The 288,358-nt window shown below is 38.4% G+C and overlaps 1 protein-coding gene and 1 non-coding gene across 15 annotated transcripts; both read left to right on the top strand.

The window, feature by feature from the left end:
- Nucleotides 1-50,969: 50,969 nt before the first annotated feature.
- Nucleotides 50,970-51,041, top strand: TRNAH-GUG (transfer RNA histidin (anticodon GUG)). The gene has a single exon. It is a non-coding gene; the product is annotated as a tRNA-His (tRNA).
- Nucleotides 51,042-97,730: 46,689 nt separating this feature from the next.
- Nucleotides 97,731-278,781, top strand: NFIB (nuclear factor I B). Of its 14 annotated transcripts, none has more exons than XM_071581465.1 (12): nucleotides 97,738-98,750; nucleotides 104,858-105,389; nucleotides 210,227-210,280; nucleotides 221,158-221,226; nucleotides 223,320-223,440; nucleotides 225,346-225,464; nucleotides 240,620-240,751; nucleotides 243,109-243,293; nucleotides 254,174-254,312; nucleotides 257,928-258,010; nucleotides 266,533-266,621; nucleotides 278,648-278,781. In XM_071581465.1, the coding sequence occupies exons 1-12, from the start codon at nucleotides 98,721-98,723 to the stop codon at nucleotides 278,775-278,777; spliced, it is 1,683 nt and encodes a 560-aa protein (XP_071437566.1). In that variant the 5' UTR covers nucleotides 97,738-98,720; the 3' UTR covers nucleotides 278,778-278,781. The 14 variants fall into 14 exon arrangements, with proteins under 14 accessions (XP_071437571.1, XP_071437568.1, XP_071437566.1 ...); XM_071581464.1 differs by having other exon boundaries at nucleotides 254,174-254,339; XM_071581466.1 differs by lacking the exon at nucleotides 97,738-98,750 and adding an exon at nucleotides 104,360-104,462 and having other exon boundaries at nucleotides 254,174-254,339.
- The last annotated feature ends 9,577 nt before the right edge of the window (nucleotides 278,782-288,358 follow it).

Raw genomic sequence — 288,358 nt, 5'->3', positions numbered from 1 at the left:
TATTAACTCAGGAGTTGACCATCGTGGAGGGAGAAAACAAAAAAAAAGGAAAAAAAGTTAGTATTGTTAGTATTTTAATGTGATAATTTTAAAGACAAAATTTATGAAATTTGGAGGGGGGGATTTTTTTTGTTTGGTTGTTCTTTTTTGCTAGGGACTTTTAGCTAAAGCACTTATGGAATCTACAATGCAGCAGTAAAACTGATGTTGATCGCTTCAGTCAGGACTATCAGATACTGTTCTTTTTGTATTTCCCTTGTAGTGTAAGCCAGGATTTACTGATTTCCTCTGTGTGCTTGTGTATGTACTTTAAATTTTCTGCACCTTAAAACAAAGACAGAATTATTTGTTCTAACCCAGCCCTTCCCTCAAGGAATCACAAATTTTCCATTCATTAAAAAGCCTTGCATGGAAAACCTTGTAGGAAGAAAGCCTTCTTGCCCTGCTGGTGATACGTAGAAGGGGCAGATGACCCAAATCTGTGGGGCAGGAGGAAGCTGTGATTTAAATAGTTCCATGCCCACTTACCTTCCATTTCCCAGCTAGATCACCCGAAGCAGAGGAGATTAGGAGCATGTATGGAAAGGCAAGGGGGGAAAGGTTGGTGGCACTGAAATCCTAACTGCACCCCATCCCCATCCTCCAGAGGACTTACCACCCTTCCTATCTCATGTTAAAGGCTGGTTGCAAAGAGTTAAACTGTTTCCATATGTCCAGTTCCAGTGTTTTCAGCCTTTGGCAGCCTCTGCTGCATCCAGCTGCAGCTGCTACCTGTGTGTTCCAGGGAGTGTCCACCCATGCATATGTGTATGCGGGTGCAAGTGCCGAGTTCCATGTGCACACACATGTGCTCCTGACATCTGAGCCAGGCTCCCACCATACCCTTCTTGATGGAGATACTAATTCAGAATAGTTTCTTCCCCCTCCTTCCTTATACTCAAAGCTGACCATGGACCATGTCAAACAGTATACAACCAAGAGGAATGCAAATACGCTTAAGTCTGTGTAGCCCAGCAATGCAGCTAGCCGCCCACTTGCGAGATACTAAACTGGTGTACACATGATACACAAAGAACGCTGGCTAGCTTCACCAATCCCTTCAGACAAAAGGGGGGGGTGGGGGGGAAAGGGCAAAAAAGACCTGATCCTTTTCTTTATATCAGTGAGGTTGGAGTTCTTGCTAATAAAGGAGCTTTTCCCATGATGCAGTGTGATAAGGATTGGCCTACATGTAGCCCAGCAAGCCACTGCTGATGTTTTCTTGATTAGGTGTCTTATCTTCCATTGAGCTGCATCTGATGAAGGTTGCTGGCAGCGTAATGGCAGGGAAAGCATCGGACAGCTCCATAAAATGGCAGCTCTGCTATGACATGTCAGCCAGGACCTGGTGGATGGTAAGTTTGTGTGATAACTTTTTTTTTCCTCACTCTGGAACCTTTTTTTTCCTTTCTGAACTCCTCCTTCACTGTTGCAATGCACATGCTGCAAAGTTCAGAGCATGCAGTTTCCAGCTCTAGCTCAGTGACTTTCCAGAGCTCCTAAACATCATAGTGAACTAAATAGGCTTTCTCTGCTGCTGTAGGGTCACAGGCCTTCCTTTTAAAACAGCAGCAAGTACAGCACAGGATTTTTCTTTCTCCATTTTTCTTCTTCTCTGCTCTCTAGCCTCTCTTTTTTTTTTTTCTTTTTTCCCCCCCTCTTTTTGTTCCCCCTGTAAAATGCAAATTTTTCACTGTTTGCCAAGCTACTTGGTGTGAGAATGTGGAGATGGAAGCAGTCACGGAAAAAAGAAAGCAGCCTCATCATCATGCTCTTGGCTAATTGTTCTTGAGTTGGTCTTAAAAATAGAGCAATCTGCCTCTTTATTCTGTTTCCTCTGAATAATTATTTAGAAAGTGTATTGTATCATGTTGTGAGCAGCCTCTTAATCACTATGTGATTGTCCCCCACGCTTCCCTTTAATTTGGAGTCCTCCTCCCTTCCAGTGAATGCAGTAACTGGAGCAACTACTGATTAATATGCCTCTTGTCATAATTAAATTTAGTTAATGAGGATATGCATATTCAGTCAATTTTTTCTTTGTTTGGATGAGCAGGGCTTTCTTGTTCATATTTATACAGCTGGAAATGAAAGCAGGGAGGTGGAAAAAAAACCCCTTACAGAGCTCAGGGAAGGGTGGACCCTGAGAGAGAACTTTTTTAATGTTGCCAGGCAAAGAAGCCCAAAACTTTACTTCATCAAAACAGTGGAGCTGGGATCAAGTACTTTGGGAATGAAAAGCTTTTCTCTGAAGCAGAGCTGCGTTTCTCCATATACTGATTTTATTGCATGTGGACAATGGTCTCTTGTATGTAATAGCCATGCCATGAAAGAGACATTCGACTGGCTTGCATTCCATTATAAATATTAATTTCATTCCTGGGTTGCTTTGTCTGGTTGGTATTTTTACCCTTTTCATTCCTTCATTGATTGCCTTTGCTTGTTTGTCTGGATAATTATTATGCTTACTGCATAGGCTGCATTTTTACAATTAGTACAGTGATGAGACAATGGGCACTTTATTCTTGGACAGTGGGTCTGAGGAGCACCAGTGGATAGCACATCCCAGTGGCTGGACAGAAGGCAGATATCTGATTATATCTGCCTTCCTACCCTGCTTTCCAAGGACTTCGTTATCTTTCCAAAGGTGGATGTTGATACGTGCCTTCATTGAGGGTATCATACCTTAAGGGAGTATTTATTTTAAATTATGTTTATTACTTGTGATTTTTTTCTGTACTTTTTAAATAGTAGGAAGGAGGTTTTTTCTGTCTTTGCTACTTGTTGAACTACTGTAGTGTAAGCATTCATGTAACTTTGAAAAGAACAGTAAAGTGTAGATTATAAAAAGCTGTTTTCTGAACCTACTATTTTGCTGGGAGTTAGACTGTTTTGTACCATGTTTGGATTCATGTTTAGATCCTTAATCAGACTTTCTTCATGTGCCTTTGTACATTATTGAGAAGAGCTGCTAAAGTGGCTTACAAATGTTTAGACATAGGCACGATGAAATGTTTGCATAGCGGATTCCCTTGATATTGCATAGACAAAGGCTTGCCTTTTTTAAGGAGCATGTCTTAAGTTGAATAAAATGTTCTCTAAGGACATCTTTTAGTAAGAAGGCACTGCTTCCAAAGGGGAAAGAAAATCAGTACTTTCACTCTGTCCAGTATTTTACCCTGAAGGGTAATATGTAAAATACAGGTAATATAAATGCTCACTGTAATGAGTGTAAATTTCATGCAAACTTTAGCAAGGGGTTTTAAAAATACTGTTAAGTATGGGTAAAAATCAAATGATATTTCAGTTGTGCATCCTATTTTGCATTTTATTTCAAACTTTTAAATTTGTGGTTGTAGAATCAAAGGCAAACTCATGTTCAATGTGAACTGTTTTCTCTCAGAGAAGAAAGACCTCATGCTTCAATGCCACAGCGTACAACATATTACCACAGAATTTATTGTATAATTATTTATAGTACATTTCTATCCAGAATGTGCAGTGTAAGTAAAACACTAAGATTTCTGAGTGAATAAAGAAGAAAGACAGACTTATTCAGCTTTCTGCTTCTGCCTTTTTTCAATGATTGTAAACATTGAATTGGAATTGCCTTGTGGGGAACAGAAAATACTGTCTAAAATGGTTACTCATAGTTATAAAAAAGTTAATTAACAAATGCTATTATGATGGGCATCTTCATAAGCTTGGTGTTTTTGATTATACATATGCTGTCTATTTTATAACTTTTGCAGCATGCAAATATTACTATCAAGTTTCATTTGAATAGTCCTAAAATGATGGCTTCTTTTGATTTTTTTTTAAAGTAATTACATTGAAACTATTCTCATCAAGAAAGTCTTCCTCTTTAAATTAAATGGAAAGAATGTTTAGTTTTTAGACTGTTTATTGTCTCCTATCTTACTGTTTATTTTCTTCATATTCTTTTGTTTAGCTACAATAATAACAAATTCATTTATCAGGGGAAAACCAAACAAACAGAAATTACATACTCTCCATCTGTATTCTCCTGAATAGAGACATATTTACTAAAACACAAGAGGGCAAAAGTTTTACTAAGAATGCAATAAACAACCAAGTGCAAACAAAAGTAAACTTTTAATATATTAACTAACAGTGAATATAAGGAGAATTTTTAACCGATTATCTCATTCTTTTAGACAGTGTAAATGTGACCATCTTAGATGTGCATCTTGTTGATTTTGTGTTTAACTTTATGGAGAGGGAAAGATCATGAAGTGAAGAGACAGAACTTATATATAAAGTACAGCTCAGTATAGCTGGGAAATAATCAATGTTTTTCTGTAAAATCTCCATTCACAAAGTGAGGAGGACTGTTGATGAGGCTGATTAAGAGAATGACCCATAGAAACACTAAATCTTTTTTCACTGTGTCTTCATTAGTGACAAGTGGCTAGCATGAGATTACAGTCATAATGGTATTTTGTGATAGACTTCACCTATTTAATAATTCATCACTTGTCAGATCTACAAATTAAAACCTAAGTAGTTATTTACAAAACTTTGTGACATTGGTAATAGGTTGCTGGGGTTTTCTTATGGGAAAATTTTCCAGATATTTACATTTGAGATATCTTTTGAAAGCTATTTTGTGAAATCTATGCCAAAGTCCAAATCTATATATCTAGTTTTCAGATCATTTTCATACAATTTTATAGAATAAAAATACATGTTCAAAAAAATCTCTTCTTCCTAATATCAAAATCCTATTTTTGTACACAAATTTACATGCATGTGCAGCAGAGATAAAGAATGAAAAATTGTCTATTCAAACTGTTGGAAAAAAAATATTGAAATCACAGGTTTACTCCTGATCTGTTGTAAGTACCGCACATTTCCTCATGCTTAATGGATTGATCTGATGATCAGAGACATCACAACTAAATCTTGGAACAAAAAGTCTGTCTACACAGAGTTTATTACATAGTATTAAGACCATGTTAATAGGGCATATAATCCCAAATGGATATTAAAGTAATAACAATTTAGATTTTATATTTCTGCATTAAAAAGAATTATTTCAATCCTAAATTTATTAATAAAGCCAGCTCTTAATGGACGTTTTGGTTTAACAAAATTGTAAATCACATTCCAGGGGAGTTGCAGTATATCAATATTTTGCAGCAGCACATCTGTGCAGTTTTCTAATTTGGATTAAAATGATATTCATAGCACAACAACTCCATCCGTTGTTCAGATGTACAGCTTGTTAATGCATCCTTTGTTCTCAATAATGACTTTTAATTAAATGATTTAGAAACAAATGTCATTATAACTGTGGTCATATTGCGCATGCTGTGCTTATTCATGGACATAGAACACAATATCTTAATTCTATAAATTTCAGAGGGAGGAGTGGGTAAAAGAATATAAGGTTACATCCATAAGCTTATCCATATCCTTACGTGGAAGCGCCAACAATGTACATAACTTACTACAAGTTCCTTCATTGAATATGAATAGTTATTTATGAGACACTTTAAGTATATAGGTTTTAGGTTTTGTTCAGAACCATTACGTTTCTGCTTGTAATAAATGTCGGACTCAGGTGCAATGTATACTTGGATGACTAAGAATTAGATTATTTAAATCAGAAAGATCTATATGGAGACCTGTAAAAGTGAATACATGTTTGTTTCTAAATTTTTTTTTAATGAAACAGAGGAATAATCTCTCTTGATCAAGAAAAAATGAGGTAGCAGTGCACATACTAACATTTTGCACATACTAACTACGCACTAGTGTAGAATGGTGTTGCTGATTACTTTTAATACTTTTTTGCTGATTTTTAAAAAATGTATCCTTTTATCCAAGAAAAATATATTTGTGCTCATTGAAAAGCACATATTTTTCTAACTCTTTTCTGTCTTTTCCCTTTCAGTCAGTCACATGTTACCTATGTATTTCCAGTTAGATTTGCTACTGTGTATTTAGCAGTTGCAGCACCTTCTCAGCAAAGAAAATCTCTCTGCTTGTGCTCCACATTTTCATCCAGCGAGAACTCTACCCTGGGTGTCCAATAGTGCCTTCTTTTGTCTGCTTACTCTGGCAATGTATTCAAGATGTAATTGACATTGATGCTTCATGTACCTGTTCATTTATAGCTTTCATTTGTAACTTATTTGAACATGTGCTATAACTGAGGCTATGGCACCTCGTTGTAGATGAATCTTCTGTAGGACCTGTGGAAATCTTTGGCAACTCATAATAAAGTTGCTTTTTCTCTTCTGAAATTATCACTTGCTTAATTATTTTCCTCAGATATCTGTTTTCTTTGCTCTAGTTTTTTTTTTAATTATTATTATTATTATGTGATATAAAGGTTGTTTTCTACTTAAAATTTATGGTTACTGATTATTGAGTAAAATCATGAAGAAATAAAGGTGAACCTTCTACACTCTGACACTGATAGATTGAAAATTCTATCAAAGCAGGAAACACATTTACTCTTTAAGATGTATTTGCAGGATTCTAGAGTAAGACAATAGATTTACAATCCTGAATGAAACAACTGCAGTAAAGAAATAGAAGACCTAAATTAAAAACAGATAGGTGAAAGTTTCCACAACTTCTTTTTGCAATTTAAATTAGAAATAGAAGTTACTAGTGAAAATTAAGGTGAGAAAGTCACTCTGTTAGTATTTGCTCATCAGAGACATCTGGGTGTTAGCTACAATTGGCTCAATGAGTCTGTGTCAAGGCAAAGAGTCTGAAGAAAAGCTGCATTGAAAACAAATAAAATCAGCTCTTTCAAATCTGTAAACCAAATAGTGTTAGAAAGTATATTTTATCTTCTTTAGGAACTGCTACTAGCAACTTTACCACTCTGTGCTGTTATACAGTGATGCAATTAACTGTCTTAAAAATTTTACTAAAGATATTCAGAATTCTAAATAAAACCATACAATGAAATACTTCAGCAGATCCTGTGTCTTGCAATATCATCTAAATATTTTCTGAATGTTCAGTGTAATCTTAAAGTTCTTCTGTCCTTGCACTAGTGTGCATGTGCATTGACAGATCCATATTTTTAAGCTGAGGTTCAATGTCCAGTGTCACGTCTCAAATATTCACCATGCAATGTCAATTTCTCCAAGGTATTAATTACGGATGGGGAGATTTTCTATGTAGCATCAATTTAAATGATGACACACTTCTTAGGAAATCTCAAAGAATATTACCTTCCAATCAAAGTGAATGGAATTCTCTTGTAAATCAAAGGAAATCTGTTCATAGAGAGGTCAGACTAGGAAGAAATTTTCCCAATGCTCTTGCAAATGAAACACAAGGATTTTGATTTTTTCCATATATAAAGAATTTTTGCCTATTTCCATGTAATAAATTTGAACAAATAAATTTATGTGGTCTTTTATTTAGGCCAAGTTATCTGTAAAATAAAGCTGTTACCAAAACCTATTTATCTTGAGAATTGTGGATAGAGTACAGCAGCTACGTTTCCCATAAAAGCAAATAGAGGATCAAGATGAATTCTTCAATACTGATTCTTTAAACTAAACACTTCAATAATTGAAATGCTTCTTATTGTGGCATTTCCAAGTTACCCCATTTAAACAGTCATATTCCATTTGCTCCCGGACTCATGTTTGTTTGCTCTACCTTTTCCATGCTCTGAGAAACCCTGCTTTTATAACACCTTTTAAATCGCCCATTAGTTAAGCAGTAAAGGATATTAAACAAGAGTATTTCACTGGAAATAACCTATGATGGTCATTCTATATATGATGGCATCACTGTCCTTCCTCACAGCAAGAGTACATATAGTTTCAGAAACCACTGAGATTTGCTGTGCCACCATCTGATGGAGTTTTTGTCTGTCAGAACATCACTGCAGACATGCTGATATTTCTTCAGCAGAGCTCACTGCCTCAACATCCCAGCCACAGCACTGTTCCTGTGTGTCTGTTTGTAAATCAAGGATTTCTCAGTGAAATCCTTGAGGATACTGGGGGTACTGTGGCGGTGTTTGTTTGTCTGCTGCCCACAATACTGCTACAGTTTGTTATTGCATCAGCCATTGCTTTCACAGAACAGTTATGTCATTGGCTTAAACAGCAGTCTGGGGAGTGTCGACCTGCTGGAAGGCAGGAGGGCTCTGCAGAGGGATCTGGATAGACTTGAGAGATGGGCTGATTCCAATGGGATGAAGTTCAATAAAGCCAAGTGCCGGGTCCTGCACTTTGGCCACAACAATCCCCTGCAGCGCTACACGCTGGGCACAGAGTGGCTGGAGAGCAGCCAGGCAGAAAGGGACCTTGGGGTACTAATTGACAGGAAGCTCAACATGAGCCAACAGTGTGCCCAGGTGGCCAAGAAGGCCAATGGGATCCTGTCCTGTATCAAAAATACTGTGGTCAGCAGGACCAGGGCAGTGATCCTTCCCCTGTACTCTGCGTTGGTGAGGCCACACCTTGAGTACTGTGTTCAGTTCTGGGCCCCTCAGTTCAGAAAGGATATTGAGGTGCTGGAGTGGGTCCAGAGAAGAGCAACAAGGCTGGTGAAGGGACTGGAGCACAAGCCCTATGGGAAGAGGCTGAGGGAGCTGGGGTTGTTTAACCTGGAGAAGAGGAGGCTCAGAGGTGACCTCATCCCTGTCTATAACTACCTGAAGGGAAGTTATAGCCAGGTGGGGGCTGGTCTCTTCTCCCAGGCACTCAGCAACAGGACAAGGGGGCACAGGCTTAAGCTCTGCCAGGGGAAATTTAAGTTGGATATCAGAAAAAATTCTTTCCAGAGGGAGCAATCAGGCATTGGAATGGGCTGCCCAGAGAGGTGGTGGATTCACCATCCCTGGAGATTTTTAAACACAGATTGGATGTGGCACTGATTGCCATGATCTAGTAAATGGACTGGAGTTGGACCAAGGGTTGGACTCGATGATCTCGGAGTTTTTTTCCAACCCAATCGATTCTATGATTCTATGTTACGAAAGGTGAATAATACAGTCCACATAAGTCTGTATAAATATATTGTCAGTTTACTTGACCCACCAGTCAAACTGACTTTTGAGTGCACTTTCACAGGCCCAGTATTAGAAGAAAGTATTAAATAGATCTGACACAAAGGCTGATGTCTGTCCACCCAGCAACCATGGCAGAGGCAACAACAGTGGCACTGGCTTCCACTTAGACCTGGGTTTTAACCTTAGCTCCACAAGGGTATATAGTATGATCCTAAAGCCCAAGAACTTTCTATCCTTTGTGTTGCTAATTAGCAAGTCTGGGGATAGGATAGGAATCTTGGGGCAGAATCTGAAATCCATTAGATATTTGCCTCATTTGAATTATTATTGAAGCCTTCAGTAGCCATTTCAGTTCATTCCCACCAACATCCTTTTACCTTTAATTCTGTCAGTGCTGTGTTTGGCTCCAAATTCATGCTGTGACTTGTCATAAAAATCTGGTTTTTTTTCAATGAAACCTGTTATGAATCTGGAAACTATTCCAGAGGGGAAAACATTATGAGTTTCATCTAAGGCTGAGACTGCCTCAGATGAGCTGTATTTGTCAGTGAGCGAAGGCAGAAGTCCTTTTATTCTTGCTCGGGTAAAATTACGTTATGTTTAATGCTGCAGCCCAAATAATTCTTGTAAAGTCTTATCTTGATACAAGGTGAATGTGTTAATTGCAATGACAGATAAGTTCTACTTACTAAAATCTCTTACCCAAAGTTAACATAGTACAGTGATCTTCAGACTGCTTCATCCAGATGTGTTTTTGCATAGTGCTGCTAGAATTATCTCAAATCATCTCACTGAAAAGTGGTAGAGCAATATATTTTTTGTTAATGCTCTTTCACAAATCAATAAGCAAACTGATGTATCATTAACTGATAGAGTGTCTTCACTGAGTAACATACTAACTAGTCAGGTTCTCATTCCGTCTAAGGCATCTAGTTGCCTTATCCATACTTCTTACCACATCAGAAATTGTAGAGGACTTTAAACTCTGAAATATGTTTTTAATTCTTGGAGTGAAGGATTTCATTTACATGCTATAATTCCTGGTATTTTTGATACAGTGATTGTAAATTTCTACATCTCAAATGATACTGATGTGTAATTAAAAGTTTCCTGGTATCTGATGTGTGGATTGTCCCCTCCTTGACTAGTTTGAGTTACCATTTTCTGTATATATTGTCAACTGCAGAATAATGTCCAAAATATCACAAATAAAGTGCAAATTAAAGTACAAAATGTGACACGTATGGAAGTGAAAATACTTGAATTAGCTCTTAGGAAGCTTCTCAAGTAGAAGGCCTGATTTTATCTTGTTCCTATTTAAACTGCTGTGTCTAATAAAGACCCAGTGAAGACAGAACTGCAGCTCATCTGTTTCAGGCAAGGTATCCTAATAAATATTTTTTCCAAAGCATTTTGGAAGTAATACAGGTTTTTCCATAAGCTCTCAAATGACTTTTATAACATGACAGGATTAATAATAGTTGTTGTAGGCTTCATATGCATGTATTTTAGATTTCTTTTTTTTTGACTGAGTATAAAATAAGATTTAGCATGGGGTTTTTTTTCCTGCAGTAGTTTGGAATAAGAAACTTGAAAGAGTGCAGAAGAAAATCTGGAACATTGGTTTTTGACTATAAATAGAAAAGATAATTGGCATTTAATTTACTTTTTTACCTCATGTGTTGTTGCTCAAGGTAATTGAAACTATTTAAAATGGTCTTTTGAAGGAAATGAAAGGGAGGTTTCAGCTAAGTTTTCTGAATAAATTCCAAAACAGTGTCAGTGCCCTTCAGTGCACATTTGTATACATGTGGTGCTCTGTATAGGCCAAGACAGAATTGTGGTATTAGTACAGGGTTTGACACAAGGAAAAAAGTGGTCCAGAATTATTTTGGTGCTTCCTGGTTTTGTCATTCAAGACACAGATGGTGATTTTCCCACCCTTTACTATCCTGATTTCTATAGATTGATCACAATTAACTTGTTATTTGTATCTTGTAATCAGGAGGTCTTGATACACAATGATAAATGTATTAGAGCCTTTCTTTTCCTATCGGTGTCCTACATTTTTTCCAACAATAATGAGCTGTCACAGTATGAGTTCTGGAGATGAGATTAGTGCATGGAAGAATGAGTAAACCTGTACACTAGGAGCATAATTAAATCAAGCAGAACATAATAACAAGCATGTTACAGCAGTTTGACATGAAACAGGGACAAACTTGAATAGACTGATAAATTGAGTATGTACACAGAACTGTGTTGTGGTACACTTTAAAGATTAGCAGTCTTAGTGGTACTACGTTCATTATCACCCAACTTCACCTGGTTTAGTTTCACTCTGTGCACTGTTAACACAGATTGTGAGGCATGAGCCTGATGCTGTATTTTCCACACATGATGCTATTTGGTGGCACACCAAAGTGGGAATTGCAAGAGCACAGTTTGGGAAATAGGCTTGAAGTGTAACAGCAGCCAGGTATGACTCTGTGGTACTTAATCTACTTCTGTAGGAAGAGGGGAGAAGCTGGATGACTGATAGCTCTCTGAAAAAAGAAAAAGCTGCTCAGGTTTCTCCCATATTCCAGCCAGGAGTGGAAGAGAGAAATTCGAGGTTAAGCACTGAACCCTAGAGTGCTGATTGCTTTGTAATGGAAAAAAATTCAATTACATGAAATATTAGACCTGTCTCTCTGCCTTAGCTCTCCTCAATCTATTTAGTCAGGAAAAAAAATGAAACTTCTCAACAGATGCCTGGGTGCCTGAGTACAGAGAGGAAAATCATAATTTGTCTGTAATCCCTAATGCAAACAGTTGTTCATTAAGAAACAAAACTAATGTAATCTTGATGATTTGCTTGGATTTCTACTCTATCATGGTGTTTTGTACAGCTGGCAGGCTAATGTAATTTTACTTAGAAACCCAAAGCAATCTGGTACTCAGACAACACCATGTAGATTTAGGGAAATTTGGGCCTCAGATTAGCATAATACTAACTAATCATGAATATAATTTGCATTAATTATAGTATTGGGGAAAGATGTTTTATAAATGGAAAAAATTGAAAGAAAGATTAAGGGCAAGGACTTACCAACCTGGTCTTGCTTTATGCATGAATATAACAGATGATTTCTGCTATAATGCCTAATATTTTAATGTGTAAGTATTAATTAGAGTATCAGCAAAAGATTGTTTCTAATTGGAAGAAAACTGAAAGAGAGATTAAGGGCAGAGTTTATGAATCTGTTTTTGCTTGATGCCAGTATGGAGCAGATGATTTCTCCTATAATGCCAAAGAGCTTAATCTGTAAAAGATAGGGTGACTAATACACAACAGAGTAGAGACACTACAAGGATTTTTTTCCCAAATTAGGCTCATTTTAAGCTCAAAGAGAACTAGATGTTGTATGCTTATGTCCATGATATTACTAACAAACATAAACTACTTGGGTAGGAAAAAAAATGTTTGAAGTCACATGTTGTGATTTAAAATGTGACTGAACCTCAGTATTTTAGCCTTTGGTGTGGCAGTTTTTAAAATAATTACAGTATGTCTTGGTTATCTGAGTGCTTTCTTAATAAAAGGACAGGGCACTTCTCTTCATTGCTGTGGTCACTCAAGACTTTGAGAGCATATTTTATAGCTATTTTAAATACCAGATTAGGAAAAGTTTTATCAGGTATACCTTAGCTTACAATTTTTTTTTCAAGAAGTCCCTGTATGCTAATTATTATTATATATTACTGCAATACACTACTGTAGTATTGCTATGATATTGAATTTCTTCAGGAGCACCAATGACTTCTTGAGTAGACAGTGTAATTTCTAAGTCATAGCTGGTTAAATTTTATGATGTGTAGTAGCAGATCTAATCTGGAAGTGTGTAGGGATATTTCATAATGGGGCAGTGTTTTGTGTATACCTTACATGCATTGCCTGTCTTTATAGGACTGATAATTATGACATTTATTCATTTAGAGACCTAATCCAAAATTTAAATCAATCTTGCCTCAGTCAGACTTCTGTTTCATTTGAGTCTTTTCACCTCATCAGGTATTGAAAAGTTTTTATCCATACACTCATACTTCTCTTGCCCAAGAGAAAATGTGTTGGCACGCACAGCATGTGTGCAAAGAGGGAAAGATGAAAAGTAGGCAAAAGGCATTGGATTGGGGAGGTAGGACAAAAATAATTCTGGTCTTTCTCAAAGCAGCCTGTGAGGCTTTTCAGTATTTTTATAATAGGGGCTGAAAGGATTCAGTGCATCAGTCCATGATTTGAAAGTCTGCATGAAAATGTTCTGTGAGATAAAAATGCAAAGTCAACAACAGCAGCCCAACAGCTTGAGAGACCTATTTGTCTTCCCAGGTGTCAGACCACGTGACAGCATTGAAGCAGAACTACCTTCAGTAGGGTGGACTACTTTATGAAAAACAGTGTAATGAGTTCAGTCAGGTTTCATGTTGCTGTGACAGTGTTCAGGCTGCATCCTGAAAACATTATCATTTTCTCAAGGCTGCTGCATTTTGAGCTCAAACAGTATGCACTGCTGTAGGTTAATTTTGCCTTCTAATCCATGTCTTGTGAGGTCAGCACATCAGCCCACTTAATCATTTGTAGATATGTTTGTAAGTACTGTGGAGTGATCAGACATTTAGTGGTTGGATTACTTTTCCCACCAAAGTCTATCTTGATAGTGCTAGCATTTAACTTTAAATTAATTTTATTTTGCATGATGTTCTACCATATTAGAGAAATTTTATGATGTCTAGTGAAATTCAATGCATAAATATGTCCAAAAACATAACTGAGTAAAAAAGGATAGGTATATTTAATAACAACATATTATTATGAGGACTTGTATTTGACAAATTCCCTGTTTCTATAGACACCCCAAATATACTGATTTTCAAAGTACTATGGTGATAAGAACAAATGTTCAAGGAAATACTGTTCCCTTTTCAACAGGAAGAAGAATAAGAGACTTTCATTTAAAGGAAGGCATGATTGAGTGCATCTCCTAAACTCTTTCACTGAAAGGAAGAAAATATAATTCTGCCATCAGAGAAAACAGAACAGCAATTCAGTTTTTATACACATTTAGAATATTGGCCTAAGCAGTCATTATAGGAAAATCCATAGTATGCATGGTTACATAATGTAAAATCCTTTAAACATAATCAAGTTTTCTCTGGAAAAGAAGCAGGTTAATTTATCATGTGGTGATTTCTACCTCTAATATTAATGTTTTGATACTAACTTGGGGTGTATTCCACTGCCCAGTGTTGCAAAGTGTAGTACCAATGCACTCCTGTGGCTGAAGCACAAGACATACCCTCTAGCCAAAAAATCTGGGCACTATTGCAGAATCTATATTCATTAGCTGTTCTACTTTGTGCTGAATCCACCTGCCAGGCAGGAAAAGTGTTTCTTAACTGCTAATACATGTATTCAGAACAGCAATTATGAAAGGTTGCCCACTTAACACCAAAATAACCCCCAAAAACCAAACCCCAAAACAAAAAAAACCAACCCCCCCGCTGCCCTAAAAACCCCCAAAGTATATATAAATGAGTATGTGTATATCTATATATCTATATATGAGTTTCTCTAGTTCTCCAAAATGAACCAAGATAGGAATGTTGGTTCAAGCAAAATTTAATGTCAGTGTTCTGTGGAAATCTGCACAGTAAGAAGTGCCAGATGCCTTATGTCAACTCTTACACTGAATTGAAAGGTCATTTGTTCTGAAAAGGGAAAGCTCCAGAAGGATTCCAAAGTGTTATCAAACTTTTATCCATATCTTTGGTTTTGGCTGAGGTGAGTAGATAGGAGACACTGGAAAACATAGTGGCCAAAAATCATGAAATTCTTATTTTACAAAAAGTTGTAGTATATAGATTTTTTAAGTATTTTTACACAGTTTGAGGATTTTAATTTGGTTTTTCTCTCTAAATTTCCCAAGATTCAAGTATTTTCTACCACGCACCACTGAAAAAGTTTTCCGTTTTTGTTTATTGACTCCTTAGGACTGGAAAGTGGGGCTGGGGTTGGGGCAAGGAGGAAACAGAGATAGAGAAGGTAGCTCACAGATAGCCAGACAGGAACTTGTATATTATGATTATATCCAGGAAAACATATGACAAGATTAAATTGTCTGACATATTTAAAATAAACAGATAAACAGCCAGTGAATGCCATATCATTGTGTTTTTCTGCACATATGCACTTCGGCCACACATATGCGCTTTTTTCCACTTTGGCCACAACAACCCCCTGCAGCGCTACACGCTGGGCACAGAGTGGCTGGAGAGCAGCCAGGCAGAAAGGGACCTTGGAGTACTAATTGACAGGAAGCTCAACATGAGCCAACAGTGTGCCCAGGTGGCCAAGAAGGCCAATGGGATCCTGGCCTGTATCAAAAATAGCGTGGCCAGCAGGACCAGGGAAGTGATCCTTCCCCTGTACTCTGCATTGGTGAGGCCACACCTTGAGTACTGTGTTCAGTTTTGGGCCCCTCAGTTCAGGAAAGATATTGAGGGGCTGGAGCGGGTCCAGAGAACAGCAACAAGGCTGGTGAAGGGACTGGAGCACAAGCCCTATGGGGAGAGGCTGAGGGAGCTGGGGTTGTTTAGCCTGGAGAAGAGGAGGCTCAGAGGTGACTTCATCACTGTCTGTAACTCCCTGAAGGGAAGTTTTAGCCAGGTGGGGGTTGGTCTCTTCTCCCAGGCACTCAGCAATAGGACAAGGGGGCACGGGCTTAAGCTCTGCCAAGGGAAGTTTAAGTTGGATATCAGAAAAAATGCTTTACAAAGAGGGTAATCAGGCATTGGAATGGCCTGCCCAGAGAGGTAGTGGATTCACTGTCCCTGATTGGACATGGCACTGAGTGCCATGATCTAGTAAATGGACTAGAGTTGGACCAAGGGTGGGACTTGATGATCTTGAATGTCTTTTCCAACCCAATTGATTCTACAATTCCATGATTCTAATGGGCTTGGCTGTCTCAAAATTTAAATTTGAAATAACAGCTGCTTGAAACAGAAATAACAAATCTTGTTTGAAACAACTGAAGTGAAGGAACATTTTTACAAAAGGATAGTATTTATAACTTCACTTTCCAGGAGCTCCTAGGTTTGCTCATTTTATTCCTGAAATAGAATTGAGAATAATATATGTCCATAAATAAATGTGCCAGGTGAATCCCAATAATAATCCAGTAATAGCAATCACTACAGCTCCAACAACTTCACCTGATGATTTTTCCTGGAAACAGGTCAGACACAAAGTTGTACAGAAAAACATTGCTGTGACTCATTCACAGCAATGCACAGGAAGGGATTTATCTAATTGAGAGAGAGCTTGCTAAGGTGTAGGCATCCACATCTGAGCAAGTGGCCAGAGGCTCCCGGTATAGTTAAAAGCTACTCAAACAGTGGAGTTTAGGGAGGTTTTCTGTCTTTAGCATGCATCTGAAGCAGACTAGCTACACAGGTATGTTGTCTCACCCGCGGTTCAGTTGGTTAAGGGGTTGTCGTTTTTCTCTGTTGAGTAAACATTGTTTTAAGTGTCATTTCATACAATTTTTGTGAGCTATCTATAAAGGAATTGCATGGTAACTTCAGTGAGGTTTCCTCAAAAATTTCTGAGTCTCCTTTCTGAGTCACTTTCTTCTGACTATTAATATATTCTTAGTAAACTGACTTACTGATGTGTCTGCTGAGTAGTGTATATGGGCACTACACTGAGGAATGTTTCTATAGCAAGTAAATTATTTTGTCTCCAGGAATGTTTTGGTAACAGAACAAGGGAGTTTTTGTCTCCATTACTTTTATTAAAGATTCATAAATATTCTACATATTTCTATATATCTACATGTATTTCTACGTATCTATAAATCTGAATTGTGCTTTTCAGTTATGTTCTGAGTCTAACTGCAACCACTTTACTGTCTAACTGTGTTGTACATGGTCCCATGTTGTACAGAGTTTAGGTATATGTGAGAAACAGTATTTTAAAACTGTACCTAGTGCGTTCCACAACAGACTTCAGGGATTCAGTTTTGCAAGAAACTTGAGTCCTGAATGTAATACAAGACTTTGAACAGCCTACAAGCCAGTTCCCTCTCACCAAATAGGTACCGAAAGAATATTTGTAGGGAAGATTGTTTTTCAGGAGTACGTCAGAAACTTACTTCTCTAATTAATCCGAAACTTGAACTAACCACCAGAGGAGTAGCGGCATATGTTTCAAAGGCAAAATCAGTTTGCTCTTGTGCTGGTTTAAAGCTAAACCTGCAGGAGAAATGAACCCATCTCAGGAGAGGTTATAAGTCAGAGTTACAATTTAATAAAAAATATTACAATAATTACAATGACACAAAGAGAAATTGCTTTTAACCCACAAAACCCAGAAGTGTAACCCAGTGCCCTGCGACACAAACACAAAGGGGTTTTTTTAGCCTCTGAGCTGAGCCCCATGTAGTTCCTATGAGTCCAAAGCAAATGGAGGTAAAAAACCTGTTGGTGCAGATGCTTGCAGTCTAGTGAAGAGTGGCGTTCGTAATCTGATTGAGAGTGGTGGCTTTCTCCTGTCGAGGTTCTGGTCCTCCTTTCAGTCCAACAACTGGTTCCTTGAGGTCTTCAAACCCCCAGATTATGTACCCTCTGGACCAGGTGGGAGCACCCAGTCCCTCCCCCAGGGCGGAGAGTTACACAATGGGTGATCTGACTCTGTGAGTCATGGGTTATGTTGGAATCGTTGATGGCCCATAGCAGACATGCCCCCTCAGGCTGGGTGTGAAGGTGCTAACAACTCCCTGGAGGGGAGTTATCACAGCTCTCATCTCACAGACTTCTTTCACACCCAGCTCACACCCTGAGGAGTTGGGTGTGCTCTGGGCAGCTGCTGCAAATGGTCCATTGTTAACAGTTCTTGGAAAATTAATAGAGAGTGTGGAATACATAGCTTTGATCATCCACACAGTGGTAAACTGGTCTCACCTGCTAAACTAGGACAGCTCTCCATTTCCACCAAGTTGCTAATCATAATGACCAAGTTTATCCTTGCTTTAAAACTTGGTAATGAAACCTGTGTACTTATTTCTGCTTAGAATAGGATTAGAAGCTCTCCATCTTTTGGCTACTTAAAAAAGATCCTGGTGAGGATGGGCAGTTAGACACATACAGTCACACATGCTGTTCCAGACAGGTGATAGTTTTCTGAAGGACACTTCCAGGCTGGCAAGTTTTTGTGTGTCTTTTTAAGTTATATTTGAGTAAAAACTGGTACTCTGGTGTTCTGTGCATCTGCTCTTTATCAGCCCTGGTGGTATGATCTCTAGTTATTCTCAGCACTCACAGCCAGAGCTGTTCATAATCATCTCTTGGCTGGCACTAAGAAAAGATTGCTTTTTCTTCATTTTTTTTTCTTTTTTCTTGCCCCCACCCCCAACTCTTAAAGTCTCTAAGACTATTGAGAGGAAAGCAAGAGCTGCCCTGCTCAGAAAGGCACCAACTGCTGCTCTTGCTCTGTTCCCATGGCAAAAATTGCACACCTGCAGGAAAGTATGTTCATTTAGAGAAAAGATGAAAAGGACTAGCATTATTAGGTTGGCAGTCAGGTGAGTGGGAAGATGTGTGACAGAAATATAAATCTTGCAAATTGTAAAGAACGTAATTGTCTTATGTCACTGGCAGTCAGACTAGATGATTGCATTCAGTCCTTACCAGTCAAACCATTCTATTCTATTCTAGTCTACTTTATTAAAGTGGCACTCAGTGAAATGGGATATGTTCATGACAGATATATACAAATAGTGTTAGACATGTTATGCAACTACAAATAGAACTGTTCAAGGGTATTATTTGACAAATATTCATCACTTACTGAGTTGGCTTGGTTTAGTAATTAAAAGAGGAGAAGGAGCAAGAATGACCAAAGAGTCTTCAGTTTAGAGAAGTTGCTTTATATTATTATCACAGAGTTTAGTTACATTATAATTCTGTGAAACTATATTATAAGCAGAGAGATATTCATTTTGCAAATGGTTTATCACGCTGAGCCTCACCTAAAATCCACTGCGCAGGCTGGAAGGGCACACCCACGTGGGGACAGCCCTTCCCAAATCTTCGTTCGCGAGATTTGGCCATACATTATGTTTATATCTTTACTGGTCTGATCTGCTCTTAAAATTCTTATTTTCAAATTTTGCTGCGTAATTAACAAGTAATCATGTTCTATTCTTTTTGCTCTTCTTTTGCTAGCTAGATTTACACTAAGGGTTCCTTCATTGTTCAAGCAATTAATGAAAAAGAGAGACCTTTTCCTAAAGCCCAAATGCATAAAGAAAAAAGCAAACAAATCTAAGTACAAATTTGAAAACTAGAATTGTCATTAAGGTCTTAAATTAAAGGCTATAAAAACCTGAGGATTTTATATTGTGTCTAATCAAACCTAAACTACATCCTAAGTCAAAGCTGGTGAAATGATAATCTTTTAGCCACATAATTCAGAAGTAAATATGATTAAACCAGAATAGTTATACTGGTGTCAATGTCTTAAAGACAGTGAGGCCCTGCTCCTACTATGACATGAAACATTCTGCACCAATGTGTTTGTCAGAGATGTAGAGTTTCCAGATGTGGGTCTTGAAGAAAAATGGTCCTGCAGATCTGAGGAACCAGAATAAACCCCTAAGCATAAAGTTTGAAGTTCTTTTTTATCTCAAACCTTCTCTGCAACAGCAATATTTTAGGTTATTCATCCCTTGTTTTCTTTAAGTATGAAATTTGGATTTACTGTTTTCATGGAGTGAAAGGAGTATGGCATGGCTGGATACAACAGAGGTTCAAGGAGTTGAAGAAGTTAATCACTAAAACTATGAAAACCAGAATCCTGACTATGCTGTATTCCTGACATGAACAAACCCACAATTTCCCTCTAATGTATGCTTTTATCTGTGAGTCTAGTACAGTGTAAATAAATGAAGCTACTTTTGGACCTTACTGCCATTCTCAAACAAACTGATGAGACCACTCCTTTGGCAAGGAGAGAAGAGCAGGCCAGACACCTTGTCAGTGGCACAACACAGTTTCTTCCCATTCATGAAAAGCAGAACCTTGGACTCTGTTTCTTGTGTGTGTAACCTGTATGACTTCAAGAGGAATAGAAACTATTTCTTCCTATCAAAATTTCATACAGGCTGGGTATTTTAAGACGTGTATTTTGAAGTGCTGTTTCAGATCACTGCCCTGGGGCTGGCATCAGAGTTAGGCTGGGATGTAGTACCCGACTGGCTGCTCACTGCATGCTACACTGGTAGGGATATACTCTGGAAGTTCAGTAGCAGGACCGGTCACATTTGCTGGAAGAGCACCTCTGCATTTCATTTGTATTATCCTTATTTGTCTAGAGTTCTCCTGTCTGAGAAATTTCTTCCTCTTTGATAAATGTTCGTGAAGAAATCTACTGCAATTGAGTTAACACTGTGAAATTCCACAGTCCCAGCTCCTTATGCATAGAAAGAGAAGGGCATTTTGCCTCAAATCATATTTCTTCTCCTGCTTTGTATGTGCACTCTACAACTTCTTGTCTAATATTTTAGACAGATAATTAATAAGGGCCCTATTATTCTAGTCCCTGATTGCCTGTGAAAAAGGGAAGTGTAATTAGTCTCCTCTCAAAGGCAAGGCTTGATATTCACAGAAGAATTCCAGTTTTATAACTTCTGCCCTGTCCTCAAGAGTTAAAATTATAAAGGAATTCCTTTATTAAATAAAAAGAAAGATATTTCAGAGAATTCAACTTCTATTGCCATCAATACTCTTCTATAGAAAAGGCTTCTTCTAGTCATAGAGGTAACAAAATGGAAGTTGAAAGTTACAAAGATAGTATTGACTCAGTTGTATCAAATGTCCTCAGTTCAGGTCTCTGATGGCTTCTTCTGGGGCCCTTCTAATTTTATCACAGACATTACCCTGAGGTTTTTAATAATGTATTTTTATCAGCATGCTAGACATGATGTAATTATCTTGTCCTTTTTCTCTGCACAACAGTAAAAGCATATTGCTTTTGTGTACATATGGGTGAATGTGCTGCATATTGTTTTCTTAAATACTTGTAATGACTTCACATGCATCTTTTTCCTCAGCAATCAGCAGAAGGACAACCTAAGGCATTCCTAGACAAACAGAAACCTTGGTCTTATTCAGATGTTCCTTTTATTAAAATTGTAGAGGGCGTAGTTTTTGGAACACAACTGAATGCGAAAGAATAGATGCTCTTATAGAGAGCGTGTTGGCAACAACTCCTCTCATTAAGGAAAAATACTTATTTGCACAGCTAACATCACATTTATCATTTTTATCTATAGAAAAGATATAAGTTAGGCAACAGTAACTTGAACATGACAGTTTGTCAAAATTTTCTCAACTCTAATTTACCAAAGCTCTTGCAGAATCACAAAACATAATCTCATCTGTTCAATCCTCTACAGTAGAGCTGCCAAACAATGTCTGCTGTAGCAACATTGTGGTAAGACTTGTAGTGAAGCTGCAGAGTCTACTCTAAACAATCAAGAGCCATCAGTGATAACAGCTTACAATTGCTTCCTAATCACTCATTTTGAACAACTTTTTGTATCGGGGCACTGAGGTGCTTGGTCTCAACTTCACTGTACCTCTGAAGCCATCATGACCTAGAGCATCAGTAGTCAGAAAAGGCATGTAAAAGTCACTCAACTCTGCAGCACTTCTAGAAAACTGTCAGGACTACAGAGACACAGAGTAATTCCCCAAGTCAAAGACAAAGAAAAACCTACTGCAATGCCTATGGTGATACAAAAGGAACGTATACGGCTTGAAGATGAAAGAGGATCCATAACAGAAGGTCAAATTCAATAACCCAGGAAGTTTCTCTCAGGCATGCTTTCCTAGTAATTTTCCTTCTTTTAACCACATTTTTAACACAAATGAATGGATGTTTAAACAGTATCGCCTAGAGTTTCAGGAGCAGTTGTTCCTCATTCATGCTTCTTTCTCCCTAATTAGATTACACTTTGTAATCTCCCTGGGTTCAAGAAGGAGATGAATATATGCTGTTTAACAGTAAGTTTGCTTGTTTGCTGTAAGTGAAATACAGTGAAGTCCTCATCTGGTAGTAAGAACTATGTAATGTTATATAGCCCATCTAGGTGTAGGAAAACCCATCTTATCAATAGGTGGCTAAAGAATTGGTGCTACCAGTGGAGTTTTGGTTTTTTAGACCATGAGGCAAACTCCATGGTATCTAATCTCCTCAAATCAAATGGGCTTCATCAGCCTAGGAAAGGCAAAAGGACTGTAGTCCATAAGTTGGTGGTGCTAATCAGGAGGGTTTTGAACTAGGTTTGAAGGGGAAAGGGATTAAAACTGGGCTCTCCAGAGATGAGCCTAAGGGTGGAAAGCCCGAGTTAATAGTGAAATCAGCAGCCCAGCTAAAGTGCATGTACACTAATGTATGCAGTATGAGTAAGAAGAAAGAGGAGCTGGAAGCCATCGTGCAGCAGGAAAGCTATGATGTAGTTGCCATCACAGAAATGTGGTGGGATGACTCACATGACTGGAGTGCTGCTATAGGTGACTACAAGCTGTTCAGAAAGAACAGGCAGAGTAGGAGAGGTGGAGGGGTGTCTCTATATGTTAAAGAGTCTCTTGTCTCTGCAGAACTCAAGGTCACTGACAATAAGGTTGAGTGCCTGTGGGCCAGAATCAGGGGGAAGGTCAACAAGGCTGATGATGGGAGTCTGTTACAGACCACCCAACCAGGATGAAGAAGGGGATGAATTATACTACGAGCAGCTGGTGTATGTCTTAAAATTGCCAGTCCTTGTTCTCGTGGGTGACTTTAACCTGCTGGATATCTGCTGGGAGCTCAACACAGCAGAGAAGAGGCAGTCTAGACTTCTAGAGTGTATAGAGGATAATTTCCTGCTACAACTGGTAAATGAGCCAGCTCTGAGGTGGGGGTGGGGAAGGGGCACTAGACTTTCTGTTCACAAACAGAGAGGAGCTGGTGGGAGATGTAGCGGTCAGAGGCCATCTGAGGCTCAGTGACCATGAACTAATAAGAGTTTTCAATACTCAGAGATGCAAGGAGGGCTATCAATGAGACCTCTGCACTGGACTTCTGGAGGGCAGATTTTGGCCTATTCAGAAGACTGGTCCAGAACATACCCTGGGAAACAGCCCTTGAAAACAAGGGGGTACAGAAGGGATAGATGTGCTTCAAGAAGGAAGTCTTGAATGTGCAGGAACAGGCTGTCCTAGTGTGCCAAAAGGCAAGCTGATGGGGAAGATGATTGGCCTGACTGAACAAGGAGATTTTGAAGGAAATTAGGGTAAAAAAGAGATCTTATTAACTGTGGAAAAAAGGGCAGACTACTTATGAAGAATATAGGAATGTAATTAGCTTAAATAGAAAGAAAATCAGAGAGATGAAGGCACAATTTGAACTCAATCCTGTCACTTTTGTTAAGGATAACAAAAAGCCTTTCTACAGATACAGCAATATCAAAAGGAGGGGCACGGAAAACGTCCATTCTGTATCGGACATGGAGGGGAACAGAGTTATCAAAGATGAGCTAAAGGCTGAGGTATTTAACACTTTCTTTACCTCAGTTTTCAACAGTAAGACAGGTTGTTCTGAGGTCAGTCAGGCTCTGGAGCTTGTAGACATAGATAAGAAGCTGAATAGCTCCATGTAATCCATGAGGGAACAGTTAATAACCTGTTGAGCCACCTGGATCCTCACAAGTCTGTGTGACCAAATGGGATCCACCCAATGTGATGAAGGAGCTGGCAAAAGAGCTTGCCAAGCCACTGTCCATTATTTGCCAACAGTCCTGGCTCACTGAGGAGGTCTCAGATGATTGGAAATTGGCCAGAGTCATGCCAATCCACAAAAAGGGCTGAAAGGAGGATCCAGGAAACTACAGGCCTGTCAGCCTGACCTCAGTGCCTGGCAAGACTATGGAGTGCCTGGCAAGACTATGGAGCAGATCACTCTAGTGCAATAACGCATCAGCTACAGATGGACAGGGAATCTGACTCAACCAGCACAGGTTTAGGAGGGGCAGGTCCTGTCTGACCAACCTGATCTGCTTTTATGATCAAGTAACCTGCCTCGTGGATGACAGGAAAGCTGTGGATGTGGTCTATCTGGACTTCAGCAAAGCCTTTGACACTATCTCCCATAACATGCTCCTGGAAAAGCTGGCAGCCCATGGTTTGGACAGGGGCACACTCTGCTGGGTTAAGAGCTGACTGGATGATCAGGCCCAGAGAGTGCTGGTGAACAGGGCTGCAGCTGGACACTAGTGGTGTCCCCTAGGGATCAGTGTTGGGCACAGTCCTGTTTAATATCTTTATTGGTGATTTAGATGAGGGGATTGAAGATACCACAAGCAAGTTTGCACATGACACTAGATTGGGAAGCAGTGTTGACCTGCTGGAGGCAGGAGGGCTCTTCAGAGGGACCCAGATAGGCTGGAGAGATGTGCTGATTCCAACAGGATGCGGTTCAACAAGGCCAAGTGCTGAGTCCTGCACTTTGATCACAACAACTTCATGGACCACCACAGGCTGTGAACAGAGTGGCTGGAGAGTAATCAGACGGAAAAGGATCTGGGAGCTCTTATTGATAGGAAGCTGAACATGAGCCAGCAGCGGTGCCTGGGTGGCCAAGAAGGCCAATGGCATCCTGGCCTGTATCAGGATCAGTGTGGCCAACAGGTCCAGGAAAGGGATTCTTCACCTGTACTCAGCACTGGTGAGGCAACACCTTGAGTACGGTGTCCAGTTCTTGGCCCCTCAGTTCAGGAAGAGTAGTTCTCAGTGCAGAGAAGAGCAGGTCCAGAGAAGAGCAACAAGGCTGGTGAAGGGACTTGAACACAAGTCCTGTGAGGAGAGGCTGAGCGACCTGGGCTGGTTTAGTTTGGAGACAAGGAGGCTCAGGGGTGACCTCATCACTCTCCACAACTACCTGAAAGGAGGTTGTAGCCAGGTGGGTGTTGGTCTCTTCTCCCAGGCAGCTATCAGTATGACAAGAGGGCATGGCCTTAAGCTCTGCCGGGAAAGGTTTAGGGTAGATATTAGGAAAAAATTCTTTACAGAGAGGGTAATCAGGCATTGGAATGGGTTGCCCAAGGAAGTGGTGGATTCTCTGTCTCTGGAGCTTTTTAAGATGAGACTGGTTGTTGCACTTAGTGCCATGATCTAGTAACCAAGGTGATAGTGGATCATGAGCTGGAATTGATGATCTCAGAGGTCTTTTCCAATCTGTCTGATCCTATGATTTTATGATACTAGTTCTAAAGTGGAGTTGAGGCTATACATAATAAGCACAAATCTTCATGTCTGGAAGTACAGAGGTGAAATTCATAAGGAACATTTAGCACCTTTTTGCGGTCACAATAAAAGTGCAAGGTGGCAGATACATTGTATGCGTTAACTAGTGGGGAATCGATGTTTTGTGGTGGGTTGCTTTGGACTGATTCAAGACAGGATCAAGCCAATAAGAAATGCTCAGTGTCAAAAGCCTTAGGAAAGCTGGGGGAAAAAAACTAATCTGGTCAAGAAGTTAGGAGTAACATTTTTCTAGGGGGAGTTAAATGCACTTACAGGGAAGGAGAATGGAACGAAGAGGCCTCTTGGCTGTCTTGCTGTGAAAGCTTATAAATTGAGTTTATAAACACATCTCTGTTTATTTGCTCATAGCTTTTGTTCCTCCAGTGTGGGAGCTCAATTGCTAAATTATTTTTCCACTGAGAGGGAATTAGAAGTAAAAGTTTCATCTTCCACCTGTAAGAACAAATGCATGGTTTTTTGGCTGACACAGAGAGCAAGATACTAAGCTAAACTGCTGTCAACTTAATCAGACATAGAAAGAACATTGTTTGCCTGTGTTAAACAAAACCCAATAAATAATACTATAGATTCTGTGTGGAGATACCCTCTTGCTGTAGCCCTCTGCTATTTGATTTGGTTTCCCATTTTCCTGTTTTTCACAGGAATGCTTGGCAGAAATTGTTGTATCCACCTGTTCTGTGCTAGTTATAGAACGGCCCCCATTTCCAACACCATTGCCAGGCATTTATAACGCAACTGCAAAAACTCTGTTGTGGTTGATCTGCAGGAAAGTAGGTAGCTGAGGAAAACAAAAGTATTTTTATTTTAAATAGAAAAGGCTCTCTTTGTGGTTTATTCAGTTCTGCTTATATGTCAAAAATATGTCCTTACCCAAAAGTGAAAGGCTTTTTTTTAATGTCTCACACAACTTCTCCTCAAGTCACCAGCTTAGCCCACTTGAGTAGCCCTGTATGTATAATGTCTTCTGTAAAATGTCAAGATGACTGCAAAACATGGTCTGCTTCTGGTGATCGAATTAAGTCCTAATTTCTAATTTATCTGTGTATATGTGAGTAGTCATACTTCTGTGTCTTACCTGAAAAGCTGAAGGATTAGCAACAATAGAATGCTATGGCACTTGTCCAAGTAAAAGACTTAGCATGACCTTGTTATTAGTAGCATACATTCTTCATAGTGCATTTGAAGAAAACAATCTTTTAAAAATCCAAACAAGCAGGTTTTTTACAAGGAGTGAACTGGTAGTATTGGTTTAGTATTGCCATGGTTGTCTTAGTTATCTGCTTCTCAAAGATTTAATCTTATAAAATGATCTGAATTTAGGAGGGCAAAGAAATACTGCTATTCAAAAGAAGACTTTTTGTGTTTTGTATCAAAAAAACCCCAACCCACCAACTAAGACCTATCTTTACAGAGATTTTATATACATCTCCCTGGAAAGATTTATATATATATATATATGTATATGTGAATATATGTATATTTACCTATCTATCTATCTATCTATCTATCTATCTATCTATCTATCTATCTATCTATCTATCCATCTATCTATCATCTATCTATCTATCTATCTATCTCTATATGTATCCATCTATATCTATCTGTCTATCTATATATATATATCTGTGTGTGTGTGTGTATGTAAACACCTACATGTATAGATTTGTGTTCATGTCTGTACATGGACGCATACAAATGTGTATGTGTATATATGTGTGTCTACACATAAGACAGAGGAAGAGCCTAGGTTTCTAAAATCACATATTTGTGGCTAAATGCACAATGCCTTTGCTTGTCTTGAAGTTCTTTTCATAAAGATGTACAGTCCAGTGTGAATGAAGAAACAGCTTGCCTTTGTGCATTATGCTTTGTTTGGAGAAATATTTCCATGTCTGTTGCTTTTTGTACTCGGCTTTTTAGTCTTTATATGCCATAAAATGAAGATTTCCAATCCTTGCCATGAAAATTGTGAAAGCTTTATTTACTAAATGAGATATTGAGGAGGAGGGGAATTAAGTATTCCTACATGTTTGCTGCCTAGTTTAATTACTGTGCATTTGCTTAAATGAGTCCAGGTGATTTGTTTCTTGTCATCCAAGTCTCATTAAGAAAAGAGCAACTAATTGGAACCTTTTGGTTTTTCATTCAGTTTTTGTTTTCAGAGCTTGTGTAAAGGGATAAGGGAGAAGGAAGTAACCTAGAACTGAGACAGATCCAAGTACACCACCTGTGTTTTCCAGTAACAAGTCACAGAACAGCATTCTTATTCTGAGAAATGTCAGGTTCCTCCAAGCAGGCTCAGCCATGGGATCAGACTGAGCTGTTCAGGACTTCTACCAGTCAGGGTGTGAAACCTCCCCTGTTGTAAGCTTTTGCTGCTGACTCTCACCCTTCCACCATGTACTGCTGTGCAGAGCCCAGCTACGTATTCTCCCTACCCTCCTGCTTACTCCAGGAATGCTACTGGGTGTTCCTGAAAATATTCCCAGTCCCAGCTGAACCAGCCCTGGTCCTGCAGGCTCTCCGTCCAGGAGTAGGGCTCCAGCCCCACTGCCTCGGTGGCCTCCCAGCACCATCAGCCAGTTTATAGGGGTCCTTCCTGTACTGTACAGGCAAAACTAGACACAGACCATTACAAAAACTATGACCTTGTCTTTATTCCATCTAACTCCTCCCATATGCTTTAATCTCCCATATGCTCCCATATGCTTTAAAATGTTTCTTCAATGTTTCTTCAAATCTTGTGTATCTATAAGCACCAAGAATTCATGTGGAACAATGAATCAGAAACCTTGCAGAACTTACTGCATGAAATTTAGTTATGTAGTTTCATAAATCTGGAAAATTTGGACAGATTCAGAAGTCCAAGAAGATGAATACACATTTTTCTTTTTGGATTCTATCTGCTATTTCCTAGATAGTTTCCTCCTTCATCTTTTTATTTAATTCATCTTGAAATTATTTCTTTGAACATTTTCTTCCAAGTACTCATTCTCTTTGTGTGTTTGTGCAGGGAGCAACTTTCCTGTACTGCAAGCCTCATACTTCAAAAAAGGTCTTGAATATGATCAAAGTGTATTCTTGAGGGAAAAGGATAAGTTGAAAAAAGAAGGAAAGGGCATGAATGAGCCAGTAACCAAGGCAAAAAGAGGGATTTTTCATGAAGTCTGTTTACATGTGTGCACAAATATCACATATTTATTTTTTGAGGGAAAGAAAAAAAATAAACCCAGAACATCAAAAGAATGATAGGTAGTTTAGATTCTGGTGTAATGAAGAACTGTTTGATCATATAATTATAGTTGCAGTGGAGTGATATTTTTGCACTAGAGGAATTGGAAACAGAAGAATGTATTAGCATTCTGTGAGTGAAAAAAACCAGGACAGATTGTGTTTTAGGAAGGACATTAATCATAATAAGAAGAGAAAACAGGCTTTACACTGATCTTTCAACAGAAAAAGAAAAATAAAACTAATACAGTCTTTCCTACCCTTGAGGAAAGTCTTGTGACCTAGCTTCTTCATATTGTGCTTCCCATCTCCAGCAGTTCAGTTAATGGGAATCGCCAGAGTCCTTCTCTAGTCATCTGTGTGGGAGCTGAGAAGTACTGAAGGAAAACAAACCAACACCTTCTCTGTGAAGTGTCCTTAAAGCCCATGTTTTCATGGTCTTCACTTAGAGTGCTGCACAACTGTAGCATCAGTGAAAATTAATGAGAACAGGTAAACTGGTGGAGGTAAACTAAGAAAAGTTAGGAGGTGTCATCTAGTGGTAATGTTCTCTAGAACTTTCTGATAGATAAAATTAAATATTTAGAAGAGGCATTGCCAAGATTTGTGAAACCTCAAAGAAAAGATTTGCAAGGACCAACAAAGCTTGCATTTTGCAGTTGCTAAGCATAAAGTTTTGTAGAAGAACCCAAGATTTTTAAACTAAACTGTATGTGAACATTAATAGAATTCTCTGGATCACATTATTTTCAAATGAACAGGAGATATCATTTGGCGGATGTTAAAGTTTTTTCCCTGAATGTTGGTCGTTGTTGGAGAGGCTATAATCTCTCTGAATGAGGCAGGGTGTGAAGAGCATTTCTTAAGGTGAAAGCCTTTGTGAAAAAAACCCCATTGAGAATAGAAGGATATTTCCATTTATAAAAGGACTTCTCCAGTAAGATGTCAATATAAATGCAATTTTTAAAATTTATTTGAGTAATATCCACAATATTATTCTGGGAATACAGTCCACAGGAATTTCAGAGAAACACTTGACCTAGCATGAAGAGAGTTATCTGTTGCAGGAAGAAAACAAAAATGGAAAATGTGATGTTTTCTGTCCAGTAGAGGAGATTATGAAGTGAAGTGAGATTCCTCAAAGAATGTGGGACTGAAATTTTATTCTTATGACAGAACAAAGGAATAGCTTAATTCTGCACAAAATTGACACTAAGGCATTCAGCATTCCTTGTCAAATAGGAATATAAACAAAAAAATGTAACATTAGTGAAGTACAGTTCCTAAATAGTCAAATCACAAGGTTAAAATGGTGCCCATGAGAGTTATAGAAAGTTTTAGTTAGAATGACATCACATGGATAGTGTAAATATTGCCAAATCTTTGCTGGCTGAACAAGCAAAAGCAAATTGAATAAAACAAGTAAATAATTCAAAGCTAATGTCACAAACATATCTGATTTTGTTTTTCCTGTACTTTAGCATTCTGTTACAACTAGAGGTCTGCCAACACTTGAAGAAGTGTGTCTCCACAAAACATCTGCAGTGCTTTGTTTTTAATATTCATTAGATATTTGCCCCAGGTAAATACTCCAAGAGAATGCAGAATAAACATTTCTGTTTTTCTGAAATTTTAGCAATTTTTCATTACTACTCCTCGTTAAAAGGCACACCAGGTGCACACATGCAACTGGGAGATGGCACTTCCTTTTCCCAGTGGTTGAATATCAGCTTTGTTGAAAAAAGTCTGCATTGACAGATCATTTTCAGCAATTACTAATTTCTAGTATCATTTTCTGATCTTAATGGCACAATATTTTTCTTTTTAGTGCCTAGAAATATGAAAGAGCACTGACCACATCATGGCACACTAACCTGCTGGCAAGTGCTAGCTAAACTTCACTGGCTTTTCAAACACCTCTCTGTATTTGTGACACATCTATTTTAAAATCTTTTTTTCTTTATGACTAGGAAGTTTAACTTTCTTGGGACTGAGAAACAAGGTAAACTTTCTGTCTTTTTGGTCCTTATTTTCTAGAGACAATGTCAAGTGTTGATATTGTGTAACATTTCCATGCCAGCTTAGTACAGTCTCCTTGTGTGTGTGGCTATATTTGAGTAGCAGTTTTCTGGATTTCAAGGACTGTAAGTGATGTAGACAAAGGGTTGTGGACTCTGCAGGAACTGGATGATGTATGTTTATCTGTTTGTTTTGTTTGTTTTTTTCTCATTCATCTATGCAAAAGAAAAATGTTCAGCTCTCTGCGCCTGCATTAGATCTCTGGTACCATACCTATGCAATAAGGGATCAGCCTAGAAGTAGAAGCAATAATAAAAAAACCAAACAGTTTTTATGAGGTGTCATGAGGGCCTTTCCTGTGGAGTCCTCATGATTGTGGAAAAGGACTATGATGCTTGCAAGTAGTTCTGGAGTTTTTATGTGATAACTTACATGCATATCTATTCATAATCATATTTCAGCTAGATAATTATGTGGGTTTGTGCAAGTGATTGTTACTTTCCATTTTTTTCTTCCCCAGATAATTTGGCTTATCATTCAATTCAATTCCACTTTAAAGTCCTTTGGTTACATCTTACTCTTCTACTGAACAATTTTACTTTAGTCAGTATTTGGAAGAAAAATTTTCCATTTGTCTTCATGAGAAGAACAGTGTGTTCTTTCACTGATGTCAGCTAATCTACTTTGAATTCTAGAAAAGTGAGGCTCCTTTTTTGTTTGCTTATTTGTTTACAGTTTAAACTAGCAGGTCAGATTAAAGCCATGAAGATGTGTCAGCCAGCTGATTAAGAGTGAGAATATGTATTGCCTTTTCTTGCCTGTATCTGACTTCCAGTTAGAAAACTCAAATGAAGAACGTACCTTTTTAAAGAAAAAAATGAGGTGTTTGAACACACATTTGAAATCAAAGCGCATTTCCTTGCCACATAATGCAATATAGTACAGCAATTCCTCAGCTTTCTCTGAACTGGGAAGATAAGTTACTTCATCAGTACAGAATTGTGCCTGGCTACCATGGTTATTCTGCTTCTGAAACAATAGATACTATTATCTCATGATCTTCGAGTTGCTATTACACATCTGTTGTCTATAACTGTACTCTGAAAAAAAGATTCTTTGGCTTAAAGCTTCTCCATGTCAAAATTCTTTAGTTTGATTTGCAAGGATACCATGCCAGAAATCTTAAACTTTACAAAGCTCTGTCTGAAGCTCCAGCTGGGAGTAGGGTTTAAGCACCTAAAAATATAGTCGTATTTGATTCTAAATCAGCACAAAAACTGTGGGTAAAATTTTCCTGTCATTGGTGATGCAGATATTTCCTCTCATTTCTCCTTTGCTTAAGCTGGTTCTGTTCTTAGAACAAATGAAATCTGTGTTTCAGAGGCATATTATGCAGTTATAAAATCACCAGAATGAGAATTTCCTCTGCCTAAACAAGGAAGAAAAATGGTGGGGTTTATCACTGATAATAGTTTTAGTGAGGAAAAAATCTATTTTATGTATATTTTTCCCTGTAACTTACCATCATCTAGTTACATCACCTCACAATATAAACAGATGGATTTGATTTGCTGCAGTAAAATCTTTCATACATGTTATCAGCATTACTGATGGCAAATGCATTTTTCTGAAAGTTTTCATTTTAACATAAGCAATAGTTCTAGCGTGAGTATAAATCTCGTGTGCAAGACAAAAGAGTCCTCGAGTCCCTCACGTGGTGGCTCATGAGAATTGCAGCAGTTCAGAAAGAAGTAAAGGCTTTTCCAAAGGGCAGAATGTTTTAAGAGTTAGGCCTGGCAAGAAAATGAAACCATTTGAGATCATAGCTGTTGGCTATGGAAATTATTTTCTATTTATTTTAAATAAATACCGTCATAGTTAGACTTCTACTGTGTGAAGTTGTTCATTCATCCTTTGAAGGAATTTATTTTGATCACAAAGTAAGAGTCTGTTTTTATTTATTAATGGTAGCACATTATAATCTAAGTTTTTAAGTGGAAGCACCTAGGTTTATTTTAACAATTATGCTGTGTTTTAGAATAAATTGAAAAGGGGACACACGCTCTTCTTCTTTTAAAACTGGCACCTGTGTGTACATTTTTACATGCAGTTCACATTTACGATAAGTTAATTTTATCAGATTTTGTGGCATTTCTCTCAATGAATCACCAATAAAAATATTTTTCTTTTACATTGAACTGCACACATAGACATTTTCCTGTTGTATTTTTACTGAGGCTTGGTATCTCTTAAGGATAACACACTGTGTTATATTCCTACATAAAAGTTAGTGGGTGTATCTTGGTAGGAAACTAGTCCAAGGGGTGATGAATTTTTTGTTTAGCTGTGTTTTCACTTTCTCAGTGTTGGCTTAGTACCACTGTCAGCCATTACCTTTTTAGAGTTCACCCTATGTGTGAGGTTCTGAGCAACTGCAGCTCTGTGTAAATGAACAAAAGAGTTCCTGGTGGTGCTTAAGCCATGCCTTTCTGCCACACGTGTTTCTATACCAGAGGAGGTTTCAGATTAAATTCTGAATATTTAAGGACTTGTGCAATTAATGTCTGGTAGATTTCTTCACCACAGCTGCTATTCATCACCTCAAGTCTGTTCTTTTCCTACTCCTTATTTTAACATGACCCCTCAAAAAATTAGTACAAAAAAATTAGACTGTGAAGAAATACTAGTTGCTTTTCAAAAAGAATCAGAAACACAGATTTCTCCTGTATCCTTACAAATGCCTTTCCTTCATGCTATGAAGCCTCCGTTCATGAATCCAGTAACAGAATACAACTGGATCAGGATTGACACAATCATGTTTATATTGCTTTCATTCACTAAAAATTTTCTTTCTGGTCCTTGGAAGAAAAGCTTCATAAAGTGACTGATATAGGTTTTGTCACTTGCAAATAAATGACTCACAATGTCAGCTGTCTCCATGATTCATTTTAAAATTTCAAGCATACTAGGCACAGAACTCCTCAGTGTTGTAATCTACCTTTACAAGATAGAGTTCAAAACAAAAAAATTTGCTCTTCAGTCAGACTGAAGATGCTAAAAAATGCCCCAAGTTCTTTGTGGAGAAAAGATTTGAGAAAACAAGCTTCCCTGTCTCTCACTGTTTACTGCATTGCTTGTCTTGTTCCTGGCTAAAGAGTCAGCACATGCCAAAGGCCACGTTTCTCTCTGGGGTGTTTGTCTGTGTGTTACTTGCACTGAATACAAACTGAGAACAGGATCTGTCTTTATAGTCTGGCTCTTACAGCATCTAATTGCAGCTAAGCCTCTGCTGTGACCTCAGTGAAACTTAGCTGACATCTCATGATCCACCTTAAATATAAGCTTTGGAAATGATAAAATTTAAGCTAAAACAAACCAGCACAATTAAGCCAAAACAAAACTAGAACTGTGTGTACATAGGAAGAAAAGCAATGAGAGTTTTTCGGGTGGGCTTTGCTAAACTGTGCTGTACTACAGTGTAGATTGTTCTTCAAGTCATTTTCACAATGGCTGCATATAGACAATGATATGAGCCTTTCTGGTTTCTAAAGCTTTTTAATAGGAAAGTCTGCTTTGCAGAACTTTTTGAGCATTAATGTTATTTTTAAACTGCTTTTTCTGCTTCTGAGATAGTTAATAATCCAGATTCCCACATCAAAACTGGAGTTGTCTAGCTATTAGCAAACCAATATACTTAAATGTAATATTTAGCAAAAATAAAAACTATTGCAAACAATTTTTTTCAATGTCAACGAGATTTATAGGAGTCCTCTTTAATCAGAAAGACAGGAAGGTTGTTAGATTCGCAAAATTTAAAATGTTCTAAAAAAATTCTAATGTGTGATCATGGTTCTTCTATACAGTCTTCTGTGAGAAAAACAAAAACCCATGTCCAACCCTTTACAGGATTGGAGAAGCTAATGTTCCTTCTAGAACTGCTCTTCATTTTTTCACGTCTTTAATCATATTTGCCAGGTGTTTAATATGTTGGCACTGAGGAGGGAGTTCTGCCTTTGAAGGGGGAAAGCATTTGGACTGCAATGACAGCCCATGTTGCATTTTTACTGAGCCAAGAGGAATGCATTTATGCAAAAAATAGCAATTACTTCAGAGAGACTCTCTGTCTGCTGAAGCCCTTAGTAATGGCTTAAATAGATAATGCAACCTTATTGTCTATCCATGCCTTCCTTAGAAATGTAGGCAGAAACTGTTGATAGTATTATAATAAAAATTTGTGTTTTATCTCAGCCATACAGTGGTATTTAAAGACAACATTGTGGCAGCTATAACCTTATTTGGTCATAAACATTTAAAAACTGATGGATCCTACTTAAAATTACTGTACCAGAAAAATGTAGTTTCAGTTTCACTTTGTACGGCTTCTGTTTTGTTGTGCTTCATTTGTTCTTTTTGCTGCATAAAAAAAATGTGGGAGGATGTCCGCTTCATTTTTATCCTACTGCTGCTACATGAGATTAGTATATTTTTCTCAGCACCATGTTCATACTAGAGAGAGTGGAACAGCTTAAGTTCAAAAGGAAACCTCTACTTTTAATTTTATATTTAATAGAGTGTGTTACTCATTGCCATAAATTTTGTCTTTAACATCTTTTTAATGAAATACTTTGCCAGTAAGACTTGAATACAGGTCAAGAAATGTCTAGTTCTCAATAAATGTTCGAGTTCTCGACAGTACTGCTAATAACTTAGAATTTTAATCACTGTGTTAAAGTTGCTTCACTGTATATTTTGTTTGTTTCTTTCCATTTCAGAAGGGGATTTTATAGATGAGCATAGTGCCATAAAGTATGGATGGGAGAGATTTAATCAATGCACACGGGAATGTACTATACCACCAGACTGCAATTATTAGACCATTTCCACTTTCTTAAGAAGATCTTACTCTCAATTATTTGCTAGCAAATAAATGAGTAAACTAATAATAATACTGGGGTCTTAGTCTTGCTTCCGTAATAGATGGCTCAGAAGAGATCCTTTGTAATTCAGTCTCAATACCATATGTCTCTGTTGACATTAAAGTGCTTAGTTCCAAATGAGTTGGCTTCACTCAAGCATCTTAATTCAAGAGTGGATGATTAGATCTTAAGCTAAAAACCTATTAGGATGTAAGCACTTATGTTGCTGAAAGGTATTAAAGGAACAGCATAGTGTGGTTGCAGATAAATCCTCTATATCTAATACTGATTGGTTAAACTTTGTTTGATCTTCAAATAACATTAAAAACTATCTGAAATGTTCAAAGCTGAATGTCATATAACTAAACTTTGAGGATATATCGCGTGAAAATAAATTTTGATGCCTTTTTGAGAGATGAAAAAGATCAGATATGAGAATCTAGGATTCTATATGCAGAACCAGCATAAGATGTTTTAGCACACAGACATTTTATCTTTTAGAACTGAAAATTGTAATTTCTACTTTACACAGTAAAGCATGGCAAACATTAAGAAATTCCAAAGAATTTTATTCAGTCATTCCTGGGCATGGTAACTAGTACGTTTGATAATCATGCAAGCTATGTATTTTCTTTTCTTTTCTATGCTCTTCTTTTTCTTTACCTTTTCTTCTTTTCTTTTTCATATTTTCTTTTCTTCTCTTTTTTCTTTTTTTCATTTCTTTTTTCTTTTTCAATTCTTCTTTTCTTTTCTTTTCTTTTCTTTTCTTTTCTTTTCTTTTCTTTTCTTTTCTTTTCTTTTCTTTTCTTTTCTTTTCTTTTCTTTTCTTTTCTTTTCTTTTCTTTTCTTTTCTTTTCTTTTCTTTTCTTTTCTTTTCGTTCTCCTCTCCTCTCCTCTCCTCTCCTCTCCTCTCCTCTCCTCTCCTCTCCTCTCCTCTCCTCTCCTCTCCTCTCCTCTCCTCTCCTCTCCTCTCCTCTCCTCTCCTCTCCTCTCCTCTCCTCTCCTCTCCTCTCCTCTCCTCTCCTCTCCTCTCCTCTCCTCGAATCTCCTCTCCTCTCCTCTCCTCGAATCTCCTCTCCTCTCCTCTCCTCGAATCTCCTCTCCTCTCCTCTCCTCTCCTCTCCTCTCCTCTCCTCTCCTCTCCTCTCCTCTCCTCTCCTCTCCTCTCCTCTCCTCTCCTCTCCTCTCCTCTCCTCTCCTCTCCTCTCCTCTCCTCTCCTCTCCTCTCCTCTCCTCTCCTCTCCTCTCCTCTCCTCTCCTCTCCTCTCCTCTCCTCTCCTCTCCTCTCCTCTCCTCTCCTCTCCTCTCCTCTCCTCTCCTCTCCTCGAATCTCCTCTCCTCTCCTCGAATCTCCTCTCCTCTCCTCTCCTCTCCTCTCCTCTCCTCTCCTCTCCTCTCCTCTCCTCTCCTCTCCTCTCCTCTCCTCTCCTCTCCTCTCCTCTCCTCTCCTCTCCTCTCCTCTCCTCTCCTCTCCTCTCCTCTCCTCGAATCTCCTCTCCTCTCCTCGAATCTCCTCTCCTCTCCTCGAATCTCCTCTCCTCTCCTCTCCTCGAATCTCCTCTCCTCGAATCTCCTCTCCTCTCCTCGAATCTCCTCTCCTCTCCTCTCCTCTCCTCTCCTCTCCTCTCCTCTCCTCTCCTCTCCTCTCCTCTCCTCTCCTCTCCTCTCCTCTCCTCTCATCTCCTCTCCTCTCCTCTCCTCTCCTCTCCTCTCCTCTCCTCTCCTCTCCTCTCCTCTCCTCTCCTCTCCTCTCCTCTCCTCTCCTCTCCTCTCCTCTCCTCTCCTCTCCTCTCCTCTCCTCTCCTCTCCTCTCCTCTCCTCTCCTCTCCTCGAATCTCCTCTCCTCGAATCTCCTCTCCTCGAATCTCCTCTCCTCGAATCTCCTCTCCTCTCCTCGAATCTCCTCTCCTCTCCTCGAATCTCCTCTCCTGGAATCTCCTCTCCTCGAATCTCCTCTCCTCTCCTCTCCTCTCCTCTCCTCTCCTCTCCTCTCCTCTCCTCTCCTCTCCTCTCCTCTCCTCTCCTCTCCTCTCCTCTCCTCTCCTCTCCTCTCCTCTCCTCTCCTCTCCTCTCCTCTCCTCTCCTCTCCTCTCCTCTCCTCTCCTCTCCTCTCCTCTCCTCTCCTCTCCTCTCCTCTCCTCTCCTCTCCTCTCCTCTCCTCTCCTCGAATCTCCTCTCCTCGAATCTCCTCTCCTCTCCTCGAATCTCCTCTCCTCTCCTCTCCTCTCCTCGAATCTCCTCTCCTCTCCTCTCCTCGAATCTCCTCTCCTCGAATCTCCTCTCCTCGAATCTCCTCTCCTCTCCTCTCCTCGAATCTCCTCGAATCTCCTCGAATCTCCTCTCCTCGAATCTCCTCGAATCTCCTCTCCTCTCCTCGAATCTCCTCGAATCTCCTCTCCTCTCCTCGAATCTCCTCGAATCTCCTCTCCTCGAATCTCCTCGAATCTCCTCTCCTCGAATCTCCTCTCCTCGAATCTCCTCTCCTCTCCTCTCCTCGAATCTCCTCTCCTCGAATCTCCTCTCCTCGAATCTCCTCTCCTCGAATCTCCTCTCCTCTCCTCGAATCTCCTCGAATCTCCTCTCCTCGAATCTCCTCTCCTCTCCTCTCCTCGAATCTCCTCTCCTCGAATCTCCTCTCCTCTCCTCTCCTCGAATCTCCTCTCCTCTCCTCGAATCTCCTCTCCTCTCCTCTCCTCTCCTCGAATCTCCTCTCCTCTCCTCGAATCTCCTCTCCTCGAATCTCCTCTCCTCTCCTCTCCTCGAATCTCCTCTCCTCGAATCTCCTCTCCTCGAATCTCCTCTCCTCGAATCTCTTCGAATCTCCTCGAATCTCCTCTCCTCGAATCTCCTCTCCTCGAATCTCTTCGAATCTCCTCGAATCTCCTCTCCTCGAATCTCCTCTCCTCGAATCTCCTCTCCTCTCCTCTCCTCGAATCTCCTCGAATCTCCTCTCCTCTCCTCGAATCTCCTCGAATCTCCTCTCCTCTCCTCGAATCTCCTCTCCTAGCATCTCCTCTTCTCGCATCTCCTCTCCTCGAATCTCCTCGAATCTCCTCTCCTCTCCTCGAATCTCCTCTCCTAGCATCTCCTCTTCTCGCATCTCCTCTCCTCGAATCTCCTCTCCTCGAATCTCCTCTCCTCTCCTTGAATCTCCTCTCCTCGATTCTCCTCGAATCTCCTCTCCTCGAATCTCCTCTCCTCGAATCTCCACCCCTCGAATATCCTCTCCTGTCCTCTCCTCGAATCTCCTCTCCTCTCCTCAAATCTCCTCTCCTCTCCTCTCCTTGAATCTCCTCTCTTCTCCTCTCTTCTCCTGGAATCTCCTGAATCTCCTCTGCTCGAATCTGCTCTCCTCTCCTCAAATCTCCTCTCCTCTCCTCGAATCTCCTCTGCTCAAATCTCCTCTCCTCAAATCTCCTCTCTTCTGCTACAATTCAGTTCTGGATGTAATCTTTGGACTTTTCTTCAGGTGTTTATTGCACCAGACTCTTGTATGGAGTTCTCCGAAACCTCTGTTTGCCTTTGCTAACATATAGTCTCTCTCTTTGTCAAACTTTCCATCTGAGGAAATGATTCTTCCCAGATAGGTGAACTGCTGGACTGACTTTAGCTCTGATTCACCTATGGTCATGTGGGGATAATGGAAGACCTCCTGAGGTGCAGGTTGGTAGAGAACTTCTGTCTTTTTCAAGCTGGCTTCCAGCCCTAAATGCTCAGCAGCCTTTGCATAGCAGGATGTTAAGTGCTACAGAGCTGCTTCCCTGTGAGCAACGAGGGCAGCATCATCAGCAAAAAGCAGCTCATGGACAAGGTGATTTAGGGTCTTGGTGTGGGCCTTAGGTCGAACAGGCTTCCATCGGTACAATATCAGATGTAGGTGCTGTTTTCTTCATCAAAGTGCTGTAGCTTGTTGGCGCAACATGCTGAAGAAGACAGTGAATAGAGTTGGTGCAAGAATGAAATCTTGTTTCACACCACTGGTTATTAGAAAGGGCTCAGAGAGTGCATCATCGTATCTGCCTTGTCCACGCTGATCCTCATGTAGCAGGATGATCATTTTGAGGAACTTGGGGGAACCTCTTAAATGTTCCAAGATCTGCCACAGGCCTTTTTAGCTCACAGTCTCAAAAGCTTTGTTGAGGTCAATGAAAGTTATGAACATTACATATAGTCCTTTGTTCTGTTCCCTACACTCCTCTTGCAGTTGTCTGAGAACAAATACTGTGTCTGTGGTGCTCCTATTGCCTCTGAAACCACACTGATTTTCAGGTAGAAGTTCTTCTGTGATAGCAGGTACTAATCTGTTCAGAAGTATTCTTGCAAGGATTTTACCAGCAATGGAGAGCAAAGTAATATTTCAGTAATTGGAGCAGTCTGATTTTTCTCCTTTCTTCTTATGTAGGGTGATGATGACTGCATCTTGGAGATCTGGTGGTAGTTTACCTTGTTCCCAGCAATGCACAACAAGCTTGTGAAATTTGGCATGGAGTGATGACCTCCATGCTTCCAGATTTCATGTGAAATTCCATCAACTCCAGATGCCTTGCCAGTTTTCACCTTCTCTAAGGCCTTAAGTGTATCCCGCAGTAGGGACTATATCCAATTTGGTTTTCACCAGTTGTTGTGTACTGTACAGAGGTGTTGAGCCTTGGACTACACCATTGACAGTGAAGAGAGTCTGAAAATGTTCAGACACTCAGTTCAGGATGGAGGTTTTACCTGTGAGAAGCATTTGACCATCTGCACTGAGGAAGGGGCTTTAAACCTGGTGTGTGAGTCTGTACACTGCTTTCAGGGCCTCATAGAATCCTCTTTTGGTCACCCAAGTCTGTGCATAGTTTAGTCTTTTCTGCTAGGTTGAGCCACCATTTGTTCTGGATGTCTCAAAGTTTCTCTTGGAGCTTACTGCATGCAAGACAAAAGGCAGCTTTTCTTACATTGCAAGATGGCTGAGCAAGGTGTGCTTTGGAAGCAGTTCTCTTCTTCTTCAACAATTCCTGAATATCTTGATTGTTTTCATCAAACCAGTCTTTGTTTTTCTTGGAGGAGAGCCCTAAGGACTCTTCAGAGGACTGCAGGATGCAATTTTTAATATCCTGTCAAAGTGCTTCAGGAGAGGGATCTATCGGATTATCTTTAAGTCTAGTTTGAAGATTTACCTGAAAGCTGTCTCTCACCTGTTTGAAGACTGTTGACTTGGAGCCTCCTCCTCGGAATGCAACCTCTCTCAGGTTTGGGCTTGAAGTGGATGTTAGGTTTGCAATGCACAAGGCGGTGGTCTGTTTGACATTCTGCACTAGGCATCACACGGGTATGACAGACATCACAAAGGTTTCTCTGTTGCACTAAGACATGGCCAATGAGGCACCAGTGCATGGATCAAGGATGCATCCAGCTTGCCTTCAGGCTATCTTTCGGTTGAAAGATAGTGTTGGTGATGGTGAGCTGCTGCTCTGCACAAAACTCTAGCATGAGGCGTCTGTTGTCATTGCAGTTTCCAACAAGGTGCTTCCCCGGTACTCCTTTCCAGGCTTCAGAGTTCTTTCCTACTCTGGTGTTGAAGTCACCAAAGGTTATGATCTTATCATCTGTAAGAACCTTTTGAGTCAGGTAGCGCAGGTCGGTGTAGAATTTGTCTTTTTCTGCTGGGTCAGCTTGGAGCATTGGGGCATATATGCTAAAAAGAACAACATGTTCCTTGTTGTGTAGTGGGAGGCATAAGGATATAATGCGATTGGAATGACCTGTCAGAAAATTTTCAAGTTTGGAGGCAGTGGAGTTTTCAATCATGAAGCCAACTCTTGAAAGGTGACTTTCGGTTTTAGGTTTGCCTGACCAAGAGTGTGTAGCTGGCACCATGTTCATTAAGGCTGCCTTTCTCATGAAGACAAACTTCACTGAGAGCAGCAATGTCGAGGCTGAGTCGTGACAGTCATTCTGCAATTAGAGCACAATGATGCCCAGGATGTCCACTGTTAACAGTGTCAACATGGTTCTGATGTTCCAACATGCGAGTGTCAATTTGAACACACCTTTAGAGGCAGGTGTATGCCTTTGTCTCTTTGTCTTCGACCACATCAGAAGATGCCAGTTGGCCACAGTTAGGCAACTGGGTGAGGGATGGAGATGAGGTTTGTTTAGGCCACCTTTTCTAGGCCCCTCTCCATGTGAAGCAAGCAGTGTTGTCCTTAGAAAAGTTTGCTCGGTCATTGAGGATGCTGCCGAACCAGACTGTTATCTCAGGCGTCAGTCTCAAGAGACCAATACCCTGAACCGCCTCCATGTAGGGTTGGGTCTACAGCTTCCACCTCTTCCTATCACCTGCTGTTTTGACCCTCACCTGTTGCTACAGGGCTTTGCAATGTGGGTGAACCCTTCAAACCTGCGCAATGGATATTTTAGGTGAGGCACAGCATGAGCAGAACTGGCCCCACCCCTTATTCCTAAGGTTCATCTGTGAGGGCCTAGTAAGCTTGGATGGTGACAGTGAAAACCTCAGGACATAGGTTTGGTTAGAGTGTTCTTCTCTTAAATGGATAACTTTACAGGGCTAAACAAGATCCATCTGCCCAGGTGTTGGAGTTAGAGTTGTCCTTCTCCTAGGATGATTGTCAGGGGTCTAGCAACCTCATCCTGCCTATGGACACACTTTGTCTGACCTTTCAGCTGAGACCTGTCTGGCATGGGAGACCCTACTGGAGGCACATACCACTGTCAGCATAGCTCGCAACTTCATGAGGGCTTGCAAGCCTCTCCCCCTCAACAAGGGGATGTCTGCAGAGAAGTGTGCCATATCTACAAATCTTTTAAATATCTCCAGGGATGAGCAGCCTGTTACAATGCATGACAACCTTATCAGTGATGTATTTTCCCTATTGCTCAATCTAAGCCTCCCTTGGTGCAGCTTGAGGCCTTTTGTTCTTGTCCTGTCACTTGTTCACTGGGAGAAGGGATCAGCTGCTACTTGGCTACAATCTTCTGTCAATAGTTGTAGAGACTGATAAGGTCACCCCTAAGCCTCTTTTTCTACAGTCTGAACAACCCCAGCTTCCTCAGACACTTCTCACGGGACTTATGCTTTCAGCTCTTTACCAGCTTTGTTACTTTTCTCTGAACATGTTCTAGAACAAAAATGTCTTTTTTGTAGAGAGAGTCAAAGAGATCTGTGCTGCCAGAGGACTTCAGAACCTGTTCCCTAGTCTTTTAAACCCATTTCTTTTAGGTTGCTGATCTGCTGCAGATAAGGGTAACCAGAAACTGCTGTCTTTGTTCTTGACAATGTCATGGTGTGCTGACCATAGTACCACTATCAGCTTGTGGTTCTAGAGATGTTCTGAACCTGTGTGCCACTGGATAATTGGGCAATGAAATCCTGCTTAGGATCCAGACTGGAAGTCAAACACATTTTTTTCAAGCTAGCCAAAATGTGCAAAGCAGACTTGTAGCCTCAGCTTGTTTGTGTTGGCTGTAGGAGAAGATAGTTACTGACCCACCATTCTAAAGTCAGACATTTATGCTTTGGGGCTAGTTTGAATACTCTTGAGTGCATTCACAGCATGCAGACACTTTGCAGCCTACAGCCATGGTGTTCAACTAGTCATTAGGATTACACAGCTGCATATCATGGACAGATGATATAAGATTTAGATAAATTTATCATAGTTAGACCAAGAAACACTTCATCCATCTATCCTAGAAATTCACATCAGTATTGATCAGGTTTTCAACAACAAAAAAACCAACCAACCAACCAATCCAAAAGTAACCCCCTCTAGAAACCAAAAGCCTCCAAACCAATCAACAAAACAGGAGGAAAAAAAAAGAAAAAGGAAAAAAAAGTAAAGATAACCAGTTCTGTCCATCCCTTCTCTCAGCACCCTTTTGTTCATGTTTTGCTAGGGTCTGGTACAGGACCTCAGCTAATGTCATGCTCCGCAGCTCTGTCACAACAAATTCCTGCATAAATCCTACATCCATCTGCCCTATTTGGATACATATACACAAGTAAATAAACTCTTAACAAAATGTGCTCCAATGATGAAGTGAGGTAAATTGATATAGTAATGTGAACAGGCTTCAGTGCAGACCACCTCATTCAGAATAATCCTCTGAATACGTACTGGTTTACAGGATGAGGTAAGTAAGAAATAGTTAGGATTATGGGGGAAAAGAGAGTAAGTGGGAGAGGGAAGACTAGAGACTGAGTGGTAATGCATGAATTCACATTCCTTGAGACCTGGAAAAGCCAGACGAATCAGGACAACTATTCCTTACTCCTTGAGAACAACCAGAACTGATTTGCATGAACAAAATTGACTCTTAGGAATTAGCTAGCATCATAATTTTGAAAATGCATATTTTGTGTAGGTTTAAGATGATTGCATATAATACAATGTTCAGGAATGATAAAGAACTTGCAATTTAAAGGATAGGTGGTGTCTAAGAAAAGATATCCAAAACTGGGGTCATCCTCTCCCTGTTCTAGCTGGAAAAAACATCTCAATACATTCCAATCAATTTCTAATCTGGAAATTCTGCTTCACTTATGTGCCTCTTTAGTCAGCCTTCATTTTTGATGTTTCTGACTTTTGCTATAATGTTATCACTTTCTCAATGGCTAGGAGCAGAATCAGCAGATTTTATTTTTGGACAATATGACTGGAGCTCCCAGCTCTGTCTCACCTTGCAAGCAACACCTTCTCTCACACAGTCAGTATTACTTTTAGTTCAGGATAGCTGGACTGTGGAGCATTGCAAGCTAAAATCCAACTGAGTCTGTAAATTTAGGACAGAAATACCACCATATAGATTTCAGGAAAATTCACTTTATTGCTTTTCCTCTGCCCCACTATATCCTACTTCCTCACAAAAGCCACAAACAGATTCCCTCATGACTTATGGTGAAAGAAATATAAAAAAGTTTTTCTTATAATAACAAGCAGATTTATAAGATGGATATATCCTCAAGTCTTGGGGGACCCTTGTGCTGATTATCAGCACTGATGGTGCCCTGAAAGGCTGGCAAGTTAAGATTTACACTGCTTATATCTGAAGATGCATGACCCTGCAGCTTTGTCCCTTCCACTTGTGGAAACAAACAGTGGGGCAATTTGCTCTGGCCAGAAAGATGTATGAAGGATAATGTTCACCCTTATTTGATGAGGAGGCTGTAGATTAGGGTTATAATGATCAACACATCTCAGAGCTTGTGAAGGTTGTATCTGGAATAGCTCCTGGGATTTAAGAGCTGAAGGCATGACCTTCCAGACTGACTGAAAGGTATGGACTGTGTCACTTTGCTCTCCCAGGAGTACATCAAGGCTAATGTTTTATTCCCTTAATGCTATTTATGTGCTTCTAGAAAGAACTGACAATAAACACAGATTGATCAAATACCTGCTTTGTTAATGAATGTATAGCTGAAAACTGATACCAAGACCTGTTCAGTCTCACAGCTCTTAACATGTATAGATCATATAACTTATCAGACCCTAGCTCAGTTTTTTTGGTGTAACTGCTTTGCTTATTATTAGCTCCTTGTAAAAAATTTCAGTTATCCTTTGAGGTTTACAAGTCATTAAGCTGGATGTGAGATATGGCATATCTATTAGCAAAGGGGTGTTTTCTCCAGACTTGCTTCCCATATAAAAGAAAGTGCTGCCATATAGAAAGCTGAAATGATCACTGAGAACAAGTTAAAATGCACCATAGTGACACAAAATGGCAAATCCTGCCATAAAAAGAATATCCTCCTTTGCTTCATCAGAAGAGAAGAAGAGCATGGTGCTGAACAAACTACAAAACTGCCTAACAGTCATCTTCCTTGTCATGTAGTTTGAAACTGTTTGAATATATGTTGTAGTCTCTTAGTTTTAGGCAAAAGTACTTTGTTATGTTACAGTAAAAAAGAAAGTAAAATATGAGGAACATTATGTATACAAAATCCTTCCCTTGAATACACCTCAACTAATTCACTAACAGCACAATGTTAAATGGCAAGTTGTGCTTACATGCTGTTGTAGTTATGAAAATGTGTTTGACAGTAGCAGAAGATTCTGGAAACTTTCCTATGCTCAATCTATTTCTGGAGACCCAGGGAAATTTTCGACCTCTTCCAGGATACTAGTTCTGCACCCCTGAGGAAAGCTTACAGATTAACTATCTAAATTGAAGGAAGAGATAAGTGCTAGTTCATGCTGCATCTTAGGTAAGCTACAGTGCACATTTTGATTATCCAATTTAATTTTCATGTTTTCCTTGAATAGTATGCAAAAAATTTTAAGAACAAGAATCATTTCAGGAAAAAAAAAATCCCACCTTTACCTATAGGAATTAGTCTGCGTCAATATTTAGTAAGATGGATAATTTTGCAAGTGGATTAAAGTTGCAAAATAAAGGAATAAGAGATAACATGTTCAGTTGTACCACAAACTGGCAGAATGAAATGCCAGTGCAGGTTTGGGCTGAATACCAGGAGAATTGGATAACAGGGTAGGAAATTACACTTACTATATAGACTTTGGATGTGTTCTGTTCATAAACAAGAGGTGTACCTCCTTTGTTTGAATGCTGACCTGAGCACGCTGCTGGTTGAAACTTGTGCAAAGTGAGGTAATTGACAGTCAACTACAATTTTCATTGACACAGGAGTTGTGCTGTAAGACCTGCTACAGAACTGTGACTAGAACTAAGTAATGCTGATGGTGTGGAATTTTTTTATGTTGAAGATTTTAGTAGTGTCACTTGCTCCCTTTGTGCCATAAATGTCTATATTTAAATATATATGGTTGCAGAAGTAGCCATGCTGGCTTTGAGATTTTGCTGTTCCTGTAAGGAGATGGAGTTCTGGCAAAAGAGTACTGAAAGCATTTCTTTCAGTCTAGGCCTCTGGCTACCTGAACGAAACTTAGCTGCAGGAAGGGAAAAGAAAAACAGAAAAGAACAAAATGGTTAGGAAGGGGAACAATGTGTTCATGAAGAAAAGTTACATGATGTTGGCTAGGGAAAAATAGATATTTCCATAGTCATTTGTGACTGATTATGAGAGTGCACAGCACAAAACAAAAGCATTGTACCATGAATATATTTGAATTCTAAGTACAATAGGAATCCCAAAGTGACTTTTCTGGACTAAGACTCTGTGTAGAAGATCACACAGAAAATAGGGGTGGTTGCTCTACTGGTAGGAATAATATTAACAGAAGATAGAAGACTTCTTGCTGATGGCAGAGCTGTCTAATAAATTGCCAAAAAGCGTTTTCAACCCATTAATTGTATTTTCCATCTATACACAGATTAAAGTGAACTTCAAGGCAGATTCTGCCTGAGAGAGGTACTGTAGCCAAAAGGCGAATATATACCCAACACAAGAAGCGCTTATTTCTCTATAAACCTGTTATAGTGAAAGTCTAAGCTGCCTCCATGTACTCAGTCTCTCTGTCATAGGCTCAGGAAGATGACAGTCCTTAAAGTAAAAACGGTAGGCTCACGCTTTCCTTGAGATATGAATGATGTTCTCTCATTCTCCCAGTACAACCTTTGGTGTCTTTAATGCCCATATTGTGGGCTTGAAAGCTGAACTCTGGTGAGCTGCCCCTGCAAGGCATGAGGTGCAATGTTACTGAGTGAGACTCATCCAATACCAAGGGCTCTGTGCATTCTTTCTTCAAAGCAGCTTCTGTGATCTGGGCAATGCTTGTGCCTCCTACCAATGCTAACTTTCATTGAATGTCCTTATTATTGCTGCATCCAAAATATTTTAATTCTTTATATTTTAATAATAAATACGTTAAGTCAAATTTTATCAGCCTATAATAAATTCTGTTTTATTTTTTACTGAGACAAATAATCAATGTGCATGTATGTGGGCTTGAGCTTTCTTGCCTGAAGGCATCCATGAACAAAACACCAAACACAGAAAATGCCAGTTGAATTCTCTTTCTACTACTGAAAGACAGTACTAAAAGAAAGTTCTTCACTTGTACATCCCAAAATGCCTTGATACAAGAACTGCCTACTGTACAAATGGCAATAATGATTTTAAAATACTTATTCAGTATCGTTTTGCAAACTAAACATTTTAAACAAATTAGTTTAAAGAGAGTATTAAGCCGAGTTTGGACTGTGACCTAGCACCCAAGTCTGCTCTGTCATCTCGTCAGAACAGATATTTGAAATGCATGAACTTACTCTGAGAGTCACAGACATCAAGACTGTTACTCAAAATTAAACAGAAGTTTTCTCTGATCTTTAACATTAGAAGAAATACAGCCTGTCCTGTAGAGACAGGCATGAACCAGACTGAGAAATCCAGGTATGTAGTAGTTGGCAGAAGAAAGACCTGAATAGTTTTTTCTGTTTCCTATGTGGATGTCTTGGGTACTTGGCTAAGTGTGTGGAGAGGGTATGCTTGTCTCAGGTTTTCTATCAGGTCATGCACAGGTAATTCACTACAAAGACAAAAAGCATAAACTCTATAGCCTGATGCTGGGGGCACTCAACTAAAACACAGGTGAGAAGTCTGGAGGCTAGGCCCATTAAGTGTTTGCCTATGCTAAAAGTAAATGGAAGAGAGAAAAGATTAACCTTATGCTAATTAATAATATGAAAGGTGAAGTACATCACTGCGAAATGAGAGATATATGCTATTTGTATATGTTTCAAGTCCTCCTTTTTCTGCGTCTACCCAAGAACCTACTGCCTGTTGGGAGAATGTATGTCTATGTGTCTTCTGAATACTCTTTTTTACTTTTGACCAGTCAATCATGAACGAGGTAACTGTGCTGTCGAAAACTGAAAAGTTAACTGAAAAAGTAATTATTTTTAAAGATTATCTTTTCAGTTACATGGGTGACAATTTCACCGCTTTCTTCAGAGCCCAAAGTAGCAAGGCTGAGCTCAGGGGCAGATAATCACACAACTGTGAAAATACTGCATGAATCATGCTCACGTACACTAATCTTCTTCTGGGGAAAAATAAGAAGCAGTAATAACATTTTACTAATAGAAATTATAAAAAATAATAATAAATACAAACAATGGCAAGATGCATAGAGGTTGAATCAAAAGTAGTACCAGTGTAATAAAAGTAATGAAATTATCAGTTGTTACCCAGTGGTTACTGCTTATTTCACTATCTCAAAGATTTGTGTACTGATCTTAAAGGTTTATGGATGTCATTTATATATTTTTTTCTCATGTGTATATAGATCTGAAATAAAAAGTGATATATCAGGTAACTTCAATTTTGCAAAAAATGCATTCCATGACATTATAAGCTTCCTACAATAAGATGGAACTAGAAGGGTGTGTGTGTGTGTGTGTGTTTGTTTGTTTCTCTGACACCCAGATTTTGAAAAATTGCATGGCATTTTTGGAGAGGAATCCAGAAAAACTATATCACTTTTCCAAAAAAAAAGGCACCCCTATGACTGCAGTGGGAGGTGTCACTGTGTAGTGAATTAATACAGGTTCCAGAGTTTGCCAAGAGACAGTCTCAACACAGCTGCAAATATTTTACTGATGATTCATATGACTTACCACATTTAAAATCTCCTGCATCTCATTATTATAGTGCTATAAAGCACCTCAAGAATCCTGTAGTATTTTTAACCTAATCCCCTTACACTGAAGGGAGATGCCATGGGCAAAATTATGTATCTATAATATTCACTTGACTTCTATTTTTAGGGGAAATCTGTATGTTCTGAGAAGCTCAAATAAAACTGAAGTTGTGGTTGTTACTTTAGGAGAGGTAACCAGTAATGACAAGATTTGAAATTAGAAAATCTAAGGTTATTTAAAGTCTTCATTATGGAAGCACAGTAAATATTCAGAGAACTCTACTTTCACAGGTCTACAATAACAGAAACTTCAGAGAAGATACTACTGAATCATTTTCATTCAAGGTTTGTCCACCTGCATGATGTTGAGCAATGTCATCTTTCTAGTCTCTGGAAGGGTATGCTGTCCCCTGAGCGAAATGCTTTTCTGGTAACACCAAGCCATAGGCCAAGGATGTGGGTGAGATACAGTAGTTCAAACCACCATAAGAGCATCCTTTTGCTCCAAGTTCCCCCAGAAACCATCAGAAAAAAGATAGTTTCTCCTTCCCTACTGCAGCTCCAGTGGCAGGGAAGGCCTGCATTGTGTGAGTGCAGGAGGTACCCATTTACCTGATGGAGGCAGTGAGATTCAGCACTGAGGCAGAGTGGAGCCTGTTTCGTAAGTCTGCCTTTTAAAAGACCAACCTGATGTTTCTTTTGCAAAGTCTGCTTAAGAGTTATCCCCCTTGCAGACCTTCATCAACATTTCAGCAGGCTGCAGGCATTCTGAAGACGTCTTATGTGTTACAGTATAGTAAGGTTTTTGGATTTCTTTCTCCTTCAGAGACTCAGAGAGGCACTGTACCACTGCAGTGATGGTACTGCTGTGATCTTCAAGGCTAACAAGCAGACACTTTTTTTTTTTGTAAATATTGAATGTAAGTGTGGAGAAGGTGTGCATGGGGAAAACAGCCTTCATTTTCAGAGCAGGACTAAGGTGCCCAGAGCTTGTCTATTTTTATTTTTCCCCATTACAATCTTTCTCTATTTTGTACAGCTTGATTTCTAATGGAGCTTTCATTTGAGAGAACTAACAATTTTTTTTTGCTCTTTTGTCTGTTTGAATGTTGTTTGCAGTCTTTTTGTCTCTGAAGATCTATCAAAGGGCAGGTGCTACTGAGAACTTCAGATTCAGTATTATACTAATTGATGGTCTTAGCTTATAGAAGATCACTGCCCTCAGACTTCATGTGTAGTATTTTCTGATGTCCTTCCACAGTAGGTAATGCAAATTCTGGAGAAGGTGTGTTTTATATTCTGTGCTTAGGCAGAGGTAAGGAAGATTATGTCCATCAATATAAGCACTTAGACTAGAATCAATCATACCTAGTTCAACTCATTAAATGAAGTTTTCAGTTAAGTAGATTTTGTTAATTTGTCTAAATTTGTCTCTACGCTGTCAGACTTTTCTGCTGTCATGACTTTGCCATCCCTGCTACTCATAAAATAGGAAAAAAATCTCTAGAAAGATTTTTAGGAGAAAGGGGAAGGTATGTTATAACTATCTTGAGGTTTTTTTCAGGCAATCTTGATAAGAATGTATTACTAAGAGAAAGGAAGACTAAAACTGGAAGCAATTTTGGGATGGCAGTAAGATGTCATTAATCATAACAATGCTTAGAGTAAGCTGCTGCTAGCACCCAGTGTAAACTGCAGGTGGCATCATTTATACAAAATTTTAAAGAGAACCAGGGAAAAATGTTGTCCCTTTTAATCTGAGTTTTATGATAGCTTGCCGTGATCGTATAGTGGTTAGTACTCTGCGTTGTGGCCGCAGCAACCTCGGTTCAAATCCGAGTCACGGCAGGGAAAGATGTATCTTTTGAAGAGATATAATTACAGATTGCATACCAAAAATATTCTGTTAGTGTTGTCTAAGGCTAGAATGAGAAAGCAATTAGAAGCTCTGCAACTGTTACAAGAATGTTTTGCTAAAGAGTGTGCACTGTAATTATTACTTCATAAGTCCTGTTGTCAAGTGAGGTTTTTTTATTTAAATGTTTGTGGATATTGTGATAAATGCAGTGGCAAAGTGACCATGTAATTTTTACTCATTACAGCTACTTAATGTCTGGGCTGAACCAGGAAGTCTGTTTGATTCCTATTTTTCCTGCTAACAAAGCAATCAGCCTGAATTTCTTGGAAATATGACGATGCTAGATGTGGAAATCCTGCTTACCCAGACCTGAACTGCTGCTAGCAAAAGGTCTTTGCTTGTGACAAACAAGAGGAACCATCACTTGTCTGTTGATTCTCTTTGTTATTGTGGTAGGAGCAGTGTGTAACTTCATTATCCCACCTCCTTGAGTAATTTATAGATTTCTAAAATGACCATTTGGATTATATGTATTTGTTGCGGTAACCAATGGCTGTTTGTACAATAAATGTTAAACTAAAATTACATATCTAGTAACAACTACATTAATAAAATGTCATTATTATGGAGTTTATCAGAAAATGTGGATGGCTCTGAACAGAGTTTCTGGCAGTTAGTTCTTTATTTGATAAGGAGTAAATTCAAGAGCAGGCACTGTTTTTCTCTCACTGCTGCATCTAATGGGTCATCAGTACCCTTTATAATCGATTACATCTCCACCAGGCCCAGAGAAATTCACACAACAGGCCAGAAGCTACAGAGTGTGAGTGACAGGTGCCTTTCTCTCTCTCCTAGGAAGTAGGAAAATTCTTTATCATTCTACTCAGTGAGGAAGTGAAACAAATCTTCCTTTGCACCACTGTTAGGGAAAAGCAAAGTGTGAGAGGAGACATCACGTCTGGAGGCTGCAGGCTTAATTGTCCCAGTTTTGGTGTAGTAGGGTAGTGACCTCTGGCATCTTATGACCTGCCTCAGGTTCACAAGAGCTCTTTCTGTTTTCAAAATATCTTTGAGTATTCCTCTGATTGGCCTCAGATTTCCTGTCTAAATATTACTCAGCCTTTTAGAAGCATGTCAGAGCAATTATCTCTTGAATTCTTTGTCTAATTGATGAGACAGGTGTGGCTGATTTCCCCAAAGAAAGCAATTTAGAAATATCTACTATGATGAAAGAGACTGGTATGATCTTTCATACTCTATCCCTGCTGTAGTTTTTCAGAAATGTCATTTGCTGTGTTAGATTTTATGAACTCCAGAAGTACTAACTTAACTCATCACAGGTGCACATACTCTTTAAAGAATTCTAGTGAATGAAGCCCTAGGAAAAAAATTCAAAAATTACAAGATCAAAAATTTTCCTCTACTCATGCGTCATCCTGAGGCTGCCTAAGCATTCAAGGCTCACCCTTGCTTGACCTCAACCTCCCTGGAACTGGCTGCTTTATATCCAGTGTTCATTGTTAGCTAAATATTACTTTATTGCTTGTTATACGAATACTGGTGATTTTGAAGAGTTTTCATAGAACACTAGACAAATTCAAAATGCCCTTTATTAAAAATTTATTTTTATTTTAAGATGACTTACCAGAAAACAGTGGTTATTCTGCTTGATTTAGTTTATTTAGGATACCAATATCTGTATTGCTAGTTCAATGCTAGCAGTATAAAATGAGATCAAGAATGGTGTAGGCAGATAATCAGGTCTTCCTTACAGATTCCCCTTCCAGTTATTTATTCTCCTTACAAGAAAATGAGAATCAAAAGCCAACTTCATTCTGGAATACAAACATGCAAGTGCAGGTGACTTCCAGCATTACATTTCCTGACAAAATATTTATCAAATTTCCCTTCTCATTAGGGAAAAAGAAAACAAATACTTCAGTACAAAAGGGTTTCCAAGGGTAACAGGATTGCAGACTAGGAAACACAGCAAGGTAATCCAGGAACTGATTTTGAACCGTGATTTACACAAAAAATTGTCTGTATATTCCTGAAATATGTGGGTCTTCATGTCTGGCAGACACGTCAAGACAACATTTTTTCAGTTGCAAACTGTAGTCTAATAATATTATATTCAAAATACAAAGAGGTTTACATAAATCTGTTTCTGAAGTTCTGAAATTTTTGTTGTCTAAGACCAGTTTGGAGACTAGAGAGAAAAGTTCCCTTCAGCAGCCTTCTCTTCCTCTATACAGAAAGCTGATCTGGTGGGAAATTAAAAAATTAAAAACTAGGCAGGAAAAGAAAGTACATGCCTTTTTTTGCAGCTCTTCCATGTCTTTTTGTGCTTACTATTGTTCTCTCACATGGCTCATTCATGAAACCTTTAAGACACAGAGGTGTCTGCCTCCATATCCCCAGCATGACTAATTCACTTCCTGGCACAGAAACTGATAGGATGTAGTTATCAACAGTACTCGGGCAGAGATCTTGTTATTACACTTAACATTAGCTTCTAATTAGTTGTAAAATGGCTGGACTTTTTATGGAGAAAGAAATCTAGCTTTTAAGAAACCAGCATTGAACAGAAAGTCTTGAAAACCTTTTGAAACATTAATAAAACCTGATGTAGATTTCTATTCTACTTCCTCCATTTTTCAAGAGTGCAGCAGATTTGCTTGTATCCTGTCTGATGTCCATATCAAGTGTTGAGCAGGACAGAAATCAGTGGCTGTTTTGAATCTAAAGTCATTGAATCAAATGAATTCTGTTTTTCTGTTCTCTTCACAGGACTGAAGTTCCTATTAAAACTTATAGGTCTGCTCTGATATACTTTCAAAAGCTATGGTCAAGTAGATTATTTGAAAGGAAATACATGGTAAAAGGAACTCCTGAAAGCTTAAATACTTGGTTGCACTTTAACAAGGAATGCCAGGAATTCACTTCACAGGTGGCATGATTTTACATCTGGAAATTCAGCTCTGAGTTTACAGTCTATTATTGCAGAATGAGGAGTAATTGAGAAAAATTTGGCAGATGGTGAGATTCTTGGGACTGATGTGTAAACAGAATTGCATAAACAATGTCTGATGCTGCAGTTCTGTTCTCTAATCTGTCTTTAGTGTTTCTTGAAAGAAAGCATGCCTGCTCTCTGAATCAGGCAGTGTGGCTCATTTGCAATGTTCCAACAGTCATTCACAGCACTGGGGAGAGCTTCTCCAGAACAGTGTGCAGGCTGTCATCAATTTTTCAGGCTTTTGACTTGTACCACTTTGATTTAAGCTTTGACTCAAGTTTGAATCCTACATCTTACTATGCTGCAACTCAAACTAATGAGTAAGGCCTGGTTTTATTGCTTCAACAAGAGTTCAGCACAAACGGCAAACCACCAATTGTCCCAAACTGACAAAATAATATTTTATATTGCACTTTTTTTGTATTTATTTCTCTCTGTTTTTCATATTTGAAGTCCAAATTCTCGGTTTTTTTTATTCTAAAAGTTTATAGAATGTCCTCTTGATTTAAAACGTCACAGAAGCAGAATCACCTCTCTGTTTTGGATTCAAACACATCCAATAAATATATCTTTTACAAAGCTTTTTGGAATTCGATAATTTACTTAACATTTTTGAATGTTGTCCTCCCACTCTTTTATAAAGAAATGGTGTGTATGTTTTCTCTGCACACAAAACAATTCAGGAAATGATACTTTGTAATATTCCTTCCAAAGCAATTTATTTTTTGTCACAAAACCCCTTCATCTACAGAGATCTCAAAACATAGTGCTTTAAAAATCTCTGAGAGTGTAGTTTTGATGTTCCATGCTAACACAGCAAAAATCTTCTCTTATAACACAGTCTGTAATGTTAACATATTTAGCATCTCTGTGTTGCTAAACCAGCACCTCTGTGCCTCTTGTACCTGAGAGCTGTGCATGGAGCCAACAAAGCCACTCCAATTTTTCAGGTAATTTCTTTCTTATGGATTCCTGAATTCCCAGTTTAGATTTCATACTTTCGAAGTCCTGGATAATTATTTCATTTTTTCTCCTATTATCTGATATGAGCAGCAAACCTCTTGTTTTACTTTCCATAGTTGTATCACTAATTTGTTTGGGGTTAGCAGGTCTATCTGAACTCAAGGAAAATCAGACATACTAGGTTGTGCTTGTTCTGGAACCTGCACTATTACTGTTTGTTATTCACTATGCAATTGAAGGCGAGAAGGTGCACTGACCTCTGTACACGCAAAAAAGAAGAAAACTTTTTTGTGATATAACCATGAAGGCATCTGTATTAAAATCACATGGAGTAAATTGGTATTTTACAGTTACACTTGAGAAAGAAAAATCTGAATAATTTAGCTAAAGCAACAGTAAGAAAAATAGTATATCATGGAAAATTCTCTTTGGAAACATGTTTTGAAGGTATTTTCTGTGTGTATGTGTAAGAACTAAATTTGACTGGAAAATGATTGCAAAGAACTTTGGAAGGCATAATACAAGAAACTGGAAGTCTTCCAGAGAGACAAAAGTTAAATTTCTAGAAAGAGATTTATGGTTGATTCACCAGCTATTGAATTCCTTTGTTTCACCATATTGTCCCTCCTATTTTTGTTAGCTGATAGATGGGTTTAATGGAATTAAATATTCCCTGCTGATCTCCACAGTTATGTGAGCCCTGCTGTAAAAGCAATCCCTTTTCATCTTAATAGTTTCAAGATAGTCTTGCTTCTTTACTTAGCCCTGGACAGACACCTGGAGGAAGTTTGCCAAGAGTCGTGAAGCCTGAACAGTGTTTGACCTCAGAAGGAATACACTGTCTTCAGTATGAAAAACTTTTGAGAATCTGTTAGAAATTCAACTGTTACAAACATAAGTCCATTTTCCATAAATGAATATTTGTTGCCTTCTCCTTTTTCAACTCATCTCTCCTTTTTAATTGTAGTCAGGCCTTCTGCTTTAGTATGAAGAACTCATTTGGTCAAAATGAGTAGTTTTTATTTTTGTCATCAGGATATATACCTTTTTAAGAATAAAATTAGAATAAGTCACATAATCTAAGTTCACTATTAGATTTTTAGAGCACCTACTAATAACAAAATAGAACTCTGTTGCTATATGACTCAATTAGTATATAAAGTGCCTGTCTTTAGGCACTTGCGTGTTTCTTGAAAATTTCTTTCACTTGTGACTTTAAGATAACTTCCCTGCCTCACCATCTCCATACTGGAAAACCACTGGTGCCTGCAACCCAATAGACAGAAACAAACACCTGGCGTATAGGCAGGAGGAGTGAATGGGGCATAGGTAAACAGAGGATCAAATTAGATCACTTCCCCAGCCTATGGCACAATTCTCTCTGTCACATCATCCTGTCTCCCCCAAAAAAGCACTGCATTTCCAGCAGTGTTTTGCTTCTCTTTATAAAAATTTTAGACCTAGACATGATGTATTCCATTTGCTGCTATTGATTACTTATCTCATTAATGCATAATTCTTGGAATAAAGATAGTAGAAGGCCTTGCAATAAGGAAATTAATTACATGTAATTTATTGCCTCCGTTGCTGCTCTCTGGAAAAGTTCTGGAATTTTCCTTGGTGGTGAGTCATCCCTGGGGACAGATCACAGAAAAAAATTAATGTTTGCTGGGAGAGAGAAAGGACATATGTTAAAATATTGAGAATGAAGTCAGTGAAAATGTTGTCCTAGACAACTTTAGTACAGCAACATCTGTCTGATCTTGAAATCACACAAAAGGAGATAAAAGGCCTATGGTGCAATGAGTCTCAACCACCTTATAATGTAGCAATGAGTTTTATTTGTGCAACTACTGCTTTCTCTCATCTGTTTTTTCCATGCTTTGGTCACTGAGGTCTGTTGAGCAGTTACCCCAGAATGAGGGCTTGTGTGAGTGTCACATCCCTGGTGGTGTGTCTCCCGCACCAAGACTCCAAACATGAGGATTAAAACAACTTCCTTTCTTTCTGTGTCGTGACTCAGATTTGAATAGAGTTTGCTGTGGCCACAATGCACAGTACTTACCACTATACAATCACAGCAAGCTACAATGGGTATATTCACTGTTCTGTATTTCCTGTCCTCTCTTCCAGTGTTGTGCAGGCATTGCTACCTAGTGTGGTCTGGCTATAATGTCCCATGAGGGAGCATCCTCCCCAGAATGAGCACTACTGTTGCAGCACACCTGAGCATCCCTCATCCGAAAACAGTTCTGTTGACAGAGTGCGTGCCAAAGACAGGCACAGATGCTATAGTGGGAAAAAAAAATATTCCTGCTTCTTTTGGCAGTTGCAGTAATGTGAGGAAATCTTTTGTTGCCTTTTGTTTGGCCAACATCTATTTTCAAACATACAATAATTTTGGTGTTCTCAGAAAGTGATGGGAGGAAATCTGGTAAAAGGACTTTCAAAGTTACATATTTAATTTAAAAGCTGTTAAAAAGGAAGCATAAAAACACATGTTTCAATCCTGCCCTAAGCTAGATTTGAACCATGGCTGCCGTAGCACATAGTACCAGCCATTGGAATGTCACAGCAAGCTGGCACATTGTGACAGGTTTTGAGCAGAGATGGCAGGAAAATACCAATTCCAGTAAAATAACAAATGCTGACAGCAGTGAATCATTAAAGATGGATTTCTGTTGAGGCCTGAGAGTTCAAAACACGTGTTCTTAGTAGAGTTATTCTAATAATTGTCTTATTAAAGATTTCATATCCACCATTTGGTCTCACTTTTCTTTCTGCATCTGACAGTGATAACAAGTGAAGATTGATAATAGCAATAAAAAATCTTGACAATTTTTTAATTAAATAAAAAGTGGAAGGAATTGGTGGATACACCAGATGGTGGTGCTGCCATCCTGAGGGATCTCAACGGGCTGAAGAAGTTGACTGACAGGATCTTCATGATGCTCAACAAGTGGAAATGCCAAATCCTGCAGTCAGGAACAAACAGCCCCATGCACCAGCACATGCTGGGGGCTCACCAAGAGGAAAGCAGCTTGCCAGAGAATGGGCTGGGAGTCTTGGTGGTCACTACGAGCCAGCAATGTGCCCTTGTGGCAAAGAAGGCTAAGAGCCTCCTTGTCTGTATCAGACAGAACATTACTGCACGTCAAGGAAGGTGATACTTTCTCTGTCCTCAGCACTGGTGAGATACATCTGGGTGGTGTGTCCAGTGTTAGGCTCCCCAGTAAAACAGAGACATGGACACACTGAAGGGTGTACACTGAAGAACCACAAAGGCAATGAAAGGCTTACAGACTGGAGAGTGGAGCTAAGTCTTTTTTTCACTCAAGAAGAGAAGGCTAAGGAGGGGATTTTATCAGTGTGCATAAATACCTTTGGGACAGTAAAGAAGTTGGAGCCAGGCTCCTTTCTGTATGCAGCAATAGGACAGAAGGTGATGCACATAAAGAGAAATAAAAGGAATTCCTTTTAAATATAAGAAAACTTATTTATTACGAGAGTAGTTGAAAACCAGATCAGGTTGCCCAGAGAGGTTGTGGAGTATCCATTCTTGAGGTACTCAAGTCTGAGTGGATATGGTCCTGCACAACCAGCTTGGCTAACACTTATCAAGCCACTGTGGTACCAGAGATTTCCAGAGAGGCCAGCCAGGCTCAGTGGTTCTGATCTCCAGGAAAGAAAAAAACCCTGAGCAACCCAAACCTCTTAACCAGAAAGAAAATATCAGTGTTTGCACATTTTTTTAACATTTCTATAATGTACATCTGTGCATAAGAGCACAGGCAGTTGAGCAAAGGGAATCCATGAGTGCAAAGAAATGTGACACTGAAAGCTTTACAATCTTCCCTGTCAAAATCCACATAGTCCATATGAGCCAGGAAAGTAAGCAATAGCTGGAAGTTGAGTCTAAGGAACATTTAGGACAATTTAAGTGTCTTCTTCTATGTTTTCAGAGTTGACAAAGGCTTTATAACATAGGTCTTACCCAGCACATATGTGTGCTATATTTATGCTGGGAGTCAGAAGTGCAAAGTCATGAGTCTGAATGTTGAAATGTGTAGAGTAGTAGGATTTCCTGGAATTTTCTACCTTCTCTTTTTGCCAAGGTGAATAAATACTTGTTTCAATCAAATTCCATATGATTATGAAAAAAGGAGTTGGCTCTGTACTAGCCACAAATAAATAAAAATGTGTCAGGTTACCAATGATCAGGCTATACTCTTTTTTTCTTTTTTCTTCTTTTTTCCTTTTTTCTAATAACCATGCAATGTGGCTGGTTGTACATGCTGAATAATAATAGGAATATCCACAAATGTGCTGCAAATTAATTCTTTTGTAAGATTTTATTTTGTCCCAGTATTTGCAGTTCTGGATTTGATCCAAAGATCTATTATTTTAACAGTGCACAAGCCACATTTCTTTACCCAAACACGTATGTCCAGATTTAGTTACACTGTTTTACAAGACTGTGATAAACAAAAGACTTTTACATCAGTAATACTTGTGCATGGTCTCATGTTAATAAAATGCTTATCCATTTCATAATTAAGGCCTACTTGCTACTCAGTAATTTCTGTGTTGCTTCTATCTGCTGTATGTCTCTTTCACTGAAAACAAAACATATTGTCAGAAAACCCCAAGCAAAGCAATACAAATTGGAAGATACTGTGTGTCATTCAAGAAAAGAGAATGATATTACAACATTTAAATATTTTAAGTATGTTTGCTACATTAGTAAGTATGAATCAAAGCTTCTGCCTTTGATTCAGCTTATGCATTTGTAACTTTTGAGCATGACTAGTTGCTGTTGGCACCAAGGGAAAAACTTGTCCACATCAGACTATGTCATCATGTCTGAATACCAAACATGAGCCCCTGGAGGTTCTTTGGTTTGCTAGCATGTTAATTTCTTTGAGTGTGCCTGCTGAAATTTAACTAAGACCTGGATTCTTTTGTAAATTCAGAATCTTGATCTAATGGCACTGACTGCCAGCAAGTCTCCTTGAAATAATCCATGTTTCCAGTGTTTCCATTTAAAAATAATCCTAGGAGCAGTGGTTGGGCCTAGGTTGGTAGCACATGCAGAAGAAACTTAGCTGTGCTCAGAGTAAGAGGCTTCTTCCTGGGCCTTTGGAAGATCTGGATTATCTTTTCCCCTTTCTCAGAAACTTCCTCTGCTGCATTGTCCCATATGATGGTGTCATCAATGTATTGCAGGTGTTCTGGTCCCTTACTTTTTCCAGTACTGTCTGTATCACTCCATGGCAAATAACAGGACTGTTTCCACCCTCGAGGCAGTCAGTTCCAGGTGTACTGAACACCCTTCCAGGTGAAAGTAAACTGTGGCCTGCACTGTGCTGCCAGAGGAATGAAGAATGCATTAGCAATGTTGTTGGTGTCACTACTTTGCTGCCTTGGACTCCAGCTCATACTGAAGTTCCAGCATGTGTGTCCTGGGTTGAGCTGGCAAGATGCCAACTGTCCAGGACAGGGTGAAAAGGGTTCCTCCTCCCCCAACCAGCCAAGGGAAAAAAAGAAGAGGGAGAGAGAGGAAAAAAGCTTCTAAACCAGGTTTATGCTGAAACTAACTACATGTATTTATACAGAAAAGAGAATATTAAGAGGAAACTACAATATAACACACACTTACACAAGATACATATATATAACAAGGCATAACTTCGCACTCCCCAATTAATACAAAGCAAAGTCTATTACACTAGATCCGTAAGTACTCTAAGAGACACACAACAAGAAACAGAGTAACAACAAAAATGTTTCTACTTCCCTGAATGCAAACAAAATGCATGCAGAGGCAACAGAAGCAGGGCCTAGCATAGTAGAGGAGCTGCTAGATGTCTTCCTCTTAGTGCAGCCATGATGGAACTAACCAAGCCACTCCCACACACTGGATTTTACACCCTTTGAGATGATGTAGTATGGTATGGAATACAATATTATTGGCTGGAAGAAGTCAGCTGTTAGCTAGCTCAGCCCAGCTTAAATCAGCTGACAATCCTAGGCCTAGCTAAACTTTAAAACCTAAGTTTAGGCCCACCAGGCTAAACCCATAACAATGTGCAACACAGCAGTGCTCAGTGGTGGTGCAACTTTGTTCAGGTCGTGATAGTCCAATGTCAATTTCCACTCTCCACCGGCCTTACGCACTGGCCATATAGAACTAAAGGACGAGTGAGTCTTGTTGACAGCTCCCTGGCTGTCCAGCCCATAAGCCATCTCATGGATGAGGATGATGGATTCCCAGATGGTGCACTGTTGTCAATGGTGCACTTTTGTTGTAGTAATCGGTACTTGCTACTCAACTCTTAGCAGTCCCACAGCATAAGGGTCCTCTGAGAAACCAGGCATAGTATTCAGCTAATTTCCTCTGTCTTTACAGCAGCTACACCAAAAGACCAACAATGCCTTTTTGAGTCCTTGAAATACCCTATTCTTAGTTAATCTATGCCAAGGATGCACAGGGCTTCTCTGCCTGCCACATTAGGGTTTTTTTGCCATTCATTCCCAGTTAGGTTTACTTCAGCTTTCAGTACAGCCAGTTGTTGGAATCCCCCTGTTACCCCCCAAACCAGAGATAGATTCTGCCCCTACATATCTTGATGGCATTGTGCACCAGTGTCAACTAAAGCCTTTTTCTCTTGTGGGTCTGACCTGCAAGACCATCAGTTCCACACAGTCCAATAGGTCCCACTATCCCATTCCTCCATGTGGCTGCAGGCAGGGCCTGTCTAATTCTGGTCATAGTACTCTTTGCACACTCCTTGTAAATATAAACTGAGGTCCCTTCAAGAGGATCAGAAGTGGCATCAGCCATTCTTTTCTTTCTGAGGACTTACTCACTGGAAACTGGAGCAGCATTTATCCTTGACGATTTTCCTTCAGTGATTGGTCTTCCTCTCAACTCACATACCCATGCTGCCAAGCAGAGATGGATTTTACATCCCACTTTCTCATGTTCTCTCCATGGTCACACAGAAAATGATGTTACCTCTTGATGCATACCTTCTCTCTTGACCAGCAGGGCACTTGCTTCCAACAGCTACTCTGGTCTGTACTGGTGGGGCATGGGACATTTCCTCTTCAGCTTTCTTAAATATTTAGAGTCTGTCCACAGTGCTGGATGGCCTTTCCACAGCCAAGATACAGGTCATTAGGAAGGTAAAAAGATGATGTTCATATTGATGGAATTGGATAGTCATCTGAAGCATTGTTTGTTCTCCTTCTTTCATTGCCATTAGGCCCAGTGAGTTGGTGTATGATGATTGCATGTTCTGTACAAACTTCTGTCACATGGACTGTGTACACTGGACCTCATCTGGACCTACAGGGAACTGCTCATTATTCAAATCCCTGTAGATTTCCTCCATCACAGCTGATTCTTTCAGGTACTTGTTACCTTCTTCCACAACATTCCACCTGCTTGCACGCACTACTAGATCATTCTTGAGAGAATACCTTTCTGTCATGCTTGACAGAAGTCACCTAGAGGCTGAGAGTCTCTGTCTACTTCCCAATCCACTTGTCAATGCTCCCAGGACAGGTATGTCAGTTGCTTGGCCTCACAACCATCTACCTTCACATCATGGGCCATGATATCCCAGCATTGGAGGAGCCAGGTTAACAGAGGCTCACTCGACTGGTGGCTGAAATCTTTTCACATATCTCATAGCTCACCCAGAGACAGGGTTTGGGTGATTATCTCTGGCCCTGCCTCTTCCTCCTGTTCTGAGTGCCCTGCTTTCTGTTCATCCCTCACTAAGTGAACTGATTTTGTCTTGGATTTCTTCTTCTGTGTAGGGGTGACTGCTATTGGCATAGGTTGTTCCTCTGGTTCATCTGCAGTTTGAGTGGCCACTCCTCCCCTGATGGTGGTGTCTAGTGATGAGCAATGTTCAACAAATAGTAGCCAGGGCCCAACAACTTGCACTAAGTTGCTCCTCTCTGGAGTTTCCAGGGTATTCTCCCTGCAAATATTCTGTCCTGTAGTTGTTCAGGGATAAACTTAAAAACCACTAGAGCAGAGAATTTCCCCCCAGATTGGTGCATGTTCTCCAATATTCCATGTCACTAATGACTATCCCCCCTCAGGGCAGACCTCTGAACAATCTTCCTATAAATCTCTTTCTTAGCTCTAAATGTGGTGTGGACCACACTGAGGAGACGCGATAGACTTAGCAACAAATCCATCCTTTCCTCACATCCAAAAAGAATTCAACATTCACAAAAACTCTTGTAACATGTCTGAAGGAGGAAAAGGGGCTGAAAGCTGGGGAAAATCATCCTCACTTGTTCCCACCATAGGATGGGTATGATTATTAATGCATTCCCAAAGGTAGCACCCAAGGCCAGGCTGGAAAGCAACACTGAATACACACCCCAAATGACCTTCACTACCATTGATGATGTCATGTACAGCAACAAAGCCTGATCCCTCTCCCTGCTTTGAAAAAGATCACTGCAAGGACCACATATGGGAATATACACTGGGTTAGGTGCCACATCCACATGAATACATCAAGCAACATCATGACCAATGGCTTGGTACCTAGTGCAGTAAATGCTTAGTTCAAAACTGTTTCAGCCTGCTCTGGGAAGACCTGGTTTTATCTCAACCTATTGTGCCACACATTGGCTACCAAATAAGGTTGTTTGTGGTTTAGGAACAGTAATCCCCAGTTCAGTGCCCCCACCTCCCAAACCACAAGCCACTCACTTGTTCCCCACTTCCCATCTTTGCTGCTCTGACAGGATGGAGATGAGAATTGGAGGCACAAAAAATGAACATCATGGGTTGAGATAAGAATAATTTAGTGGAAATAACAATGAAATAAGAAAATGAACAGTAACTGCAACAATATTAATAACAAAATTATACAAGAGAGAGGGTGATTCACATGCAAAAATGCTCACGCTGGACCACAAGACAATGACAATGATGGAGAAATGAAAAAAGAACAATTTACTAAAAGAAAAAAACAAAACAAAAAACCCACTAACCACAAAGTTAAAGGGGAACATTACAGGGGAAAGTTACAGGGGAAAACAATTTACTCATGAAAGAGGGATTCACCCAAACATGTGGCACCCTCACCCCACAGGAACAAGAGGGAAACAAAGATGGAGAACCACACCTCATGGCACTGGCTCTGTCTGTTTGGCTTGGCTGAACTTTGGCTCCACTGGTTTTCTGGTTTTCTTCATGTGGCTGGAACAGTGGTGGCAGCAGTTTGCACATGGCTGGGGCTATGGTGGTGATTTCTGGTGCAGCTCCAATACTGGCAGCAGCAAGTGACAGTGATTTGTACCATATGTGGAATTAACTTCCACTTTTTTCTCACCGGCTGCCAAGGAAAGTGAGGTGAGGCAGTAGTGTGGGGTGTCATCATTCAGCAATGGAGGCCAGCCAGAGCAGGAGCAGGAGAGGAGTGACAGTAGGCAGCAGAAGGAACCAAGTTTAGCTATATGTTGTTTGGAGACAGCCCACACTCCTTTCATGACCAAAGCATGAAGAGGGCTGTTTCTGGTTCCTGCTACCACTTTATCTTCTGTCCTGGATGCTGGGAGAGACCGCTGTCTGGTAGCTTCTAAGACCCCAGAAAAACTCCCAACTCACACAAACCCCTCTTCCCTCTCCCCTTCAGCTCCCAGATTTAGGGGGAAGAGGCAGCCCCGCTTCAGATGACATAATGGTAATATTCATTGCTAAAGTTTCCTACCCAGTTTTGTAATTATAACAAATGGATATAACCTAAAAAGGTTACAGTAAGCCAGAGGCAATTAATCTCTTCTTCTACAATGACTGGTACTAAGAAATGTTTATCAAACATGAGCTTATCTTCCCTCATTTTGCAGCACACTATCAATGTCCTCAGTCTACAGTGCATTCATTGCAGTGGCATTAAGTGAGGAGAGCACATCAGTGAGAGCACAGATATTTGACTCCTCAGTTCTCTCCCAGTTCTCAGCAAGGCATCTAACTACAACCCCTTATTTTTAATACCTGTAAAATCAAGACAACAAAGTAAAATAATCATGGTTGATATAAATATGCTTTGCAAATCTTAGATAAAACACATAAAAGAAGGTCACTCAAAACAGATATGTAATTTTAACAGCAGAATGTCTAACAATCTCCTAAATATGGCTCAAACTCAAATACCTAACAGTCTAAACAACAATAATTGGTTGGAAGTATTGACTAATAACTTCAGAGTTTTGTGGATATACCATTGCCCTATACAAATAAGTTTAAGCAGAAAGACATAACTGCCACATCTGTCATGACTTAAATATTTATGAGGACTGAAATGACAGAATTGATCCTTATTTTAGACTTCACTTTGACCAAAAGTGGAGCATAATGAAAATATTCTTATGGCCAAACACCAACCATGGGGTTTGTTTGTTTGGTTTGGTTTGGGTTTTATTTGGTGGGTTTTTTGTATTACTAGATTACACAATTGTGCATGAAAATCATTCCAAATTATTTGTCTGTGTAGACTTAATAACTTGCTTCATATAATTTTGACTTTCTATGTCTAGTTAGGGAATGTGTTCTTTCCCTGAAATTTAAACAATTTGCTATTCCAATTGAGGGTTTTTTGCTGGCTAAAACAAGTTCCCTCTGCCGGATCTGAAGAAAAGAATATGTGTATGTCTAGATCTTGTGGATGGGAGCTGGACCTTGACTAGGGTTTTGCCATTTGTTTTAGGAAAGTGGATTTTCTTATCGATCTAGCTTGTTAAAAACATCATTTAAAGGAAAAGAAGTCAAAGTATTAACCACAAGGATTGTTGAACCACTGATGAAGATAATGGGTCCAAAGGGGCAAAGAGGCCTTACTCAAGACTGGTGTCTTTCACTAGCCATTAGAAAGTCACCACTTTCTCTGAAAAGAAACTAAAGTTTGAATAGTAAAGAAATCTTGATTATGTCTCTTTCAGCCCCTATGACCTTCATTTGCTTCTTGCTATACCTCACATCTGTCTTTCCTGTGAGAGCAGAAAGAATGTTCAGTCCTCTCATTCAAAATCCTGAGACCTGCTCAGAAATCATGAGATTTGACATGAAACTATTAAGACACTGAGCCAGCACATTTTTGGAGGAGCTGTTCAAAAGGGGAAAAAACAGACAAATACTTTTTAGAGTGCTCTTATCTTAATGAAAGATGATATTATTGATTTAATGGCTTTAAACTGAACTACAGTAGGTTTACATTTGATACCAGGATGAAAATCTTTATTGTAAAGGTGATGAGACACTGGAACAGTTTGTCTAGACTACTTGTGTAGGTCCCACTCTTGGGAGTGTTCAAGGCCATGTTAGGGCTTGGAGCAACCTGCTCTTGTGGAAGTTATCTGAGCCCATGGCAGAGGGGTTGAAACTAGATGATCTGTAAGGCCCTTCCAACTCAGACCATTCTATGATTCTATGACCATAGTATAATAATTTTATGGTATAATATTTGTTAATTATAATTATATAATTATGTGGTTATAATTTTAATTATTATATAGTCCTCAGTCTCCAACAGTTGCTTAATGAAAAACATCAAATGCCACAAAAATCAGAATAGTCACTTACAATGACACTACAATTCATACAATTTGCAACAAAGCCCTCATTTTTCAAAGTTTGGTACTAAACAAAATGAGCTATCATGAAATGTACCCAAATACTGTGTGTCCGTTGGATCATGGCTGTCCCTGGACTTAGTATACACTAACTGCTGTGTATGAACTGAGGAGCTTCAAAGACATGTGACATGTTTCTGCTCCAAGTTGCAAAATTTCATAGATGTTTGTAACATTCTGTCCATACCAGGAACTGTGACAAATAAAGCCTAGAAATCTCTCTTGGACATATCAGCTTTTCTCCAAAAACACACAAAAATTGTGTTCCATATTAAATTGTATTATTTTTCACATCTAAAATTAGACTATCTTGGAACTGGTTTTCATAAATGTCACTGCATCTCACTTCTTTTCCATGTCTCTTGTAGCAGTCTAATAACTGATTGTTACGTAACTAGACCTTTTTGGGTTTTATTCATGTGATTTAAATTTTTACCCATAATATGCATATGCTGAAGAACAAAACTGAAAATGAAGAAGGAACAAAACTGTCATTCCACATAACTGCAGGAACTCTTTGCTTGTTACATGGTTAGAGGAGGACAGTTAAGCTTAGCATGTTTTCATCTGCATGTTACCATCTGTTGCTTGGTATATAAACACACTGCTAAGTAGTGTAGAAAAAGGCTATTCTTAAATAAGATGCAAGTGTTTGCTCATGCAGAGAAAAACAAAACACAGCTCATCTATGAAGAGGATATGCCTTTTAATGTGTCAGAATAGCAACACTATGGATAGGCTGAAGCCAAATACTGTTTTTTGGGGGAAATATTTTCACCAACAGCATTAGATGGGGTAAGTTCTAGTAAAAAACACTGCCATATGTTTTATTGGAGTTTTTTTATCATGTCCACCAGGCACTCTGTCATGAGAATTAGGTAAATCAGAGCTACTGTTTTTAACTCTAAAGTAATTCTTACTGCCACCATTGAAAAGGCACTAGAGCTAATGCAGGTCACATCCCAGAAGAGTTTGGGATGAGGAAAACCACAGTAAAGGATGACAAAGTGATAATGGCAGTAGTGACTTTCCAGTAAGTTGTTTCCTTAGTTAGGTGTAGCATTAGCATGATGTGACCAGACTTGCTCTCAACAGACTGACAACTACAGAGTGAAAATTCCAGCTCAAAAAGCAGTATTAAACAAAGGAGGGAGGCCAAAAATGTAACAAATCTCAGCATATGCTTGGATTCAGTTTCTTAAAGAGTCTGGAAGCTTGAAAATTTTCCTTTTTATTCAGAATCAAAAGCTCTATTATAAGAACTGCAAGCAAAAGATTACGTTAAACACTTCCTAGTCCCCTGAACAATGTCACAAGTACCTAACAACAGATTTCCCAATGTTGATCATAAAGTTACAAGCCTGTGAGTCCAGAAAGTTTACCACCTACTGTATAGTTTCTCAGTACTGTCTATATCTCACCAATCCAGCTGTAAGAGTACTATTGGAGATTGCTCTGTGGGCCTCATTGAGTTGAGGAAAACACTACCCATTGTCCTTTTCTTGTCTACATGGGATGTTACAGAAGGCAATCCAGTTGGTCAGGTGTGATTTGTCCTTGCTAATGACATTGTCCATGCTCCCAATTACTTCATTTTCCTTCAGTCATCTGGACGTGGCTTCCAGGAAGATTCGCTTCACATATCATGAGGTCCAAATCTTACCATGTGTTTCAGGTGAGGCTGACCAGATTGACATTCTGTAAACCCTTGACCCTTTTGAGCAAGACTGTACATTATTTACCTTTTTCAGGTCATCAGAGACCTCTCTGAAACACCATGACAATTTGAAGATCATACAGAGTGTGTCACAGGGACATCAGCCAGCTCCCAGAACATTCTGAGGCGCACTCTGTCTGGTCCCATGCACTTGTGTGTGTCCACACTGCTTAAGTATTCTTCATCTCAACCCTCCTCTACCCTGGGTAATCTCTGATTCAGCAAGGCCTTGATAGTAGGCTTAGAGACTAGGAGACCTGAAGACAAGCACAACCAGTAAAAAAACAGGGCGAAGACATCACTGAGAGTCAGCCTTTTCCACACAATCACTTACTACTGCTCTTTATGGCCCTTGGTGATATCAGCTCCTGCTATGCATGGACTTTTCTAACTCTATCCTTTTTGTATCTCATAAAGTTCTTGGCATTTTGGCATGTTTTGCATAACCTCCTAACAAAGAGACCTGTATGTTATTTCTTATACAAAGGCGAAACAAGCTATTCAGCACAGAGTTCCAGGGTGCAGGGCTATTTCTCTATGTTTCTCAGTATATCCTACATTTCACCTTACAGTAACTGCATTTGTCTGCTGAATCAGAATTTTAAAAGTTCGTGTTCCTGTACCTTGAATAAACATACTTTGACAGAATTGAAAGAAACTTTGAAAAAATAAACATGACTGATATTCTCTCCATTTTATCTTTTGTGTTACACAGCTTAGCAAGAGCCATTCTATATCAGTGCTCCATCAGCAGCAACACCAAGACAGTCTCTGCAACCTTACTGAAAAATCATTTACAACTCACAATTTGAGGTGCAGGTGGCACTGTGTAACACTAGACATAGGTTTTGTTTTCTCTGTATTTACATTTCTCTTGTTCTAGATGGTATAGACAGCCTTTGACCTTTTCAAAACTTGTGCCTGTGACAAGCAGATGGGGTTATTTCTTTGAGAATATAAAAAAAGAATACATGAGCAGAGTATCTTTTGAAATTATAGGAAGCTCTTTTTGAAACATAATAGGTTTTGTTAGGAATATATTTTACTGTTCCACCAAAATCTGATGCATAAAATTCAATGGGTTTGTTTGGTTTTTTTAATGAGCAAATATGGAATGTGTGGAAATAAATTTTGGATACCAGTTAAGGTGCACACAGTAGGAATTAATAAATTCCATAATTGTTTGAAATCTATATCCTGATTCAGTGTCATATATGGAAATAAAGCACATTTCCTTCACTTTTGGTGCTTTAGAGATAGTCTCCTCTTTGAGATTTTTAACTGTTTTTTAAATTTTTTTTTTTTCTGCTGTGCATAAAGTAAAAGACTGACAGTAGTTTTTCTATTGTCAGTTTAGAACAGAAGTGGTCTGCGATTCATAGTTCTTTATTTACTGAGCTAGGTATTTCTGCCTGATCTTGATGTAAAGTAATCTCTTGTGCATTTTTTGGAAAAGGGCGTGTGCATGTGTGTGTGTGTGTTTAACTTTTAATATATGAGAAATAGAATATTCAGCAACCTGCTATGCACTTTTCTGTGTGCTCAGTCAGGAAAAAAAAAAGAAAAAAGGCAAAAAAAAAAGCATAGATGAGGAACATTTAGAACAAGATTTTCAGTTAAGCCTATTTTCTCTCATCATACTGAATGCCATAAAATCTGGATCTGGAAACTATTACAACATTTTTAGAAGCTGAAAAGTAATCAAAATGTGTTCTTGCAGACAATGAACTCTATTCTCCCTCTGACATACAGAAGGATTTATGGACATATTACTGCCTGTGTATTCAAAGAAAAATCCCTTGTGCATCAGCACAATAGGATGCAAATAACCACTAACTTCTTTCACAATTACAGGGCCAGTTTCACCCATTTATATTTTATTATTATTATTATTATAACAGTAGATGGCAACATTTAGTTGAAACTTGGAAAATCTTTGTGAGCTTCACAAAGTCAGTTCAGTTCCGCTTTTACTCATGAGACTTAGAGATACAGAAAAATGACATATAATTGGAAACTATAAATTAACTAATTTGTTTAATTATCTATATAAATTAGTATTGCAATTAACTTATTTTCTTCCAAATTTCAGCTTGCCCTAGATAGTTTCTGACTGAAAGTCAGTTGTGTTCTGACTGTCTGAAGATTCTGAAAAATGCCAGTGTTCTAAGAGTTAAGTTTTCCTCACAAAAAATCAGAGAAAACATCAGGTTAATTTCTTAAAGAGTTATCAATAAGGTTTTCCTGAACTGCACAGCTTAGCTTCAAATCCGAACTGCCAGCATCTCAGTATGTTTGGTCAAGGTTTTCAGTGTAAGTATTTAAAATTCTACTATTTTTACCCTGTTTTCCCTGGTAGATGCTCAGTTAATATTCACATTTAGTGCTGAAGTTAGTAAGAATTCTGCTGTTAACTTGATGGAAGCATGAACATCCTCTGTAACGTTAAAGGATAGAACTGCTCTCAGTTATTAAGATCACGGTAAAACTGAAATCTCTTAACACTTCCAGACTAGTCTTCTAATAGATGCCTGCATGCATCAGATGCAGGTTCAGGCAGAAGGTGAAGCAGTATGCCTCCACTCACCCAAGCTGGGCAACTATTCAGTTCCTGGGCTGCGTCCTAGTCTTTGCATACACACTTGAAGGTACTTGTGTAATGTCTGGCTTTTGGCAGGGTGGGCCAAAAGTTTAGGATATACTAGTCAAAGTAAGGTTATGTGTGTGTTTAATTAGACTAGGTAGCACTGCCTGAACTAAAAACTTACCTCCTGGATCTGTTCAAGCAAATTATTTTTTTCATGTTTTAATTTTTTTAAATATTAGAATTTCTGTAACATACATCTGTGTGTGTGTGGTTCCTTGTCTGGATCTGCCTTGAAATCTTTGTTTTCAGCTTCACAACAGGAAGAAGAGAGACCAAAAAGTCACAGAACATTCACCAAATTCTTTTGTTTAAATTACATTAAAGGTAAAAAGCAGATCAGCAGGTATCTTAATGTTCATGGCTTTGTGAACCTCTCTGATCAAGACACTGTGTTCCCCATGAATACTGCATGAATCATTACAAGAGACTAGGACATTGGGTTTGGCTTTCAGAAGCACAGCCTGGGCCTTGTGCCGTTTGTGCAGACAAATACAGAAAGAATGTCATTTGAGAGGAAGACTGGGAGCTGAGCAAAGAGAGGAGGCCCTTTCATGAGGAAGAGAGGAAAAGGGAAAGAAAGAAGGTCCAGACCAGAAAGCAAGATGACTTTTAAGCTGCTAAGGGTTTAATAAAAGCAATCATGAGGAAGTGAGTTTCTTATCAAAAATAAACAGATTATTTCATGGGCATGCTCTGGATCTCACCACACTTCTATGTGTATCCTACTAAACAGTGTTTGGTCTCTGACGTTTCCTTGTAGAAGGATCTCTTCTGCAGAAATTCACTGAAGGCTGCACATTCCACAAGCCATTTTTGTCCCATATAGCCACTGAGCTTTTTTCTGATAATGGAATAAAAGATGGATAGATAGATAGAGTATTAAGAAATGGAGTATTCTGTCATTGCAAAATCTAGTAAATATACGTCAGCCTCTCTATATTCTTCAGATACACTGAGATTAAGTTATTTCTAAAGAGATGTTTTATAAGAATGCAAAAGCATCTAGAGATAGAGGTAAATAGACTAGGATTAACTAAGTGAAGCTGCACTCTGTGCTTTGATTGCAAGTGCAGAATTCCTTTGAATATATTCCTGCAGAATAATCCAGTGCAGCTGCTTGAGAAACCTCTGACTGGCATGAGTGAGAATAGGAAACTGCTAAAACTTTGGCTGGTTGCTAGCACTGGTTTTGAATCAAGAGCAGGAGAATGCCCCAACACAAAGATAGGTTTAAAAGCTGAAAACCAAGACAAATCAGGAGATTCAAGATCACTCATTTTAAGAAACAATGTGCATTACACTTAAAAGATGTTGTGCCAAAGTAGATTTCTATTTGCAAAGTAATCAAGTCTGTAGGGGACTGAATGAACTTGGAAGGAATTAGTCAGAAAGAACAGGCACACATTATCAGTAATCTCTCCTAAAACAACAATCCTTTTGGGCAGCAGTTGCCTACTGGCAGTGTGTGCCATTTGATGAAGCCAGCTCGAGGTTAAATGGAGGGGTTGGACCATAACTTTTTATACTGCAGCTTGAAAATAACATGAGGAAAAAAGGCCTCTGATTTGATGCTGCTTTTTCTGGAATGCATAGTGCAACTGGATCTAAATTTTGGGAGAGTGCCCAGTTTCAGATGTCTAAAGCCCTGTTGAAAGCAGTGGAGACTATACATGCCAAAGTTTTATGTATGCAACTGCAGATTGATTGCCTAATGGCAGTGGTGAGCTTTGATCATGAATGTCTGGAGAGAGGTCTCAAGTAGGGGCCCTTTTTCCTCATTTTTCCCTTTACCTTTCTAACTCCTAACTCCGCTATCTTTCTTTGTTTTCCCTTGTATTTACTACAAGATTTTCACTGATATGTGAGATATAAAAGTTCCTCTCCCCACATATTTCTTTACTTTAGCAGTTTGCTAGTTGATGACTGTGCAAGAGGAGTTAACTGGCTCTAACACATTGTCTGTTTTGGGGTTTATGGGTGAGAGAAACAGATGAAGATAATTTCCTCTCTTTCTCTGTTTCTTATTAGCAAATTGTGAAGAATTCTTAGGCACAGGACATCCAAGCAAGATCATCATCTCTATGCAGAGGAAAATTATTTCCTTACAGTTTGGTCAATGTGTGAGTCAGAGTCATATAAAAGATATAATAAGCTACTCCTGCTTGCAATTAGAGGTTTTGTTCTGATGGCAAATTAAAATTTGAGTCCAGTAGAATTAGGTGTGAAACCTTGCAGATTCCCACCTAACTGTATATTGTGATTCCATTTGGCAGCTAATAGGACCTAGAAAATTGCTTTTATTTGCCTCTACTTTCCATTTTACATCCACTTCTGGAATTGTGCAAAAAGACAGCAAACGGCCATGAATATATCTTTAGTCTATATTCGCTGCTCACTTCCTTCTTTCCTCTAATGAAAATAAGGGAGACATGCCAATTTTTACACCTTTTTACTGAAAAGAAAAAGAGTAGTAGTCTTAATGCTTACACACCTAACAGATGGAATGAAATTACAGAGAAACGCTGACACAATATATGTTCTGGTTTTTAGTGAAAAATCTTCGATAGTCAAAGAATTCAAACTTTTAAAAATTATTATTTTTTTTTAAATTGTGCTTGCCCTAAAATCAGTTTGTTCATTTTTCTTTACAACTGCAGTTATGGGGAAAAATCTCAAAAGCTTCCAAGTCTGCCACAAAGACAGATGTTTGAATGATCGCCTCCTGCTCAGTATCAGCTGTTCAGCAGAGGTTGCCTCAGAAATAAAGGACCAGTTACCTCTAATTCTGGCTGCCTTTTCAGGAATAATACAGGGGATTTTATAATAATGAAGGTACCTTCTTTGTTCTGGGGATCAACTAAAAAGATTCTGGCAAACACAGATTTAGCTCACCAACAATAGAACTTGCTGTAGCTCCTTGCTCTTACACTTTACTTGCAGGCCAATTTTAAAACAAGTATAGTTTTTATGAAGGTATAGTGGAGCTGATCACACTGAGTCTCCCATGAATTCTGCATCTTGCCCTTTCAACCATGAGTGATTAATTTATTTGGAGAATAAAATCAACAGCAGATCAGGCCACTAGAATGTAGAATGTAGGTAGACTCATGGTGTGCTCTGCTGCAGGTATAGAGTGATGTAGTGAATTTGATTTAGCACTCAAAGATAAAAAGTCTTGAAGGTCTAGTTGAAGATGTTCCTTCACCTTGCAGGGAAGTGGACTAGAGGACCTTTAAAAGGTCCCTTCCAACTCAAACTATTCTATGATTCTATGAAGGCTACACCACCACATTGCTTTACTCATAAGTTAGCGTCCTTAGGTGCAGAAGTGAAGAGGATCTAAAGAAATCAAATCAACAGTACCCAAACCAGGTGAGAATAAGGTGTCAGTATGCCCTTCAGAGTTGCCATGTGATTTTCTCTAAAGAAGATTCACATGGAGCGGCCTAAATGTAAAAGACATCTACATTCCTGTTTTACTCTCCTTTGGTCCCTGGCTTACATTATAGGAAACGTTCTTTTCCTTCAGAATCTAAAAAATTTCTGAGACTTGAATCAAAAGCAAAACAATGAAAACAAAACTTAACTTTGCATTTTATTGACCAGTGAAGGAAGCAGAAGAAAATTCCCATAGAAAGGAACTCCCATGAATAAAAGGCTTAAAACCCTATAAAAATTAAGTATAGAAAATAATGGCAATCTAAATATATGTTAATGAAACATGGCAAATCATTTTTGGAGGGAACCCATTTCATTTTCATGAATTAGGACAACCTCTGCATACCTCACTGAAGTTCTTATTTTATCACTCCTGAGCTCATAAGGGAAGGTATATTTCATCCCGGGGGTAATGTTAAGATACTGTGAGCTAATCTCAGAAATATGCACTGAACAGTCCCCATTAGCATAGGACTAAAACTTGAGTAACCCTTTTGAAGCCTTCCTTCTCTCATGACCCTCCTGCTGCTGCACTTTGGTCTGAGGAACACGCACATGTGGAGGCATGGCAGCCTAGGTAGTGACTGGGCTTGCTGGACTCTTTGTGAGAGATCTTCATTCACACTTGATATTGGTTCTTGGAAATTCAGCAGTCATTGGTGGATTAGAAGCAACATTATTCACACATGGGCACGAAGGGAGGAAAATTACCATAAAAAGTAAGGCATACTGTGATCATAAGTATAACTAGGATAACTACTGAAACAGAGGGTGGCCCCCTGCTCAGATAAATTACAGCAAAATCTTATTTGGCTTCTCTAACAGCAGGCATCCTAAGAGCCACCTTTGCCCAACCTGTCATTTCTGAACAGGCCATATGTGCTTCAGGTCCCAGAGGTGCAGAACAAATTCCCAGATACAGACTCTGTCTGGAAGTGTTAGGGGTGGACATATTGAAACGGTAAGGAAAAAACATATCTCCCTTTCTTTCCCCGCTGCTGTTAAACCTATGATAGAACATTACCATGTCTTTCTTCAGCTTTCAAGACAGAACAAATCTGAGTGCTTCATCCTTCCTTGTTAGGTCCCATTTTCTCTTGTTCTTGAACTTGCCTCTTTACTGCACTCATAAATATGTCCAAAATTTTGTTTAGATTTCTGTCTAAATTTCTACCATTCTCTAATAAGTGGAGAACTGTATTTCTCTTCATAACTACGATAGAAGCTGATGCTCTCCGTTTTAGAGGGTTGCATGACTCTGCCAAGCTCATCAGCCTAAAGCAAAATGGAGATCAAGTGTGATGCACTGTGTCCCCCCTACTCCCTGGAGGTAATGCCATCCTGGTATTAGCTTCTCTGCTTCATGAAATGGGACAATACTGGCAACCTTATTTACTTTGAAGATCTGATTGCTTGATTGACTTAGATAGTAATTTATAAGCAGCCAATTGATGTTAGATTTGAGCTGATTAAGAAGTTGAGGACAGGGTAGTAGGCATAGGTTCTCAGCAAACAATTATATTTCTCCATGATGAGATTGCATTCTGGAGCACATGGCATGAAGCTTAGATTACAGGAAACTGACAGCTCTGTGGAAAAGCTATGCATAAACATTTCTGCAGGCTTTCTGGAAAAGCTTCCAAGATGATCCATGGTGATATATTATTCATTTTGCTTAAAGAAGAAGCAGCATGAAGTGATACCAGTAAACAATTTTAGGCACTAGCCACACCTCAGTTAATTAAAAACTAAGCTGAGGTCTGGAACCTTAATCACTGGTGTCCCTAAGCATTATTGTGGAGTACTTAGGAGACCAAAGTAGAACAAGAGTTAAATTATTTCAGAGAGCCCCAAACCAGTATTTTTTCCATTGTTTCCTTTAGATAAAGTCCGGCGAGTCAGTGTTGAGGAACGCTTTGAGGGACGGCACGGGGCCACAGCCTGGGGAGCTGCTGTGGCCTGGGGGAGGACGGGCGGAATCTGGGACCCGCGCTCAGGCTGCAAGAGAGGTGGTCAGGCAGGAAGGGGTAGCTCCACGGCCAAGGGGACCGACTCTTGCTGACGGAGTCGAGAGCCCCGGCCCGCGGGCGGGCTGCGCAAGGGGGCGCGCGGGTGCTGCGCGCGGGGCGTGCCGGGGCGACTTGGCGAGGTAGCGGCGGCGGGCGCGGGGCGCTGAGGGACGTTGAGCAACTTCCCTGAAAGGAGTGGAAACCTGGGACGTCCTAAGAATACTGGCGGCCGAGGCCGGACAGGCTGTCATGGCGCTGAGGGGGAAGGCGCCAAGAGGGTTTTGGGATCGGGGCGAGGAGGGGTGCAATACGGACCGCCGGGGAGGCCGGCGCTCCTGCTGCCGAACCCGGTGGGAAAATACTGCTGCTCGCCCCCCGGCTTCGGCAGAGGGTTCTGAGTCCGACTGAGTGCAAGAATAAATGAGGGAATGCCTCGAGATGGTCGGTGAATCACAGCGAGGGCTGCGTCGCTGTTCCGCGACAGCCGCTCTGCCTGGGGCGCCCTCGGTGCCCGGGGGCACCCACGGGCGGCTCGACCGCCGTGACCACAGGAATCCCACAGGCCCGAGTTGGCGGGAAGTAGTTTATAAGGTCTAGGGGGGATTCACGTGTGCTCCCGAGGCCGAGGTTATGCATGCATGAAAAGTGCGTGCCGAGGCTAGCCGAGGGCGAGGGCAAAGTGATGCAGGGAGCCTGTCGCCCTGGCCAAACCTGGCCACTTTCACCCGCGTCGTCGGCCAGCGAGTACGACACAGAGTTGAAATGAAGCTTCCCGAAGGCTCCCGAGTCACGTCCTCCCGCTACCCACTATCCCAAAACTATGTTTGTGGACTTCCTGCTTTGTATTTAGCCTCTTTATAAAGGGTTTGTGTGCGGCTCCATTTGCGAGGAACGCTGTGCTGCCAAGTGCCTGCCTGCATTGTCACTGCCATCTCTGGGAAGCGCCAGTTCAGGCTGCAGCCTGCAGTCCGTGCCGGCGCTGCTACTACTGCTCAGGCGGTGCCGCGGCGGGATCCTCGCTACCTCTGCGCCCTCGGTGCCCGTCGAGGCCCTCTGGACCTGTGCTTGTCCGCTTGTTTTAAATACACCGGCCCTACTGGACGTTGCAACAACGCGGTAAAAAGAGATACAAAGAAAAAGCACCTAACTTGAGAAATGACAGTGTTGCACTATCAGAGAGAGTTGATAACTATTCTCCAAGAACCATCAAAAAGCAACTGAGATGTATTAAAAACACAGAGAAATTAGAGGCTCTAATATTTGAGTGGACTCTATATAATAACAGAAAAATGTTACTGCACAGCAGTAATAGATATCCAATGCATCGATGTGCACAGGCAGGAAAAAATAGCCTTTCTTTTACATTTCTATGCGATTTTGGAGCGTTACTCCTGAAATTAGGAAAGAGGGAAACAACGTGTATAATTACAAGGAAAAAAAATACGACGATTGGAAAGGACGAGCAGTTATCAGCACACAAAACATCACGAAGGCACACGGCTTGTATGGCACGGGGAACGTTTGTCTGGATGGTTGCTCACCCAATTCCTTCATAACAAACGCTGGTTTTATAATAAAACAGTTACTGCTTTTTGACACAACAATAATTACTGAGCAATCAGGATTTTACCCCTTTCTCTTGTGCATAATGATCATGTTCTGTTGCTGAGAATGTAATGATTTTGAGCTAAAAAAGTCGAATTTTCATATTTTCTAGATGCTTCCCTGACAAGCATTTCATCCTTTCTGTGCAAAGAAGGCTACTTTGCACTTATTTTATTCATTTGACTTTTTTCAGCCACTGGCTCCTGGCTAAGGTGGGCATGTACACGGCAATATTCTTTGGCGTTAACAGAAAATCCTGTGAAGAAGATCGCAGTGATCAGGCACTTGTTTCAATGCAGTGGTTTTGCTAATGCCTGTGGGAGTCCAGGAGCAACTGATACGAGAACTTTCCAAATCTGCAGCCATGAAGTTGAAAACTCTTGTTATCATTTTTACCCCTCTGACTGCATCTATGCGTGCATACAAATGCTTACAGCATTATGATCTCAAGGGCGCTACCTTTTAAAGTCTGGTTTAATGTAATTCACTCTTTAGGAATCATCACTTGACAGAAGTGTATTTCTCCTTCCTCTTCCCTTCTACTTTGTTAGGTCTCTTCATAATACTACGTTACGTTGGACGGTTTGTAGCTAAACACACAGAGACAGGTTTTTAAAATGGACACAGCAGTAATATCAGCTGGAACTCTTTGGAGGACGCTAGAAGGAGGGGGTGGGGATTGCAGGAAGAAGCTTTAAACGCACTTTAAAGTACTCTGTTACCGAAACAGTAGCTTCAGAAGTGCAGCTGCGAAGGGGGAGCAGGGCTCTTTAAATTGTATTTGAATCGGACTAATAATTTTAGTGCTGTTTATAAGCTGCATATGGAACTTCCCAAAATTGTCCAGCAAGTGCAGACAAAATGTATCTATCAATGGGATTAAAAGACACGGGAATATTTTATGCAGTTCTTACATATTCTGATGGGCACATCATTATGATCATCATAAGGGTAGCACCTACAGTAAATATACCAGTTTAATATGTCCCTGCAATACTATAAACGTTTCTTTCTTAGGCAAACACTCCCGTCTCCTTTATTCAGAGTGATTTGCAAAGCTAAGGGAGCCACTTCCTACAACAGGTACTTTGATAAGGATAACCAATGGTCTTATATACCAAAGAGTAGTCAAACCTCAGTGAGATTCAAAGCAATGAGTGTTGGAATATTTTGTTCCACAAAACTAGCTAAAAAATGAGCCTGTCCCCATGCTAAAAGGAGTTTGATTTTCCCACTTGGAAGGGCAAATAGAAATCAATATAATCAAATAGAAATATCTGTCCGGAGAAATGAAGGGTGAAAGGGTTTTCTTTTGAAGTGTTAATGTTTTAAATAAGCCAGAGTCGGGGTCTGAACAGAATTGGATGGATTTTTTGGGAGCTTAAATAATTTTATACCCTCCTCATGACACATCAGAACATGGCATTTGAACGTGGTCATAATAATGCCAAACTGCACATCCAAGTTCTGCCACTCGAAGCCAAACCTAAAAGTCTAATTTTCAGCCCAAGAGCAAGCTCCTTTCACAGCCTCACGTTTGACGTACCTGCAAAAGAGGCTTTCTAAAGATGTCAGAACTGCTTTGACATTTAATTCGAAGATTGGAGGCTAAATGTGGTTCAAGTCAATAAGGAAATGCCTAACAACATGATAATTAAACCATCCACTTTAGTGAGAGATTTGGTTAGAGACTTTCAGCATCCAACCTGCGGGAAAATAAAAGCAAAACAACAACAAGACCCCAAACACCCACGGTTTTAATCCCTCCATCACTTTTTCTGCAGGTAGGGAAAACTTTTCTCTTTTCCAATAAACTATTTCCAGATAGCTGTTACTTCCCTATTCTCGTAAGAGGCGTGGGGCTTGTTTTTGGATTTGAATGTTTAAAGCACAATAGAGATGTCGTATTGAAATAGCCAGCGGCGTCCCAGCGGAGCGGTGTTTCCCAGCAGCTCCGCACAGCCTCGGTCTCCACAGAGAGCCGCGCTGCCCCGAGGCGCGCTGCCCGGATGCCCCGCGGCGCCCGCCGTAGCCCTGGAACATCCCAGCTCGGCGCCGCCGTCCCACCGACCCCAGCAGCGGCCGGTCTCCAGCGCCGCCGCCCGCTGCATCAAGGCAGGCTGCTGCTGCGGCTTCCCAGTCTCCGCGGCACGGCTTGGGCTACGCCCCGTCTTACTTTCGTACTCACTTTATTTTCCCTTGGACCTACGACACAAACTCTGTTAATCCCACTCCCTGCTCCAGTCGTAAACACAAGGTCTCCCTGATTCGGTTCCTTCGAATCCCCCCTCACCGAGATGGTGCGGCAGTCCCGGCCGTCCCTTTCCCGCGAGCAAGAGACTTTCCTCTCCCCACCCAAGGACCTGGGGCCGGACCTTCCCCCGTTACCTCTCTCTCTCTCTCGCCCACCAGAAGCAGAGCGGGGAGTCCCGCAACTCTGACCGCAAGCCCCTGCCTTCCTCTGCCTCCCGCCTGCGGGACTTTCAGCTCTCTTCCTCTTCTGTCCGTTCGTCTGCCGGCCTGCCTGCCTCCTTTTTTATTTTCCCTGTCAGCGACTTAAGCCCAAGCCAAAGGAAGCACAAGTTAAAACAGCCGTGGGCTCTAGGTCTATAAATACAGCTCGGAGCTAGCATCCAAAAGTTTGGAAGGAAAGAAACAAAGACAGTGTACGGATACAAAAGTCAAGCACCACGCCTCTGCTGCCGATGCTTCGTCTCTGCTCGGGCGTCGCGGCGACGGACCAAGCCCGTTCGCTGGTTGTTTGGGTGGGCTGTTTGCGGGGGCAGGGAGCTGGTGGGTTCGGCGCATTCATCATTTCAGGCTTAAATACGTGAATTTTAGAGGCAAATACCAGTCGATCGATCAACCAACTTTGCAGCTGCTATTATGAGTGAAACTTTCTTAACGCAGCTGAAGCCGCTAGTGGAGGGTGGGTTTTTCGTTTGGTTTGGTTTGGGTTGAGTGTTTTTTTTTTGCAGCTGATGAAACCTAAGAGTCTGAACATTACCTTGTTCTCTCCGTGTTTTGTGTGTCCAGCGGCGAATGAGAGAAAAAGAAGCCGTGGCTTTTAAAAAGAGGAGTAGCGGCGACCCGACCTGCTCTGTGTCGTTGCCTTAGAGTAGCCTATCTTTGGTACACGTATAATAGGGGCTGCTCTCCGCCGTAGAAGTAACACTGGCATATTAGAAAGGAAATGACCAATATATATCCGCTTTATTCTAAGCATTTTTTCATGTTAACTACTGTCTTCTTCATTCTGCGTAAGAAACTGGTATGGCAAGGGAACAGTGCTCTTTCTCAGGACCGAGCACTACCAGTCAGAATAAGAAGGACAAAAATAGTCAAGGAAATGTGCATACACTGGGTGAAACACAAAGAAACCGACCGATTTTTGAAGTTCGTCTATTTGGGAGATTAGGACTGTGAGAAGTAAGCAGATTTGGAGGAAGGGAATGAAGTTAGCAAGAGGCGAAAGTGACTTTCAGTGCGCAGGCAGTCTTGGAAAGCGCAAAGAGGGACATGCCAAGGTGCCCTGCAGCGAGATTGCGAAGTGGAAGCAGAGCCCGCAAAAGAGTGCGGAAAGATGCTGCCCGCACCGGCCGCCTGTCTCCCCCTCCCACCCCACCGTACGGTCGGCCATAGTCCCAGCGGCTGCCTGAGGGGAGAGAGGGCGAGGGGGGCCTCACGCCCCGCCCCCCCCCCCCCCCGGAAGAGCGAAGTAATCGGCTGCTGCTGTGAGACAAATACAGAGTGCTGAGGAAGTGAGGGCTGAGAGGCAGAAGGATACAATCCAAAGGAGTAAACAGACTCTCCAGCCTTCAGCTTTGCAGGAGTTCATGCTTGTTCTGCACCACAAGCGCTAAGCAAAGGGAGATATTCCCACACCAAAGAACTTTACAGGCTTCAGAGGAGCTGTGCTAGGCACCCACATACATGTTGCACAGTGGCAGGAGGCAGCTTAACTGTGCTCTGATGTAAAAGGGGGAAATGGAGGTTTCTTCTCATCACCCTGCCCCATGGCACTGTTGCCCAAGGGGGAAAAAGAGTTTGCCAGGCCTTGAGGTTCTTGTTTAATTAGCAGTGGTGAGAGTTGTTCACAGACATTACCTTTGGTTTGGAGAAAGGACGAGGCGACAGCAGTTGTATATCTCCTCTATCTTGAAAAATTCACCAGTGGTCAACATCTAATTAAATAGTGACACTGCACAGCTTTTGTGGCAGCAGGGCTGTGGAACAATCCCAATACCTCCTCACTGGACTAGCTCTCACCACATTTGGCATGTCACATGTGTAACACTTGGAGCGGAGGCTTCTGCACCATGCACATGTGCTATCACTAGGCCACCACAGCTTTACTGATGACAGATTTCTAATAACTGTAGAGCTATTCCACTGGATGGATTGCACTACTGGCCTTCACAGCCAATCAGTCTACCCTGGAGGGAGCTGGGGATGGCCAGCGAGCTGCACACAGAATGGGGTGAAACACCCCACAGGCACAGGTACAAGACAGAGAGGTGCAGCTCATCCTTCACCCTTGGTGTCCCCGCCCACTAGGATGAGGTTGCCAGCCCTCCAGGATCAGCTTGCAGCCAGGGCTCGATCTATTTAAAGCCTCCACTCTTGCTGCAGACTCCAGGCAGCGAATGCCAATACCCTTGGCTTGGCAACATTATCTTTGGCTGTGGCTCCCTCCCACATTGTAGGAAATACAATAAAATTAAAACAAACATTAAAACAAAAAACAACAAAGTAAAAACCAATGCTGAGTGAGCGCTTCTGGCAGGGGAAGGAAAGGAGACCACGGGTGTCACATGTCTTCCCTGCCACGCTTTTCTGTAGTCACCTGCCCTCTAACTATGGCACCTCTGCCCACTGGTTGTGGGGTGCCAGATGTGAGGTGAGAGGAGGCAGCACAGCAGTGTAGCCCCACAAGGGCTGCTGTGTGGCCTTTCCCACTGCAATTGCTCACCCTGACCTCCCTGGCCTAAAAGACAGTGGCCACCACTGTGATCCAAACTATAGGGGCAGCAGCCTACCCCAGGTCCCAAGGCAGCTGCAGGGAATGGGCTTGGCATCACCCTGATCTGGACTGCAGTATAGGTGGGTTAGACCTCTCTGTGTGGGCATGGCTGGATTAGAGATGGTGCTGAGTCCCGCTGGCATAATCTGGATTTAGTCTTTACCCTGCCTTCAAGGAGAGGTGTTAGGACAGATTGCTGCTTTGCTGGTGCAGGAGGAGCCTGGTTTCAATTCCACTATCACAGCTTGGCCTTAAAAAGGACTAGTAATGAAAAAAGACATTTAAACAAATCCTGTTCCTGAATTGTGGCCATGAGAGTTGTATGCATAATGGATACCGGAAACAAAGAAGCCCATGCTTTCTCAGAAAACTTTACCTGTCAAAAATTCACAGAAAACATGAGAGGATGTGGTTCAGTGAGGGAAAGTAAATACATTAGGGAAAAAATAAAACCGTTGCCAAAACTCTTGCAAAAGAAAACACCATATAGCATTGTAATGGAAAAGTATTGCATGCTTTTTTCCCTAATCTAGCAACCTACACTTCTACCTCTATAGAAAGAGCATGAATTTTATTGAAAATACATTCTTTACTGAAAAATGAATACTATTTCTACTTACAAGCCATAAGTTAATTTTACCACCTTCTTTAGAGGGGCTCATGTTATACTTTCCTTCACACACTGTAAAGTCTGACAGAGCTTTCTCCATGCCATTTACAGAACTTTCTGCTACTTGAACTCCTCCTACTTTCAACATATTTTTTTTATTGCCTCAGTAAGAAGTAGAAGGAAGACAGGGAGGTGTTATGATAGAAATGGTGTAATGGGGGCTAGAAGGATAAAGAAAGAGGTGGAACTTGCTTTGATTTTGTTTTGCCTTAGCAATCAGTACCACTCTTGTGTCAAAGCTTGCTTTTGCTCACCCTAGTCAAATTGAGCTGCTTTTGGCCTAGACTGACCTCCTGCTTGTGGCAGTCACATCTTCCTCTGACTTTCCCTACGTCCTGTACTCAAGATCTAAGTGCTGTACTGCTCTGCCACTTGCTTGTATTAATGCATATAGTCCTGCAAAATGTATTTCTTAATTCATCAGTTCAGCCAGTTGACAGAAATATTATTAGTCTTACCTTATTAATTTGCGTGCATGCATCTCTATATTTAGAGTATTCACAGAACTACGGGGTATGATTAAGATACAGGGAAGTTCCATTATAGCCCTGTTTTCCTTATGTTCAAAGTGTTCTGAAAATGTCACCTTTGGAACTCCAATTTCCTGTATCTAGTAAAAAGTACCAACATGCCAAAAAGTCTTTCTCTGAATACAAAACACAATCTTTTGGAAAAGTCAGTTATGTTTAAAATATGAAGCAGGACTTTAGCTTTAATACTTACAAATAAATTTTTTTCACTCTGAACTTACATGTTCTTGAGTGACAGGATTGCTTGTTGAGCTTCTGGTACAGGCAAGACATGGGTTTCCTTTTAAAATTGGCTCTAAGAAGCTCACAACAAGGAGTGGCTGCTGGCAAAGTTCAAAATCATCATGGTACATTTTGGTAGCTCCTCACTGCTGTACTGCTGCTCCCTGGGCCCATAGTGTTCCACTCTTCTTCCTTATTGTGGCTTACCTCTATGCAAAACAAATTACTTGTGGTCACTTGTGGCTTATGCACATGTAATTCTCTTGTCATGCAGCTCGTTCTATTTTTACATGCTTGTCTCACCTGGGACGTGCTGCCAAGGTTAACCAGACACTGACAACATTAGGCTCACCAAAAGGTTTGATTTCTGCCTGATGTGATCATGGTTTACAGTTTCATTTGGGTAGCTGCATAGAAAATCAACACTATTAGTGAGGCATGTTCAGAGATTGAGATGAGAAAGCCCTCTATGATTTCACAGAGTGCCATTATAAATCCAGTGCAGCAAAATACACCAACAACATACTTTCCTGTGCACCTACACAGCTGTGATTGGTGAGCTTGAAGGGCCCATGACTGTCTAAAAGATCTACATTTGAACTAAAGATTTTATTTATTTTTTATTAAAGAAAACTATGAGTCACTATGGCTTCTTCTTTCTTCAGACAGTGCTCCCTGTAACATTCACACCAGTAGAACAGTATAGAGTTATACTCCTAAGACTTTGTCTTGAAGTCCAGACTCTAGATCATCATTTGCATGTAGTAAAAATCTTCAATCAAGTTTGTGGAATTTGGTTTCCTTGAGGTTGTCCATTCACAGCCTCACATCCCAGGAGAGAACGAGAGAATAAATTTGACAGTCTGTGCTAATCTTCACTTTAGTCTTCTGTCTGTGGCTGCTTAATACTCCCCTTCCCCTATCCAGGATGCCAGTATTTTCCTGTAGCAATTAAAGTTTAAAATATCAACATTCAGTAAGTTTCCAGGCCAGAACAAACTTCCTGTAGCTCACCAGCCCTCTCTGTACCATGGTATGTTCTTCACTCGGTGATTAGTGAGATGGCAGGTGGACATTTTTACGCATGGGAAAGTTACTTTTCTTCTTAACAGTAATATCTCCTTACAAACATCTTGGAATAACCCCTTAGTCCATTTCCCCCTGATTTCTCTTTCCAGTCAGTTAAGAAACTCACCTGAACTCACTCCCATAATGTACCAATGAATGGGGAACCTGGTTTATAGCAGATGACTTATGGGCCAAAACTGAGGGCTAAAGGAGGAGATCTGTTGTTTTGCCATGTCCAAGAATATAAAGGACATATTATTTTAATTTGACTAGAGGACAAGTGATATGCTCATCATTTTTCCTAAAGAAACTTTCCTCCTCTTAATAGTGAGTTAACAAGCAAAGAAGAATCAACAGAGTATGACAAACAGGCTCATACGAGCATGAAGTACAACTCAGATGAGTATTTAAGCCAGTAAAGTGAGGAAGAACAATGACGACACTGGTGCCCCCCTTCCCCCCCCCCCCCCCCCCAATGAACCAAATCAAACCAAAACCCCCCAAGAAATACAAAAGGAAAAGGAGGAAGGTAAGGTGACCTCTCTGATCAAGACTAGAAGAGCATGCAGCAAGGCAGAAGAAAGAAAGGGGCAAAGTGACTGGTCACATGATTTCAAAGGCAAGGATCCACACTCTCAAGGCATAACTAGCTCCAGTGTTTCTCTGGTGTCCTGTCCTGCACACTGCTGTCAGTACTGTCACCACAGAGTGTAACATTTTCGTTTTTTCCAGGACTGGAGGTAGGTACTGCTCCTTATTCACTTTGTTCCCACACAGCACTGGGCTGTGTGGTCAAAGGGAAATTGCATTCTTCCAGAATGCTTCTTAACCACCAGTGTGACTGTACTGCCAGAACTTAGTGGCATTGCAAATCTGCATTTTTAAAAATCATTATTGCAAGCAGTTGGAGTGTCTATAACAGTTCTACAAGCACTTAAGTAACACATAATTTGTAATATATTTTATTTTAATATTTTAAAAAATCATTAATAAATCACTTAACAATTTTCACAGGTATCTCCAGGCATGTGAATGTTTCGAAGGGAAAAAATAACTAAGAAAACACTAATATATTCAGTTTGCTGATAGTCAAAAAATCAATAGAAAACATATCTGCGGGTGCTGGAGGAGCATCCACCGTCCCATTTTGTTTTCATAACATGTAATTTCCTCTTGCAAATTACAAGCAATGCAGAGAGTGCTTTCCTTTTGTTCTTTTCCTGCTCATGGGGCCCTGCCCCGCTGATGGCCATCACATTTGCTGGCCACCTGTCTCAGGTCTACTGTGCCTTAAAAACTCATGGAGAGCCTTGGAGGTCATCTTCCTTGGAGAAACTGTGCAGGATGCTGTAGAAGTCAGGAAAATAGAAATGTCACTGTCCACACTTTTATCCAGAAATTACTCTGTAAGAAGGACTGTCTTTTCTGTAGCCTACTGAATCCATGCTTTACTACTCTCCTCCAGACAGTCTTCTGCTGGGTGCAGTGATACCAGCATGAGGAGAGCAAGAGGTGTCAGCAAACTTGCTGATTGATCCTAGTGCCAAACCTAGACTAGAGCCAAATCTGATCACCTATGCAACTGCAACACAGTTAGAGTCTGGTACAGGTGTATAGGCCATGTGGCAGCTCTTCAAGTATATGTTCACATAGATGTTTGGTCAGCTGAGATAAGCATGCTTGAGCCCAGAGCAAGAAACACTCTGCCAAGTCAATTTGGATGCTACAGGACTCATCTCAGTGAGGTATGCAAAGTTCAGTCAAAAAAGTAAGGAGGCTTGAATCTGGTAGATTGGCTTGCAAAAATTAGGAAGCCAAAATAATTGTGCTCTGAGGGCCTGTCCTGGCTTCATTTCACAATGCTCTGCAATTTCTAAACTTAAAACCCCCCTAAATCCTAAACAAAATAAACTTGCTACAAAAATACAGCTGCTACAAAGTCAGTTAATATGTTGCTGGTCTGTTCACATTACTTGGCTAAAAGTGCTGCAAGGCAAGTAACAACAAAGATGTGCACCCCTTCACTTCCTGTTCACCTTAACGAGGTGTGAACTCAAAAGGCTCTGTATGCCATTTAAATGCTACCATGAAGCCCCATTTTTTTTCACTATTAAGAGCAATGATGTTACAATTCCTTAGCACTCCTGTGGATTGAGAAATGTAAGGGTCTGGTGAAGAAATTACACTTTACTGTATTGTGAAGGACATTTGAAGAGCTGAAGGCTCTTGTATGGAACATAAAGGAGATTTTCTACCTTTTAGTGTTTCACTGTGTTATCTCCTAATCTTTTGATTTGTTCTGATAATAATATGATGGTGTGGCATAGGTTGGCATGTATAAACATTGAACTTAGGCTGTTAGAAGTATTAGCACACTAAATTTGCTTTTTACTACAGTTATAAGTACTTCTAAAATCTATAAAAATCAAAGATCAAAACCACTTAGGCATCATGATATTGTGATAGTGCTTCTGCTGTATTTTAATAGAAGAAGCAGTCTAAAAAAATAGATGTACAGTGTATGAGACTATTAATTAGGCAGGATTTGATGCTGTGCATCAGGACTCTGCGGCTGCTTTCCTGGACAAGGAAAAGGAGACTTGCTGCTGACTAAAATTGTATATGCAATATTTCCTCTCCTGTATTGCTTTATTATCCAAAGTGAAAAATCTGGTCTACTGTAGCCTGTAACACTTGCTATGGCTTGCTGAACTCACAGAATTTTAGAAAAAATTTTACTTAATCTGCTTAAATTTTCCCCTCCCTAATATGCCAGAGTAGGACCGGGAACAAATGACGTTTGACCCTGCCATGGAGGGTGGAATGTCCAGGATTTGCTTGGCAGTACAGAGTTACTGATATCAGCCCCTGCAAGCCTGCTGAGCAGTGCTCCATCTCTTTGACCAGTGCATTTTGTCCTGGACTGCAGAGTGCTTGCCTGGGGGAAGTAGCAGAAGGAATCATTTTGCTGATGATGAATTGAGAGTTATAATTCCTCCTAGTTGCTAGGAGACTGTGTAGGACCCTCGGCGGAGCTGGAGGCCTGTAAAGAGCAGCATGGCAAAAGTTTGAAGTTTCAGAAATAATGAGCAAATGTCGTGCACATATGCAGATTGTGCATTTTTTGAGACACTCTGCTCAAATGAACTTGAACAGGTTGTTCCATGAATAGCAAGCAACACCTTTTTTACAGTAACCTTTCCCTGGAAAGTGAGAAGCTAGTACTTGAAAGCTTGTGAAGTGAGTGTGGTTTTTCACATGTGCAAAATTATGTGTTTATCCAAAGCTACCTGGTTTTCTCAGTTGTCCTGTTATGCATTAGGATAGCTGTACCCTCATTCACACAGGTGAACTCTAGTGAGATTCTGCCCACTGCATTGTCGCTTAGCATTCCTTGTTTGCTTGTTCTATTCCATGACTGCAATATTCATAGATTTTTATTGTTGAACCAGTAATATACCAGGTCCTCTTTCGCTCATTTTATTTTCCTGCAATGTCAATTAGTGAAGCAACCTTGAAAATACAGAGATTTTAATAAAGAAAATTTATATCAACATTTTCAAAAATGTCTTGGAACATTTGACCTTTCTTCCAAATTCTCTTATAAAGATGTCAAATAATTCTTTGTTATCTGTTTTGGTGGAAATTCTGCAAGTCTATCTTCCTTCGGATTGTTATCTACTCATACCCAATAAATAACTAACTTGGTAACAATTATCTATAGAGGAAAACTATTTACAGTCTTTTAATGTTTCATCCATTGTGAATGTTAAAAAAGTATTAAGTATATAGATATATAACCTCAGAAGACTGAAAAAATCCAAAGAATAAGCAGAACTTCAGATCAGCCTGAAACTTGAGATCAGCCTGGAACTTGGGATCAGCCTGTTACAAAATATATATGCATTGATTATATTTATGGAAAAGAGAGCCATAACCAACACATGCTAGTGCTGTACAGCTGAGAAAAGAAAGGCAACATAAATGATACATAACACAATTTTTCAACTTAAAAAGTTGTCCATAAAACTTGCCTATGACAAACAATCTAGGCTTAAATGAAACTGAAAAACTGTGGCAGTTTTGTGGAATAGAATTTTTGTTTCTAGAGGACTGAAATACCTGTTACTTTCCTGGTGCCATTATTTGTGTTATTTGATATAATATAAAAAGTTTCTGATTGTCTGCTAAATCACTTGCAGAGCTAGGCTTAGTGACTATACAGACTCAACAAAATAACAAACCAACCAACAAAACAGAGAGACCTGCAGAGGGTAATGAGACTGTCTACTAGAAACTGAATCTTTGTCAACCATCACAAGAGTGGCACCAAAATTAAACCTAAGAAGCAACAAAAAAATCCTCAAAATCTACAATGAAATATTTCAGAAGTTCTTGCAAAAAACTCTGTTAAGCACTGGTGACCAACACCAATTGTTAATTGCAACTCTCAGAATCAAAGTTTTGTGTAAAAAGGGGAAAATTTTTTAAATTAAAAAATCAATACCCATGAATTCTCTCTGGCATGGAAGAAGGTTTGCTCTCCATTCAACTGACTGGCTGACATTAAGTTTCCAAAATCTGCAACACACAGCATGAATCATCATTTCGCCTGTTCACTGAACAGACAAATTCATAATCTAGTTTTTCTAGGTCTGAATTCTTCATAAAATGATGAGATAAATAAAGACAAACATGTTCTACAGTGACTGTTCATAAGTCTGAAAGCTTATGTTTCAAATTTTTTTTCATATTTCATGGCAATTTGTACCTCAAGAGTTAAATGTATTTTTAGCAGCTTAGACCATTTTTCTCGAATCAGACAAAACAAAATTGACTTCTTGAGAGGCCCCCATATTGCCAGCAATAGTCTCCAAGTAATTATGAAGGTTCTTTAGAGTTTGTACTTGGCAATTTTTAACAGGAAGAAATGTATTTGTTATCTGGCTGATTCAAACTCTTCACACTCTTTCACCTCATGCAGTTTTATTTATATAATTGTAACTGCCTGAATTGTATAGGAAGTTTTAGATATGCAATCCTTCCTCTGTGAGGTTGCCTTACTGCCTTCTGGTTTGGACTGGAGAAAATTCCTCTGGAGCAGAGTTCATCCTACAGGAATGGAGAAATACGATGCAGTAGTTTATAAAAGGTGGCATCTGAAACCACACAATTACATAAACTATCTACAAAAGCCTTTCATAAAAATATGTGCAAAGAACCATGCTCCTCAAGCACAGCCTGGGAAGGCTGAACTAAAATATTTAGCCCCTAATACTCAAACAGCAGTGGTAGCCTTGGTGTATGCGGCAGCCGCCAGGCGGAAGCGAAGAGCCGCGCTTCCCGCGCCACAGCCTGAGGAGGATGAGGAGGAGGACGAAGAGGAGGGAGGAGGAGCAGGAGCCCGTGACAGAGGAGCCCATGACTGAGGCTGGAAGGAGGCTCGCAGCGTGGGGGGCGGAGAAACGTGCAGCAACGCGCACGGACGGCCCTGTCATAATTGTACACTTTATATGTGTATTACATAAAAGTTTAAAAATTATTAAAAAAACCCCAACAAAATAAATTTCTTGGGCCGCGTTCAAGTCAGACGACACTGAAACATGCTCTCCAGTCTGGCAGGTCAAAAAAGAAAAGAAGACTGAGGAAAGAGAAGAAGGAAGAGGAAGAGAAGGAGGGGTCTGCCCGCAGGCTGTGATTTTACCGCCTTTTCCCTTGCTCAGGCCAAGAATTTTCATCCCTTTCTGTGTCAGGCAAAAAGCCGGCAATGAAATAAATCCAAAACAAAGCTGACAGCCAACCTGAGTAAATAAAAATGCTATTCCTCCCCGCCCGCCAAAAAAATCCCCCCAAACATCCTAAACCAGCAAAAGCAAACAAAACAAAAGAGAAAAAAGACATCCCATCCCAAAACAAAAGCCCACTTCTGGAAATAAAAATTAAAAATATATTAAAACTGCCTAAAACAAGAGCAACAAAAAGATGCCAATACATTGAGTCCTTGAGAATACAGACATACATCCTGGAAAACATGAAACCGAAGGCACAGTAGTGTGTTACAGATTTCAAGATCTCATTTATTTAATGTAATGCACCAAAATGGTACATGGTGCTAAAGTGATTTTTTTAATATATTATATGTATGTATTATTTTTTAACTTGATTGATTCTTGGTTTGTAATTCCTCCAGGCTGAGATTATGTCTCTGTTTTTTCAAAGTAAATATTATATGCTCTTCTTAAAAGCTGATACCACTTCTGCTTTATAGGATAAGATATAAGTGATGTATTGGGGTTTTTGTTTGTTTATTTGGGGGGGGGGGGGGGGGGGGTGGCAGCTTTTGTGTATGTGTCACACTTTTATACCAAAAATCATTTGATAGGATTTTGCATCCAAAAGTGATGAACTCGGTACATTTCCTGCTTCAACTTTTTCCCCCTCCTCCTTCTCTGGCAGACAACTCTCAGTTAAATGCTGGAAAGCATTAATACAAATGCTACCTCATTTGTACTTTACAAACAATTCTTTTCCTCTTCTTTCTTGTTGCTGTAGAAAATGCTTCCTTACATATGTTTTAATACAATATTTTATATCTGACTGTTTTAGTGGTTTGTGTAGTTAATGGATTGCAATTTTAAGGATTCATGTTGAGGAAATGGCACTGCTACTGTATATGGTCTGCTCGATAAATTTTCTGGAGGCTTGTGCTGGTCTCTTTCACACTGTATTTCTGGCTTGTTTTTTAAAGTTACTTTAGAGAGTTTCTTTTTGTTCCTTCCCTTCTCCGCCCCCCCCCCCCCCCGCCCCTCTGCCCCCCCCCCCCCCGCCCGCCTTTTTTTTCACTGCCGTTTTGTTGTAGGACCTATGTGTGTGTTTTAATTCATTCCTTTCTCTTTCGTGTCTGTTTGTATGTGTGTGTGTTCATGTGTGTCTGTCTGCTTTCCCTCTTGTCCTCTCTTCGCCTGTGTGTCTGGGCCACATTTTAATGCACAATATCCCATCCATTAAGTTGTGGTTGAATGCGGAGTGTGTGAGGATTTGGCAGCTCTCAGGTTGGAGGGGGTGGGGAAGCTAGTTTCGACTCTGACACAAGATGCCGATGTGGCGTGATCTGAATTATTATTAGTTCTGCGAACATAGCCATCTTCTCCTCTCGGTGCTGGAAAAGTGCTGCCATTGAACTTGCGACGGGACAGACAAGATTTCCAGCCCTTTTTTTTTTTTTTTAAATACAGTAGCTGGCAGGGAAAAGGCTCCAAAACACACAGGATTAACTTGTAACATTCTACAAAGGGTTTTTGAACTGCAACGCTTACAATTTTAACACTGATTTACAAGAACAAAACAGATCAAGCACTTTTATAATTCTATTTTAGGTAGACATTTAAATCCAGCTTCTAGACACTGCCCTCCTCAATACCCCCCATTTGCATATTCTCAGAAAATAGCAAGTGATATAAACTGCCAGAAAAGCAATATGCTGGAATTTTATTTGTGGTGGTGTTGCTGTTTATGTCTAGGGCATTTAAGATCAGCAGAAGTGAATTTTTAAAGGATTTACTCTATTGAGGAAAGAGGGTTTCATGATCTTGTATGACTGAGAATGTGACCTGCAGTGAGAACAAAAACTGTACAGTTGTGTAGCTTAAAACACTGTGGTTTACAGCTTCACACTTGAGGTTTGATGTTTTCATTTGCTGGTCTGGGAGCTGTGGAAAGCTCAAGTATTAGAGTTGCCATCAAACCATACGTGGACTGGGGTCAAGCACACACACACACCTGCCATATGTATGTGTTTCTCCATATGGAGTCACCAGTGTGTTTCTCTAGTTCTGATTGTATATATGCACACTTCAAATCTGATCACACATATACACCGTTTATACACAGTATGTGTTTCTTTCTATAATCCAAAAAACCTGTTAGTAATTATTATGATACATAATTTTATTGATGTGATATTTTATTGATGTGACTTCGAAGTTGTACTGCTTGCTGTTTAGATTTTAAGTCATAAATAATTTACAATTCAGTTGTGCATGAAAAATATCAAGGCCCCATAAAGCAATGTACTATAAATTTGCTTACTTAATTATTGTTTTCTTCCTGAATTTCTGTGCTTATACATATATTTATACATACAGACAATATTCTTGCACATAAGAAAACTGACCAAGGCTCTGATTATGTCAAAGACGCAAACCAGTAGTTTGCAGGTTAATATGCTAGTACAAGAAGTTTTGGAAGGCACCACAACCACTCATACAGATAAAATTACCATTAGGTAACAGTATGATAATATAATATGGTTTAGAATATTTGTTACTCATAGTTGACATAGACTAAACTCTAATTATGCTACTCAATATATTTCTGTATATACCTAAGTAATTGTATATTGAATGAACTGTGTGTTAATGGCATTTTTTAACAAAGGGTGAAAAAGGAGATAACAGTATTGTTATTAAACCAGGTGTAAAATGCTACAAAGGTTGTATTTTGGATTACAGAGACCTCTTACATAAAAGTTTTGGTGCTAGTTCTCAGATATTTCATATTTTGGATGAAATGCCATATACCAGAAACTTTTTGATTTTCACAGAGACTACTGGAATTTTCATCAAAATTTGATTTCTTATATGTTCAGTTTATGTATGTTTAGACATTTGGCCAAACTACTCACTTGTATTCTGAAAGAACCTAAGGGTTCATACTTCACCTTTAGCAATACCTTTCCTTCTGAGCATAAGACTTGTGCTCCATCTCTGGAAATAGCTAAGCAGTTGTCCAGCCAATGGGCTGCAGATGGAATTCTGCTGTAGGTGGGATGTAAGTAGCCTAACTGGTCTTTCCACTTTTAAATGTTATTAGATCTGAAGTCTCAGGGCAGTGTCACTTTGCAGCATTTTGTAAAGTTAGTGAGCGTGGTCTATGAGGGACAGAGCATTGCTCACAGAAAACCGTTTTGGGGAACTAGGATGGGTGGTGAGAAGTGAGCCCATGATGTCAAAAAGTCTTTCTGGTTCTTTTCTATGAGATGAGCTGTCTCACATCCTGCAGTGTAGGCAATGGATGTCCCCACATCCCTGCCACCCTTGCCAGAGTTGAGTGGGACGCAGAGAGGATGCAGACTCAGGGTGAAAGCAACTCACGTACAGCTTTGGTATCTGCCACTTGCTGGTGTAAAAGCTGCCTTTCCTTCCTTAACATGCATTTTTGTTGCATGAAGTTTCTAGCACCTGTGTGTCTGTTCCTAGCTCTGTGTGTGTCCAAGTGTGTGTTAGTGCTCATATTGTATTCCACCTGAGGGCAGGATCCTTTAGGCCATCCTGGCCCCTGAAGTCAAAGGGTTAGAATTAGTGAACAGCTCTTATTGTCTCTTACCAGGAAGGTCACATGGTGACTTTTATTTTCTTAGTTGCCTACATCATTGAAGTGTTTCTTGAACTTCCACATACAGGATGGAGATTGCATAGCTCTGGCAGTGAGGACAAAAAGAAACTGTCCTACAGTCTAGCTTCAAAGGTAGGGACCTTGCAGCAGTAACAGGCTTTTTAGTATGTGGGGTGTGAGGAAAGGGTCTTTAGGGGTGGGGAGTTAATGCAAGCCAGGATTTGAAAGCAATTGAACCACTTTCTCACAAGACTTCCCTGCATGCCAGGACCCAGCCAGACACTATAGTGGCTGTCCCGGCTGCATTAATGCCATATTCCTCCATGCTAACCCAGTTACCACATACCTTTTTTATACACCTCTGCAACAAAGCGGTAGAGAGCTAGCCTTTTTTGTGATATTAAGGTAGTTCTTTCTACATTTTGGAAAATTTTTTAGCTTTCTTTCCCGTGGAAAAGAGCAGAGGGGTTGGGGTGGAATGGTGGGGGGTGTAGACATGTGCACATGTGTTTGTGAGGAGGGTTCTCCCAAGATCTCCAGGAACTCCTAGGATCATCTTGTGTGAGTTCCCACTGAGATTAACCAGGAGCAGCAGTGTTGAAACATGCCATTTGTGTGCCAAATTCAGCCTGCTTTCAGTGATGTACCAGGAGCCTTTGGGTCAAACTGGAGGTAAACCCATAACAACCTATACTATGCCTGCTGTGCCTCCTAGCTCGTGCAGAAGACAAGGTGCTGCTGGAGCCATACTTGCTGGGCAGCTTCATTTTCCCTAACATGCCTTCCCATGAGGGGCCTGTTCAATCCTGGCCAGTAGATTGGTTCTAGAGATAGGAGTGTCTGGCTTTGCCGTGGTACCCAGCGGTGCAGTTCTGTGGGATACTGGCACATGCTGCAGGGCTGTCCCTGCTTGTCTCCTAACTTATGTTCTCTTGGTAGGGATGCAAGCCCACTGTCAGCCAGCTCTTGTGAGTATACACGCTGTCTCACATGGACTCCACATGCCTTGCAGTGGTAAGGGCTACAGAAAGTGCCCAGCTTCTCTCTGTCCCTACCTTGCTCTGTTTGTTTTTTTCTGCTTGCCTCTCCTTGCTTGCTGGACTTTGCCAGGCAGTTCTTGTTTTAGTGCACAGGACTCTAGCACAAAATCAGTCCCTTGGCCAGGTCCTGGGAGGAAGTGGGACCTTCTGCAAGCCCTGTCTGAGAAAGAGGAGGTTTCTCACACCTATGCAGCTCATGTGTTTTTGGGAGCTCGCCCTGATCTTCATGAAGGGATCTGAGGGATAAAGAGGACAGAGGAGGGTTATTTGGTTTTAAATCAGGTCTGCAATAATGGCTTGTTGTGTAAGAGTTCAAGCTCTCAAAGAGGTGTGTTCAAGGACATCAATCTATTTATGCCAAGGGGAATGGCTTTTATGGTAAATTAACTCCACTTGAATAGAATATTTATTCAAAGGGAAACTCCAGTATTTTAAGCTGGCATTACCAGCTTTTTGCAGTGTCTGAGTAAAGGAAAGGACAACAGGATTTAGGGGCTATTCTACACCAGATATAAAAATAAATTTTGCTCATTATGGTTGATCGTGAGTTTGCCTTACCCCTTCTTGCCTGAGAGCATGCCCTGAACTTGTCACTTATCAATATGGTCTGTAGAAGGGAAAACGAACGGTATTTGCACCCTGCAAGTCTAAGGGAACTGTACAAGAGGAGCCAGAGACAGAGCTGCGAGGATGCGGCATGGATTCTGTAAGGGTTAACGCGTTTGGCTCATGCTGTTTCCTTTGACATTACCTGTCTTGTACGAGCTCCCTCCTTCCTTCGCCCATCCCTTTACTTCTTTTAGTTTGTAAATTTATGGGAATTGCAGCTGGTAGCTTGGCAAGCTCCCCTCATTAAGGGCCCTCTTTGAAAATGGACTGTGTTTGAGCATTTCCCTAATGAGGACAGGACGGGGTTAAAAAGTGACCATTTCATGGTTGAGTTGAACTTGCTTACTTTCCTTGATGTGTCGTTGTGAAATGCCTGACGTGAATAAACTCTCACTTTGGGTAAGGAGGAAGTCAACGGTTCCTCCGGGACGCCGCTGGGGGCTGAACACTGGCACCGAGAGGGAGCGCCGGTGGCGCTCGGCCGCCCCTGCCCGCAGACGCCAGCGGCAGTGCTGGGGGTGGGGGCCGCACACAACGGGCGCTCCCTCCTCTATTCACTGCATAGCTGCCCTCCTCACAGGAGCAGAAAGAAGTTTCGCTCACTGTTTTTCCCCCAACTCGCAGCTCCCCTGGTTAAAGCTACCCTGGCAGAATGAAACCAGATCCTGCGGTCTGTTGCTTCCCGGGAGCCGGGAATCCTTCGCCACCCCCGGCCACAGCTTGCGAGGGCGGGGACATCAGTCACGGGCGGTACAGGGCTGGGTCCTCCGCTTCGGAGGCGCGGAGGAGGGGGCTGCCCTCCCCCGTGTCCCCCGCGGGAGGTCGAGGACGAAGCGGGGGAGCCTGTGCCCCGCCGCAGCTGGCAAACTTGGACCCCGAAAGAAGGAAAAAGAATCCTCTCGCAGATGGCAGCACCCTACCCCTCCCCCGCCGCAGTATTCCTCCTCCTCCCCCCGCCCCCCCCCCCCCCCCCCCGCAACTTTCTCCCACCAGAAGAGCGGGAAAATGAGGGAGGGATGTTTGCTAAACGTGCTCATTCCTTCTGCAGCGTTCGGTGGTGATGAATGCACAGGGAAGGCAAAGGAAGGGGATCTGGTGGAGAAGGAATGTGTTTGCAGGGGGAGGAGGAGTGTAAGCGGTGATTGTGTAATTAAATAATTAAAAAAAAGACAAGTCTCACTTGGGGAGAGAGCTGAAACGGGGTTCAGAGGGTGTAACCGGTGAATTTTTCAACTTTCAAGTTTAGTAAGGGGAAGGGAGGCGGGGACACACGGACACGGCGGAAGCAAATCGAGGGGGAGCGCCAGCGACAGATTTATCGTTTGAATTTTCAGGAGATAATTTTTATTACGGTGGGCGTTCTGAAAGCAGTCTCTTACTGTTGCCTGCAGAACGAGGGAAGGCGGGCGAGTAGAGGCCGCGGAGCGCTCAGGCTGCGCTCTCCGCTCTGTCCGCCCGGGGGGCGCTCCCGCCCTGGCGCGCCCCCGCAGCACGATCCCGACGACTCGGCGAAGTTTCGCCTTCCATCACTGTCCGGGACCTTCTTGCTCCGCTCCGAGCTATAACCTTGAACTTTCGAGACCGTGGTAACAGTGTCATGTTTATTACGGCACCACTATTAACTTCTTGAAAAATAGAAGGAAAAAGAAAAAAAAAAGAAAAAAGGATTATAAAACAAAGGCCAAGCAAAAAATCCTCCCGCCCCCCCCCCTCCCTCCCCCACTCCCCGAGTCCTTCCCCCCTCATCTGCAAAACAACCAGCAGCAGCAGCAGCAGCAGCAAAAGCAAGACTTCTGCGCCGCCGACTACAAGAGGGTTAAAAGTGTAGATTGGATTTCACCCCGGGAAATCTAGCACACGGAGTGAACTTGAATCTTTGGCTATTTAAGGAGGACTGGGGTTTGTTGTGAAGTTGTGGTGATCCAGAGCAGAGCCCCGTCTGATTGATTTCATCTTCCTTGAGTCTCAAATGACTGTAAAATGAATAGATGAAATTATTCCTTTTTGAGGCTTTTCTTAGGGGCTCTCTGGGCAGCGCGTTCTCAAAGCGAAGTCATGATGTATTCTCCAATCTGTCTTACTCAGGTATAGACGCCTTTTAATTAATTTGTTTGTTAATTTATTTATTTTCACGTGTTTGTTGGGATTTTTTTAACTTTTATGTGTATATGAGTTGTTAATGAGTCAGTGTTGATAGTTGTAACGGGTTAAAGCACAGTTGAAACTGCTTGTCAGATCCAAACTCCTCTCTCAGGAGGGACTATTTGAGAATAAACTATTCCAGGCCATTGTTTTGGGGAGATCCGTTCAAAGTGTCACCCGTAGACAAGTACTCTTAATTGTTGGTGTATAAGAAGTCAAAGGTTAACAAACTGGAGATGAGAATAATTGCTCTAAAAAAACAGGTTTGAGAAGTATTGATTTGATTGGCATCAAAAGATTTGCACCCATTTCGGCTTGCCAGTTTACGCAGAGCCTAATGAAAGGGTTTGAAAGGAAAAGTGCTCTTTTTGACAAAGAAGACAGAGAAGCAATCCCGTTTTATACTTAATTAATGATACGTAGCCTGCCGGCAATGAGGGCGGTGTAAGCGGGAATGACCAAGCTGTGCAGTTTTTCCTCGTTCGGTTATACAAGGGCACGGCATTTCCCCACTCCCAGATAAATTTGTGGTGCAGGTGGAGGAGTGTGCACCCTCCTCTGCACGGGGAAAGATCGAGCCTGTTTTCACAACCGCACTTGCGGCCGCTTTTCGAGTCCGGCCGGCGGCTGTCACCACGACGGCGGGAGGGAGGAGGGCGAAGCGGCGGCCGGCCCGGTGCGGGGCCGCAGAGCAGAGGGCGGGGGGCGGCTGCGTCGCGGCTCGAGTGGCGGTCCGCGCCGCGGCAAAATGCAGATTTTGAAACCTGAGTGGTTTCGGGAGCGGGTTTGGCAAGTTCCGCTGGTGCTGCCGCAGTGTACTCGCCCAGCGTGCGGTAACGGCGAGCAAGCGCCGGGGCAGTGGACCCTGTTCCGGACAGTAAACCCGATCTCCAAAGCACAGGGATAGTTTTCAGCAGCTTTCGTGAAAGTCTGTCTTAGGAGGATGTGATGTAAACTGATTAAGCGATAACTGCTTGCTTCCACATTGGTGCAACAAATACCTAAAGAAGTAGAAAATACACCAAAGTAACGTCTCCTGTAAGGCTGCTACAGAGCGTCCAACGTTGCACTTACAGTTGCATTGTGAATAAATAAATATGATTTAAGATATTTCCCAGTTACAAATCACTGTAATTCAAAAGGACCAATGTATTAATAAATTGTGATTGAAGATGGAAACAATGATAAGGTTTTTTCGGTGATTGGATACAGTTCTGTAGTTTTTTTGGCTGACATATTTTTCATTGTTTATATTTTGTTTGGCATCTAAGTGTGATTGACTTAGATATGGATATTTTCAGCAAGTAAATGTGAGCTGCAGTGGAGGAAAGTTGGAAAAGAGTGCTGTTGAGATATTTCTTCAAAAGAGAAACATAGGAAGCATTTTGTGTAAGACATATACACATGCTTAGAGGTACACACATAGAAATAACTACTTACCATGGAATCTGTAGTTAGTAAAAGTTAACTTTGTGTAGGCTGTGAAATTATTGACAGGCAGAAAGACCTCTGCATCAGAGTATAAACATGAGAGTACAACACAAGAAAAAAGTTTTGACATTTGAAACCCACTAATTTTCATGATCACGTCTGTTGCATCTGTAGTTCGCATTTTTGTTTCCTGCTCTAATGGCTTTTTTTTCATATACTTCTTTTTTGAATTCACTGATATATGTAATAGATTTCCTCATTCTTTACAAATCTCTATTAAAATACTACACTAAGGTGTATATGAAACCACAAAATTGTACTCTACAGCCACTAATAGATGAAAGCAGTTCTTAGCTTCTGTGTGATACTTTCCCCATGATATTTTACAATCATGGTTATCATGTGGCATGCAGAGACAGTTTCCACTTAGTGATACATACATGGAACACAGTTGCAGGAAATGGATTTTAATTTGAACTCTTTTTCTACCTACTTGGAATGATGAGGATAGTTTAAAAATCATCTTTTCTCTACATAAATTAACTGTTAAAATTACACTGGCAATGAGAATTTATACCTTGCATTCTTTATTTGTTTAAAGAGAATGATCCACCTCACTTTGAGTTCTGACTGCATTAAAATAGTGCTGTCAAAACTGCTCTCTCTGTTGTTTTCAGTGTCTCTAGGGCTCTTACAATGTGCATTGATTGTGGCAGAATAAGCTCAGAAGAAAATATTTTGGTAAAAATTAATACGGAACACCTGTTTGAACTGAGCTCCTTGGGACAGTGGTAGTTCAGTTTGTGCTGAGATAGTGCTAAAGGACCTTTTAGAAATAAGTCTAAAATCTGAAGTACAGCTTTAAGACGAACCTTTGCAGTTTCAGTGCTACCCAACACACATTCAATAAAAGTTGGATGAGTGAAAATAACTCCTTGGAAGAAGAAAACTTACCAAACGAAATTTAATCAGGGGGTCTACCTTCTTCTGTTTCCTATATGACTCTTTCTCTGTCTTTGGAATGAATGTAAACTGTAGTTATCTGTCTTGATGAGGCTTTAAAAGGATGCAGTTACCACATACCTTTTAGTGCTTGCTCTCTTGTGATATTTTTGCTGTGATTTATTTTTATGTTATGATAGTCTGGAAGGTCAGAATATGTTGTACTTTCTTTTCTTTGTATATGTTGTTTCACTAGGCACAGAGAAAATCCATGCAGGGAAATTAGGTAAATGAAGATTTCTGTATAAAATTTCTATGCTTCTGACTGGTTTACTTATTTTACAGTCCTCAGTTTGAACTCCTATGATTTGATACAAAGTTTATAAAATGGAAGATAGGAGTGTGCTGCCTATCCTTTTGGCCTTTTCTAAATAAATCCCGGCCTACCTATCATCATTGTATGACTGATATTTTTTTCCATTTTATGTTACATAGATGCTATACAGTAACTTCTATTTTATTTTAAATTGCCAATGCACAATGGTTCACCTGAGCTATTTGATATGACAGTTGAAAATGTTACCTTCATAAATCACTTTATTCCAAGAGCAACTGTGGCATATGGATGCATGTCACATAAACCCCCCAAAATAATTCAATATTGCCTGTATGAATATTAAGTGAGAAAATAGAAAATTCTGTAGATGTCTTTTTAGGGTCTTTGGTGGAGAATGTGTGTAATCAATTGCAAATCTTTATTTAGGTTTATTTTTGCAGGCACTTCTTCTTGTCAAGTAGTGTTTCATTTGAAAAAACTTGAGGTGCATAATGAATTGCTCAAAGGTATCTGGTAAATTTGGTTTAGAGCAGGATGTTCTTTACCATGTTTCTCCTTCACATTCTTTTGCCTATATATATATATCTTTAGGACTTAATGATACTGTGAAAGAAAAGCCTGAACACAGTTTTTAAAAGGTTAGAGGTTTTGGTGTATGTGTGTTTTTCCATCTTCTCTTTGAAAAGGAAGCATTCAACCACTATACACTGGAATTTAAACAGTGGAATTCTTATCTACAAAATTTTCAAAGATGTCAAATGCTCTAAGTTATTATTGGTAATACTATGTGCACTATCTCAAGGCATAGCCATTCCAAAATAGTTTATGCTTCTCTTCATCAAAATTAAAACTAGATGTGCAATATTCTAGTAGCATAGATTATGTCCATGTTTATTGTATTGCCTTTTTAAGTTCTAAATACGGATGTCTATTTAGATGTGGGGGAAATTGTTGTACTGAGACAAAAATTAATTTCTGCCAAAGCTCTTCAGCCACCTGCCTTCAACCCACCTTTAGCCCCAGCTGTTAGAATTTTTAAGATCTATTGTAAATCTGTTTTATTCAGCCTAAAATGAATTGTGAGGATTTAACGCTGTACAGTAGTTATGCTTATGATAATATTTCAAAAATTTATTTATTTTATTTGGAGATTTTATTTAAGATGACTTTCACAAAAGAAAAAATAAACTTTTTTTAGTAGTTATAGTTGAGGGGGAAAAACCATGGAATCAGAAAATGTATGAAGATAGGGAAGCCTTATCATGGGCTGTGGTTACTCATAGCAGTACTGCCTGCTCACACAAAGAACAGATTGTGGTTTAACTCTTTCCACGGCCTAGTTTTATGTGCCAGTATAGTATCAAAATTGTTAAAATCTGTACTGGAAACTACCAATCAGTTTAATTGTTGCCTTTGCAGGTCTTTATTAAGCATCATACTGTAATGAAATAGTTTATGGCCTGAAGTATTTTTCTATATTGTCTCTCTGCTCTTTCCTTTTTTTGTTTCTTTGCCTTTTTTTTTTTTCGGCTGTGAAGATAACATGATCAAAGGTAGACTGCTTGCAACTTTTCTATTGTTTTCTGTTTGGTTTGAGGATGGTTAGGGAAGAGAAGTAACTAGTTCTAGTGGTGTTTTTTACCATACAGGAAATTTTGTTTGAAATTTGAAGATTTAAACATGAAATTCTTTGCCTGAAGCTTCTACAATGGCAGTCTGCACTCTATAATTCATACCATTAGTTATACTTTCATCATTTTTACCTAATGGAGTTAATCAGCCTATTGATTAAACACAATTCATTCCTTGTCTATCAATATAACTAAAATTGTAGTTTGTTAATTGTATTCTTGAATATAATCACATAAAAAAGATTCAGTTCTAGTTCGATTGCACCATGCCACTCAATTTGATGACTAACCTGCATGGTATTTAAAACTAAATATACCTACACACAAGGAGAAATATACCTCCCCTAAGGTCTTCCTTCCAAATGAAAATACAATTATGTTGGATAAGCAGATTGCACTGTTTTGAACAGTAGATTTGTTCCTGGAAAAGAAAATTTTGGGACAGGTCTAGTTAGATACTAACATAGATGTGTAGGATGGTACTTTAAGCAGACAAATCAAATTAATTTAATTGCCATAGGATGTATTTGTAGACAGCAACTAAGAATTACCTCCTTAATGCAATCCATATTGCTGCTAGGCAGAAGATAAGAACTTGCAGGTGAAGCCTGCAAGGGATATTTTGAAACTGTAAATAAATTGCATAGATTTCACAAAAGCAGCATTTGACCAGCAGCGGACTTATAATGCCCCTTTGCCACAGCATGCAGAAACACAAAGAATGCGAAGTTTGTGCCAAGTTGCCATTTTTCATTGTACACCTCAGATTGATTTTTAAGGGGTTTAGAATAATTGCCACACTCATGTGATCAGTTAATAAATTAACTGACTCTGCAGAGCTTCAAAACCCACAGTGGAGCTGCTGAAAGGATGTAAATGTAATTTTATTTTCACCTTCACAAACTCTAATTTTACAGAGTTTGGGGGTAGTGGGAGGGAGACTTGAGGAGCTGAAAGTATAGAAGCTTCTGTTCAGGATTTCTATATGACACATTGTGTCTTTTGCTTGCTTTCCCTTACCGTATACTGGTTTCTCTAGTTATGCCACTGAAATGGTGCTGTTTCAGTGCTGGAATGTTGGACATTTGATAAGAAAATGGATCAAGTTTAATGGCGCATGCTCTTTGTGCCACCAGCAGTCTCTTGCTGAGAGCATGCTCCAAAAGCGGGAACTCTGTGGCATTACACTGAGCATGTATATGCTTTGTGTTTCTGTGCCACAGAGAAGAGAAATGAACTGTGGCATTTGCCTCAGCCTTCTGAACATTTCTGCTTAGATTTTTACAAACTGTGTAGTGTCCTCTTTGTGCAATGGTACTTTTCTTGATGTTAGCTGTTCACTCAGATATTTGAATGTTAGGAAAAAAATGTCTTCGTAACATCGCTTTTAAATTATGTAGCCTCTGCAGCACTGTGGGATGAAGTGAGGGGAGGCATATAAAATAAAATCTTCACGTGGTTCTTTCAAAGAATGAAATATGGGGAGAACATTATTTTCTTTGTAGTGTTTGTGTGCCACCTGACAATAGTAGTAATTTCATAAAAGGTGTTATGGAGAAATTTGTGTAACTTTTAAGTGTTTGTTCTATTTGTCTTGTATTTCACTTGAAGATTTTCTGAAACTGTTCTTGATGTTGCTTCAGTTATGAGATGCTGAGTTTAAGTTTTCTTGTTCTTTTCTTCATTTTTTCCTTCACTTCTTTCCACAGGATGAATTTCACCCGTTCATTGAGGCACTTCTTCCACATGTCCGTGCAATTGCCTATACTTGGTTCAATCTTCAGGCTCGAAAACGCAAGTACTTTAAAAAACATGAGAAACGAATGTCAAAGGATGAGGAAAGAGCAGTCAAGGATGAGCTACTTAGTGAAAAGCCTGAAATTAAACAGAAGTGGGCATCCAGACTCCTGGCCAAGCTGCGCAAAGATATTCGCCAGGAGTTCCGGGAGGATTTTGTGCTCACGGTGACTGGGAAGAAGCATCCATGCTGTGTATTGTCCAATCCTGACCAGAAGGGCAAGATTAGGAGAATCGATTGCCTGCGACAGGCTGACAAAGTCTGGCGTCTGGATCTAGTCATGGTGATCCTGTTCAAAGGCATCCCCTTGGAAAGTACGGATGGAGAACGTCTCATGAAATCCCCACATTGCACAAATCCAGCACTTTGTGTCCAGCCACATCACATAACAGTATCAGTCAAGGAGCTTGATTTGTTCTTGGCATACTACGTGCAGGAGCAAGGTAGGAAGCAGATTGTCATGTTTCTATATTAGTATGTCAAACTCTGATTCCAAGTAGCCCCGTTTCCTGTGTAGGCTGGCTTCCCCAGTGAACATTATTATGTGGTCTGTAGATGCCATGTGGGTACATATTCATTTGTAAATCAGCATGTATATGGATATACTTAAACACACACATATTCATACAGACCTTTGTAAGTTATATGCATGTTTGATATATGTGCCTTGTTCTCTTTCAAGACAAACACATACCAAGGCAGTACTTTCATTCCACTGAAGTTGCCTTGTTTTGGTCGAAAAGTGGCAATATATATAGTTGTGACTTCAAAAAACATTTTTCTTGTTTTCAACTTGTCTTTTGTAAAAAACCCAAACCTCATCTCAGTACTGTTAGTAACAGATGGAGGTATGTGCAAATGCATAATTCACAATAAAAATTACAAATACTTATTATTGTCTTTGTAGTTACAAATAATCAAGACGTTATCCTTAAACTCATGAATCTGTTATCACATTGAAGAGCAATTGCAGACTTTACTCATGCCTTGAAAATATTGTGGCACAGATATAATTCTCATAAATACCAAATAGAATCATAATTATGACATACATTATCTATTGTTTTATTAATTTTTTACATCACAATTTTATCTTACTTATCTGAACTTTAAGATACAAGTTATCACATTGCAAGAGAATTTTCTATGCAGAGTATATTTTCATGGTCACATTGGCATGTAATTGAAATGTGGAAAATTGCAGGAGCTCTATGGAAAAGCTTCCTAAACTTAGTTTTTACAGAATGCAAACAAAAACAGGGCTTCTAATAATCATGTATCAGGGAGAAAACCTACTAGTCATATTGCATATTCAATGACAAAACTTTTAGGCAGGTCCCCTAAAACTGTAAATGGCTTTAAGTTGCTAAAGGTGTTTTTTTTTTCTTCTGGTGATAAGGCTTCTGAAATGCCTTTTCTCTGTTAGGAGAAAAACTCGGTTTGGTTCTTTCTGGTGGTGATACTGTCTTCTAGGTGTCTTTATACTGCTGACTGATCAGCAGTAATTAAGCATTTATTTTATAGCTACAGATCTCAACTATGTAAAGTTTGACCATTCACAGATGGCAGGGCCGTTTCACAACTTGGCCTGGTAGTAGGCAGTAATGGCCTGCAGAAGGGCAGATGGCAGGCTGTTATTTGATGCCCGATAAATAACTGTGGGATTTATTTGGAAAACAAATGGAATTGATTTTGTTAGTAACAAAAATTAAAATTGCACTTCTTCATTTGGTGTGGACCCATTCTTTAAAAAACAGATACAAACCACAATCCTGTTTTAAGTGAATTTCTGTTTTAACATTTGCTTGTGCAATTGGAGCGCTGTTTATGTAAACATGTAAATTAGGTTCTTTTTTTTTGATTATTTGTTATAAAAAAGGTGGTGTGTTTTTTTTTGTTTTGTTTTGTTTTTGTCTCTCTACAGCAGTATACACATTTAGATATTTTACAACAACTTTAAAAGGCTGCAGAGTCTGGTAAATCTGACTTAACATAGGAAGAAAGATTTCTCTGATGGCATTAAACAAAATACGTTACTAGCAAATAATTTGTACCTTTAAACTCCTTTCATGAAAAAAATTATCAATTTATATTTTGAATGCATATAGTGTAAGACATAGCTTACTAATTAATTCTTTGGATTTACCTGTCTCTAAAAGCCAAAACTACAAAGGAAGGCAAAACAGTTTAAGTAGGTCTTGAGCTGAAGAATCTGGGGTCAGAGTACTCTTAACACACTGTCGACTTAAAAGGTGTTGGAAGCTAGTAACTTGAAGTGGAAGAAGGAATTGCAGAGCATAGCTGATTTTGTTCATTTAAATGGATTGAGAATATGAGTTTATTTAAAACACTTGTCGAATCAGAAATGCGTAAGATAAGCATGCTGTAATATTATACTTTCAAAGTTATATAATGCTGCTTTGAGAATATACTGGAAGATGAAGCTGGCTAGTTTATATATACCAAGTCACTCTTAGTAGATTCTTTTGTTTATTGTAAACTGCATGTATTTTGTATCTGTCTTGCTGCTTTACAGTGAATCTTCTATTAACATCTATTGGCTCTCTTGTTGAAGAAGTCATGTTAAGTTATCTATGTATTTGGTTTTTTTTTTTCTATTTTATTAAACTTTGATTCTCTATACTTATTGACAGCAGGTTAATTGTGGCACTTTGTTGTGCACTTGATTAAGAGCATCAGGCTTTGTTGAAGATAAGTGTGAATTCAACCAAAATGTTGCATTGTATATACAGTATTTTGCCTTTTATTTATCTTTCTGAACATATAAACATGCCTAATAATATCATTTAAAAACTTCAGTGGATACTCAGAAATAATTAAATCCCTGAACAAATTATGAAGAAGGAATTAGCACATAACATGAATAAAGGGGCCAAGTAGTTTCCTTTTTTGTTGCTTTAAAAAAGAAGATTAGGAAAAAAAAAGAGGAGAAGGATAGTTTGAGTGCCAGTGATGGTTGCCAGTGGCACCAGGATTGGCATCAGACCTTCTTTGTTTAGCCTAGGATGTCTGTGATTTGTTGGTTGGCATCCGCATTGCAGTGCAGAGTAATGTTACAATATATTGACAATTTCCAGATCTAGAAGTGTCAATAATCTTTCTGGTTCTTAACAAAAAGAGCATCTACTTCTATATCTGCCTTGAAAGAAGAAATAAGGACCGATCCATGAAGTTCTGCCATTGACCAACTTCCTCTGATTCTACTTTTGCTTATTCCAAAATTCAGAATCTTTTTTCCCCTCTATATTCTTTCTGCTATGCTCTTGTGATGTAAGATCTTAAAAAAAAAAGAAGAAAAAAAAGGAGGATTGCCATAGGTTGTAATGCTGCTATTTTTACTGAAATGGAGGAGGGAAATGAGAAATACACATTGTGGACAGTGTTCAACATCAGATTAATTCTAAATCTAACACACTTCCATGGGACTCTGCTTGTTGTGTGTATCAGGTGTGTGTGTCCCACACAGAGCTTATATAAACCCCCAGCTTGAAAATGCCATGAACACTGTTTCTGTTGACAGAATTGCCTTTTCTTCCTTTTAATTTTTTTCCTTTCTTCTTCTTCTTTTTTTTTTTTTTATTTTTTGTTTCCTGTCAGGCCTCAGAGAATGTCTATCATTTGGTATTTCAGTCCATAAAATCATTTGATGGTATTTGATTCAGTGCAGCACTTACACTGTGTTCCCGTTGCTACAAGAACCGCCATTTTGTTTGTTGAGTGCCAGGAGAGAGGGAAAAAAAGGCAGACAATGTGCTTGATGCCAATAATGGTTGCCAGTGGCACCGAGGTTGGCATCAGACCCTCTTTGTCTAGTTGCTGAATGCCTTTGATTCGTTGGTTGGCATCCGCATTGCAGTGGGCACATGGAAAGTTTTTGACAATCAGTGAATGAAAGCTGCAGTACTTGTTTGCTGCAACAAAACCAAGATAATATAAATCCCTTCTGATAGGTATTTTATTTACTCTTACAGTAGCTAATTAGAAAAAATTGCCTTAATTATTTTTTCCTAAAATATATAATACCTATAGCAATATTCGTGGTCTGCAGAATTCCTAATTCCTGCATCATCACTTCTGTGGTTTTTTTGCAGCATAAATAAAATGCAAACTCCATGTTAGATATTTCAACATACACTGAATAAAGCATAGTAGGCCTTGAGAAATGCTTTGGGAATTTAAAGTATTGAAGCAATGGTACCTATAAATGTTAACATTTGTGTTTTTAGTGTGTGTGCCTCTCAGAGTACATTTCTCTGATCAGTCATGTTACTGTTTACACCCCCTTTTGTCCTTCTGCGAGGGTGATATAATTAGGAGAGTCTACATTCCCAGCTGTTGACAAACTCTGGAGTTGAGAGAGGAGAGGATCTTTTAAACTATCCGGAGTGCTAATGAGAAAACAGACACAGATGTCCTTAGTCCTGTACTGTTCAGGCACTCTTGGTTTTTTAACTTCTTAAACCATCAAGATGCTGTCACAGCTCTAGCTGTGTAACTTTGTTAGCAGGAAATTGGCAAAAAGAATAAATCATTTCTGTTGAAAGTTTCCTAGATAGTTAGCATTAATATTGTTTTCCGGTTAACTGCTATTATCTCGTTAATTAATAAGAAGGATTGGCAGCTCTACCCAAAGGACTGCACAGAAGGAAGCCTGGCCTCTGTGAGTCCCTGAGTCACTAGACTGTGTCCTGTGTCTTGGGAATTGGAGGGGAGGCATGGGCCAGGAGAAAAAGAGAAAGCAAGAGAAAGGAGATGAGAGAAGAGTGAGGGTGCTGGCCAGCCAAGGAGAGAACTTTGTGTGTAGGACCCTCCTACTGTGCTGTCTCTGCTGCTGGGAGGTTGGCCTGTGTCAGGTGTGGGGATGGCTGTGCCCTGGCCCTGCTGCATGTCTTATGTTCCCCACCGGGTGGTGTGAGCAAGGGGCATGGACATTCCCTGTTTTTGGTGTGCTCTGCATTCATAAAAGGTATGTTTGCAGATAACTTCAGCTGGGGCTCAGTGTGCTGCAGCTGCCTTGAATTGAAACTGTTCTGCCTCCAGTTTAATGCCAGCAAACTGGCAATCCCCAACCAAGCAGGGATATCGCTTTTCCATTTCCGACAGTCCTGGCAACATGTGTGCCTTGTCTTGAAAAATGTGCCCTCCTTTCAGAGGGAATTGTAACTCTTTATTGAATATGATACATCTTAAATGCAGAAGTGGATTGGTTTATCAATGGCTTGAAGTATTTTAAAGCTTTTTTAATTTTGGGAATGAATTTCTCTAGGGAACTCAAATTTTTAAAGAGGTTTGTGTAGTATTTTCCACATTATACTTTAATTTTCATTCAGAAAGTACAGAAAATTTGTTATATGGTCATGTTATAACAATTATATTATAAAATGATAAATAAAATTATTCCATTAATTTGCTGTGGCTACATGAAATTCCACTTAAAATCACACTCAAAGACATGTTTTAAGCAGTTTCTGACTGTCATACTATGTTCATATGCCTAAAGTAGTGTTATATAGCCCAGAGAGATTTTGGATGAAGGTTGGCATTTCTTCTGTGCACTGATGCTTCCATGTACAATTAATAAAAATATTATGGGATTAGAAGAATCAATCAGTCTGTGAATTGTTAATTGTTCCTACTTCTATTAACCATAATGATTTACTTCCTTCTGAATACTCTACCTGTTTTGCAGAAGGATATGTCAAGATGAAAGGTGATTTGTTGGAGTTTACACAGCAAATTATGAGTTACAGCAGGAAAAACAGGAAATAGTGCTTATTACTGCCTGTACTTACAGACCTGTAGGTGCTCTAAGACCTTGTTACTTGCACAGTGTAGAGGCATGCTGATCCCCTGTGCTACATCTCAGTTTTGAATCAGAAATTCAGTGCAAAACCAGAAGTATGAGTTTATATTTTGGTTGCTCTAGTACAAGAAAAGCTTTTTTTTAGTTTTAAAATCTCACAAGGAATAGTAAACCTTTTGAAAACTGAATTACTCCAGTCAATTTCATTCTATTCAGGCAGGCAGAAAACCCTTTTAGTGTCAACTGGAAAAAACACCAAATTTATTTATTTTCTAGTTTTCTAATGTAAAATTTTGGATAACTATTTTGTCAACTGTCTCCATTCCACTGAAATTTACAAGAAAGGCATCTGCCATTAGGAGATGCAGGTTAATTTAGTTTATATAGGGATATAATAATGTTTTTCCATTGATTATTATAGATACTTTGTTTCTGAAGAGGTATGATACCAAAACATTTTGGAGGGTAATTTACTTTCATTTTTCAGAATGTTTATGTATGAACTGACATTTGAACAATAGATCTGAAGAATTCAAAATATTTCTTTTTCTTCTTTTTAATTGAAGTTTTTCTCAGAGCAGGATTGCAGGGTATATGACAGTCTCACAAGAAACTAAAGGAAATTTTCCATGTTTAATTTTACTGTTGCCAACAGGAATTAAATACATATGCATTCTAGGGAGAAGCATTTACCTCATTCTGGTTTTCCTTACCTGATACACTAAAATGAGTAATTTTCACAGGTTCAATAACAGCAGTTGTGTTTAAGACAAAAGAGACATCGGTTTATATAAATTCTATACCACCAGTTGAGAATTTAGAAGTCAGTGTTAATTTGTGAATGACATTTAGATTGACAGAAAGAAGGTATAAAATAAAGGAAACGAGATCCTTGCCTCACCATAATTTCAGACAGAGAAACAATACTGTGAACAAAAAGAATGCTTCTAAACTATAAATAAAGGTCTTGATTCATAAAGGAAATACTTCAAACAAAACCAGAGTTTTATGTTTTAACTTTCTTAAATTTTCATTTTTATTGAATTCACTGTAACTGTGAAAACATTAAAATAATTGAATGTTAAATAACACTAAAGATTGGATTTTGTAGTTAACTGCAAGCAATTGCTGTCAAGTGCACTTCTTTTTCTAGCTGTCCCTTAGTATCTGCTTTTCCTTCTCCTCCTCCCTGCTGTCAGTGTAGTAACATGGTTATATCAAGGACAGGTGACTCTTTGAAACTGTGGTCCTTGGAGCAGCATACCAACAATGCCAAACACAGTAATTAAAGAGGCTTCCCAAAGAGTTATGTTCCAATCTCTACAGCAAGGTGAAATGTTTCATTGGTGTATTTGCTCAGGTTAGGATGATGTTAAGGTCAATTTAAATGGCTATCTTAACTGAATATGGTTGCTTCTTCCATTGAGGGATGGAGAAGACTTTTTCACTGAAGTCACTTTCCAGATAGTAGGTCAATGTGAAAAGGGAAGAAGGTCTGTGTGATTAGTCACTTTGTTTGACAGATGTCAAACAAGATGTGATTTATTTTATTATAGGGATGCTTAATAATTTTACTCTGTATCTCCTTTTCATTTTTATGTTTTTAAGCTCTGGTGGAATTTTTAGAAGTTCCTACTAAAAACCTGGCTCAGGGCTATGAGGTCTGGATTAGAAGAGCTTAGAAAGGCTCAGAAGCTAGTAAGTGGGGAGTAAATCTTAGATTATTAGCTTTGTCTAAGAAAAAAAGTTGGCTTTTGTATGTATATTTCACTGTCTGGGAGCAGTGAGTTGTATGTGAAACTAAAGGATTACTTACAGTCTCCCTCTACCAAGTTCTCCTTTGAGAGAAGTTCTTTTCTGAAGTGTTTGAGGTTTACAGATTTTAAATAAATATATTTCTTGGGAACTTCATTATTGTCATGTGACTTTTGTTGTAGCCTTTTATTTCCTCAAAAAACATGGTGTGAAATGGGCACTTCAGACTTGTTTTTTTTGGGGGGATTTTAAGAAAGAAGAGATAGTCTGAAATGTCTTTATCAATAATAGTGTTTTGAATGTTTCTGACAGCCTGAGGACCAAAACTTTTGCCTTCATGCCTTATGACTCCTCTATTTTACAACCTGCTTGCTCCCAGACCCCTTTTCAAGTCAAAAAGGTGACTTAAATTATAGAGACCTTGGAGTCATTTTAACATTAATTTACTCTTAATTGCCTGTGGTATTTGGGACCCTTTATACTGCTAGTTTTTTAATTTTCCTTTAGAAATAGAACTGAAACAAGAAGTTGCTGTGATATGACACTGGGGAAGGCAGGGTGTGAAAGCCTAGCTGAGACCCCTTCAGCCATGTTCTTTTCCCTCAAAGAAACCTTGCGCTTTTTAACAGTAACTATCTATCTTCAGAGCAGAAGGATCATGTTAGGTTTTCCAGTGTCCTTCAATAAAGGGACCTTCACTAAATGCATCTCTGTGGCTGTAACTGGGCTTTTAATTATTTCTCCCCTGAAAAAAATACACATGGAAATTGGACTAAACAATTTCCATTTTCTTCCTTAGAGACTGAATAAGAAAGCCAAAAACTTGGCATGTCTGCTGAGAAATTAAGAAAAAAATTGTGATTTTTGTTCTATGCAAATGCTTTGCACAAGTAATGTAGTCTATATTATTTGCGATTATTTGACAAATGATAATTTAAAACATTTATGTATTGAATATATTGTTTATGTATTTGACTTCCTGATAATCAAGTCATAATAACTTGAATTACTATACTTTTTTTCCTAAAGGATGGATTTAAACAAGTGTACGATGGTTATGAACTATTTATTTTAAATCTAGTCAATTATCTTGCCACATCATTCATAAACTATGTTCTGAGATGTCACAGGATTTACACATTTTTCTTTAAAATAGATAAATTTGCACATATTAGAATCCAGTAATTACAAAGTCTGTGGCTTTAGAAATTAAAGGTGTATTTTTTGCTTGTGAATTACCTTGGCCTAAAATGCCAAACCATTTTCAGCCTTTTTTTGATGAAGTGACTAACAGAAATGGTCAGATTATTGTGATTGTGCCTTGTGGTGAAGACATAGCAGGTGTGTTTACTGCAGTTTTCTATTGCATGAGTAATGCCATTGAAAATGATGCTGGACTTTTTGAAAAGATGACTACACTCCAATGTCTGTGATTTAAAAGTGTAAAAGCTTCTCCTAGTCAAGACAACTTATTCTGGCATTTGTGGTTTCTGAAAGGATTACCTTGAATTTGTTATGCCATGTTAAAAGACATGTTTTATGAGGCTGGCCTCAGCTCCTGGCCTGTGTCAAGAACCCTGCTATGTGATGCAACAGGTCTTGTTAGATTTAATTGACCAAATCTGATTTGTTAAAACCATTCATTTTTGCTGTAACCCATGCCCAGGCCAAGTTGCTACCTGAATCTCTTGACCTTGACTTCTGTGGGTCATGAAATGGCTGTGAACTCTTTGACCTCTCCATTGTTCAGCAGCCATGCCACTTCCTCCAGTTCTTTGTGGTAATTGCTGACAAGAAGACCTCAGCTCTGAATTTACAGGCCAGTGGGTTTTGCTGGAGTTGCTGTGTCCTCCTTTGGATGTGCTCATGTCACCACCTTTTGTCTGCTGATGGTGATGGGGACAAATTGACTGTCTTCCATAGCAGAAGAACTGGTAAGGAGAAAACTCTATCCTCTCTCAGGCTGCTGTAAGTTTCTGCTCTGTTAGGGTGCATGCATTGCTATGTTTTTTGAGGGCAAACGTCATCAGTCTTAGTCAATCCCATTGTACTGTGAGCTTTGTTAGAGTGCGATGTGCTGCGAAGAAGGTTCTGCTTTGAAAATGTTTTGTGATGAAAAGTCTAATGGTATGCACACCACTTCAATTTTTAGGAAACAAGACAGATCAAAATAATTTCCTGTCATGAAATGGAGGAGTTTTTTATGTCAATGTCATAAGTAGCTAGCTATTGACTTCTCCAGTATCAAAACAGTGTTTTCTAACAGACCCAGACCAATTGTGGTTTCCTAAGTAAAGGACTTTACATACTGCTTGATACAGTAGGTAAACTTATTAAAAGGGGAGAAAGAACAATCTTTGTCATGCTTGTTGTTTTTGTTTTGTTTTGTTTTGGTTTGGTTTGGTTTGGTTTTTTTTTTGTAAATTGTGAAATGCATTATTTCTAGGGGAAGTTACTTGTCCTTAAGAATTACTCTTTGTTGGGGGGGAAGTCATTTGCCATATACCTTGACAAACTGCCTACTGTCAGTATCCTTGATGCTAAGGTCAGGTTTGTGATGTGGACTTTGTTCTTCCTGTAATTATCTACAACTTGACTGTTAGGACAGTTTAGTTTTTTGAGATGGGTATTATATCTAATAATCTATTGCACTGTGACACTGTTTTAGGAAGCAGTGCCTTTTGAAATTAGGGACTGCATTTATTGTAAAACCGACATGAAACAACCTTGCTGAGTTAAGAAAACTCTTAAGCTAGTACTGGTATTGTTATAAAACAAATAAATTTGTAATCCAGTGGTCATCAGATAATTGGTATATTTTTTTTCTTACCCTTAAACTTTGCTCACATAAGTAGATTTATTAATCAAATTGACATAGTTTAAAACCCATATCCTTTTGCAGCACTGTGCGCTGACTTTTGCAGGGTATGATTGGCTCCACATTTCTGTAGTACCTGATTTCTCTGTAGACATGTTCTTTTTTTTCTTGAAAAAAAAAGCCAAAAAACCGGATTGTCTGTGTGTATACAGCATTCCCATTCACTTGTAAGGGACCAACCCTTTCCTTTCCTTGTGCAACTCTGCAATCTGTGATTACTAATAGATTTATAGTTCCTCTGAAGGAGGAGGGTGGGAATGCTGGTGCAAGAAGCTTGAATGCTATCACTGTGATGACAGTGTAAAGTATGACTCAATGTTTTGATGCAAGGACTTCAAAATCTTTCTCCTGGTCCCCAGCCCTGCTCTGGCTCCCTGGGTGACCTCAGGCAGATTATTCAATTTTTCTGTGTCTCTCATCCCTGGGAGAGAGAACACCACTTGCTTCAGCACTGCCTAAGTGAGGGTTCTGAAATACTGAGGTATTGTACTGGCTAAAAGGTTTAGGCCTCCTGTATTTCACTGCAAGCAAAACTCATGTGCTAGTGCCCAGCCTCAAAGTGGGCTCTGTGTTGTAAAGAAATGTTGTACTTGGTTTTCTCATGCCCAGACAGAGGAAACCTGCCCAAGCAGGGAGGACTGGCACAAAGCATCCCTTCACTGTAAGCCCTGCAGTAATACTGCCTTGTGGGAGAGGGTTGTCAGAGAAAAAACGGCACAGTGGGGTTGGCCATCACAAGAGACTGGGTTTGTGGTCAGAGCACTCCTCATGTCACCTGTATGTCATTCATCAGGAACTCTGGGCAGGCTGGCTCTTGGAGGTGGGCCAAGGCACAAGGGCTTTGGTTGCTCAGAGTTCTGTGAATTTCCTTACCCTGTGATACTGAAGGAAAAAAATACTTCGGACAGATAAAAAAAACATTTGTCATGGGGCAATTGTGTGTATGTTCCTCCACATTCAACCACAGAGGAGGCATCTGCAGTGCTGCAGGGGTGGGCTTTGAGCTCAGTCTGGTTCCCTATCGTTCTCTCCACTCTGTGACAGATTTTCAGTCAAGTGAGCCAGTAGCTCAGACCAGAGAGCCCTGAAGTTCTTGCATTGTGGTCCTGTGCACAGAATGGATGATCGGAGTTTGGTGAGGTGTGGAACAAAACTTAAGCTAATATAACAGTGTGCCTGTGTCTGGAATATGCTGTCCATTCTCTTTCATCTCCCAGACTGGGTCATATCTGGTTTGAGAGGCACATTATGAGGTGACCCTTGTTTTATAAGGGCTTAGTCCAGGGTTGTGTCTTAGAGGGCCTACCTTTGCCTGAAGCCCCCAGTGATTGCACTGAAATGGTCCTAAATACTTCATTAGTAACCTGTGTATTTTGAACCCAGTGTACCCTCTACTTTTACTCCTTAAATCATTGCTTTCCTCATTCCTTCCTTTATGATGCTATTTCAGTGTTGGTACTGAGCTAGCTGTAACAACACCTACGAAAGTACTATGTCTGCTTCTTAGAGTGGGAAGTGACAATTTATAAAAATTAAAAGAAATCTGTCCATGTACTTACCCCAGCTGATACTGAAATAGTGTTGTTTGCAGTGAAAAAAGGGTTAACATAAAAACTTATTCTATTGTTTGTCTTCCAGTTAAAGAATAACCAACTTGTGCAGAGAGGAGAATTGGAAAATTGATTGACTGTCTAGCTTCAGACATATAGTTTAAAGTATATTGAGTTGTGATTTTACTGTATATGCATTCATAGGTGAGTTCACTGCCTGCAGTTCAGTCATCTATAAAGGTGTATGTAGAAGTTGCGTATGTAGTTGGTTTTACTAAACCCAAAAGAACTTTTTTTTTCTTTTAAGCTATGTGTAACTTAACAGGGTCTGTTGTTGCCTCTTTTTATTTTTTTATTTTTTTATTTTTTTAAGGAAACATATCACATTTTTACATAGAGCATAAGAAATGTCTTTTGCATTTTAACTGCAGTAAGGAGTGCTGGTATATTTTAAACCATATGCTAATCTTGAATTGTCATACACAAATGCAGTGTGCATATGTGGTCCTCCTTGGCCTTTCATGTATTTTTTCACTAAATTGCTTATATAGCTTGAATATTCTGGGACAAGAATTACAGTTGTCCTGTAATTATTTGTGTTCTATTTGCAACATCCAAATAAAGGAAAAACTGCTTATAGTAAAATGAGGATCACTGGTCTTTAAATAATTAAATAGACTTGTTATACTGCATTAATCCTTTTTGGAACATTTGGAGTGACTTCTTAGCACTCACAAACACAGCATTATGGGCAGCAATTAATCTGTTTGTCCTTCAGTATTTGTGTGATGTAAAAAATGTGCAATCAAAGATGTATTCCAGGTTGAGAACTAGGGTCATCACGGAATGAAATAATGATATTGATTACTCAGTAGTGTGAACCAAGATCTAGAATGAAGTTGTAACAATTGTTGGAAGGAATAGCACTCTACTAATTGTGTCCATCTGAAAGGATTAATGATGTTTTTCAGTGCTGTCTAGTTTTGGTTGCTGTATGTATGCGGGAAAGAAAGGTGTGAATTATCTGGAAGTAGCCAGAAACTTCCTAATTTTCAGATTAGCCTCCCTCATAGGTAGGTCAAGAAGTAGAGGCTCAACATTTCATCAATAAAGAATGTGCTTAAGAAAAAACTCAGTTTTCTTTGATCAGAAGGCTATACTAATTCACTTGATGTTGTACTGGAGTCTTGTGCTATTCTGCATTGTTCAGCTGTAATTAATTTGAAGCATGGTACAGAGCATTAGCCTCCAAACTTAGGTTAAATCAGCAGGAGAGTCTTATGTTTCTGTGGTATATAGTCTTAGAACATGTTATCCTATTGCAGTAGAACTGTTTTAAATATAGTTCAGCCAGTTTGACCTTGTCAGAATTCAAATCATATTATTGGTAAGTTAGACTTGCTGACATGGTTTACAGTAGGATGAACATTAACACAGTACTCCCTATTCTGTCTGGTGAGAACCTACAGAAAGGGCTATACACAGATTATTTTCTTAAATTCCGTGTTGCAGTATAATGAGATATTCTGTCTTTTCTGTGCTCAAGACACTTCTCTTGCCCTTGAGGTACCTGTATTTGAGGCCAACAAATGCAGCTGAGACACTATAAAGCAACAGTGTTAGATCATGTAGATATGACTTCTGAATAGTGATAGTTATGGTTTGCATTTTGGGAAAGAGTATTTAGTGACAATTTTATTATAGCAAATGTATTTATGAAATCCCTGGCTTTCATTGTAAATGCCCTGGAAATAGGTGTAAAAATGAACAGAAGGAAATTTAATGTACACACTGTATAAAAGTTGCCAAGAGGCTCTAGAAGTCTTCGATTAGATTCTGCTGAAGTTTGCATACATGTTATAATAACACATAGCAATAATTAAAGATATCATGGTGAGGTCTGAGGAAGCTCGTGTGGGTCCTAAAAGCATCAAAATACATTTATGTGGCATATTCATGTGCTTCATGGGTTCCCTACAGGATGATGTCGACCTGCTCTGGAAAAATATGCCCATTGGAGTAACCATAGCATGTTAATTTGAACATGTCTATGTTATATGTGTGTTTTGTTTTCTAATACTGATATTTGCATATGAGTCTGACTTTGACCACTGATGTAATGTTTGATATGTAGTTTCCATTTTGAGTGAACTGTGTTTGGTACACATCCTATCTTATTGTCTAGGATGCCTGACTTTGGATTTTAAACCTGGTTTCTCTATAACTGGTAACACATGATCTGTTTCAAAGTGGCACATGGAATCCTAGAGTCATTTAGGTCTGAAAAGACCTCTAAAATCATCATGTACAACTGTTAATTCAGTGCTGCCAGGTCCACCACTAATCCCTACGTACCACAACTCCATGTCTTTTAAATATCCCCAGGAATGGTGACTCAATCACTTCCCTGGGCAGCCTGTTGCAGTGCTTGGCACCCCTTTTGGTGATCTGTTTTTATTTTTTTTCCTAATAACCTATGTAAGCATTCCTTGGTGCAACTCAAGGCTATTGCCTCTTGACCTGTCACCTGTTACTTGGGAGAAGAGTATGACCGCCACCTGGCTTCAGCCTCTTTTCAGGTAGTTACAGAGAGCACTAAGGTGTACCCTCAGTCTCCTTTTCTCCAGGCTAAAGAACCCCAGTTCTCTCATCTACTCCTCACAGATCTTTTTCTCTGGACCCTTCGCCATCTCCATTGCCTTCTCTGGACTTGCTTCAGTATCTGAATATCTTTCCTCTGGTGAAGGGCCCAAAACTGAACATAGGATTTGATGAGAGGCCTCAGCAGTACCATGCTGATGTATTTCCTGTTACCTGGCTGGCAGACAGCTGAGTGTCGGAGTGCCTGCATCACTGGACATCACAGATGATGAATAAATGTGCCAGCATTTCCTTTCTTCATAGAGTGTCTCTGCAGAGACAGTTAACACTCATCAGCTGTTTTTGGAGTCTGTCACCATTTGAGATCTAGGTGGCTGTAGGCTGTTTGTGCCTCTTTGCCAATGGAAACTGCAGCAGTAAGCCAGCTCTTGCCACAGCCTCTGGGGTTGTGGGGAATAGGTGAGGTGAGAGAGTGGATGTGGGGTTAGGGAGGAGTGGACAAGGGCTGAGTGAAGAGTGCCCAGGAGTGGGTGTGAGTAGGGGGTGGTAGAGGATGGCATTTCCATTGCCAATAGTTTTGAAACCCCTGCACTAGACAGGTCTGTGGTCTTCTGAATGGCAGTCTCTCTTTTTCTGTCTCCATGGTAACCCTAAGTTTATAGCTCTGGGTGCTGAGAGAAGAAAATATGCATACTGAATATTATGTTCCATTTAGGAAAAAAAAAACAAAAGAAAAAAGAAATTTCATCTATTTCCCCTCCTTTCCCCAGTTTTGTAAATATGAGGGACATTCTTCTTGTATTCTGTAGATTTAAATGGTTTCTGTCCAATCTCTTTGAATCTCATTTGTCTCGGAAGAGTTTGTCTCACAGTAATTCAAAGTCATGAATTCATGTTACAAGGCCTGTGTTGAGATTCTGTAAAGGATCCTCAGCCTGTTCAGAAATTATTCTGATGTACTGGGTTCCCAGGCAACAAAACTAGAACATGTATGACTGAAGTACTGCAGACTCTCTAGACTGTAGACCTAATCCAGCAAATCCCTATTTACATAAATCCCACTGATTTCAAAGGGCCTGCACATGAGAAAGCAGGTTTTACAGGATCACGCCATTCTTCATTGAGACCAACATCTGTTGCACCAACTGTGATAATCCCATGACTGGTAAAGAAAACTCTGAGGAAACATTTTATCTGGGCTAAAAGAAAACAACAAAATAGTAACACTGTTATCTGTTGCTATGAAGTGGATTATTACCAAAACCAACTCTCTATACACACTATATTGCTCTTCCCTTTCTTCTTATTTTTGTTTACTCTAGAGAAAACCTTATATGTAGCTATGCATTGTTACTGCACCTATATTACTTCATACACCCATGTTGTATGAAGTTTGTGGGCCATACTGCAGATATTGAGATATGCTAGATATTGAAAGAGGCCTTTGGCATATAGATTAGTGAGTGTCAGTGTCTTGCTTTGGAAGTTTCTGGAAATAAAGGAATAAATGTCTTTCAATTTTAAGGTGTTTTGGGTCTTGCTCTTCCAGTCTATGCTGTTATGGCTTTGGCTGAATTGACTAAAGTAGTAGAGTCAAAAAGACCCCTTAGCATTCACTGTGGAAGAGTGGTCTATTCATAAGACTGCAAGAACTAAAGAAGAGCAAAAGGAGATGGTGGCCATGTTGGGAAGAGTAAAGTCCAACTCCTTTGCTTTCCTCTAAGAATGGAGCATACCTCCATAATTGTGGTAGCACTTGCTGCAGGTGGAGTTCTGTAGCATAGGCTGCTGTCTTACCTTGGTTGATTCCCAGTTCCTGTGGACCTGGTTTCATAACACACAGGAGTGTGAGGAGTCATAGTGGTGAGGTCATTTAGCATGTAGTCTTGGGATTTCCTGTGTATGTTTACTGCATTCCTCGAACTACACAGCTGAAGATAGAGATGAGTTGTTATACACTGTCCCTTGCAGGACAGAAGTTACAATACAATGGCTGTAGAAGAGAAAAGCAAGAGTTTGGCAGCTCAGTTAGGCTATTAATATGTTGAAGGTCTCCCTGAAGTCAAACCCAATGGAGTTCTACATCAATGATGAAGTGCATGCACAAGGATTCTAGCACTCACCCATATTTTGGATTCCCTGCACTTAAAATTTACAGTCAGTCTGCACATGACAAGGACAATGGTCTGGGATTTCTGTGAGCCATATAATGGACAATAAACTACTGCTACTTATGTCATCAGAACACTGGAAAAAAAGGAGTAATGTGGCAAATATACCTACATCCTGTCAGAAGTTGCAGGGTTAATGAACAGAGACATGTTAATCCCTTAGATGATTGCATATTCTTGTAAATTTTCCTGATGATTTTGAGTATTTTAGATGATTATTCTCTCACCTCTTTGAAATTAATAAAATAGTGTTCCAAACCTAATAGACAAGGCTTGAAGGACCCATATTTTAATCAATATTCAAAATCTAGGATATAAATGAAGCTTCTGTGTAGTCCAGCTTGAGAAAGTAGCATATTCAAATGTTATGCTTTTATTTACAAATTGTAATTTTACAGCTACCTTTCTTCTCAGTATCTTCTCTAGTTACTATGAATCAAGTTTCCTTAAATGTGCAAGATTCATAATTGAGCAGATTTTCATTAGGAGAAAGAATCTTTAGTGTAAGTTTTGGTTCAATGCGTAGACTTCAGAAGGAGTGTTTTCAGTTTGTAGTGTACAGATTACCTATTTAAGTAATCTGCTCCCTGTCCATGAATTCATATTCAATAGTGTGTTAAATAACCTTTAAAATTAAATGTTTATTTTCAAAAGTTCATGGTGGTTTGTAAGAAATGGTGAAGATTTTTATTACAGTGTTCATTGATAAAAAGCATTTGGATATCATGGGCAGTTCAAACTTTCTGTAGAAAAAGTGAAAAGAAATTACAGAATACAAGAGTATATTTCTATCAAAACACTTAAATGTTCATCTTGGAAACCACAAAAGTGTGACTCTGGCACAGCATTAATCCAGATAAAAGTATAAGTAGTATGAGTTGAAGATTTTTTTTTCCTGTGCAATGTAAATATTTGACCATGTGTGATAGGTAGTGTTCTCACACATTTGTTGAAAAGTGAGAAATCTGAGGCATCTAAACAAGTCCAGATTTTTAAGAGACCTTTGCTTTAAAATGTGAATATTCATGTAAATGTAATGGACCTTTGTCCTGCAGCAAATTAGTGTAAGCCACAAATGATCTGGGTGTGCTTTCTGGCATGATCTTTACCATTGCTGTGGTTGCCTTTCCTTTTGATGTTTTTTGGACTTTTTTTCTCCTTTACCTATATTGTCAAAATACAATTATTTGTAGTGTGTATGTTCAGTAATAGCAGTTATCTCTATGTGGTTTACAGGGAGAGTTAAAAGCCAACAACTATTACATCCATGTTCATAGCTTAACAGAAAACTAGAAAAGTGAAGTTAAGGTATGTCATTGATGGATGTACATCCAGTAAGAATTATAGTGTAAAGTCATTGCTATACATTCTTTTAATATGGTTTAATGGTAATTGTTTGGTAATTTGGTTTTGAGGAGTTTACCACTGCCTGTTCTGTTCATGTGACCACGCCAAGAGCATTTAAATTCTATGTTTTGTGAATATCTTCTTACATGTATTTGCCATTTCTTCCTTTGGACTCAGAAAAACTGTAAATTACAGATAGTAACTTTCTACACTAACCTGGCATTTGTGCTTTTTGAACAGGTGCCATTTTTACCACCAGTGGTGCAAATATATAAGCAAGGTGACATCATGCATGTTGAAGTTCAACTGTGAAGTGTCATAATCCCTATTCTCTGCTGGCCTACTTGCTCTCAAACATATTTAAATGAGGCAACATCCTGTAAGGCTAAAATAAGTATAACTAAGATTAATATACTACAGGTATTTGGCAATAATGGAAGTCTTCACATTTAGAGATCCAACTGAATTGCACAGATGCAGTTACAGGTTTTGGGGTTTTTTTGTTATTTGGCAGTTAAATTTGAATGCTCTGTGAATATGTAGAATATAGTTTATTTGTTGTGATTCATGTTTTTTTCTTTCTTTTTGCCACAATCATGCATATATTTAAATACTATTTTCTTTCTGAGTCAGACTTGAATTCAATACAAGAAATGCTTAATTTCCTGAACATCATCAGCACCACGATGTGAGAAGAGACAAATCTTTTGCCATTTATATGATGAAAAATGTTTAGGAAAACACAAAAGAGTTGTCCATGATACACTAGAGCTACTGAAGGGTCTAAGTGTAAATACGACAGGTATCAAGAAGTTTGTAGATAATATAAACTTTCTTTGTTTAAAGCATTAAGCAACTTTCCTTAGACTGAACAAAAAATGTTGGCAAATTGAAAAGGAAATTAATCTCCAGTGTCTGATCCCTGTGCCCATTCAAATGGGCCACATTACCCCATTCTCAACTAGTGAAGGTTAGGGCTAGTTTCCTGCCCACATTTATTGGTTTGCCTCCTGTTGGTTCTCTGAGACTGCGGTAAACTCCTTCTTACATTAGTCTTGTGTGGTACCATCATATATAGGCAGCATTCAGCATTCAGTTTTAGAAGGGAAAGTGGTATTATGTTTTTAAGAATGCTTCTGAATTCTCCCGCAACGTGTATGACAGCATGACATTTTTGTCACAACCGAATTCTTACACAAAGAAATTGAGCTCCCCTTCTATGGAAATGCTTTGTGCTAAGTGGTTTAGCCAGTAGGTATGTTAATAAAGCTGAAGAAAGTTTGGGACATACTTATATGGCATTTTGTCAGCAGACCCAGCAAACTTCCTTTACGCTGTCGAGCCAGGCAGGCATATTGCAGCAACTACATGGCACTCAGCTTTGGCCAGATGACTCATGGCACAGTTATATCATTGCCTACAAAATATCTTGTATGTACATCCATGCTTGTAATAGCAATGTGAAGAGGGGAGTGGTCAGCAGTGACCTTACAAATAGCTCCTTTGCAGCTCAAGTGACAGGGATGAGGCAGACCACGTGCCAGGAAGGATGATGGTGATGGTAGGTGCTTTTCATACTCAGTTTGTGTCTTCTAGCAGGCTCCCTTTGACATATCAACTGCGAGGTAGCAATGTAACCTACCCTTGTAACATTACCTAAGACAGAAGAAGTGGGAGTGCCTCCAGCTAATTATCTTCCCTCCTTGTGAGGCCTGATTGCCTCTTTGCATGGAGACAGGGAGGGATGGGCTTGCTATAGGCTATTTTGTTCTCTCTGCTTTGTAGTTGAAGGGCATTTTTGATTTATTTTCAATCCCTAGTTGCCCTGATTTTTTTTAATTTATTTTTTTGAGTTTGTAGAAAACTAGAATAAACCTAAGTTCCCATTAGTTTCAGAACACTAATTTTATTAAGTTATGGATGCTTTGCTTTTGAAAGGTCCTTGTTTCTACTGGCAATGATTGCAACAATGGTTTTTTTGTTCTGTTTCAAAACAGTGCTTGAAAACTTAGATTTGGAGACACAGAAGAGAAATTACCAGGATTTAACTTTTAGTTTTTGTGTATTCCTACCTCTGTACTCTCTTCTTAGTTTTGTTTTGATGGAAAATTGTGACAAAAATGCTTACTGTCATAATAAAATAAGAAGAATCATGCAAAATAGTTGAATTCCCCAGGAAGTAACATTTTTTTTCAATTAATATTTGTCATAGGATTTAGTGTCGTCATTTTTTTAGAGAGTGAAAGAAGATGCTCAGATTTAACATGTGTACCTTGTTAGCAGTGTTTTGACAAAGAGCAGCAGCTGCATGAACTAATCTTTCTGTAGCTTTCACACATGAGGCTCAATTAACAATGAACCACTTTTAGTATCTAATCCTTTTTATCTTTTTTAAAAAGTTTCCTTGTTTCTGTACATGTTTCCATGTATAACTCCTACCTGTAAACTGAGGCAAATGACAGACTGTAAATGGACTGACCTTGCATGACTTTTCATGTGTGATTTATAGAAGGCAGTGGCACTTGTGTTGATATTACCGGTAAATTCACATTAAAGTGAAGATTAAAGTCTGTTATTTGCAAAATGTTGTAATGATTGCAGAATCTAGAATAAAGGTTTGTTTGAAATTGCTCTCTCAAGCTCTGAAGTGTAGAAAATCAAGAAGTATTGCCCCAGCTATGTTGTTCAGTCTCATTATGGCAAGCCAGAGGAGGAAGAGCTCTGTGCTTATTGGTTGTAGCAAACTTCTGGACTCATGGTATGTATTGTAAGAAAGTCTATATTTACCTGTGGCACAGTCAAGGCAGAAAACTGGGTAACTGGGCCTTTAACTAATTTCCAAATGGATCTGTGGCCAGAAGTTGAAGTATTAGATATTTTCACAGTGGAAATACTAAAAAATTTTGAGATGTTTTAGAATAACAGCAAATTAACACAAGCTCAATTTTAATTGCACTTGCTATTTGAACCTCCTATTTGAAATTCCTGCACTAGAATTACCTAAGCAGGACATTATGGAATTTAAGGAGCTGCTTGTCTCTTGCAAGTGAGCAGGAAGATAGCATGGCAAAAGGATATAATGATAGAGACCAAACAATATGTCACTATTATTTTTCTTTCACCTGGTAAAACTTAACTAAAGCTTGAATTGCTAAATTCAGAGTAGGCTATTGTCACTACTTGCCAAATAGTACATGCTTGGGCATGAGTCTAATCCATATATGAAAGCCACAAACAGAAGCACATAATTTGGCACAGCTCCAGAAGCATGCCTCGGCACACTTCTGGAGATTCTTCCAAATGACTTACTGATTCAAAAATTCTCTACTGTTGCCTGTGTGCACGTGCTCAGTATCTGGAGGAGTTAAACATGAACTCTGCCAGAAAACTATGTGTGTTATGTTTTAGTTTGGGATATGATGATTATGTATCTCTACTAATTTAGCAGGAGGTCTGGATTATTACAAAGGGAGTTTTGTTTGCTTGTTTGTTTTTGTTCATTTGTCATTGTGTGTGTGAGGAATGGTAGTGTTTCCACTAAGAGAACATTCACAGATACAATGTGCATGAAATGTGCTGGTATTGAAGAGTATTTCTTAGTCAGACCTTTTTTTTTTTTTTAACCAAGTTGCTTTGTTTTCTCTTTCAGATCTAGAGTAAAAATTCATCCATAAAATAAATTGTTTACTCAAGAAACCATTTTTTTTCTTCCCATGGTAACCACTGTTCCTTGTGTTAATCCCTTTAGGCTCTGGCACATCATTTATTTCACAGTGAAGTGTTTCAAATATTCAGATAAATTTGAGAGCCCAACTACATGAAACTGCTGAGATGACTATATGGATAACTTCTGCAAAAAGGGGCTCTTCTCTACTTGCCAGCTCCCTCCCACAGAAGCCTTCTCTTGCCCTGACACAGGTGGTTGCTCATATCATTGGTTTGCTGATTTCTGTTTCATGCTGGCAGGAAGTGTTTAAGTGATCAGGGAATGAATTTAGTCTGCAAACTCATCAGATTAAAACATTACATTTACAAAAAGCAGTTGTAATGATGTGATGGTTGGAAAATACAATGCAATGAAACATAGCAGTAAAGTAACTGACCATCTCATTTTTTGATGGGCATGAGAGTTTCCCTTCATTTTAAAAGAGTAATCTTGTTTCTCTTATGCATCTTTGCTACTCTAGATGTAAAAATATAAAATTTTAAGTAATTTATTCTGTAGTAGCTATTCAACTATGAATTACTGTTGTAGGCATATTTTAGAAGTGAAAAAAATGCTTAGGAAGAGCAAAAGATGCTTTACATCCAAAGCAAGTTTTCTGAAGGGGTAATATTATATGCCAGCAGAGCTGTCCTGGTAAGTCATCTGTGTTGGATAAGTCTTTTGTGGAAAAACTTATTTTTTATTACACACTGTCGTGCAAGAAAGTGAGGTAGATGCAACTATAATCTGGTTTATCCTTATGTCCATTCTTCAGCAGAACAATGATAGGCATTGTGTAGAAACTGAGAGACAAATCTGCATTTGTTTAGATTTTAAAACTTTAGATGTGGAAGTATTGTCACCTGGCAGTTGTAAAAACACCACTGTAATTTTTTTTTAATTGATAAACAGAGAGTATTCTGAAAGGTGAGAGTGATGAAAGACAACTTATGTCATAAACTGAGATTCTGGTTTTTAGTGTGGACACTTTTAAGACAGACAGGCAAGTATGGCATATTTTGTTGCAACAAGAAAAAAGACAAAGCCCATTTTGTCTTTTCTTAGTGTGGTAGGTTGACCGTGGCTGGCTGCCAAATGCCCACCCAGCTGCTCTCTCACTCTGCCTTCTAGCAAAACAGGGAAGAAAATAAGACCAGAAAGCTGATGGGTTGAGATAAAGACCAGGAGGACACTTGCAGATTACCCTCACTGGTAAACATACTCAGTTTGGGGAATATTAATCTAATGTATTGCCAACTAAAATAGAGTTAGATAGTGAGAAACACAGAAAATAGCCACCTTCCCCCTCCACCTCCATCTTCTTTGCAGGCTCACCTTCATGCTGACTCTTTCACCTCCCTTTGCCCTCGGCCCTGATGGTGTAGGTGGATGGGGAACTGGGGCTGCTGTGAGTCCATAACAGCTCCTCTCTGCCCCTGCTTCCTCCTTTCCCCTGCTACAGCATGCCTTTTCACCATGGGCTACGGTCCTTTAGGAAATAGCCACCTGCTCATATGTGGAGTCCTCCACAGCTGCAGTGTGGACATCTGAACATGAGGAGGAACTTTGCTGTGTGGGTGCACAGGTTTCCCAGGGAGATTGTGGAGTCTCCCTCACCAAAGATATTCAGAAGCTGACTGTTCACAATCCTGAGTAACATGCTCTAGGAGATTCTCCTTAATAAGGGAGGTTGGACCAAATTACTTGCAGTGGTTCCTTCCAACCACCCATTCTGTGATTCTGTATAATCTGGTCCTCTCCACAGGCTGCAGGGAAATATCTGCTCCACCATGGTCCTGAGACAACTTCTCCATATCCTTCTGTGAACTTGGTGTGTAATCACACTTTTTTTCCCCCTCATTCCTCACTCTTTTGCTCTTTCTTGCATACATTTTCCTAGAGGCACCTCCGTCTTGGCTGAGAGTCTCAGCTCTGCCTTGTGGTAGATGTGTTTGAGCCAGCCAGAGCCAAGTCAACCTCTATCTTTTCCACAGAGACCACCCTGTAGACCCCAAATGCCAACACCTGCATACCTACACCTGATACACTCAGCATTAAAGGTTGTTTTTTCCTGTTGGAAGAAGGCTCCATTCATTGCATATGCCATGGGGCATTAAGACTTTCTGTAATAGATAACAAAGAAGAAAGTGAGACACTCCTTCCTTCATACTTCTTTCAAATTTACTGCATTAAGCTAAGCATATATCAGATATGCAAAGTATCAGAAATGTATTCTGCATGAAAGTTTTCAAAGACTTTGTACGGAACAAAAAGACTTTAACGCACTCACTGCTTTGAATGCAGATTTCAAAACACAGCTCTATATGTAAGGAGGAGATGTGTCAGCAGTTGTTTCAGCTGAGGTTTTGAGTGGGCTTGAATCATGGAGGTGTGAGGAAATCTGAGTTAGGATAAAGTAAACATGTTTTTGATATCTGTGTAGGAAACTCTGGTTCAGTATTACAATTTATTAATTTCCAAACTTTTGATAAAAAACTTTGCATTTGCCTACTTGTGACTGGGGGCTCCAAAACTAAATGCTACCTTTCTTCATTCTTCTCTTCGATCCCTTCACCTCCCCCAAAGAGTAGAGAAATTTTGGCACAGAAGTGTTGTATATTAATTATTCTTCAAATGAGTTTAGGTTTTTCTCTCCTTATTGAAGGACATTTGAAGTAAGCTAAGTAAGCACAGCTGCAAACTCAGCTACTCTGTTCTACACTCCAGTAAAAACTTTGTACCAGCTTTTGGTGCCAACATTTCCAACTTGTGTTGAGTGCCTTTGTGCAAGAAAATTTATTGCATTGGCAGAATTTAGTAATATGATGGCACTGCTAACTGAACAATGCTGCAGTGATTGCCCAGTGTAGACAGACTGTTAAATGAAATACATCTTGGAAGCTACCATATTTTCCTGTCTAACTGATGTGAATGGGCTGCTGAAGAGAGAATTCATCTGTTATGTGTACTTCATATTTAGAGCTTTGTAGAAGAAGGCTGAAAGCTGACTTATTTGCTTTAAAACTCTGTTAATAATGCCCAGAATAAAATGCAGCGCTTTTTTTTCTTGTAACATTTAAGAGAAAAAAAGTTTCCCAGTAATTAATTTTGTGAGACTAACAATCATCAGCAGAATTGGGATTAAAGTATTGTGAGAGAAGTATGTGAAAAATAGCATGAAAATGAACATTACATTTAATGCTATTCTACAGTCAAAGGATCACAAAAATGCCTCCAGTATAATAATATAGTTTTTGTATGTATCCCTATGTTCAAACCAGGGAAGTTAATTTCTTAATGTAAATGTCTTATTAAAATTATAGAAAATATTAGATCTTGGCTTACTTTTCCAGTTTAGTTTATTCAGTAAGCCCTTCTATGGTTGATAATAAATGCAAGATACATGTATTCAAACCTCCATGTACATTTGTCAAAACTTCAAAGATCCATTTTGCATACACCCATTCAGAAGTGAAGCTGTCTGTCTTAGCTTCTATCAGTGTCCAGGAACTTGGATTCTTTGGGAATTTGGGTTGAATCCTTCAGTTTTGTTTGTAAGCTTCTTTTTGATTCCTGTCTAAATGGAGGTCAAAGGCAAAACTTCTTTGGACATCACTGGTTGCCTCAGCTTCTTAGCTCTTGGAACTAAACTCTTAATACATTTGCTTTGAAGCACTTGGATAAAAGGCACTGCAGTGATTATCAGTATAAAATCTGCAATTCTCTGTGGTTATTACATTGTGCTATCTTGGAGACTGCTGTATTACCTTGTTTCTAAAATAGGAAATGACTGTGGTGTTTCAGAGGTTGTGGTTTTGGAACTGTCTACATTCTGATAAGGAGTATATATAAGAATCCAAAAACTATGGACTAGGGTTTTGAGTGCTCTGTGTTCTGTTTTGACCAGCAGATTGGGAGCAAGTTTTTCAAATTTTGCCTTTACAATATCAATTTTAAGCTGATGGAAAAAAAATCTTTTCCCTGAAGCCAATGAAATTAAAATGGAAATTTGGCACTCTGATAGATCCACAAAAGAGATGGAGTTGTATTCTCTTATAAAATAATAAAATCTATATTTTTAGGGCTTTCATTGTCAAAACATAGGTCCAGTTGTGTAAGTGTAGTATTTTGTCCCCAGTTATGCCTAAGATCTTCTAAGTCCATTGTCAACTGGGGGAAATTGGAGAACAAAATGGCTTCTGTTTTGTCCAAAAGTGAGTTCACATGTCTGAGTAAAGCCCTGATGTATTGCTCTTGGAGAACAGAATCCAGCTGCTTTATTGCACACATAGAGAGGAAGAATGATCCACAATGGGTTGTATAGTCTAACAGCAGACAAGTGTTGGCAGTAGTGCCACATTTGGTGCTGAGAGTTTTGGTTTGCCTTAATCACAGTGAGCTATATTGCTTTTTAAAATAATTTTGGCACCCAGCACCAGAAACATACATACAGCCTGATGGTACAGTCTGTAATTGAGAGTGATCCAGAACAGAAATAGAAAACATAGTTAAAGGCAGGACAAAACATTTTGGCACTCCTTATCTAGCAATGGTGGAATGGCTTTATAGTGTCTCCTGGTCTTTGGCACTGAAGGATGCAGTAGCAAAGGAAGAATATATGAAAACATGAACAAAACCCCCAAATAAACACAATCTGCAGAACTCAACTCCTCCAGACTTAGAGTTTGTTTGTTTGTTTGTGTGTTTTCCTGTGCTAGTGCTGGATGTTCACTTCTCTGCTGTCCTGTAGTTCAGAGGAGGTCACTAGTAGGGTTGGTTGCTGAAGTGTTCCTTCCAGGCACTGCTGTGGTCGGAGCACTCACTAACTAATGATATTGAGCATATACAAATTTCAGTCTGAAAATGTAAAAGCTGCCTTCAAAAGACTAGGAGCTATTACTGTGATCAATCAGTAAAAATCTGGAATAAAAGTGTTGTCAGAAGTACCTACTGAAGAATGTGGTCTTGCTCACATAAAAGACTGAGGGTTTAGTTTGGCTTCTGTTGAACTGGTGTCTGTTATATAGAAATCCATCACTGAAATGGTTGGTAATCTCAGCAGAGAAACCCAAGAATAATTATGCTTGGCTAAATAACAATTGCTCTCTTTGATGTGGTTCCTTTAGAAAATCATTAAGACACATTGATAGACCAGTGAGAGGAAACTACTGTCCCTGTTTATGTGATTTGCTCTGTAGCTGAGGGATTTGAGCCATTTAGCAGGCCTGATGTATGTGTTATGTTTAGTTGTATTTTACATTCCTCCTCCCCCTTCAAACTTCAACAAACCAAGAATGTAGTGCATTTTTTCCTTTTCTATGAATTCAAAACTGCCCTAGGAGACTACAGTATTGGAACTTTTACAGACAAGTTTCATGATGAATAGTTGCAGAAAAGTGAAAGTTTGTGATACTGTCTCTGGTCCTTCACTTTAAAAGTGACTAAGTGCAGGGGTGAAAGTTGGATGGACATACAAAATAAGGACATTATTCATACAAGTACAGTTAGATACAAAAGGCTGGAGAATTAAGCCTTTTCAGGATAAACCATTTTTACATACCCAAAGAGGTACTTTCAAAAAAAAATCCATATAAAGGAAGAAGGAGCATGTATAAAATTAGGAGAAATTATGCAGAGTACATTTAAAGAAGAAGTAGTAATCACAGGACTATTTTTTTTTTGTTGTGGTGGAAGTTTTTCCTGCCTTGGTTGCTTGTTAATACTGCTGCTGCTGCTAGCAATACCTATAGCTACATGGTTTTGAGCAGATTTGTTGCCGTGAGTTCTTTTTCTTTTTTTTTTTTTTTTTGTTTCCTGCTTTGTCGCACAAAATGTCACTCCTTGTCCGTATAAGCACTTTCTTGATCACATGTCTTTGTGCCTTCAGATGTGATCTGGAATTCATTGTCTTATCTCTTTAATGCCATTGGAGGTGAAAAAAAATGTTGTTTCCCTCTTGCTAATTATGGTGAAGTGACACATTATGTTGTATTGTAGTTAACAAATTCAGGGGCACTGAGAACTTAGTTTTAGGGCTTAGTTTTGCCCCTTGGGAGCATGACTTTTCCTCTTTCACTTAGCTCCAGGAAACTTGAACATTTGTATTTTGAAGACCACAGACCACTGGGAAGGAAGCAGGGGTGGAGATGTGTGCAGAGATTAAGTGGATATGAGAAGCAGTCTGCTTTGTAAATATCTAGGAACTGCAGAATTTGGAGAAAGGTGCACTCCAACTCTCATATCCTTTTGCAATTTTAGGAGTTTGGCAGTGTTGCTAAATCCAGGAAATGTCAGAAAATTCCATGTAGAACTTCTTTTCACACGTGGTTATCACAGATTACACTTTTTTGCATAACAATCCCTTAATGCACTCCAGGATATATAAAGTGCACATAGTAGTGCATATGTTTGTGTTTATGTGTGGGTGCACAAGCTTTCATGTACTCTAGCTATGGTTTTCTGGAACACATATTTATTATTCCTCATGGTAAAGAAATTCCTTGATTGTGGGAACTAGTTTTTAAAAAATAAGTTAAAAAGTTTTTAATGAATTTAACATAAACTTTCCACTCAGATATTGCATCTGCAAACAGTAGTCTGGATTTAAATATAAACCCTCTCTAAAGTGTCTCTACTTTACTTTCTGAGGAGATAATATTTGGGGAAAATTACACAGACCCTTCAGATGAACTTTAGATTTACTAAGTATTTTGTAGTTTGGTAGCACTGCTCAAACTTTTGCCATGAACATTGTTGTAAGTTCAGTTTTCTTTCCTGTTAGAACCCCCTAAACATATGAGTTGCAGAGCAGGTTCAGTGTGATCATAGCTATGCTTAAGTTCTGCTGCAGAGCAACATGTCTTAGGGCAATTAAAAGATAATTTTTGTGTTCTTACAGCAAGAACAGAAACATTACATTCATTCAAATTGAATTATTCATGTTTTTATTAGTGAATAAAAAAAAGTACATGTATATTTTTTCATTTTTACCAGATAGTCCATTAAATTAAAATCACTGAGAATACTGAATGAACCATGTTCTTCCTTGCTTTATTTCTTTGCAGTTTTCCTTTTTGTTTGTTTGCTTTTGATTTTGTTTGTTTGTATGAGGTTTTTGTTCTTTTGGGGTTTTTTGGGGGGGTTGGGGGGAGGGGGAAATGGCAGTGCAAACAGTTCTGTGGCAAGAAGAATTAGTGTAGCAGGGAGGAGCATACCTAATTTTTCTGTCTACAGACCTATTCATACTGTGAAGGAAGACATAGGCTTCAGCATTGATGTATCAAGTTCTCAGTGAAGATGATTTCTCAAAAAGCAGAGCTTTCAAGAAGATAGAATATGAGGCTTGTCCTCCCAGGCATATAAATATGTGCAGAACAGCCTGTCTGTGTGATTAATATATTTCCTGTTTCTTTTTTTATTCTGATTTTGTAGCACTGACACATTCAAGTGATAGTAATTTATTTTGTAGAATCTGTAGGTCTTACTTGGAAAAAGCAAAGATGGGACTTCCTTTGTAGTATTTATTTTCTTTTTATACCTCTCATCTTTGAGCTAAATGTGAAAGCTGAATAGATCAACTGAAATTTCCATCAAATAGGAAAACAACTGAAGTAAAACCAAATAAAAATGAGTAGTTAAAATGAGGTTTCAACATGGTTTTCTCAGTAATTAGCATACATATTACTTGAAAAACATGTAGATGGCAGACAACTAGTACAGTCTTGTCTGAAAGCTAATTCTACATTTTTTTTAACCAGAAATAATGCTGGAAGTCTTTATTTGCAAAGAGTGGTGTTTGCTACTAACACAGTGAAAATAGGCATTAAGGGGAGAAATGGTGTAGGAAAGGATGATCTGCATCAAGTAATTTCCCATCTACATTTCCACTTTGTGTTTTGTGACTTATTTAGAAAATCCTTTTTGTTCCTATAACTAACAAACCCCCGAACTTATGATAGAAATATTTCTTGAAGGTGAACTCTTTGTAGCAGAGAACTTAGTGATTCTGTGTCCTGTTCTGGAGGAAGCACTGTGAACAATAAACTAATGCAAGACAAAACATTTTTTAAAAATCTATATATTTGGTGCCTGACATTTTTATTCACTGAACTTAAACACAACCCACGAACATGTTAAGGGTTTGTTTTATCCATCACTTTTTGGTGAGTGTCTGAAAATTATTTAAAATAATCAGCTGCACTTTGCATTTAAGAACCACTTTTGAAAGTGAAGTACAGGGTGAGGTGCTGGGCTGTGTCTTTTGCAATGAAAAATTGTTATGCTTTCCAGAAAAGTGTTACAAAGTACAGAAAATGCATACTATATCTATGAATGCCAGAGACATTTAGAAGTATAACAAAGGAACCCATCATTTAACCGTTTTATTTGAATTCATACCTGTATTTGAAGGAAAGAAATTATCATGTACATGAATTGTGGCAAAATGATCCAATGGCTCCCATAATTAGATGAGTAGACAGCATGTGCATATGAAGTGTGGAAATGATTTATCCTTTACAAGCTGACCTTAGTGAAATCTGACCTGCAGATATTTTACCTTTTGAATATTTTATTTCTTTTACTATTTAGTAAATAGTTAGTTTGTCTGAGATGTTAGACATTTTTCTCCCCAGTGTTTTCCTTACTTTCGTCCTTTTTAAGTCTGAAAATATCTGTAGTTAAGGTATGTGTGTTACATTAGGAGTAATTGAATTGGGTGGGTGGGGGGAGAATGATGTAAGAATCAAGATATAAGAAAGATACAAGAATGTTGAAAAATATTTCTCACAAAATATGCAGATTTACAATCCCGCTGTGAAGATCATCATGTTATTATGTTTTTCTTCTCCTTTTCTTCATAAAGCCCACACAGAGGTGTAGAAATGTGTTCTGCAGGAAAGTTTTATCCACCCTTTAAGTTTTTGCCTTTGAGCAGTTAGTAATGCACATTTTTAAGAACGGAATTGTGGAAGGTTAGATGTTTTTCTTCTGGACCTTTTTTCCCATATATTTTCCTCCCCTCATACATGGAGTGTGTTTATTTCTATGTGTGACAAATCTGCAGTCATGTGTTCCTTCTGAGTTATAATGATTCAGATGTCATAATTAATTTGATGAGCAGGTGGGGGTTATTAGCTTTGTGCTTCACTTGCTAATAGCTGCACAGCTTTTCTAAAGTACTCTTTCAACTAAGGAGGCATTTCTTCACATAGAATAAACAGTGCCGCACAAAAGCCTCAGTTAGATAACTATCCATGGGTTTGAAAAGCTGCCAAGCAGATGTTGTTATTGGAGCAGGCCCAGACAAGATTGGGCAAGGCAGATGCAAGATGGGGGAGGAGGTTACACACAACCCTGGTGCTTTCACTGCCGTGGCTGGAGAATGGCAGGCTGGGAGGTGTCTTCCCATAAACCAAATCCATTCTTCACAGGTCTCATGTTCATTCCTTAAGACCTACCCTTTAACTGTAAATAAATGAGGAGGAAGACCCCTCCCCCTGCTTTGTCTTTATATCCATTTGGGAATGAAACTGAATGTTCATCCAGCAGTCAGTGACTTCTGGTTTGCATTAAATCAGCTATGTGCAATTTTTGAAGGGCCTACAGAGACTTGGTTTCATACCTATCAACATATGTAATGAACAGGACTGCACTGACATTTACCAGAGCTCTTAGGTTCTGCTTTATTACTATAAATTAGGTTGTGCAAATTTAAGACAAAATGCTGTTTTGTTTCCTGTCACCTTCTAATGTAGTTTTTTTCCGGGTGAGATTTTTTCTTTATTAAAAAATTAAATATATCAAATACCAGTCCTTTTTTATTTTTATTCTTTTAAAACACCACCACCACCACCACCAAAATAAAAACCCCTCACTTTAAAAATCCAGAGGATTTGTATGTGAGAGACAAGCAGATTGGACTGAAAAAGGAGCTGATCTGTCTTTTACCCTCTCTGGATTTTTTTCTCCTCTGTGATTCTAGGCTTTTTAGAACACATCTCTCTGTTCCTCTATCTCTTCAATACAATGGTGTAATCCCATTTTTCAGTAACTTGATCACAAGCCAGTGGTCTGGGCTTTTATTGCCAAGGGATAATTTTTGATAATGGTCTATTAAAACACTTGGAGCTCCCATCCTATTTTTCAAATTTGTATATGCATAGATGGTATTTCTGTGGAGAAGAAAATCTCTTTATTGTCAGAAATCAATGGATTTAATATATGTGTAGTATAAAATGCTTAAAAGGAATAGATGCTTATTAAACTAAATGCAACATAAAAATATCAAAAGGTCCAGGTGACTATACTGGATAGAAGATGATGTTCTGAGCTGTTTGCCTGTTTTATTTGTTACCTGCAGTGATAGTTTGCTGACTGTTTTGCAGACCAATATGGTATGTGCAGGCAGGTTGTCCTACAGTTTCCTTAACCGTGGAAATATACTGGTTCATGACAAGATATAAAAACCATTTGACCTTGCATTGCCATTTAAAATGTAGCTAAACAGATAGAAAGCTTAAAGCACGTCTGTATATTCTATATAAATATGCACAACTAAGTACTTGCTATGTTTGATTGTAAACTTTGTTAGTCTTCCTCACTAAGTATTGTAAGGGTTATAAAAGCCCAAACTATGAGTTTATGCACCAAGATGATCTTTTCACTAGCTTAGATTTGTTTTTTCCAGTCTCAACATCGTACATTTACATGCTTCACAAGATAGCAAAGTGAGAATGACTTCCTGAACTCAAATATTTAGTTTTTGCTTCATGAATGAAATGACACACCTTATTTCATTGGTCTAAGAATTCTTTTTCCTTAATCTTAACATTATTTTTCATAGTGCTCCTGCAGAACGTCCATGGAAGGTTGCTGACCTGCTAGAAACCTTATTGTTTTAGGATTTGTATAGCTAGGGTCTGGTATAATACAACTAAAAAAAGAAGAGAACAGTACAGCAGTGTTTCAAAATCCCAGCAGTAAGTTTTAGGAGAGAACAGCAAAGCACAGCTTCTATGCATCTTCATGTTGCAGACAGCCTGATCCAGAAACCTTCATTTTGCCACTTTTTCTCATTGCTCTGGGAAGCTTACCTTCAGGCAGTATTCCATTTTATCCCTCTTGTTTTTCTCCCTTGATTGACAAGTGTCAGAGATGAACGTTAAGTTGCTGGTCCTTAACTGTGTTCCAAAATAGTGTTACTTTCATGTGTCATTCAGACGCATGCATAGGATTAAGCCTTTTCTTCTGTCCTGGCCTAATTAAACAAAAGCAAACAAACCATCAACAAAATCAATATATCTAGCAATAGGGGAAAAAAAATTGAAACATTCTCAGATGTGCTAGGACACAAATAAAGTCACCCTACAAAGAATATTTATTAAAGGTTTTGCTGTGTAAGAGCCTTATACAGTTTCGTTCTGGTCTTTAAGCCATATTATGTGTATGGAATTTAGTGACAGTTTCATCTGAGAAGAAACCAAATGAAAATAATAAAAAAGGCAGCAAAGAATCAAAACAAATAAAAGACATTATTTGTTTACTTTATGTTTTACTCTTTCTAAAACACTTTATGTTTAGCTGTATATTTACAGAATAATTTCTTGTTTTCCTATTGGTCTTTCAGTTTCTCCACTACCCAGTGTATCACAATAATGGAAAAATAAAGATGTTAAAAGAGCTTTAAGCTATATTAAAGTAATTTTAGCAATCCTTAGGGGACCAATCTAGTGTTTTATCACTCTTGTAAGGGGAAAAAACCAACGGAGGTTAAAGTGAATGTGAGATAAAAATTCCTTTCACATGCAGAAATTAAACTTCTTCTCATTATATATTATTATATTGATTCAAGATGTCTATAACTATCCAGTGATAGATTTGAACAATGAAAATAATAAAATATGGAGTTGGTTATTATAATAGAGATACTTCTCTGATGTTATTGTCTTTTTATATTTTAAGAGTTCCTGATATATTTCACACAAAGCCTAAAAATTTCTTCAGTGATAAAATTGCAGGTGCTATCAGAGAGATGGAATACAAAAGCAAAGAATCACTGGCATTGAACAGTCAGGTTCTGAACTGTCCAAATATAAAACTGCATGGAGTGAAAAATAATAGTCACACTTGCAAGCATGAGGAACAGTGACCTTGAAAAGTAACCGATAATGTATGACAGAGAATAAGATGCATGTGGGAATCACTTACATGTAAACAGGAAATTCCTAAGCAAGTGGTTGGTGTAATTTTGGCTGTCTGGTCCAGAAGCAGTCACTGATATTAGGCATCACTCTAACATGTGCGATTCAAGAACAATTTTTAACTAATGTTTTGATGAACACTGCTTGAGGTACCAGTCTAATGGCTAAAGCCTCCCCTGAATCAGATATATTTTGAAGGAGGCAAAATAATTAACCGGATTTTCACTAACATTTTTTCCAGAATTATTCTCCAGCTCATCTTTTCATCTGGGATCAAACATGCTGAAATACAGCAAGTCAGTCAAATCTTACACTCCTTCTGCTCCATTTGGAGAAAGAAAATATTGGCTTGATCTTGTAAGGTTCCTAGTCTAGCATTTTGTGAATTATCTTCTTATGAGGTAAGGGCCAGATATAAAACAAAAGCTTCTACCAGTTGAATAGTGCTGGCTAGAGGCTATGATGTTTTTCAGTAAAACTATAGCCAGATCTCAGTTCTGCTGCAGAAACATTTGTGTTGGAGTCATCTGTTGTTCTTTGCACTTCCCTAGGTTGGTGAGTCAGTAGGTTCTGAAAATCAAGTACTTTGTTCCATGATTTTATTTTTTTAACAAAGAAAAGTTGATATGCAATCAACTGAATTACTTGAAAGAATACAGAATATAATAATAACAGAAACACTGGTAATTTGTGAATGTCACAAAATACTGTACAATCATAAGACTCTGCGTATCAGTTTATTTCAAAGGACTGAACAGTTACCTTTTCTCAGTGTCATTACCATCTACAGGGAAAGTATTGTGGTTCTGACCTACACATTTACTAACCCTGTAGAACCTTTCAATTATTTCATTTTTTATACTATTACATGGTATTAATATTCTGATTTCATTAACTTCTAGAAATGTGTGAGTTGGCAAATACCTAATACCTAGATATTTCAAAATATCTATGTGTTTTTAACAATCCTAGCCTCAGTCCTTTCCCATAATGTTATTTTAGCAGCTATCCTACGTTATGTAACATAACTAAATGTGGTGTAGATTCCTGTGCATGATTACACAAAATTGGAAGAAAGGCAAAAACTTCCTGTTATCCTACACCAGGATGGACCACTTCATAGAGTACAAGAATTCAGAGGTACAAATCTGTCCAGAATCCCAGTGTACAAGTACTGAGTGGAGCTAGAATATATGTGATCTTTAGCCTTTTGAAGAAGCAAGATCCCCTGAGATAGGCTCTAATTCCTTTGGAGTCATACAAAACCACCAGCAGAAGCAGTATTTTATTCCATGTATGTATGTATGATCTAGGACCTCAGTGCATAAATTCTTCATTTTATATTTGCTAAAGAAAAGACTAGTCTCGTTTTTGTGTGCATGACTGTTTTCTGTGATTGATTTAGCAAGTGTTTATAATACATTTTTCCCTTTACACCCATTTGATATTGTGTTACTATCATGCATAGTTGTCTCCTTGTCAGTGTTCTCAAAAGCACATTTACAGAGTCAAATGACCAAAGGAAGGGGCAAGTGTGCTCCCAGCTTCTGAAGACTTTATGGGCAATATAAGAACAAGATTTCTCTGTGTTCTTCTTACTTGTCATGACACCGCACAGAGTTTATTGGAGGAAGATATTTTCCTAATCACAGCAGTGAAAACACCCACAAAGGAGCCCAACTTCTTAGGGGGCAGGGTGTACAGAAGGTCTTCTCACAGTGAATCGAAGCTGGGAAGCAAAGCCTCAATTCATCATGGAAATCTTAAAAAGTCTGTCCTTGTCCTTTCCATATTGCTGTGGAGAAGGTAGCCAGAGAGAAAGATGCAACCTTGCATCAGCTAAACACTGTTCTAAAACCTAAATAGTCCTCAAAACCAGTAAATATGAAATCTCTCATTGGCCAAGAAGGGTGGCTTAGGCTTCTGTTTTAAGCAACTGAATGGAAAATGAGACTGGTCAGAATCTTCTGGGCCCTAAATTTTGCCAGCCAAAATATTTTCAAGGACAAATCTTTGGTGAAGCTAAATGCTCTACTCTGTGAAGATTCATAGTTTATGTCAAGCTCTGCCAGTATTCTTTGTCTGGTTGGCAGCAATCAAAAGACATTTTCAGCTCTTGTCCCAAATAAAGACTTTTGCTGTATTCATGTTAATACAGTTCTCAAATGTCTGCATTAGAAATGTAGTCACTTTCTTTTACTTTTTCTTTTTAAATTTTTAAAAGGTTCATACTTCCTTTTTATTCTAAGGGAGACTGGTAACACTCTTAAGAGTTGAGGTAGCCAGAATTTTCCTGTTACTAATCTGCTTCCCATTATAAATAGGTCAAGCTTCACTTCTTTGACCTTTGACTTTGCCATGCAGAGTGTCACCTGGAGTTGAATTTTTTTATAAAGTTTCAGCAACTTGGCTAGACATTCCTGAAAATGGCATTAAACAAAAATGTTTGATTTTAATGAATGTGTCTTACAGTAGTTTTGTTAAGAAGCTTTGATGCCTCCATGCCTCTGAGTAAAATCTTGAAATTTGGCATAGAGATAATTCTGGTATAAGGGTATTCCTGTTGATATTCTTGTGAAAAAAAAAAGAAGACCTTAATGCAACCAAGTTATAAGCCTTTGCAGAGGCTCGATTTGCATGTTAACTTACTGTCGCATCTGACTTTGGCAGACAGATTCCTTTGAAGATGCTGCTTTGAGTATTTCCAGTCCAGGAACAGCCCTGGACTTTCTGCAGCTTTTGCTGACAGCTCTTGAGGTCCATTTTGGATTTCAGAAGAGGAATAGGTTCCCTCTTCTTGCCTCAGTTCTTCATCAAATCGATGAGTATGGAGATAAGCTGTTGGGTTTTAATATAGTGGGAACAAGGAGTTATTTCAGAGCAGTGGAAGGATGGTAATAAGTTAGCATAAAGAAGAATGGGCTACTTGTAAGAATTACACTGTTAAAAAAAATAATGCGATGGTACTTGATTTGTTAATGGAAATGATACAGCTTTAGAAAATGAGCATCTTTTTCAGGATAATTTCAAGGGAAAGAACAAGAATTCATCTTTGGCTGGCTGAAATGGCAGTAGTGAATGGAAGATTTGAACAATCCTTAGCTATTTCTCCTAGCCTCTTTGGCATTATTTACTTTTAATTGAAAGTAAAAATGATAGTGAAGCCATGAAGCCACATTGCTATGAGCATTTAGGAAGCAGATCTAATGCTGGTGGGTCAGCAGCCATTAGTCACTAGACAACAATAAGCTGCTGATTCTTTTCTATTGCAGAGGCCTTTCAATGGGAAAGATATGAAGAAAGGCAAGCTACTTAGTAACACAAAATCTGACCCTAATTTCTTTGAAATATTTTGATATCATAAAAGTTAAGTTAGTTTAGGTTTTCTTCAGAATGCTGGTGTGAATGGCAGTATTAATTGGTGTGCAGAGGATGGTATGAAAGTGTGATGGAACTCTAAAAATTAGTCAGTCTGAGAAAGGAGAGTTTTCTGAGTCTGAGTAACACAGTATAAATTGTTTTTGTCTGTCTTCCACCCTATTAACTTGCAAACTTACCCCAAGTTGTTATAACTGCATGGGGCTTGCTCTTTCTCATCTGTTACCAGTCACAAATCATCTATAGGCCAAACTATGTCCTCAAATGCACTTTTGTCTTGAGTCAATCTGCACAGGTGTGCAACTTTAATAAACAAATGTAGCTGTAACAGAAGGGCTAAAATTTATTTCTCATGCTCTCTTAACTATGTAAGCTCTTCAAACCTAATCAAAGTCTTCTTTAGTTTCCAAAATGACTAGGTTGGCCTTGGATAAGGAACCTACCATTTTGTTTTTACAAATTTTCATATTAGTCTCTCCAAACTTTTTTTTCAATTACTTATTCCTTTGGCCCTTTTAAAAGTGAATTCCCCACGTAAGTGTCCATCATGATCCAATTAATTAGTGAAACCTTTTTTGACAGAATAAGAAAAAATGTGTTCAAATTACTAAATATAAGTATTTACATTAATTTGACCACATTTTTGCAGTTGCTTATATTTCTTCAGAATATCACTCAGAATTTTATATTTGGATTAGGCAAGAAAACTGTTCTAGTCAATTCTGGTACCTACAAAAGAGAGTGCTTTCATTAACACTTTGTACAGGGAAGAATGAAAGATTAGAGCCTTTGACATTTTTACATTTAATTATCATGTAACATACATAAATCTACAATAGTTTAGCCCCATAGATATAGTGTGTCCTCTTGAAGTTATCATATATAGCTCACTGAGACCTTTATTATTGTCTGAACTACAGTGTAATTGACTAAACTTGCATTGTTAGTCAATAATGATGTTTCTTAGGAGAGCTGTAGACTCCTGCTGCCTATGTTTTCTGCACTGAATTTGAAGATGAAGCTGCTGTGGTGTACATACTTACTAAGAAATCAATACCAGACTTAAACTTCTGCATCATCACAATAATTAGCAGAGATACTCTTTTCTTTGTGTTTCTGAAAATGCTAAAAAGATTCTGCCCTAAATAAAATTGAAGCCTGTAGTAATAATGCCCCTATGCTATGCCATGATGCACAAAATTAGGTGGATAAAAATTGTAATTGTTCAAAAAAATAAGTTGAAGGAGTTGTCAAAGACATCCTTCCCTTTCTTTCTATTTTTTTTTTCTCCTGGCATTAAAACATTGCTTTTTGAATTGTATTTTTAAAAGAAAAAGCAAAGTGTTAGAAAACAATTTAAGGGTGGTTTTCTTGCTCAACTGGCACCTTGTGTCGGACTTCAGTTCACAAGGGGTTTGTGAATAGTTTAGTGATACTAATAAAAAGTGAGACATGATCCATCCTGGTTAGGTTGTTGAATGTATTGAAAAAAATCCACATCACTTTTGGAGCCTGAATATTCAAATATCTTTGTAGGCTCCCTGCAATGAGCATGTAAAGAAGGAAATACTTAATAAAAATAAGTTTTCTTCTTCTAACACTAAAAAAAAAATCTTTTTCAAGTATGCTTGCCAGAGGTTCAAATAATATAGTCAAATTCCTATATACAGCAGACCTGAAACAACATGGCAAAACTGTGTAACAGTTTGAGATCCTTGACATAGAAACATCTTTAATGGATATTTTGTCTGAGATTTCCACATTGTAGTATCTTGAAAGTACAGTTCTTGAAAATGTCAGATAGCAGTTTAAAAAGTGTTTTTCTGTCATACTTTCCTAGACAGTGACTAGTTACTTGGTGTGAAGATAAAATTACATCTTCAGATGTGCTTTCTGCTATCCTTAAGGAAATTAGTTGCTGACTGTGGCACATAATATATGAGTGACTTGTATTTCCATAACTCTTGTTTATAGACAACTGTCTTGGTTTTCTTGCATAGCAGCATGAGCCTGTTTGCACAGATTGGGCAGCAGAGTAGACAGAGAGCATGTACTTGCACCAAATAGGCATTTACCCTTTGAGTGTTTGAGGTCATTTTACACTGTGCTATTCTGAGCCCTGGTCTTCCTCCAGCTCTGTCCTAGCCCCTGTTCTCCACTCTCTCTTTACCATCTTTGATTCTGGCAATGAAAGTTCATTCCATAGCTCAGGTCAGACAGAAATGATGCATTGCATCACAGCTGCTTTTATGAAAGTGTTTATTTCATATCTGAAATGTTTTTATATACATTTGCTCTGCTATGACTTGCAGGTGGAGAAAGAAAGCAGTTTTACTGGAGGCAAAACAGCCACCTGTGAAAACTAATTGCGTAGGTTGTGTTGTGCTGGTATCTTTGGGAATGATCCATCAGGAAGAAAGTAAATATCTTTAATCTGCTAGGAGATCACCTGTAAGCCAAAATGATCTCCTTTATCAAAGTGGTGATTGAAATGTCCCTTCAGATTGTGGTGGTATGTGTACAGGAAGGGAAGGACTGGAAGGAAGCATAACTCCTGTAGAGGCAGGTACCTCATCCCAGGAAAGTGTATAGACAAATGAAAAATTGTGACTTGAGAGGCTCCAACTAAATTGTGTCATCCAAGACTGTAATTTAATATTCTTGGTATCCAGTTACTTTCAAAGAAGAATTTCAAGAGACCAGGCTGCTCTTCAGCATTGTCCTTTTTTTTTTTCCTTCCCCCTCAGTAAGGTGAGGTTTGCACTGTCAAGTTATGTTACTCCTCACTCCTGCCCCAAAGTTCTGCTCTCCATCAGCTTTCCAAACAACTCACAGTAGACTTAAAAAGGAAAAATGGTTAAAAAATGCAGAGCTCTAAGGCAGTTCAGTTGTCTGCCACCTCTGGGCTTGTTGTTCATGCAGTCGTGTGAAAACCTGCCATAGAACTCTTGAAAAAATTATCAGATCATTTCTACAAGGCACAGGCAGGAGCAACTACTTTGTTTCTGCCATGTGCTGTGCTTCTCAGCAGCTGTTGAGAACTCCTGGGTCTCCCCACTTCCCAGACTACAATGGCCTAGATATGGTGCCCAAGTGCCCCATGCTTGGTTCTGTGTCCCTGCATCACAGAACAAGCTGCTGATCGTACCCTGTGTCAGCCTTGTGAGGGGCACAGGAACTTGCATCCAGGGTGCTGCTTGACTTACTGAAACACCAAAGGCCATGGTGTTTAGTAGACAGGATTATTTTAGTTGGGTCTGACAGTTTTTTCATTCCATGATAAGATTAATTTTTTCTCCTCATTTTTTAACCTTTCTTTAGAGTTAGGCCAGTCCAAGAAATGACTGCTTTTCTGTAGAAGCAGTAAAACTTGCTACTAACTCCATTCCTGTGACTTGTGACCACTCTGTAGAGGTTTCAGACAGCCCTTCCCTCACAACTTTTTCACCTCTATTGTTTCCCTATTTTTGGATTTTTGGGTTACAGGGACCCCATGGAGAAAATGATAACTAACTGCTTTTTTGGCCTGCTTGTATAAATGGGGCATTTGACTAAGATTTCACTACAATTTAATCCTTGACATATGCTCTCAGTGAAAATAAAACACATTACAGCAAATTGTAAGTGTAAAACCATTTTTTATCCCTGTGTTTTTGTGGTTTAACCAGAATATAAAATCATCCCCGTCCCTCCACCCCTGGACCCCCAGCCAATCTTAAGTTCAATTGTTGAATTTAATGAAGTTAACTTTTGAATTTGGGAGAAAAAAAGCTGATAAATAGAGAAGTAAATCATGCCATGTTATGTGACATGTATTGTAATTTCTAGTACTCAAAAGTTGAGAATAACAGAGTATTTAGTAACAGTAGACAGTCTGTGTTTGAAGTGCAAGTCTTTAACATCATTCTATTAGGAATGAGTAACTTGAGGAACTAAAACTAGAGTGATCTTGCAATATGAAATTAATGCTTAGTATTGTACCACTAATTAAATTAATCTCATCTTTGGGATTGACAGAAGTGGATATAAGTAGTAAGAGTGAGATGTTAAAATTACAGATTGTATAGAATATTGGGAGATTTCTTAACATTGGGACCAAATGAAGTCATAGAACTCATTGTTAGTGTCAGTGAAGATGACATTTCATTAAAAATGTACATTTTTCAGTAAATGAATTTAACTGTGTCATATTTTTATGAGGCTAATAGGAGGTAAACTAAGGCACAATAATTAGCTTAAGTGGATTTAGAAAGAAAGCTGAAATACTGAATGCCAGCTCCTTGCTTACATTGTGAATAATCAGATTTCCAAAGGATTTAACCAAGGTGTTTGGATTTAATTTACGAGCCATGAGTCATGGTTTTGCTTACTTTGTATATAGTGTAGGTGTTGTACTGTGCTTTTCCCAAGAATAAGTGACATGACTCTGAAAAGCATGCATCATAAGTTGGTCTCTGATACTACGTGATAGATATACCTCTATTCTAAGATTTAGAACAATATTATAATACAAGCCTAATTGCCACCAGGAGGAAGGGTACTGAAAATGACAAAAAAGAACACCCTTCCCTGCCCCTCCCAAACAAACCATGTGTAACTTTTTTTCTTCTGTCTTGAAAATTAAACGAGTGGCATTTTTTTACCACTCTTGTTTGTTATTGGATTGCTGCTCCTTTAACTTCTCTAATTTGACAGACAATTTTACAGTCATAGCTGCTTTCAAGTTAATAGCGACGGTCATCGTAGGTGCAACCTTATACCCTTTCCATTTAGACTAGGGACAAGACAGAAGGGCTACTTGTCAAAAATTTCAAATGCTGGAGGGGAGGAGGATGTTCCTGATGCCAAAGAAATCTGAGAAACACACACCTGCTGTTATTTCAGAGTGCTGATAATTGGCTGAGGTTTTAAGTTAAGTACGATTTAATTCTAATTCATAATTCCACAAGAGAGTTAGGTACTAGGGTGAAAAAGTCAAAAGTTGAGATGTTACTGACTGTTGGATTGACTTTGAAAATCAGCAGTGGTCATCCCAATTAAAAGGAGTTCCTGCATTTTTACAGGCAGATATGGGCACACATCTACAGAGACAGACATTTGAACCAAAGGGGTTTGGGACTGCATTTCAACCCCAGCTGCTTTTGTCACCAGGCCATCCTGACATGCTTACTTAGTCAGACAGAGATTTCCGCACCGCCCCCCCCCCCCCCCCCCTTCCCGCCTCCTTCCCCCCCCCCCAAGTCTGTGCCAGTGTTGTGAGAATTTCTGGCTTCAGCTTCCTAAACTATTCTGGGCAGCTATGTTGGGCCTGAGGCTTTAACTCAGTGTTTAAAGCCAATTTTTCTGCAACACTCATGTTAGTTTGTATCTTGTAATCACCGCTTCTTTTGACTTTGACACAGAGATACTACCTAACAGTGATCAAAAGCAATAGAGTTTGTCTTTGTGAAAATTACTCTAGCACCTGAAGACTGACTGTTAAGTCAACTATTTCTCTATATGTTCCTTTTGTCATAAAAATATCTGCCATACCCTGCAGTCTTATGTGAAACAATGGACCTTTGCAACTGAAAGTGGAGGAGACTGTTAGCTCCATCACTTTTTGTTGTTGTTTTTGTCGGGATACTGGAGATACTTTCCAACATTTCTTCCTTTTCACATATTTTCCCTTCTTCTTAGTAGTTATCCCTCATGAAGTCCAAAGGACTTTCTTAATCATAGAAACATAGAATCATAGAATCACAGAATGGTTTGTCTTGGAAGTGGATCTTGAAGATCATCTAATTCCATCTGACTGCCATGACCATGTTGCTCAGAGTCCCATCTAACTTGGCCTTGAACACCTCCAGGTATTAGGCATCCAAAACTTTCCCAGGCAATCTCTTCCAGTGCCTCACCACCCTTTCAGTAAAGAGTTTTATTCTGATATCTAATCTAAACCCACTCTCCTTCAGTTTGAACTCATTTTTCCTTGTCCTGTTACTACACGCTTTTGTAAATAGTCTTGCCCCATCTTTCCTGTAAGTTCCCTTCAGTCACTGGAAGGCCACAATGAGGTCTCCCTGAAGTCTTGTCTTTTCCAGGTTGAACAATCCCAGTTCTCTCAGCCTTTCCTCATAGGAGAGGTGCTCTATCCCTCAGACGAACTTGGTGGCCTCCTCTGTGTTTGCTCCAACAGCTCAATGTCCTTCCTGTGCTGGAGATTCCAGAGCTGGATGCAGCAGTCTGGGTGTGATCTCACCAAAGCAGAGTAGAGAGGCAGAATCACCTTCCTTGACCTGGCCACGCTGCTTTGATGCAGCCCAGGATAGAATTGGATTTATGGGCTGTGAGTACACAATGCTGCCTAATGTCCAGCCTCTCCTCCACCAGCACCCCCAAGTCCTTCTCCGCAGGGCTGCTCTTAATCTGTTCATGCCCCAGCCTGTGTTAATACTGGGGGTTACCTCAGCCCAGGTGCAGCACCCCTTAATGCCTTTGGGATGTTTACCTGATGTTTCCCTGTTGGCTTCATACTGATACAGGAAATGGAACCTGCAAAAAAACCCAACAAAACAAAACAAAACAAACCAATAACAAAAAAAAAAAAACAAACCAATTCCTAAAAACCTGCAGGAAATGGGTTGACTGTTTTTTATTTCAGTTAGCCAAACTCACACAGCGTTCAGAGCACTAATGGCATCAGTGCAGCTGCCTTGTCAGGGAAGGGTTATTGACAAACTTGCAAACTTTTGAAGCGGAAAGCAAATCTAGTTTTTTTTTTCTATCATATCTGAATTGTTTTGGACATCTGCAGTATGATTTATGCTGTTGAGTATATCAGATAAAAATGGACAAGTCTGTGTATTTGATTAGGTGAAATTTGCAGGGAGAGAAATCATTTGAAAAAGTATTACTTACAAAGCAGTCCCATAATTTTCAGTTTTCAATTTCCTTAGATATTAAATGAATATAGATTTTCTTGTAAGACATTTTAGGAGTTTAATTTCCATTCAATACATGCAAATATCTACATAGTTTCTGTTCAGCTGTGCCAGACCAACCTGTTTACAAATACTTAGAAGCATATTTTCCAGAGTGGAATTTTGTCAATGTAATTACTTTAGCAGATTTTTATGTAGTTGCAACTGGAGGCCTGAATAGACACTGCTCTGCACCCATTTGAATTGCAGAAATTTGTTGCAGAGGTGATGTGTGCTGTCCTGTGCCTTTAACCCATGGAAGTTAATGCAGGCACAAATGTTGCTGAGCTGATGACATTTGTTTGCATGCCATTTGTTGCAACCTGAATGACTGGTTATTCAGGTCTGAAGAAAACAGCACTGACATCATGTGATTCTGGCAAAGTAAGCTGCACTCCATCCTGGCCTTTGAATACCCAAGGGGCTGGCAGCAGTCTCAGGGGTTGGCCAGCAGCCCCATTGAGCTCGCTAGTAATCAGTTGACTGCTGGGCTGGACAAGCTGCCCTACTTTCTCTGACAAGCTCTGTCTAAGAGAATGATGGGCAGCCTGCCACTAGTGCTCTTTAGTGGAGTTACTGAAGATTAACTGTTTAGCAGCTCAGCACTGACAGTGCATCCTTTTGAAGAATAGGTGCTGGAGAGTGTGTTGTTGAGTAGGGATGACACTTCCTTCATTTGTTACATATTTTAATCTTAAGAAGCAAGAGTTTCTTTTGTTTGTTTATTTGTTGGTTTGGTTTGGATTTTTTGGGTTTTTTTTCTTCCCCAGTGTCTCTCTCGCCAAATTTCAAAGAAATGTTGTTAGATTTCTTTTCCTATGAAATTTCTAAGGTTCATTTTATTTATTAGTGAAATGCAACATTCTGCTAATTACTCAACATTGCCAAATTCCTATACTGCAGAAATCTCTAGAGGGAAGAGAGACACAAAAGAAAATTCAACTCTTTGAAAGTCAAGAACATTTAGTATTTATTTGTTATGAAAGATGTACTCATGTATATTTCTTCTAAGAAATAAAATATTTGATACGACCTCTATGAAGGATAAACTTGGATAGTCAAGGTTGAGGGAGAGTTATATTTGTGAATAGTTTTGAAAACCTGATTGTCATAAACATGAGACTGACTGTTGCCTATCTGAAGTGTAATGAAAAAGTCATAAACAAGAAAGGTTATATTAATAAGAAGCTTGTTGATCAGGTGATGCTCTGAGTTGGAAATACAGTGCTGTCCCATCAAAAAGTAATGAAGTACTAAAATAAAGTCTGTAGGATGGATATTTTTTTAACACATATTTTGGGTAGTATTTTGCTTGATAATACAGTTTCTGAGAGATATTTTTGTTGGAGTCATTATAATTGTGGTAGTTTAGGCCTTAATTGTGGTAGGCCTCAGTTTAGCAGATAGTGTTACATAAATTAGAGGGGACAAGCATCACCTGACTTAAGCAACCAAAGAGATATTTCATATCTTACGTCACAACAAGTATAAAAAGCGAAGGAGGTGAAGCTTCTCTTTTTGGTCTACACCTCAGCCCTGAGAGGACATGCTGTCACTGTTTTTGCTGCGATTAGTCCGGGCTGCTACCCCTCTGCTGTGTTGATTGGGGAGGTGAACATTTTCTTGTTAATTTTTCTCCTCTCTTGCCGGGTGTCCTTTGTGGGGTGTCTGTTGGGATGTTTTTGTAGCCTGGGTCATTGAAATCTATATTATATGGGTGGGCAACTTGGTAAAGTTGTTGTTATTTTTTCCATATTTGTATATATATGTTGCATCATATTCTGTTTTTAACTTTCTCTTTTCTATGCAAAACATAGAAACCTTGCTATTTTAAGTGTTCCCCTCAGGGTTGTGGGGGAGCTCTCTCTCTCTCTCTCTGTTGGGCAGTTGACATTTTGCCAGCTCAACCTAAGTGGTGGCCCATATGGGGAACAACCAAGGACCATAGCAAGTTTCCCAGGAGCTTGGCAGTATTCCTGGGAATTGTTTATATAAACTTCACTGGTTTATCTGTATTGTTTGAAGTACATTCTGAAACATGAAACATAAACAATGTTTTTCACTGGAGGCTTGTGTTAACCCTTCTATTAACTGTCTTTTTGAGTTCAGACAGCTTTCCTGTGCCGAGGCCTGAGGAAAATGAGTACAGCTACTTTTCCTTATATGAGTTTGATTTTGGTTTTGATTTTGGTCTTGATTTTGACTTTGCTTTTGATATAAATGATCTCATAGCGCAATCACCAGACTTACCAGTGTTTCATGTTAACAGAGTTGCAACCTATTAATGATGTTGTTAGTAGCTAATACTGTGGTAAACCTATGGAACCTGGTGAATGTGATGTTGTTTCTGTTGTCTTGTGATAGAACCAGCCAAACTACACAGCTGAACTTATTGGGATGTGCTTTAAAGTGGGCAGTTCATGGGTGGCAGGGAATGTGGACTGGCCTGGGCAGGTTACTAGGGCTGTTGACACCCCCTGTTACCTGGGACTTCACCCCAGAACAGGTGCTCAACCCCAACAGATTAACACGTTGCTTGAGAGATGGATGCCTTGACTATCCTGATCAGAACCGGGAGCTGATTGCCCTCTACTGGGATTTGGCCTGTGCATACCAAGCTGTAATACAATATGCTCAAAAGGTTATGGGGGAGACAGGAACCCAAACTGAAGAAGAGGCAAAGGCCATGACAAAGGTTCAAAGAAAGGTGATGGGGGGAAGGTTTCTTCAGGGAATTTTTCTCACCCCACCAACACAAAGGTTTTGGGAGTTGACATGCCAGGACTGAGAACAAAGAAGTGGTTGATGACCCTAGATTCCAATTTAATGGTGGGACAGAGGTGAGGAACAGACTCCCAGCACCTGAAAGGGGGAGAGGCTTTTCCTGGGTGCTGGCTTCACTTCATTTTGGGGCAGCTGCTGGGGAAAAGTCACTGTTTGCTGAGCTGCTGAGAGCTCCTTCTGGCTCTGCTCTTTGCCTTCCCCCCTCCATCTCTGGGTACCCTGAGCTTCAGAGAGAGAGAGAGAGAGAGAGAGAGAGAGGAGAGAGAGTAGAGTCACAGCTGCTTCAGGTTACACTGCAGACCTTTCTCCTGGGGACTGACTTAGACTACAAGGAGATTTCTGGGAACTAGCACCACTCCTCAACTCCCAGTGTTTCCTTGCTTCAACAAAGAACAAGAATAGAGAGTCTGCTCTTCCCCACAGAAAAGGTTCCATACTGCCCCCATATAAGTCATACACTCTCCTTTTGTCTCTACCTCGCTGGGAAAAGGCTGAGAATTCACCTTGTGGCCAGGCAGGGTGTGACACTGCCACTGTCTATAAATATAACTGCACCAGGAGGAACCTACAGTTTTTGAGTTTATTTTTTTTTTGGTGCTGGGGGAGTAGTTTGCTCTTGTCTGTTCATAGTTATATCTATTGCTACATGCATGTGTGTATATATATGTATGTATATATATATATATGTATTAGTTAAGACCAGTTATCCTTATATACATTCTCTAATTAAAGGAGGTTTTTAAATTTAATAAGGAACAACGTGATTATTGAGGAGAAATCCTCTCCTCTGGTCTTGGCAAACACTTTGGTTTCCCTTAAACTAGGACAGGCCCAAACTTCAGAAGAGGCAGAAACCCAGGGTAGAGAGACCCAGGTTATGGAAGAGGTAGGGACACAAAATGTGATGGAAGTAGGGACCCAAACTGTTGAAGACACAGGGACCCAAACTGAGGTGAAGGACACTAAAGATACTCTTGTTGAGATGGGTACCCAGACCGTAAAACCTGAAGTTGCTATTGCTCCCGTAGTGAAAAAGAAGTCATGGACAAGGAGGTCTATAGGAGCTGGCCAACTAGAAACAGAAGGAGCAACAGGAGGAGATTGTGAGGGGCCAGGGCTAAGTCCTTTGACAGATGACACCGGTGCAGGAACATCAGGAGGGGAAGTCAGGCAATCACTGGGTAGACAGGCATACACAGAGGAAATTAGTCAGGAGAGCCATGAATCCAGATCATTGACTCCAGCAGAAGTGCAGGACACATGGAAAGAATACAGTGACTTGCGTGATGAATGAATTCTTACCTAGCTGCTCTGATGCTGAGATAGAGGACCTGCAAGTTATATGTTGGACAGTTACGAAGCACAACACCTGGGCACTATTGCCAGTGATGATAAAATTGAGAAGGAGCTTGCAAAGACACGAGGTGAATGTAATCTGTTGTTGTGGCTTTTCGCAAGTGTGACTGAAGTGTACCCATACAAAGAACACCTACAGAATTCTCCAAGAAAGTAAACAATTGCAGATGAAACCATCCAATACATACAAGAACTGGCACTGCTACAACTTCTTTATGGTGAACCACTTGATAATATTGATCCCACTACTGCTGATCCAGAGTGTGTCCCTTGCATGGTGCCCATGTGGGAAAAAAGAAATTCAAGGTGCCCTTGCGACACTTTTCAGCTGCTTGATAACAGTTGTCCTTACAAATGGCAAGGACGGAGACTGAAATGTGGGTGAAATGTGTGCTTGGTTATGGACAATAGGGGAAAGATTGAAAACTGGCTCATTTCACAGGCCAACAACCCAGATTCTAGGGATAGCTATGATTCTCACTACCAGTGAGTCCCTGAGAGAGAGGTGTCCTAGGAGAAATCTGGCAGAAGCAAAACAGAAGAACAGTCATAGTCTCTGTCTCAGTCCCACTCTCAGTCCTGTTCTCAGTCACCTCATGCCGCACATGGATAAAAGGAAAGCCCCAGCAGTAAGCCATGTAGTGAACATAATTGGATGTGGTCCATTCTGCATGAACTGAGGGAAGACATGAAGTGGGATGGTGGACTAACCTCTAAACTTGAAGTCTGGCTACAAGAATTAAGACAGAAGATAGCTGGTTAAAAAGCTGTTCACATAGTTGAGGCAAAGACCCTGGAAAAGAGACATTGCTCTCTGTGATGCAAAAGGAGCAACTCCTTCAGTTCTGATGAAGAAGCCTGTGACAGAACATCACTGAGGTCAGATGGCAAATACTCTGACCAAGAGGAATAATAGAGGGGTCCTGCCTTTGCTCAGGAGGCGGTGAGGGACTACCTAGTCTATTGGACTGTGTGGATTTGGTGGCCTGGCACATCTGAACCACAAAAATACTGAGCTCTAGTACGTGCACAATGCACATTGATGCCACCGAGGTATAAAAGCACAGAGCCTGCCTGGATCTCTGGAGTTACAGGGGGAAGGCAAGAATTATCAGTGGTAGAGGCCGAAGTGAGTTTAACAGGAGAAAAATGGGAAAGGCATTCCATTGTGACTGGCCCAGAGGCTCCTTACATTCTTGACATAGGCTACTTCAAAATGGGATGCTTCAAAGATCCAAAGAGCTAACAATGGGTTTTTGATGTGGCCACAGTGGCAGCAGAGAGACTTAAAAAATTGTCTGCCCTGCCTGGCCTTTCAGAAGATCCCTCTGTTGTGGGATTGTTATGAGTCAAAGACCAACAAATGCCAATTGCCACTACAACTATGCATTGATGGCAATACCGAACAGAGGCTCTGTGATTCCCATTCATAAGGTGATCGAGAGCTGGAGACCCAAGGGGTGTCAGAAAGGCTCACTCACCCTTCAACAGTGTCCTGTATGTAAGTGTGATGGAGGATGGAGATTGATTATGGAGTATTGGGGTTTGAATGAGGTTACCTTGCTGCTGAGTGCCACTGTGCCAGACATGCTGGAGCTTCAGTATGAGCTGGAGTCCAAGGCAGTGAAGTAGTATGCCACCACTGAAATTTCAAATGTGTTCTTTTCCATCTCCCTAGCTGCAGAGTGCTGGCTGCAGTTTACTTTTATGTGGAGGGGTGTACAGTACACCTGGAACCAACTGCCCCAGGGATGGAATCACAGTCCTGTGATTTGTCATGGACTGATTCAGGCTACACTAGAGAAGGGTGAGGCACCAGAACACTTGCAGTACTTTGATGACATTATTTTATGGGGGAACACAGCAGAGGAAGTTTTTGAAAAAGGAGATAAGATCATTCAAATTCCCCTTTAGAGCCAGGTTTGCCATAAAAAAAAAAAAAAAAGAGGAAGGTGAAGGGATCTGCCAGAGAGATTCAAGGGGTGAAGTGGCAAGATGAACAGTGACAGATCCCAATGCAGTCATCATCAAGATTGTAGCTTCAATTCCAGAATCCAAGTGATTGGCTCTGGATCTCACCAGGCATCTTTTGCCAGAGGCTCCAGGAAGGACCATTGTCTCCAGCTGCAGAATAAAGTATATTTTTCACATCTGGTCCTGTCCAGACTGGTTCAAGGGCCACATCATGTGCAATCTTTTGCTTGATCTGTTTAAAAGCTTGTTTCTGTTCAGGTCCCCATTGGAACTTGTTCTTTTAGTGACTTATGAGTCACTAGGTAGAGAGGGCTTACTGTCTCGCTGGATTCTGGAATATGCATCCTCCAGAAACCTATGGCCCCTAGGAAAGCTTGCATTTCATTCTTGTTGGTGGAGTCATCGCTACAATCTGATACATTGCTATAATAATGATACAGTTTCTAAGAGACTTTTTTTGAAGACATAATTTAAAACCAGTCAGTGATGTTTTTAGATAGACTTCTGAAAAAGGAAGTTTTCTGTGTTATTATTGTGATTCAAAACAATTAATCCAAATTCTTCTGAAGTCAGTGGATGTTTTTATGACATTTCCTTTCTGAAAATGATGAGAAGCATAAAAGATTATTATTCTCTGTTCTTGTATTTCAACTGTTACATGTGTAGACAAAGTGTCAAATCTGTATACTATGTAAATTGGCTTACCTTTGCATTACTTACAATTCAAGTTAGCTGGTTCTTTGGAAATTTGAAAATTATTTTCCTATTTATAAAGAAACTGACAGGCAGAGAAATTAAAAGATAAAATGATATTCTGAGAATACCTCTAGAACGTTTTCATTTAAATATTTAGGAAAATCCCATCTGTATATGTTTTACCATCCTGTCTTCTGCTGTGAATGTAATACTTCGTCTCCACTGATTTATAGGACATTGCCCTGAACAGCCCAGTCAATGAATGGCAATTTGGAAATAGTCTTCCTGCTTTTAGACAATTTACAATGAATTTATTTTGGTGTTGCTTTCAGAAGTCTTTCTTGTCACATTTTCTAAAACTTTAAGTAGCCTTATTCTTAAGACTCTTTGGTTTAGGTCATAATTAGTTTGAATGTCTGTCTTGCAGACAATGGTTGATCAGTTGACTGACTAGTCATTGTGAATGACTTCTATCAGTTATCTGCTAAGAAATGAGATGTTCTGAAATGCAGTGATAAATTGCACCCATTGCTATCAGGACATGCCTTAGCTCTTTCACCTGGCAGTATATATTTTTATCCCACCCAACATGCCAGTGAGACATAGTTTCCATGTTCATGGGTGAAAATATATCAAGGAGACAAACAACAGTCTTCTCTAAAGATACCTGTATTTGTTTCTCTGGTTTTTACTTGTGATCTTTAATTACTTTTCTGTCACAGAACAATTCTTCCCTTTGAAGGGTCTGGGCATCATGGAAACTTTTTAGTAACAGCATTTTTAATGAAAAGCAATAATGCAAAACTGTTTAAACTTCATAAATATTGTAGTCGGTCTTTGCGACTGTAATTCACTATGAATGAAAAAGCAGACTGCTCCTACAGAGGTAAGATATATATGTGGACTAAGGCATTTTAATTTAGTCCAATCTTAATCATAGCACAGGTTGTTATGATATTTCTGGCAGATATTAGTAGCCAAATTTTGAAAAGAGGATTTCTTACTTACTCAGATAAACTCCTTCCTTTGTAGTGTAGCTTTATTGGCTAGCATAGTGTTCTAGAAACTCATGAAGATTTATCATTCTCTAATTAATATGCTCCTAAATGCATTCATGTATAGTTCAAAAAAGGAGAAATTGATTGCATATTGCAGCATAAGTACTGATTTAAGAATCTGATTTTAGTTATACATTTCTGATTTGCGAGACATAGCAATTAAAAAAAAGGCTACAAGTTCATTTCTTACCAGTGTGATTTTGAAGAATTGTCAGTTGAATGGTCTCAGAATGACTCTTTTGTGATTACGATGGATGTGCCTGTATATCATGGCAGAAACATGCTATTTATGTTTGCATTTCTCAAACTCTATTTCAGGCAAATTACGATGGATCATTGCAGGAAGGTTTCTTTAGCTATTTAGCTGATTATATCTTTTTGTCCCTTTTCTTATAGACCATTAAGCCAGAAAAATGTAGGGTTTCAGTGGGCTACTCTGAATGTGAGTGTTCACTAGGAAGGGAGAAGAAAAGGCCTCAAAACTTGGACATTATATTTAGTTTTGCTTATGGAAAAATTATTTATGTCAAATATATACATGCATACCCATGATAATGTTAAACCTGCTGCTATGGATTGTAGATGTGCAGATACTGTACATTTTGCAGGGATTGAGATGTTTATTGGACTAGTTTGTGGAGAAATCATTTGCATTACCTAATTTTTATTAAAAATTTCTTGACTGGAGGTATTTTCAGATACTCCCCAGTGATTTGCAAAGCCTCACTGCATTTCACAACATGACAGTTTATGGAGCTTTCAGTTGCTCTATTTCAGCACGAAAGAGTATTTCAAACATAGTTTAAACATTTTCTTGAAAGTTTTCTTACTCTATTTTTCGCTGAACAATGAACTGTATAAAATAAATTCCCATAGACTAAAAGCATGTTGTAAGGTCTTCAACTGATACAGAATAATGGCTTTGTTGATTGTATATCCATGCATGATAAGATATGCATAAGAAGAAACCTGGTACAGAAGTATAAATAATACTTATCTTTAAGCCAACATCTGTCATCTGCTTCAGCAGACAGTGTTTTCTTTCATTCCTGCATAAAAAGAGCTGAGAGATTTATGGAGCAGCTTTGTTTGTGCTCTGTGATGCTTAATCGATTTTTATTAAGTTCTAAATTAAAACTTGGCTTTCATCATAGGTTTTTTTTTTCTTCCCTATGAGTAGATGTATTTGAAGTATAGAACAAGAGAAAGGCTCATGACAGCCACAGACTTTATGCAAAGGTGGGAGGGCTTCAGTCCTCAACTCCTGGGCACTTTGTTTTCAGTGGGTCTAGTCTCAGTAATTTTTCAGAAGCTACATTGACATTTCTGTCTTCAGTGGTATTCATGAATACAACTAAACCAGAACAACCTTTAAGCTATTAAAATCTATGGGCTTCCTGTTCAGTATAATTTTTATTGATCTTTACAGAAATCTCTGAAAGAATTTTATTCTTACTAATTTGTGGATGATGTGCATGGTTGTGTTAATCAAACTGTGTTTAAAGTTGGCTTTTCAACTTCCTGGCAGTTTAAAATATTAGCTAATCCACATTATACAATGAGATATGTAAATAAGTAGTGTTATCTCAGTTTTACAGATGAAGAAATTAAGTCAGAAATTGAAAGTTACTAAGTCAGGGTCACATCTCTTGAAAGAAACAGAACATAGGCTACAGGAGTCCTCTGCTCAAATCACATCTATAATTACCCTTATAAAGAATAGACAATTACCATGTACAAAAATTATATTTTCAAAGTTTAGATACATGAAATAAATTAGTTATCTGAGACAAAGAAACGTGTCTTAGAATTTGGTGGTTTGGTAATTTGTCCCAATGTTTTGTCATTCTTGCTGATGCTAAATTGAGGTTGTTTATCTTCCCTATATAGTTCTTGTAATGCCATTCATGTGAAACTGGTGAGCAGTTTATGGCCTGTTATTTTCTCTCTATGAAGGTACTTATACACCCTAATTAGAACAATTATTTCCTTTTTTTTTTTTAAGAAGTCTAGAACTTATTCCATGACCGCTAAGTGTTTAAGTCTTAATCCTTCGCAATATGAAGACAAAATGGTGCTTCTGTTGCTTTCCTCCTTTCACAGAGCTACATCATGTTTTGTCCTAGATTATGGCTGGGAGATTGTATTGCATTTATCATGCTTGAAGTGCTTCAGAGTTACAGGTTTTGGGCATATGGTTCTCCATTCTTGTTTTTCCTGTCTAAAAAAATCTATGGAGGAAGAACTGAAGAGACACCATCTTCTCAGTGTACTCAAAGGGATCTTGCTAGATAATAAAAGAAATTGCATCTTTGATGTCTTCAAGGGAGTTTTAAAAACAGAGATGTGAAAAGAAATACTTTTGTGTATCATAACACCTCTGCTTTCAGATAAGTTGGATTGTGTCTTCTACGCACAGTCTTGGGTATGCACTAGGCTGACTTTGAGATTGTTTGTTGTCATTCTGACAATAAGGCTTGCTGAAAGCTGCTTTAGAAGACCCCATTCAGTTTATGCATGTTCCTTTCAAGAGATACAGCAGGCAGTAGTGTAAATTGTGTGTCTGAATGCATAAATTTCCTTTTGTGGTCTGTTTTATAGAATCTGAGAAAATAACTTTGGTGACAACTCTGAGGAAATTGGAATACAGCCTTCAGTTTTTATAGCTCAACTCCTAATCAAAGAGATGCCAGTTCTTTCTGTGTCCTTTTGCGTCTATCCACTCAAAACACTGCTTGTTATCTATTCTGAACACATTAGTGCTGTGTCCAGTGCAGCAGCAGCAGCATGGGAAAAAAAGCACGAGGCTGAGAAACTGGAAGAACTTATAAAGGAAGACAATAAAGAGAAGTGTCACTGAAATTTTTAAATGAAAGCAGGATGTGTACATGGTGTACAAGTGTGCTTTCATGATACAGTGCAACTGCCTTTGTAGCTGCCAAGCCGTGTGCTATACTGCTGTTTGCCAGTGGTCCATTTCTTTTTTTTCCTTCATGGAACACTACACAGATTTATTAAGTTTGTATCTATTTCATGTGGAATAACTTTAGAGTAGATTAACTGAGTTTTTGGAGCCACTGCCAAATGAGGTGGTTTTGATGGCTAGAGAGGTTTGGAGTTGGGGTACACATCACATACTGCATCATGTCTTTGACCATGGGTGCTTTAGACACACTGCTGAGTGTTTCTAACGAGATAGTGCTGTTATTGCATTTTGCTTTTAACTTTCCTGTTGTATAGAGCATGTTTCCTTTTTTGTTTCATAAACTGTGGCTTCCATAGGTTTTGTACTTCTGTAAACAGTCCTAGCTGGATATGTTGGCAAAGTATGAGGGAGTTTCTTGCAGTATATACCTTTTTATTTGATGGTATACACTCCATACAGAGTTTTGGTAGTGTGATCAGTTTGTCTCCCTAAAATATGATAAAGACTTGATGACATTTTGTTGGTAGATATAAGCAGAAAAAAAAAAAAGAGGCATTACTTGTATCTTTGAAATTATCAAGAAATGATCAAGAAGGCAGTTATATCAAGATTTTCTAAGAAAAACAAGAGTTTAGTCTTCTGTTTTCTGTAGGGAGAACCTGAGTCTTCTTTTTAATAAGAAGAAAAACCTGATGATTTTAAAATTTTAAAAGACCACTATTTCAGTCCACAAACTGTTCATACCTTTATAGGATGAATTTTTGTCTTTCCAAAAGAAGAACAATGCCATTATTTTTACATTTGGAAATGATCACAGAAACCACCATTGAGTCTATACAACAATGTAAATTCTCAAGTTCTTAAATACACATTAATATTTTTCTGTAATGTTAAAGAGGGTATAATGCATTTTAGCCCAACTATGATTTTCCTCATGTAATCTTTTCTCATTTTAGTTTGTAATGCTACTCTTTAACGGATCTTGTAATGGATTTGGGGCCTCCATGTGAACTATAAAGTTGCCCTTGCCTGAAAGAGTTTTCTATCCTGTATCTTACAGTGGTATGCAATTATTGTGCATGATCTTGCAGTCACCACAGATACTTTGAGAAGGTAAGATTTTATTAATTGAATGCTTTGCAGAGGTTTGTCATGTTCCTGACTATTTTTAACTTCAGTGTTAAGCCTTTGCCGCTATTCACCTCAGAGGCATCTGTGTGTCTATGGTGGATAAAAGGATTTCTACTGATATAAAGCAATAGCAAACTATTCAATATTTTTTTCTTTTTTTTTTAGTAAGAGTTTTTTAAATGTTACAATGTTTGCCCAGTAGCTTACTGTGTCATCATGCAATAGCACAGCTCTTCTAATGTTAATCTGGTCATCCACATGATAAACATTTTTGTAGACCAGTAAGACTAGCAAGACTAGCAGGGTCAATGTTGTGTGAAGTGGTTTTGGTAACACTTCCATTTTTATTTCATGCTTACACCATTTGTAATAGGTGTATGTTAACCCTGGAAAAAGTATGCCAGCTGGTAAGTGAAAATGTAATTCTTGTGGCTTGGCTACCTTAGTTACTATTGTGAATAACCTTCCTATGTTTGTGTTTGTAAGAGTGGTTTTCAACTCAAAAGGGTAACTGGGTCACTTTCTTGGCCTGCACCCCTTCTGGCTTTCTCTCTTCCCAACAATATGGCTTTGACAGGTCAGTTCAGTGTGAGGCCATCATAGAATTAGAATTTCTGCTTGTAAGTAAATGTTGCAGACCTGAGATTAGGAAATGAAAAGTTAAGCAATAGGAGATCGCTCTTGAGTGAAGCCTTTATCTGAACAGCCTGGCGTGTTTGTGTTTATGTGGTACTTTTTTAAAAATATTATTTTGTTGGTTTGTGGTTTTTTTTCCTTGGTAAAAGAGTGAAGAATAGGTATGAGTTCCAAAGCACTGACTCATGGGACCACAAAGAAACACTAGGATACAGCCATTTCCTACCTTTGTTTGAAATCAACCGAGTGGCTCTGGCGGATGCGGCCCTCAACTTCAGGGCTTGGTGGAAGGAAATGCTTTTCATCTTTGTGGAGTATGGAATGTTGCTCAGCAATTACTTTGTGCATTGCATGTGGCAAGTGTGTAAAGGCTTTGTTGTGTATTGATATATGCTTCATAGCCACTTGTGGCTCTGAGGTTATTAACTCCAGGAAAAATACTAGCCAAGTGGTTACAAAAGTGTGGTGAGGGAGATGAGATAATGAATTGTAAGAGCACTGTTTACTTGCCCTACAACTTTCTGAGACTATTTTGCAGGTGTAAGTAAAACAGTATAAACTCTTGCTTGAATGTGAAAAAGATTGTAACAGTAAGATGAAACTAAACACCAAAGGAGAATAATTTCTTGCCTGAAGTGATGCTATGGACTCAGTGTCTGCACTGAAAATGGGTTGTATGCCTTTGTGCTCCTATTTTTCTTCTCTGACTACTTAATTCCACTTAAATTTGCATGTCAAAATCTCAGAAAATACAATCATTTGCATGTACTGAGAATGAATGCCTTGAAACACCCCAGCTCTCAGAGTAAGTAACACCATGATGAACTAAAAGAAACAATGGGAATACTAACAGAAAAATGATGACAATTGAAAATTTATGTGGTTGTTGTATATTTATCTTTAGCCTTGAAATTAATGAGACTCTTTCCCTTATTTTTTTCTAGGCTCTTCTATAACTGAGTCTTGTGACCTTTCATTTAACAACACTTAACATGATTGATTGATTAATTGATTGGATTGATTGATTCTATCTATCTATCTATCTATCTATCTATCTATCTATCTATCTATCTATCTATCTATCACTGTGTTTAGTCTGTATGGTTTAGTGATTTCAATTACATCTCAGAGGGAATTTGTTTATTGGTGACCTACCATTCCTTTCTGATATACTGCTTTATGGACATCTGCAGTTAGTGTTAGTGAACACATTTAAAGAAAAGATAAAAATGTATAATTCTGGGAACTCTTCACAGAAGGGTTAGGAAATGATGCATGGACAAATGCTCTTGCTTGGAAGAAAATAGGAGTTTCTAGTTCATGTGTTTGTCTGTGTGTGTTTGTAGTTTTTGTTAAGCCAAAATTAAACACAGTAGAGTTCACTGTTTGCTAATCACCATGTGTTTACTTTCTCTTCCAAAACTGAAGTTGCCAACCAATACATTTCCTACCCAGTGCTATGAATCTGTCCAAATAAACATGAGAAGTAGTAAAATAATGACACTATATGAAAATATATCCTCATTCATTAACAGAGTCCAAAATTTTTTGTGAGATAGCAGTAACAGAGAAATGTGCATCATATTGGCTTTCCAACATACAAAAAAAATAAAATAACATGAATGATGTTTTCAAGAAAAACACTTACCCTATGATTTACAGACATGAACATAGATTATTTTATATCATGTTCCCTCTGTAATCCTTGTGGACCAATGCATTTTTTGTATCTCATGATTTTATTCTAATGAAGAAGGGAAGTATCTTTCAGAGACCAAATAATCAATGCTAAATCCTGTCTCAAATCCTTAAAGGTTACGAATGTGTCCTCCAAAGTGAATTTTAAAAGTACTTCTCTCACAAATCACAGCATAAACATTAGATGCAAAATCAGAAATATAGAAAAATCATGGAATATTTTGAGTTTAAAGGGACACATAGCAGTCCTTGAGACCAAGTCCTGTCCTTACATAAAACAACTCCAAGAATCACACTATGTCCAAAGACCTCTTGAACTGTGCCAGGTTTGGTGCTGTGACCACTTCCCCGGGGAACTTTTTTCAGTGCCCCATCACCCTTTCAAGAACCTTTTCCCAATAACCAGCCTAAACCTCCCTTGACAGAACTTCCTGCTGTTTCCTTCAATCTTCTCACTGGTCACCAAAGAGAAAAGGTCAGTGCTTCCCTCTGCTTCCTCTCATGAGGAAGTTGTGGACTGAGATGGGGTCTCCCCTCAGTTTCCTTCTCTCTAGGCTGAACAAAAATGTGACCTCAGCTGCTCCTCACATGGCTTCCCCACTAGACCCTTCAGCATCTTTATGTCCCTTCTTTGGATGCTCTATAATAGCTTTATATCCTTCTTATATTGTGGCATCCAAAACTGTACGAAGGACGTGAGGTGAGGCCATCCCAGTGTGGAGTAGAGTGGGACAATCCCCTCCCTTGACTGGCTAGCACTGATTTGCCTGATGCACCTCAGAACGTGGTTGGCCCTCCTGGCTGCCAGGACATTGCTGACTCTCATTCAACTTGCTGTCGACCAGGACCACCAGGTCCCTTTCCATGGGGCTGCTCTCCAGCTTCTCATTCCCCAGTCTGTATGAACATTCAGGGTTGCCCTGCCCCATGTGCAGAATCCAGTACTTGCCTTTGTTGTTGCTGATTGCCCAGCCTCTAATTTGTCAAGGTCTCTCTGTAGGACCTCGACCTCTCTGCCTTTAAAGGAGTGTCTTGGATTAAGCTGGCAAAATGCCAACTACCCAACACAGAGTGTCAGAGCCTCCCTCCCCCCACCGAGAAGAGGGAAAGAAAAAAAAACCTCTGGAAACTCAAACCGGGTTTATACTTAAAATAACTATATATATTTACAAAGAAAGGAGAAAATGAAAAGAAAACTAAAATATAACACACATTTACACAAGTTAGAAATAACAAGAAATAACTCCCCACTCCCCATTGAACACAAATCCTACTATTTTAGCTACAAATCATTCAGAGAACTCAATCCCCAGAGGGACAGACTTAAGCGGAGAAAGACTAAGAACAAACATTTTACTTCCCTAAGATAACATGGGGGTGAACAGGTGCTGGGCCTGGGTCTCCCATCCCTCCTGGGACGGCACAGTACATCCTTTTGGGACCAAGGCAAAGACCAAAAGAGACAGAAGCTCTACCTCCCTCTCTTCTTATACCTCTTGTTGTTTCTTGATGATGTCAGATGATATGAAATACTTCTTTGGTTGCTTAAGTCAGGTGATGCTTGTCCCTTCTGATCTATGTAACATCCTTTGGGCTTGCTTAAGCCTAGCTGAAACTAAGTCCAAAGCTACCACAACCTCCACCTCTTATTTAATATCATATGACGTTAAAACTTACATCTTAAGTCTATCTATTAGATCAACAGGTGAGTCAATTCTCCCAATTTATTGTCACTGGAAAACTAACTTATTATACCTTTCAGTCCTTATATGGCCAGTTAATGTTGGGTGAAACAGTCTTCTATGTGTGACAAAAAAGAAGCTGTGCCAAAGAGCTCTCCATCCCTTTCCACCACTCAAATTCAATTAATCTATAACATTTTTGGTCTTTGGCAGAATTTACATTGATATCAGCAGAGAGTGTGCAAATGAGTCAAAAGTAGCATTAACCATGAATGTTGTCTGCCACTGAGATGGAGAATGGAAGATAACTTTTTTTGAAACCTCACACTGTGCTACACATATTGGATAAAAAATAAAGAACCACACAAAACGCATGGAAGCAGATCATGATATAAAATTTAATAAACCCAATTCCTCAAGAGCATACTGGTTTTGACACATTTAATATCTCATCCAAATGAAAGAGACTTTTGGGAAGGCATCTCAGTGTGTGTAAAACTTCTTCTGAACCCATATTTTAAGGCCCTTGTTCTTGCAATGTATTTCTGAAATGGCATTCTGCCCTGGAGATTGTCCTTGATTGTCCTTGGCAACAAATCAAATATTGCCTCTTTCTTCTAGCCAACCACCTCTGTAAATCTGATTTTTTTGAATTTGATCCAAAGCATAATACATTTAAGTGTCTATGCTTAAATTGAAGACTTGTCATGCAAGGTGTCAACCTGGGGCTGTCTGATGTTTCACTATAACAACTACAGAATTCCCATACTGCATCTGTGTGTTTTCTGTTGAAGTGCATATGGTAGCTGCAATTACTTGTTCTGTTGGTATTTCCTTTGCTTTTAAAATTTTATTTGTTAGTGTTTATGAACTGTAATGCTAAGAAAAAGTTTCTGTTGCAGTTGGGAGCACATCTTTTACAATGAGACACAACCATACTGTTAGTCTGAAGCCATGCAATCTGAAATAAAATCAGCAAGAGATGTGAAGTTCTTGCAGTCTTATGAGACTGGGAGGCTCTGGCTTTAAAGTTGAGCAATTATTCCTGGGATGCCTAGGAATCAGCCAATTCACTGTTAATCATACAGGACAGCAGAAATGCTTGACCCAGCCCTGTTAACACTCTCTTTACCTCCATCTAGCTGTTATGGTCCTTAGAAAGTGATTTCTGGGAAACTGAGGTTGAATAATCAGATATATATATATACAAAATGCAACTTGCTGAATAATATTTTGATTGTTTAGATAATTTAGAAAACAAGATAAATATAGTACTGGCATGTGGAAGGTCCTGGGCTTTGTCACATGGTTAAGGACTTTTCATCGTTTTCAAGATAATTTTAAGGAATTAAAAAAGGTTAGTTTGGTGGGGTTATTTTTTTTTTTTTTTTTTTTTTTTTTTATGTTTGTTTGTTTTTACCCCACCAAGGAACAGTTACATCAGTGGAACAAGTAGGAATGTGATATTTCCATCTCTTTTGAAGGAGCCGTATGGACAGAAAATGTCTGCAAGTGTGTGAAGGCAGGGGCAGCAAGAGCATGAGGACAATGTACCTGTAATTTCTCTTGAATATTTAATAAGGATTTAAAAATATTTTGATTAGTTTAAATTTCTATTTTCCATCACATGAAGTCAAAATCTGGGTCAAGAAATATGAACTACATTTAAAAAAAACAATGTAGGTCCCGAAAGCTGCTCCTTAGCAACCCTACTCCCTCTATACTTGAAAAAATGTCTAGAAATTACAAAATTTAGTCACACTGGGCACTGTGGAAAACCAACACAGACATAATATCTGCCCTAAGGAGTTTATGGGCTATTGCAAGGCTTGATGCCGGGGGAGGGTGTAGCGAACAGTGAGAACAAGGAAGAGGTAGTAGTTCTAGGAACCTATGACTAACCTGTCTTGCTAAATAAACACTCTGCTCCGTGTCAGCATCATTCAGTGAGGTTCAGATGCAAAAAAAATACACTGGTGCATTTGCGAATCATGGCCAGTCATCTGTCTTATGACAGGCTTGCTTAATTTATGACATAGAGCTACTGTCAGCTCTGTTTCTCAAATTTTATTATACTGTCTTGTGGGCAGGAGGATTTGGGCTTCAACATATTAACTCCTTGTTTGTAGTCTGGTTTTTGATATACATACCCCTACAGAGGGGCAGTGCTGATATGCATCTTTAGAACTTTTATTTCCAAAAGGAGAATGTTTTCATAAAAATTAATAGTTGAGGATTTTCTTCTTCCCTTGCATTTCTGATGAGCTAAGAAATACTTTAACCATGTGAACACTTCAGACTGTGGGAGTCAACTGATAGGCAAGAGTATCTGAAATAGATAACAGTTTTGTGGGTACAGGATGTTGAGTTCCTTAGCTGCTTTCACTAACCACACCCCTCTTTCTTTGGCTAAATTATCTGCTGAAGGAGACAGACACTGCTGACAGATCATGAACAGACACCATTTCAGGAAGCCATTCTTTCTACAGAGCATCCTGAAGTATATTCTCAGAGCTCACAGAAACTGAATTGAACACCTGCTTTATTGTCCTGGGCAGGGAGAAACGGTATGTAATCAGAGGAGTCCTTAAAAAAGGCCACAAATTCTATGTCGAAGTATGTAAAACAGTATGATAGAGATGTGCTATGACCACAGGAATTTTATCATATCAGATGGGATCAGTGGTCCAGGATCATGTACTTAGCTCATGGTGCAGCACTCTGTGTTTGATAGCAGCTGGTGGAATGTGCAAGAAACACTTAATTGACAGTTAGAGAATAACTTGCCCATAGGGGAAGTAACTTTCTAAGCTCAGGCAATTAGTGGTTTTCTCTTGCCTTTTAGGAGGAGTTTGCATACTTTGTCTCTAGTGAGCAAGACTTTAGTTTACTGAATAAGAGCTTTCACTAGGCTGCAGGAAACTTTGTAATTGTGTTGTGCTTGCTCTTTCAGAGCTTGCACTCTTGCTAACTCATAGCTGAGAAAGCTTAAAGCAGAAAAGCAAGGTGCATTTTAGCGAGACATCAACAGAAAAATCTGTATGATTTATCCTTTTTGGGCTGCTTTTAAGCCTTCAGGCAAAAATGAGCTGATTGTTATTGATGCAGTGATGTATGTCTTACAAAGTAATGCATCACATGCTTTATTGGAGGATATTGTGCTCTTTATGTAGTAAATCTTAGAAATGTAAAAGTAGCATTATGTACATGTTCTAATCCTTGGGATTGTAATTCTAATCAGTAAATGAGACCAATACCTTCTATATGTAACTCTCTTTTCATCAGGTGTCACATTAAAACATGCATCTCAAACATATTTACTTTCACAAACCTGCTGAGGTTTGGCAAAGGGAGCGTTACATCACTCCTTTGGGAAAAGATGATCAGTGCTAAATGTCTCACAAATGCAAATATTTTCCTGAAATTTAGACTAACTATTCAGGTTTAGATTATTTTTTTTACTCAGCTTGTTTACACTATATTTTATTATATGCTTCATGTTTTTATTCTTTGAATGTTTCAAAGCCCTGGGGACAGTCATCAACTGGCCTTTCAGTTCCACAGCTGTAGTACAGTTCCTGGATCTAAAACTTTCAGACTGATTGTAATTTACATTAAAATTTATAGCTACATCACTGTTATTATAAGACCATGTAGCAAATACATTTTCTCTTTATTCACAGAATTAAGAAGCTGATATTTATTGAGTGCTTTGGGGGGGACAATGGTGAATGCACAGTTGAATAAGTGACCAATTTATGCTGAACTAAACATTCAGTGTTGATGGATCCTTAATCCCTAAACAGATGGTTTACCATAGTCTCATTGTAGTACAGAAGTACCTCTTGCATGAGAAAATGCAGTCATGCAGAAACAGTACAGACACTATTGACTTGCCCGCTACTTGTTACTGCTTCTTTTCTCTTTCTTCCTCCTCCTCCTTTTTTTTTTTTCCTTAAACAGAATGCAATATTAGTTTAACTTTTACGCCCATAAAACCTTTCGCCCTTTACCTAAGATGTCTGTTTTGTTCTAAATTAAATTAATATGATCCAACCAGGTATGTTCTATGGTTCTGTGTTTCTGTGACTCACAGGTCTTCAGTATGAAGTGTTTATGAACTCATTTTCAAATTTGACTGTTTTGTTATTATCAGAGGAGACTTTCTTTGCTTCACATAACTTCTCAAATCATGGCATTTCAAATTCCTGAAGTTCTTTAATACTATGCTTTGTGAACAAGAGAGAGAAGATAGGTTTTAGTTGCTGCTTTTGTTAACATGTTCTTGTTTTATGCAGCAAAAGAAGGAGGCTTTACTACTCAAAGTTGTAGATCTGCCAGCTTGTAAAATATTTCTTTTTATATGAGAAAGATTAATTTGGCATTTTATGCAAGTTCGCTGCTATGCACCTTTGTGTATTGTCATAAGGCATGTAACTAGTGCATTTCACCACCAGCAATCATCTTAAGTTAAAACCTGCTATAAACCTCTGATTAGTAAAAATAGCACAATGAATGTAGGATGTACACCTACAAAATGAGAACCTACTGTTAAGGGATTTAATCTCTCCATTGAACAATACATAAAGAATAAATAATTTTCACTTAGGGCTTTTCACATGCAATCAAAATAGTTTGTGATAACAGATCTGCTGCCAAGAGCTTCATAAACACAGGTATTTATTTAGAGAGGGTTGATCTTCCTTCTGTACAGCATTCAAAAAAGACAGTTTCTTTTAAGTCACAACAGCTGACAAGACTTTGGTGCTGCTTGTATTAAGAGGGTGGAGAGCCATTACACGGGGCTCTGCACGACCTGTTTACAACCTCAGCCAGGATGAAGATTCTTTTCTGCATAAGGAAAAGCCTGTGGTCAGACTTTTCTCTAAACTTTTTTTCCTGGACTATTACTAGAGCATGGAGGCTGATTTTGGCCTTGAGAGTAGTAGTTGACAAGTGTCAGATTACTTTGTGCCAGACTTTGGATGTGTCTTCCAGTCTTGCCTTCTATGTAAAAATCATATTCTCCTCCTATTCAGTTCCATCAAGCAGAAAGATGAAGAGCTAACAAACCAGATACTTTTTCTAGTTTTCAAAGCTTTCCTGAGGTAGAAGTCTCAAAAAAAAAAAAAATCAGTGTGCAGTATTCCAGAGTGAATTTCACTCAAAATACAAATACAGCTAAGATGTCCTCCATGTTATTTGAACATTTTAAATGACATTTTCCTTTGGAAGACCTACTGCGGGGTCACCGGCACCTGTGTTTGGTATCAGAATTTAGTGGGCTGCTGTACCCATTTATGAATTTGCAGTTTTAAAAGAGAAAACAGAGGAACGGAAGTGAGGGAAGGAGAAAAAGGTTGCAGGTCTAGTACACTGAAAGGAATATGTGAAGACTGGACTACACTCATAAGTAGTGCACCAACACATGTCATAAATTCTGTGACATCCAAATTTTGCTTATGAGGTCATTGCCTGAGATACTTCTCCTGGAAATATTTTAACTTACCATTGTAATTTGCTCAAAATCTGTATCTAGTATAAGCAAAGTGAAGGAAGGTCAGATAAGAGTCTTGTTGGTGTTGTGGTACAGTAGCATCACCAGGAGCAAAAACTGATGAAGAGAGTAGAAATAGGTTCAGGTGAGATTTTTCAAAACTGACTTGATTTCAACAGTAAAACTGTGGAAATCCAGCCATTTCAGTGGAGAATGGTTTTCAGAACCCTGCTCCTGTATAAGATTGGCAGGCTAAATCCACCTGAAAATTCAAAGTAAGACAAATTACTGTTGTACAGCTGCTTTGCAGGGTTTACATACATGTGACTTAAAATGGAAGCACATAGGTAATACTTAGAAAATTTTTACTTCCAGAGGCAGCTTGTTACATATAAGCCCTCTGCATTTCAAAATCAATATTAGCAGAAAAATAGCATTCTGTTGTTAAGTAGGGTACTGAAACAAAGCCATGCCAAATTACTTCCCTGCCTTCCCTGAAAACAGTTGAAAAATCTATGAAACAAGATTTTTTTTCCCCACATTGTATCCAATGGGATTGAACCATAGCAAAAATAATTTCTAAGAAACCTGCCATTGTATATTAATTATAATAATGATGAAAGATTCTAAATAAATTAGTTCTTCCAGAAGCTATCCACTAGAAGTTACAGTGAGAGCCAAACCACAAGCACTTTTTGGCCTCTTTTAAAGATTTAGATGTCAAATGGAATGCTTTCAAAAACAAGGATGTGCTTGAGGGCAAAAAGAAGAAAAGTAATCCTATTAACCAAAATAAGTAGAATTTAAAATTACTTTTGGAGCTTTCCCTTTCCTATTGAGAGAAAACAATAGAAGGAGAAATGTTGCTAAACTAAAATTCAGTTCACATGTAAAATACACTTGCTATTGCAGTGTCCACTTCCAGTTGCAGAGTGAGAATATTCTCCAAAGTTGCATAATTTTATTCTTCTAAGAAGCAAGACTTACTGCTTCTACAAGAACTCTTTGAGAATAAAGTTCACAGGAAGTTAATTCTATCAGGTGCGTGTAATATACGTCCTAGAGTCATGAAGCACTTTACAGAGTGAAATATCAAATAAACCAACTACCTTTCACTACTGACTCTTCTCCAGGCTCTTTGTGCTTAATTACTGCAACTGGTAGCTAGTGCAAATATTTCACTGTAATAGTTCACCTCTGTTTTTAAGTCCAATTAATTGACAATTTGTGCAGAAATCATATAGTAAAATTGCTCAGTCACCAGTTAAGTGGCTCACTACTTTTCCATGAGGTTTAAATCCCCAACTGTTACATAAGCCAGCATCAATTTGCCTGTTGAGTGTGGGCACTTATATTTGGGATTCATCAAAATCTGGAAGCAGTCATTTCTTACACCATATTTATGAATAATGACAAGACACTGCCAGCTGGTGTGTGTAAAGTTGTCTAGACCAATCTATGAACAGTATGTTTTTTTCATCTTTTCTTATGGCAGCATTGAGGGCCAAGGAGGCAGACTGGATAATTTTCCAGTGACTGCTAAATGACCTCAAGCTCGAAGAGAAAAATGCCACTTTGGCTGCTGTGAAAGCAATATTTAAAAAAAAAATAATTGGAAGGGCATCAGCACTTACAGTTTAGAACAAATGTTGTCTTAGAGAAAAAGGAAGCTCTCCAGTTAGGTCTCGCATTTCATAATTTTGCATTGTGGAAGTTTTGAGTCATCATCAGAACTATGTAGTGCTTATCATTCTTTGAAATACAATCATGAGTTAACATTTGGAGGTGTGATCAAGTGGGATAGGTAGTTGTATCTGTAGTGCATTCTGCAACGTTTCCAAGTACATGATTACACGAAGGAATTTATTAGGTTTGTTTTTCTTTTTAAAAACATTTACTGGTATTTTTTGACTTGCATTTCCTTTCTACCTCGTGTACAATTTTAATTCTAGATGGCTATACAGTTTTATTGTATAGCATAGCAGGATTTTTTTTTTAACTCCCTGTACCTTTTTTTTTTTTAATTGCCAGGGGATGTGTCCTGCAATAAGCATCCAACACCCAAGCTATCTGTATTAAGGGTGAAAACCCTAACCAAAAATGGTGGACTCTGAAAGGGTGACATGTGGATGTGTAGAAGAGGAAGAAAAAATAAATGAGGCAAAGGGGCTGTGGGATGAAGAAGACTTTTTAGAAAGGGAAACTTTTCACAAGAGAAAGTCAGAAGAGGAAGTCAGAGGAACTGTAAAGTTTGTTTTATTGGGAGAGACCTCATTTTTCCCATGAGGCATATATGTTTTGGCAAAGACAACAACTCCATCTCTCTGGAAAGGAAGACACCAGCTAATACTGGTTTCATCACAAATTAATTATGGATCTTTAATTCTTCTTAATAAGAGTTACCTGTAGGTTTATTGGGAATCTTGTTGTCTCTATGCATACTAACTATTCAGTTCATGCTGAAAAAAATAATATAAACCTTAGCTTAGTAGGTAGAAATGTTTATAATTGTTATAAATACAATTCATAAATCTGTAAATAACATACAGCCAGTTCTCCTGAGTGAACAGCCCTAAATACTACTTTTAAAAAGATCACTGCACTTGGGTAAAAACACCAAGAGTAGCACAGGCACAGTTCTGGCTAACATTTTGTCACTTTGAGAACTGAACTCTTTAAATTTTTTATATTACAGTTTGTTCACATCTAACAAGTGCACATTTAAAGTAAACTGAGTTCAGCCATGTGTAATAGAAAAATATATCCTAGTCATCTACCATAGTCTCAAAAGAGAGGTAAATTTGGAAGTATCTGTTAAAGTTTTGATCTACTGCCTCATTGTGCAGTGATCAGTGAGTGAGTTTATTTATCACTTTGTTTTACACCCGGATACAAGGAGGTGCTGTGGGGCAGATCATGACTGCATCCAGCTCGCGGCCGGTCACCAGTGGTGTTCCCCAGGGGACTGTGTTGGGTCCAGTCCGGTTTAACATCTTTATTGATGATTTAGATGAGGGGATTGAGTCCATCATCAGCAAATTTGCTGATGACACCAAGCTGGGAGGGAGTTTCAACCTGCTGGAAGGCAGGAGGGCTCTGCAGAGGGATCTGGATAGACTTGAGAGATGGGCTGATTCCAATAGGATGAAGTTCAATAAGGCCAAGTGCCGGGTCCTGCACTTTGGCCACAACAACCCCCTGCAGCGCTACAGGCTGGGCACAGAGTGTCTGGAGAGCAGCCAGGCAGAAAGGGACCTTGGAGTACTAACTGACAGGAAGCTCAACATGAGCCAACAGTGTGCCCAGGTGGCCAAGAAGGCCAATGGGATCCTGGCCTGTATCAAAAATAGCGTGGACAGCAGGACCAGGGAAGTGATCCTTCCCCTGTACTCTGCATTGGTGAGGCCACACCTTGGGTACTGTGTTCAGTTCTGGGCCCCTCAGTTCAGAAAGGATATTGAGGTGCTGGAGCGAGTCCAGAGAAGAGCAACAAGGCTGGTGAAGGGCCTGGAGCACAAACCCTATGGGGAGAGGCTGAGGGAGCTGGGGTTGTTTAGCCTGGAGAAGAGGAGGCTTAGAGGTGACCTCATCACTGTCTATAACTACCTGAAGGGAAGTTCTAGCCAGGTGGGGATTGGTCTCTTCTCCCAGGCACTCAGCAATAGGACAAGAGGGCACGGGCTTAAGCTCTGCCAGGGGAAATTTAAGTTGGATATCAGAAAAAATTCTTTCCAGAGAGAGTAATCAGGCACTGGAATGGGCTGCCCGGAGAGGTGGTGGATTCACTGCCCCTGGAGATTTTTAAATGCAGACTGGACGTGGCACTGAGTGCCATGATCTAGTAAATGGACTAGAGTTGGACCAAAGTTGGACTCGATGATCTCAGAGGTCTTTTCCAACCCAATCGATTCTATAATTCTATGATTCTATGACTCTATGACTCCTAGAGGCATCTAGACAAATGATGAGTCATTAGACATTCTTTAAAGCATGGTGAAATGGAAAAGTCAACGGAGTGCTGTGGTGTGTGGGTATAAGTTACGCAAGGACAGTTAAGAGCGTAGTGTTGAGATGTTAACATTATGTGGTTGGTATTGTATTCCATTTACTTAACTGAATGATGCTGTTCCTACTGTAGTGGTATGTGCAGAGAAATGAATCTTATATCAGCACATACATTTAGAGCTCTCAAGCCAAAACCATAGCTTAGTCAGCAAAGAGAGCTTCCATTTCTGTTTGGAAATGAATGAATCTAGGTGTGACACTGCATAAATAGCCTTATGTTGGTTACTGTTTTGCAGTGAATATTTGCCCACATCTCCAGTAAATGCCTTCCTCCATGTTTTGGAGAAGGATGCTAAGACTCTGAATTTCTTATTGAACCATGAGTAGGTTTTAGGTCGATTCTATCATTGAATAGGTGGAGGCAGTAGATGCCCTTCTGTGCTGGCTGCTGAGTGCTCTGTATCCCTGATACGCTTCCTCAGTCCTGCTTAATCTCTGGCTTTTCATTGGGACCCTCAGCTTCATGACCCTTTTTTCCTCGTGGAGACTCCATCTTTCTTGGCTGGTCACCAGAGTGGGTGGATCTCACTGCATCTTCTTCCTGTGACAATGAACAAAATGTCATTTACATTTTTTGCACTCTTGTCTTCCAGTAACAAGAGAGAGAACACCAAGTGCCCCAAAAGTGAGAGAGGGATGGGAGAACACAGCTTCCACTGTCTCTGCTCTCTTTTTTCCTTCACCACCCACTCCAGGTGATGAGAAAGGGTTGATTAATTCAGCTGATTGAAAAAGGATGGTTTTGCAGAGGTGTTCATTTACATCTCTCAGTTTGCTGTAGTTATTACTGGAGATGGTAAAGTTCTGATCAACTTTGCAGGGCTGGCATTCTATGTTAAGTATAGCCATGTCCCATTTTGCTTCTCAGATGAGCTGCAGTCTAACAACAGTCATGCAGCAGCACTTCAGATTGCTCTATCCTGTGATTTTTGAGAGCATCCTAACACAATTTGCTCTTGGGGAATAACTTAGGCCTCTTTCAGTGTTGGTAAATTGCACATGAGGCTGTCAGCTAGTGTTGAAGGCTCTAGTTGTCCTCCTGACTAATACTAGTCATGTTTTGGGTGTGCAGTGTTATCATGTATATGCTAGGAATGGGTATCAAAGCTGGAAGTGACTAAGTAGATTAAATTTTAGCAAAATATTCATGTCTGTGGTATGTGTGCAGGCTGCACCTCAAGAAGTCTCCTCTGTAAAAGGCATTATAATTAACTAGTTCAGACTGTTCTCAAGCCATCTGAGAATTTCGTTTCTTCTCTTTGTGGACCTGATCTAAGAGTTGTAAAACAAGATCTGACATCATCTTTCTATAACACAAACAGCATTATAGAAGCAAAATCTTCATTTTTCCTTTGTTAGGAAAAAAAGTCTATACTGCTTAATACAGGATCTTTTTCTACTACTATTTTGCATAGACTGGTTGTTGTTTTCCATGTTAAGATAAGAGCACTTGACCTGTCAATCATTCTCTTGTGTAACTATTCCAGCATTCCAAACTTCTGACAGAAGTCACTAAATGTAAAATAATAATAATTTTTAAAAAAACCCAAAGAAAATCAAAAAGAGTTTTTGAGAAAGATCTCCTTTATTTTCAGAACAGATCAAATGCCTTCACTCTTCTTTGCCTAACACTGAAAAAGAAATCCAGGCAAATCAAGATCAAATAGCAGAAACTCTGACTAAACAAATCCACACCCTTAGAATGATGTGAATGATCATTTGGAACTGTGTTATGCTGGGAGACATCACTGTTCATATCTGTTCTTTGTATTATTAGGAAGGATGTACAACCTGTTTTGAAAAACAAATTGCTTATTTGGAGTATGAAAAACTATTTAGGGTAATTTTTTTATATCCCTATCTTCTGTTACAGGTTCTTATGTCTCTGAAAGATGGGATTGTGTATCCTAATGGAATATAGTCTTTTTAGGAAGAAAAACATATCTGTGGTATCAGATAATCTTGTCCAGAAGCTCAGTAGGGACAGTTTTCAAAAACAGCTTTCACAACCTTCTGCTCCCCCTTAAAGTACATACTGGCAGGAAAAATAAGAGTTTGACTGCTTTTCCCCAAAGACTTGAAACAATTCAACCTAGATACATGTATTATGTCCAGCTTAAATTCTTGATGCAGTTTCTCTCACATACAGTATCTTTTTTTACAGTGGCAAGGTACATGGGTCTGTTGGTAGGACTGGCAGATTGTTTTCTGCATGAAAGTAAATTTTTGGAAAGCTCAGATGGAATATCTTAGTTCCTGCTTAAATTATTTTGCTGGGCTCTAGTACGACTACTCATAAGTTAGATGTGTATTCAACAATACACATTTATTAGGTTAGGCTTATAAACTGTGCCATCTGTGAGTTGCATGCATCTTAAAAAAACATCTCAGATATGGCTGACATACATTTGTGTGTGAAATGCAATTCTTGGGTCAAATTTGGATTTGTCGGTATTGACTTTGCATATATCTGCATTAGGTCAAATTAAGTCTGTAGAACTATTCCTAGTTTACCTTGAAGTCACTGAGAGATGCCATTTGCTGCATGTATTAGGTACGTTAACAAATGTTAAGTTCTAAACATCTTAACAGAACTTATTGGCCACTTTAACATTGCTGTGTCTTCTCTTACTTTCCATCCCCAGCCAATGGAAAATCTTTAGAAATCCAGGTTTCCTGATGTACTTTGGGTCAGAAAGGTGTGATTCTGAATGAATGTATTTCACACCAGTGAAATGGATTTGGTATATTTCCAGCCATCTAAGTTAGTTTTTGAAAACTGTCCTGTGTATTGAAATTCAAGTGCTAGTCTCTCTTTGATGAAGAAATATATCATTGCTGCTTATGAATGAAATGGCTGGTGCCCAGTAGCAGGTAGATCAACAGGAATTTGACATAGTTGTGTCATTTTATTTTTTTAAGCTGCTTTTGTAGTGAAACCTGTTGTGTTTCCCCCTTGGCCTCAAGCACCCATCTATTTCACTACTTGGTGTCCTTTGAAGATGTTGGTAATTTCCACAGATTTTGTGGGTTTGTAACATGGCAAAGTCCCATGAGGTTCTAGGCAAACAACTCCTGCACTTTTGATTTAACCCACATTTGAACTGGGGCAGTTAGAGGTAAAGGATTAATATATCATGCCAGCTGATTAGTTGGTTGTCCCTTCCAAATCCCTCAGGGGGGCTTGCACACCGGAAATTTTATGTAACTTTCAAGTTTTTAATTTGAAATAGTCGTCAAAATACCCAAAACTATTATTACAGTGTTACTGAACTGTCTGTGGCATTTTAGTTGTTTTGCTAAGGAGTGCAGGGACTTTTGTTCCACAAGTTGTTTTTTGTTCACTGTTACAAAAATCTCTTTAATATACTGTTTTTTCAGAATATGTTTTTAATCAAAAAGTACGTGTGGATGTGTAATGATAAGGCCAGAGGAAAGATTGGCCACACCTTAAGGAAAATGCTCTAATCTAGTCTAAATGTTCCCTTGCTTAGAAAATCTTGTTGGCTGTCAGAATATTCAACACCATTCAAATTTACCTTTTCCTCTATAAAGGATGCAACACTAAATCCCTTCTCCAAAACTGTGTGCTTGTAATATTATGAAAAAGGAGAACAGATGGCAGCATAAAGCTTAAGGGGAAAGTATAACACTTTAATTCAAATTGTTTGACAGAGCTAAAGACAGCCACTTAGTTACCAATTGCTTCAGTTATTTATGCTCCTTGGTCCAAAAGAAGAAAACGAGAAAACTAAAATATTTTGTACATTTCAGAGAGAAAAGTGCAATATAAGGCAAAATGGTAGTTTATTTATGTTGTTTGCTAATATTAATACTTGAAATTGATCTTATTAAGCAAGCATACAGAATTTCTAGAATAATTGAAAACTAATTGTATACTAAGTTATTGTATAATTTTTTGTTTCATAGTGGGCATATTTACCCTCATACAGTGTGGTAGTCTCCTAGGAAAATAGTTAGAGCTTCATAACTTGGAACCTTTTGGTATTATCCTTCCACTTTTAACTAAATTAGTTTTGCAGTTCATCGGTATTTAGATTGTGATTCAGTGCATTAACTTATCCCCATGCTGCTTTGATTGAACAGCAAAGCATCCATTACCAGTGCCATATCCAAAGTGACGTTTCCATACAGACTGCCTGCTGTTTCATTCATAACCACAAGGCAGTCCAAAATGACTTTACTTCTTTTTACAACTTGCAAGGAGTTAATGGACTGTGCTGGCCCCCCACCAAAACCTTTAAAAATCTTTATTAATGTGTTATGAGAATGGGACATCATAGTGCCGGATTTTTTTAGTTGCTCATTGTAATGAGTAAAAATATGTATGCACAATTAAAACCATGTTTTCAAGCAATTGTATTCTAGTAAATGTTAAGTCTTTGAGAGTGATAGTCTTAATGTTTGCTAATGACAGTTTTGTATATCTCTCTTTATAATGCAAATCTTTGCACTCCAAGGAGGTTGATTCTGTGTTGTGAATGTTCTCTTCAGTGCAGGACCCACCTTAGGCCCTGAGAATCCTCCTTTCTGTTGCAGAAAAAGAAGCATGGAAAGCTTCTGGTTGGACTTTGCCATAAAAGACTGTGAAGACTACATGGCTGTGGAGATGTAGTCAGTCTGCATAGTGTATATAACATAAAGAGCTAGTGTAATGCAACTAGCTTAAAAATTGATGCCAGAAACCAGCTGTTGGTAGGCTGGTTGTCTGATGTAATTTAAATGTTATTTTGCAAACATTTGTTCTCAACAGGCCATGAATTAGTTTCTATTAAACATTTTTAAAACTCTGAATTCAGACAGTGAAGTAAGTAAAACTAGGTAATACTCTCAACATGTTCTAATGCCTAGGAACAAGAAAAGGGATAGTTCATTACATAAAGATGTGTGAATACTTTTTTAAAAGAAAGTGGTTTCATTATTTTTCTTCAATCATTAAAAAAAAATCACTTAGAGTCCTTGTACACTGAGAAGCATCCTCGTATTTGCAATCCCTGAAAGCTTTTTCTAAAATGGATAAATACTATCAGAGAAAAAAAATAATCATGCCTTTAATGAAGATGACAACAGGCAATAAAGAATTGTGAAAGTGAAATTCAGTAGCCAAAGGAAGGGTTAATAGCAAAGCAGAAAGTTTAAATAAAAATGCCTCCATCTGTTTAAATAGTTTACTATATTAGCACATGTTGACAACAGTTAAGTTCACAGAAAAGTTTTCATTCTGCTTTAAGGTGTCCCATTTGGAACAAAAATTTCAAAGCTTCTTATGTAGAAAGCAGTCATGCTTTGCATGCAATTTCAGCAAAAAAGGTGATAATGGCTTGCATGTACAAGGAAACTCATGAAGTACCCTCTTGGAATCAACATAGAATGACCTGTGACTTTCATTTACATTATTTCCTGTTAAAAATACTTTAAGATAGAAAAACTATTTCCTGGGGACCCTTACTGAAGAGTACTAAAGTGATTATTTTAGGTTTAGTGGCAATGTGCCCAGTACTTTCATAGGACTAGTGCTTCAGGATCTCATATGCAGTTCAGCCTAGATTCCTCCTCCCTTTTACCTCTGATACAAGAGCAATCTAGTGCTCTATGCCTGATACAGCTAAAATGGCCATGAGTATCTGTAGTTAGTGAACAAAGTTCACAAGGAGATGCCTCATTTGGTGGATCATCTCCAGTTAAAGATTTAGACTCAGGAATGTATTTTCCAAATAAAATGGAGACACATTCATGCTAATAGAGACTTTTTTTCAAACCAAAGATTTTTATTTTTATTTTGCACATACATATGTGGACAGGTTCTGCTTAAGTATCAATACAACATGAATATGGCTTCTAAGTTTATATTAAACCTTCAATGCATGAATATTTAAAACTGTAGCTTCACTGGATGCAGAATTCGAACAGAGGATTACAAAAATTTACATTGTGTGTGGCTCAGAGAGCTAAGAAAAACGTGTATTGTCAACACCAATTGTGACACCTTTTGAGCATCTATCTATACATCTTTGAATTTTGTATACAGCTTTTGTGTACTTTAGGCAAGATACATTACAGATCTCTGGATGTGCAGAATAAACACAGAGTCGAAGCAAGAAGCAGAATTAACTTGTAATAACTTTTCCCTCCTCATTTTTTGGAGTCAAATATACATTTCAGTGTTCTTTTCCTACAGATTTTTATGGAATTTAGATCCAGCCATTAGCTAAGGAATACAAGGAAAGGTAAAGTCTTACTCACAACACTTCTGTAAAACTGAAACATCTGTGGTGGCTAGAAGAAATACTTTGAGTTTTCGCGACCTGAAAATTCTCAGTGAAGAGAAACTATAAGTAACTGTAAATAAAAAGAAAACACATCTTCATAATTCTTCCTGTTGAATACTTCAGAAAAGCAGTGAAAATGTGAACCAATTGATAGGGACCTTTCTAAATACACGTGGCACTGATATGATATGAGGATGTTTCCTACAACATTAAAATTAGAACTTGAGTATCATGTGGGGTTTTTGGTGTTTTTTTTTTTTTTTTAAATGCCACAGTCATTTGAAAGCTGGAATAGGTAAAGTTTGTTCACTCCGGATTTATTAAACCTGTTGGCAGTAGCATGCAGAACTCAGGGAATGGGATGTGATCTTATTTTCTTACATCTTATAGCATGAAAGTACCAAGCTACATGCAAATATATACTAGTCTTTATCCCAAGTCACTGGCCTGATATTAGACCAGTCAGTTAAAGTGAGACCCTGGAACTTTAACTTGACAAAGCTGTTCTTTCACATCTGTGTTTTTTATTTCATAAATGAACAAACTTGTATCCTTGCCCACTTTCAATAATCCTTGCAATCCAGATAGGTAAAAAGGGAAAATTTGGGGATTTCCAGTAAGCTAAGTACTTGGTGCTTCCATAGGTGAAAATGGCCTGTATTTGTTTAGTGTTTTAACTACAAGTGTGATATTAACTCAGTGAAGATGAGAAATGGGGAACATGTAGATATTTATTTTTTAAATACACATGTGCACTTGAAGAAGAGTGGCATGATATTCACAGAATGAAGCTTCATCTACACATGCTGTAAGCATGAGAAAATAGCCTAATTTTGTGAAGAGAATGTTTCACATACAGATGATTAACTATGGCAGATTCTTTGGGTAATAGAGGTGATAAAGATACTCCTGTGCATATTTGACTGGTAAAATATTTTTAACATGGTTCAGTACAGAGCAGTTTGGAGGTGCATTTATTAAATATTAATAGAAGAGAGACCAATTGGAACTTCATGCCAGTGCAATCCCCATGCTCTTTGGAACCTTACCCTAGCTCACTGGAACCCTACAAGGACATCAATATTGCGTAGCTGTGTGCCTTTGACCCTGATTACTAACTAAACAGAGGTACAAGTCACTTAATTCAGAAGTTGAGTTGAAATAATTATCACAGTGAATGTCCTCTCTAGTTAGAGGGACAAACATTTGCTCAATAGACTAGAAAATATTAGAAATGAAATAAAGTTATATAAACAGTTGACTGGGCTTGATATGAAGTCTTCTGATGCAGCAATGTAATTGTGGACAATAAGCAGTTTATGGATCAGTTGACTAGCATTTTCACAAAAAGCTGCTCTTCAGATGTTATTATATAATGACAGTTGATAGGGCTGCTTAGGACAGTAAATAGACAGCAGCATTACCTGCAAGACAAACCTTGTATTTGCTAGTGTCTGCAATGCTGTGTGTCTTCTGCTAAAGGAATACTTTGTTATGGTGTGGCCACTTTCTATTTTCTCTTTTAATTCCAGGTGATGATATAATATCTGTAGAGTTATACTTTTTAAAGGTATTCAGTGAAAACACCATGATACACTCAAGTGTCAGCTGTCATTACCCAAACCATCAGATCTACCTGGGAATCCTATGAAACTGCTCAGTGAGCAGTAGAAGAGCAGTGGTCTCAGCAAAGGCTTGAAATGCCTCTGCTTCAGCTGTGGCCAGTTATGACTAAGGCAGTGTAAGAGACGTAAGGAATCTGTCAAATTATGTTTAAATTGCAATTGGACACTGTGAAAGAGCACTTTCCTGTCTTTATCATACAGGTCCAGGACAGAATAGCTAAGGTTTCCTTGTTCTGGTGAAGGGTGGGTTAGCTTGGTGAGCATGTCTATCTCAATTACAATAGACTGTCACAGCAGAGGCTTGAGATGTTTGGAAGGGTTTTGTACCTTTTGCTCGTTGCTTGGAAAAGAGGAAGGTGTTTTCTAAAAGTTGACAAATGCTATCTGTGAAGGAGGTATCAGGCACCTGGGACTTAGCTTGTGCCTTGAGCCCAAGCACAGAGTAGCTGTGCTTTGCAAAAGTCCCAATGCATGTGCTCCTGGCCATAGGTGAAGTGTATGATGGTTTGTGCATAACTTAAAACAATAAAATAAGCTTCCCTTGAGGAAACCCCCTACTCTCCCACTTTTTTCCAAGTGATGGGCTACTTGAAGCAGTCAACATGCCTTCTCATTCACTGTGTCATTCACAGTGTACTAGTAAGCTTGGTGTGATCAACCTGCAGTGCCAGGTCCTGCTCCTGTCTGGAAGCTCAATTCCTTGCCTAATTTAAAACCATATATAGAACCAGCTTTGGCTTATGCCCTTCACACAGGACGGCACTAGATCGACGACATTTCAGGATAACTGTTTGGCAGCCATTTTAGATACTGCCTGCGCTGAGAGCTCTCTGGTTGCCAAAAATTGCAGACACTCTGTGCCAAAACACTCTTGGCAGTAGAGATAAACTTTGCAGAGATACACAGTCCAGAAATATCTTATAATTGCAAAGCACAGGGGGCAGAATGTTTTTACAATACAGCTGTGCTAATGTAAACATTTAATTTGGCAGCCTTCTTCACCCACTTTTCAATTAACTGGATTTATGCAGATATTTTAGGTCTGCAATAAACTTTATTGCTGCTTCTCTTAGAGTACAGTTTATGAAACACAGATTTGAAGCATTTCGGGGGCTTTCTGTCCATTTAGCAAGGCACATTGAAAATGTTAGGCTGTAGTAAAGGAAAGTGTCAATTCCTGTTTTAAAATGCCTTAGCTCTGGCTTCACTAAAAGCCTTTGCTTTAAAAGTATATATTAATTGGGGCCTGTCTCCTTTGCTTTTTCCCAAAGCAAGTAACAGGATATTAATAGAAAGACATGAAATCACTTAAAGACCTACAAAAGGACATTTGTGCTGGTGGTGATCATTAGAAAAGACAAATGTTCCTAGCATTTCAGAATGATGCTACAAAGAATAACACTGAACAGTAGTTCTTATGACTGTAATTACAGTAATTGTGTGATAGATGAAGTAATTGTTCTTATAGAGTAAAAGAAAAATAATTTCCAATCACAAGCATTATTCAGCCTTAGATGGCAAAAGCAGCCAAAGATCCTTTCCCGAAAACTTCAAAATGTGTGAAGTTACAGTATTTTATAATAAGTTAATTTGCTTTGTGAAACTGGTTAATGTTTTATGATCTAAGAAGACTCATTAGATAATATCTTTTTGCTAAGTATCAAATAAAATAACTCTCTCTAATAATATTTGCATTTGGTGGGAATGAAAATCTTCAGTGTGACTTGGAAGGCCAAAATGTGGAGTCCTTGAGGAGCTCCCCAATTCTGTGAGGTATCGCACCTTCTCAGAGGGGTTGTTCCTTGTTTTGAAGGCTCTGTTTAAGAGCTAAGCAAAACACAGTAAGCACCACAGTCACAGAATAGATTAGCATGTTCTCTAGGGATGCCAGACTTCAGGATTCAAAGGATCAGTTCAGTTTGGTCAAGCTAAGGAGTAGGAAGGATTGTTGTTTTTTCTTTTTTTTGTCAAGTGTGTCAAGGCCTTAGTCTTGAAAGTTGACAAGCATTCAAGAAACTGCTGTCTTGTCTGCTTTATTTTTGACATTTGTACTTCCAGGCCAAACCACTCATTGTTGACAATTATGCAGTAGCAGCAGCAGGAAGAAGGCTTTATATTATCCCACATCAGCATGGATGATGGTCTCTGCTCCACAGTGTTCAGCTTTGGTTTGCATGTATGTGGGACCATGAGGTGGTAGCGTGAGGCAGAGTTATGACTAGTAAGACACACCAAGGTACCTTTGCATATTTTTTCATCTGACATACAGAGACTTTTTAGGGACTGGTTGAAGTATTTTCACTTTAAACTTCAAAGGAGTGAAGGAATGATATGGAAATAGATATATTTTTGAGGGCATGGTTTACCAGGAAGTTTTCAAATAGATGTGTGATGGCCCAAAAGCAAGTGAGTGAAATTAACTGCTTAATGTTTTCAGTGGATTCTGGAAAGTTTGATTAGTGCAAGGCCATCAGAGAAACAAGATCTTCTCCCAATTTATTTGCTCTTTCCCAGTTTTCATTGAAGCGAGTTAATCTTAAATGCTGGGGTTTTATAAAATTATTTCTTTGTAGTATACCTCAAATGAATGTGATTAAGTTACTAAGTGCTAAAGAAAAACAACAAAGTTATATTAAAAAGCTAATTGAAGAAACTCAGCAAAAGCAGATATTAAAGCATTAACAATGTAAGATAGGGTCGAGTTGTAAGGATAATTCTGTCTCGGTTACATGTTTGGTTATAAAGATTAGTGGTGATGAAAGGATTATAGTTTATGGATGGAATCCCATACAACTGATTATTGCAGGAATCCAAAACAACTCTTTCTCCCTTGTGATCACAAGATATTTTCTTAGACTTCTATTGTTGGAAATGATCATTAGTTTAAATAGATAGTCTTCTTACTCTTTCTACTAATCAACCGGTCTTGCTAATAAATTGGAATCATCTAGCTGTTTTTCTTAAGTGCTATCCCCTTAATTATGAACACAGTTATTCAGCATTGTTGCTATGTGTAGAGTATAAGTACAGTACAGAACAGAGTGCTTTTAGGAGTAGTATGAGACTTTTTAATAGACTTTGGCCTTTTCATGAACAATAAAAATTTGGTTTGGTTTTCAGTGGCAAAGGACCTTATAAGCGAGATACTCCTTTATTTGGCCATAGGCATCTGTGAGAATGTTAATCATGGCCCATGGGCAGAATCAGCGTTTCAAAAAAATGTTGCTTTGTAATTTATTTGCATTAAAATTACATGTGTTTTAAGATAGTAAAAACTTGGCTGCAGAAATGAAAGATCTGAAAGGGCAAAGTAAGGAATACATTCTGCACCTATGAAGAGATTGATTATCAGACACCTTCGACAACAAGAATTTAATGGATAAATAGTAAATAAATTTCTGAATAAAATGCAATCTGTCTCAACCCTTCCCAAGGCTTTACAGAACCATGGGTGATATTTGGGAAAGAAATAGTTCTAGTATTTTTTTCTATGAATAAGCCTTCTCAACAGGTGGGTTTGGGACAAGGTGATTTTATAGCACCCTGGGAGAGCACAATCCCTGTGAAGCTGCTGAGTGTCTTCCATGTGTAAGCCAGTTTCCAGGTCTACCACAGAACCAGACCTTCCTGGGCAGTGGAACATGTGTCATAGTCTGCCATATCCCCTTTAGAATTTGTGGTCTGCTGTAAGTGCAAGAAGCATTTCCTAACTGATGGAGGAAACATCTATAGCCTTCCTCCCTCAGTACAGGCTGGCAGTGTCCCACGTGTTCGCACCTCTTCCTTTGTGGCCATGAACATGACTGCTGCACTGCCCCAGTTAGCAGTAGCCTGTAGCAATCTTCAGACCACAGTGCTGGGAGTTGCCTACCAAATTTTGCACTCAGGGTGGGAGCTATACCCACAGAAAAGCCTGAAACAATCTCCCTTTGTTCAGGTGTTTGAGAGGAGGCAGAGATGACTGACAACCACCTTTACCCAAAGTCCTTCTCTTATCCTAGATGACAGGTGTGAAGCTGGATGTTTAACTAACATTTGGTCAAACACTGGATGTCAAGTAATACTGCTCAGCCAATGTGCTAAGAATTCAGAAAGTATTTTCAAAGTGGTAGATGTAGTTGAGTACAACTGGCCATGCACTTCCTATCCTGGGGGTTCTTGAAAGCTGGGATTCTTAAATGTGGGAGTTGCAGGCAAAAAAGTGACTGTGTGTGGAGGTGATCCCCTGCTCTAGAGGTATCTTAGAGGATTCTTTAGAAATATGCTGGAAGCTCATGCTCATACAGTAGCACCAAGATTTTAAGCTGTCAGCCCATAGATGGTAGCAACAATGCTGTGTCAGTTCTTTAGGAAACATACAAAGAAGGGCAAATGAAGTATTCTCCTGTACAGCAAAGGACAGTTCACAGTTCCCTGGCAGGCTTTGTTTGCTGCTCCTTCAGCTATCAGCAGGTGACTCAGAGGGGAGTTGGAGGCAGGGCTTGCTCGTTAGCAGGAGAGTGAGAAGGCTTTAAAAACATCTCTAGGGAGCGCAAGCGACCTGGAGTGCGGTGAACAGGAGCGGGCAAACAGGGGCATGGCACGTCAGTGAGGGCGTGGCACGGCAGTTTGCACGGCAGTTCCCACAGGCAGGGCGAACAGGCAGGGCAGAAGCCTAGGTATTTCTGCAGCCTTTTCTTTTTTTTTTTTTTTTCTCCTCTGTTCGTTTGTTTCTTTGTCTCTTTCTACCTTTCCCCACAGCTTAAGGCAGTCATGCCTCCCAAAAAAATGAAAGCTGTTGCTCCTGTTACCAGTAGAGGGGTCTCAATACAGACAGAACCCTCTAAAAAGGATGCAGCCACTCAGGCCTCTGGCTGCATAGACTGTCTGAGCCCGGACCTTCTACCAGAGGACAGTATGAGAACCGCCTGCATACGATGTGAGCAGGTGAATGATTTGCTGGGTCTGGTGGCAGAGCTAAAAGAAGAAGTGGATAGACTCAGAAACATAAGGGAGAGTGAAAGGGAAATTGAGTGGTGGAGTCACACCCTTTCCACTCCTAAGGAAGCCCAGCAGGAGGTGGTGAAGCCCAGCCCCTCCTGCCATCAGGCAGACGGAACGAACCATATGGTGGGGATGAATGGAAACAGGTGCCTGGTCGTAGAGGCAAAAACACCCCCTCTCGACCCCTTTCACCTGCCAGGGTGCCCTTAAAAAACAGGTATATGGCCCTGGACTCGGACAGTCTGTTGGAGGACAGTCAGGAGGAGGATCTGTCTACAAGGTCTTCTGGTTACCCCCAGCCTACTGGACAGGTTATGACTACAGGTAAGAGGAAAAAGAGAAGGGTTGTTGTAATCGGTGACTCCCTTCTGAGGGGAACTTAGGGCCCTATATGTCGGCCAGACCCGTCCCACAGGGAAGTTTGCTGCCTTCCTGGGGCCAGGGTGAGGGATATTACCAAAAGACTTCCTAAACTTCTCCAGCCCTCAGACTATTACCCACTGTTGGTTGTCCAGGTTCGAAGTGTTGACATTAATAAAAGGAGTACCAGAGTACTTAAAAAAGATATCAAGGCACTGACCCGATCTCTTCAGGGGACAGGAGCACAGGTAGTAATTGCCTCAGTTCCTGTGCTAGCTGGGATGAATGAGGAGAGGTTTAGGAAAGCCCAGCTTACCAATAGGTGGCTTAGGGGATGGTGCTATCGTCAAAATTTTGGGTTTTTTGACCATGGGGCAAACTCCGTGTTGCCCAGTCTTGTCAAAGCAGATGGGCTTCATTTATCTAGGAAGGGCAAAAGAGCTGTAGCCCGTAGCAGGGTTAGTTAGGAGGGCTTTAAACTAGGTTTGAAGGGGGAAGGGACGGCAACTGGACTCTGCAGAGATAGGCCTAAGGGCATAGAGCCCGAGTTGAGAATGAAATCAATGTCCCAGCTGAAGTGCATGTACACCAATGTACGCAGAATGGGAAACAAACAAGAGGAGCTGGAAGCCATCGTGCAGCAGGAGAACTATGACATAGTTGCTGTCACAGAAACGTGGTGGGATGACTCACATGACTGGAGTGCTGCTATGGGGGGCTACAAGCTCTTCAGAAAGGACAGGCAGGGAAGGAGAGGTGGAGGGGTGGCTTTATATGTTAGAGAGTCTCTTGACTCTGTTGAAGTTGAGGTCAGCAGTGACAAGGTTGAGTGCCTGTGGGCCAGAATCAGGGGCAAGGCCAACAAGGCTGACACCCTTGTGGGTGTCTGTTACAGACCTCCCAACCAGGATGATGAAGGGGATGAATTATTCTACAAGCAGCTGGCAGATGTCTCAAAATCTCCAGCCCTTGTTCTTGTGGGTGACTTTAACCTGCCAGATATCTGCTGGGAGCTTCATACTGCAGAGAAGAGGCAGTCAAGGAGCTTCCTGGAGTGTATAGAGGACAATTTCCTTCATCAACTGGTAAATGAGCCTATCAGGGGGAAGGCCCCGCTAGACCTACTGTTTACAAACAGAGAGGGGCTGGTAGATGATGCAGTGGTTGGAGGCCGCCTGGGGCATAGTGACCATGAAATAATAGAATTTTCAGTCCTCAGGGATGTAAGGAGAGCCACCATTAAAACCTCTGCCTTGGACTTCCGGAGAGTAGATTTTGGTCTATTCAAAGAACTGATTCAGAGCCTACCCTGGGAAACAACCTTTAAAGGCAAGGGGGTCCAGGAGGGATAGACATGTTTTAAGAGGGAGATTTTGAATGCACAGCAACAAGCTATACCAGTGTGCTAAAAGGCCAGCCGGAGGGGAAGACGGCCAGCTTGGTTAAATAGGGAGATTCTGAAAGAAATCAGGGATAAAAAGAAAGTTTACAGACTGTGGAAAAAAGGGCTGGCTACTTATGAAGATTTTACAGATAGAGCTAGGTCATGCAGGAAAAAAAATTACGGAAAGAAAAGTGGAATTTGAAGTAAATTTGGCTATTTCAGTTAGGGATAACAAAAAGTCTTTTTATAAATACATTAATAACAAAAGGAGGGGCAAGGAAAACCTCCATTCTCTGTTGGACTTGGAGGGAAATATAGTTAAGGAAGTGAGGAGAAGGCTGAGATACTTAACACGTACTTTGCCTCAGTTTTCACCAGTAAGACAGGTGGCCCTCAAGACAACTGGACTTTGGAGCTAGTGGACAGGGAGAGGGAGCTGAATACCCCTCCTGTATTCCAGGATATAGTTACTGACTTACTGAGCCAGCTGGATCCTAACAAGTCTATGGGACCAGATGGGATCCATCCCAGGGTGATGAAGGAGCTGGCAGAAGAGCTTGCCAAACTGCTCTCCATCATCTTCCAACAGTCCTGGCTCTCTGAGGAGGTCCCAGATGATTGGAGGTTGGCGAATGTCACCCCAATCCACAAAAAGGGCTGCAAGCAGGAGCCTGGCAACTACAGGCCTGTCAGCCTGACCTCCGTGCCTGGCAGGGTTATGGAGCAGTTCATCCTGAGTGCAATCACACAGCACCTTCAGGGTGGACAAGGGATTAGACCCAGCCAGCATGGGTTTAGGAGGGGCAGGTCCTGTCTGACCAACCTGATCTCTTTCTACGATCAGGTGACCCACCTGGTGGATGAGGGAAAGGCTGTGGATGTGGTCTATCTGGACTTCAGCAAGGCCTTTGACACTGTCTCCCATAATATACTCCTGGAAAAGCTGGTAGCCCATGGCCTGGACAAGTGTACCCTCTCTTGGATTAAGAGCTGGCTGGAGGGTCAGGCCCAGAGAGTGCTGGTGAACGGAGCTGCATCCAGCTGGCGGCCAGTCACCAGTGGTGTTCCCCAGGGGTCTGTGTTGGGTCCAGTCCTGTTTAACATCTTTATTCATGATTTAGATGAGGGGATTGAGTCCATCAGCAGCAAATTTGCTGATGCCACCAAGTTGGGAGGGAGTGTCGACCTGCTGGAAGGCAGGAGGGCTCTGCAGAGGGATCTGGATAGACTTGAGAGATGAGCTGATTCCAATGGGATGAAGTTCAATAAGGCCAAGTGCCGGGTCCTGCACTTTGGCCACAACAACCCCCTGCAGCGCTACAGGCTGGGCACAGAGTGTCTGGAGAGCAGCCAGGCAGAAAGGGACCTTGGAGTACTAATTGACAGGAAGCTCAACATGAGCCAACAGTGTGCCCAGGTGGCCGAGAAGGCCAATGGGATCCTGGCCTGTATCAAAAATAGCGTGGCCAGCAGGACCAGGGAAGTGATCCTTCCCCTGTACTCTGCATTGGTGAGGCCACACCTTGAGTACTGTGTTCAGTTCTGGACCCCTCAGTTCAGAAAGGATATTGAGGTGCTGGAGCGGGTCCAGAGAAGAGCAACAAGGCTGGTGAAGGGACTGGAGCACAAGTCCTATGGGGAGAGGCTGAGGGAGCTGGGGTTGTTTAGCCTGGAGAAGAGGAGGCTCAGAGGTGACCTCCTCACTGTCTATAACTACCTGAAGGGAAGTTATAGCCAGGTGGGGGCTGGTCTCTTCTCCCAGGCACTCAGCAATAGGACAAGGGGGCACGGGCTTAAGCTCTGCCAGGGGAAATTTAAGTTGGATATCAGAAAAAAATTGTTTCCAGAGAGAGTAATCAGGCATTGGAATGGGCTGCCCAGAGAGGTGGTGGATTCACCATCCCTAGAGATTTTTAAACACAGATTGAACGTGGTGCTGGGTGCCATGATCTAGTAAATGGACTGGAGTTGGACCAAGGGTTGGACTCGATGATCTTGGAGGTCTTTTCCAACCCAATCGATTCTATGATTCTATGATTCTATTCTGTGATTCATAGATTGGGCTATGACATAGCACTTAAGTTTATCAAGCGTTTAGTGTTTAGGAGGTACAATACAACCATATGTGACTTGCCAGGTGTCTGGGCATCCCCCACTGTTTCTGGTTTGGCAACAACGTGGCTTTTAACCCTGTTGCAACGCTGACTGCCAAGAAGACATGGCCAGCTTTCTGCTTCCTGACTGCCTGGCTTGGCTGGTGTTCTGGCTGCCAAATCACAGATGCCAAAGCTTGTACAAAAAGGTCAAACAAATAAGGCTTGAAGTCACCTACGCCACCATTTTGTATTTTCCTTCCATTCTTCTATGTTAGCCTAAATGGAAAGTACACACCACACAACTGAGACAGGAACACAGATAAATTTTGTAAATGAGTGTATAGATTACAGTTCTGCAAACTGCTCAAAGAGGCAGCGAACACTGAACTTATAAGAGGAATTCCAAGTGCTAAGTAAATGTAATAACCTTTCAGTGTTGTGAATTTATCCCTCCCCTGCTCCGTCCCCCTTGCCCCACTCCCCTCACCTAATTTTCTGTTTGCTTACTCCTGCTGTTTTACTGTGTTTAGAAGTTGAGTTCCCATGAAATTAAGTACTACAGATCTCTGCAGTTGGATCTGCAACTAGATGAATATCTGTGATGCTGTTGTAACTATTAAGGAAGTTAAGCTTTCAGTAGTATTTGTAACTGGGAAGTTCTACTATGTGTATAGTTGTTGGAGCCTAACCCTCACCAACATAAATCTGAAAACTCCTGAACTATAGAGTTCTGTACATTTTACCCTACATAAAACTTATTTTCCTGATTTTGGCTCAGCTCCTCTCCACCTTGTGAAACTGAAGCAGAAATATGTATCTACCACTTCAATTTCTATTTCTTATCATGATAATGGTATTCACCTATTGCTTAAATCTCCAAGTTTTAGACTAAATACTGAGGCTGATAACAGTAGTCATAAATGCAGCATGATTGTTGGCCATGAGTTGTAAAATTGCATAGTTGTAGGGGTAAAACTTCTGTTCTGATGTTACATCAAAGCTCAGGTTGGAAAGCATAGCTTCCTATTTCAGTCAGTCTTCAAAAGAAACTGTTCACTTTATTCATCATCCTCTTGCCTACCTTACACACCTTTAAAGAGAAAATATGTGTTTAAAGTAACAGAAAGAAGCAAAAGAAAAAACTTGAAGGATGCTTTTAACAACAGGCCTTTCATAATAAGAAGTATTTGATTGTCTCTTACTCAGATTAGCAAGAAACCATACCGTTCTTAGTGATTTTACTAAAAATGTTTTCCTGTACACTGTGAAAATTTCAGAGTTGAAGAACGTTCCTAGGCATATGGTAGTGGTAGGAGGAAGATAAAGTATGCAAATAGAAGGTAGGGAAGAGAAAGTGTTGGTTTTTTGTTTATTCATGAAGGAGGCTGTTATCCTGTAGTAAACCTTTAATAATTTTATAAACAATATTCGTAAAATTAAATGTAGACCTACACCTTGGGTTAAAAGGGCTGCCAGTGTCTTTAATGGGATAACAGTGCACTTTATAGAGTCAAAGACTGCTTGTGGGCAGCAACACATAAGTAAAGATAATGTCAGTTTTCTGTTGTTCTCCCCTACTAATCTCATGGAAAGATACTGTCCAGAGAATTTGCCTTGTTCTGACACATAATCACTGCATTTCTTTTTCATGTCCTATAACTTAATAGATGTTATATTTCAAAATGTTTTTATGTGTGTTTAGTCTATTTTTTCCTAATGCTGCTTCATTCTGATTACATTTTTTCCATATGCTGCCTATTAAAATGGACTTCTGCTAATAAATTTAGGAAGGCAGCTATCATTTTGGTGTTGACATTTGTCCTTACTGAGAGATGCTCATGTCATTGCCAGTATTCTACATGAACTTAATGTGACATATTATTTGAAGTGATAGGTGAGAGCTGTGAAAAAATACCCATGCCTGTTGTGACTGAGCCAAGTGGCGTATGAGAAACAGCGTAGGATTGCAAGCTTAACAGTCTTCCTAGACTGATGTTTTATGCTCTGTCTCCTATATACAGTTACATACTGTCTAACAAACTGTACTAACCTCTAGTCTAATGTTGTAAAGCTCTAGTTTTATTCTTATTGTCATGGTGCTCTCTCTTCATGTGCAGTTTCCATCTCCTGAACGCTTACATCATGCTGTTATCAATAGCTATGTGTATGGAAGTGATTTCATTGTTCATTTGAATAAAATAGAAGAAAGGGTCCACACAGTATTGCTAGTGTTTCCTGGGGGACACAGGGCTTTAAACTTACAGGAGACAAACTAGCTTGATGGGAAACATGTTTTAATGTTGTTACACAGATTTAATTTAAAGAATTGTGTATGTAGGAAGACCAATGCCAGAATGCCTTTGGAAAAATTGGCTGAACAATGTATGGGTGTATGCTTAGTTTATGGAGGTTGCTTTGCTGCTGGTGGAGTGCTCTACTGCAGGCAGGCCACACATCCTTATTCTGCCGCCACACATGGAAGTGCATGGGGGCCAGGGAACAGAAGAGCATCATGTGAAGAGTGCTTTTTCCTATAAGAGAGCTTCAAGCTGGAGGTGATTTGGGAGGTGTGTTGATGAGCAGGTTTCTAAACTTTGCTGCATCCTTGGATCAGTGCTTTTTTTTTTGTGTGTGTGTTGATTTCCTTGTTTTTTTTCTAAGTGTGATGAGTGACTGACTAGTAGGCCCTCTGCAGTGCTTGCCTGTCAGTCACACCCATTGGGTGGAGAAACAGAGGCCTAGGCCAAAGGGAATTTCATGAGTGAATTGCATTTTCTCATGTTCTTGCCGTGACTGATATCATGCCTCTGTCCTGAAAAGACTCTGTTATTGTTTATGTTTCACTTTTAAGTCAGCATTAAACACAGTTTTTACTCAAAGGTACAGCACCTCCTGGAAAACTGCTTGAAAACATAAAAGCATTTTGGAGATTTGCTGGATATAACTCTTCATAAGGATAAAAATGGTTGTCTAAATAGCTAATTGATCTCATATCATTGCAAATTATAGCAACTGAGTGGAAACCCAAACTAACCTAACTCAAACCGAACTCAAAATTAGACTGAGCTGAATGAAATCTAGTCTTGACATTGTATACTTTTCTGACTTCACATTAAGTTGCTCAGGCAGCAGATGGATTTATTTTATACTGCTCTTGAGTGTTTGCAGCAACCACATTGAAAGAAGGCTGGGTAAAAAGGGGAGCTGTAAGAATGTATCCTTAATATAATTACAAAACGTATTTAGTGTATTTGTGGAGTACAGGGAGTGACAGGCAGAAGGCAGGAAGGTAAGGCAAAATTTGAGTTCCCAGGTTTCCATTACAGTGTTGTTACCTGCTTGAAGTCAGTCATAAAAGGGTCTGCTGTAATTAATTGCAGTGCATACAGCTGAGCTCTTGTGCAGTGCATTGTGTCTCATCTAACTCCTTCAGGTCAAGTGGGTTTAATCTGTTTGTCTTGGAAAAATACAGTGCAAAGCTGCCAAAAGGCTTGAATGCACATCAGGTGTTACACTGAATCTTAAACTTACTATGTGGTGTACAAGGGGGAAAATAATGTATTGTTCACAGAAGAAGGGGAGTGCAATGACTATGTTGCTGATTTTACTATAAAGTTTTTAGAAAAATCTGAAATTTTTTTTAAGGAATGCTGTTGTGAAGGTGCTATTGCTTACATTTATTCCTCTTCTTTCAATAAGGCACAGGAGAATTAACTTTTTTAACCCATTAGACCTTTCCCTCTATGATGCTCCAAACTTTATAAGTAAGATAACCCTGCAGCTATACACATTTGTAATTTCAACACACACACACACAGGTGCACACACACACACACATACGTACAGATACACAAATATGCAAAGTTATTAAAATGCAAAGTTCTGTTTAGATTAAATTTTATATCTTTATCTAGCAGAAAGTATTTTTTGAGTATTAAAGACCCTTTAATAAGAATGTAAATCTGCACTTATAGTACACATGTTGAATGTCTAAGATTATTCATTCTGGCTTCATGTCTTAGAACTGTGAGGTGGTACAACCCATTTTCCTTTATACCACAAACTGAAACTTGAGTATCTGGTGTATTTTCAGTAAGCCTGCACAATGTTTTTTGACTCCAAAGACTATTTTTTTAATAGCTGCAGACAAAATCAGTCTTGATAGCTTTTTCAAGGTCCTGCTGTGATGGAGCAATGGTAAGAAAATAAGCCTTAGAAACACTCAATCGTTAAATAATGTTCAAGGCGCTGGCAAATTTCCAGGTGCAGCAAGAATTTTGAGTTAGGGGTTTTTGCCCCCCCTTCCTCCAATTAACACTTAATTTTTACTCAAGCAAACAAACAAAAAGTAGTAAGCAATAAAAATGAAAGCCTTGGAATCTGAATACGTGCATCGATTCTTTCAGATAAAAAGTAGTATACTTTTTTCAATTATATAATACCCTTAGGTACTTCAAGACCATATGCCAACATATAAAAAAAAAGGAAATTGAAAGAGCAAAAGCAGCCTCTACTGTATACTGAATGAGCCAACGTATTTTAAAATCTTGCAAAACTGCAGTTGGGATTGTGATTATGTTGAGAAATTTGAAATCAGGGAACTTGGAAGAAGTGAGGGATATACCAACATGTAATATACAGTGAAAGTTATAGGATTACAAAACATCCTCCCACGTGATATTAGCCACAAAATGACAGAATGGTGTTTGGAAGGCACAGATGAACACAATTAGAGAGGATTTTTTTTTTAAATAGCTTTTCACCAATATGACTCCAATTACAGTACTATAGCTAATAGGGAGATGGGGAGTTGGTAGAAAAAATGCACTTTCAAGTTGCTTTGTTTTAAACTTGAAAGTCAAGGTTTAAACCAGGATACATTTTTTTCTTTTTTGGTTACATGCTTTAAAAGGAATTTCTTACACTTTTTTTGCAGAACATCCTTTCCCAAATCAAAAACCGAGTTGCTCATACATTTTTATGGGCAATCAATTCTAGATTTTAAGTTCTTCTGTGACACACCTTGTGATTAGGTATTTCTAATTTTTATCTACTGTAAATGTCAAAGTAGACAGAAAATCAAAGTGTTTATCATATTTTTTCTTGTCACCATTTCTTCAGTACTCTATATATTATCTCTTCTCATTATTTCTTATGAACTTGCATATGAACGTGGTACCTGTCAGTACATATGCAATTATCGTCAAGTTTATGAACTATTGATATGAAAAGGTAGAGTGATTTTTGTCAGCCAGTTCTTGTACGTTACCTATTTAATGCCCACTGATAGATTTCTCTTTTTTGTCTGGGTTTTTTTTTTTTTTTGTTTTTTTTCTGTCCTCGTTAGTTTTTAATACTGTGTGTGTGTGAATATAGACAGGCAAAGTGATGCATATTTTGTCTGTGAATTTTTAGATTAGAGCAGGTGAAATTAAATCCACTTAAAAAAACATAGTAACACAACCTATAAATTTTGTGTACATACTGCTATTTGAGACATAGTTTTCATAGACATGACCTATGACAAAAAAAGTGTTACTTAAGAATCCCAGAAATACAGCATTCCTTATGCCTCATCTCTGTTAGATGTAAATTAATATCCCATAGCTTGAACTCGTAACTTCAAAACAAGAAATAATCATCAGAGGATAGAAAACAATTGAAGAAAATCAAAACAGCCACACTCAAACCATCACTCCTCTGGGGTCTTTTCTTGATATGTTCCATATTCTTTATGCTAAAGATTGAATTTTATCACCAGTAATAAAGCTGAAACTAATTGAAAATAACAGTTGTAATAGAATTGCAGATCATAGGTCAAAATTAGGAGATCCCTTGGTGAATCTTATAATGTTTAGAAACATTGCCATGATGTTCAGGTTGTCAACTCATTAAACCTTTCCCCCACTATGTCCCAGAAAATGTTACTTATGAGGGAGTTCCTAAACACAGTTATATTTACTGACAGAGGTGTTTCCTCATACTGTTTTTATCTGACTTGAAGAAGTAATAAACATGGCAGTGCTCAGGTCTAATATTAGAGTTTTCATGGTATGGAAAGGCCTAACATTTTAGTTTAATTGCTGTTAATTTTCCCCAATTAACACATAGCATGGCAGAATACTTGGCATTTTAGTGGATCTCTGTCTATGGAATAATTGAGAGGTTTTGTGAGCCTATTTTATTATTTGTAAATTATTTTCAGGTGAAATTTTAGACTTGTGACATAGTGTGTGATTGTAAGTTTCTGAAAGGCTGAATAATCTGGCTTTTATTACTGTATGATTTAATGGGAAGAAAACATGCCTATCTATCCTACAGTACATGTTGAACTGTGCTACTTTTAAACTGTAATTTAGCATGAAGTGCCTCATCCAAAACTTGCTGGAGCAACTTTCCATTGATTTTAAAAATTTTTGTCTGTGACTGATGTTAACAAAACTGATTTTTTTTCTTAGTCCTGTCATCACTATCCCATGCCTAAAAATGTTGCTTTATGTCATGGAAATGTGAATTTTATCTCTCTGAACTCTTTTTACCTTACTGTTCTAAAATTCAACAGAAAATGAAATCTTGATTGCATGGGAGTCAGTGGTAAAATCTACGTTGGCTTCCATGGAAACAGAGTCCATGGAGAAGTTTTAGGTTGGACATTAAAAGGAATTTCTGCGTAAAAAGCATAATTAGACATTGGAATGGGCTATCCATGGACGTGATGATGTCAACATCCTTCAAAGTGTTAAGAAAAGACTGGATGTAGCACCCAGTGTCAGGGTCTAGTTGACAAGGTGGTGTTTAGTCATAGGTTGGACTCAATGACCTCAGAGGTCTTCTGAATTGATTCTGTGATTCTGTGAAGATCTTAGTAATATACAGCAATGAAGGTCAGGGTCGACTTTTGTCTTACAGAACAGAATGATGTGGAGAGTTTATTAATTAGCTAAAGGTATGTGCAAGGAAATTCCTATTATTTGCTTACAAATAGAACATTTTAAATTAATATAATCTATCATATAATTTATTTCTTCTCTAAACATCCAAATAAATCTTTAATTAAGTTCTAAATTTTGCTTTTACTTTTCTGAAGAATCTGCAACTAAAGACCTTTATGAAACGTACCTTAAAGTAAAAAGTTTCTTGGTTTCCAAAAAAGACTTCTGAATATTTCTGTCTATAACTAGTATCCACAGTATCTTCCAGACAGATAAAATTAAGCATTCATATCTCATCTTTGCTTACTGAAACCAACAAATTTTGGACAGAAACCTCATTCTTTCACATTCATCCACATGTGGCATGAAACCTATGTAAATCTCTTCTTAATGTACATGTCAAAAAAGAGCTCAACTAATATTATGAGGTATGGGAAACATTTGTTTCAGGCCATGAAAAAATGTAAGCCTTTCCTTAAAAATATGCATGTATGTGTGTGTGTGTGTGTGCACATACATAGGTATGTATATATTCCACGCACAACATATCTTATACCACAGCTGGGGAAAGTTCAAAATGAGCATCATATGGTCTTTATAGACTGTGTAAGTAATATTTTGAATAAATAAGTATTATGACTTATTTTACATAAACAAATAAGGGAATTTAAATTAAAAATATAAATCCGTACATGGGATATAAAGCTGAAAAGCTTACTGTGCTTATTGCTATTTTGGTTCTGTTAAATGCTTCTAGGTCCTTGAATTTCTTTCAACTATAATAAAAACAGGATTTACTCCCAGAGCTCCATTTTTTAACTAGGGCAGTTTAAAACTAAACAAGGACTGAGTCAGTTAATTAATTTAAATGAGATTACAAATCAGAAACACATTACATAATGTTGATTCAATTACCATTTTTTATTTACCTAATTAAAACTCTCTGAAGGAAAGTTAATAGTGTTGACAATGGCCGGCTGGGGTGACTTGACAGTGGCAGATCTGAGCTGCTGATAAAAGAGGAGGTGAAACAGAGAGCCTGCTCTGTCCTATCTGACTCTGATGTCCCAATCGGTCACATACCACCTCTCTGTCAGCCCATGTGATACTAGGATTGGTCTGAGAAGGGAGATGCTCCCACAGTGGCAGAGGCATGGGGTCACCCAGTAATTCCAGCCACAGGTGAGCTTGTCTGTGGTGGGAGGGCTGGGGGGAAACAGGTCAGCTGATGACTCAGTTTTGCTGTGCCCCCAGTCCAAAGCAAACAGTTTTATACCAAAATGAAAACAGAGCCCAGCTTCTGCTGGCTTGGCTGGCCAACTCCTGGGAGAAAGCCCCTCTGTGCTTGAGTTCTGAAGGTGTTCTGAAATTACATGCCTGCTGGGGCTAAACCCTAGGTACCAACATCAACAGATACCTTAGCTAGCTGGGATAAGCTGTCAGTTCTGTTCCTTGCTACCTCTTTCAGGTAGGTGAAGGTTAGATAGCTGCACTCTTTTGAGGTAAAGAGTATAGGTCACTGTTACTACTCTTGGTGTGGCACATGGGTGCTAATGAGCCCTGCCTGCATGGGATCACCCACATCCAGCCTTCAGGGTGGCTCATGCTGTTGCACTGGTCTCCTGAGAGGTACCTCCCATGCCTCCTGGGTGCAAATTAATAAAGGGAGAAAAAATTCTTGGGGATTACTTGCGTAAATGAAATCTGCATGGAGGAACTGGGCTTTTCCTGAGACGTGAATACACTTTCTATCAATAGCAACCAGGATTTTTTTTCTATGTCAGCTGAAGAATCTTTGCACATAGGTTTCTTTGGTATGTGTCCTTAAATTTGTGAAACCAGATCTGCAAATGGATCAAAGTTAATGATTTGTCTTCAGAATTGGAGGATGCCAGGAATCTTTGCACACTGAAGAACAAACAATCCTTCCTTGAATGGCAAACTGGATTTGCCAGTGAGGAGTGGTTTTCAGAGCTGAAGACAATCCCCATGACTTAGGTCTACATGTCCAAATTCACTCCTCTACACTGCTCATTTACCACCAGTTGTATCAATACCAAACAAGTTAAAGTCCTACAGCACTAGCACTTGATGTACCCAATGGAACAGCAGAGCAACCTTAGTGAACACAGAGGAACTCCTTATAGAATAAGGTAGCAGAATGCCATATTTAGAAGAACTCACTTCTTCAGTGTTATGGAGGTTTTCAGTATGGATGTCATGAATGCATATTGCTAACAGAGAATATGCTATTAGAAAAAGATGTGATGTTTAGTCCAGCAAACATGTCTGTCTCACAGTGAAACCTGAGTTGTTTTTTGAAATGCTGCTTCTCCTTATGTAAACTGTGCTTCATACCATACAACATCAGGGATATGTAATCACGAAATAATTTAGGTTGAAAAAGACCTTTAAAATCATATAGGTCCAACTGTAAACCTAACATTGCCAAGTCCACCACTAATCTGTGTCCCTAAGTGTCATATCTACAGGTCTGTGAGATCCATCCAGGGAAGATGACTTCATAACTTCCTTGGGCAACCCATTCCAATTCTAGCCATTCTTTTGTTGAAGAGTTTTTTCCTAATAATCAAATCTAAACCGCCCTTGATGAAACCTGGGGCTGTTTCATCTTGTTCTATCACTTGGTACTTGAGAGAAGAGATCACCCCCACCTGTCTAGTAGAGAGGAACAAGGCAGTGCCTCAGCCTACTTTTCTCCAGGCTAAACAGCCCCAGCTCCTACAGCTGATCCTCATAACACCTGTGCTCTGCCAAAGAAAGTTATGGAGATGAACATTTTATCATATGAAATCAGAATAATTTGCAGGGCAAATATCTGAATGACATTTAGTGGTCTATGAAAACGTGAAAAATAAATCCACCCTCTAATTAACATGTTTGTAAAAACAAGGGTGACACTTGCACCCATTCAATTTCCATGTTTACAGCATTTTAGTGGACATGTAATGCAATAAAACACTCTGAGATTGTTTGCATCATAAATTAACTGTCATATCACTAGAATTGGTATGAATAAAGCTCATGAAATTGTACAATAATTTAGGATTGTCAAATGGAGAAATACTATCCTATAAAAGACATAGTTTTTGCAAAATGAAATTCATAAAAGCATTTGGGAAGTTTGCCAAGATAAAACAGTTTGTCAGTTGCTTTGTCAAGATAAAACAATATAGGTAGTGGAAGGCAAGTATGTAGTAAAATTAGGATAAAAATAAAAGGTAATGACTTAGAGTACAGACATGTATGTAGTAAAATTAGGATAAAAATAAAAGGTAATGACTTAGAGTACAGGCATGAAATTATTTATTTATTTGTTGGATGGGTTTCTGTTATGTTATTTGCTACGGAGGAGAGGGAGATATGTTATTGCCATGAATGCTTTCCTACCATGACAATGCATAAAAATCTTTGAAAGATTGAAAGTTGATTAGGAAAGTCTTTTGCTCAAGGAGTTTCGGCTGGCTCCATTCTTGACAGTCTTCATGCCTTGACTTTGTAAAGCCTTGAGCAACTCAGTTTAATCATGTGGCTGAGCCTTCTCTGGGAAAGTGCTGGGACTGGAGACAGTCTCTACTGATACTGTGATTTTCAGTCAACCATTTGCCTCAAGCTTTTTATGTCAGATGGCAAAGTAATCCTGAAGGATGATAGTGTGGAAGGTAGTGGTGCTTATAATTGTGACTCTCTCAGCTGTCAGGTGAAGTGCTGTATATGTATATATAGCCTTAAATAACATCCAACTGATACTCACATGGTGCCACATGTCTGTGGTCCTTTATCCCACCTACCAAAATCATGGACTATCAAAGAGCAACAATGTGTTTGCCTGTTGATGAATGATTAAACCGGTGTCTGTCAGCTGAGATGAAATGAGTACAAAGGCTGTCTCCTAGCCCATGGCAAATAGAAAAGAGAAATGTCTTCATTGAAATCAGTGAGGAAGTTTGTTTGACTAGTGACACACCTGTGGACAATCTACTTGTTTCTCTAAAGCATGGCTGAACAAAGTATATTTTCTTTTTACAGATTCTGACACTATATGTTTTCAGGGCCTTCAATGTTACACTATTGCAGAGAGACTTAAAAGTAAAAATTCTTGTACAGTGTGGGGCGTAAGGAATGTATAGCACACCTCAGTTTTTAAAGAGAGTATCTGATCAACTGAGAAGTGGAACATTACACTACTGGCCTAAGCAATAAATCCCTCAGCAAGCTGGCGAACAGCCATGTGAATTTCTCGGCTTTGCTGGGGTGGGTGTCCTTCCTGCTTGTCAAAGACAAGGTGCTGCAAAGGGAGAGAGTGCCTTGTCCCTTGCTGGATGGCAAACCATCAGCTTTTTTTTTTTGTCTGCTCTACCTTACCTTGCCAAGAGTGATGTCTCATGGCAGCATCTTTCCTAGTGTACCACAGGAGAAATGGATACTTATTTTCTCACTTTCAGCAGGCCTCAACAGTCAGTTTTATTTAACTCTGGCTGCACAAGAGTTGCCTGCACTCACAGATGCTCATTGGGATTGACACCTAGAAATGAAAATATGGGAAAACAATTAATTATAGAATGTATTAGCTTCTTAACTCATTCTTGTATGCAGTCTCCTAGTAATAGCCCTGCTAATTCATGATAAATTGTACATAAAGTGTACAGGGTTACGTGACGAGGTAAGACTAAAGGCTGGCTTGAACCCATTGCATATAAACTCTTCATTCATGGGGAAAATACTTATCAAGGCCTCAGCTGCTGAGTGTTGGATCAGTCAGCACCAAGAAGACAGAGAGAAGATATGTTTACTGTAGCTGTGAGGTGCATTTTGTCGATATGGTATATGTAGTTGAGCTTTTGCTCTGTAGCAACAACAAAACTAAGGCAACTTACAGTTGGGGGTTACCTAAATGAAAATGTTGAAAAGTTCAGTTTCATTACATAAACTTGATGGGATTTTATTTGTTTCTTGTGTATCTCTTATTGCAACTTCTAGCTTAGGAAGTTGTTTGAATTTCTAGTGTTTTTTGGGGAGGTGGTTTTATTATTTATTTTAAATTTTCAAATACTTATTTTCTAATAGACTGCAAAGCAAGCTAGACAGACAAGAAGTCTGGTTAATTTCTTTCTCCATCACTCTGGAAGAATCGGTCCATGTTGTTCATTAATGATATTGTACAGCTGAGGACAAGGAAAGACTTAAAGTGTCTTAATGTGTTTTTTGTCTTCCTTAGTTTCTGTGCCTTTATAAAATGCTTATTTTTCTTTTAGAAGAGCATTACTCTAGTGTCTCTCTGTTCATTCAGTGTTCTGATTATGAATTAAATTATTGATAAAATTTAATCTTGTAAAAATCATGGTTTTCATGTCCTTTGCAAAGCTATTTGTATCCAGTCAAAACAGTGGAGTGCTTTATAATTACTGACACTGGCAAGAGAATTGGATCATCACAGGCCATCTCAGGTCTGTGTCTTTCATCCTGAGGATCAGATGCTTCTCTGTGTTTAAGTGTGGAGTGACATCAGTTGATGCTCTCATGCAAAATGTAATTCTTAGCTTTTTCAGCTGTGCTAAGCAAAGGATTAGATAAGTTACTTCTCATACTCATCTTTAGTATATCTTTTCCTTCTCAAAATCGTTGAGATATCACTGATGAATATGTTAGAAGCATCTATTACTCCAAACACAGATTGAGAATCAATCTGTAAAAATCACGATCAATGAGTATTTAACATAAACAGAAGCTAAGTCTGACTGGAAAATTATAAGAACTATCCAACTGCTTACCTCTATAACTGGAAAATTTTTGCTACATTTCTTATTATAATATGAAACATAATTGTTTAAACCACCATTAATCTTAAAATCCTGGATACAGAAAGTAGGAGAAAAGGCAAATTGCTGTGTAAGAGCTAAAAAATCACTTCCCTTTATGCTTCTTTATAGTCAATTTTAACAAGAGAAAACTTCAAAGGTCACTTTGTGGTAGGCCTCATTAATTCAATTTCAAATCTCTGTGATCTCCAAGCTATGCTGTTCAAGCTTTATTGGTTGCATCTACTACTATAGGGGCACTTCATTTAGCTACACATCTGCACTAGTTTTATACTTGGACCATTGCCATGTAAAAATCAATTCTCTCTGATAATCTGAATTTAAATAACAGTATGCATGGTTTGCAGAACATTACAGTTCACGCCCTGCAGGGTGAACCTTCCCATGTCAACACAGAAAGAAGTATGGTTGTCCATAGAAAGGTCCATATGTGGAGAAACATAGTTTTAGGATTTCTTGTAGCTGATTAAGCTTTCAAACTGTCTTGATGTTTTAAAGGGATGTGCTATATCTTATCATGAGAAGAAACAGACACAATAAACGGCTACATTCTGTGCTATACAACTGCACTTCTAAGAGTGCCCAAGTGCTGAAACCATGAGAACCTGTAGACCTGTAGACTTGCCCTTTGTGCTTCCTGCCTGAGGTTGAAAAAGATAGATAAAATTTCATGTGAAATTTGCTATTCAAAGTGTAATTTATTGTGCACAAGAGAGGCGTGAGTCAAGCCATGTTTATTAAGTTACATAACAGGTGACAGATTTCAAGCAACGTCTTGCAGCAGGTAGTGGAAATCTCTCATTTTAGGTTGAGGGCTACACTGGATTTAAGAGGAAGTGATGGGAGTTGAAGGACAAATATTTGTTGTACTTTTCTTTTTTTCTTTTTTATTCTTTAATTTGGGCACTGTAAACAGCAATACATTTAACAACTCTACTTCTGTCTGGAGTCAGTTTCATGGTATCAAATTCTGTGGTACTATGATGCAATCTTTTGCTGGTCCTGTGCTCCTGTGCTACTAATAGCACTGCTGTATTAAAAAAATATTTTTTATTCAGACTGGAAAACTAGATACCTATTTATGGAACAAATAGCAGTGCCTTATATAGTTTCTTACCTCTGCATTTCTTCTCTGAGGACACCCCCTAGTCGCGGGGGAGAAGCTTGCGTGCCCTCATGAGGTTGAGAGCTATGCTGGAGGTGGTTTGTGCTGCCGGTAGGGTCTCCCATGCCAGACAGGTCTCAGCTGAAGGGTCAGACAAAGTGTGTCCATGGGCAGGATGGGCTTGCTAGTCGTCTGGCAACCATCCTAGGAGAAGGACAACTCCAACCCCAAACCCAGGCAGATGGAGCTTGCTTAGACCTGTAAGGCCATCCATCTAAGAGAAGGATACTCTAACCAAACCTACGTCCTGAGGTACTCGCTGTCACTGTCCAAGCTCACGAGGCCATGGCAGATGAACCTTAGGATTAAAGGGTGGGGCCAGTTCTGCGCACGCTGTGCCTCTCCTAAAAAACCCATTGCGCAGGCTTGAAGGGCTCACCCACATTGCAAAGCCCTGTAGCGACAGGCGAGGGTTGAAAACAGCAGGTGATAGGAAGCAGCTGGAAGCCGCAGACCCAACCCTGCATGCAGGCGGTTCAGGATATGGGTCATTAGAGACTTGACCCCGGAGATGACAGTCTCTTGTGGCAGCATCCTGAATGACCAAGCAGCCTTTTCTAGGGACAGCACTGCTTGCTCCACATGGAGAGGGGCCTAGCAAAGGTGGCCTAAACAAAGCAACCAGCATCTTCGATGCGGTCAAACAAAAACAAAGAGATTTCAAAGGCATACACCTGCCTGCAAAGGTGTGCTCAAACTAACACTCGCATGTTGGAACATCAGAACCATGCTTGATACTGGGGATAGTGGACGTCCTGAGCGTCGTTCTGCTCTAACTGCCCACAAACTGTCACAGCTTAACATTGACATTGCTGCTCTCAGTGAAGTTCGTCTTCATGAGGAAGGCAGCCTTAAAGAACATGATTCTGGCTACACATTCTACTGGTCAGGCAAACCCAAAACCGAAAGACACCTTTCAGGAGTTGGCTTCATGATTAAAAACTCCATTGCCTCCAAACTTGAAAATCTGCTGACAGGTCATTCCGATTGCATTATGTCCTTACGCCTCCCTCTACACAACAAGCAACATGTTCTTTTTAGCGTATTTGCTCCAACTCTCCAAGCTGACCCAACGGAAAAAGACAAATTCTACACAGACCTGCGCCGCCTCACCCAAAATGTTCCTGCAGATGATAAGACCATAATCCTTGGTGACTTCAACGACAGAGTAGGTAAGAATTCTGAAGCCTGGAAAGGAGTCCTGAGCAAGCATGGCGTTGGAAACTGCAATGACAACGGACGCCTCCAGCTAGAGTTTTGCGCAGAACGGCAGCTCACCATCACCAACACTGTCTTTAAACAGAAAGACAGCCTGAAGACAACCTGGATGCATCCTCGATCCAAGCACTGGCACCTCATTGACTATATCTTAGTACAACAGAAAAATGTCAGTGATGTCCGTCATACTCGAGTGATGCCGAGTGCAGTATGTCAAACAGACCACCGCCTTGTGCGCTACAAACTTAACCTCCACTTCAAGCCCAAACCTAAGAGAGGCGGCATTCCAAGGAGGAGGCTCCAAGTCAGCAATCTTCAAACAGCCACAGTGAGAGACAGCTTCCAGGGAAGCCTTCAAACTAGACTTAAAGATAATCCCATAGATCCCTCTCCTGAAGCGCTTTGGCAGCATACTAAAAGTTGCATCCTGCAGTCCTCTGAAGAGTCCCTAGGGTTCTTCTCCAAGAAAAACAAAGACTGGTTTGATGAAAACAATCAGGAGATCCAGGAATTGTTGAAGAAGAGAACTGCTCACCAAGCACACCTTGCTCAGCCATCTTGCCATATAAAAAAAGCCGCCTTTCGTCTTGCATGCAGTAAGCTCCAACAGAAACTTTGAGACATCCAGAACAAATGGTGGCTCGACCTAGCAGAAAAGACACAACTATGCACAGGTTTGGGTGACCAAAGAGGATTCTATGAGGCACTGAAAGCAGTGTACAGACCCACACACCAGGTTCAAAGCCCCCTACTCAGTGCAGATGGTGAAATGCTCCTGAACCGATGGTCTGAGCACTTTCAGATTCTCTTCAGTGCCAACCGTGTAGTCCAAGGCTCAGCAATTCAGCACATTATACAACAACCGGTGAAACATGAATTGGATACAGCCCCTACTATGGGAGAGATACTCAAGGCCATACAACAGGTGAAAACTGGCAAGGCAGCTGGGGTTGATGGAATTCCACCTGAAATCTGGAAGCATGGAGGTCAAGCACTCCATGCCAAATTCCACAAGCTTGTTGTACGTTGCTGGGAACAAGGGGAACTACCACCCGATCTCCATGATGCAGTCATTATCACCCTGTACAAGAAGAAAGGAGAAAAATCACACTGCTCAAATTACCGAGGTGTTACTTTGCTCTTCATTGCTGGTAAAATCCTTGCAAGAATACTTCTGAATAGACTAGTACCCACTATTGCAGAAGATCTTCTGAGAGCCAGTGCAGTTTCAAGCCAATAGGAGCACCACAGACATGGTGTTTGTTCTCAGACAACTACAAGAGAAGTGTAGGGAACAGAACAAAGGTCTCTATGTAACCTTCGTTGACCTCACCAAAGCTTTCGACACTGAGCAGACAAAGGCCTGTGGCAGATCTTGGAACGTTTAGGATGTCCCCCCAAGTTCCTCAAAATGATCGTCCTGCTACATGAGGATCAGCGTGGACAAGTCAGATGTGGGGATGCACTCTCTGAGCCCTTTCCAATAACCAGTCGTGTGAAACAAGGTTGCGTTCTTGCACCAACTCTATTCACAATCTTCTTCAGCATGATGCTCCAAAGAGCCACAGCAGACCTTGATGAAGAAAATGGCATCTACATCCGATATCGTACCGATGGAAGCCTATTCAACCTAAGGCGACTGAAGGCCCACACCAAGACCCTGAATCACCTTGTCCATGAGCTGCTTTTTGCTGATGATGCCGCCCTCGTTGCTCACACAGAAGCAGCTCTGCAGTGCTTAACATCCTGCTTTGCAGAGGCTGCTGAGCTTTTGGGGCTGGAAGTCAGCCTGAAGAAGACGGAAGTTCTCTACCAACCTGCACCTCAAGAAGTCTTCCATCATCCTCACATCACCATAGGCAATTCAGAGCTTAAGTCAGTCCAGCAATTCACCTATCTGGGAAGTATCATTTCCTCAGACGGTGAGATTGACAAAGAGATAGACAACAGGCTAGCAAAGGCATACAGAGCCTTCAGAAAACTCCATAAGAGAGTCTGGTCCAATAAACACCTGAAAAAAGTCCAAAGATTAGTGTCTACAGAGCCATTGTACTGTCTACTCTTTATATGGGTCTGAATCATGGGTCATCTACCGCCACCACCTGTGGCTTCTCAAACGCTTCCATCAGCGCTGCCTCCGTTCAATCCTAAACATCCACTGGTCTGATTACATGACCAATGTGTCTGTTCTTGAACAGGCAGGGGTCAGCAGTATCGAGGCCATGCTGATGAGAACGCAGCTGCGCTGGGCAGGGCACGTCTCCAGGATGGAGGATCACCGCCTTCCGATGATTGTGCTCTATGGTGAACTTGCCACCGTCTGCCGCAATAGAGGAGCCCCGAAGAAGAGATACAAGGACTCCCTGAAACAACATCTCAGCCTTGGCCATATTGACTGCCACCAATGGTCCGCTCTGGCCTCCAATCGGGATACATGGAGACACACTGTTCACGACGCTGCTGCTTCCTTTGAGAATGCACGGAGAGTCAGTCTGGAGGAGAAAAGACAACGCAGAAAGAACCGTTCCTTGCCAATGTCACCTAGGGAGACGTTCTGCTGTGCCTTCTGTGACCGGACCTGCCTATCCTGTATCGGCCTTTTTAGCCACCAGCACGTTTGCAGCAAGCGTGGGTAGTGCCCTTCTCAAATCTTCATTCGCAAAGCCTAGCCATGATGATGATGATGATGACCTCTGCATTTTTTATCTGTCATGTCTTTGTTAATAATTTGTTTGAAGTGGAACAGGGTTTTGTTATGTTATTGATGTGGGCATGCAGCAAAAAGGAGATGGTTTTGAAAGCAACTGTTTTTATGGATATCACTTATTCTTTAGTGTATTAACATTCAATTGCATTCTCCTCTTGATTCACTAGGTGCATGTATGATGAAAAATACACTTTGAGGTCTACCGGGTTAGAGTCTTATTTGTTTTTATGTTACATAATTTAATTTCACAATATCAGTTCTCACAGGCTAGGAGCACAAAGTCTATATTGTATTTAAAAATACTGTCATATTCTCAGTGCAGTCATAAATCGATGGAAGCAAAGTAGGTCTTTGTACTTTAAGGAGAGCCAAAAAAACAGGACTCATTGCTGCAAATACCACTAGTTGTGTGATTCAGTATGTCTTTCTGGTCATGCCTGAGAAGAAGCTACCTCTCTTTTGGTGATTATGCAATATTATATTTTGGAGACGGAGGGAAAAGTAATGAAAAGGTACCCTCAGAAATATGTTTACAGTTTGAGTATTTACCTGAATGACTCTCTTGTCCTTATTCAGTGATCTATAATTCCTCTTATTAAGATTGTTGCATCTTTCACAATGCTTCTCTTCACAAAAAATAGGTTACATATAGTGTGTTTGTTCAATAATGCTTCACATAGAAAGTGAGGGAAATGACCTTTAGGGAATAAAGTAAAGTATTAGTTTAATAATGAAGGAGAGTATTAAAAGATTGCAAGACACTTGTGAAACAAATTGCTAAAACATTCCTTTCATTTCTGTATAGATTCTGGACAACCAGGAAGTCCAAGCCACAATGATCCTGCCAAGAATCCACCAGGTAAATATAAGTTCCAGAACATGTGCATTGAGCATTGTTTGAGAACAAAGACACTATTGTTAATATCTAAAGAAAGCATAATTGGTCAGCATTATTTTGCACTGTTAAATATATATATAATCAAGACAACCTGTAATTATTTTAGTTCATTTAAACTGACAGTGCCTTACTTGTAGGTTCATCAAGATTTATTTAATCAAGGTATTTTTCTTCAATTTCATGGGTTTTAGAATTTTCCAAGTGAAGATAGGTAGAGGAGTAAGGAGGAAAGATCCCAGATAACTTTAATTTTATAAAATCTCCAAATGCTACAATTTTTCTTTTATCTCAAATAAAATGCAATTGATCTGCGTCTAAAGTCTGTGATGTGAGCTAGCAATTTTTTAATATTTTATTTGTGTGCTTTATAAGATGCAAATGTGTTAATATTTTTCGTATGAGCTCAGAGCAGTTTTTGAACCTGTTAGCGGGTCACACTAGTGACAGTTGGAATTCCTTTGAGAGAGATTTCAGAATAAATACCCTTTCAATTATTCTCTTGAAATAAAAATTCAAGAGAAAATCAGACCCAGACTTTGCCATTACAGTCTATTTAGGCAAAAGGTTCTTCGTATTTTCACGAACTTATCCTTCTCATTACTTGGGTTGTGCTAGTAAATCTTGTAAATTCTTGCTGTGTTATGAATTTCATCATGGTAAGACAAACATATATGACAGACAAACTACATCTTAATGAGCAAGGAGTGACTCCTGACACCACCATAATGCTGTATCTTCTCATTTTAGCTCTCAAAAGATGTGTGTATCTGAAATAAGCTGCAACTCAGATTGCTGCTTCTCTGAATGCAAAATGAACCATATTCTGATCAGGAACTAATTGTGTGATGCTGGGCTGTTACACATACAGGGATATTTTTCTGTTTGAACAATAGGAAAAACAACCTGCCTGGTTGTGGTACAGTTTTGTACTTTGCACACAATCAAAGTATACACTACTTGTGAAATATATCATGTGTGTTGCATGTGAGTACCATCGCAGATCTTTATACAAAGATAATATAAAACCCAGATAAATATATTTGAAAATTGCAGTTATATTTTAGAGATGATGGCAAAAAAGTCAAATAAGATAATTACGAGCTCTTTTTCAAGAGATTATTTTCTTTAAGGGACAATATAAGTTTGATATCACTTTGGTTTGGAGAATTCGATGCCATTTCTTTCCAAACTGTGTGCAATTTTACTAGTAGAATCTTATTTTTCTGTTAAATACATGTCATAAATTATGTATAATAGTGGTTTAAAAACCCAAATAAGCAAATTTATGCCTAAAACAAATATGAAAATTTTCTTCATGAATAATTAAATTTTTTTGAAACTTGGAGCAGTTATCTGTAGAGCATTTAATTTTGTTTTAGGGTATCCCTGCTGGTGAGTGCAAGAAAACCCAAATGCATTACACCTCCCCTTGTCATTTTGAAGAATCTTTTGTAGCTGCTGCATTTGGGAAGCTGGAGGCAGGGTCTGGAAACTCACCTTCAATGTATTTCAAAATTCTATTTTTAAAGTACCATTTAGCATTTGGAGTAGGAAGGTAGAAGCACATATTTTAGTAGTCAGGATCACATCCTGTAGTGAGTCCATTCTCTCCAGCCCTGTCTTAATTCCAGTAAGGAGTAATATTGCTGCCAGAAACAGAGGCCTGGGGAGAAGAGTAGACAATCTGTATGGGCTTTATTAGGCAGACTTCGGGGTCAACACCTAATGTCTGACAAACTCCAGCATCTGAGAAGGTGGAGGGACACAGAAAGTAGAAAAACATGCTGCTGATTTCATTAGGAAACTTTCTGCTTAAAAATAAGAGCATAACACTTTCTCATGATTTGGTCTCACTGCTGCCAGTATTATTCCTTTACCTCCTGCCACGTGGGAGCAGACAACGCAAGCCGTGCCCTGCTTCACTTGAAACACTTCATTTAAGCAGAGACAGAGGCATAATTTAATGTCATCTCTCTGATCAGTGCATGAACTTCTAGCCTTGGTCAACTTCCCTGTATGAGACTGTCTTGGAGTTAAATTGCCAAGGTGAAACTGTTGAGGTTTGTGGGACAGCAGAATACAGGACTTCTAGGGCTGCGCAGGAGAATTAGAGGGAGTTACACTCCATTCAGCTTCTCTGGGAGAAGGACTACTGTCCTATTCTTTCTTACTAAACTTCAGATGATTCTTATTATTAGAGCCATACAGTCACTTCTGTTGGAACTCCAGAGGATATCCTCTCTGTGGTTGGATTTCAGTCCCATGCCAGAAACATGTGGGCTGGTAGTGCCAGGAGGGTTTGTTGTTTTATCATGCTTAGTTGTAGTGCCTGTATGTCACAGTGCCAAGGGCTATGTGCTGTCAGCTTTTGGATGCCACCACCTTCAAAAAGATACTGTCATGGAAGAGGATGTTGGTAACTGAGTGGTAGTTGGCAAAACTGTTGGTCTTAAAAGTGGCGTTTTTTCTAGGTTTGGCTAGACTGTTGCATTCTTTAGGGTGTTGGGTAATTTGCTGTCCTAACCACAGAAAGAGAGTAATGTCACTTGCCAAACAAAAGAACATTAAGAGCACTTGCTGGAATTCTTTTCAATACATTCCTAAAATTATACTGAACACTTTGATAGCCTACTACAGTATTAGGATGGTGCAGCTTGTGGTGAAAGTGCCATGTAGCTTTTATAGATAAATCTAGGGGTATCTTTCTCTTAGTTCTATTTTTCAATAACTTTCATCTGGTACATTTTTAAAGAATGAATCTTGCTTTTATGATAGCTATGTTGTAAGGATTGCCTCTCTGAAGGGATTATTAAGCAAATTCCAGACAGATACATGAGCTGAATTTAACTGAGAAAGGAGAAGAATCTGAACACTACTGTTGTCTGCATTAGCCATTAAGTTCCTGGTATCTAAAAGTTTATATTATGGTAGCATGGTCCTAACTATTAAAAGTTTACATGGCCTAAAAGAGAGAATTAACATATCCATCAAGAGTGACTGGACAGATGGAGGCACACCTGAATCAATAAGTTTAAAACTTAAAATACTTACAGCTTTGCAAATGGTCAATAAACAAACAACAAGAACAAAACAAATGCAATCCAAGTCCTGTAGGCCTGCCTTGTTTCTTACCGTTCCACCAGGCATCTGTGCAGAGCTACTGCTGAAGCGTGATGTTCAAAGAAACCTAGTGTGGCAGTTCCAGTGTAATGCTACATTATTATTTGCTCCCTGCCTGTGTCCTAGGTCTTTTATGTAGCTTAAGAAAACCTTAAAGAAAAACTCTCACATGTGTGTCTTGAAGTACCTCCAACAGTGTGGCAGGATATGCACTGAAGACAGAAGATGTGATCTTTCAAAGTTCTACTCTTGAGCATAAGAAAATCATGATGATGGGTAAAAAGAGAAAAAAACCCAGAACTACAAGTAACCTAATGATATTGACGCCAGCCACAATTTGGTCTCCAGAGATACAGGTCTTACTAGCCAGTTCTTCTAGTTGAGTTTTATTTTGCTTTTATTATTCTTTTCCTTACTGCCTGCTGGCCAACTGTTTTGACATTACTAATATTCTTACTATTTGCCATTGGCTTGAAGTTGCTGCTTGAAAACTTGGTTTATTTATACAGCAATGTTAACATGACTGTGTCCAGTTGTTGCCATGTTGCTCCAATCTTTGAACAACATTTTTAAGCTACTAAAATAAGAGTGAGAAATAGTGATATTAAAGTGCTATCTTGAAAGGACAATAAAGAGACTCAATTATGAAGGTGTTGCCAAAAAGCTTGCAACCAACCTCTTTTGTACAGGTGCCTTCAAGATTTTGGAGCTGTTCTTGTTCAGCATTAGACAAAAGAAGGTGCAAAGGAGACCTAGGCATCTTGACATAATTACGAGCCTTGCTGGTGAGGGAAGACAAATGTGTTTGGATTTTTCCTTTTATCCAAGCAGTTGAGTTCAGAGACTATTAGGTTATATGTTTCCTTTCAAGTAGACCATGCTAGATTTTTTTTGTTTGGTTGAGTTTTTTTCCCCCAATAGAATTTATTCCACTTAAGATGGTTTAAGGAATACTTTTATATAGATTTTGTAGACTCTAAAAGTAAGGGCTGAATGAGGAATGCAGAGGACTTAGTTTTGAGCCTGTGTGCTGATGACTATTAAATTATTTATATGGGGTGAGATACTTTTAAACAAAGAGATTGAGAAACTGTCTTTTCACCTCTTTGCCTTTCATTCTTCTCTACTGTTTCCCTTCCTTCCTCCATGATAGCCCATGACATGTTGTCAAGGAATTTGCCTAGTGATAAAATCCTTAATCTGAATGAGGCATAGGCGGGTGAATTCCCAGCCTCAGTCTCACTGCTCTGGAAATTCCCCTTCACCAGAAATTTTGTTCTAGAGAGAAATCACCATCTCTGAAGTTTGGTTTGGGGTATTTTATTTTGGGGTTTTTCATTTTTATTATTAAAGAAGGTGTTGCCAAAAAGCCTGCAGTAAGCCTCACCTATCTCTCAATATGCAAATCTGTCTTGCAGCTGTAGAGCCCCAAGGGCTTTTTTTGTGCTTTCATATAGCATAGCAGCCATAGGGAGAACATTCTTTTTGGATCAAGCCTTAAGAAGTGTAATAAATTTGCCAGTATATGACTGTTTCAAATAGAAGTCTGAAGAGTAATTTTGTCTCAACCTTTGCACTGTTTGAAAATGCAATAAACAAATGTCTTTGAGTTTTGAAAGAGTCAGACCAGTCACAGTTTCATTATTTTCTTTTATTACAAGTTAGCCTTATGTGGATGGTAATTAATAAGAGTAGGAGAGATAGAGCTTCATCATTGCAAGCGGCTTTTCTTCTGTAAACAGTGGTGCCATATTAGCAGTTTGTGGATTCAGGCAGAATTGTACTTAAACAAACACATATTTACCTTTCTTTTCATCATGGGAGTGGATATTCTGAAATGCTCACTGTTTCCCATATGCCTACAACCATGCCATCTCAGCTAACAATCTTCAAATAAAACAGGTTTGGGTTGGGTCAGGGCTTGATCTTCTGTGAAGTTCTCCCTTTCCCAAATGCTCTACAAATTATTAATGCCAATGATTGAAGGTGATACTCTTCCTCATCATCTTCCCAACACTGATTCAGGTGGGGCATTCTGGGGCAATGCCCAGTTGTGCTATAGTGGCCATCATAAACCTAGAGAGGTTGTAGAGCCCCTTTTTCCAAATGGAAAAGTTCCATGATAGCCTTGCATGATGATTTGAAATTTGATATGGGTGATTACTACTGTCTACTGGCTTAGGATTACTGGTGAATTCTTGTTTCCATCAACTGCTTTTCTTTATGAACCTACTGTGTAAAGAAATGGTGCTGGGATAATTCTGATGCCGTGTTCACTTAAGATGCTGTTGTGTCCAGTGGTGGGTGCAATGGCTTTTCCTTCAAAGTATGCACAGACCAAGAGCTTACTAAAAAATCTTATGCTACCAGATAGAATTCCAGAAACCTGCTTTGGCATCAGAAAATTCCTTTGTGGTAGCTGGTAGTCATATAGCTGTTAGAAGGCTGTCCCCCAGCCTCTTCTTAAATCTTGACTGTAGTTTATGTATAACCTGAGACCTTCTGGAGTGGAAGGCAGTGTGCATTTGTGTTAGTTACCCTTTGTTTCTTCCTAAGTTTCAGAGAAACTTGCTACTTAGATTCTAGTGCATGAATTCTAGAGTCCTTTGCACCTGGTGTTTACTTTTCCAAGTTACTGCAACACTGAAGAATATTGTAGATCTGACTATAATCTTGAGGGCATAAAAAATTTCATTTGTTTTTGAAAATGGCCCATTTTGCTTTTTAGTTCCTCATGATGCTAAAAGGTTCAGTGGAGTCAGGAGATCTTTTTACAGCACACTTTTTTCCTGTCTCAGTTACAACATTATCACAATTTTCAGGAAATAAAAAAGAAGCTGTGAGTATATCACGTGAATGGAAATGGTTGTACGATAATCAGTATAGCCTCATTGTCTGGACAGACCTTAGTTCAGCTGTTTCAGATGACACTGGAATCTTCTTTGTCACTCACTGGCTAATACTGTCTACCTATTACTACCTTTAATATATTCTGGTTTGATGATAACCCATTTCTGGTACACTTTTTCAGATACTGGTTTCAAAATGCATACAGTAAGAAAGCAAACTACGTCTGCTGACTATATTTTGACATACTAAGAACAGTGTGAGGTTAATTTTTTACTACCAATTCTGACTGTAAATAATAGCTGTACAAAATTATACCAGCATCCTGAATATTTCATTGCATACCCTAAAGTTTAGGTAGAGCTCTCTACTATACACCATGCTGAAGCTTCCAGGCTTTCTTCTCACACTAGCTCCTGATGCTATAGCTGTCTTACTGCTAGCATAATTCTACTGTTCCCTATGTTCCTGTGAAAATAGACACTCAAAAACAGTTTAATGGAGAAAGACATATAGGTTACCTTTATTAGCAGCTTCTAAGGAGCACACCCGAAGGGCTGCACATACATGACCAGGAATGTTGCAATTTTATAACCTCTCTAGTAATTTGCATATGAGATATTGATAACTAACGATGATTCTCATTTCCTGCTGTTTCTTAACCATAGGGGTCTTCTGAACTGCCTTTTGGAGATCTTCTTGGACTTCTAGGCCTTTTTCTTGTGTTTTGTCTTCTCACTATCTACAGATGGCTTCTCAAGAACTCTATGGCCTTGGCAGGGCATAAGAAAGCTCACAAACTGTGAGAAAGAGCTTTAGTAACTCACTTTAAGATGTGAGCAACCTAGGACAATCCATGTAACATATATGATTCTAAAAATCTGCAAAAACACACTAAAATCCATAGGCATCACTACTATACAGTAGAATTATAGTAGTATTATTCTACAGTATCTACGACTGTATAATTCCTCTTTTTAAAGATCCAGAAATAAAAGTGCACTAATACAAATTTTTTTCCAGTACTGTTAGGATCCTTACCTATTTTACCAGTTGCTCAAAAAGAAGGCAGTATCTGTGAAAAAACTAGATGTATAATGATACCTGGAAACAGTTTTATCGTTTGGCCCCAGTATGCAGTAGAACATAAACAGGTATTCTATTCTTAAAAGTACAATTGAATCAAAAGACATAAAAAGGCTAGTTAAAGATTTGTAAATCTAAACATCACTAGTAAGCTTTTAAGTAATATAAGAACAAGCCTGTTAGAATAATTGTTACTGCAAACAATTAATTTTTCCGTAGGTTTAAACAACTTAATTTTTCCCCCTCATTTCATGTCTTTGCATAGTTAAAATGGTTAAAAGCTATACTTGTAACTCTGTTATTGAAGCTATAATGCAAGGCATATAACAGGAATAGAGTGGAAGGACAAGGAGAGAATGACTTCTATAGCAGCTGGAGTTATTACTGAAGGTTTCTCCTTTTACCAACTGCATATTGAAAATTGATTAGAACTGCTTCTTGGTTTAATCCCTTTATCTTTCATACTTGATTGCACTGTTTTGGCGCATTGTGGAATTGTTTGGAAAGTAAACTTTTCAGAAATTCATTTTCTGTAGAAAACTTAAAGAAAAATGTTATACTCACCCTGTACAAAAGCTAGAAGGAAATACAGAAAAAAGTCCACTGTTATATATGGGTTTTGGAAGTTACTGACTACACTGAATTGCACTACAGTGGTTTTGTCAGAAATACTCTTTTTGTAAATATCAGATCTTTAAAAATAATGACAATTAGTAAAATGCATTTCAGAGAGTGTCATCTGTCAGTCAGGATGAGTTTTAGTAGATGACAATACTCAATGCTTTTATTAGGTTTGAATGATAAAGACAGCAAAGTGTTATCATGAACATCAAAAGAGATAGTAAATCCTCTCTGAGGAATACAACAATAGTGTTATCAAGTGCATTAGTGTCTGTACTGGGCAGATCAGAAACACACAACAAGAATGCTAATTTAATGCTCTTCAACATGTTAATGCAAACAGTGCTTTACGGAATGCTTAATCAAAACAGTGAGACCTATACTTTATGAAGTATCACCATATATTTTTGTCTTGCATGTAATAACCTGAACATGAATGTTAACCATTATTCACTTGGAAGATCAGTTTCATAAGGTAAAAGGCACTGTCTCACACCATAAAGTGAAAATGTTCTGTACTGTTGACATTCTGCATGCTGTCTTGATGTTTAACCTTTATCTTATACAGATGGAGTGTATGTTTCTGGAGAAATTACAGCAGTTTAATGGCACAGAACATTTTCCTAAAGCACAGCTGGGAACCTGGAACAGTTCTGTAATATACTGTCATAGATTTTCTTCACAACTAGGCGAAACCTGAAGTTATCTGGAAATTTAATATATTGTGTTCATTTTTCTACACCCAGAGTCCACCTTCCCTGTTAGAACATAAGGGTCAGGATAAAGCTGCTCAGTGCCTGTAACATAGATTGTTTATTGTTACATCAATTTTTTAATAAAATTTTGTCACATTGCATAGAGAAAAGTCAAGTTGTCTTTTAAATTTATTGAGATTGACAATAAGTGCAGTTTCCCTCTCCTTAGCCAGGCAGAGCATTTGCATGTATCTGTGGGTGTCATTATGTTTGGCCCATCCAAGTCAGGATGAAACCTGGATGAAAGATATGATCCATCAGTTAACAACACATCCCTTTGTGAGGGGTTGATAAATACTGGTATACCTTGGTGTCAAATTTTTTTCCCTGCTCCCATTCTGTTAAAACAAAGAGAGAAACACTGTATTGCTCTTCATGTTATATGGGTATTCTCAACAGTGCCAGTGAGAAAAAACTAAGAATTCATGGGAGAAGGCTCAGGATTATATATGTGTTTCTGAGGGTGTATGTGCATATGCATGTACACATCTTTGTAAGAAATCCAATATAGACTTTTTCTTCTTTTAATATGAGCCTTGGGCCTTGTTCTCACTTTAATGATAACTTAATTATCTTCACTTGAGAGAAATTCCTCTCAAGTTAGTCTGACTTGAATGAGAGACATTGTGCTGCAAAGTACTGGTGTTTGGATAATCAACAGAGAAGTTCAGTCATGTCTCATTACCAGTTTCAGAGCTGGATTCAGGGTTGTATGCTGGCTTCAAGCCAACACACTTCACTTAGGGCCAAATAAAATCAAGAAACCAATTTTTTCTTTGGAAATCTCCCTTCCATGTAGTATTTCAGATTGTTCCTTCTGGAGCAAATAAGAAGGGAAAGGAAAGACTGAGATTATTTTAAGAATTGCTAGCATTCATCTGGCTTCCTCATTCTTATGTTAAAAACTGAAAACTGAGGAGGAAAGGAAAAATAAAAAATTACTCTTTGCATTTTTTTTTTTGTTTTTAATGATATGGATGTGCCAAATTCTGTCAAATAAAGAAGAATACTTGAGAAACTGTGTCCTGTTTTCACCCCCACAAAAAACAGGGTGGAAGAGAATGCAAAAGGTGAAAGAGAAAAGCTCTTACTGGAGAGGCCTGCAACATTCAGGTGAAGGATAATAAGAGAGGAAAAAGTAATGGTTATAACATCCAGGTGAAGGATAATAAGAGAGAAAAAAGTAATGGTTGTGGAGAGAAGCTCTTGAAAATGAAGCAGAGAGAAAAGTGAAAGGAAGGGAATTAAAAATAGAGGGAGACCTGCAGAGCTCCTAGTGCAAATAAAGACATCCAGGGGTAGTGTGTGAAGTGACATTGACCAGAAGGTGAGAAGATGATGGCTTTGGCAGAACATCGTTCAGGATGATCCCACAGTCCTGCAGTGTTCTGTGCACCCATGATGCTTGATCCCGGGGTGGTTTTCAGCTGGGAGGGACTGACACTCTTATAGGTCTGACAGTGAAACAGAGATGTCAGGAAATGTGCTCAGTCAGATTCATTAACATTCTTTCAGCTTTTGCTGGCAGGTGCACTGTTTATACCTACACTAGTAAATATACCAGAGGTGATGGATGACACAGTTCTGTGGGATTTGACAAACTGCTAGTAAACAGTGAAAACTACTATTTTCTCCTCTGCCCTGTTTGTTTGATCCTGAAAATAAGTAGAGGTTTATCCAGATGAACCAAGGACAGAACTGTCAAGTGAATTGTAATGCTTTTACAGTCACTTTCCTGATTATAGTGGCTCTGTTGCTAAATTGCTTGAAGATGAAAGAAATAACTGTCAACGCCCCCCCCCATCCCCCCAAAGAACATATTTCTGAACCATTGTTTTCCAAATTAGTAACTATTCCATTAGATGCAATTTTTATTTGTTTGTTTGTTTTGTTAGCTAAAATATTGAGTAGCTTTTACACATTCAAACATTTGGAACAGAAAATGGACAGTTTATTTTCAAAAGAAAAAAGCTGTGTTAATTTAGAAAAAAATTGAAAAAGTAACACTCTTCAAGTAGCAATATGCACCAAGTATAGACCTAAATATTTTTATTAGTAAATGGTTGTTATTACTACCTGTAAAGGTTGAGATGCCATGTAATATCAGCTTTTGCAGTGATTGTTGATGTAAGACTTCCAAAGAAGTCCTGTTTAGCCAGGAACTCTGTGCATCACCTGTTAGTTTCTGTAAACATTTTAAAAATTGCTTTGTCACAACTCCTCAAAATTTTTTGTACCTTTGCCTGAATTTTAGCTCTCATTAGATCCTGTGATCACCTTTCAATGTACTTTGATCTGTGTGTTATAGTTCTGGGACTCTGTTGATACCATTGTTAGCTGGTGTATAAACCTATCTATAGTTTATTAATCTTTTAATTATACTGATTACCATACTGTGATCTTTTTCAGTGTACCTTGAGGACAGTTTTGTGAAATCTGGAGTATTCAATGTGTCAGAACTTGTGAGGGTGTCAAGAAGTAAGTTTTCATTTGTGTTGAATCATTTTCAAAGCTTGCTATAATGAAGTGAAGGTTTTTTTCCTTGAAGTCTTTCTTTCTCAAGATGTAAGTTGCATAGGAAATCCCTATACCCACACTCAATTTTGATATATTTGACCACAACATTACTGTTCATGTTGTCTGTGTTTTGAATAAAACAAATAGGGTCTTCTTCCATCTCTTCAATATTTAAAGATTGAATAAATTTTTCATATCTCAATGCCCACCTTACCGGTCTTATATATCAAAGAAATTACTACTTGTAGCAAAACCTTCTATTTGTTAGACTTTCGCTTTTTAAGGTTGCCTGCACATTTTTGGATTTTGCTAAAATATCTGGTTATTCATTTAGTTTATTTTGTTTTGTTTTGTTGGTTTTTTTTTTAATTTGTAGCTCTTAAAAGAAAAATCACATAATGGAAAGAAAAGATTGTAAACTTAATGTACTAAAAGCTTGTGTTTCTTTTGATCATAGCACTGGTGGTATTAAATTTCTAATGACATTGTTTTGGCATCAGAAATATTACACACATAAACATGCAACAATCTTCATAAAATGCAAATATAAAAGGACAGGTGAAGTTTCTATTGCAGTAAGAAAAACCCGAAAAGCAAACACATAATATCTACTTAGTTGACATTTAAGAATTTGCCGTAATACTATGACATAAAACCCATGCATATTTTCATTTTATATTGCTTTGTGATTATTTCTTTTCTCCCTTTACTGTCAACACTATTAAAGTATTTCTCCTAAGACTTCATTAAGAAATGAAGAAGAATATTTGAAATGTATAGTTAGAAATGTCTGCAGTGATGATATCAGCACTATGAAAAGAGAATGGTCCAGAATAATCTCTTTTCTGGTGAGGTGAGGAAAAACCAATGAGGCACAAGTTCCAAAACTGTTTGATCAAATTTTACACATGTGTGAATTCATACCATATCAAGATGATTGAGGAATTTCTTTAACTTGCTGAGGCTTCAGATGTATGTGTTATTTCATTTGCTGTGATCAGAAATTAATATTCACCAACTAAAATTATCTTAAGCCTTTCAGCCAAACAGTGAACATTGCTATCCTGCAGTGTTAAGGCATACTCTTCCTTTGTGCTTACTGAAGATACAGTTTTGCTGTTTTAGGAGGTTGAGAATGTGTGAATTACAGCTTTCTTTTGTCAGGTGGTTAAGTGCATTTTAAAGTAGCAGGATATTGTGATTAATAAAGAAACAGTATTGTAATTATGCTATGAAATCATGCCTTATGCAGTTGTTATACATGATATACTTCTAATTATATGCTTTAAAGCATGTGGTTTCTGTGGAATTTCGTACCATGCATTTGTTTAACCTCAAGCCACAACAGGCTTGTACTTTAACTGTCAGGAAAAAGTACAAACCTTCAGATACATTACACAACATGCAATTATTCTTTTAAGTGCCAAAGGTAGTTAAAATGCACAATGCACAGACAATGAACAAAGGTAAATACACCACAATGTGTAACATATAATTTATTCCTGAGTTGCCAGTCTGCGTGGTACACAGAACGTGAAGATAACACTGTGTATGTTTAGGTGTAGGTGTACGTATGCAAAGCAGAACCTGTAGCACTAGGTGGAAGAAAAAGAAGGCACATGGTGTCAAGACTGAAGGTTGTTATTAATAAAAAAGAGTTAACATTAAAGGAATAGAACTTTTTGTATCCCCAGGTTTGTTATTTCATTTTTTCCAGTTCTTTAATGCTAGCTGTCCTCATAATCTCCACCTCATTCATTACAGTGCTTGAGGTTTCTGTTATCATTTGGTTTTTTTGTATTGGTACTTCCAGGTTATCAATTATAAAGCAAATGTATAATGTCTGCATAACTGCTAATGGATTTCAAGGTACTGAGGAAGATAATTCACTTTTTTATATATATAGTAATTGGTAGAACTTGTCTGTACTTGGTTTCTGCAGGAGGCAGAAAATTAGATACATGTAGTAACATCTTGCTATTTTTCCAAGTGTTAAAAATTAAAAGATAGAAGGATAAAAGATTGTCTTTGATGTGATATGATATGCTTTTCAGCACCCATAACCCAGGGAACTGGAGTGAATTTCCCAATTGGAGAGCTTCCGAGCCAGCCATATTACCATGACATGAATTCGGGTGTAAGTCTACAGAGGTCCTTGTCCTCTCCACCAAGCAGGTAAAAACTTGGCCTGAGTGCTAATATGAACCATGTTTAATAGCGTAGGACCAGCATTTCACAAATACTGCCTACAACAAACTGTTTTATGAGTTTCCTTTGATTTTGCAAGGTTAGCTACTTACATATGTTACCATAATCTATGTACAGATATGCAAATTACAAATCTTGTAGTTTGAAGTGGTGCCATTATTGTCTGTCATTTCTTATGATAACTGTCAGGGTTTGAAAAGCTCACTAAATCATCTATCAAGAGAACAGTTACACATCCCAAAAATGCTGCTGAGTTACAGGAGGTTTAGCAGTTGGGAACATGCCGGCAGAGCTCAGGGTGGTTGCACATGCTAAGGCTATCTTTGGGAGCTCCCTCTTGGACCTCTGTCTTGAGAGATGCACTGGGACAGATACTGTTTCTCATAGAAAAGGTGGTAATGCAGGCGTATAAAGAAAAGGTGGTTTATCCATAACATCAGCCCTGCTCATGGAAGTGTGTTTCCTGCCTCAGTCTTTCAGGGAGCATTTCCTAACAGAGTGGGAACAAGGAGGAGCCTGTAACAGTTGCAGGCTCCATGTACCTGCTACAGGCAATTTAAACTGAGGAACCCATTTTTGACTTGTTCAACATGCTCCCTTCTCCCATCTCAAAGAAAGACTCCATTTCGTCCCTCAGGAGCAGCTGGTGACCCCACAAGGGGAGACAACCTGTGATTCTCCCAGATAATGTACTGTTTCTCAGGCGCCTGTGGCCCTTTAGTTTTCTGACATTGTCCAATATACCACAAAGACATAAACACTCTAGGACCTGTCATGACCCCGCATTTCTGCAATCCAGTGAGTCAGGAAGTGTCTGCACAGTGGGATAAGATTTAACAGAATTGTCAGGGAGCTGAGGTTTTCTTCCGTCAGCACCTGGTTCTTCTGAGTTATTTTACTTGTGTTCCACTCTTTCATTCCATCACATTTTCAGTTTAGCAATACATAGTGTACATTTTAAATTATTAAAATATATGGATTACTTATTTATGGATTTATTTTTATATATATATTTTAAATATCTATCTATCTATCTATCTATCTATCTATCATATATAAGTTTATAAAAGATATTTCTATATTTATTTCTATATTTATTTATATATGGATTATTTAGAATAGACCAATTAATTATCACAGTGTTGTTGTAGTCTTCGTAATAATAAGAACAACAGCATATCAATGAAAGCTTCATCCTTGTTTTCTTTGGCAGTCACTATAATAGCTTCAGTATATATTGTTATGTACAAATTTGGCTTTCCTCCACTCTATTGAAGTCCTGCCTCATTTTATATAGTGTGACTTGAAATAAGGGTTTGGTTGGGTTTTTTTAAATTAATCATTCAAAAGTGAAAAGTGTCTGTTTCAGGATAGACCTCTTTGAAAAGCTTAGGAGTTTGACTTGATGAAATACAATAAACTGCATTTTTTCCTCATTAACCCAGTCACAAAAGTTCCTGTTCTACCTTGTCTTTATTAGTAATATTTTCCAATGATTTGTTTGACTTTCATGGTTTCTGTATAATATGTAATAACTCCATGAGACAACCTTTCTTTGGTAGGCTACAGCAATGAGTTTCTTGGTTGTTCAGTGAAATGCTGGTAGTCTTTTTTATGTTACCCCTTCATGATAACTCTGAAATACTAAGTCATGTGAAAAATGCAAGGACATACCATACTTGCATTACATATTACTAAGGAACATCATCTGTGTAAGTTAGTGCAGCCTCTAATATCCACTTTTCACTTTTTTCTTTTTGCTTTGTAAGCCTGAATTACTCTCTATTGAGATATCTGTTGAAATCCAAACAGTTTATATACCACTGCTAGCTGAATATCATATTTACTGTCAAATCTCACAATTCTTAACAGCAAAAGACCCAAAACTATCTCTATAGATGAAAATATGGAGCCAAGTCCAACAGGAGACTTCTATCCTTCTCCAAATTCACCAGCTGCAGGAAGCAGGACATGGCATGAAAGAGATCAAGGTGAGTAACATGGGATTATTTTACCTCAAAGTATATTCAAATATACAATAAATCACTCCATCTTCCTTTTAATTCCTGCAATAAAATGATGGCTGTTTAGAAGAATAACTTTTTTTTTCTGTCTGGAGTATATATTTGCTGGTTTTGTAAATGTAGTTAAAACTAACAGTCAACAGGATATTGCATAAACAACCACATAATAATTTTTCCATTTGATAATAGCCTTGTAGTTTGAAAAGATGTGTGTCAAGTGAGGTACTGCAAATTGTGTATGCTGGGATCATCCCAACAGAATTTTGAGGATAGTGCTTTCAAGTAAAATCCAAAACATGTCCATACTATGGTTTAGTCAACACTAGATTACGCAGTTGTTGTTATACCATGCAGACTCCTATATGTCCATTTAGTCTATACCATATGACTCAGAATAGGTGTAATAGGCTCTTTCTGAAGAGCCCATGCATAGCTGTGTGGGACTATATCCATATGTCAGAGAGTGTTGGTAAGTGGTATTGTCTTTTGGGTTATCCAAAATGTGTTTGTGTGGAGAAGAAAGTTATGGCTGTTGAAACAGTGAAATTAATTGTCATATCTTTCCCTCATGTTATGTTGATGATTTTTAAATCTAGATGCCACTGTAGTATTTTCTCTTCCCTTTATAATATGAAAATATATTTAAACTCATATATTTGAATGGTGTTGGTTAATAGATCCTTCAGCCAATGCATGGTGCTGCAGCAATCTGCAGAGTCTGTGAAATGTCCAGCCATGTATGTAAAAGTGAAATTAAGAAAAAGGCATACAGTTGCTTCCCTTGCTGATCTTCAAAAGTTTCCCCTCATTTTCCATGTCCACTATTCGTCATTACCCTCTGTTCTTCAATAACTGACTGACCCTTTGTTTCTATTTCATTTTTCCTTTGCTTTAAGGCTTTTTTTTGCTTTTTTCTCTCTTTTTTTTTCCTGCTAAGTTTTCTCTTTCATCTCCATATACAAGATAGCATGTGATTGGTATTTAATTTAGCTGCCTTTTATTTTCTCACTTCCATTGTAGTTGGTCTCATCTTAATCTACTTCTGTTTACCCTCTAATCTGTGTTCTTGTCATTAGGCTGTTTCTGTAATACAATGTTTACTAGTCTTTTTCTTTATAATTTCTTCTGTACTTGCTGTTTTTTGATGGAGGCTCGTGTATTGTCTTATTTTTAGGTGTTTGCAGTGGTTACTTTTGAATCTTTACAAAAAATCTTTGCTGTGACTTTGCCTAACCAAAGTTGAAAACAGAAAATAGGATTTCTAACAGTCACTATCTTGGTCCTTATGCAAAATATTTTCCTACCTATTTTGCCATGAAATTTCAGTAAAATTTTTCATGAAAAATCAGATTGTATCTCAAATAAATTTTGTACTTTTTAGATAAATTCCTTTTTTAGCTGTGGGGAAAGCAGCTCATTGTTCCTCTCTGAAGTGGTCTCCACATATCTCATTTGTGAAATTAAGTTCTTTTGTGCTGCTGAGTTGTAGGGGCTTCTGAGAATTGCAGTGCCACATAAACTCTTAAGTCTGGCTGACAGACCCTTTCACAGATGATCCTATGATTCTCAAGTATCTCACTTACATTTTAGGTCTTGAATCATTCTGCTTGTAAAGAATCATGTTCCAGTTCTACCAGCTTTCTTCAGGTTAGAATTATCAGTAGTGAACAATGTTATAATTCAGACGCTTGAGTGTATTTAAAATGATTCTTTACTAAATTTCTGTGCTATAGGGTAGTTAGACTTCTGGATTGAAACAGTCTTTAACTCTATATATTTTATAAACCAGGGAACTCCAATAGGAGGAAGAGAGAAAAACTGAGATAGACTTCAATAAGTTTATTTTACTTCTGTTTCCTGGAGTTTACATCCCTCCCTGAATATCCTGTCCTCCAGTGCTATGGGGACTAGACAAATTTTACTGGATCCCTGGCAAAGAGGCTTTCTTTGAGATACTGCAAAGGACTTTGTTTTTTTTCCCCATCATTAAGGTGTTCTTCCATTCCTGCAGAGGCATTATCCAGTGTGAAAAACATTGTACAAGGGAGACATAAGCCTTTTGCCCCTAAAGAGTTATGTTTGGCTCCAATCACTTTCTGAGGTTATCCTGCTGCTGCAAAACCTCTGTCAAGTAGTAACTACAATGCCGGTTCTTGATGCTTGATCTCACTGGGAATGGGTACATGGCAGCTGCTCATTTGTTACATGCTTGATATTATCTTCATAGCACTGATTTCTTCACTCTGATGACCAGCGGTTAGGACCCAAGGGAATGGCATGATGCTCTGGCCGAAGAGGTTTAGGTTAGGTATTTTGAAAAGGTTTTTCACCCTGGGGGTGGTTGAGCACTTTAACAGGCTCCCCAGAGAAGTGGTCATGGCACCAAGACTGATAGAGTTCAACAAGTGTTTGGAGAATGCTCTCAGGCACACGGTGTGGCTCCTGGGGCTGTCTTGTGCAGGGCCAGGAGCTGGATTTTAATGATCCTTTAGAGTCCTTTCCAACTGAGGATATTCTATGATGATTCTATGATTCATATTAGCATGTATCTGTATAAAGCTCCTTTTAGACACAGAGGTCTTACCATGATATGGTGTTTATGAAAACCTGTTTTCCCTTATGCCTGCAAACACAAAGATAATAGCTATAAAAGTTTGGAGGTGGGTTTTATGCCAGAGGTCACACTGGTATTAACTCCCTCTCTCCTATGGATATTTGTATGCCATATGAAGTTAGGGATAAATGAAAAAGAAATAAGTCCTTTGGATTCACATTTGTGTTAAGCCAGTGTCAACAGGGAATGCTCATGTCATAACAGGTACTGCTTCTTCAGGCAGTATCCAAAGGTTGTCAGCATCAGAAATGTGGGTACTTCAACACTATTGACAAATAAGACTGTGCAGAGATGTCATGTTTATGAGTAGAAAGCTTATCTTTCACTCTGCTTCAATTTTAACTAAGAGAAATAAAATGAGGTTTGAGATTGGTACTAAGATACATTACTGATCCTAATTTCATTGTCTCAGTTTTGAACGTGACAGACAGAAAGTCTAACTTCTGAGTTTAGATATATCTAGTTTCTTCATCTCTGTGTCTAAATTTAATATATTTTTGTAGAAGTTGAAACTACACAGTTGTGAAAGACTCTTGTCACGAAGGCTTCTTACATCTTTAACTCTATTTGTAAAAATACAGAAGTGACAGTGGTCCTTTGAAACTGGAAATAGTCACAATAAAACAGTATCAGCTGAAACAGATTGGAATAAGGTAGTCAGGAGTTTCATAGGTGTGTAAGGGTTATCTAACAATTTTGATAGAGTAAATGGCATAAAAATTAAAGGGTATCACAGAAATACAATGAAATTGAAAGGAAGACAGATGACAATTTGCAGTGGGGTAGAACAAGCTAGATCAACCTTTGCTTTGAAGAACAAATATCATGTAGTTTAGTAGGTAAGAAGACATTAGGAGACAAGTGATTTGGTTGCAATCCTCATAGTTTCTATAGCTTCTCTGTGCAAACATGCATCACGAGTGGTAAGAATATGGACTACAGGAGTACTTGTGGTGTAGTCAGGACATGGTATTTCTGAAACTAAAAAGAGAAATCTCCCTCAGTTACAGTAAAATCTTGCTCATACCAGATTGCTTCATTGCAAAACTCCAGTTTTTGTCCTTTTGCCGTTAACTGTCATGGTCCTGCCAAAAGTGTTTTGGTAAGATTTCCAAATATTGTGCTTCATAGTCTATTTTGATGAAGCTGGCTGTTGAAGATGTAATTCTGGGCAGAAATAAATAAGTATATCTGAAAAGTTGTGACTTTAGAGATGGCATAAACTTGGTTAAAGACAGTCTACAAAGAGTTGCATTACTGATCTGACATAAAAATATACCCCTCCTCTAAATAACTAACATTAATATTAAAAAACGTTTTATGTATTTTTTGAAGTCAGATTATAAATACTTATAGAAAAAAAAGAAAATCTTATGAAGCCATAAACCTGTAAGTTTACTTCACTGGTTTGCAAAAAAAATTATGATTCTTTTAAAAATATATGTAACCACAAGAGTAAGTGCAACAGTTTAAAAAACAGATGAAAACCAACTGTAGAATTACAATATTATCTTTTTACTGTAAACCCATCCAATCATTGTAGAAAGAGTCTGTAGTTTATGCCATTATTTTTGCTATGTTAAAATACTTAAAAATATTGCACTATTTGCATGATTTTTGAGACAGATTTGAGGTCTTCCGGTGGAGCAAATAGGCAGTTTTATAACTGAAAAATTTTTCCAAAACCTTCTCTTCGCCATTAGCCTTCCAAGTAACTAACCATCCTTCAAAAATCCCACAGTCCCAGAAAGTAAAAAGACATCTGTGAGAATGATACATCACATAAAAGTAGAGTCCCAGCATGACAATCAGGATCTCACATGCTTTGGCTTCTGTCCGATATTGTGCAAGTTATTTGTTCTGTCTTGTGCCTTGTTTCTCCCAACTGGGTGTCTTCATATCTTCAAAATGTCTGCATCAGGTCTTACACCTCTATCAACAGAAAGTATATCTATATCTAAGAAGTAATTTGCTGTAGATCTCTTCCCGTCTTCCTTTTTCCAGGTCGCTGTTACTGAATTCTTTACATGCTTCCAAAATTTTGAATTCCTGCAGTAGTAAGACTTTATGAAATAGATGTAAGTTTCTGCATGAGTAAAATTGCTGAGTATTTTATAAATTTATAAATTTTATGCAGTTAAAAAAAAGCAAATCTGCCTCACAATTTGTAGGTTATTAAAATATATATATATAAATTAGTGACTAGTGCAGTTGATAAAGAGTGCTTAGGATCTACTAGTCTAAAAACTGTTGGTGAACATCTTGATTTACTAACTGGTAAGTAAATCACACACATTTTTCTTAACTGATAAGGAAACAGGAGTATGAGAATAGGGGAGTTCAGTGTATATATCTGTGGCTTCCTTTCTGAGAGCTAGCTTGTCAAAACTCATTAACAGAATTGCAGACAATTTCAGTATTTGTCCTTGAGATCTACTTTACAGTTACAGTCCTGTGTACATTGGAAATATATTAAACAGGTTATCAACAATGCATGTTGTTCATTATAAAAGTGGAGAGATTCATGTAGATTTCCGTAGTAGTCAGATGTCTAGAAATACTAAGTGTCTGTATACAATGAAGTGAATTTTAATTTTACAGTTTCTTCATCATGTTCACTCTCTTACACCTCACCCACCTCTGCCAACAATCAAGAGTCAAGATGCCAGCATACCATTAAAACTGAAACAGCTGAATCTTCCTCACCTGTTGTTTGGCCAGCAGCTGTTGGACTCTCCACTTCTCAGGTCCCAACCCCCTTTGTTGGATACCCCTCTTCTGGACAATTGTCCCCTTTTGCTTTCTCCCAGCCTACTGTACACTCCTTCCCAACTGAGGTCCTTCCTGATGGCTCGTTCGTTCTTGGGCCTTCTTCTCATCAACCGTCAAGGATGGATGTTCTCATTTCTGAAGTGAGGGAACTGAAAGAGGAAGTTATTAATGTGGTCCAGGAGTTGAGAACGGTAACAGGTCACCTTGGCTTTTTGGTGTCCTGCATTAGACAGGCATCAGGATTTTTTCCAGCTCCGGGTGCTGCTTCTGAAGGCTAATGCTTTAGAAACACACTCCCCACCTAACAGATTAACTATATCTTGCAAATGTTTACCTTGATGAATGTCAGTTAAATGCAGTTCTGTGTTTTTGACTCAGTCTGAGTTCTCAAAATCCTCATATGTCAAAACATGTTTAAAAGCAACTTATGTCTTGTTGGTAACTCATTATTTTTGCCCTTGTATTTTTTATTATTTCAAAATAGTCTTTATACAATGTATACACACACATACTTTTCATATCTATATATCTCTATATAATATATATAATCTTTGGAGAGTATAATGTATCTGGTATAGACACATTGAACTAGTGTTTTTAGCTAGTATAATGGACCTGCTGTAAGCACAGTATGAATATGCTGCCAGTTAATAAGTTTTCATAACTTCACATTCATAAAGTGAGGCATGCCTTTCAGCAAGAGTAACTTCTCATAGTGTATTTCCAGAGAAAATTCTTAGCCATAGCTTCTCTTAGCTTGTTGTCTGCTATGATGCTTGGCAGGTGACAGTTTGTGTTATCTTTCTTCCTAGTAGCAGAACAAGATCTTGGTAGTGTTCATTGAATGAACATTGTGTCTACTTATTAAAATTCAGTATTTCTACCATGACAGTTAAAACAAATTTAAACCATTCAGGAATTGCTCTACTTTTCGTTTCCATGGTGGCAATTTTGCAAGAAAACCTGCTGGTACAAAAAATAAATAAAATATTATTTTCATGAGGATGAAAAGTGCTTTCTTATTCTTAGTTTGAAAGGCAAAAATTATAAAAAAATAGGTGAAGGAACTTTAAAATACTTAATAAAAATATTCATAGAGAGAAAATGATCCCTGAACAGGATAGCCAAAATATTATCCTAAAATTGAGTGAAGTTGCATCAAGAAAATTTCCATCCTCCATTACTGAGTGGAATGATGTTAAATTTACACTATCTCCAAAAAATAAAGCAACAGAGATTATATCTGTTTTACTGTCTTTAGAATAGCTTTAGGCCAATTTGTAAGTTTTTCATAAGTATCTTCAAATATTCAGAATAACAGAAGAGGAAATTTTCATTCTGGACAGAGAAGGAACCTGACTTTTCCTTCAGCCCACGAACCCTTCAGTTTCTGTAAGAATGAAGAGTAACAAAATGTTTCGAAATACAGACAGAAAAACAAACACAGTACGAGATACAATAGGAGCATACAGAAAAAGGTTTGCTTTTTTTTGCATTCCTAGAAATGGCTGTTACATGTTCAATAAAGACACTGTAAAAAGTCTCATTACAGATTCTTTGTCTTTTGTTCTGACAAATATATTGTGGAAAGGCCTAAATTATTTAATGTTTTCTATATGTGATTACTGAATAAAATACATTCAAGATCTCCCATATAGAACATTGAGGGGTATAAGTGCAAAAGAATATTTTTCTTTTATACAAAACACTTATTCGGTGATGAACCTTATACTGTGACAACATCCTCCTTGGTGGTTACTCTAGATGCCCTTTAATTGAAATTAGTGATAAAATGCATGACTTAATGCAAGATTTGGCCCAGGAACTATTATGTGTTAATTTCTTACTCCAGTGTTGCTGAATAAGAGACTTCTTTAGCACTTTTGAAACCCATGGGCTCCTATTAGAGCTTGTATGGTATTTATTATTCTGTATGATTTTACCTATATTGTGTAGAGTAACTTTATTTCACTTACAAAAAGAAAATGCATTTAGTACCTTCTGAATCATAGGTGTCCTCACTGACTATTTTTCCCTTTTTTTTCTTTTTTTTTTTTTTTACAGTTCTGGTATATGCATGAGATGAAAAAAAATTAGTTTAGCCCACATTTTGCAACTTTTCTGAGCACCTCTCCTTTTTTTCTTAATCTGTAGATTCCTTGTTTCTGTGCCATAGATATATTTTAAAAGATTTTCTTTTTTTTTTTTTACTGCTTTCATGCAATCTGTATCACACTTGATCAAAGTAGTATATTTAAGCATGAGATAATGATTTTATCCCCATTCAAAACCATTCCCTTACATTATTTTATCTCAAATGCCTCTTCAATCCTTTTGCACTAGAAACTGGAAATATTTTCTGACTTTTGCAGTTATGGTTACCTTGTTGATTTTATTTTCTATCCAATGTCCTCGGAGACTCAGCATTAGTGAAATGTTATAGCTGTACATTTTTCCTTGAAGTCTGGATCACTTTCTGAAGGATAATTTAATAAATGACTGAAATGTACTCCAAAGTCTTTATAATTTGTTATGGTGGTGTTTGGTGTTGGGGGGGGAGGGGGGGGGAAGGAGGGTGTTTTTTTTTTGTTTGTTTTGTTTTTTAAATAAGATTTTTCTCAGCCTATCAGAATGCTCTCCTGTCACAGTTATCTACTAGAATCACATCTCTTAATAATGACTCATAGATGAATGGCCTAGTCTGTTTCTGAAGTGTAGAGTTAAATAAAAAATAGTCAAGTACTTAAACTATCTGTAACCGATTAAAGGCTTTTTATGGCAAAGGGGACTTCTTGGAGCCTCATGTGGCTTTGCTAATGATGGTATATATATTTGTTACAGCAACTCCATATTTTTTGGCCTGTTGCTTTTTACCTCTTTTTCCAAAGCCAGCCTCATTACTTTCAGTGCCTGCTCCATGTTTAACAGCACGTAGCAACCTCACTAAGCTCTGTATTACTACTAAGTACTTCCCTTATGACATCTGATGGCTGTGTTGGTACAGAGGTGGTTGGATAAACCAAGTCTGAAATTTTAGGAAGACATGGGACAGGAGAAGCTGCTGAGGTGAAGTCTGGCATGCTGTGATTGGTCCTTGTGGGTGTCTGTGAAGGTTACAGAGACATTCTCACATCCTTCCAAAAGCAACATCCCTGATCCCCATGGTTTCCATGGTGGCACTCGCATCTTGGGGCTCTCACAGCTGGACAATACTTCTGGTATGAGGTGAGAGTGAGGAAAGGTGAGAAAGCCAGGCTTATGCCAGCATATCAATGCATAGGAAAAAAAAGGTATGTTTTATCCTCACAAGCAACAGTACAGATGTGGTAACATAGTCATGCTGATTTATAAACCTTTCCTGGGAGGTTTACTGTTAGTTTCTGATAGGACTGACAAAGTGGGTTTGAAGTACGGGAACTAAACATTGCTGCCCACAGTTCTTGCAGAACAACATGCCATAGTTTCAGCCTGATCTTAGTAGGCATAAATGTAAATTTAAATCATCAAGGTTAACACACCCCACAGAATATGACTGTTGGCAATGAAGTACTGTATTCCTGTATTCTGCAAGTTCATGTGGGTAAGGACCAGAAGAATTACATGTCCACTCCACCTAAGGGATTTCAGCTTTTGTGTTTTAGTTGTCTGGAAGTTCTTTTATCACTTTCTGCATTTATGTATATTAATACTTACAGAGCAATATAAAATAAATCAGTGCAATTTGTTAGAAGACTAAAGAACAAAGAGAGAATTCAGTTGCTATTGCAAATAATTTACTCATTTTACTGTAGATTTTTTGAATTGCAATATTGTTTTAGTGTTTTGCTTGACTTCTTACAATGTTGAAAATTGCATCAGTAGAAATTCTAGTCTAGTTCCTCTTCCTAGCTTTTTCAATACAAATCACAAAAGATAATAGATTGAAAAGACTTATCTGTTGTGAAAAGGCATAATAGCACAACACAGTGTTTGATTAGCCTTGAGCATGGTTCCTGATGGGAAAACAGGTGTCACAGTCTGGTAGACTGGATTGTGTAATGAAGGAGGTATGCCTGTGGAAAATAATGTTGGCACTAAGTAGGCTTATTTGAAGATGAGAAGCTATCAAATCTTTGTACACTGAAATATTCTAATCTAGTATAAAATTTTCATATGTAAAATGCTTTTCTGAATTTGATATAGAAGCAAAAATTAAACTGACATCAGTTTTTTTAAATGTGAAGTGAGCATCTCTCTGGAAACCTAAACACTGACTGCTCTTCAAATTCAAAACACTGTCAGCTGCTAAGTAGCATCACACATCTTCTTGTAATGCCCCACTGTTTCTCTCAGAAGTAAGTACAAAGACCTTCACCCTGAGAATTGCTAAACATTTTCTAGAAAGTAATGGAAAATAGTTGATCATAATTTGTTTATTGGTTTTATTCTATTTGGCTGATTTTTTTGATTCAGAAAAACATAGTTTATCAGAACTGAATGCTTTTGTAAATGAATATATTTTTAGGAGGGCTTCTCTCTAATCCAAGATAAAACTTAGAGTGAAGGGAAATGAGACACTAACAAGTTGATGATTAGTGCACTGGTTTGTAAAAGGGAAGAGCTAGTTCCAAAGACTGATCTCTCTCTGAGACAGAATAGGAGCTCTTGTCAGTCCTTCTCTGTTATGGAGGTCAAGTATCTCAGACACCCAGCTGTTCAGGCACATCTGTCTTTCTCTTCTATTTATTCACAAAAATATTCCTTTTCTACTTTTTGTTGAAAAGATAAATGAACTAAAATGTTTCAGTTTTCAGGATTCTTAGTTTCCATCCAGGCCCAGTGTCAAGTCTTTAGGACATACATAACAAAGCCTTTTTCCAGTAGGTAGACATGGTTGTGTTTTAGAGTCACTCAGCTGTTTTAGGTGTTTCATTAAGACCCACAGTAGAGAAATACATAATGCTCTCAGTGTTAAAGGAAATAAGATTGAGCTGATCTGAAAATTTGTAATGCTGTCTCTGCCTGTGCAGAGTGGCTCTGCTCCTTCACGTGCCTAGGTGTAAAGGAAAAAAGATTTCCCTGAGGACAGTGTGATTCATCATAATTCTTCATTATCATACAGCTATACATTCAGAATTTAAAATTTTACCTAGGTTTTCACATACCTACCAGATGTAATGGATGCAGTGGAGAGTGAGATTCAGCTGAATGTGATGAATGCAGTTTGTCCTGCCACCAGAAATTATCCCAAGTAGTGCTGGTGGGAAAAGATGAGTTCATTTAAAACTGTAGCACTAAAGTATGGCTCTTACATCTTGACAGTGGAGCCATTATGAACTCCATAATTTTCCTCTTTCAGTGGGTGATACATACAATAAATTGGACATGGTTTTATTTTGCTTTCTCTGATGGTGATGATACACGAATAAGCTGTAAATAAATCTTTACAGATTGTTGTTTGCACATGTACCTTTTAAAGAAAGACTCGTGCAACTAAGCAGTAGAAAATATAAGAGCTCAAGAATTACCTGGATTAAAAGATGGTTAATATTTGTTTATGAATTCTTCTAACTCTGCTCATAAGCATGTCTCATCAGCAAGAAAGAGAACCTGTTGTGGTGACAAGCTAGAGAGCAGGTCATGTGTCCACAAAGAGGCAGGTGGTTGTTTAAACTGTCTCAATTCCAACTGAGTTTTCCTAATACGTGGTTTGCCAAGTGGTGTACCAAAGGGACATTAATCCAGGAATTGCCTGCATTGCAGGCTGTTTCAGACTGGGGAAAAGGGCTTTCTCTTTGATGAGGAAGTTGCTAAAACTCATGTCTCATTAGTGTTTCTTAAGGTTCTTTGGAAGCAAACAACAGTTTAATTAAAGGCTGATGTAAACATATTTCTGTACTTTCCCCACAGCATTTTATCACATTAGAATTTATCAAAATTGTTGCCTTGGGCTGTCTTGAACAGCTATACATCTGTAGCACCATTTGTGCAGGCTGCTGATGAACAGGCTACATATGCTGTGCTTCACAGCAGCTCTTCCACCCTATGTAGGCAGATTTACCTTGCTGGGAGATGAGATGATCTAACTATTTTTATTTGCATAAGCCCTTTTTACTTTGACATGTGCTTTAAAATGTATAACATTCCACCTGTTTGAGGTACAGGCATGCCGCATGTCCAAGGTAATATAAGAATACAGACAATAGTGATTTGGAACAGCATTGAGAATTTCACATTTAAATGAAATTTTTGACAGGATAGAACATAGTGTCTGATTAATGTTATCTTATGACTTTGTCCAAGTGCTTTTGGCATATTTCAGCTTTTTATCTGTATTTAGAATTTTTTTTTAAAAAATCTGTTTTATTTTAATTCTCAAAGTAATAAGGATTGGAATCCCATTCCTTAAACTTTAACAGTCATAAGAGCTAGTGGCTTACTTTTTGAACTCTGTCATTCATTATGTTATTGCCAGTACATAACTAAGCTCTCCATAGCTATTAGACTTTAAATGAAAAAACTATGTGTTTTCTATTATCTAAAAACTACTATTAAAATCATGTGAAGTCTCACTGCCACTTTAACTCAACCTTTTTTTATGATCCCTCATGTGACTCTTGGGAATAGTGGAGCCCTTCCAACTCAGCATATTCTATGATTTTTATGATTTAAAGTGTTGTATTCAAAGGCACTGTTTCTTGTGGCAAAATTAAAGGCACTGAAAAACTTCTTTGCATTCTTTAAATTTTCTCCCTCACTTTTTGTTTTTGCAATGCTCCAAAGAAAACTAACTTTGGTGTTTTCAACTTAAATCTCTAAGCCTTCTCTCGTTCAAGGAGGAGATGGCTGCAGCCTTTCTTCTAAACCTATAAAAACCATTATTGTTCTGTTTACCCTGTTGGCTTCATCTATTACTCAGCAGTGGCAGGAGCAGGAATGCTCCCTCACAATGGCCAGACACACATGGGGAAAGCCATGAGGGCTGTGGAGGGAAAGGGACTAATTGAATTACTCCTCATTGCAAAGTGCATGGTTTTAACAAAGAAGCTGCTGCCAGCATTTCAGTTGTTATTCTTTACAGTTGTATGAGTTATATATAACATGACTTCTGAAAGTATCCCATAGTGGGGTGCTGGGCAGTCTACAAGCTGCTGCTTTGTTGGGTAATGAGTATTTTTATGGAAGCACTGAGTTTTATTTTCCAGACTACCACTCACATTGACCTTGATGAGAAGAGAGTTGCTTCTGTGAGAAGTTGATTATGTTTTCTGTATGCCAGCTAGAATTCTTACATCTGTAAAGTGGGGGTAGGAATAAATCACTTATTTTAAAGTAAATTTAGGTTAATCACAGTTACCAATCACCTTTTCAGTGGATTCTTCTCAAATTAGTGATGCCACTGGGAGGTTAATGGATACTCTGATTAAATTGCACTTCATATAACATATCTCCTTTGAGCAATGAAAATGTTTTGGTTTTGAAATACACGACTTTTTGTGTTGAATGAAGCAACAGTTACCAATCAAATTAAATCTCTGTTGAATACCAGAAATCAGAACTGCTGACATGTGCAGACCTTCAGGAGATAAGCTGCTCTTTCTTTCATGTGTTCTTTTGATGAATACGACCTTTACAAAAGGAAAAGACTTTTCAGTTCCAATCAGTGTTTTTGTGGGTTTTTTTCCTCCCCTCAGGGAAACTTAAGTGCAGTACTTTTAATTTGAAATAAACTATTTGTACATTCTCTCTTTTGTGATAGCTTGTACGTGGTGGAGTCACCAAAATGTTTGGTCACTGATAAGTTCTGTGACAGTTTCTGATGGTCATAGTGCTGTAGTCAGAGCTAGTGTCTGTAAGCTATTAGACACTCATTGTATTTTCAGACTATAACATTGCAGCATTTCTGTAGAAACAGATCGTTCATGCACAGAACCACGGTATAAAGCTGGTTAATTTTGTCCTGTATTTTTATAAAACTCCACATCTGTTGTGGAAGTGTGGGAATATTCTTGCTCTGATGGGTCTAGGGCCTAATATAAAGAAGCTAGGACTATAATTTCAGCAGAAAGTAAAACATACTGAAATGCTTAAAAATAATTCAAGGATTAATTTCTATCATAATTTGCCTGTGCAAAGCTCAATTTAAAAAAAAATAGTTTTGTAATTTAAATAAGTATTTGTAAGCTTAGCGGAATCTATTCAACAGAGCTGTAAGGATTTACCAAGTTTTTCTATTTTTCCTACTGAGCTATTTAAAGAAACAACATATTCTTCCATTTTCTTCTTCTTCAAAAAAAATTGATTTACCAAATTTTTAAACACAACTAGAGGTGCCTCAGTCAGTACTCAGTGTTTTTGATAACATTACATTGCAACCGATCAGTATAATAAAATCATAATAACAACCTTTGAAATCTGTTAAAACAGAATGTGTGCTGAACTGCTCTGTTGTAAGCAGTTATTTGTTCTTACTGAAGACTTTGCTGAACTAAAGCCTTTTTCAGCAGCATTCTTGAAGATGTGAACTTTGGAAGGTATCCATGAAATCAAGAGACTTAGTAGCAAGGACCAAAGAGGAGAGCGGGGAGATTGGTGAAGGGTCATAGCCAGAGTCTGCTCTGGGTCTGGTGACAGAGACTATGAAGGGCTTGACAATAGGATGGGGCAGAGCAGACAGGTGGCCTCTCAGTTTCATGGGTCTTGCTCTAAGTATTGTTTTCAGTATGAAAAACGATTCTTAAACTTTAGCCAGTTCAGAAATCATTGGTCTAATTTGGTTTCAATAGCATGTTCACATTTTCCAGGCCTTTCTATGACTTGTGAGATGATTACATAATAGCAGAATACAGTGTGCCAATACTAAAATTGTCAAAATTCCCTTAAACATGGTCCATTGCAGGAAAGTCAGCTGCAATTTGGCTCCTGTCCAGTAAAGTGCTTAAGAACTAACCTTTGCTTTAAATATTAGTTGGTACTATGGATTTGAAATCAAACCCAATTACAATATTGGTGTGTCCTACAAAAATATTGCAATTAACTTTGAAATAATTTGAAGCAAAATCCAACAAATCTTTTTTAATTAATTTAACTTTCAGAAAGAATCCAGTAATTTTGCTTTATGAAATATCAGTGAACTTTCAGGGTAGAAATCATGTTTGTCACAACTAGTGTATTATCTTCATGTAGTGACATGTTTTTCTTGATAGGGAAACTGCAAGGAAGAAGTGGGAAGTACTTTCTTCAGACATGGAAAATATGAGATAGAAAAGTTAAAAGTATCCTTAGTTCTTAGGGAGGTTACATTGTATCCCTATGGTTTGGGGAAGGGTAAGGGATACGTTTTGAAATAACACAATAATAAATAGCATAAAATGACATGTGTATGGCAGTTACCCTACACACCTGCGTGTAGGTGTTCCATTAAAAATGCAATAAAAATTAAGTGGCTGTTGAAGGAACAGATGATTTGGTGATGTTCTGGGGAGCTGAGAAGTGCCTAGCAAAGTTCTATAGACATACATTTCTTTACTGTTTGACTTGTCTGGTATGAGATAAATGTAGTTTCTGTTTTTCAGGACAAAAACTAGCTAGGGGATTATTATTAATTTTCGAGTTTGAAAGCAGTAATTTAAAATTAGTTTATTGGTAATAGTGGAGTTGAGTCACCAAATAATATTTGTGAAAGAACAGTAACAAGAAATATCTTCAGTCTACAAAATAACGTGCTAATGCCATTCATGTTGTTTTCCTGTTACAGATATGTCTTCTCCTACAATGAAGAAACCTGAAAAGCCTTTGTTTAGTCCTACTTCTCCCCAGGATTCTTCACCAAGACTGAGCACTTTTCCCCAGCATCACCACCCAGGAATCCCAGGAGTTGCACACAGTGGTGAGGGTTATGAAGGAGGAAGAAAAAACCTCCCTGTTCATTTGGTCTGTTCTCCTTTCCTGTAATTAGATTGTGATGCATTTTACCAGACTTCCTTAGAGGTCTAATCCCATTTATAGTACTGATGATAGTAAAAATACAAAAAGTTAGGATATCCTTGCGGTAATGTTTATTAAACTGTTCAGGTAATCTGACTGCTGGAAGTGACTGAAAAGGATTCAGGATTATCCAGTGAATAAAATAAACCCTACACTGTGTGAAGAAACAGAGGAAAAAACGTCCTTGCATTTCCTCCTTTCACCCAAATCCTTTTTTTATTATTGTTGTTATGACGTGATGTGTTTAAATACCAGAATAGGTAGAATTTAATACACAAGAGAAGTCACAATTTCTGACACAATGAAATAAGTATCAGTGCTTCTTTTGACTGCTTGGTCTAAAGACATAGAGTTCTGATAAGTATTTTCAACATCTGTTTTCCGAAATCTCTAGTAAATTCATTGTAAAATTTCACTTAAAGTATGGAGGAGATAAGGTGACAGAATGTATTTTATCTTGAGGCTTTATCAGTAATGACAGGGAAATTGCAGCATCCTAGTCCATTTAATTTTAGAGGTGGACTAACCTTGCTTTTTTAGTTGAGAACATGGTCCTCAGAATTGCCCCCTCAGCATCTCCTTGTGTATTCTTATAAACTACATCTAAAGGGTTTACTTTCTTGGCAGAACTTGGTAGCGAGAAGATTAAAACAGATTTGAAAACTTTCTTCAGTTCTTTCACATGTAGTTCTGCTTTGAGAAGTTTCTCTTTTATGATTTCTCCATGATTTCAAGTTCTCACTATTACATTCATGTGTAAAGACTATTTTCCCCTTAATGTCCACTTATTTTGTCTTTTGAAAATGAACCTGTGCTCCTTCTGGTCTCTGTAGGGTTTCCACTACAGCAAATACTCAAGCACATAGATCAGAATACTCACACATCAGAGATGTTGAGTGAAATAGAAGGGATAGATTTCTGCTCATCTGTGGGGGTTTTTTGCACAACTCCTACATGCCAGAGCAGCAACTAATGTTTTGTATTTAAACTGAACTTGGTAGGCTGTGATTAAAAGGAATCTGCAGAAATGAAATAATTTTTGATCCTATAGTTATGTGTGGATCATTAGATGTACTTTAGAGTAAAATTTTCAAATATACATGCTTGAGTCATAACCTAATTTGCAGCTGAGCTATTTACTTCTTCAGAAGGTTAATTTCTGTCTTTGTAGGCTGTGCTATTATGTCAGTGACCAGTGCCCAGAAAACAGCAAGTCCTTTAAAAATTAAACTGTAAAACCCCAGAGATGTGAAATTGGTTCAGAAAAGCACTGTTGGTGTGCTTTTGCATATACAGTCAAGAACTAAGAGCAGTTTATAAAAACCCTTGTTTATACAGACTTGATTTTGTACTTTTCCACTGATGAAAATGAAAACACCTTGTCTTGTGTTTTCTCCAATTCAACTGAATTTAGTAGCCCTTTTTAATTTGCCAAATAGATGCTCTTTAGATGTGTAGTGAGGGTGGAAACCCTTGTACAGGGAGGGGAAGAAAATCTCCACTTCCAGACTGAAAACTGGGCAACAAAAGGACACGCTCTACATTCCTTTCAGTATGGAAACAATGCTGGTTGTTTAGACATTGCATACAGTCTGTAGCTAGAGAAGTGTGTGTTTGTAGTCGATGGAAAGGAGAATGCAAATTAAATAAAACATATATGGTTGATATTTTCTTGTTTGTCAGAAATAATTTTATTGGATGAATTGGTTTCCAGGCTCTGAAGTTGACTGTTCTTTAGGTTTTTATTAAAGGTCAGCAAATATTCATGGCGATATTGCTGAGTAGATATTACCCTGTCTTCAGATGAGGAAGGTAGAGTGCAATGAGTGAGGAATTGCTAGCTTTTTCTTGGGGTTTGGTGACTTCCTTCAGTGTTGGAGTGATTTGAATGAAAGTGTGGGGTTTATAAGTGAAATATTTGATCTGTATAGTTAGGGTCCAGATGGGAAAACTTTGTAATTTAAATGTCTTTTTTGCTGGTGACTGATTACTGTTTAAAGAGAAAATGGAAAAAATATTATGGCATAACTCACAAAACCAGAACAAAAGTATTTACATGTTTGGAGCAGTTGCACTTTCCATTTCCTGGGTACATATGAGGGGTGGAACAGTAAGTTTCTCTATAAAAATGGCATAAAATAGGAGTGCAGTGTATTGATTTATAACTGACTCTTTATTTTTCTTGCTGCAACACAGAGGTGAAGAATTTTAGAAGAAACAAGATGCGAAGTAATTTTAATTTTATTTTATCTTCTCCAGTCATCTCAACTAGAACACCACCTCCACCTTCACCACTGCCATTTCCAGCACAAGCTATTCTCCCTCCTGCCCCATCTAGCTACTTCTCTCACCCAACGATCAGATATCCTCCCCACCTGAATCCTCAGGATACTCTGAAGAATTATGTACCTTCTTACGACCCGTCCAGCCCGCAGACTAGCCAGGTACTGTAAAACAATGCAAACCCTTCAAAACAAGTCCTGTGAGGAATATGGGTCTTCCAGGGCATCTAGACTGATATCTCTCCAATTCTGGTCTCAGAGAAATCTGGGAGATCATATATTAGTGATTCAACAGCTTCTTCTATTCATCATGGTTGGATGAAGAGTGCAGGTTATTAATATCCACTTGCTCTTCTTCTGTCAAGCGTAAGAAAAATACTGACTGAATGTCTTGGCAGCAGTAACAGGGAAGGTCCTGGTCTTGTGCCCCTCCTGCAGGCTTGGTACCTCTGTTCATGGAGGGCCACCAGAGGCAAAGCTCCTGCAGGATGCAGCAAAGAGTGCACTGATACATACGTATGCCCAAACACACACATGGACATGGGTATATTTATAGACAGCTAATGAAAATAAACTCTGGCAAGGTAATGCTTGCCTTGTTCCATAAGCACCTGAAATTTCTTTGCATATTGAGCACAGTACTGACATACAAATTCTTTTTTCCTTCCTTTTGTGGAGAACATGCAATAGCAGATGTGTTGCTGGCAGCTGCAGTGATTCAGACTTGTGTCTGATTTAGGAAATTAACATGTTTTTCATTAGTAAAGTAATTTGTGAAGGACTTTGTGCAACACTACTTTCATGACAGCATCAGCACACAGTGTTAGCATGTGATCTGCACTGTAGGATGAACTGCAGTTGAGACTTGGTCTGTCAATACCTGGAGGATTTCCATTGTCAGTGTAATGTCATCTTTGCTGCTCAGGCTGTTACTTATTTTTGATGCCTTATCTGAAAGGCTCTTGTGGAGCCTTGTTTCTTGTGCTTTATCATGTTTTTTGGAAGAGCCTTGGGAATGTAAACTGAAGAGAAAATGGTTTTTCTGCACCTAAGAGTTAGGATCCTTTGGAAGGACTGTCTTATCAGAGATGAAGGGGTTGCTATCACAGCATTTTGTTTTGGGCTTCATTTGTTTGCTTTGGTTTTTTTTTTTGTTTCTGTTTTTTTTTTTCTTCACCAATAACAACAGGCCTCTCAGCATTCATTTTGAACACTACAGCAACAGAACTTGAGACTGAATCAAACTTTCTATGTTGAATAACAAATACAGACCATTTGGGCTAGCAGAAGGTCATGGTGTCTCTTGTCCCCATGGGCTAATTCCCTGGCTGCATGACTTTTTATGTGTTTAATTGGGAAAAGAAAAAAAAAGTGGGTCCAAAGAATCAAAATTTACTTTAAAGGGAGAAATCCTAACTATGTGATTTTTGTTCGTTACAATATTAATGCAAATTAAATCAAAAAGTGAACATGAAGTATGTTGACTTTAGAATACAAATTGCACATGGATTAAAAGTCTTTCAGTCCCATATAGCATTTTCACTGACACTCAGCTGGGAATGTTGCATGCAGGACGTGATTTTAATTTCTGTAAAATTTCCATGAATAACAAAGTCTAATTAAGACACCCATTAAAAATCCTTAGTGTTAATTCATTGTGGAAAATCTCAGAGTTCTGTTGGTTTTTTCTTTTTTTAAACTGATGTCTTAATTAGGCACTATTAAGGGGAAAAATTATGCAAATTAAATCAAGCCCTTACTGTTATCCATTTCTTTAATTATTCAGTGCTTGTTTTACTTACATTTTGATTTCTTATATATGTTAAAAGAGCAGATTAAGTGATAATCTCTCTGGATTGTTCTGCATTCTTCTTTAGATCATTACTGAAAAAAATGCAGCATCTAAATGAAATTTGTTAACTTTCTTCCAAGTAGTTGAAAAATGTGCTGTCTTTCAATTTTAACATTGGAGAGTCTATTGATTGATCTTTATACATTTTGCTCAAGTCTCTTCCCTTAATTCTGGTTAAAAGAAAAATCTTTAAACCTTAAAACATAAAATTTTAATCTGCTGATATTTTTCAGAGTAAAACTGAAAACACTTCTTATTCTTTTGTTGTGATACCAAGGGCAATAATGGATCTAACTAGCCTAAATGTACTGCTTTTATCACCTTTCCTAACCTTTATACTAGGGCAATGTTTTTTTTTAATTTCTTTTGATGTTTGATTTAGTTCCTGAGAAGAGGAGATGGGATAATTAACACTAAGTATGCAATTTCAGGCACCCACATCACCTATTCACCACATTTTATTATCATCAGTCACCATTATTAGTGGAATCTTTTAAAAATTTAATTCTTTAGAGTTCACCTCTGATATTTGCTGTACATTGGAGTAGCTGCATGCCCAATCAAAATATCCCTAAACAGAACACTCAAAGTTTGGCTGTACAAAGAGTAAAACAGCAGCATTAATTTTTGCTTAGGAAAAGAAGCAACCATCTGTGAAGTTTCAGTGACAAAAGGGAATTGTTCTGAAAGAATTGCATGCTTTGAGCCAAACCAGTTTTTCTTTTCTAAATAAAACATGAATTTTTATTCAAATAGATTTAATTATTATAAAATGCAAAACTGCATCTATAGGAATGCCACATCATATTTAATTATACTTTCCCATCTCCAAATATACTCATTTGGATTTCAAAAGGAGAACTATGATGATAGTTTTAATTTCATGTGTAGAAATAGAAGGGATGGATACCCTGGCAGCATGTACCTAAAATGAACTGTTCCTCCCCAAAATCTTTCAGTAATACACTAATTTAGATTGTTACAACAGGCAAATGAGATGCCTTGTATCCCCACAGCAATTTTGAGATTAATTACATTACTGTTGCCCTGATTATAGTGAGACAATCATGGTATTCAGTGGAATACTTTAAGTAAAATTAGTTTAAAGATATAGAACTCTTACAGGTTTCCATGGAGGGAAGCAGGGAGAAATTTATTGACATAATGTTAAATGCTCCAAATTATGTGTGATGAACAGTCAGGAAGTTCTGACAGGCCCTTTGGCTGCAGTGAAAAATTATTCAACAATGGATGATTCTAAACAAAAGGAAGCTGTGGCTATCAGTTTTATGAATATCTGCTTTTCATCCCCTGCTCAATCTGGAGAATAAATAAACGTATAGTGAACAGAAATGAACCATCTTAGATATAGAGATGGACTTGTCTCCAGCAAGTAATCCGAAAAATTCCCAGGATTTTGATTAAGAATTTCATCTGAGCCCTTTTCATTATACTTATTTCAAAACTTTTCTTCTTATCTATGCATTCATGTTACTGGTTGTGGTTGTGGGTGTGAGTGTGTATCTGTATTATGATGGGGTGCACGTATCTCCAGCTGATACTAGTTACTTACTATAAGTTTCAGCAAAAATTAATTTATTGATATGTGTCTTATCCACCTATGTGCTGAGGTTTTCAAAGCTACCACAAATTTCCATTGTGTATCTCCTTTTTGAATGATTCTAGATGGGTAAATCTTTTAATCTTAGAGAATATTACCTCTATGTTTACAAACATATGCACACACACACACACGAATATATAGACACTTGAAATGAATTAATACTAAAGAGCATAAGAATCAGTTACATATACATATACATATACATACATATAACTACATATATATATATATATATACATACATATATATATACATACATATATATATATATCCATACAGAGATAAATATGTATAATCAAAATAAGGCTTCCCATGGGCCTGAACAAATTGCCAATCACAACACCACTTGTGTGGCTGAAATCAAGCCCAAAAACTCTAAACTTAATGTACCATTGAGTTAAATGGGAAAATTTCCTGATTAAGGTGTGGTGAATCACAGAAGGATCAGTGAGTGTGATGAAGGAAATGACAGTAAAGTAAACAGTTGAGGTGAATGCTGATGAAGAATATCCTGGAAGCAGTGAGAATTTTTTTCTAACTGAACCAACCAAACAGAAATAGACAATCTTTCAAGCTCTTTGAGTGTGGATGTTAAGAACACAATTGACATGTAACCTTAGATTAAACATTGTGATATTTTCAATAACATATGCAATTTTCACTGATGTGGCAGAACTGACTCCACTTTGTGGGAGTTAAATATTGGACCCTTTTCCTCTTACAATTAATGGATTACATACATGGTGGCCTACAGTCTGAGTAAACTGCTATCTGCATATTGACTAAAATTCCTCTGTCTGACAAAACATACTTTGTTGCAATGTAGGCTAGTTTACAGCTTTGTCTTTTTATTGGTTTTGTCTTTGAAGATAGAAATTTCTCAAGTGCTGGAGAAAAGTTGCTTCTGGAAATGAGGCCAGTTATTTTTCACTCATAACTATTGAGATATTCAAGATTTTGCTCAGTGAAAGACAGGCACACTCTCAGGAACACCAGGCAGATGTTTTGTCATTCTTTGCTACAGTAACTACAGTCATTTATCTTTGGGAAGAGAAACTTTTGAGGCTCTGTTTGGGCTGGTCAAAGGATTTCCTGTTGGTTCTTGGGAGAGGACTAGCAGGATAAGCCAAAAAAAACAATATTGTGTGCATGTGGTTTCTTTGGTATAGCTAGCACCTTTACTTGTTGACATTTAATAATATTCAGCTTCTTGGGCAAATCTTTCCTTGTAATTTTTAAGAAATTATTGAAGATTAAATACGGCAATGTGCAGTTTTTAATAGTGATTGGGAGGCAGAGAACGAGGTAGTCCTAGCTTAATGCTGCCTATTGAGAAGACATTTTTAGATTAATTGCAGTTGTAACTGATTACTTTGCATTTAGTCTGCTCTAAATGCATGGTTATAAGTCTACAGAGTGCATGAAATACCATGTCACATAAAGATACCTTCTGAATATTTATCTATAGAGAGATTTCCTTTCCCCTGCTTCTGTCACACAAACTTACCCTGTTGCTAAGGCAAATGTATAAAGAAAGCTGGCTATTTTCTTGTGCTCTACCAGTTGACAAATACCTCAGATTTTATGAGCTCAGTAAAACTGTGCTTCAAGGTGGAGGACTCCAGATTGTGTTATGGTATCCATGTCTGAACATGGATTGCTGAAACTCTGCTGTTATTCTCAGTTTCAGCAGCGTTTCATCAAGGCTTTCTCAAATGTATAAGACTAAGGGCTTAACAGATCAAAGTCAGCAACTTGATTTCTTATAGAAAGTAGTACAGAAGGGATGTTGTCAGCCAAGAACTGGCAACAACATGTTTTTTTCTAAGGCTAATTCTTTGAGCAGACAGGTAGCTGCTTGTCACACTGCATGAAGCTTTTGTATGACATCTCAGGGTGAGGTCTGTCTAAGATGTGGTGTCACAATGAGTTACTCAGACTCCTACTGCAGAAACTAAGGAGATTCATACTTATGAAAACTCATAAGGGGCATTATAATAATGCAAAATACATTTCTGTTGCTACCATAGTGTTCAATAACAGAAAGGAATCCAGTATAGTCTTGCTTCTTAAGCAAATGCTTTCTGAAACCCACAGGTTCAACCTGAGGGGCAACTGCCCTACAATAGCTTCTACAGCTACTCTAAAATAATGCCATTCACTTATGTTTAGCAGAGTCTCAAAGGAATTATTATTATTATTACTCAGATAGGTAATAACTTGAGCACATGTGTTCCACATACAAAATCGCCTGTTATACCATTGAGTTGTCTGCAGTGGGACAACGACATTCCATTAGATTTATACAGGTGATGTAGCATTAGGATGCCTTAGGCAAAAAGGAGAGGGGGAGAGTTAGAAAAAATGAAAGATAATTCTTCCAGTTTCTTTCACTTGTAGATTTTCTGAAACATCCATCATCCTCTGTGGACACCACAGAGCACAATGTCATGGGCTCACAGACCCATGATGGTCTCATACTATGATCTATGAACTATGATCTCCAGGTGAACATGTGTCTAGTAGACAAATGTTAAAGTTAGATATTTGGTATGGGAGCATGGGACCAAAATGTGCAGAATTGGATTTTCTGTAACTCCATCAACAAAATTAATTCAATCAGTGTCTCAAAACCACACTGCATAGGGTTTTGCAGTGATATTCTCACCATAGTATCTGAACTTTTCCATTACAAGTGACTGGAGTTGTTGAGGGGAAATGAGTGACAGGGTATTTCTAAATACACTGCATCCATTTGATCACCTGGCTATAACAAGTTACTCTTCTTGTGAAACACAGAATTTCTATTAAAAACCTGTGTTTTGAGATGCAAATATATTATTCTTCAAGTATAGTAATTAGATGGAATAATGCAGTATTTTATTAAGCCCTGAAACTTCTTTCTGAAACACTTAACACAGTATCATATGTAGCTATATCTAGGACATGCACAGATTAAGATGATTTCTGGTCTTAGTTAATTATTTGTTTGAAGATGCTATGCATTTAAGATTCCAAGGAAAATTTAATTTATTTTATTAGGATTTTTGAGTTGTAATTAAATTATTTTGCAAAACAAACAAAAAAGGTGCAAGTTTAGAAACCAAATATATTTGAAAAATTAAGTAATAAGTGCTTTATGCAATTTATTTAATAGGTTTGTCAAATTTCTGTTATGTTTAGATATCCTATCTGCAGATGTTAGTTGTTGCTATTTCATTATGGCATTAGAAGGACTTTTGTAACACTGGAAGTAGTGATCTATATGACAAAGAACTGTCCTGAAATGTAACTGAATACCTGAAGATAAATATGCTGATATTTGGGCATATAGTTGAACAGAAGTCCAAAAGGAGAATTACTGTTTATAATTATGATAGTAAAATCCCAGCTGACAAAAAGGGTATATTGAATCCTAACTTTAAGTCCGTATTTATGTCAGTTACAGCTTTCTCTTCAGACTTCAGACTTTAGGATTAACCGAAAGTGTGTACAATGCTCAACATTGGATAGGAACAGTTTGATATTCTGAGTTATGTTACAGCTATTACGGCAAATACAAGTCATCTGTGGCTTTAGGCAGATGAATGAATTAATCTGTGGCCATTAAAGATGGTATGGAATTAAAAAAAAAAAGAAGAAAAATATAACACATATGAAAATCAAATTAGCCCCTAATCCAGTGGCAGAAAAATATATACCTGCATAAATTAGGGCTAAATTTGCCAGATTGCCATTGTGTTTCCTTCTTTTCCTCTCCAATTTTTAAATGCACAGCTTGTTTATCTAACACAGCTGCATCCATGGAATTTGCTTGAGCTTTACGACTCAGGCATTACCTCTCCATGAATCCATCAACAGACATATTGATGTCCTGTTTGATGGTAACAGTTGAATTTTCATGCATTTGTCTGTAAGAATCTCTTCAAGAAAAACTGGAACTAGAACCTAGAACTTATTATACTGCATATTTCTGGACTTGCAATTCAAGTGGATACTGTCCAAATAGATATGTAGTTTCCATGCCAAAATATCTTTTGACATAACTGTAAAAGTTAAAAGCAGAAAAATCACAGAAATTATTTCTAGCTGCCAGTTTTCAATAAGATTATGAGGGGATTGTTTCTGACTAGAGCATTTCCCTCTTTGGACTAAAAACTTAAGGCAGATCAGATAACTTGAGACAACTGAAACAGCCAGTGTTCATGAACTTGTACTGCTATTAATTACCACAGTCCAGAATCTAGACCTTTATTTTAAAAGCTTTTAGCTCTGTTGTTTCCAACGATAACCATAGAAGTGTGAATTGAATATAAACTGATGCAACATTATCAGTGTCAATTCTGAAGACAGGCCAAAGCAATAACTCTGAGATAATTATATGATCTGTTTATTAGGACTAGTTTTATGTTCTTTTACTTCAAACTAATTATGGTAACTTAAATATCAGTTTGGTTAACAGGTTCACTGTTGTTCACTGTAAGAAAGACAAATATGGATGTTTTGTGAAGGCTTCTGAGGAGTGACATACCTGTAACAGAATTTGGAAGAGCATGAGTGTTTTTCATAAACTCTTTTCAAATGTAGTACACTTAGGAAAAACTCTGAAGTTTCAAGGAACTTTCATATATATATTTTCCTATGGCAAATTTTGTCAAAAGGAGGACCTTAGTTCAAATCTCAAGGACAGTTAACATTGTTGAAGAAGAACTGTATTTCTAAAAGTCCTATTAGGCATATGCTTACCTACAAATTTTATTACTTAAAAATTTAAATACAGGAAACTTTCACTGTGAGAGAATAAACTAGGGTTTGTTTTGTTTGTTTGTTCGTTTGGGTTTTTAGATATAATATACTAAGCTATGTCTTCTATGTATTTATCCTTTCTTGTGTTATCCTTTTTACTGTGCAGTAACACCTGAACAGGTATTGCAATATACACTATTTGACATTACTGCTTAAAACAAATGTTCTGTTAAAAATATGGAAACAAAGGTAAAGTTCTGAAAAAGGAGAAGAATAGGCATCATAGATTGCAAAAATAAAAGCAGAATAAATCATAAATGGTAGTCACAATATACTTGGGGGAATGTGACAATATGCAATAAAATTTTTAAGAGACAGGTAACTGGCTTGCAGATGCATTTGATATCTAATGTACAGAATCTGAAATCTTGGAACTGTAAGAATTAAACTTACTGAAGCAACGAATTTCCCATTTTCTTACTTTAGAAGTTTTATTTTTGTGTCAGTTTCATTGGATTGTATCTGCACTCAGTTTTTTCATGTGAAACAGATATAGAAGAATGCCTACCATTTAAGAAGAAACTGGGGAAGGTAAAAAGAAAAGAAATGTGGTGGAGGGGTCACAAACTGCATTTGCTAAAATTACTAGCAAATTCCCCATGAATGTCAACAAAGACAGGATTTCATCTTCTATTTGGATGAAGTGGGGTGCTGTACTGCACTGCTGTTATGTATGACACAGGATGAAACTTGGTTTACAAGAAAAAGGGGGTATAAATATAATCTTTGTTTTATGACTGAACAGGAAAAGGGTTTGCTCATTTGGTCGGTATGGACAAAAGCTAAGCTGGAGTCCATGTGAGCCATTGGTTTCCTGTTGACTGGGATCACTATGGGACTGTATAAGGTGTTACATTGCTGTAAATCTTCCTGGTCTCCTGATGTTTCCTTCTAATTTATTTTAATTTATTCAAGTCTATCTTTGGAGACAGCTGCATTTGCAAGTTGATAATACTGTCTGTTTCAATCCATACACTCCATGACATCTCGTTTCTTAGTTTGTAATAAAAGTTGAACATTTTCGTAATGGAATCTCACCTGGTTTTGTGATGTTAGCACACGACATAAGCTAAGGCTCCTAAGGTAGCCCTGTGTTTGCAGGTCAGTGACTCCACCTAGGAGCTACCAGATCCAACTTAGAGGTGGTATTCCCTTCTGTAGTCTGCGTGGACACCTGGAATGCCAGGACAGAAGAGAGGGCTTGCCTCTGCAGATGGTTTCCTAGAAACAGAGTAAAATTCCAATCCAACATAGAAAGCAGGTCTTACTGACAACAGTTATGTTTAGGGAGTGACTTATTCTCATTTAGAGGGGTATTTTGTTGGCTACTTATTATTAGTGTGCATTTTTACTGTTATTTTTCATTGTAAAGTTTGTGAGTTTAGAGAGGCAAATAGTCGGCTAACTGTTCAGTGTGCCTGTGGACACTGGATTGCTTTCCATTTGCACTTACAGTTTCTAGTGTTTTCTTCCAGCTTAGTTTTAGATGTCCTATACAAGACTCTCCCTTGGGTACATTTACAAAATCTAGTAGATCATACTACAAGGATGTTTCTCCTGCTAGTAGTTTAAATTTCCTCCCTCTCAGTTTCATTCCATTACCCCAAGTATGTATTCCTGTATTCCCAGATAATTCCTTCCTCTTCTATGTGTTTATACTCCTCACATCCTTGCAGTAATTGTCTCAGTCCAGTAATTATTTCATTACCAAAGTCATGCTTACCTCTTCTAACTTTTCCTTAAATCAGTTGAATTGAGTCCTTTATCAGTCCATACCTTTAAGTTATCGTAAATTTGACAAAATCCTTCTGATAAGAAGATTTCTAGTATTTAATAATTTGTATGGCTGTTTTAAAAAACTTGTCATTCACAGAGTACACATCAGTTTAAGACAGAAGTTACCAGACACTGTTGAAAAAACTATTTACTACTTGTTGATTTTTTTTGCAAGTTATTTACCTTTGGAGTATTCACAGTGTTGCAGAATGTCTAATGTATGTTTAAACACTGAATAAACATATACATTTACCAGTCAATTCTGCCAAATTCAGATGTGTCTACATGTAGAAAATAGCACATTATGACCTGCACCATAAGGTCATATGCAGACTGCCTCTTGTATCTATGAAAGAAGTGTCATTGTTTATTATGCTCTTGACTTGCAAAGTTCCTATTATGAAACATTTCTGTGGTTTTGGTAAGCTGCTTTTGGCCAGATGTTATGATGTGTGCATTGTAGTGCGTCGTATCCAAATCCTCTACCCTACTTCCAAGCATGTGAATTATTAGTTAGCCTTCCAGTATGAGTAATATCTGGACAGCCGTAGTCAGGTCTTGGTTATCTTCCAAGCCAGAGTAGTAAGGTGTGTGAAAACAGAGGTTTCACATCAGTCATTTGCTCTTAATACTTCATACATTAGGACCCCTGCCGGGCCAGTTTACTCCTGCTATCATGGGATTTTGGTTCACAGGCACAGCATGAAAAGCAAATATATTTTGAAACAATCTGATGCATGCTGCACCCAGAAAGAAGGAAAGCTGGTCAGAAAGTTCTGCTACTTAAGCATGTATTACCTATCTGAGAAGAGACCACCCTGATAACAAATAGCTCATAGAAATTCATGGCATTGCTAGAAGAGTGCATTCCAAAATGCAGGTACTACAATGATGGGCATTTTGGAAAACCCTAAGATAAATAGGTAGGTTCCTTAAATACAACATATATATTTCACCAGGCATTCTTTTGGTTTTGTTTTGTAGCCCAACAGCAGTGGTCAAGTAGTAGGGAAAGTGCCTGGCCATTTTACTCCAGTTTTGGCACCCTCTCCCCATCACAGTGCGGTGCGACCTGTGACCCTGACCATGACAGATACTAAACCCATCACTACATCCACTGAAGGTGAGGCATCTTCACCTACAGCAACCAGTAAGTATTTCTTTAGGAAACAAAAAATGTCCATCAAAGATTCGAAATTATTTCAAACTGAGGCCAGAAAAAGGTGTCTTTTCCTACTATTTGACCAAGAGGGTGCTCATTTCACATGGAGAGCAAAAGTGATCCTACTGAAAAGATTTTCCAAATTTCAACAAATGGATCATGTTACATGAACCAGAGTTTGTGACATGACCACAAAAGTGAAAAACTGAATATTTAACCACTGTTCAAGGAAAAGAAAATGTTTTTGTTTAACTGAGGTGGACATTGTTAAGACACTGAGAAGCACACCCAGACAGCAGGGTTTTACAATGACTACAGATGGCATTCCAAACAGACATTAGATAATTAGCTCCTTGATGAATTTTCCCACAGAAATAGAGCCTTGTTACAACACATACTGGATCCGAGCTATGACAATTGCATATTAATATAGGTTGTGTCATTTTTAGTAAAAAAACTGCTGTGGCAAAAGAAAATTTTTATTCCTTTTCACTGATCCAAGGAATAGTAGATCCACTGTTTGTTTTTTGTTTCTTTGAGTTTTTGTTTTTGTTTGTTTGCTTGGGTTTTAAATAGAAAATAACAAACTCTGTCTTCAATGTCCAAGATTTTATTACATATAGTACCATGGTATTTATCCTATTATCTTCAATGGAATTGTAGTTTGGAAATAGTAGCAAAGGTGTTACTATAATTTCTTCTCTTCCAAATACTCATATTCAGTTATGCATAATGTTGCATTTTAACTGTGTTCTGTATTTCTCTTGTTCTTGAACTTTTATTTGGACTTGAGATGGCCAGTGTTACCAGTGTTTATCAGAGTCATGAAGATATTTAGTAGACACTTTGGAAAAAAAAACATACTAGTCTTTAAAAATATTAAACTCTTTAGGGTCTGTTCCATCAAAATTATTTTCTAAACCTATTTAGTATTTGAAATGCAAATGCAGTTCATAATTTTTGGTCTGTTTTTAATGGAGACCATAAACTGTATGCTTTTGAGGTGTTAAACTCCTTTAAGTATTTTCATTAGAATCTTAAGCTCACATGAGACTCATGCACAGGAGTGGTCACAACTGTAAAAGAGAAAAGGTGGTTAAGCACTATTATGGAAGGATAGTAGTAACTTTTGGATATGTTTAAGTATAAACAAATAATTTTATGGATACATTTTTGAAGCATTTTAGCTGTTCTTTCAGTATAGTAGTTTTGTTAAGAGATGGTAGAGTAGCCCCAGTGGTGGTTTGTGATACAGTTCTTGCACCTTCTCAGAAGAGTTTAGCAGCAAACTAACAAGAGCTTTTGCTCCAAACATTTGGACCAGAATACAAAACTGAGAAAATTGAGTTCATGTAGAGTTTCAAGTATTGATGGTTTCTTTCTTCTTGCTGTTCGTCATGATTTTGCTTGGCCTACATATCTGTGTCAGATGAGGTCAGGGTTTGTGATATGAATGGTAAACACAACACACAAAATGCCAGAACTATGTTGGGATGTTTTCTGGTAATCTGAACTTTATCTTTAAAGAAAAGAATATCTAATCTGTTCATTGCCTTACTACCAAGAGAACAGTTTGGACTATATTTTCCAATTAAATCATCATTCCATTTCTTGTGCAATTCTTGGTAACTTGGGTAGCTGATTCCCATTGAACCTTAGAACATGTTGGCTTACATACTTGAAGTAAAGATTTCTCATGCTTCCACAGCAGCCTGCAAGTAACTTCTTGTCACTACAGCACATAAATAATAGTAGAAAAAATTCCTATATGCAAATTTTATTTGAATGTGCCAATATAGCATATGAGATCATGTATAAATGCTACAGGCTCAGGATGTTATGATTTTCAGAGCATTGCAGTAGTCTGTCTGCTTGGTAAAGCCTTTTTAAACTGGATTGGTTACTGTATGAGCAAAGAAAATGAAGAAATATAACTTGTTGATGAAGAAAATAGAAAAAATGAGGGATCATGTCCTGCTGATATATAAATTTTGAATACATATATGAATACATATAGACTCTGTTATCAGTCAGAATAGACACATCACAGGGAGTGCTAAGTTAAAGGGAAAATCAACTCTGAAAATACTGAATACAAATTATTGCATAGTTTTACTTTTATTTGTAATAACTGATTGATTGGTTCAAAATAGGTATAGATATATATTATATAACTTATGCTTGGCCAACAAATTTTTATGATTATTCGGTCTGATGAGAATTGATTGGCAAATAATTAGCACTCCTTTTCATTCTGAAGTTCAATAACTGAACTGTTTTGAATAAGCAGGCTTTAATAATATTTGGGGAACCCTGTTGCCTCCACCATAATTTCCTTCTAATAAGTTTAATGATTAATTTTTTATGACAGTTTTTCAGTAAAGCCTGTTAACTGTATATAGCTGCACTTTTTTTTTCAGTAATGCATTTGGCTTTCTTGTATTTTTTGTGTGACTTTAATAGTAAAGACCAGTTCAGTAAGCACTCCCATCTAGCTTCTCACTGGTATCCTTGTATCCATTTCTGGTGGTTTGGCTACTAAGTCTTTGTTATTTTGCCTGCAAGTTTCTAAGCTCTGATGCTGCAAGTTGTAGTGTGGACATCTCTACACCAGGAATTTGAGTGAGACCACCTAACTAACTAGATAAGTGTCACTAAAAGCCATGAGAGGGTAATGGTTTTTAGGGATTGCTGGCAGAGACCAGACAGGAATGTATCCTACAGGTAAATGATTAATGTCCTGTAGATAATCCCAGCATCACTTGTCATTCCCTTTCTCCTCAGAAATGGATTTCTTCATTCTTCTGTAGCAGACAGCAAGAGACTTCTTTTAATTTTTCCTTTGGGAAAACATTGTTACCTGATGTATGGGAGGGTTAAATATTTACTGTAATATTACACAGTAAGAATTAGCCCCTTTCTCATGAAAATGCTATCAGATTATATCCAATTTCCAAAGGCTATAGAGATTCTTTTCACACCACATAAGTAAACAAAACTTTTTCTTCTAATTTTTGTTGCTCTTTTACAGGGTGGTTTGTGTTTTTTTTTTTTTTGTTTTTTAGTTTTTGTTTGGGTTTTGTGTGTGTGTGTGTGTGTGTTTTCGTTGGGCTGTTTTTTTTTTTTTGTGTTTTGGTTTTTTTTTTTTTTGAAACCAGGGTCTTTACAGCAGTGAAGATAATGTGTGCCCTAATATTTTCTCTCAACTTTGTAATTTCAGTGATTTCACAGGTGCTTTTAATTGGTATAATGGAAATAAGAGTTGTGATTCCTTCAAATAAATATGTTAAGAGATCACTTGAAAAAAAATTAGTTGGAGGGACTATTATTTATAAGAGGCATCTTTATGATTAACATATGCAGCTTCCATTGAATTTTATAGGAACTTACACATGCTTTCCTAGATTTGGTCCAATTTTTCTTTTGCTTTCTCTTAAATAAAGGAAAACCACAGACACATCCTATATAATGCAAAATCATAACTCTGGATCTCTCATATTTATACTGTACCTGCACAAGGTAGTAGTTATGATAGGTTGGTATTTTTATCAATAATTTTTGTTCTTCCTTAATCAGCTTACACAGCCTCAGGCACATCCCAAGCCAATCGATATGTGGGACTAAGCCCAAGAGACCCATCCTTCCTACACCAGCAACAGGTGGGCAAGTTTCACATAGGTGTAATGATATAGAGAAGCTTTTGTGATATTACCTTCCTACATGCTTCCACTGTTATCTTAGATTACACTGAAACCCTAAAGTTTTCAGTATTTGTCCTGTGAAGATGAAACTTATTCAAAATAAAAATGAACCCTTTGAGAAGTATGAGTTTAGCCTATGCTCTAATTCTTAGATTCATTCCATCTTAAGGAACTCCTAATCATATTTCTTTAATTATGGTATGTTTCAAGTGCTCATACATGTAATTGTTTATAAGATTTTAGGAAGGAGAACGAGATGTTTAAGAATCAATATTAATTAAAAAAATCTGTTTTAAAAACCAAGCAAAATTTCCAAAGCAGAAAGTTCAATTGATTATTTTCAAGCTACTTTTTTCTTTCCTCCCCAATGTTTAACATATTTCTTCATTTTAGTTTTAGATCTGTTATAAAATCAAATTCTCAATGCAACACGTCATCACTACTAGCTTAATAGATTTAAATTGGTCTGCTGATTTCAAATGTGATAAGACCATGCTTTTGTTCGAGTTTTTAACATAATTTATGTTTCAAGTAAATTTTACATCTCATTCATATTGTAAATTTGATGCAAATGATGTGTTTACCCAAATTGTGAAAACATACAGCCAAGATTAATGATGGCATACAAATAAATTAGCTCCAGTCAGTAGCAAGGGGATGGACATACAGAAATGCCACCTGACTAGTAACCAACATAAATTCAAACCCTTTAGAATTTTAATGTACTTTATGATGTGTGTTTGTGTGCCTCCTATATCTGAACAGTAGAGGACTTTTAAATTCATAGCATGTAAAATCTTATAAGGTAAAAGTTAAATGTTTAAATTAGAAAGGGATTGTTAAGTGGTCCTTGGTATTTGTTAGAGTATTTTTTGCTCGGGCTTGGATTCTTGTCAACAGTTTGTACACATGCCTGTTTAATTTTTCAGTAAAACCTACCTGTTCTGTGTTTGCCGAGATATAGCTTATGTGAGGTTTAGCTGGAACTCCACCTACACCAATTCCATGGACAAGGTGGCAGTTCATCTGTTTTAAAGGTCACCACATGTAGAGTTCAGAGAAAATCACTACGATGATAATTTATTCAATGTAGCAGATGTTTTGCCAACTTTTTTTTCTTTCTTAAAAAAAATTAGTTAGACCTAACTGAAAACATCTGCATAGTATGAAAATACTGAATGACAGTTAGTGGGTTTGCCAACCATTAATTTCTCAGTAAGTTTTCTGCCATATTTTTTGTTTGTTTTTTTTAACCTCTCAAAGATTTTTGTAACATGAAATACTTTGTAATGACTGTAACATAGTTCTTTTAAAAATATGCACAGTATATGTTATTTTTTAAAACATGCACAACATCACTCCTCAAGTACATGTAATTTGTGGACTTCTTGTGAAGTTTTACACACTATCCTTTGAAATGTCTTTGACATCCTGTTAATCTGGGGAATGTGCAATAATTTTTTTCACTCCATGTATTTGGACACATTTTTTCCGGCATATTTTCTACTGCCTAAGCATATTCCACCTTCTTCCAAGTTCATTGAAAGACTTACAAGCTTTTGTCACATGCCAGAAAGTAGTGGAAGCACCCTTAATTTTCTCCTGGCTGAGTTTGTGGCATAAAATATATATTGCTAATGTTGTGCATCTTCTATTTATTTTTGGCTTTGTGTAGATAGATTTCAAAATTTCAGAAGTGTCATTGAAATATAAAAGTCAGAGGGATCTCAAAGGTCTTTGGTGTTTACATGCACTGTATCCTATACTCCTTTTCATGGTAAAACATGTGGCCAGATGGCTTAGGGGGAAGGGGAAACTAAGTTATATCTTATGTGCATTTCTGAAGCATAAAAATTATTGAATGCCACTTTGTTAAAACAAAGTTCTGTGCCGTGAAGTATATTGCTTCATAGTCTTATTATATTAATTCAAGAACATCAGTTGGTGACCAATGAGCCATATAGTGAATTTAAAAATCGTGTTATTGTCTTTCCTGTTAATTCTCTCTTTTCTAATATATGCAATGGACAAGTCTGTGCTTGCCTGAGTGTTTTTGTGTGTATGTATGCCTATACATATGTAGGAAATGAAGAAATAGAATGTACAGCTGAAACCATTTGAAAGAACAGAATTCTTAAACAACAAAGATTTTTAAATGGATAAATATGAATATATAAGTATGTATATATAAGTTTCTAATGAATTAGTTACCTTCACTTAATTCTAAAGGCATCTTGAAGATGACAGTGCCTTATATGTATATTACCCAGAAAGCAAGGTAGAGAACTGAGATTGTCTAAACAACTTCAAAAAAAGCAAAGGTCATCCTTTGGTAAGGCAGAAATGGGATTGATTTACCATGTCCTTTCATTACTTTACAACAATTTAAAGAGACCACTGTTCCTGTGGCAGATTTGAAATGCATTTGGTTTAAAGCAGCCCATGATGAATGAAAAGAAAAATCAAGGGGTATGTGAAGTAAAGGCAATCAATCATTTTGTATTAGTGAAGAGAAATGCTAAATTAGGAAGCCAGTGGGTTTAGTTCCATACATGTCTTTTAAACATTCACCATGCTCTGTAATGCACATTGACCCCTCAAGAATAAATATTGTCACCAGTACATTTTTTACTTAATTGGAGGAGTCTTTATGAAGATTTACTCTCTGTGGTTATAAGAAAGATTGGAATGTACCCTTTGGTACTTCTTGTTGTTAAAAAGAACAATTATGTAGCCCATTTAAATTAAAGTAACCACAATAAGTTTAAATGTTACATATGTATTTTGCAACACACCACACATGGAATCTTGACAAAGTGATAGCTTGCTAGAACTTCGAGTAAACAATTTATAGCAGAGCTGACCTGGAATACTTACATTTTAATGGGAAATACTGAATAAACTTTGAAACACAGTGCAAAATAAAACCAAGGGGAGAGTTTGTTAGCTTCTACTGGTCTGAATCTTGTGAAGTGTGGTGTTACACATATTACTTAGCATTTTGCATGGATAGTTAGGAAGATAAGGTTCTAATGGGAAATTATAACTAGGCAGTTCACTTTGTCATGCAATTGTTGGTGGATCTTCCCATTACCTGACTTGAAATGCCAGGTATTTTTATACTGTGGCATAAATAGTTACAAAATATATCTCACTTCCGTGGCATCTATAGAATCAAACATATCTTATCATTTTGTTGTAAAAAAAGTCAGTCCCCTTCTGTCTATTACAACATATTAATGACCACTCATGTTTGTTGTCTTGAAAAGGGGCAAGGGAAGTGATAAGAGCTAGTACCTGACTGACAAGAGTTTTTCTTAATTTTACTATTAGTTTTTGGTGGAATTATTTTATGAAGTAAAGTGTAGTGCTCAGTGCTCTTCATCTGTGCTCAAACCTCTTAAGTAAACAGTGAAAAAAAATAGTTGGATAATCTTTGCAGTTGTATGGGAGCACCTTTCCCTCCCCTTTCTTTCTCTGATTTGCATTTACTGGAGATTTGCGGTTTCTAAGCTTTGACTAGAGGAAAAACAACAAATTGAGGAAAGTCAGGCAAATTCAGCCTTCTACAAATGGACACAATTCCTTGCCAGGTTTTAGTTGTACCTCTATTCTTTTGGCTTATTAACTTTAATGGCAATATCATTATTTCAATAAAAAAGTCTTAATGATCAGAACTCTCATAGTTAAGTGATGGCATTTCTATAGCCTCCTTGTGTCACTGTTCTCAGCTTCATGGATTTATTGTATTCTTGAAATGACAGACACTTAGAGTCAGGTTATATTGTTTCTGGCAATAAAGCAAGAAAGTTGCCAGAAATACTAGTCTTGTACTTTACCTGGGAAAACAGTATAAAAAGATAGGTGGATGGATGAATACATGCAAAGATATTTATATTTATTACAAATAGAGATTAATGATTTCAAAAAAATAAGGTTTCTATTGAAATAATTGAAAGGTTTTCTTTCTTGACCGTTTAGTTAATTTTAATGCCCCTTGCGGCCTTGTATGGATGATTCTATTTTGAATTAGAGAACATAAATAAGTGGGATAACTACTGAGGTCTGTGCAAACAATGACCTCTAGAACGTTTCCCTCACAGTAAAAATGTGCTAACTAATGCTGGCCCAGTTGCTGAGGAGCTAAGTAAAATCTTCCAGTCTTTGTGCAGTGGCATGGTTTTTACTAGAGCCTGGACTTTCTGGGTGTGGTATATGGTACTCATGATTTTCCCACAGCTTTTAGAATTCTGAGTCAGACATTTTCAATGTACATAGTAAAAAGGTCTCTAAAATGCAAAATCAGAAAACTGTACATAGCTTCTTATTTCCTACAAGTGTTTTCCCTGTCTCTTCAGCAGGAAGTCGTTCTTACTGGATGCATCCTTTATTCACTGAGGTGCACAGTTCATATTATTAATCATGGAAATTGCAAACTTAATGCCCACTAAACACAGCATTTTTTTGCTAAATGTTTTGTGTAGACATTGCTTTTACTTTCAGCAGACTGAAAGAAGAACACAAATGGACTCTTAAAGAGAACTCAGTAAACTCAGGAAACAGGTTATCAACACTCAGGCTGTTCTTATTGTGTGCCTTATCATAATTGATTGTTTGACGTAAAACTGGGTCACATGATCATCAGAGAGGTATGCAAATGGCTAAGAGGTCACCTTTTACATATGCTTGGTGGAAAGGAAACACATTTAAAGGAAGTTTCATTCAAAATAGTGACAATATGAAAATGTTAAGCTTTATTGGCTTTTCTCAAGTAAGAGAAGCTATAGCAGTTTCCAATCGCACTTTCCAAAATATGTATCTACTTTCACTAGCTATCACAGAAGCTTGAAATGAATGTGTCTTGGTCACCCACTCTGAATAAGTCTACAAAATCGGCTTAAATTTTAACACCTTAAAATTATTCATGCTATTAGTAAAGATTGTCCTGTTGGCAGTGGACTTGTAATGTATGTGTGATTAGCATACTTGAAACTGCAGCATTTTTGTGCTTGCAAGATGCCATTTAAACTATGAAGATAGCTATAGTGAAATGTAGCTCTTGGGTAGAACTTCGCATCAATCTTACAGCTATGGAAAGTGCAAAACAGTCAATTTCCTGGCATTTTACAGAACAGAAGCACTTGGTCTATTTCTCTGCTTGTATCTGGACCCACAGCCCCTTTGCCATAATGAGGGAGTTGCACTGACTCCCAAGAGAAGTGCTTGCAGTGAGTTTTGTGCTCTCTGCTCCTTCATGAGTTTAGCACTAAGGTAGTATCACAGGGCTGAGGGCACTGCTACGCATCAGGGAATGGTTGTGCTGGCTGTGAGGATTCCTTGTCTGTTGCAAGGCTGGGCATCCTTTCCCATGTCAGAACACAGACCCATCCTCTGTTATTTTGTGGTTAGGTGAGAAAAAAATTAAGAAAATACTTGAAAATATTTTGTGCATGGAAGCTGTTATTCAAGTGAGGTTTCTTGCTAGAAAAATCAAAACTCTAGACTGAGGGGCAAGTCTATCTGACAGGCATCTACAAAAGACTTTTCACTATGTCACATGCCAAATCAGGTAATTTATTTTGCATTCATAGTATATCTCTGAGAAAATTAGTAATGTTTTTGAGCATTTGTCAGATGTCTCCTGAGGACTATTTATGTCCTTCTACTGAGGAACTGAAGTTTTCTCAAGCAGTCTTCAAGTAGTTTCTTGCCTCTCCTTTTTACATGTCCTGCAGAGCAACTGTTTTAGATGGCTTAGAGTGGGTTAATGTGCCTTCTCATCTCCAGCTAACAACATGGAATTATTTTAGAGGTCACCTAAGTTAGTCTGAGGACAATACCTAGACAGAAAGCTTTCAACATGGCTCCAGGCAATATTTAGCACCCATAATACTGTAGTAAAGTGCCCTACATCCTTCCAAAGCTTAGTAGTCATATTAGGCCTGTGGCCCTATGCAGCCCTGCTGCTGTGAACAGACAGCTTCTTCCATCAAATGGAGCCCAGGCTTGCATAGTTCTTTTAAGCTTTTCCAGACTTTTTACCCAGAAAGGACTCAACACACTCACAGGATGCCGATGCAGACTTTGGAAGTGATATATTTATACAATTTTGAAAATAAATTTCTAAGACATCCTGATCTTTCAGCAGCAGTGACTTGGGAGAGAGTATTATGTGTGAGGGAGATAAAAAATCCCAAAGCCTGCCATGTTTTCCAGGCAAGTTATTTTTTAAAGACAATGTGGTAGCTATGTGAGCCTACTGAGGGGTGTGGAGAAACAGTTTTTAACATTGGGAAAGTAAATGTCAGTACAATTGATACAGTCCTGTGCTTGTCACAGAACCAGTTGCTGTGCAGACCTGCAGTTCCTCAAGTCAGTATTGCAAGTGTGACACAGCTGGTGCAATGAATAGTTCTGTAGTTTAACTGTGAGTCTGGTATAGCATGGATCTTCATATACAGGCACATATATAAGTCTACAGTAATGTATGAAATGTATATATTCTATTTTTACATTGCAGTATTTAGGTGTATATGCATTGAGGTACATATGAATGCATGTCACTACTAACATTTATGAAATAGGTTTGAAAAGCTTTTTGGAGCTTTCTTAATGATAAATTTAACACATTAACTTTACCAGTGGAAGGTTTTCATACGGACTGGGAAAAATACCATGATTTAGTGCAGAAGCTAATTTACTAAAATGTAATGTATCAATCCCTTACTGTTTTCACCCAAATGGCAAATGCAATTAAGGTCTATAGCAAACTAAGTACTTGCCATTTTTTTAGTTAGACCTAAGTGCATAAAATAATTTGGTAACACTAGGTTTGTAATGTTAATATATTTTAATGCCTAGACTTTACTTGTAAATTTTGTATTTTGTGAAAGACAAAAAAAAAAAAAGAAAAAGAAAAAACAAGGAAATGAGCTGGAAATGAATTTTTATAGTTAAATTAAAAAGCTTTAAAATATGCATCTGTGATGAAGATGTCAACATGTTGACATTCTTGAGGATCATAGCAGAAATACGTCTACTGTACATTGAGTAACTGAGCTGACATGTTTTGCTATGTTTTCACTATTAAAATCGGGTTTCGAATACTGTTTTGTATAGTGACTAAATCAAATATTTACTTACCCATTTCTTTAAACATATTCAAATTTACCTCTAGCAAATTTTTAGACTGCCTATTTCCTCTTCTGGTTAATTTCATGTGGTCTAGTCATGCTTTTAATGGCCTTTAGAAGATCTCTTGGAGTTCTTTAGATAACAAACAAGAAACAATCCCTATGAAAACATCAAAGACTAACATTTCCATTTCTCAGACCTTAACAGCAGGAAACTTATGAGTCTAACAGTTAAGCAGGGGTAGCTTTGCAATATTGTCTTGTCCTCAGCATTTGTTTGTCAGGAAAGACTGCAATTAATTGTGCTCCTGTGAAAACAGTTTATTGTAGTTTGTTTGCTGTAGCCTGTGTTATCTAAAGACTAGAATATGGATGGAGGAAACTAAAATGCATTGAATGCGATTAAACTCAGCAATGTTATCTTCAATGTGGAGTGCTCTATCGTATATAATGGAACAGAAATTTATATAAGCATGACTGTACACAGGTTAAAATATATGTTTTCTTTACAAGCCAGATAAGTTCACTTTCTTAAAATTAAAAATAAGCAGCATCTCTTTTCAATAAATCTGCTAACACTGTCTGGCAGCTGTTAAATAAACAGAGCTGTAAAGGGTTACTTGAACAATCTGTGAAGGCAGAACTGATGATTTGAGAATCTGGGAAGAATTTGTTTCAGCTAACATTTAGTACATTTCTCATTATATTAAAATGCAGTAAAGTAATTTAAATGCTACTATTCTGAGTTTGCAGCAATATTAGATTATTTTATCAACTCTTACTAAGCTCCCCTTTCAGTAACACTAGATTAATAAATTTTAATTACAAAATACTTTTACTCTTCTTAAATAGCAAGATAAGGGCATAGTTTGTTTAATTTTGGCAACTTTTCTCTAAATTGCATGTCTTCTGTGTTTCACAAAATGCATGCTATAAGTTATTGATTGTATTTGACCTTTACTCAATGCAGATGGTATAGAGCATTGCTTAAAACCCCTAGCATTTTTATTTTCTTCATCAAAGTATCTCACTATTGAATATTAACATTTCCTTTTATTCCAGCTGTATGTAATCTAATAATGTTAATTGTTATGTGCTACACACTAGTTACTCTTTTATGCTTTATTAATAGAGAATCATATTAAAGTAGCATTATCTTAAGCAAATCTATAGGCATTTATTTATTAGAATAAGTTATTTTTCCTTGTATTCTTTTGGTTTTTAAAATTAATTCTTGGGAAAATAAGATTTTTTGCCATGTACAGTACTACTTTGCATGTATTAATTTAAATACTAAAAACTGTAGTATGCTCGATCCATATCTGACTGCTAGGTTTCAATTGACAGCTGAGAATTTGTGACTGGACCATGAATCAAAACGGCAGGCATTTATACCCCAGTACCAGTGAGGATACATTGGGAATTACTTGGCAAAGGTAACAATTTAATTATTTCCACCCCTACACCACCTCTAAAAAAGTTGCATAGAGCTACAATATCTGTTTCAGTGGGCCTCCAGAAGTATATATGACAGCATATGATCAAAGTGTGTGCATAACATTTCTCCTATACACTTTCAGGTTATCTTTCACTTAAGCTGAATTTAGAAATTACCATAATTAAGCACCTGGAACGATGATGTTGCGCTGTCATATGCAAAGGGTTTGTGAATTGAAGGGAATACCAATCTTAGACTTAAAAATGTCATTTGCAATCATATTTTGTGGGCCTTAGTGGTTAACACAGAGAAAATGGTGCTGTTAGAGGCATAGATAAGTATAAAGGGATGAGGTGGTGGTTGTTTTGGGCAATGAATAACTATATTATTAATAGAGACTTTTCTGAGTAATTGGCTGAGGTAGGTCACTAACATGGACATGAGGGTAGGATATAAACCATCTTATTTCTCAACTAAATAAATTAGCAATGATTTATGCAAAAACAGAGTTTCTTTTTGTATGAAAAAAGTTCCACAATAAACTAAATGATAAACCCCATCAACTATTGTTGTATTATTAATATATTGCAATAATTATAATAATGTATTTTTTATCTCTTGGTATATAAGGAATTATAGTAATAGTAGATGGTGTATGTGTGTGCCAAAATAGGTGTATAAACAAAGCAGCATAATTTGGATACATCAGTTTTCACCTTTTTCATGTGCAGGATTATCTGCAGCACTCAATACTCAGTAGGGGTTGTAATTGTAAAGCCTGGGGATTGGGACCCTGTCAGATAAAGTATTAGCCACTCATTCTTGAAATAGTTTTAGTTATTTTTTGAAACTTATGTGTACATGAAAATATAGGGACTTCTGAATATTCTTGTAAGAATGTGTGTGACTGTAATTGTATATATGCATTACATACAAAATGCCTCTTGATACATGTATGGTACTATGGATTGCTAGAAGTTTCAGGGCTTTTGGGAATCATTTTGAAGGGGCAAATACTGAATTTGAAATTTGGTGCTGTTTACAAATCTGACATTTAAATTTTTTCCACAATTTTTCTGAAATAATGATTTAAATCTATAAGAATTGTGTAAAAATAAGGTCTTGTCATTTCTGTCTTTGTAGATTAAATGCCATAATGGAAAATTAGCTAATGGATTCACCTCATCTCCTCAAGGGCTGTGATTCACATTATAAATCCCCAAAATGTAGTAATTGTTTTCAGTGTACTGCAGGGAGTGAATCATGACTGAGCTAGTACAGCACAGAGAGGGTTGATTTATTCTCCCACTACAAAGGATGTTGTTTTTTCAGGGCATTGACAGCTGTTAGGAAATTACATCACAACAGCCTATCTAAGAATATACTTGAATGGTTTTAATCAGTCATTACTCGAGCTGCTTTAGTCGATTTCAGTGGCTGAAGCACTGTCTTAGTGTTTGCTGAATTCTGTTTTTCATACAAGACCCTGGGCAGAAATTGTGAAAGAAAGGAAAGGCAGGGGAAAACATTTCTAGCAGTGACCATGAAAACCTTGGAGGTGAATACAGGAATGCTCCATGATCCACTCTATGTTATAGAAAAAACTGCTTTGCACGTTGCTACCAGAATGCTGCCTGCCACTTTGGGCCCATCAACATATGGAATTGCTGTCAGAAAAGCCTGGGCACAAATTCTGCCTTTGGCATTTCTTTAGAGGCCTAGGCTATGTTCCTTGGTCTTGGATTCTTGAAGAACAAGGAAACAAACAGTTCGCCCTAAGCAGACTGCTTTTAGGATATGGGTTTTTGGAATACAGCATTCTTCAAATCCCACAGAGGTGAGGATCTGAGAAGAGAAATTATACCTGAACAGGCTAAGTAGCAGTGAGTTTTTTTAGCACTAAAACCAACATGAAAAAAGAGAGAGAATGTATTACAAAACGAATTGTCACGTGTTGGCAAAGAAATATGTCCTAGTCCAGACAAATTGCCACAACCCCAAATGGCTTGATAAATGTTTGATTATGTGGTTTCCTGAGATCTGGGGTGCTTAATCTGACCTTTAACATCAGGTTTTTGTGGTTATTTTAAATACACTGATTTTTCAGAAATATTAGTGACCTCAAGAAGGTAAAAAATTGGCAGTTCTTCAATGTTAGGACAATGTTAGCTGTCCTAACATTGAAGAGATCTAAAGAGATCAGGTAGCAGACATGGTCAAGCTGGAAGCTTAGCTATGTTGGTGAACCACAACTTGGAATATCAGGGAGAGTGTATGATGATAAAAATTCTGTTGTTTCTGTGTTATTTGTCTTATTAATAGTTGCCTGGCAGACCTGATAGTAGATGTTATGCATAGATTTCAAAATCTGATACATAGATTCCAAAATATATTTTCTGAAGTTCTGTTTCTTTATAAAATTCCATATCTGCTGGCATTTAAAGACTCAGGTATAAGACAATGTAGTCTGTGTGCAAACACTGAACTTTGCAAAAAAAGAAGAGAATATGAATAACGCAAGATGAAAAAGCAACACCAAGTCACAAAACTTTTAAGTCATGGATACACCATTTTCTACAAAACAGAAGACTTGCAAAAAATAATGATAACAAAATTAGATTGGTACTTTGCTTACTGAATTAAGCATTCTATTATCTTTAAGAAAATATATTAAACATGCTGTGAGCATCCTAGAAAAAAACCCAACCAATAAAACCCCCAGTTCTCTGGGAACGTATTCAGAAGTAGTAATTTTTATTTTGCTCCCAATACCCTTACAACCTACAATTTTGTTTTGATTTGCTCTGTTTTGTTTTGGGGTTTTGTTCTTTACTTAGAGCTTTTATTGTACATTGTCTTTATATATTTGTCTTTATACATATGTGTTTTTTATATTTATTTGTAAGTATATTTTATTATGTCTACTGAACTTTGAAAAATATTTAAATACTTCAATACAATTAACTTCTCTGTTGCTTTTAATATAATTTAGGTCAGGTTTTTTGGTGTAAATATAAAGAAAATCAGAAACATTAAAAAATCCACAAATCTTTTTGCAGTAACTGCAGTTTTGTAATATAGATTGTTTTCCTAGAGACATAAGGTGGAGGGAAGCTGTGAAAGTCTGTAAGGCTCATTTGAGAAAATGTAGTCTCAGTCACTACATGAGGGCAGCAGTGTATGTGAAAAGTACACTTAAGACATGAGTGGGAGTGACAAAAAGTGGGGAGTGTGTGTGAATCTGATAACATGAGTTTGATCCTGAATCTAAGCTGCTACTATACTATTGATAGTACTCATAAAAGCTGGTATGATAGGTCATTTTTAGAGCATGTGGAGTATCTGCAAGTCTTTCACAGATTGTAAGCAACTTTTCACTGCCAAAGTGTACATTTTAAGTCAGCTATTGACAAATGTATTTTTATTTAGATTAATTCGTTTAACATTCATTCTTTGTTAGTTTTATGGGTTAACTTAAGGTTACCTTTACAGTATTCAGGAAAATTGACTAGGCTAGTGTTTCCTGTTTGTATTCTATTATCTTGATACATCAGTACACTACAACTGCTGTTTTTTTCCTGGAGATGCTGAGAGGAGCTCTGTTCTGAGAGTGCTGAATTTCCTTCTCAGTTCTAGCTGTAGGGGTGTTCAGCATTCCAAGCATCATTTCCCACCCCCCCCAGCACCACTCTGTGCTTATGATAACAATGCTGATAAGGAAATCAAAGGGATTTGTGAAAGAAGTTGGAGGGGAAGTGAGAATGGGTGCAGATTTATTTTGTAGCACAATACCTTGTCCATGTTAACATATTGAGCAAAAACATAGCTGAAGTAACATAGTTAGCAGCATTGCTGTGACATAGAAACAACCAGATTGGAAGAGACTTCCAAGATCATCTAGTCCAACCCTTGATCCAATACCACTGTGATTACTGGACCATGACACTAAGTGTCACATCCAGTCTCATCTTAAAATCTTCCAGGGATGGAGAATCCACCACCTCTCTGGGCAGGCCATTACAATGCCTGGTTACTCACTCTGTAAAGAGTTTCCTTCTACTATCCAACCTAAACTTCTCCTGGCAGAGCTTAAGCCCATGCCCTCTTGCTCTACTGCTGATTGCCTGGGAGAAGAGACCAACTGCCACCTGGCTACAACCTCCTTTCAGGTAGTTGTGGAGAGTGATGAGGTCACCTCTGAGCCTCCTCTTCTCCCAACTAAAAACCCCAATTCCCTCAGCCTCTCCTCACAGGACTTGTGCTCAAGCCTCTTCACCAGCCTCATTGCTCTTCTCTGGACCTGCTCCAGCACCTCATTATCTTTCCTGAACTGAGGAGCACAGAACAGAGCACAATACTCAAGGTGTGGCCTCACCAGCACTTTAGTACAGGGGAGGAATCACTTCCCTTGTCCTGCTGGCCACACTATTCTTGATACAGGCCAGGATGCCACTGGCCTTCTTGGCCACCTGCGTACACTACTGGCTCATATTCTGCTTCCTGTCAATCCAAACCACCAGGTCCTTTTGCAGCTGGCTGTTCTCCAGCCACTCTGTCCCCAGCCTGTAGTGCTGCAGGGGGTTGTTGTGGCCAAAGTGCAGGACCCAGCACTTGGTCTTGAACAAACATAGACACCTGTTAGAGCACTGGTTCATACACTCTGACTCCTACCCCTCCTTCAGCCCTACCACCTGCCTTGATCACACTGTTAATGTTTTGGAATTGAAGTGTCAAGGCATTATGATTTCAAGGCTGAAGCATCCTGATTGTAATTTATTCATTGAGAGAAAATATAATGATTTTTTGTCTTTATAAATTTAAATTACTAACTCTAATAGTTTTGCCCAACTCCCTAACGCAGAAAGATGTGCAGAACGTTATATTTCCTCTTCATCTAGGCAAACATCTTCCAAACACTTCCTAAGAAATTAGTTGTATTCAAGCCAGACTTGCAGGCTGCCATCCCCCAGGAAATGGATCAGCAATCCATTAAGATGCCATTAGATAATCTAATTTGGAACTTAATCTCTAAATTAACCATGCTCCATACTTGAAGCGTACTTGAGAGAAAGAAAAAAGTTTATGTTTGAATCGATAGGGGAGCCGAAGCGTGAAGAAGACTGTTTGTTTTTTCTGTAGCTGTGGTCACGTCTCAAACTGTCTGGTAACCAGGAGAAACCAGACATGATGTAATTCCAGATTGAACTTGAACTTCGGGGACTTAGAATGGGGGAACAATGGACCACAGGAATCAATAATGTCCATTTTCCACAAGATTATGTTTGGAGCTTGCAGTTAACCTTTATGGGAGAAGCAACAAGAACTCTAGTGTGACAAAAATGAATGAGATGATCTAGAAACAAGATGTAAAAGCAAAGAAAACTATTTCAGTAATATTTTCTGGTCAGCACTGCAGACTCCAGCAGGATTAGAAAAGTTCTTGCTCTGCAGTTAACTGGTTGCCTGTTCTGAGCATTCTTTGTTCGCTTAGGTGGGACAAACTTAATCTTACGTTTCCTGTCAGATGATTTTTGGCAGCTGCTAGGGAAGGAGGAGCATTATAGAGAATTCCCAAGTGTAAACTGTATATTTAACCCCTTGGTTATTCCAGCTTTCTACACATTTGTCAGCTTACCTTTAATTGTTTATTTTGAAGCAGTAGAACTGCATTGGTTTTGTTTTTCTTGTTTGGTGCTGTTAGTATTGTCTTTATTATTATTTAGTCATACTAATAAGAGAAAATTAAGAGGAAACTACAATATAACACACACTTACACAAGTTATGTATAACAAGAAACAATTTCCCACTTCCCAGTAAACACAAATTCTACCATTTTAACTACAAATCATTCTAGAGAACTCAATTCTTCAGAGACAGACTTAAGCAGAGAGAAAAGCTAAGAACAAATATTTTACTTCCCTAAGATAACATGATGGTAAGCTGGTACTCTGGGCTTGGGCCTCCCCATCTCTCCTGGGACAGCAGAGTGTCTTGCTGGGACCACAGCTGTGAAGCAACTGACTTAACCACTCCCACACTGGTTCCTACTTCCCTGGAGATGATGTCATAATGTGGTATGGAATACAAAATTACTGGCTAGAAGAGGTCAGCTGTTAGCTCAGCCCAGCTCAAGTCAGCTGACAGCTTTGGCCTAGTCGAAACTCCAGAGCCCAAATCTAAGCCCACCTAAGTGAACCCATAACAGATAAATAAACTTCAGAGCTACATTTTTTAAAAGTGCTAGGGTAGAAAACCTAATGGTTTAAAATGGAAATAGTAATATTTGAAGGAAAAGGTAGTACAGGTGTGTAAAATGGAGAGTCAGTTTTTCATAGCTGACCCAATGGTCTCTGGTAATCCAAGCAGATATTCTTCACGTTTTGGTTCCACTTGGTCATAGCCTCCCCTGTGCAACTGCAGGTTTGCAAACCTCCCTTAGGCCTGTTCATGCACCGAATGCTCTTCATATGTATGGTCCAAAGCACATCAGGGACATGTACCATTTCTCTGGGCCCTTCCTGTGCTGTGGGTAATTTTTGTTATCAATGGGCTCTGCAGCCTTTTCCTGATCTTTTCTTGCCTTTTTTTTTTTTTTTTTTTGTTGTTGTTGTTACATTTTCACAAGGAGGAATCTACAGGGAATAGATTAAATAGTATTTTTACAGCACAATTCCCTTTTGCCTTTTCTGGACATAAATCAGTAGTTCTTTACCTCTTGCATCTGCTAGATGCATGGTAAATGCTTGCTAACCTATGAAAGTCATCCTTAATTAACCTCAGATATACTTAATATATATCTTGAAAGAAGTGCTCACCTTGGAGGTGAAATTTGGCAGCTGTTTACCTATAGATAACAGTTCAGAATGTTAACAGAAGTACCAATAAGGAGATGCTGGAAGGGTGGTTAATCTTTTGGCAGAAATGCAAAAATGAGGATTTAACCAGGGCACTCAGGTTAGCAAAATTGCACTTGCAAAGTTGTTATGATCTCCATAATTTTAAATGTTAAAAGTCCCTGTATGTGTGCGGGTGGAGTCTTAGTACAGAGCTAGACAAAATGTTCTTGGGGGCTTGTGATTGCCATTTCTTTAAAAATTGAAAGCAATTCTACTTTTTCTGTCCAAATACTGACTTGGCAGGATCTGATCTACCTCCTATAAGGTGGTGGGTTCATGTGTATGGCACTAAAGCCTCAAGAAAAAAATACTGGTTTAGATGTAGTGTCTGAATGGTAAAATACTCTTAGAGACTCCTGAATTTGTAAAAGAAAGAAGGTAGTAACTGGTGGAAAATAACAAACTGAAAGTCTTCAGATTTACTCAGGTCAGATTAGATTTATTTTTTATTGCATTTAGTTAATTCTTTAACATTATTATACTCTTTATGTTATTATAACCTCTAAAGTGGACTGTATATACATATAATGTAAGTACTACTTGTGCTCCATTCCAGTAATATTTTAATGAGAAGTTCTTGAAACAGCAATTATTATCTTTAAGAGGAAATCATGGCAGAAATCTTCATTGAATTAACATCTGGAAATTGTAATAGAAACTGTAATGGAGAATGTTAACTCTGTGGAGTGCTTCCAGATTTTTCCTATGCTGTTTTATTACATTTGAACAGATAAATATATTATACTTCCTGTGGGAAGAGGGAACTGATGACTGTGTAACACACCTGATAGTCTAGCTACAGTGAAGAGAAAACTCTTATTCATAGTGAAATTACTTAGAAGTATAATGCTTCAGGAAGGTGGTCCTGCAAATCAGACTCTATCACACAGGATACTAGTCTGAATCTCACAGCACTAACCTGGTGGTGCTTCTCATGTAACTTTCTTCAAAACTTAGTCTCAAACGATTATTTTAGGTCTCACTTCATATTCCAAGGAAAAGGCATTTATATTATGACCTCTGTCAGTGCATGGATCACAGATTTTTTCAGGAGCAATAAGCTAGAGAGTGGGGTAGACTTGCTTTATTCCACTCATATAAAGATTTTTTACATGAAAGAGAAGTCATGTGGCCAGAGGGACAACTCATTAACTTCTGTTAGTACAACTAACTTGCCTGTGTCCATGGCCATAGGAAAGAGTTTTGGCTTCCTCTTTGCTGAGCTGCTTAGTGGACAGAGACAGAGCATTGCCTCTGTTTTTGTAAACTGAGGGCTGGAACTTTACCTGGGACTTATACAAAGTGCTGGATAGTGTGGCAAAGAGAAAGCTGTTTCTCCATTTCCTGCTGTTGTCACCTATGTGGACACCCAGGCAGAGTTTGTTTTGCAGCCAGCAGTATCTGTTGTTCCTGCTAGGATGCTCTGCAGAGAAACCATGGATGATTTCCATGGCAGAAGCTAAACTCTGCAATACACACAGAGCTCCCTTCAGAGTAGGATGGGGAAAGCTGACAAGAGGACCTTGTTCTTCTAGGCTGTCAATTTGGCTTGACTGCAGACTGGGTTTCTGGAGAGTTACAAAGCAGAGCATGGCTCATAGAGTAGCTGAAAATTTAACTAAATTTGCCATAAATATAAAGGGGAGTTGTGGGAATGTTGGATACAAAGCCATACACATGCAACACAACATATGTTCGGTTTTGGTTATTCGTTTTGTCACAGCTGTTCTCAGAGCTCTGCACTGTGGTTAGGGCTGTTCTATCTTTTGTTCAAGTTTATTCCTTTGTCTACAGTAAGCACCTGGTGGTGGAACCAGGACCTGGGTAGCCCAAGATAGACTTACATTAAATGGTAGTATGAAAACGCTATTTTCTGAAATACAGCCAGAACTCATCAAGCCTTGGAGATCATGGCTTAGGAAAAGCAAGCAAACAGAGGGAATGGCTGTTTTTCCCAGCTGCCAGCACAGCCAGACACTGTCCAGTGGGTGTGTTTAGACCAGGAGTTCAGCCATCTCCAGAGGTGCAGGAGTCGTGGCAGTTCCAGTCCTGCAGGTGGACTGTGTGTAGCTCTCCAGTCCACAGGTGCTCTGCTGCCTGCACTACTATCTCTGGAAGAAGGCCTGATGTGAGCAGTTCAAGGGCCTTCAAAATCCTATTGGGATATAGACAGTGTTAACATGGAGATTTAATACTCACTCAGGATTCATAAGCAGTGCTGATTAATTTGTTGCATTTTTCTTATGGTCATAATATAATGTGGGAAGTTTGAAAGATTTAAATAAACACCTATATTAAATTTGTAGGTCATATGGCAACAACAGTCCTATTAGGCACTTGCTACAGCTTATTTTTGTTGAACATTTTCCACAAAAATCAGAATCTCTGTCTAGTGTTTAAAATGGCAGAAGAAAAAGCAGCTGTGAATAGTGATTTGGTTTTAGCCACCACTTACTTGTTTCCTTCTCCAGCTGTAGTTAGAGGGTTGGCAACCTTAAAACAAAGCAAAAAGCCACATATGTATGTGTTCAGCCACTGATTACACTGTAAATCTTCCTAAAGATTATCTGGAACCTGTGTGTTTAGTCTTTCCCACAAAAATTGTTCAGCTACTATGTTGACCTCAAACAAAATTTGCATTCTTTTAGTTATTCTTCTACTTGTTTGAAGTCACTAAAAACTTTAAATTGTGTATTACAGGACAACAAAGAACTGTGCACTGCAAAACATATTCAAACAGATCCCAAGCAAACAAATCTGCTTTTTTATTACTAGTTCCCATTTTTACAAATCCCTACGCTTGGAACCAGTTTGCTTTGTGTCTGTTATTTCAGAATATATTTCTTAGCATCACTGAAATCCAAAGAGGAAGGAACAAAAAATGCATTTTGAAACAAATTATGAATGAATATGAAGAACAAGTTGAAACAATGAAGACCCTTAAATGACACTTCACTGTTGAATTAATTTTTTTTGAAACATAATCTTTTCATCAGATCATATTGGGGAAATCTTTCATGCATAACTGGATTTAAATTTTTGTGAATACTTCAAGATTTGTGGTGTAACGGATTTTTAAATTTCAAAAAGTTTTTTTGTGTTTTTTTTTTCCCTAATAGACCGTTTTGATTTTTTTTAACTAGACAATAGAATTTAAAAAAAATAATAAAAAGAAATAGTTAAATGTAGTAGCTGATCTAGCTTTTGAAAACAGCAGATTTTTTTTTTGTTTAATTTCTGAAGAGGTTAAAATTCTGAAGATTTTCAGGTATTGTTCAAGAATATACAAATAGAAAACCAAACCAAACCGTTCTATTGAATAATATTTGTACTTCAGGCATTGAAAATATACTCATATTTTTTATATTTCCTGGATGAAATAAAATTGATCCTGCACCCTTCAGAATTTGACCACCATTGAAACAGGCTGGTGAGGAATTACTTCTACTTTTTGAGTGCATAAAACAGGACTAATTATTAGGAATCAAAATAGTAAATTAACAAGTTTAGAGAGAGAAATATTATTAGACAAGAGTAAATGACAAAAACTGTTTGCATTATTTTTTAATATGAAAGACCTGAGAATCATGTTCCCTGGATTTCACAAAATAAGTTGACTGCATTCTTTAATGTTCATACAGTAGCAACTGAATGGATCACAAAAGTCTTCCAAAGAAAATGTAGTTATTTTGTACACATTTAAAATAGATAAAAAGGGCTTATTTTCCTCTTTACACTCTATGCCACAAAAGTGCATCTGCTTATCCAGGGAGAGAGCAGTACAGAAAGGGGACCAAAGAGAAAGACAGGGAAGAAAACTTCCAGCACACCTTCTCCACAAAGTGTAGGTGGAGGGATTAGTTTTCAGATGTATCATCATGAAGCTCATCAGGCTAGTCCCAAAATGTAATTCCAAGTAAGCAGTTATGTTTGTGGAAAGATCTAGTGCAGAGATAAACTCGATACAATGAAATGCAAAGGAAGGATGTTTTTGCATGCTGTGTGTCCAGTTCTGGTGTTAGTTCTTTGACAATGACTACTGACATAATGATGATGTTTTGACTCTAAAGAAATGTGATGAGACTGTCTTTAAGGTCCTAGAACCATCCAGCATAGGGTGATTTGGGTTGGATTTCACATCTAAAGTAAAGGCTGCTCAGGGTCTGTGCTGGGTACTGAATAGCAGCAGCTGAGGCCTATCTCTTGAGTATCCACCTTGCAACTACTGTTGGATACAGTACCTATTAGTGGTGGGTGTCGAACTTGTGAATGCCCTTGGGACTTCTACTCCTTAGTGGCAGAGTGCTTTCGAAATGATGACTTAAGTTCTTAAGTAATTAAATTGGCTTTGAAAACACTTTCTTGCTCAGAGGTTTGTTGAAAAAATTGTGGTACTTAACTGCTACTGCCCTTGACTGACAGATACCTTTTGCTGCAAGTGTTTACATGATTGGGTCCTGTGTTGTATGGTGTTCCTTAGGCAATGACACTTGTAGGGAAAAATCTCTAAAGAAAGCAGATTTTTTGAATATTAAAAGTCCTCTCTTCTCATGGTGATCCACACACCTCAGAGGCCCACCTTGGTTTGGGATGGAGACAAGATAAACTGCTGGGTTGTAAGAGGGAGTTGCACAGGAAGCTGAACCACCGAATCTTTATATTTATTCTTCAAAATAGAAAAATTGTACACAGTAGTGTATTTCACTAGCTCTTAAATAAAAACCTTCATGCTATATAGTGTCACTTGTATAGTTCAGTTGTGTCTGCTCTGTATATTTATGTCTGAAATTTTAGGAAGCTTTCATAAACAACAGTCACTTAATGTAACTTAGGAGTGTTACAATTTGCAACTGAGTTTGACAAAATTATTTTGCTTTTAAATAATTCATGCTTTCACAAAGAAAACTGTGAATTAAAATCTCAAGTAATATTCACAATATTTTTTTCCAATTTAAGTAGTGCTATAATGAATATTTTTCATTATAGTAGTGATATAATGAGTATATTTTCTGTAGTGATAATGAATATTGGCTTAACTCTCATTCAAATTCCTTGTATACAAGTTTAATTTATTTTTTGTTTTCTCTCTCTTTCTCTCTCTCCTTGTCTCTTTCCCCTTTTCAACAGTCCTGGTACCTGGGCTAGCTTGGTTCCCTTTCAAGTATCAAACAGGACACCGATCCTGCCGACAAGTGTCCCAAATTATGGTTTGAACATAATTGGAGAGCCTTTTCTTCAAGCAGAAACAAGCAACTGAGGGGGAAGGGGGTGGGGGGGGGGGCGGGGGGGGTGGGGGGGAGGGGAATATTACCATAAAAATTTGGGAAAAAAAAAAGAAAAAAAAAGAAAAGAAGACAGGATGCGAAAAGCAACTGAAGAAAGAAGAAAAAATAGACCAGCAATTGCAGCTCTTACAATCACAAATTTCCTCATGGTTGAAACTGAAATGATATAAAAAGGGTCAATGATATTTCACTGATGGGTAGAATGCAGCTTTTGCAAAGTAGCCTTTGTTATATGAAGTCCACTGGGAAATAGATGTTCTGTCTCCAACAATATATTTTAACTGACTTTCTAGATGCCTTAATATTTGCATGATAAGCTAGTTCTATTGGTTTAGTATTCTTGTTGTTTACGCATGAGATCACTATTCCTGGTTATCTCACAAAACAAAGGCTAGACAGCAGCAGCAGAGCTGCAGGAGGACAAGGGCTGTGAGCCAGCAATTTTCTCAACACTCTGATTTCTAAATGTTTTAAAAATAAACTCTGTAGCCTTTAGTTATCAGTATGGATTTATTCAACTTTGGCCCTTAATTCATTCTTTTCTAGTGTGTTATGCAGTTTGAAGTTTTCAATCAGTATGAACACATAAGCTCTATGAAAGAAATGCCTCTATGTAGGTAAAAGTGTTATCTTCTCATGCAACAGTAAAAAGAAGAAAAAGAAAAACGTGACATTTTCCCCACTAAAGAAACACTTACAGAGGCAAGTGCAATTTAAAAATCATATCTAAGGGGTCATCACTATAAGTCCTTCAGCCCTTGGACTCTAAATTGAGGGGATTAAAAATAGAAATAAAAATTACTTTGAACAAACTTATTTTTCCCCTCAGTTTTTGAGGGCATTCAAAGGCATTAAATCAAGACAAATCATGTCCTTGAGAAAAAGAAATCAGTGGAAACACAGCACTTATATTGGTTTAGCTGCCACCTCCACAGAGGGGTAGGATTTATTTATTTAAAGTTACTTGTTGCATCAAGAACCCACAGAGTTTACATGTTTCAGTAAAATCTACGTCATAGAGACAAAGACATAGGCAAGTCCATGTCACAAGGGCAAAGCTTACCGTTTACAAACTGGTAATACCAGGATGGGGATATGTTGTATTTAAATGCACTCTTAATGTAAGTCTAATTACAGGGTGCTGTGAATTTGCATGGTGCTTTCAGAAGTTAGCCTCATTCAACAATTTTCACATATTGACAGAAATATAATGTGCATGGGCAGACATTTTGCCTCTATGTCTCTTTAAAAATTTAAAATACTCTATCCAGTAATCCTAATTTGCACGAAGATATAATGTCCACATTACGTGCCTTGCCTTGGAATCTAAAAAATGGAAAAACAAAAAAAAAAAACAAAAAAAAGAAAAAAACTACAAAAAACCTGACATCACTACACATGTTTTGCTGCATTTATTATAATTTTAAATCTTTACCATTTTTATGACAAAATATTTTGTATTCCAGATGCGAAAAATGTGACATCATGGATTTTTCCAGATGTGACATCATGGATTTTTTAGACAGTTATACCTTTATCTCACATTTATAAAGCATATCATGGCTATGTATAGTTGCCGCTTAAGAATTGTAATCGACCAGCAATATTTTCAGTATTTTGGTGTTTTTTCTATTAACCTTTCATGTTTTTCATCTTCCAATTAATATTGGGGGGAGGGGATACAAATTTATACAAATTATGCAATACCAAGTTTTGCCTATGTAGTTAGTGCTTTTAGCTGTGTTGGTTATTATAGGTAAGTATACAGATTTAAAAAAAAAAAAAAGTATAACGGATGCTTTTTTGTTTGTTTTAATTGACCAAAGTGGGTACTGCTATTTTTGCAGTGTGATGAGGTCCTTTTCTGTACTGAGAGGTGGACAGGGGATTTTTTTTTTTATACATACATATATATATATATTCTGGGGCGGGCGGGGAGGATTTTTAACACTTTACAGTGTAGCTGTGAAGCAGTGCACCCTTAGCTAGGCAAGGGCTGCAAAGCGACTGTTCTGCCTACTGTGACAAACTTTCAAATCGGTTCCCTCTTTTTAACTTCCCATCTGGGGTGCAAGCTGAAATCATTTCTGGATTTAAAAAATAAATAATTAATTCTGCTGGAGGCAGACTTGACTTGAGGAAATTGCTTTACTTCAAGGGTTTTTTTCTTGAGAGAGAGACAGCCAGAGAAATAGGTCAAGACTCACAGTGAAATGAAACCTTTTCCATTTTGATGAAGATACTGCATCCTAAAGTGTTCATGTTAGAAAATATTTTTAGCTCAGAATGACAAAGACACTTACTTTGTCTAGGGAATGCCAAATATAGGGCCAAAATCTTTGCTGGCATAATTCCACTGACTCCAGTTGACTCTGGAGTTTCTCATGGAGAGAATTTGACTCCCTGAGAATGCTTGACTGGTAAATATTTCTTTTTTTTCCTTTATTTCATTTTTCTTTTATTTCCCTCCTCTCACCAAGGTTGCTAATTCACAGCATCTGAATTACAACTTTCACCCTACATGGGTTATATCAGAGGTTTGCACAGTTTTCTCATACAGTGGGCCAGAAGGAGAGTTATGGTCTATAGCAGAGAAGGAAATTGTGACGGGAATTAGACCATGATGGAAATAAAACTGTATTTCCAGTAAAATCCAATTTTGTAGGCTAGTATCAGGTCTGTTGCTGAAGACCAGGAATTTTTTTTTAAAGCATATCTTTTTATTAAGTGTGCAAGCAGAGGAGAACATAGGCATGTGTGTATGGAATACCCTGGTAGGAAAATTAATATCTTTGCAGTTGTCTCTGCAAAGATACAACAATGTCTCTGCATTTGGGAGGTTTTCTTACCATGGAGCAGTCCCAGAGATGCCACTCTAACAGCAGCTCTCCAGTGAGTACTGATCAGTGGCACACTATCTTCAATCACTTTTGGCTACCAGCAGTCCCTGACACTTAAGAGCTGTAGAGGCGGTACATCTGCATATCTCCAGGATGGATATATGTAAGGAGGGCCTGAATGGCTACAGAGACAGGATTTATAGAGAAATCTTTGAGACTTAGCTAAACTGAAGAAAAGGAAAAAGCTAAGACTGGAAAAAAAAAAGTAAAATTGTGTTGCTCTTTTTCTGAGCCCCTCAGTAAGTCAAATTATTTGCTAAGCACATGACAAAGTGTACTATACCCATATAGAGTACATCTCAGGCTCTGGCCTGGTAAAACAAAGTATGCGTTGCCCTTTACACATGTTACTGATATAGAGTAATTTGGGAGCAGAAAGGTGTGCTGAGGTTCATCCTTGAGTAGTACCATTAGCAAGTTGTTCCCTGAATGCTTTTAGTAGTACACTGGGACAGAACAGGAACAAATTCAAGCTTCAACATGAAATAGCCAAAATGATGATTGCCCTTGTAGGAAGATCAATGCCCTAAACACAGCACTTTTTTGTTATCTCTCATGTACTATATGCAAAAATACTGAGCTTACAGATGTCGTTTTTTAAAAAGTAAACTATTTTCTTTTGTGTGAATAAATTGGATTGTTCAGCAACTGTGTTTTTTGACACCTGCCTCTCTAATAGAAAAGTCTATTAGGAAGATAGTGAACCTTTCATTTATTGTAGGTTTGGGTTTAGGTTGGCTTTCTTGGTTAGGGGGGTGGGGGTGTGTTTTTGTTTTGTTGGGTTTTTTTTAGCTCACCAGTCAAAAGATTAAGATAAGACTGAGAACTCAAATCCAGTCTCTGGCCTCCTCCTTCACCAGGAAGTGTATTCTGACTAAATTGAGCCACCCCGTTCTATGTGCACTGTTCTGCCTTTATTATGTTGCTTTGCAGCCCTGACCTCATGGCTGTGCCACTGAAGTGTGTTTCCCCTGGAGTGACATGAACACTTGAGGCTTGACTAAGATAAAAAAAAGGCAGTGAAGGAGACTGTACATAAAGACATGGCAAAAATGTTAATTATAGCAATATAGTTGTGGTGTGATGTTCAGGTGGGCAGCTCCATTGAAAATATGTGAATGAGTTTGTGAGGCTGCAAGTAGCAAGAAGAAGGGAGGATCTTCTGAATGAACCACCTACTTTGTAGACAGTAATTTGTATGGTGTATAGTTTTGTTAAGGATTTTTTTTTATTAAAATACCCTTGTTTGTAAAGCTAACTTTTTAACAATTATAATGGAAATGCGTTTTCATTTTTAAACAAAAATATTCTTTGTTTGGAAACTGGACTTGGGTTAAAACTCTCCAGTTTCTTAATTTATGTATTAAAAAAAAATCTGTCCATGTCAGGAGTTATTTTGCAGGATCCTGTGCTTCAAAAGCATGGGTTACTAATCTTTTAAAAATGTAAATGGAGAAAAGTTATATTTTATGAAGGTTATTTTGTTGTATTTAGTATTGGAAAAGTTGGTTTTCAGATCATTTCAAAATGTTGGAAGCACCACTCTCTTTTTACTAGTATATATGGCCTTTAGCAAAAGTTTTTGTCATTGTTACATAATAGTATTTAAGATTAGGTTCACAGAGCCATTCAAGAGAGGCAGAGAGCTAAAACAGTACTTAATTTTCACACAGCTGTGTCCTCAGGGAGCAGAATTTTGGATTTGCAACTTGTAGCTTCATAAGGACTTAATGAAAGAGATTGCACAAGGACATCTGTAACACCAGAGTGTGTTATGTACCTAAATCTAAATTGTATGTACTGTGTGAGATTATGAAGGCTGCAGAAAGTTATCCCATGTTCAGTGTACAGTTTTCACTTTTCATGAAAGAACTCTCTAATGTTGCTGGCAATAAGGCCCCGAGCATGACATCATCTGTGGTTTACATGATCCTGTCAAGGTCTTTTGTTGACATTAACCAGCTGCATGCTCCTGGATCTTTTTTAATTTGGTTTCTATAGAAAGATTAAAAAAAAAGAGTAAAATCATATGCCAGCTAATCAAGTTAAGCAGGAAAAGCTCAAAGCTGAATGTTCTTCTCCATGCTGGGAGCCGAAAATTGCCTCCTTATTTGCACTTTCTGCTAATTCCCCCGTTTTTTCTAATTTTTCAAAATTGTGTGGGTGTGGTGGAGCACTGCAGTTGGAGGATAACATGGACCACTTATTTTGCCCTTTAACACTGCAGTGACCTTTGCATCAGCCAAACTTATTGCCATGACAACTCTTTGTACTGTTTCCATGCCACAGCTCTGTTGGTCACATTGTCAATAGTAATGGGGACAAGTTGGAGATGGTCAATTTTTACCTTTTTTGTTGCATTTTTTTCTTCAATGGTTGTAAGTAGTTGTTTGTTTGTTTGTTTTTTATGATAAAAGGGTTCACTAGTTACTACTCTTTAGAAATACATGTGTGTTGAAATTCAGATGTATGTTGAATTTGTGAAAAGGGCTTCAGTGCCACTAGCACCATGATGTACTAGAACAAGCCTTTGATACTTTTATTGCAAGATACAGAAACAGTAAAACAAAGGTGACCTATAAATAAATGGAGAGCAGTGTGAGCTAGTGACACTAAAGCCAGTCTTTGTATTACTGTATTTTTGACAGAATGGTTTTGAAAACTGTGCTACAGGGACTGATGTGGCAAATGTATCTCTATATGCAGAAGGAAGTTTTTTTAAGTATGGCTTATTATGCATTCTTCATTGAGGGCATTGAAGTTGCATGGACTGATAGAAGTTGATGCAAAATGAGAAAGAAACAAAAACCAGCAAACTGTTTACCAAAAAACTCAAACAAATGAGCAGTGCCTGTTCAATTTCACAGTCTCTGTTGAGTTCAGTTGTAAATATGTTTCAGATAACATTTTCTTCAAAAATAATCTCTACAACATTGTAGAATGTGAGGGGTTCCTAAATCACAGGCATAGGCTTCTCAAGAGCTGCATTAGATTGTCTTCATCACGCTGTTAATTTGTGCTTATATCATATAGAACTTTTAGTAAGCTGGGAAGAGGCACCCCATCTTGATATTTCTGAGAACAACTTTTGTAGGGCTGTGTGTTTCTTTAGATACATTTAGTACAACTGTAGGTGACAAATAGTCAGTTATTGCTTGCTAGCTACATACCAGGGTTGATCCATTTTAAAACTTTTGGCATTTTTCCCCATACTTTAGGCCATAAACCCTTAAGGTTACATTTTAATTAAAATTAAAAAAAAAAAGGTGCATGCACAATCTTTGTGTAATGAACCTTCACTAATAGGATGCATTACAGTACAGCTACTTAATTTTGGAATTATGGCCCTCTGGCATCAAACCTGTCTTCAGCCTGAGTGTTAACACTGGTTTTTGTTATGTCTGGTTGGAGGATAATAATGCTCTTTTTGGTACATTTTTTTTTTTTTAGGTTACAAAAGAACTCAACTGCCACAAGTTTTAAACTGGTGTAAATCAAGCTTGACTTAATGTGATTGTTACTGTTATATCCAGCCTATACTGCTAGCAGCTGCACATACTGCAGTCAATTACTGGAAGCGAATATATTTCCTATGCAAAAACTGTTTAAACAATAAAAATGAGCTATGCTACAAACCCTGGTCTTGTGGGCTTTTTTCTGTCTCTAATATAAGTAATGTCTTGGAAACTAACTTAAATCTTGTACCATGATAATAACTTAGGGACTCTATGTATATTAAGTTTAGATATAAATATACACACATTTTGGCTTAGTGATTACACTGAAAAAGGAAGAGAACAAGAACAAAAGGGGTTTCAATCAGATAATCAGGCAATTTAAATTTTACATTTAGTTTTCATCACCATGTTTTACCAACCCTTGTAATTATACAGGTGATCTGAAATGCTTCTCTTGTTATGTAAGATTCAGCATGACACTGAAAAAGCAGGAGACCTCTTTCTTTTAATGTCATTGATCTGTGACAGACAGTAAATCTTTGATTTCTTAATTGCCTTCATGATAACATTTTCATTGAATAAAGACATTAAGATCCAGTCTTACCCAAATCCTTCCTGAATCCAAAACTTTTGTTTTGGGTAAAGGACTTTTAACTCTGCAAAAGAATTATTTTTCCTAAGTGTGAATTAGATGTATGTTTGGGATGTTGCATTCAGCTCATGTTCCTCAAAATAGGTAGTTTTCTTCTTATAGCATTAGGATTCTATAACAGGCAGCATTTAACATGAACATGGTTGAGAAAAGACTGGTGGGATCACAACGTAAGGACGTAAACTGGATAATATATAAATCATCAAATGTCCCACAGTGAAGCCAAACAACTCCCTCCATCTACTTAGATAAAAATATTCTGCAGTTTCTAGAGCATATGCTTCAACTAGTAGTGTGAAAAATATCAGATGATTTGCTGTTTTTCCCTACTGGTTAGTTTACATAAAGATAGTTTCTTTATTAAATGTCCTATTTTTATTCTGAAAGCCCTTTGTTGTACATGTGACTCTCCAAAATGAATTCTTAGGTATCAAAATTCAGGAAATTCAAACAATTTGTCCTAGTAGGGTTTCCTTGAATGATATACTTTGAACATGATTTGAAAACTATATTGAAGACTTCAGGTTCCATGTCTAATGTTTCAAGCCAGAAAACTTTCCTGCTGTCGCAGGTTTGGCCTAGCTGTTGCCAACCATGGACTGGCCCCCCTTCACCCTCCCAGAACCTTCCCAGCAAAGGAAAGGGAAAAAAAAAACCAGAAAAGACACGCACTCTAAAGAAACTGAACTGAATAAAAAGAATAAATTATATTTACTAACATTTATAAACCACACTGTATACACAATACATAGGATCCCACCCCCCAGGGGAGAGGGGAAGGGAGAAAAGGGGATTGATTAGCCGGAAAATAGGGAAGACACCAACCCAACCTAAAGAAACCGAATGAATCAAAACAAACACAATTAAAAACCTCAAGGAAGGGGAACAAGAATGAAACAATCTCACGCAGGACAGGAGAACCACCAGGGACCGGAGGGACCAGACTCCAACCACCTCCCACAAGCTCCTTAGCCCAGGAAGGGAGACAGCAACCCAAAAACCACAACCCCCCCTACTACATGGAAGACATGGTTACTGAGGTAGCCATGGGTCAAACCATTACACCTGCATAACCCAGAGACAATTTAATTTAGTTCTGCCTCCCTTCCCTGACAAGAAATGCCCTATTCCTCCAGCCACTCTTCAGCCCACTGCAAAGCATTCTGCTGCTATATAGAACCCACCAGAATGCTGTAGCAGTCCTACATGACTTCGAACCCCCACTCCATGCATGACCCACTTCATGTGCCAGCTGCATAATGGCACTGATGCAAAATAGTTAGGACAGAGATTGGCAGCTACCTGGATCTATTCACACTGGCAGTGCCACAGCCGGGGCTGCAGTGCCATGCTCAAGATACATAATGCAGTGCTCAAGAACACCAAGACAGAAATAGCAGAAGGGACAGAATGCAAAGTGTAGTGATTAATTCATGGACTCAAGTTGGGGACAAACTGAATAGTTTATTGGTTACAACCCTTGGTATATAGAGGGTTTGAGGAAGGAGCATGCATGCTAGTACTTTTCTACTATGTTCGTAACTAGGAGGCTTGGGGGGAGGGATACACAAGGGGTACTTTTTTATCTCACAGGAAAGCTAGCAGTTTTCCATCATGGTTACAAGCACTGATTGGACAAGCTAAACAATGCCATAAAAAGAACTATCACACATTGTTTATGAGTCTGTTAGCTTCTCTTGATTATCACAGATGGGGCAAGACTTCAGGCACTGACAGCAAACAGTTCTTCCTTACCTTTGCTTAAATCTTGTGGCTTCTTGCTAAAATCTCATTTCTACAATGTCATGCTGAATTTGCACTCCCACAGCAAAGACTATGACGTGCAACTTCATGGTGAGGACAAGTTGAGCAGGGGAAAGCTTCTGGTTCAGGCCTTTCTGCTTTCTCATTTTGCCAGGTTTTTAAGAAGAAATGGGCCAACACTATATTCTTTTTTTTAGGTCCAGTGTTATTTTTGTGTATTTTACCATGACCTTAAACATTGTAATTGAAAAATAATATAAATCTTGACACCAGATCCAAACACATGCACAAGGAGTAAGGTAAAAATGTGCAGAGCCACCTCACAGGCTTTTTCTGTTTAAATCATTAAATTAACTTCTTAAGTTATCTTTGCTATATGTGGGTTTCTTTTTGGAGTCTTATTTTAGTATCTACTCTGGTTAGTCATCTAAATTTTTATGTTTTGACTGTTGCTCAATCAGCTTCTGTTTTTTTGGGTAAAACTGAAAAGAAATGTAGTCTTGTCTTTTGCTTGCGAGCCTGGGCCCAGGGGAGTTTGTTTCTTTGGGGGTGATGCACTGAATGCTAGAAGACCCTTTGGAGAATTTAACTGTTATTATCTCTGTCACAGGCAGGAGTGCCTCTGAACACAAAAAGATTATTGAATGATCAGTACTGAAACAAATTTTGTCTGCCTTTTGCTGGAGGGAAAAAAAGCCTCACTGCTGCTTTTCAGGTGACTCTCGTGCTTTTGTCACATCTCTAAAGAGCAGCAGCCTGAAGTCTTTCTGATAAGGTAA

The sequence above is a fragment of the Pithys albifrons genome, chromosome Z, assembly GCF_047495875.1.
Source record: "Pithys albifrons albifrons isolate INPA30051 chromosome Z, PitAlb_v1, whole genome shotgun sequence".
Lineage (NCBI taxonomy): Eukaryota > Metazoa > Chordata > Aves > Passeriformes > Thamnophilidae > Pithys > Pithys albifrons.
Note: the sequence above shows the minus strand (reverse complement) of the source record. Positions and strands in the feature narration are given on the sequence as shown.

Bases quoted from the DNA above. Each gene is read 5' to 3' on its own strand.
- NFIB (XM_071581464.1), top strand. From the start codon at position 98,721: ATGATGTATTCTCCAATCTGTCTTACTCAG. The intron at 221,227-223,319 runs GTAAGTTTTCAT...TATGCTTTTCAG, and splicing joins ACTTGTGAGGGTGTCAAGAA to CACCCATAACCCAGGGAACT. The intron at 258,011-266,532 runs GTGGGCAAGTTT...TTCAATTGACAG, and splicing joins CCTTCCTACACCAGCAACAG to CTGAGAATTTGTGACTGGAC.